Source organism: Parasteatoda tepidariorum, chromosome 7 (genome assembly GCF_982258835.1).
Source record: "Parasteatoda tepidariorum strain Cologne lab strain chromosome 7, Ptep-v5.0, whole genome shotgun sequence".
Classification (NCBI taxonomy): domain Eukaryota; kingdom Metazoa; phylum Arthropoda; class Arachnida; order Araneae; family Theridiidae; genus Parasteatoda; species Parasteatoda tepidariorum.
This window is the reverse complement of record NC_141761.1, coordinates 71,011,105-71,299,462: the sequence shown is the minus strand read 5'-3', so window position 1 is coordinate 71,299,462 and position 288,358 is coordinate 71,011,105. Positions and strand designations below refer to the sequence as shown.

At 28.4% G+C, this 288,358-nt stretch overlaps 3 protein-coding genes across 4 annotated transcripts; 2 read left to right on the top strand and 1 right to left on the bottom strand.

Moving 5' to 3' along the window:
• The first annotated feature begins 52,670 nt into the window (after positions 1–52,670).
• On the top strand, positions 52,671–218,703 carry LOC107439448 (uncharacterized). Of its 2 annotated transcripts, XM_043057304.3 has the most exons (12): positions 52,671–52,936; positions 130,068–131,793; positions 143,901–144,432; positions 147,540–148,096; positions 151,979–152,281; positions 159,261–159,501; positions 163,236–163,337; positions 171,779–171,816; positions 179,354–179,459; positions 190,605–190,723; positions 191,846–191,980; positions 210,941–218,703. In XM_043057304.3, the coding sequence occupies exons 2-12, from the start codon at positions 130,072–130,074 to the stop codon at positions 211,061–211,063; spliced, it is 3,978 nt and encodes a 1,325-aa protein (XP_042913238.2). In that variant the 5' UTR covers positions 52,671–52,936; positions 130,068–130,071; the 3' UTR covers positions 211,064–218,703. The 2 variants fall into 2 exon arrangements, with proteins under 2 accessions (XP_042913238.2, XP_042913280.2); XM_043057346.3 differs by lacking the exon at positions 163,236–163,337.
• A 40,350-nt stretch (positions 218,704–259,053) lies between these two features.
• LOC147807245 (U9-ctenitoxin-Pr1a-like) lies at positions 259,054–279,625 on the top strand. The gene is made up of 5 exons (XM_087168042.1): positions 259,054–259,212; positions 262,496–262,595; positions 266,339–266,427; positions 275,965–275,994; positions 278,804–279,625. The coding sequence occupies exons 1-5, from the start codon at positions 259,165–259,167 to the stop codon at positions 278,849–278,851; spliced, it is 315 nt and encodes a 104-aa protein (XP_087024168.1). The 5' UTR covers positions 259,054–259,164; the 3' UTR covers positions 278,852–279,625.
• A 1,865-nt stretch (positions 279,626–281,490) lies between these two features.
• LOC147807244 (U3-aranetoxin-Ce1a-like) lies at positions 281,491–287,985 on the bottom strand. The gene is made up of 4 exons (XM_087168674.1): positions 287,845–287,985; positions 285,613–285,736; positions 281,761–281,849; positions 281,491–281,646 (listed from the first exon to the last, which is right to left on the bottom strand). Exons 1-4 carry the CDS (start codon positions 287,890–287,892, stop codon positions 281,623–281,625), a joined length of 285 nt encoding a protein of 94 aa, XP_087024800.1. The 5' UTR covers positions 287,893–287,985; the 3' UTR covers positions 281,491–281,622.
• Between the last annotated feature and the right edge of the window lie 373 nt (positions 287,986–288,358).

Here is a 288,358-nt window from a genome sequence, read left to right as displayed (position 1 = left end):
CCCTAGCGTGACAGAGGCCCCGAGTTTAATCCTCAGTGCTCGAAGAAAATTTAAGTATGTGTATATGATCTTTAAGCTTCTGTTTATATCTTTTAGAAGCTTCTAGAATGCTCCATTTCATCATCTCTTGCTCATGTATTCAATTCGGTATAAGCTCATTCCTTCTACGTGACAATAATAGTGTGCTTTACAAAATGGTACTATGACTCATGACTGTAAGCTGTGTTATGAATGGGAGAACGGCGCATTTGAACGAACACTTTTATTTCTGAAATTAATTATTTTGTTTAGACATAAGTAAGAGAACTTAATTGTTCATCTAAAGTAACGAGTTAAGTCAAATTTAATTATTTTCCTGAATTCTGTAGCCCAAGTATTTTAAGTATTGTTAATCGCACTTGAATCTTAACTTACGAAAGAAAGGTTGGGTGCTCATCAGTAAAATTAATTTACCTTTACAATATTCCTTTTCTTGATAAATAAATTGAAAGCTTTGGTGAATTGAAAACTTCATGGAATAGAGTTGTTCTTTGAAGAACTAAACTGTATGCGAGGAAACAACGGTGAACCTAAGAGTTGGAGTACCTTTGGACATTTTGAGGTATACAAAAGATGCATTAGAATACATTTAAATATAATTAAATTGAATTGTTAAAATGAAAGTAATCACAAAGAAATGAAATCAATAAATATATTTAAAATACATTAAAATTAAATAAATATATTAAAATTCAAAATTAATTATTTTAATTTTTATTACATGCAGAGCAAAGACCCAGTGGTTAGAAAATTTATCTAAATTAGTAGAAAACACCTGAATACGTAAAAAAGATTTAGAACAGCAACATAAGAGCTGCACTACTGCACAAAATCTTCTACTAATCCGTGCACTCAAAACTTATGAAGTTAAATTTACATAATAAATTTATGTGGTCCCCACAATTATGTGTGGAAGTAAAATTAATTATTTTACAGTATTTTAATTTTACTGAATCGTTACACTAGTTAAGGAGATTTCTTTGAAGAAGACATTTTAAATAGTTCAGGAGTTTATGAATTATACGCTAATCAGGTATTTAGCATAAGGTTATGTGAACAAAGTTGAATGCTTTGTTTTAAAAAAATGTTAGGATACTGAAATGGAATGATGGATGTTGAATGAATGAAGAGGTTTTTAAAAAGCAATAATGGTTTGCGACCCCAAAATTAAGAGAGCTAAATATATATATATATATATATATATATATATATATATATATATATATATATATATATATATATATATATATATATATATATATATATATATATATATATATATATATATATATATATATATATATATACTAGGAGGCTCCGCCCCCTCCTCGCTAACGCTCGCCAACCCCCGAGAATTGCTACGCAATCCTATGTGGTTCACGCCGTGAACCATGGCTCGCTGCGCTCGCTCGCCAATGAACACAATGTTCTAGCACAAAGACATAGTATATTATCATCAAAGACATAGTATTTTATCATCAAAGACATAGCATTGTACTTATGTAGAAGAATTCTATCAATGTTCTTATTGGCTTTTAAAAAAGTAGATTAGTTATTTAGATTGTACATGGTGAAAAAATCAAAACGTTAGCTAAATGAGTAACATATTAGCGAAATAAATTATCAAATATTGCAGTTACTCACCTAAATTCAACTAAATGTGTATAATAAATTAGTTAATGCTAGAAATTCTGCAAGTTTTAGAAAAAAAAATTTATTATTTAAAAATATAAACTTTAAACCCTAACTTTTCCTTGTGAGATAATAACCCTCAAAAAGTCTTTCATTTTCAAGAACACAAAAATTTGTTTTATCACCAAATGAAATATTTTTTGGTGATCAGCATTATTGAAATCAATTTCTATATTAATTAACATTTGTGATAAAGTACTTAACATTTTGGAACAAAATAAGGATGTCTTACATACAATAAATTAAAATGCATGGCTGTTAGCATTACCCGAGAAATACCATGTGGAGGTCGCCATGCTGCATTTCTAATCGGGGAGTTTTGATTTTGGCACTTCCCCTTGACTACTGCCAATACTTAATATTGCACTTGATCTCTGCAATCTATGTCTTAAATAACATTCCTCAACACTTTCTTGGGCTCTTCTAACACGTTTCATTACGTTTAAAAGCCCTAGCAGCTTCACTAATATTCTGCATTTTAAAGCGTGAAAATTCAATGCATAAATAAACGCGAAATATAAAAAAATTCAATGCATTCAATACAAACACTTAGACGTTTTTTAGACGTTTAGGTAGCTCCCAGTAGAAAAATATCAATTCAACAGCGGCCTTTTAAAGCATTCTCACTTCAATCAATTAATTAATTCCTAATTGAGTTTAAATTAAATAATATCATGTTTTTAGGGCATGAATCTGAATTGAACAACCTGATAATGCTCACTCTGGTTATTTTTTCCGTTTTTAAAAGCGCTATATGTTGAGCCACCTCATGTGACATTTGCCATGTGACATTTTTAGCAGCAATCATTGGTCAATTTTCTACCGTTGCCATTCGGGAAGTTGTAATGAGGCTTTTTTTGGTGCCGTGTAAGAGAAATATATATATATATATATATATATATATATATATATATATATATATATATATATATATATATATATATATATATATATGAGACAGAGAGAAATTCCTGTACTTCGTTTAAACACTCAATCAGTCAATGATTTATTTCAGTTCAATTTTATTAAAAAATAATAATTATTTGTCCATAGCCTCTCAATTACTGTCCAATACTTATTAATTAGGATATGTCACTTGCCAATTGCCATGTACTTTCCAATGCGTAGTTTTTAATTCTTTTTTTAAAAAAGTCTCCTTAGTATTTTTATTCATTTATTTGTTCACAGCCACTTCCTTGGGCACCTTGAAACAAAGATTTCCAAAGCTTTATTAATTTTATTTTCAGTTGTAGGTTAAATAAATGCTTAAGTGTTTTCAATGCATTATTTAGTTTATATTGAATGAATTTTAAATATGAGAACTATGATTTTTTTAAAAACTGTTCAAACAGTCTCCCTTTCCTATGTTATTCGTTTCTGATCTAAGAAGGAAATGGAAATTGTATTTTATTTAGTTAATTAACTTTCTGAGAATAAATTATTACTTTAATATTCAGGTGAATCTGAAAATTGGGTATGCTATATGAATTTTAAGTACTAAATGAAGGAAAAATCACATAATATAATAAAAAAAGACCCACTTGTGCACAAGTATAAATTAAAAAGTAGAAAACATAAATAAAAGAAAGACTACATACATCCTATCATACATTCTAAGAAAAGTATATTCAATCTTGAACCATTATATCCGAACATTTAATTTGCTTCAAACATAATGTGGTGTTAAATTCAACCATGCTTACATTAAAATTGAATCACTGAATTACGTAATCAAGTTTGAGAAGTATGACAATATAACATTTCTTAGCTTAAAACTATATTGAGATTTAAAAAAAATGTGAACGTAATTATGGTTTAACATGCTCCAAACATTTTAAGATTACTTTTCAATAACAACTACTAGGGATTCTAGGATTATTCTAAATTTTTAGGATTATTCTAAATGTAGTATTACAAGTAGCCTGTTTAAGAGGAAGTCATAATTTTTTTTGAGAAATACTTTTGTATTTCTTTGAGAGTATATCTTTGAAATTCTAAAAAAAATGACTGATGAATATGGAAGTACAGAAACAAAAACAAATTTAGTTTCAGAATTTAGATCTTTGAAGTACGTTTTAGCAAATTGTATCATCCCATTAACTTCCATAGTCCTTGGATTTTTTAAACTTTAAAATTAATAATATAGTTACTCTGACAACTGAGGGATAGATTACTTACATACAAAAAATTATCAAAAAAGGTTGAAAGTTACTGCCAGACATTTTTCATTTACTTTTGTTAATTTTCGTTTATCGCATAGTTTTTAATTAATTTCTTGTGCATGAAATCCTTTATTATGTTTTGTTGTGCTGATTTGATGGTGGAAAAAACTCTTGTGTTTACAAAAGATCGCAAACTTTAATAGTGTGGCGTCAAATAAAGGAAACTTTTAACGCCATTCAACATTTTTCTTGCTTTTACTCATTAAAAGAAAGAATGTATCTAATGAAAAAATTTCTTAAAAACATTGATTAAAACTTCTAATTAAGCTCAAAAGTTAAACATTTCTTAATCAAAATGGGTTAGTAATTCGTGATCAGCGTAGGAAAAGTTTCTTCTGAAAAAAAATGATATATGATAAGAACTTTCGTTGTTAGATTTGGGTATTTGGAGTATCAATCATTTAACGTGTCATCAAAACTATGATACAATCTTAAAGTTTTGCTTTAGTTACTCATAAAATATTAGCTTTTATTTACAAATCTAATGAATAAAATTTTATACTACATTTATTTTATTTTTTATGGAATTACCGGTAAGTCCGTAATACGAAATTAAACAAAAATTTACATACTATTTTAAAAAAAAAAAGCTGAAATAATAAAGCAAAAAAGCAATTAGATTAAAAGAAATAAAGCTGAAATTTTAAAGCATAAAAATTATTGGAACATTTTATAGTACATTTATTACCCTATCTTCTAAAAAAATAATATGTTTAAGCAATGAATAAGCAAACACTGCATTAAACAATACTTGTTATGAAAAAAGGCTCTTAAAACAAAATTGTCTTCAAGAAAATTAATTTTAAGCATATTGCAGTGAAGAAGCATTATTTTCACAGTTTGCTACGTTTAATTCGATTTTTTATTTAATAAAAATTTTGGTTTTTAATTTGTTACATGCTAGAATATTATTCTGAATTTTAAATGTAACCATTCCCTAAACTTTAAACTATACCTTTTTTTAAAAATTTTTACTGTATGGAGATTATAATGTATATAAATGCATATATTTCTAAATAAGCCCTACAATTATTCAACTACACACATATTTGTTATTTGAGCAATTATTTTATAATTATATAACCTGCCCCGCCGGTTGCAGTTTTCGGATCAAAATTTAATAAAGTGATATATCTTAACCCGAATTATTGGTTTCTGAATGTAAGATTAACTTTCTTAGAATGTTTTTAAATTGTAAATTTTTCTGAAGGTTAAAAAAAGGCTTCGTTTTCCAATTTTAAAGAAAATGGAATGATGATAGAAAGGATTTCTGAATCAAATTATTGTTTTCAGTAAAGGCACACATAAATGCTGGAGATCCTCGTGCTGTAAATGTTAACTGGTACACCGTAAATCTGTAGGGTCACAAAGTCCTCCAAGTTTCTATTTGGGGGGAAAAAATTATACCTCGGGGGTACTGAATCGGAGATTAATCATTTACTGGTTCAGGTCAAAATACGATCTGTGGATGAATGAATGTATAGATGGATGGGTCCTCCCTGTAAACGGTTGTGAAGTATGAATGGGGGAGAATTCGAATTCTTGCCCATAGATGGCACCACTGGAAAACAAGAGCAATCGCACCCCTTACCTTAATGGCCTACGACAACAGCAACAAAAGAAGTCAATGCATACAATATTTACTTTTAATAGTTGTTACCTCTCCACTATTTGAATAGGACTGTTATATAATATATAATTGGACAGCGCCATTACTTGAACGAGGATAGTTCCCGGATTTAACAGCATAAAATAGTTCTTTTCATAGTAATTTAAATAAAGTTGCAGACCAATAGTGGCACTACAAATGAAACAAAAGACGAAAACTAAGAGTTAATAACTAAAATAAAAACTCGTAATAATAACTTGTATTAGCATGCTTGATTTTTTAAATCTTTTCACTACCTTGCCACTAGAACTTTTATTTTCAGCTATTTCAAATATATATATGTATATATATATATACTGTGGCGTTGCGGTCTGAAATGCGAAGTCCGAACTACGAATCTCTGACGTTGGACTACGTCGCTTGCAGCCGATAATTGACGTAAACCTCATACCTGAATGGAGATATGCGTGAAAATCAAAATCAGCAAAACGCGCACAGTATGTTTTGGATATAACTTGGCCGCCTCCCCACAGCTTGCTCTCTCTTCCCGTCGGTTCTAGCTAGCAGTCCGGCATGTTCTCGCCGGTTACCTTTTCGCAGTTTTTTTCTATGCTGCTTCAATGTTAAAGTGGTTAAGTTTTATATATGTTAGAATGTTTTAGTTAAATTTACAAGTTTCCTAAATGTTAATAAAGATAGTTATCTATTTAAACTTAGTGTTATTTATGAAGAAACCTATAATCCGTTCTCGGTAACATTTTCTGGTGGAAAGCTTTTCTAGAGTTAGATTTCTTTTTAGAGTTTAAGTGGGTACTCTAACAAAGATACCCCAAACAACCCACAATATATATATATATATTTATATATATATATATATATATATATATATATATATATATATATATATATATATATATATATATATATATATATATATATATATATATATATATATATATATATATATATATATATATATATATATATATATATATATATATATATATATATATTTATATATATATATATATATATATATATATATATATATATATATATATATATATATATATATATATATATATTTATATATATATATATATATATATATATATATATATATATATATATATATATATATATATATATATACAGTCGAACTCGTTTATAACGAGCTCGGATTTAACGAGAACTTGGATTTAACGAGGGAAACGAGAATATTTGGTTGGATCAATGTTAAGTCTATGGAACAGAAGTCGCTTTTAACGAGCAAGACCCGGTTTTAGCGAGCAATATTTTTCTGTCTGGCAATCTTTTTCCTCATCTTTCTAGTCTTTCTGTCTTATCTTTTTTTCAAAATGATATGAAATGCGCGAGTTAAAAGTAAGCTGACAAACTATTTTAAATATGTAGATTAATGAAAAAAATAAATGTTTTGGTAAGAATCTTTTCCTTTATTTTTCTTTCCGTTTATATTTCCTTTCCTTTAAGACTGTAGCACAACTAGAAATTTTTTGCTGGTTTGGGGGGAGGGGTTAGTTGTCTCTAAATTAAGATAAATATTTAATTAAATTAATTAATGTAATTAAAGTAAGTAAGTATTAATTAAATTTTAAGTTAACTCAATTATTTGACCTCCCAAGTCCCCCCCCCCTCTTTTGGTTGCACATCTGCCTTAAGGACCCGTTTATTACGAGCACTCGGATTTAACGAGTACATGTTATGGTCCCTTTGTGCTCGTTACAAACGAGTTCGACTGTATATATATATATATATATATATATATATATATATATATATATATATATATATATATATATACTTGGCAATTACGCATTTTTTTTGCGTGTAGTTATTTGGTACACTAATTTACATTGGAACTCAAGGAAGAAGAAGCACAACTTTTAAAATCTTTTATGTTTATTGCAATCAGAAATTTCAGTCAGAATTGGTAAAAACAACTTTTTTACAATAAAAAAAAATGTCAGTTTAATATTGTATCTATTTAATTACTTTTAAACAAAAATAATACTACAAAATAATAAGAAGTTTGAATGAATAAAACTAAGTTGAATAATATACTAGAATGATAATTCTAACCAATCTTTTATAGTAATTCTCTTTTGCAAAGTAATAAAACCCATTTTGGATATTTTTCAGTATGTCCTATTATTTCTAATTCCCGCTTCGCCATTGATTAAGTATTAGATTCTGTTCCATCGTTGATGAGGTGGTGATCAAATTGCTTTTCGATTCGAAGAACTGACATTTCTATAATGCCCGGGAAACCACAACCGTAATCGAATATCTTAGTGAGGTTTCAATTTCGCAAACAGCGCTCCAAAAATATTGGAAATGGGAGCATTAAAAAGCATTTTCAGATTCATTTAAGCCATTTCACCCAAGTAAAAAGAATTTGGCGTGTAATCATTAGTTGACTGATGAAGTTTTGGTAAGTTTGAAATCGATTTGTAGTGGAGAAAAGGCCAAAAGATATCGAAATAATGTCATTATGCGAAAATTAATTTTGGAAGTGTAGCAGCTGATTCTATTTTATACTTTTTGAAAAAATTTTATATCATTAAAAGAAAACTGGTTTTATCTATGAATTCTTAAAATAATTAACATAATTTTATGCACTTCTATAGGTACTAAAACTTTCTAAAAATGCTTGAAATTTCGAACACTTTTAACTGGTACTAAGAAAAGTATAGAATTTAACATTTAATATTTAAAAATTCAAGTTGCTTCAGTATTTTATTATAATCTATAAATACACATTTGAATTTATTAAATATAAGCACTACTACTGAAATATTAAAATATAATCCTGTTTGAATGATTCTTTAATGTTTCCAAAAAGCATTATAGGAATTTCAATTGTAATAAAGTATGATATTATAATTTACAAGGAATTTCTTTGTTATTAGTAATATTAATAATATTAATTTGCTTAGTATTGAAATTCATGAAAATTTTTTAGGTAACACACCTTGCGTATATTCGCTAAGGTAAGTAATGTTAGTTAAATCATATTTTTAAGTGAAATAAAGTATTAAGCTCTAAAGTTGACGAAATCTTTAAAATTAATATTTTTCTGAAAACTAGTAAGGCATTGTCTGTTTTCTTTATTTTTTAAAGCTCTTAGAAAAATTATTTAATATAAAATACTAACTGTTGACAACAGCTTTTCCCATGCGAAAGTTTTTTGATTTCAATTTTTACTACTTTAAAGGGATGTCTGCGATATTGTCAGGAGTTCTCCGTGTAATGAAATTCAGTTGTAATTTAAAACTTGATCAGAAGCCATTAAATTGTACAAAACACATAAGCATTTCATTTTAATTTTACATTTAAGCTTAGTAACAGCCGAAATATTGAAATTGTCATCTCTGTCGTAAGATAAGATCGAAAACTCATCATAATCATTCATTACGTGCTGTATTCGTCACAATCAGTCTTCCCGATGAGCAGATCTAGTGCGTTCTCCAGAAGTGGTATCCACTCTTTCAAGACCACCATAATGGGAGAGATTCCGTTGGCCATGTTAACTTAGACGTTTAGCTTCTGCCACAATGCCAACCAAATGCGCCACCCAGCCACAGTATAATATATGAAAATATAAAAATATATGTTATTTTTCAAAAAATCAAAGTTCCGTCCAGATTGATTGGTATGACAGTATATAACATCATAGCACCGTTTGTTCTTAAAGTTTCTATCGTTAAAAAGGAAAGCATCAAAAATAAATCGATATAATTTCTTTGTGACTAACTTTTCATTTTTATATAAATACTAAGTTATTTTAAATAAGGACTTTAATCATAGCTAACTATTCAACACGACCTTAATTGTTATCTAACAAAATGAATCTAAATACAGTGTAAAAAGTGGATTTCCATATTTCACGGAACCAAATTTGACGGAACCGTTTCCTGATATGTGCCCCGAGTAAATATTTCGTTAACGTAACGAAACAAGTATAGTCACTTCTTCGAAGAGATGAATTTTGTCTATAGTTAAGAAACATTTCGTCATTCTATTTATTTTCTAATAGAAAAAAAAAACCTGGTAATGCCTAACTTATTTAATTGTTCCTGTAACCACTTTAACTTGCGCACCGCATAACTGGATGTCACTTTAAGAACACAAGAAAGACAGATAGAACAAAGAGATGAATTACACCTTTGCCCGAAGCGGGATTCAAACCCTGAATCTTCCTGGCGCGAGGCCAACTTCTTGACCGCCATACTGAACGGTCGGATTATTTCGCTACATTATTTTCGATCTTATAATCTTCATGCTAGTTTTGTCATTCTAGTTAATCTCCCTAAATGCACTTCGATGAGGTTTCTAGTTGAAGAAGCATTTTCGTCATATATTTGAAACCTCCTGTTTTGTCAAACACCAAGCGACTTCATGAAAAAATGATTCTAAAAATTAACGAATTAAAGCTCAAGGATTTCTGAATGGTCAAAAGTGAGAGTTTTATTTCTGAATGTGTAAGTACTTAACGAATAACTAATTATTTAACACTACTTAAATTAATACAAAATACACCCTAACAAAATGAGTTATTATTGATAATAATTCTGCTGCCAATTTAGAGTTTGTAGTCACACAAAATAATTAAATATAAATACAGAAACTAGTCTGTTAAAATATAATACCATATATCAGTGAGATGAAGTTACAACTAGTAAAGAGTTTTTAACTTATTTGAATGAAGATGAATAATTTATAGCCTGATTTTTTCCATGTTCTATCAACGTGTGAAGAATGAAAAGTAAAAAAGAAAATATTCTTTCGTATTTTATTCCAGATGTAGTAGTTAATTTTATTATATTTAATATAGAGTAGTAACTAGTAAACAAACGAAAAACATTTTTCTGATTAATTATGAAAATTTGGAATGAATAAGGGAAAATATGATACTCAAAATATATTTTACATAACCAAATTGAGTTGTTAGTTATAATATTGATGGTTTAATAAATTTAATTCGTTTAAAAAGCATAATTAAAAGGTTTGAACATTTTTTTAAAACAAAACAATTCGTCTAAAGATTAAAATGAATTAAAAAAAGGGACATACAAGTCCTTTATTCTGAAGAATAACTCATATTATTCTTTTTAATTTAAAAGCGCAAAACTCAAGATATTTTTACCGTTTAGAACCGAAATGAGCCGACCAGTCTGTGTAGGGGGCAGGGAACTGTCCTTGCATCAGAAAGGTTCTGGGTTCGAATCCCGGGCAAGGCATGGATGTTTCTTTCCCTCTATCTGTGTTCTATGTTCTTTCTCCTTTGTGTGTGAATGTGACCCGCCCTATAAACGGGTTGTGGTAGTGTGACGTGGGCGACGCTGTTCCACCGCCGTGGCTTCGCCACAGGAGCCCACTGGGTAACGAAAAGAGAATTAGCAGTTCTGGCACTTTCTGTGGCCAATGGACAATAGCTCCAAGTGCCCGCCATTAAAAAAAAAGAAAAAAAAAAGAACCGAAATGAGAAAAAAGTGCTTCTTTTGGCCCGTACACTCCGAGAATACACGTACGGAAGATTACATATGCGTACTAATATGAGTTGCAATGAGAGTACCGATTTGAGATCAACCGTGTGACCAGAGTGGCCTTTCAAATAGATTTGTTCCATAGCATGGGCCTCGAATATAAAATCACGTGATGACGGTCCTGAAAGGATTAGATAATCTTTACTAAACGATTTTTCTTCGGAAATTCAGTAGTACATAATATACAGTAACGTTTAATAGAAAGGTAAAATCTAGATTCGGTTTAATATATGATTTTTTAATTCATGTTTTAATATGATTCATCTTTACATTTGTCTATGGATTTTTTAGTAGTTAGACGAAATGGATTTTAAATTAGGTTGCTATAAAGATAAGATAGACCTCACACTCATGAAGCAAGAGAGAAGACAGTTAGAAAGTTTAAAAATTATCCCCTAAAATTAAAAAAAAATATTGTTTTGAAACCCGTGACGAAAAATTCATAACTGTAAATGCATAAAAAAGTAATTCCATAGACGTTTGGTGTTTTTCGAAGGCATTTTAGCTTCTTTTCAAAGAGGAAGTCAAAACTATGCACATTTGGGGTAGCTGGTTAATATTTGAGCGAGGAAAATTCAATGAATCGTAATTGAGGATTAAAAGAAACAGTTTAATTTTCAGGTAAAGCTTGATTATTGTTTCATCCTCCTTAGAGTTTTTTTTCCAGCCATCCAACTTACTTTAAAACGTATTTAAATTTTTTATCTCTTTTTTTCTCTTCAATAATTCGTCAAATATTGATAATATCTTTTCTTTTCGTGCTAAAATAATGATGTCTGAAATCTTCTACCCACATTCTTAAAATATAGGCTAATAAAGGAGTACTTGTTATAATATAAATATTGTAAATGGATACTCATATTTATAGTTACTAAGACAATTTGTCAAGGTTAGAAAAATCACTATTTCTAATATTTTTATTTATAAATATACCTATCCCCTAAACATTCTATTTTATATAATAGAAGATAAAAATACACTATGAGTTCCGCAATTTTTATCGTTATTCAGATCGAATAACAAAATGTCACCCATGTCATTTTGAAATGACTCTAACTTTATTATAAATTCAGTTTAAGGTAAGGACTTCAGACATCAAGACACATATATTAACCTGATATTGCTATTTCAATAAAAAAAATTCTGTAAACATTTAATGGGAATTTATTTCAATGTAAGTTTAAAAATGAGATTAGATCAGTATGAATAAATATGTTGCATTATTTTAAAACAATTTTTTTTGCGAAAAATTTGGAATAAGAACAATAAAATTTATAGGTAAACATGCATTTAAATACGAAAAAATGAAGAAATACTCTGTCCTTCTTTTTTTTTTCATTTTAGTTTGCTTTATTTGAAAATAAATTGTTAAATTTTAACAGCTAAATTCGTTATTTTTAATTCAAAAAGAGTTTTCATATGAAGCTTCGGTTATCTCTTGATTCTTAATGTAACTGCGATTACTAATAGATAAATATATTATTGATGTGACTTCAGTAGCCATTCAAATATTTCGATAAATCTATTTCTCAATAAAAAAAATTAAAAAAATTCTTGGAAAATAAATTCTTTAAACAGATTACTTTGCTGTAACTTGAACATGCATGCATATATATATATATATTATATATATAATATATATATATATATATATATAATATAATATAAATTTTATAATACTATAAAATAATATAATATAAATATAATACAAATTTAATATAATAAATATAAATTTTTTTATAATTTTTATATATATATATAAAAATTACAAAAAATTTTTTTGAGTGCTCCTCACACTATTGTATTAATATATTTTGCTTTGGCTTTATTGATACAATATCAGAAAGCACTCTGTTTTGCGGATATAATCGTGTGGGCTGAAGAAAAGATTATATCTTTTTTTTCCCTGCTTTATTTTTCCGGTTTTTTAAATAAAATTTCATCCTTTTTTTCATTTGAACTTATATATATATATATTATATATATATATATATATATATTATATTATATATATATATATATATATATATATATATTATATTATATATATATATATATATATATATATATATATATATATATATATATATATATATATATATATATATATATATATATATATATATATATATATATATATATATATATATATATATATATATATATATATATATATATATATAAAGTAATCCTGCAATTTCATGCAATTTGAAGGAGCACATAAAACTATTTTTTAATTTAAGCAGAAATTTCAATATACACTTTATTTACTTTTTTTTAAATCAAAAAATGCAGTATTTCAAAATAAGTCAAACATATGAGACGAGATTTAGATTCTGCTTTTATTGGTTATTTTTTTCTTGCATTTTAGTTGCTCTCTATTTTCTAAATATAAGTATTTTACAGACTTTTTGAGAAAAAGAAACCAAGTTAAGAATGAGTTACACCTTTATAAAAGTCTAGATTTAAGGTTGTTTTTAAAAAAAAGTACTGCTTTTGAATTTCAAGTATCTGTCACAATCTCATTTATTTATTTCAGTGCCGAGTTAGAACGACAAGAAAATGCAAATACGCCTGAGCCAATTTAGTGACAGCTGTGTGCTATTTTACCGAGCAAGAATTGAGATTACCTGCTTAAACTTTGAACTAATCAGAAAACTTGAAACCAAGTTCATTTATCCGGTAGGCAGCAGACAATAGTTTATCTGCTGTGATGCGTTAATAATTCAAGTTTAATTAATTCAGATTTTATTAAAGAAATTTTTTTTGAAACTGACTTTGTTGTAAAAAATATGTTAGTGTTTTGTAAATGAAAAGTTTAATAAAAATGTATATATATCTCAAAATAAAATAATACATGTAAGTATATTGAACCAAGGGAATAATTCTGATTTGTTTATTATGTACTTTGCTATATTTTGAAGTACTTACATACAAACTTATTTGGTAAGATAACTTATTACGTGCTTTTTATTGATCTTAAACATCAATTAAATACCAAAATCGTAACAAAAATTATAATTTGCTTATATAAATATAATTTCTTTTGAAGGAATATTATTTCTGATTCAGGAAATATGGGGAGAAAAAGAATTACAGCTGCAAGGATTTTATTCGAGCTTAAACTTGGATTCTAGATTTCGAATGAATACACATCGTACAAATAATATACTCGAAAAATCAAGGAATTTTCTACATTGTTAACGAAACATTTTCTAAGGAAATATTTCAAATGATATTTTTACTAAATTTAGAAAATTACTCGTATATTTTCCTGTTTGAGAGCAGAAAAAAGGTATTGTCAAAACTACCAGAATATTACAAAATGTCTTATGTTTCTGGCTCTATGGGAACACCAAAAAACTCGGTAATTTTCGCCGAAACACTTTGGGAATAATTTTGGTAAAATTGACAATAAATTTTTTTTTTTTTAAAATATGTGACAAAATTAGGTAAAAGTAGTGATGCTTCGTAACTTTATGATGAGACCTTAGAGCGGGGAATAAAAACCATTTATTCCGTTGAATATATATTTTCCAGTTTGGCATTTTTACTAAATGTGTGTTTATAAGAACTCTAATTAGAAAACCAGAATTTCCGATAACCCATTACCATAGGAAAAAAAAATCACGTAATCAATGGTTTAAATACTGAATATTTTGTTTTTATAATCCAAAGTTATGTTGATGCTTTTTTTAACCAGAAATGTCATTACCATTCAATACGATAATAATACCAGATTTGTTTTTTCTGTCAGGATGTGTATTTCATTGAAAGCATTATTCGTAAAGTAGCATACAAATTACATTACTGATTTGGGAATACAATATAAATAATAGAAGTCTGATTAAATGAATATTTACAAATAAATTTGTGTTACGTCAATAAGTGGAACGAGAAGAATAGAGATTGGATACCCCTTGACATAAACCACAAGGCAAACGATTACCGCTGCCCAACGTACATACAATCAAAATATGGCTACTGGCCATAATCAAGACAGAATGGTCATTCCTCATTAAACTCGTTATCAATCAATTAATATCAATCTAATTCTTATCAATCTAAATCATTACTCCTTTATTACTGTTCTCTAATTTATTTAATCCTTTATCAATTAACTTTGTTTTCCCAGATCAGGCCTACTATTACCAATTAATCATCATCAGTCCGATAACTAAAATAACACACTATAATGCCAATCTGTATGATGAACGCTTCCACATGTTGACCCACTCTTATTTTTAATAACAGCAATATATTTTTTCCCCTTCTTGTGGTCTTCAATGATCTTGTTTACTTAAATGGGTAAGTAACTACTTCAATCATTTAAATTGTTAACCTAAATAGTCCTCTCAATAACAATAATTTAATTAACTAGTTTCATTAATAAGTTAATTAGTATTAAACAAGTTTAATACTACTGTTTACTATTGCTGGCAATTTAATCCTGATCAATTGCAATCCCTTATTATTACATCATTTTACCTTAATTGCCCCATTAGCTAGATAATCATTTTCAACTCTTAATTGACTAAGATCAGTCACTCATACCAGCTTCTCCATAATAATTAATGTCCCATCAATAATCCTCCAAAGCACTAAATAGCACACAAGTTCATCCAGTCCCAAAATCTGCATTAAGCTACTTGCAAACCCATAAAAACCAAACACTACAAATTCACTCTAGTTTTACATCATGGCAAACAACACACAAAAAATGCACAATAAGTCCATCACATGCATACAAATAAACCTAAACAACTGCAGAGCAGCAACTGCTCTCTCAGCCAGGTTCATACAGGACAACAACATAGAAATAGCTTTTCTACAGGACCCATATAAACAAAACAACCGTCTACATGGCTATCCTAATCAATGGCAAACGTACCACTCTAAAAATAAGGAGGCTTGGCTGGTAATCACAAAATGCATACCACTCAATTTTCTTCCGAACACCCAAACAGCTGTCTTTGCTAATATAACAACACAATCAGGCAATCTTGTCATTGGCTCGCAGTATGTTAGACCCCACGCAGACCTGTCCGCAGCACTGGATGAGTGGAAAGATCAAATAACCGGCTATCCCCTGGTTCTATGTGCAGATCTCAACGCCAGGTCCACACAGTGGGGCTACAAACATACAGACAGTAGAGGCGACATCCTAATCGATCATATGATCCAACACGACCTGATCAGGCTAAACACACACAGTAACCTTTCTACCTTTTATACAAGCAATGCACAAGGCAACCCGGACTTTACTATTGGTAACCGCGAGGGTGCAACTTTAGTCAATGACTGGTTCATAAGTGACGAACATACTGCGAGTGACCATAGATATATCATTTTCAATGTAAAACGAGAAACTATTCAACCAACAACCAACAGACTTAAAACAAACTTCGGTAACCATAAGAAATTCACACGACTAATTAAAAACAATGCATACAGTCTCAACAAGGAATGCGAAGCAGCTGCAACAGCAACAGAACTAGATAATTACACCAAACAACTAATAAATAATGTTACCAAAATCTCAAAGCAGATCTACAAGCTAAAAACTTCCAAGGCTCCAACCAAGCCAGCATGGTTTAATAGCAAGCTAAAAATCAATAGGAACCGACTAAGAGCTTTATGTAAGAGATACAACAACTGTCAGGACCCCACACTAAAAGTACAAATAAAACTGGAACTAAGCAAAAGCAAAGCAAATTACAAAAAACAAATCAACAAAGCAAAAGAGCACTCATGGAAGACATTCTGCAATACTCAAACAAATAACTACGGGGCTGCGTTTAAAATGGCCCATAATAAACTCTTCAAGCCAACCGACCTTAAATTACATATTCCTAATATTAGTCAACCAACCAAACAAGAGGCAATGACCTTCCTCACAAAACATCACTTCCCTGACAAAGACGCAAACATATCAGACCAGCCTCCTCGAATACAAAACAACACTAACACAGAACCCTGGGTCGAGCAAAACGAGGTAAAGGATGCTTTATTCGCATTCAAAACAACAAAAGCCCCAGGTCCGGACGGGCTGGACTTCATGATCTGGAGAAGGGTCTTTGATGCCGACCCAACAATCTTAACTAACTGGGTCAATAAATGTCTGGTGCTTAACCATTTTCCGAACAACATCAAATCAGCAACAGTAGTTTATTTCGCAAAACCAAGCAAAGATCTAACACAACCAGATGCCTACAGGCCCATATGTCTTCTACCAACAATAGGGAAACTCTTGGAAAAAATTATTTATCAGAGACTGATCCATCACCTGGAAAAAAACAACAAACTCAGCGACTGCCAATTTGGCTTCAGAGAAGGCAGATCGACTGAGTCGGCTCTAAAAACTGTAAATAGCGAGGCCAAAACAGCCAAAAAGAATAAAAATTGTAAACGGCAATACTATAAATCTCTAATATCGGTCGACATCAAGGGCGCCTTTGACTCCATACAGTGGACACACATAATACACAGATTAAATTCTATAAACTGTCCGACTCAGCTCACAAACATAATCAACAGCTACCTCTCACACAGGTCAGTTGAGTTCAACGGTGGTACCGATATAACTAAAATCGATATCTACAAGGGTTGTCCACAGGGCTCCTGCCTAGGACCCCTACTATGGCTTATCATTGCGGATATCTTTTTACAACAGTTCAAACACGACCATGTTAAAACACAAGCTTTTGTAGATGACTACAGCTTCATTGTCTCAGGCAAAACAAGGAAACACCTAGAATCAAATGCTAATGAGGCAATGACACAATTCAGCAACTTTTGCAAGGCACAAAGCCTAAAGCTGTCAATTAACAAGTGCAACTACATCACTTTTAATAATCCTTTCAAGCAGAGACAACCAATAATCAAAATAGACGGTAACGCAATAAAACCGGTAAATCACATCAAATACCTAGGTATAGTATTGGATCATCATCTAAACTACCTAGAACACATTAAATCACTAAGAACAAGAGCCACAACACTACACAACAATCTCATAAAACTAGCCCCAAGGACCTGGGGCATTAATACTAAAATGCTCAAGCATTGGTACAAGACTGTAGCAGAAAAGGCCTTTACGTACGCTGCAGCAGCTTGGGGTACGGAACTAAATAAAACCGCGATCAAAGAACTGCACAAGGTGCAGCGGCCCCTACTAGTCAGAATAACAAGATCATTCAAAACAGCACCCACACCAGGTCTGAATGTTCTGGCAGGTTTACCGCCATTGCACCTGCAAATCCAAAAAGAAGCACTACTAGCTAACACACTAAGATTCAATCAAGAAAACACACAATACAATATAAAAGCGGGTGATTATCAACAAAAGATAAAAACACATATGGTCCACCCGGCCCATAAGACTAGCCATAAATACACTAACCTACCAACAAGTACTAGTACTAGCAAAACAACGACGGTACAAATCTACACCGATGGCTCCAAAACAGACAATGGCGTGGGAGCTGCATTCTGTGTTTACCACAACAACCAACATACAGATACATACAAATTTACTTTAAAACAAGAAAACACAATGTTTCAAGCAGAGGTTTTAGCCAACAAAGAAGCCATCAATTGGTTAGAGACACACAGCTGCAAAGATGCAACAATTTTCACAGACAGTCTGGCTAGTATACACGCTATTAGAAAAACGAAACAAAAAGACCCACATGTGGCAACAACACAAAGACAACTAGAACACCTAGTCAGAAAATGCAACACACAAATACACTGGGTGGCAGCGCACACAGGTAACATAGGCAATGAAGCAGCGGATTTAGCGGCTAAAGACGCAGCAGCAGGTCACTTGATTCCCAGCGGTGTTCTGCTTCCACCATCGAGCCTGAGAAATAAACTTAAAAACATCACACAAAAACTTTGGCAAGCATACTGGGACGAAAATGAAAAAGGCTATACAACAAAATCATATTATCCTAAAGTAGACACAGACCGACTCATAGGCCATCCAGCAGCAATACAATTCCTTACAGGACATGGCTTCTTCCCCTCATTCTTACACAGGATGCATCGAATAAACACAGACACATGCCCATGCGATGACACAGGTACCCCAAGTCACTACCTACATGACTGCCCACTAACTGAATCATACCACCTCAAAAAACCCAATGAACAAGGCAGAACGATATTTGCAAAAACAAGCATATTATGCAAAAACTAATAAATATTCTAGCCATATCCAGAAACATCACAGACAATATGTCATAAACCTTATAATAACTTTGTAAAAATACTGGCAGCAAATACAATGTTGAGGTGTCAGGGCTCCAGGCAAACCATTGCTGCAGCATAAAAACACACTCTGGCCCCACCCCTGACCAGAAAGCATTTGGCAGGCAGTCAGTCAACACAAGCTGTTGTCCGTGAGGCAAATAAAATTTAAAAAAAAAAAAAAAAAAAAAAAAAAAAACTTAAGCTCGATCCACACAAACAAGAGATGGCTTAACTGTCTATAAACGCACACACAATAAAAAACAGTAATCTATATCATGATCCGCTAAAACACTGCCTCAACTACTACTCATAAGAAAAATAGGTAAAACACGCAACACAACATAAACAAAACATACATACCACACAAACCTCACCACTGACCCTGCTCCCAGTCCCTGGGGACAGACAGTGAGTCCGGAGCTTTTCATCTACCCGTGATGGCCATTTATGTTAAATGTTAAAAAAAAAAAAAAAAAAAAAAAAAAAAATTAAAAATTAAAAATTAAAAAAAAAAAAAAAAAATAAGAAAAAAAAATACCTGTGACATGGCTAGCTATTTTATATTGTACTGTTATTGTCGATGTCCATTCTTTGTGGCTGTAATGTAACGCTGCTAGTTATCTATGTAAAATTAAATTGTCTCTACTAGGCCGGGATAGCCTGGTCAGTGGGGTGCCGGGCCCATGTCCAAGAGTTCGTGGGTACGGTCCCTGCTGGTCGAAGACTCCCCGTGTAGTAAATGGTGACTGATGCACGTTAAATCTGTCGAGTCTCAAAGTCCTCCATGTTCCCATAACAAATCAATACCTCTGGGGGTACCGATACAGAAGTTTCCTTGTCTTCTGGATTGGTTCAAAATTACAAGGCTACGGCGTTGAACATTTGTAGTCGTAAACCCAAAAATTGGGTCGACTGTTCAACGGCGGTCATAAAATAAAATAAAATAGATTTGTGTGACTAGTAAATGCCTCTCACTTATGCTCTTCATTATGCTGGGGTTTAACATTTTAAGTTCTGTTTAAAAATGTTAGTAAAATTTTCATAATGCACTGAAATGGTGTAATGTTGCATAGATATTCATGAAATGTAGAGACGAAATAACTGTCAAAACTAATAAATTATCCAGTTGTAATTTACCGAATTGTAAGATAATTGTAATAAATTAGCGAATTAAAAGATTTTTCTGAAACTCCAATAATGAGATTTCATTCTAAGAGTGGAATGGAATATGAGTGGAAAGGAATATGTTTATAATTAATAAATAATTATAATAGTTTTTATTAATTACAATTTACATTATTTATAATTTATTGCAATTAGTAATTCAGAACAACGATCTAAGGTTAATCTGCCGAATTTTTTTTCATTTTTAGCTGTATCTTTAAAACGTAAAGTGCAAATAATGGAAAATATCCTTGGTTACAATTCTTAAATTTGTTAACCTAACTGTAATTTCATACAGAAAAAATTCTACAAGCGTTTATCACTTTCCCATGCTTAGTTTAATGATGATGTAAATTTAAATTTTTGACTAGTAAAACCGCTTTCGTAAAGGAAAAGTTATTTATTTTCTTTTTTGAATTTTTCAAAAATTTTCAAATGTATGTTAAAATTTGAATTAATGTATAAATTTTGAACTAAAGAAATAAAGTAGTGTTTCATCTTTTGAAATATATACTAGTTGCAGGTGAAACGTTTTACAATATAATCAATAACGCTTGTAATGGAATTCATGCAGTTTTATGGACAAATTCATAAATGAATAACTATATACGAGAAGCTACATTTTGCCATTTTGTGATTAAATATTCTATAAATGAATAACAAAAATATAATCTGCAGTTTTTTTTATATTTAAAACAATGAGATAAATATCAAGAAATAGATTCAATTGTTATTTTTAAACACGCAACAGAAAATGCAAGTCTTAAACATAGTTACGTAATGGAAAATATACTATTAAACTTAGGGCAAATAATTATAGATATAAAAATGTGCATCAATGTATTTTTACTATTTAAAATGCATACTATTTTAAAAGATACCAATAAACTGTAACCATATTTTATCAACTTTTTATGATGCATTTTTTGTACTCAAATAAAATTTGAAGTTTTAAATCTCAAAAATAATAACTATAGTTGTCAGCTTTTTAATGTATTTTTCATATAGAACAACGCAGTTTATGACGAGCTTTACGAGAAACTGAATACGGAATACGCCATAGAAAACCCTCTTAGCATTCGATATTTTGTTTAAAAATTCTTTTGAATGTTTCCTATATCTACTTGTTATGAGATTATGTTATTGCTTATAAAAATGGTTGGTTTTAAAACTTCATAGTACAAAGTTTTTACATCATTTGAAATTAAATTCCTATTGATTTTAATGATTCAACAATGAAGTAGTTGAACATTGAAGCATGTTTACAATTTTTAAAAATAACTATAAAAAGGGAGATTTTTTGTTTGAGATTGTATGGCTTCAAGCTGTCTTACATAATTCTAACTTAACCTTTCTCCCTATTTTTTTTTAAATTTAAAACGCTGTGTAATGCGAAGAGATTTACATGTTAGAGAGGATTAATAGTTTGCATATGTAGCATACTTTTTTTTATTTAATTTATGTTTATAAATTGTTTAGATGTCTTCAATTCCATTGATTTATTTTGAAACTTGAGTAAGGAGTGTAAGGTTTTAGTCATTTTTAAATAAAAGCAGATATTTATGTTTTCCAATTTTTATTATGTTTAACAAAACAAAGATTTCATAGATGCACGAATTGCTTAACTCTTCTCTTAAATAATCCTAATTTCTTCCTCAACTTTAAAAGTGTCTTAATGATGAGATTTAGTTACCGAATTATTTTTTCAGAACCATTATTTGCTTGCTTAGAAGGAAGGTATCAAAAGAGTAACGCGCTAATTAAGTTGAGTTTTTTTTTTCAAAGGAGAATTTTGTTAGAGATTATAACTTAACCAATATAGATTAAGAAGGAATTACGATGAAAGATGTTTCACAATTAAAGCTGTTCTTCGAAAGCTTCGTCGTAATATGAGATTATGCTTTTTTGCAAATAATATGCTATTTTTATAACCGCTGCGAGTTTCCAACCATTACTCGTGACTGTTAGGTTTGGTTAAGCCAGCTCTGTCTACGCTTATTTTGAAAATGGCACGAAAAGTCAAAAAAAGCCACAGTGTTATGAAATAAAAAGCGTTTGTGATCTAATTTTTTAATATTTAAATATTTAAAGACTTACTCCAGTGCTTCATTTCCTGGGCCATTTCGTAAAAATTTTCAAAATTTGGAAGACAGTGATTTTGATAATTTTCATCTAAGTGGAAAAATGTCGCGAAATTGGCTAATTTTAAAAAAAGTTTAATAACTTTTAAAATATTTAAGTTATTCATCTGTTCTAAAGCCCAGATAATTCCACATGCAAGATTATATATTTAGTTTAAATTCTTGCATTACTTCAAGTGTAAGGCATTTAAACTAGGACTTTTTTATTTTATTTTCCTTGGCGACTTGGAGCTTAAAAAAACTGCATCAAGGAATAACATGTAAATCTTTCTTCGTCTATTTCCCTTTTTTAATGGGAATATAATTTTATGGAAATTCGATTTTGGTTAAAGGATTTTATTTAACACTAAGCAGTATGTGGAAAGTCAGATATAAAATTTTACTTGATCAGTTTCAAGACATGCGATCAACACAGCAAAATTATTGATTTTAACAAATTAATATTTTTTTAAAAAATTGCTTGAATTGAAATATTACTTCAAGTAAATGATGCGTTGAGTATAGTTGCGTACAACAGAAAGTTTATTCATCGTTAATTCAAAATTAAATTAGAATTTTTAAAACGAGAGTAAAATTTGAAAATGATCCCGAAAATTATTTTTAACAATTTACAAGATGGTTTATTTTTCTAATTTTAAAATATTTGTTATTAATTTACTTTAAAATATTTCTTATAAGAAAGCTGTATAAGATTAAGAAGCATATTTCTTACTGGCGTCATATGAACGAAATATATGCTTAATTTAAATTTTTAAAACCAACACTTCTCTTCACTTGCCGACTAGAAAAAAAGTGATTCAAATTTTGTTTAAAGATTTCCATCAGTGGGGGGGAAATGGGGCTCTCACTCCCTAGCCGCGTGGGTTGAGAGCCCCATTTTCCCCCTACTTCTATCTTAAAAAAACTATTCCAAAATACATAAACAATAACATGTAATATCCCACTCTTGAAATCAATGTGTATACGGAATTCAGCTCAATGACTGAGTGTGAAAATTTAAACTTTCTCGTTTGTTAAAATTGTTCTCACTGAATTCTAAAACTTTTTCTTCTTTCTCGAATTGAACTGATAAAAAAGCCTTACATATATAAAAAAATTAAAAAATAAGTATACTTTACTTAAAATTGGATCTTAATTTCAGATCAAGATAATAAATCTATTCTTTAAATAAATGCTGATATTAGCATTTGTATATAAACATTGAATTAAAAAATAGAAAAATATGAAATATCACAAATAATTTTCAGCTATAGCATGTCTATGTCAAGAACTTGACTCGCCATTCATCTACTAGAGCATTGGTGAAGACTATTGTTACGTAGTTTAACTATTCCAAGCAGGAGGGTCGGTAACGTACTTAAAACAGGTTTTGGAATGGGTCAACAAGAGAAAGAAAATAATTTTTCACCGGTGTACTTTGTGAAGATGCTTGACAAGTGGCTTTCGACTTTGTTGAGAGAGGAGTTCTTTAAGTAGGCAGACAATATTTTCAACTGTTATGATGTAGAACTGATTTAACTGTCATGTATAAATTGGATATGCGACTACACTATGAAGGAACAAAAAAGGCTTTCGCTCATCTTATCATAACAAACAACAAAACCTGCTTTAAAAAAAAAAAAAAAAAAAAAAAAAAAAAAAAAAAAAAAACACTAGTTGACAGGTGACTGTTTGCGACTATCAAATGAAGCTATGTCAAACTGCAGTCAGACAGTAATGTTTCTTCAGTATATATCATCGCTTTCACATAACTTATCACTTCAAATTTCTTATCATCTGGCTGAAAACTAATTTTATATTAATAAACATTACAATATTTTTGCTAATGAATTTTTGTAATCTATTATAGAAAGCCTAAAAAAATCTGATGCTAAATTGAAATATTTTAAAGATAATATCACAAAAACAGTTTCGATATCATGTTTAAGTCGCAAAACGCTCTTGGGAGAAAAACATCATTTATCAAATGTAATTATGACATTTTGAAATAAATGGGAAAATAAGTGTAGCAACAGAAAAAAAACGCATTACGTAAAATAGAAGTATGCATGCATTAAAATTATTTGCGAAATACTTGATAACAATGTTTAGAAATAATATGAAACTGTATTTTAAATGAGCGTGCTTTGAAATTTTAAATTCTATTTATCTAAAATGTAATGTTTGTATTCAGTTAAAAGATGTTTATCATAGCCAATTAGGAAAGATCATCGTAGCTTATATTCAAAATATGCAGCAACACATAAATACAGCTTATGTAAATGTTTTTGAATGTTTGAATGTTGCTTAGTTGAGATTGCATCCCAACTACCATGAAACACAGAATTAAAATGAAAAAAATTTAATTTTATGTTTTGTATAATAATACTTTATTTCTATGCCAGATAAAAAAGCACATGCTTAAAACAAACAAAAAATATTCAGGATATTATTCTGGGAAATAAAGCAGATTGGGCGAAATGCCAATTAATATGCATGTATAAGACTCCCCCAATTTCGAATATTTTGCCAAATAAAAGAAATCAGTCTAATACATTTAATGTTATTTTTTTATTTTTGGCAAATGTGTCTAAATGTATTTTTTTTTCAAGAAAAGCTTTCATTTTGTGATAAGGCAAATTAAACTGTATTTATACATTTTTATGATACCTATTCGTTCTTTACTGAAATTGGTGAAGCTAGCTGAACGTATATAGATAAAAAAAGGGACAAGTGTGTTTTTTTCTCTTGTCTCATTTGTCACGTAGCCAAATTTCTCATTTCGTCATTGCTGTGTAGAATAGCCCTTTAAAAGTATATTAAATCTGATACTTAATATCAAAAAAATCACACTTTCATTCTTTGTCTTTCTTTTTCATTTTGATTTTAATTTTAAAAACTTTTTTGTATCAAATGAGAGCATTTCCAGAAATTTATTTCATTGAGACTGTTGATTAAGAGGAAATAAAACATATATCATACAAATAATTTCTTATAGTAAATTTAATTAATGTATAACGTGTTTAGTGGTGGTATAGTTAAAACTCAATAATACACAAGAATATTTAGTTCCTGAAAAAAATTCTGCTTTTATCATAAGACCGTTTATAATTCCATTAAAATTAATGAAGTATTCATGTCCTTTTTTTAGACCCACGTCATATTTTCCTTGTTTAAAATATTTTCTATTAATTTATTATTGTATTTTTTTCTTGAAATTTATATTTCAAGATATCTTAGGATTTCCATGCTCATTTCACGCATTCTAGATAGAAGGTAGGATGTATATGTGATTTTCTAAAAAATGTGTCTTCGCCGAGAATTTTAAGGGTGATTTAAAAACTATACGAAAACGCTAAAATGGAAATTTTAATAGTTTGAAACATGCTCATAAATGATCCAGATAAAAGCTAAAGGAGTTTGAGCGAAAAGACCTATTTTAATAAGTTCCATTTAAGTTGGCGAAAACTTTGATTTATCCATATGTATTTGTTTTAAATTTTGAGTTTAAATTGAAAAATTTTAGGCTAAAGTTATGAGCTGAATAAATCAGAGCCATGGGGGCTCAGAGAATAGAGCGTTCGCCCTCCATTGAGGTGAACCGAGTTCAAATCCCAGCGATGGCTGGTCGATACGAATTCCACACCCGGCTTGTACCAACCACAGTGCTGCAGTAAAATATCCTCAATGGTACGCAAATCATGAGTTAGAGTCCTTTTGACATTAGGCTAACCGTAGGAGGTTTTCATAGTTTTCTTATCCATGTAACGCAATAAGAGTTAGTTACCTCAAAATATCCTCCACGAAGGTAAATTTATTCCAATACTTGATCCAACAATTCCCTTTGTCTTCTGGATGGGGATCGAAATTACAAGGCTATGGACTTGAACATTAGTAGTCGTAAACCAGAAAACGGGACTGCTGTTCAACAACGGTTATTAAATAAAAAAAATATCAAATCAGAAAAAAGAGACTTTTCGACAGTTTCATACTGTAAATTCCTTATTATAATGCTATAGTGAAATAGTTAAAAATTTAAAAGTGTGTTTTGTGATAATTTGCGATACCGCAGGCTAACCGTAGGAGGTTTTCATAGTTTTCTTATCCATGTAACGCAAATGCGAGTTAGTTACCTCAAAATATCCTCCACGAAGGTAAATTTAATCCAATACTTGATCCAACAATTCCCTTTGTCTTCTGGATGGGGATCAAAATTACAAGGCTACGGACTTGAACATTAGTAGTCGTAAACCCGAAAACGGGACTGCTGTTCAATAACGATTATTAAATTAAAAAAATATCAAATCAGAAAAAAGAGACTTTTCGACAGTTTCATACTGTAAATTCCTTATTATAATGCTATAGTGAAATAGTTAAAAATTTAAAAGTGTGTTTTGTGATAATTTGCGATACCGTAGGCTAACCGTAGGAGGTTTTCATAGTTTTCTTATCCATGTAACGCAAATGCGAGTTAGTTACCTCAAAATATCCTCCACGAAGGTAAATTTATTCCAATACTTGATCCAACAATTCCCTTTGTCTTCTGGATGGGGATCAAAATTACAAGGCTACGGACTTGAACATTAGTAGTCGTAAACCCGAAAACGGGACTGCTGTTCAATAACGATTATTAAATTAAAAAAATATCAAATCAGAAAAAAGAGACTTTTCGACAGTTTCATACTGTAAATTCCTTATTATAATGCTATAGTGAAATAGTTAAAAATTTAAAAGTGTGTTTTGTGATAATTTGCGATACCGTAGGCTAACCGTAGGAGGTTTTCATAGTTTTCTTATCCATGTAACGCAAATGCGAGTTAGTTACCTCAAAATATCCTCCACGAAGGTAAATTTATTCCAATACTTGATCCAACAATTCCCTTTGTCTTCTGGATGGGGATCAAAATTACAAGGCTACGGACTTGAACATTAGTAGTCGTAAACCAGAAAACGGGACTGCTGTTCAACAACGATTATTAAATTATAAAAATATCAAATCAGAAAAAAGAGACTTTTCGACAGTTTCATACTGTAAATTCCTTATTATAATGCTATAGTGAAATAGTTAAAAATTTAAAAGTGTGTTTTGTGATAATTTGCGATACCGCAGGCTAACCGTAGGAGGTTTTCATAGTTTTCTTATCCATGTAACGCAAATGCGAGTTAGTTACCTCAAAATATCCTCCACGAAGGTAAATTTATTCCAATACTTGATCCAACAATTCCCTTTGTCTTCTGGATGGGGATCAAAATTACAAGGCTACGGACTTGAACATTAGTAGTCGTAAACCCGAAAACGGGACTGCTGTTCAACAACGATTATTAAATTAAAAAAATATCAAATCAGAAAAAAGAGACTTTTCAACAGTTTCATACTGTAAATTCCTTATTATAATGCTATAGTGAAATAGTTAAAAATTTAAAAGTGTGTTTTGTGATAATTTGCGATACCGTAGGCTAACCGTAGGAGGTTTTCATAGTTTTCTTATCCATGTAACGCAAATGCGAGTTAGTTACCTCAAAATATCCTCCACGAAGGTAAATTTATTCCAATACTTGATCCAACAATTCCCTTTGTCTTCTGGATGGGGATCAAAATTACAAGGCTACGGACTTGAACATTAGTAGTCGTAAACCAGAAAACGGGACTGCTGTTCAACAACGATTATTAAATTAAAAAAATATCAAATCAGAAAAAAGAGACTTTTCAACAGTTTCATACTGTAAATTCCTTATTATAATGCTATAGTGAAATAGTTAAAAATTTAAAAGTGTGTTTTGTGATAATTTGCGATACCGTAGGCTAACCGTAGGAGGTTTTCATAGTTTTCTTATCCATGTAACGCAAATGCGAGTTAGTTACCTCAAAATATCCTCCACGAAGGTAAATTTATTCCAATACTTGATCCAACAATTCCCTTTGTCTTCTGGATGGGGATCGAAATTACAAGGCTATGGACTTGAACATTAGTAGTCGTAAACCAGAAAACGGGACTGCTGTTCAACAACGGTTATTAAATAAAAAAAATATCAAATCAGAAAAAAGAGACTTTTCGACAGTTTCATACTGTAAATTCCTTATTATAATGCTATAGTGAAATAGTTAAAAATTTAAAAGTGTGTTTTGTGATAATTTGCGATACCGCAGGCTAACCGTAGGAGGTTTTCATAGTTTTCTTATCCATGTAACGCAAATGCGAGTTAGTTACCTCAAAATATCCTCCACGAAGGTAAATTTAATCCAATACTTGATCCAACAATTCCCTTTGTCTTCTGGATGGGGATCAAAATTACAAGGCTACGGACTTGAACATTAGTAGTCGTAAACCCGAAAACGGGACTGCTGTTCAATAACGATTATTAAATTAAAAAAATATCAAATCAGAAAAAAGAGACTTTTCGACAGTTTCATACTGTAAATTCCTTATTATAATGCTATAGTGAAATAGTTAAAAATTTAAAAGTGTGTTTTGTGATAATTTGCGATACCGTAGGCTAACCGTAGGAGGTTTTCATAGTTTTCTTATCCATGTAACGCAAATGCGAGTTAGTTACCTCAAAATATCCTCCACGAAGGTAAATTTATTCCAATACTTGATCCAACAATTCCCTTTGTCTTCTGGATGGGGATCAAAATTACAAGGCTACGGACTTGAACATTAGTAGTCGTAAACCCGAAAACGGGACTGCTGTTCAATAACGATTATTAAATTAAAAAAATATCAAATCAGAAAAAAGAGACTTTTCGACAGTTTCATACTGTAAATTCCTTATTATAATGCTATAGTGAAATAGTTAAAAATTTAAAAGTGTGTTTTGTGATAATTTGCGATACCGCAGGCTAACCGTAGGAGGTTTTCATAGTTTTCTTATCCATGTAACGCAAATGCGAGTTAGTTACCTCAAAATATCCTCCACGAAGGTAAATTTATTCCAATACTTGATCCAACAATTCCCTTTGTCTTCTGGATGGGGATCAAAATTACAAGGCTACGGACTTGAACATTAGTAGTCGTAAACCAGAAAACGGGACTGCTGTTCAACAACGATTATTAAATTATAAAAATATCAAATCAGAAAAAAGAGACTTTTCGACAGTTTCATACTGTAAATTCCTTATTATAATGCTATAGTGAAATAGTTAAAAATTTAAAAGTGTGTTTTGTGATAATTTGCGATACCGCAGGCTAACCGTAGGAGGTTTTCATAGTTTTCTTATCCATGTAACGCAAATGCGAGTTAGTTACCTCAAAATATCCTCCACGAAGGTAAATTTATTCCAATACTTGATCCAACAATTCCCTTTGTCTTCTGGATGGGGATCAAAATTACAAGGCTACGGACTTGAACATTAGTAGTCGTAAACCCGAAAACGGGACTGCTGTTCAACAACGATTATTAAATTAAAAAAATATCAAATCAGAAAAAAGAGACTTTTCAACAGTTTCATACTGTAAATTCCTTATTATAATGCTATAGTGAAATAGTTAAAAATTTAAAAGTGTGTTTTGTGATAATTTGCGATACCGTAGGCTAACCGTAGGAGGTTTTCATAGTTTTCTTATCCATGTAACGCAAATGCGAGTTAGTTACCTCAAAATATCCTCCACGAAGGTAAATTTATTCCAATACTTGATCCAACAATTCCCTTTGTCTTCTGGATGGGGATCAAAATTACAAGGCTACGGACTTGAACATTAGTAGTCGTAAACCCGAAAACGGGACTGCTGTTCAACAACGATTATTAAATTAAAAAAATATCAAATCAGAAAAAAGAGACTTTTCAACAGTTTCATACTGTAAATTCCTTATTATAATGCTATAGTGAAATAGTTAAAAATTTAAAAGTGTGTTTTGTGATAATTTGCGATACCGTAGGCTAACCGTAGGAGGTTTTCATAGTTTTCTTATCCATGTAACGCAAATGCGAGTTAGTTACCTCAAAATATCCTCCACGAAGGTAAATTTATTCCAATACTTGATCCAACAATTCCCTTTGTCTTCTGGATGGGGATCAAAATTACAAGGCTACGGACTTGAACATTAGTAGTCGTAAACCCGAAAACGGGACTGCTGTTCAACAACGATTATTAAATTAAAAAAATATCAAATCAGAAAAAAGAGACTTTTCAACAGTTTCATACTGTAAATTCCTTATTATAATGCTATAGTGAAATAGTTAAAAATTTAAAAGTGTGTTTTGTGATAATTTGCGATACCGTAGGCTAACCGTAGGAGGTTTTCATAGTTTTCTTATCCATGTAACGCAAATGCGAGTTAGTTACCTCAAAATATCCTCCACGAAAGTAAATTTATTCCAATACTTGATCCAACAATTCCCTTTGTCTTCTGGATGGGGATCAAAATTACAAGGCTACGGACTTGAACATTAGTAGTCGTAAACCCGAAAACGGGACTGCTGTTCAACAACGATTATTAAATTAAAAAAATATCAAATCAGAAAAAAGAGACTTTTCAACAGTTTCATACTGTAAATTCCTTATTATAATGCTATAGTGAAATAGTTAAAAATTTAAAAGTGTGTTTTGTGATAATTTGCGATACCGTAGGCTAACCGTAGGAGGTTTTCATAGTTTTCTTATCCATGTAACGCAAATGCGAGTTAGTTACCTCAAAATATCCTCCACGAAGGTAAATTTATTCCAATACTTGATCCAACAATTCCCTTTGTCTTCTGGATGGGGATCAAAATTACAAGGCTACGGACTTGAACATTAGTAGTCGTAAACCCGAAAACGGGACTGCTGTTCAACAACGATTATTAAATTAAAAAAATATCAAATCAGAAAAAAGAGACTTTTCAACAGTTTCATACTGTAAATTCCTTATTATAATGCTATAGTGAAATAGTTAAAAATTTAAAAGTGTGTTTTGTGATAATTTGCGATACCGTAGGCTAACCGTAGGAGGTTTTCATAGTTTTCTTATCCATGTAACGCAAATGCGAGTTAGTTACCTCAAAATATCCTCCACGAAGGTAAATTTATTCCAATACTTGATCCAACAATTCCCTTTGTCTTCTGGATGGGGATCGAAATTACAAGGCTATGGACTTGAACATTAGTAGTCGTAAACCAGAAAACGGGACTGCTGTTCAACAACGGTTATTAAATAAAAAAAATATCAAATCAGAAAAAAGAGACTTTTCGACAGTTTCATACTGTAAATTCCTTATTATAATGCTATAGTGAAATAGTTAAAAATTTAAAAGTGTGTTTTGTGATAATTTGCGATACCGCAGGCTAACCGTAGGAGGTTTTCATAGTTTTCTTATCCATGTAACGCAAATGCGAGTTAGTTACCTCAAAATATCCTCCACGAAGGTAAATTTAATCCAATACTTGATCCAACAATTCCCTTTGTCTTCTGGATGGGGATCAAAATTACAAGGCTACGGACTTGAACATTAGTAGTCGTAAACCCGAAAACGGGACTGCTGTTCAATAACGATTATTAAATTAAAAAAATATCAAATCAGAAAAAAGAGACTTTTCGACAGTTTCATACTGTAAATTCCTTATTATAATGCTATAGTGAAATAGTTAAAAATTTAAAAGTGTGTTTTGTGATAATTTGCGATACCGTAGGCTAACCGTAGGAGGTTTTCATAGTTTTCTTATCCATGTAACGCAAATGCGAGTTAGTTACCTCAAAATATCCTCCACGAAGGTAAATTTATTCCAATACTTGATCCAACAATTCCCTTTGTCTTCTGGATGGGGATCAAAATTACAAGGCTACGGACTTGAACATTAGTAGTCGTAAACCCGAAAACGGGACTGCTGTTCAATAACGATTATTAAATTAAAAAAATATCAAATCAGAAAAAAGAGACTTTTCGACAGTTTCATACTGTAAATTCCTTATTATAATGCTATAGTGAAATAGTTAAAAATTTAAAAGTGTGTTTTGTGATAATTTGCGATACCGTAGGCTAACCGTAGGAGGTTTTCATAGTTTTCTTATCCATGTAACGCAAATGCGAGTTAGTTACCTCAAAATATCCTCCACGAAGGTAAATTTATTCCAATACTTGATCCAACAATTCCCTTTGTCTTCTGGATGGGGATCAAAATTACAAGGCTACGGACTTGAACATTAGTAGTCGTAAACCAGAAAACGGGACTGCTGTTCAACAACGATTATTAAATTAAAAAAATATCAAATCAGAAAAAAGAGACTTTTCGACAGTTTCATACTGTAAATTCCTTATTATAATGCTATAGTGAAATAGTTAAAAATTTAAAAGTGTGTTTTGTGATAATTTGCGATACCGTAGGCTAACCGTAGGAGGTTTTCATAGTTTTCTTATCCATGTAACGCAAATGCGAGTTAGTTACCTCAAAATATCCTCCACGAAGGTAAATTTATTCCAATACTTGATCCAACAATTCCCTTTGTCTTCTGGATGGGGATCAAAATTACAAGGCTACGGACTTGAACATTAGTAGTCGTAAACCCGAAAACGGGACTGCTGTTCAATAACGATTATTAAATTAAAAAAATATCAAATCAGAAAAAAGAGACTTTTCGACAGTTTCATACTGTAAATTCCTTATTATAATGCTATAGTGAAATAGTTAAAAATTTAAAAGTGTGTTTTGTGATAATTTGCGATACCGTAGGCTAACCGTAGGAGGTTTTCATAGTTTTCTTATCCATGTAACGCAAATGCGAGTTAGTTACCTCAAAATATCCTCCACGAAGGTAAATTTATTCCAATACTTGATCCAACAATTCCCTTTGTCTTCTGGATGGGGATCAAAATTACAAGGCTACGGACTTGAACATTAGTAGTCGTAAACCAGAAAACGGGACTGCTGTTCAACAACGATTATTAAATTATAAAAATATCAAATCAGAAAAAAGAGACTTTTCGACAGTTTCATACTGTAAATTCCTTATTATAATGCTATAGTGAAATAGTTAAAAATTTAAAAGTGTGTTTTGTGATAATTTGCGATACCGCAGGCTAACCGTAGGAGGTTTTCATAGTTTTCTTATCCATGTAACGCAAATGCGAGTTAGTTACCTCAAAATATCCTCCACGAAGGTAAATTTATTCCAATACTTGATCCAACAATTCCCTTTGTCTTCTGGATGGGGATCAAAATTACAAGGCTACGGACTTGAACATTAGTAGTCGTAAACCCGAAAACGGGACTGCTGTTCAACAACGATTATTAAATTAAAAAAATATCAAATCAGAAAAAAGAGACTTTTCAACAGTTTCATACTGTAAATTCCTTATTATATTGCTATAGTGAAATAGTTAAAAATTTAAAAGTGTGTTTTGTGATAATTTGCGATACCGTAGGCTAACCGTAGGAGGTTTTCATAGTTTTCTTATCCATGTAACGCAAATGCGAGTTAGTTACCTCAAAATATCCTCCACGAAGGTAAATTTAATCCAATACTTGATCCAACAATTCCCTTTGTCTTCTGGATGGGGATCAAAATTACAAGGCTACGGACTTGAACATTAGTAGTCGTAAACCCGAAAACGGGACTGCTGTTCAATAACGATTATTAAATTAAAAAAATATCAAATCAGAAAAAAGAGACTTTTCGACAGTTTCATACTGTAAATTCCTTATTATAATGCTATAGTGAAATAGTTAAAAATTTAAAAGTGTGTTTTGTGATAATTTGCGATACCGTAGGCTAACCGTAGGAGGTTTTCATAGTTTTCTTATCCATGTAACGCAAATGCGAGTTAGTTACCTCAAAATATCCTCCACGAAGGTAAATTTATTCCAATACTTGATCCAACAATTCCCTTTGTCTTCTGGATGGGGATCAAAATTACAAGGCTACGGACTTGAACATTAGTAGTCGTAAACCCGAAAACGGGACTGCTGTTCAATAACGATTATTAAATTAAAAAAATATCAAATCAGAAAAAAGATACTTTTCGACAGTTTCATACTGTAAATTCCTTATTATAATGCTATAGTGAAATAGTTAAAAATTTAAAAGTGTGTTTTGTGATAATTTGCGATACCGTAGGCTAACCGTAGGAGGTTTTCATAGTTTTCTTATCCATGTAACGCAAATGCGAGTTAGTTACCTCAAAATATCCTCCACGAAGGTAAATTTATTCCAATACTTGATCCAACAATTCCCTTTGTCTTCTGGATGGGGATCAAAATTACAAGGCTACGTACTTGAACATTAGTAGTCGTAAACCAGAAAACGGGACTGCTGTTCAACAACGATTATTAAATTATAAAAATATCAAATCAGAAAAAAGAGACTTTTCGACAGTTTCATACTGTAAATTCCTTATTATAATGCTATAGTGAAATAGTTAAAAATTTAAAAGTGTGTTTTGTGATAATTTGCGATACCGCAGGCTAACCGTAGGAGGTTTTCATAGTTTTCTTATCCATGTAACGCAAATGCGAGTTAGTTACCTCAAAATATCCTCCACGAAGGTAAATTTATTCCAATACTTGATCCAACAATTCCCTTTGTCTTCTGGATGGGGATCAAAATTACAAGGCTACGGACTTGAACATTAGTAGTCGTAAGCCCGAAAACGGGACTGCTGTTCAACAACGATTATTAAATTAAAAAAATATCAAATCAGAAAAAAGAGACTTTTCAACAGTTTCATACTGTAAATTCCTTATTATAATGCTATAGTGAAATAGTTAAAAATTTAAAAGTGTGTTTTGTGATAATTTGCGATACCGTAGGCTAACCGTAGGAGGTTTTCATAGTTTTCTTATCCATGTAACGCAAATGCGAGTTAGTTACCTCAAAATATCCTCCACGAAGGTAAATTTATTCCAATACTTGATCCAACAATTCCCTTTGTCTTCTGGATGGGGATCAAAATTACAAGGCTACGGACTTGAACATTAGTAGTCGTAAACCCGAAAACGGGACTGCTGTTCAACAACGATTATTAAATTAAAAAAATATCAAATCAGAAAAAAGAGACTTTTCAACAGTTTCATACTGTAAATTCCTTATTATAATGCTATAGTGAAATAGTTAAAAATTTAAAAGTGTGTTTTGTGATAATTTGCGATACCGTAGGCTAACCGTAGGAGGTTTTCATAGTTTTCTTATCCATGTAACGCAAATGCGAGTTAGTTACCTCAAAATATCCTCCACGAAGGTAAATTTATTCCAATACTTGATCCAACAATTCCCTTTGTCTTCTGGATGGGGATCAAAATTACAAGGCTACGGACTTGAACATTAGTAGTCGTAAACCCGAAAACGGGACTGCTGTTCAACAACGATTATTAAATTAAAAAAATATCAAATCAGAAAAAAAGAGACTTTTCAACAGTTTCATACTGTAAATTCCTTATTATAATGCTATAGTGAAATAGTTAAAAATTTAAAAGTGTGTTTTGTGATAATTTGCGATACCGTAGGCTAACCGTAGGAGGTTTTCATAGTTTTCTTATCCATGTAACGCAAATGCGAGTTAGTTACCTCAAAATATCCTCCACGAAAGTAAATTTATTCCAATACTTGATCCAACAATTCCCTTTGTCTTCTGGATGGGGATCAAAATTACAAGGCTACGGACTTGAACATTAGTAGTCGTAAACCCGAAAACGGGACTGCTGTTCAACAACGATTATTAAATTAAAAAAATATCAAATCAGAAAAAAGAGACTTTTCAACAGTTTCATACTGTAAATTCCTTATTATAATGCTATAGTGAAATAGTTAAAAATTTAAAAGTGTGTTTTGTGATAATTTGCGATACCGTAGGCTAACCGTAGGAGGTTTTCATAGTTTTCTTATCCATGTAACGCAAATGCGAGTTAGTTACCTCAAAATATCCTCCACGAAGGTAAATTTATTCCAATACTTGATCCAACAATTCCCTTTGTCTTCTGGATGGGGATCAAAATTACAAGGCTACGGACTTGAACATTAGTAGTCGTAAACCCGAAAACGGGACTGCTGTTCAACAACGATTATTAAATTAAAAAAATATCAAATCAGAAAAAAGAGACTTTTCAACAGTTTCATACTGTAAATTCCTTATTATAATGCTATAGTGAAATAGTTAAAAATTTAAAAGTGTGTTTTGTGATAATTTGCGATACCGTAGGCTAACCGTAGGAGGTTTTCATAGTTTTCTTATCCATGTAACGCAAATGCGAGTTAGTTACCTCAAAATATCCTCCACGAAGGTAAATTTATTCCAATACTTGATCCAACAATTCCCTTTGTCTTCTGGATGGGGATCAAAATTACAAGGCTACGGACTTGAACATTAGTAGTCGTAAACCCGAAAACGGGACTGCTGTTCAACAACGATTATTAAATTAAAAAAATATCAAATCAGAAAAAAGAGACTTTTCAACAGTTTCATACTGTAAATTCCTTATTATAATGCTATAGTGAAATAGTTAAAAATTTAAAAGTGTGTTTTGTGATAATTTGCGATACCGTAGGCTAACCGTAGGAGGTTTTCATAGTTTTCTTATCCATGTAACGCAAATGCGAGTTAGTTACCTCAAAATATCCTCCACGAAGGTAAATTTATTCCAATACTTGATCCAACAATTCCCTTTGTCTTCTGGATGGGGATCAAAATTACAAGGCTACGGACTTGAACATTAGTAGTCGTAAACCCGAAAACGGGACTGCTGTTCAACAACGATTATTAAATTAAAAAAATATCAAATCAGAAAAAAGAGACTTTTCAACAGTTTCATACTGTAAATTCCTTATTATAATGCTATAGTGAAATAGTTAAAAATTTAAAAGTGTGTTTTGTGATAATTTGCGATACCGTAGGCTAACCGTAGGAGGTTTTCATAGTTTTCTTATCCATGTAACGCAAATGCGAGTTAGTTACCTCAAAATATCCTCCACGAAGGTAAATTTATTCCAATACTTGATCCAACAATTCCCTTTGTCTTCTGGATGGGGATCAAAATTACAAGGCTACGGACTTGAACATTAGTAGTCGTAAACCCGAAAACGGGACTGCTGTTCAACAACGATTATTAAATTAAAAAAATATCAAATCAGAAAAAAGAGACTTTTCAACAGTTTCATACTGTAAATTCCTTATTATAATGCTATAGTGAAATAGTTAAAAATTTAAAAGTGTGTTTTGTGATAATTTGCGATACCGTAGGCTAACCGTAGGAGGTTTTCATAGTTTTCTTATCCATGTAACGCAAATGCGAGTTAGTTACCTCAAAATATCCTCCACGAAGGTAAATTTATTCCAATACTTGATCCAACAATTCCCTTTGTCTTCTGGATGGGGATCAAAATTACAAGGCTACGGGCTTGAACATTAGTAGTCGTAAACCCGAAAACGGGACTGCTGTTCAACAACGATTATTAAATTAAAAAAATATCAAATCAGAAAAAAGAGACTTTTCAACAGTTTCATACTGTAAATTCCTTATTATAATGCTATAGTGAAATAGTTAAAAATTTAAAAGTGTGTTTTGTGATAATTTGCGATACCGTAGGCTAACCGTAGGAGGTTTTCATAGTTTTCTTATCCATGTAACGCAAATGCGAGTTAGTTACCTCAAAATATCCTCCACGAAGGTAAATTTATTCCAATACTTGATCCAACAATTCCCTTTGTCTTCTGGATGGGGATCAAAATTACAAGGCTACGGACTTGAACATTAGTAGTCGTAAACCCGAAAACGGGACTGCTGTTCAACAACGATTATTAAATTAAAAAAATATCAAATCAGAAAAAAGAGACTTTTCAACAGTTTCATACTGTAAATTCCTTATTATAATGCTATAGTGAAATAGTTAAAAATTTAAAAGTGTGTTTTGTGATAATTTGCGATACCGTAGGCTAACCGTAGGAGGTTTTCATAGTTTTCTTATCCATGTAACGCAAATGCGAGTTAGTTACCTCAAAATATCCTCCACGAAGGTAAATTTATTCCAATACTTGATCCAACAATTCCCTTTGTCTTCTGGATGGGGATCAAAATTACAAGGCTACGGACTTGAACATTAGTAGTCGTAAACCCGAAAACGGGACTGCTGTTCAACAACGATTATTAAATTAAAAAAATATCAAATCAGAAAAAAGAGACTTTTCAACAGTTTCATACTGTAAATTCCTTATTATAATGCTATAGTGAAATAGTTAAAAATTTAAAAGTGTGTTTTGTGATAATTTGCGATACCGTAGGCTAACCGTAGGAGGTTTTCATAGTTTTCTTATCCATGTAACGCAAATGCGAGTTAGTTACCTCAAAATATCCTCCACGAAGGTAAATTTATTCCAATACTTGATCCAACAATTCCCTTTGTCTTCTGGATGGGGATCAAAATTACAAGGCTACGGACTTGAACATTAGTAGTCGTAAACCCGAAAACGGGACTGCTGTTCAACAACGATTATTAAATTAAAAAAATATCAAATCAGAAAAAAGAGACTTTTCAACAGTTTCATACTGTAAATTCCTTATTATAATGCTATAGTGAAATAGTTAAAAATTTAAAAGTGTGTTTTGTGATAATTTGCGATACCGTAGGCTAACCGTAGGAGGTTTTCATAGTTTTCTTATCCATGTAACGCAAATGCGAGTTAGTTACCTCAAAATATCCTCCACGAAGGTAAATTTATTCCAATACTTGATCCAACAATTCCCTTTGTCTTCTGGATGGGGATCAAAATTACAAGGCTACGGACTTGAACATTAGTAGTCGTAAACCCGAAAACGGGACTGCTGTTCAACAACGATTATTAAATTAAAAAAATATCAAATCAGAAAAAAGAGACTTTTCAACAGTTTCATACTGTAAATTCCTTATTATAATGCTATAGTGAAATAGTTAAAAATTTAAAAGTGTGTTTTGTGATAATTTGCGATACCGTAGGCTAACCGTAGGAGGTTTTCATAGTTTTCTTATCCATGTAACGCAAATGCGAGTTAGTTACCTCAAAATATCCTCCACGAAGGTAAATTTATTCCAATACTTGATCCAACAATTCCCTTTGTCTTCTGGATGGGGATCAAAATTACAAGGCTACGGACTTGAACATTAGTAGTCGTAAACCCGAAAACGGGACTGCTGTTCAACAACGATTATTAAATTAAAAAAATATCAAATCAGAGAAAAGAGACTTTTCAACAGTTTCATACTGTAAATTCCTTATTATAATGCTATAGTGAAATAGTTAAAAATTTAAAAGTGTGTTTTGTGATAATTTGCGATACCGTAGGCTAACCGTAGGAGGTTTTCATAGTTTTCTTATCCATGTAACGCAAATGCGAGTTAGTTACCTCAAAATATCCTCCACGAAGGTAAATTTATTCCAATACTTGATCCAACAATTCCCTTTGTCTTCTGGATGGGGATCAAAATTACAAGGCTACGGACTTGAACATTAGTAGTCGTAAACCCGAAAACGGGACTGCTGTTCAACAACGATTATTAAATTAAAAAAATATCAAATCAGAAAAAAGAGACTTTTCAACAGTTTCATACTGTAAATTCCTTATTATAATGCTATAGTGAAATAGTTAAAAATTTAAAAGTGTGTTTTGTGATAATTTGCGATACCGTAGGCTAACCGTAGGAGGTTTTCATAGTTTTCTTATCCATGTAACGCAAATGCGAGTTAGTTACCTCAAAATATCCTCCACGAAGGTAAATTTATTCCAATACTTGATCCAACAATTCCCTTTGTCTTCTGGATGGGGATCAAAATTACAAGGCTACGGACTTGAACATTAGTAGTCGTAAACCCGAAAACGGGACTGCTGTTCAACAACGATTATTAAATTAAAAAAATATCAAATCAGAAAAAAGAGACTTTTCAACAGTTTCATACTGTAAATTCCTTATTATAATGCTATAGTGAAATAGTTAAAAATTTAAAAGTGTGTTTTGTGATAATTTGCGATACCGTAGGCTAACCGTAGGAGGTTTTCATAGTTTTCTTATCCATGTAACGCAAATGCGAGTTAGTTACCTCAAAATATCCTCCACGAAGGTAAATTTATTCCAATACTTGATCCAACAATTCCCTTTGTCTTCTGGATGGGGATCAAAATTACAAGGCTACGGACTTGAACATTAGTAGTCGTAAACCCGAAAACGGGACTGCTGTTCAACAACGATTATTAAATTAAAAAAATATCAAATCAGAAAAAAGAGACTTTTCAACAGTTTCATACTGTAAATTCCTTATTATAATGCTATAGTGAAATAGTTAAAAATTTAAAAGTGTGTTTTGTGATAATTTGCGATACCGTAGGCTAACCGTAGGAGGTTTTCATAGTTTTCTTATCCATGTAACGCAAATGCGAGTTAGTTACCTCAAAATATCCTCCACGAAGGTAAATTTATTCCAATACTTGATCCAACAATTCCCTTTGTCTTCTGGATGGGGATCAAAATTACAAGGCTACGGACTTGAACATTAGTAGTCGTAAACCCGAAAACGGGACTGCTGTTCAACAACGATTATTAAATTAAAAAAATATCAAATCAGAAAAAAGAGACTTTTCAACAGTTTCATACTGTAAATTCTTTATTATAATGCTATAGTGAAATAGTTAAAAATTTAAAAGTGTGTTTTGTGATAATTTGCGATACCGTAGGCTAACCGTAGGAGGTTTTCATAGTTTTCTTATCCATGTAACGCAAATGCGAGTTAGTTACCTCAAAATATCCTCCACGAAGGTAAATTTATTCCAATACTTGATCCAACAATTCCCTTTGTCTTCTGGATGGGGATCAAAATTACAAGGCTACGGACTTGAACATTAGTAGTCGTAAACCCGAAAACGGGACTGCTGTTCAACAACGATTATTAAATTAAAAAAATATCAAATCAGAAAAAAGAGACTTCTCAACAGTTTCATACTGTAAATTCCTTATTATAATGCTATAGTGAAATAGTTAAAAATTTAAAAGTGTGTTTTGTGATAATTTGCGATAACCATGCCCTATAAATCAGCAATTGTTTTAGCATCTTATTGGACGATATACAAAATTCCAGTAAACTAAAAATTTACAAACTAAAATAATAATCAGAAATAATTAGTAATAATGGAGAAAAATAAATCGTTTATTGATAATGAAAGCTGTAAGAATTGCATTCCTAAATTTCGAAACTAGTTACGAAAATTTAAGCCAAAATTAATTATTTATAGAAATTTTTCTAATCAAATCACTGAGTTCTTCAATATAAAAAGTGCTCTGAGGACGGTAAATTCCATTATTGAGAGGTCAATAAAAGTATGAATAACTGAGAATTTGTATTCTATGGATTAAAAATGTCTTAGCAGACATACTTTATAACTTGTTCTTTTCTTTTAAATTTTAGAGTAAAATACAGAAATATATTTCTATTTCTTTTGTTCAAAAGTTCAATAAATTACAATCTAAATTATTTTTTTCATTGTTAGAGAGTCTTAATAAATAAATCTTAATATATTTTTTGTTAAATGCGAATATTGATTTAATTCATCTAATTTAACAGTTTTCTAGGAGATTAACGTAAAGCTGTTTTTTAATGAAACATATATCAAATCTATTAGACGGAGTATAAAATATTTTTAATTTTAACGTTTTTACAAAAAAAAGAAAATTTACATTTTAAAACTTTCATTTTCTCTGGGTTATTTCGAATATATTTTTGAAAGTATTAAATATGTTTTAATTTTTTTTTACCCTCTTTCTTCATTTTTTACGAAGTATCTAAAAATATACATCAAGCGAAGTCATTAAAAAACACTTTGCATAAATATAATTATATGAAATAAATTATTCCCAAAATTCTTTGTTTACTCAGTTTAAAATGATTTCATTCACTACGTAAAAAATCAAACTCTTAGTTACTAAGTAACATAGGCACATCTTTATCGAGCGTACTTTCTCGCTTTACTTCTTGAATTGTAAGTATTTGTGCAAAGAAATCGGGTGATAAACCACATAAACCTTATCGGTTTTGCTGAAAAATCGATGCCAGCTTCCTGACCAAAAGGAAACCACGTTCGTACTGATAATCAAGAATGCATCATTATAAACGATGTTTTGGGGATGGGGAGGATGAAGGAAGAGGACAATTTTTCTCATCTCCGAACGTCCCCATCTGTATTCCAGAAGTCATCGGACGAAAACGCGACAGAGATGCAGAGTAGCTAGAGGTAAAATGTATTTATCAAACTAAACTATTTCAGGACGTTGTTTACTTCGAAACTGATGTAACTTTTCTAGTGTCAAATATTTTGAAGTAAATCAAAGACATTCTTAATTTTAACATAGACTACTTTTGCCATAGATTGCATGCTAAAATGAGTTTTTACACATAAAATACGCTTGATAAGGGATGGGATTTATGTTTAAATGCATAAAATATGCTTTGAATTTAAGTGTTTTGAAAATATGCTCAGAAATATATAGAGCATTGTTTGAAATTTCTCGGAAAAAATGGCTAATTAATAAAATATCAATTTATGTAATTGTTATTTTAACATATTCAAACAAAACAGTCAAATAACCATAAAGAAAATGGTATTCAAATGATTCAATGTAAGAAAATTTTTATTGACTGCACTCATCTAATATGGTTAAACAACCATAGTTTTATCACACCAATTAGGCCCCATAATGGCACCACTTTGTTTCTTGCAGCTGGATACATATTATAGCTGCGAGGGCTGATCTGTCTATCTCATGATAGACAGAATGGGAGTTCGAGTCCCAGCCTTGTCACCACAATATTTCCTCCCCTCCTTTCAACATATGAAGAGTTTACAGCGCCCTCCACTTCCCAGTGTGTGACCCTGGACTATTAGAATGCGATACTCTCATTCATGTATAGATGGCGGCACCATAAAGCTATTTTACACAATGAAGCTACTTAGTTTCTTGCAGTTGGATACATATTATAGCCGTGAGGGCTGATCTATCAATCTCATGATCGACTGAATGGGAGTTCGAGTCCCAGCCTTGACACCACAATATTTCCTCCCCTCCTTTCAACATATGAAGAGTTTACAGTGCCCTCCACTTCCCAGTGTGTGACCCTGGACTATTAGAATGCGATACTCTCATTCATGTATAGATGGCGGCACCATAAAGCTATTTAACACACTGAAGCTACTTAGTTTCTTGCAGCTGGATACATATTATAGCCGTGAGGGTTGATCTATCAATCTCATGATAGACAGAATGGGAGTTCGAGTCCCAGCCTTGTCACCACAATATTTCCTCCCCTCCTTTCAACATATGAAGAGTTTACAGTGCCCTCCACTTCCCAGTGTGTGACCCTGGACTATTAGAATGCGATACTCTCATTCATGTATAGATGGCAGCACCATAAAGCTATTTAACACAATGAAGCTACTTAGTTTCTTGCAGTTGGATACATATTATAGCCGTGAGGGCTGATCTATCAATCTCATGATCGACTGAATGAGGATTCGAATCCCAGCATTGACACCACAATATTTCCTCCACTCCCTTCAACACATGAAGAGTTTACAGTGCCCACCACTTCACAGTTTGTGACCCTGGACTATTAGAGCACGATACTTTCATTCATGTATAGATGGCAGCACCATAAAACTGTTTAACACAACAAAAATTTAGTATTTTCCATCGCTTGCTATAGAGAAAACAACCAGTTAAACTAATTAAGCCACATTCCACTGTTCATTTGAAAAACACAATTCAACCACACCCTAACTTAATGCTCGTTACCTAGCTAAAATCTTAAACCCAACTTCCAGTTAAACTACTTTTCTACTGTTTTGAAACCATGTTAGTTGTAAATGGTTATAAAGCAGTATACTTTTGCATCCATGGTCATTCTGTCCTGCAGTCATTGAAGCACACAAGCAACCAAAGTTTAAGTTAGGCACGAATCAAAAGGCAGTAAAAGTAGGCAGTAAAAGTATTAAAATTATTTCCATCTCTGTCGTGAGATATAAGATAGAAAACTCATATCTATGGTCATTTAGGTGCTGCATTTCTTCCTCACGCACTGCTCGAGCCTTAACTTGAATATCGTATAATATCTATGCTATGGCTCGAAAAAAGTAAAACTCCGTCTCCTATAATTGATGTGACAATATGCAAGACCTTAGCACATGTTTTTATAAAATTTCTACAAGAAATTTAGGAAGAACCAAAAATAATTCTCAATTCAAAATATTTCTCATCTATAAAAATACAAAATTATTTGAAATAAATACTAACGTATAACTAACTATTCAACACTTCTCAAATTATTATTAGGAGACCGGAAAATAATCTCGTTTCGGTGGATTTGATATTTGTTATCAAAATATTATTTTTAAGCAATAATGTATTTACCCAATATGTATTCACCCCTTCAATGCCAGATTGTAAATGAATCAAAATGGATCAGAAAAAAATTAGGTGGTTTTTATGACTGACAAATATTTAATGAGCTGAGACGACATTATTTTTCAGTCCCACTAATATTTAAGACAACCTAACAAAAGGAAACAAGAGAAATACCCTTTCAAAATAATATATATATATATATATATATATATATATATATATATATATATATATATATATATATATATATATATATATATATATATATATATATATATATATATATATATATATATATATATATATATATATATATATATATATATATATATATATATATATATATATATATATATATATAATATATGCACTGGTGTGCAAAATTTAAGCAACAAGTGGTTTTTCGGCCACAGCTCCCCAACAAAGTATAAGATAGCCATGAAATTGTAGTATAATATGCACGTAATTCAGTAGAAAGATTATTTGTCTGCAAATTTTAATAATAAAACGTCGTAGGTGATGTGAGTGTACGTAAACCTTGTGGGTAGGAGCGTGAAGGTCAAAGTTGTGATAAAAGGATGAAGAGCACCATAGTTAAAGACATTCGCTGCAAGTGCAAGTGATTAGTTTTGTGAAGCATGGCTTCAAGAAAACATTTAGACGACTTTACTCGAGGAAGAATGATTGGGAAGCTTGAGGAGGAGCGTAGTGTGACCAGTGTCGCCGAAGAGTTCGGGATCAACAAAAGTGCAGTTTCTCGTGCTTGGAATGCCCTTAAAATTACTGGTACAGCTGTTCGAAAGGTTGGTGGTGGCCGTCCAAGGAAAACAACACCAAGATATGACCGTTGCATTGACCTCCAGGTGAAAAGAAACCGATTTCAGTCAGCGAGCGCCATATCTCAGCAACTGTGCACATCCACAGGACGACAAGTATCAAGATTTATAGTGGCCAGACTCCTCCACAAAGGTGGCTTATTTGCTAGACGTCCTGAACGCTGCATACCTTTAAAAGTTATCCATCGGCGGCACCGTTTAGAGTGGTGTAGAGAACACGAAACCTGGACACCTCATCAATAGAGTCGCTTCCTCTTCACAGATGAGATTCGTTTTAGAGCTACAAGCGATTCTCAACGTCAGTTGATCTGGAGAGAGGTTGGAGCTCGATTTCATCCCAATAACAACGTGGAAAGAGGTCGTTACGGTGGTCCTGGAGTTGTCGTCTGGGGTGGCATTATGTTGAACGGGCGGACTGAGCTTCAGATCTTCGACCGAGGTTCTGTAACTGGAGACCGCTACTGCAATGAGGTAATCCTACCCCATGTGTGTCTGTTCCGAGAGGCCATTGGACCAGACTTCATATTTATGGATGACAATGCCCGGCTACACCGTACTGCTAATGTTCAAGAGCTATTGGAAAGTGAAGATATCACACGAATGGATTGGCCAGCTTACTCTCCAGATCTAAATCCCATAGAGCATGAGTGGGATGCATTAGGGAGACGTCTTGCGACACGACAGTATCCTCCTGGTAACACCCATCAGCTGAAAGATGCGTTAAAGGAAGAATGGAGACGTTTACCCCAAGAACTCCTGGATAATCTGGTACTTAGCATGGAGAGACGATGCCAAGCAACAATTACAGTAAGGGGAGGGCATATCCCATACTAGGGAACATCTGCCAGTTGTACTTACTCCTCCTCAGGCAATCATGTGTAACGCCACTATATGTCAAAAAAAGCCTTTTTTTGTTCCATACCCTACTTTAAGCTTCATATTCATTTCTGCGCCATTATTCTTTTACCTTCGTTTAAGTACAAAATAATGTGCATCATATTCACATTTCATGTCAATCGAATAATTTCTTGTAGAGTTATGACAAAAAACGCACTTGTTGCTTAAGTTTTGCACACAAGTGTATATATACTGTATATAATTTTTATACTACAGTAATTTAAAGTCTTCATCCAAATATAATTGTTTATTTATTACAATTTCACAACTTCATTGTGAATTATGAAAAAAGATCAAACAATAGATCAAAAGGGTCCAGGGAGATCAAAAAATTGGTGCCCAAAGTTGTCCCTATCGATTTTATTGATGAAAATTTTTAAGAAAGGAAATAAAGTATTTTTTATCTAATTCTTAGTATAATTTTTTTTTAAAAATCAAACATGATATTTTTATTATTTTTGAAAATAAAAATATATAAATTAAATATAATTACTTTCTAATTCTGCTTAGAATTTCTACATTCTCTAATAATAATAAAAACAATACTTTTAAAGCAGTGGTCTCAATAATAATAGTTGCTTTATGTAAAGATATTAGTTAATTGCCGGTCAGTGATAGCAAGCAATTACAATATAATGTGCGCTGTTATATGCAATTATGAAATATATTTATTTATTAATTTAGCAATTTTTTTTGAGATAAGTAGGCCTCGTGAATACCTGAAGATAATCTTAATTTGAAAGGGCCTAAAAATAATTCTAAGTAACTTAACGTTGAAGATTTGGTCAAACGTTATTACTCAGTAGTGATCTGTTATAAGATAATATATATATAATATATATATGTTATAGATCTGTTATAAGATAATATTTATAAAAAAAAACATTAAAAGATTACGATTTTATAGTTGAAGATCTTTGCTATCTAAAATAATTAAACTAATTGGAATATACTGTATTTTTGTACATATATAATGTAAATGGTTCTAATAATCTTACAAAATATTTCAATAAGTATGATATTTCAATAATATTATTAAAATAAAAATTTTCTTTAAACTGGTTCATAAGAAAGTGAATTTTATTTATTTATTTATTGTTTCGATTCATAAAAAATAATAAATTTTGGTTAGTATGTTCATTGAAATACTAATAGTTAGATTTAATTAAACCTACATTAAATTTATACCACTTAAACACAGCCATTTTGAAAATTAAGTTTCTAAATTTATATTCTTAATCAATGACCTCTAAAATCCATGCATTGGTTTAATAATTGAAGTGTCTGTATTAGGCAGCCTTTTGCAAATTTTGATCCACCAGCGTCGTTTTAATAGTATTGTTTTGATGAAAATTAAAATTTAAAAATTCTGAATAAAAGATGAAACTGATTTTATTTTCTTTACGTATTTTTTTTAATTTATAATAATTTTTATTACTGTTATAACACTGTTATCACACTTATAATATCACTGTTACGTTGAATAGTTTCTTATCACTGTTACATTAAAAATTGGAGAAAATACTACTTTTTTTTCATTTTTATCTATAAAATACCTAAGGCAATTTTGGTTTTTCATGGAGCATTCTTTAGTTTCCTTATAACCAGAGGGAGCAAAGGTATCTCCTTTTCAAAAATCAGAAAAAGGTTGTATATTTTAGTTTCGCATACAGAATTTTTCACTAGTGTAGCATGCAAATTATTTACAGACATAGATCTTTTTTAGACTTTTAAGAAGATGAAAAATCACCTTTTAAACACCTTTTAACACCTTTTAGAATGTATAAGAAATACAAGTTCCAGATGCAGAATACGTTTGACTACTTTGCATGGATAATACATTAATACTAACTAGAATATTATATTAATGAAATATTTTACATTATTCTTAATACTTTTAATACTTTTGATTAATTTTAGAAATTAATGTTTGATTTCTGATTTCCATGCTTTAGATGCCTGATTAGTTCTGATTAGTGATTTGATTTTTTGAGTTTTGGGCAGCTTTTTCCTAGTTCCGGCCACTGTTCAGCTGGAAAAATCTTCAGTGAACACAAGTAAATTGATAAAAAATTGTGTAACATCATTCTGGATGAATGTTATACTTTTTTTTTATTTACTGAAATGGAAAACAATTTTGACAAATCACTTGAATGTTACGAAAATAGTAACAGACATCATGAAAAATGAAAAAAAAAAAAATGGAACTAGATCATATTATTTGCTCATCTATACATCTATACATAATAATAAAAGCGGCTGTGTGTGTGTGTGTGTGTGTGTGTGTCTGTAATCACAATATATCGCCCCAGAAGCCTCGCCCAGGCACGAAACTCGGCACATAATTGTGTTTTGACATAATGAAGAAGTATTTTTTTTCTTTTTTAAAAATTTGGATTAGTTATTTAGTTATCAGTCATTTTGTAAGTCTATGCTTTTCGTCTGCTTTTTCGTCTTCAAAGAGCCATATTCAAAAAACTATTAAAAAATGCATATACTTTTCCCCACTCTTATAAATGTATGCTAATGCGAACCTTACAATTGAAATATTAATTTTCGACAACTTAAACCAATGATATACGAAGGAATTAATAATTTAATTGTAAAGTTCGCATTAGTTTACATTTATTAATGTGGAGAAAAGTTTAACTTTTGTATTAAAAATGTGGCAACATATTCGATACGTAAATAGAACGCTTCGCTTTGATATATTTGTCGCTGTTCATAATTGTTATAATAAGTTTTTCTTCTTCTTTCCACGCTCTATTTTTTTTTTCTTAAGCGAAGACGATAATTTTTGTAGCGATACTGTAGTACTTTGTACAACTAAAAATTCTTTTCACAACACTTTAAAAATATTTACTCTATTTTCTTTATATATACAGAGAACAGTCGGCAAAGAATTCGATTAGGTTGAAAAACATTTTGCTAAAAAGGAACGAATTCCAAAAGAAAAAATAAGCAACTTAAAGAATAAAAATGCTGATGCCAGCCAATTTTTTGAAAGTTAACTTAGAAATAACAAACCAAACGATGTTAAATAACAAACCAAACGATGTTAACAAAATGACGTAGAAAGCGCAACTAGATCAAAATTATACAAGCACAACTAGATCAAATTATAATACCTGAGTGCTTGACGTAACAGATATAGAAATAGAATTTGATACCATAAAAAATTATATAGAAATAGAAATTGATACCATAAAACATTTATTCGTTTTCGTGTTCTTTTCATGTATTTAGCATTTTAGTTTTTTTCTTCTTAAGCGTTGTAGCTATATAATTTCAAACATCCTCAAGAGCTATAACACATCTGCAGCAGAACTGGATATGAAGACAAAATTGCAGGACAGGAACACTTTAATTGTCCACTAATCTTCAGATTTCCTGCTACGTTTTAAAAAACTTTATTTGTGAAAACCTTCAGCGTGGCGGACAGCTGGCCGCCTTAGGTGGCTAGTATTTAATAAAAGAATATTATTTTCCCTGCACCTCAAATACACATTCTTAAGTCGAAATGGGCAGTACGAAATCATGTGATGAACACCTTTGCAGACACACGAGAAACGCTCAAGAAAAAAAAAGCTAAAAAATTATGTAATACGTAAAAAAAGCTAAAAAGTTTTTAAAAAAAATTAAGGCAAAAAGCTAAATTATTATATACAGTTTTAATAACAAACAATTTTGTAAAAGACTCAATTTTTTTATAAAAAAAAGTTTTTTTCTAATTTTCAATCATAATTTCTTGAAACAGAATTAAAGATTATTCATCTCAGCATCTTTAATTTGAGATAACTAGTTGGTATTCTCAAACAACTTTTATTAAAAAAAAGTACAAACATAGAGTATGCATACTGTAACGCATGCAACTAACCAACTTTTCTCACTCTATGCCACATATAAATATTTCTGATAAAAAAATGCGTATGCTAGGGTAAACTAACCAGTGAAGGAACACTTAAGCTTCGCTTACCTTTTAAAAAATCTTATTAATTTCAAAATTCATAATTTTAGTTAAATGACAGTTTCAACATATTTGCTACTAATTGAAAATTATGTAAAAAATTTTTTTAGAGAAATTACACAATATTGTTTTAAAGTTTTGGAGGTTCATATAACAAGTAGTCAGAAGACCAAGTGAAGGAACAGCTCTTACCAGTGAAGGAACACAAAATTTCCCAAGGAACATTTAATTTTGGTTATTTTTTAATGCTCTTTGTGAATTTATATACCATACAAATATCTAAAAACAAGCCGATTCTTGAAATTATAACATACAAATACTTGGAAAATGTTAACTTTTTTTGTAATCATGAATTGAAAAGTGAAGTGTCAACATATTAACACATACTGTTCATTCACTGGGAAATCTAAGCCCAGTAAAGGAACATGCCTGTTCCCTCACTGGTTAGAAGTTGTTTTTTGTATTTTTAACATACTTTTGATGCAAGATATCACTAAAAGTACAAGAAAATTAAAGTTTTTCTTTCATTTTCATTAACTTAGAAAAAACCCAGTAAAGGAACACTTGTTCCTTCACTGGTTTTTCATCATTTGATGATCCAGTGAATAAACACCCCCTTATCTCAGTACCTTATTATGCTATGATGCTTAAAAAAAGTAAATCGTAACTTCAATAACTATATTTTGAATTCTTACTTTCACAGAGAGAAAAATAAAACTATTACATGGAATTGATTCCACCTCAAACATATAAATACAAACACTCACCTTATAATTTTTTCAAGGAAACAAGGTGTTGCAGAGATAATAACAAATTCAAAAAATTTTCCAGAGAAGTCTATGTGACCAAGTAATCCAAAACATTGCTAGATGACTTCCTACTGTTTGGCAGTAAGCTATTGCTACCAATCAATCTAAAGAAAAACTTTCAAATTCTTATTTTTGATCAATATAGGTGAAGTGCTCCTTCACTGGGTAGTGTTCCTTCACTGGTTGGTTACCCTATTATATCCAACATATAATCATACATACACTGCTTTATCAAACTAGGATATATGCAAAAGGCTATTTGCGCACTTTAAGAAAATAATTTATCCTCAAAACAACAGTTTTTTTACTTTAATTTTGATTTTTTGAGCTAAAGGGTTCTTTAATCATTCAAATAAAATTAAAATGATTTTATTTACGTAGTTTCATAGGAAAAAAATTAAGGTCGAGGTGCTGTCCTTGAATTTACTCGTTTACCCAATATAATTTTACGGTTCATTGGTTTATGTATACACATATAAAATCGTATGTATATATATTTATATATTTTCCTATTTAGAAGTATTTAAATAACCTTAGTTCAGTTGTTTGTATTTATGACTTCAACTTTTTTTGTCAGGTAGTGAGGAAAAAATATTTAACTTGAGTCGCACTTATTCAAAAATAAATGAATTTGCATATTTTTAATTTGAAAATAAAAAGAATTGACGTAATAGTTTTTATATCTATAGTGAAGTGATAATAATAAATTGCCTTATTCTTACAGATCATTTATAAAATTGGTCATAGTGCGAAGTTTATGAAAGAACATCATAATTTGGAATCATATACTTAACAATTGAAATGAAGTTAGATTAAAATATTAGTTTATTTTAAGAAATTTCTCCGGTACATTAAATTTGATTTATTTATAATTTTGTACGATACGATATGTTTTCGATAATATCGTATAACTTGGATTACTATATGTCTCAAATATCTTCGCAGTAATATTTTAAAATTTTAATTTTACCTTTTCAATGGGTATTTTTAATACTTTCTTTTTGAATTGGTGACTCAAATCGTTACTCACATTGGTTTTCAATGTTCATTTCCTTCCTCAGCCTTATGTCCTTTAGTTTCAATGGAAATTTAACACCAACCATGTATCACCCAAGTCAAATGTTAAAGTTTAAGCAATTGCTCGATAGATGGCGTTGATTACACATCTATTCCTGCTATTGGTCATCGCTCACGAACTCTGCGGTATTCCTTTTTGGGGTTCCATCTGATCTCTTCACCGCTATTGCCGGCGAATTGAACGGAGTTATCCTTTTATTTATTTTTCCTGTATGTATCATGTTTGAAAGTAAAGTGGAAAAAAATCGACTTACCATTCATAAGTCAGATTTTTAAAAGCATTGACAATCGTCTGATTATCTAGGACAGGCTTTAAAAAGGAATAGTTTATTTGACAAACTCCTCCAGGCCGAAAAAGGTATGATTTCACTTTAAATTTTTTAAATGCAAAATTTATTTTTATATTATTTCAAATGATAAGATAAGGTATATATTAATGTGTATGTTATAGTACCATGATATTTCTATGAAAATAAAATTATGTCATAGCAATAAGTTAACATATTTTGCTCATATTGTATTTTTGTTATATGTGAGAAAAAAGAATACTTAATACATTTGTTTACCAATGAAATATTGTCAACTGCAAATTCTTAAAGATTAAGAACCAGGTTCCTCACCAAAATGATGCATAGATTTTGTTTTAATAATTATATCAAATAAAAGAAGAAAAAATTTAATGTGATTAGAATGAATTTCTCTCAAGAATTTAGTAAAATATTTTTCACGGCATTGAATGCTATTCTACAAAAATGCTTACTTCGGAATTTAGAAACAAAATTTTCGATAATTTCATTGAATTTATTTAAATAAGAGAAAAAACACTATGACTAAATAGCTTGAAAATCCATAAGAATGTGGATAAAAAAATATATTTTGCAATAAGTAAGAAACAGGTAAGAAAGTTAGAAATAAATTGTGTTTTCTGTATGTTTGCACATGTTTATGAAACTGAATAATTGAATTTTTATCACATACGCTAGATATGTTATTAAACGTTTTTTAAATATGTTTTCTTGAAATAATGTTCATTATATTATCTGTCATTATTGCATAGATGCGAGGCAAAAGCAATGATTCTTATTAATTTTGAGCTTTTGTGAGTTCTAGTGAGTGTAATTATTTAAATTAAATTCATTTGTATTGCATTTGTTTATAAATGATCAAAACGCTTATTTATTTCATATAATTATTTCATTATTACTTAAAACTATTTGTATTGATCTTTAAAACAAAAATATGTAATATTTTCACAAACATTAAAGGTAAATGGTTGTAACAGATGTGTGCAATATAATTAGACTCATTTCAAATCACTTACTTGCAATAAAAGACAGTGGTAACTTCATATTTTTATTAAAAGCTGTTATGGTTCTTTGAGTATTGTTGCTTATAATATTTAAATAATTTTAAGAACCGAAAAAACTGAGCTGTGTATATAAGAGCGACTAACATTTTTCACGCAAGTGCTGTACAAATGTGAAAGTGTTTTTTTTTTCAACTTAAGTTTTGCTAAATAACGTTACTTTTTCTTGACAGAATTTCTCATATTCTATTACTTATTTTTGAGTACCTATATCTCTCTATCTCATATTTACCTCTAAATGTCATTCATAAGAAGGATACAAAAAAAATTCATAAAATATTTTTTTCATTTTAAACATAAATTGATTCAATGATAATGTATATTGAACGTGTTTTATACTATGGTGCATGATACTATAATTAATAATTAAATGGTCTAATGTACGTAGTTAGCCATACAAAGAATGTTCATTTATTAGGTATTTTTAACTACAGGCCCAATAATATAGCAAAGGCATGTATTTTATTCTCTAAACGACTAATTTATTACTTACGTATATTATTATTACGACATATTTATTACGAACGCGCGGTGATTGAAATAGTTTTTTTAAAGAAAAATAAGCATAACTAGGGAAATTAAAAAAATGACAATGCCGATTACTAAATTCTTCCTTATATTATTAAGTGAGCCGGGGTGGCTCAGGGGTAAAGCGCTCCCCTCCCAATGAGGTCAGCCGGGTTCGAATCTCCGCTGTGACTGTTTGATTCGAATTCCTCACCTGACTCGCGTTAACCATTCTGACTTAAAATATTCTCAGCGATGGACGGATTAGGGTTTAGAGTGCCCTTGCAGCCAGGCTGACCGTGGAAGGTTATTGTGGTTTTCCCTCCGTGTAAAGCAAAGGCGAATTAGTTTCATCAAAAAGTCTTCCATCAGAGTACATTTCTCCCAATACTTGCCCCGGGATTCCCTTGTCTTCTGAATTGGGTTCAAAATTACAAGGCTACAGAGTTGACCATGTTTTGTCGTGAACTGAAAATTCGGTCGGCTTTTCAACAACTGTTATAAGAAATCAAATATAATTTAAGTCAATAATATTTTGTAGAAGTAAAACATTTCTACTGCAGTTCGCTGTGGGCCAGGGGTGTCATGATGGTAAAGTTTCAGGATTTCGTGAACAGCTAGCTACATGATTCGCTAATAATATTTAGATCTTTCAAAATATAATCGATCGTCTTCAGCAAGCTTGTTTGGCGAATCCAAGCAAATTTAAGGCATAGGGCAAAAAAATCCCACTGTTAGCTATTTTTGCGTACTAGTCTTCAAATAATTTAAAAATTCCTGTTACAGGAATTAGTTCTTCGTGTATGATAATGAAACATTTTTAAGCCGTAATCTCATAACATGGAACTACTAACGTACTGTAATGTTAAGTATTAAGTTAAATTAAGTTTAAAACTAGTTAAGATCATCAATTAAAATGTGCAAAAATGACACTCATTAGAGTTTGTTTATGTCACAAGCAGTTCTAGTTGTTTTTAATTAAATTATAATATCTTAATCATAAGCAGTTTCCGTTTCTTAACTTTTCTTTTGAAACTGTAGCTATCAGTTCAGGCATCTTATTCAACATCAGATGCAATTGAACGAATTTAAACGAGTTGAGAAACTTTTATGCTTTTTGGAGAAAAATAAGCAGATAGTAAGAAATTATGGAATTTTGCTTGGATAGAGATGGCAAAACGTTTTACATATATATATATATATATATATATATATATATATATATATATATATATATATATATATATATATATATATATATATATATATATATATATATATATATATATATATATATATATATATATATAACATAATTCCGTTAACAGTTAAAGGGTGAGAGAGGGAAATCCTTATCAATAATCATTAGAGGAAAATTAAACATTACTTTCTACATTTCTGGTAATTCGACTGCATTATAGTGATTTGCATAAATGCATCTTTGTTTAAACCTTGTTCACCTCATCGGGGACGAGCACTTTATCCCCTGAGGCGCCACCGCTCTCATAGGTTGATTTTATGATTTCATAACCATCGTTGAACAGTCTACCCAATTTTGGGGTTACGACCACTATGCTCAAATCCGTAGACTCGTGATTTTGAATCCAATACGGAAGACAAGGGATCTTCTGGATCAAGTATTGGGGAAAATTGCTTTCATGGAAGACTTTATGATGGAACGTACCTGGCTTTGCGTTACATCGAGAGGAAGACAACGAGGATCTCGCACGGTTGGTCTGATGGCAAGGGGACGCTGATCCATTGAGGAAATTTTAAGTCAGCACTGGTCGGTATGAGCCTGGTGCGGAATTCTTATCGATCAGACATCGCTGGTATTCAACCCTAATTCACTTAATTGGAAGGTGAACTCTTTATCTCCTGAGCCACCACGTTTCCCTCATACGCTGATTAAAAAGTCCTTCTTTTTCACATTCAGTACATTCCTTCTGCAATACACCGGGAAAATTGGAAAAGTCGGTAGTATTTTCCGATCAGCCTTATACTTTTTAGGTTAAAAGTCTAATAAGCCTATAGAGTTTCTGCTGCATTAAAAATCATTCGAAACCCAATTTGCCTAATCTACTTTTGCTGTTTTCTATAAGCTTAAATGCAGTCGTGTTGTAAAGGCTTATTGCAAATTATCGTATTAAAAGTTTATTGTAATGAGTGAAATAATTAATAGTATAAAACAATTCAAAAAGCTTGGGCAAGGCATTTATTCTCTCTGTACTAGCTGTCTTTACTGTACGAGCAATGTTCGCTCACCTAATATGGTGCCCCTGAAAGAGTGGCCACCAAATCTGCCCCGTAAATGTCTGATTTGACGAAATGCTAACACAGGTGAGCATTGGAATTGAAAAAAAGTCCACAAAAAAGTTGTGATCGCCTTATTATGATCACTGATTTCCCATTGGTCAAATGCTTTTTTTTCTGGGTTGACTCCGTTAAACAACGCAACAATTCAATCATGGGTTGCCAAAACTGTCTCAATTGATGTTGGTCGTCGGATTGAATTATATATCCTGCCTATGTACGCGTTTTAAGAAGTCTCAAAATACTTTTCCTTCTTCAGTATTCATATTTATATTTAAATCACCGTCAAGCCTGAAATTATACGCTAATAATAAAAAGAATATAAAATATACTTTAAATTATTATTATGTAAATACATTAAAAATGCCTGATAGTGGAAATAAGAAGAAAAACAGTAGCGGTCGCCATAGCAACACATGCAATGACGACGCATGCGCACTGTGTACTATTACTCTTGAACACAGTTGAAAAGTTTGTGGACACCATCAAATCCAAACCAAGACCCCTTTTGCCGATGGGTAAGACACAATTCACGTAAAAGTGAAAAAAAAAAGAAAAAAGCTTACTCTAAATTAGTTTTGCTAGTAAAATAAAGATTAAATAACACTTATTAGTAATAATTGCATTAATCGCATAAGCAAACTAATATTGAAAAACTTGCTTAGAAAACAATACTACACATTAAAAATGGTTTTAACAGTAGTGAACACTTGAATTGCTGTCAGATCAATGTAGTTTATTTTTTATGTATTAGTTTCAAACCCTAGCAAAAAAGAAGAAAAAAAAATATCTTAAATAAATTTGTATGCTTTATTCCAATTCATGTACTTATTTGTGAATTCATTTAATATGATACCATCACTTAGTACTCCATTTATGATATACTAATTAGTTTCAGATGAATATTAATTAATTAAATAAACTCTTTACTTAATTGAAAAGAAGTTATGAAAGGACAATCTTTAAAAAAAAGCTGTAATTAATCAAATTGTTTCCGTTTAAATTCTTTAAACCAACAAAATCAGAGAGCAAATTTCTATCTGTTTCTTCAATAATAAGGAAGTTTTATTTAGTGTCAAAAATTTTATTTGTCTTAAAATTGCTGAGTTTGAGCTAATTTTGAACACAAATAGTCATAGTAAGGGAAAATATTAAAGGGTTAAAATTAATAATAATCTTTTTCAGCTGTTTTACAGATGGTAATAAAATTGGAGAATGGCGGGAAAATGTTTTTTTTTATATTTTACAGTCTTAAATGTTTTCTCTGACAAAAATTTAAAAAAAAAACGCTTTTAATATGATAATTAAAAGATTAAAATTTAAAAAATTCTAATCTTCAGATACCTTATACATGAATAAATCAGAAAAATTATTTAATTCCTCTAGAATTCGGTAGTAATTGGTTAGAGGAATTAATTGGAATAATTAAATTAAAGAGAAGTAATAACACCAAAATAATTTAGTACTGAACAATGCTGAGAGTTTCTTGTACAGCCGCGGATTTTTAGGTTTTAAAAATAGAGCGTTAAAATAATGACAATATTAAAGGATTCGCATTGTCTTTAAGCGTCTTAAAGAAGGTTTTCTTAAACTTTTTAGCCGACTCTTTTAGTTCTTTCTGCCAACAATAAATCATTTGGAGTAAGTGTTTTTAAAGGGGGAGGGTAAAAAACGAGAGGCACGGAAATTGACTTTTTAGAAAATAAAGGAGTTCTTTAATTAATTATCAGTTTCTTTTCGAAACTTAAAATAACATGTGTAATAACATGCGCTACATGTCTCTACATGTATTTTGATCTTTCGTAATTCCTTTTTTTCATGTATTGATAATCATATTTCAAAATCTATCAATCTATATAAAGAAAGCCTAATGTTTATATGCATGCAACTTATACAAATCCTCAATTCGAACCAATTCGTGCCAAATTTCGTGAAGTACATACACTCAAAGGCATGGCGGACCAAACTGTTTTCTTCCAATATTCCCTCGCTACATGCCAAAGAAAAAGTTTTCCATAAGATTTAATAAATATTTTGTAATATGAGTGATTTGGTAGCTTACAGCTCTATTTAACCATTATGGTTTTTGTGAACTGCTTTTTAAAAAAAAACCCACACAAGTTCTTTATTTTGTGTATGTATATATTTCGTTTCTCGGTTGCTCCTCGTTATTAAATTAATCATAACTGTGATTGTATAGCTCGCAGCCAACTCCTTATATTCAAAATTTACCACATTCAGGTAATTTATTCTATACTGATCCATTTCGGGGGCCATAAAAACATTTTACCACAGTATCGATGATTGTTTATTAAGTATCTAGATAGGTAGGGAGGTACTTTATTTATGTCGCACTAGAGCTGCACAATGGGCTAATGGTGACGGTCTGGGAAACATCCCTCAGGATGATCCGAAAACATGCTATCGCAATTTTGATCTTGTTAGTTATCTGGTATGATTTTCTGAGAAGAATAAATGCATTTTATTTATAAATTATGCTTTTTAGTTTAAAGCTTTTGTTTTTGTTTCCATTACCGTTAGTTTTAATATATTTAGTTTTATATAGAGGCACCTTTCAAAACCATAACTCTTAACAAATAAAGCGTGGTTTTATATTTCCTTAGAAGTACTAATTCAGTGATTTCACTAACTAATCTCGCTTACCATTGACCTTACCTGAATTAACGAATGAAAACTATTAAAACTTAAAGAACGTGCAATAAATTCACTATTTTATTAAATAGAGCTGTAAGCAAACGAACATCGAAAAGTATTATCTTTTGAACATTTACAAAAATATGTAGTTTCATTTACAATTTCATTTATATCAGTTATCAATGCTGAGCCAATGAAAACGTTCCATTTTTAAAGCTATCCCGTATAATCGCATCATAATGTCAGAACGATTCTTAAATTTGGAGAGTAAAATTGCCTCTTCCACCACAGTTCAAATTTTAGTCAGCTTACACAAACGATTCTGGTGTTATAAATGAAAAACATCCACAGACAGGCGCACAAACAAACTCTTCTTTTCTTATAGATATAAATCTTTAAAGGAATTTACATGTATTATATTTGAATTAATAAATATTACTTGAGACTAAAAAGAAATATTTTTTTTTCTTTGAGTCTAAGAAGTACACATGCGTTAGCTACGTGAAGAAAAGAAAGTGATTTTAGAAAAAATCCCATAAGTTAACGCTAACATAATGAGTGGAAAGAAATCGCAGAATGAACGGAACAGAATTTACTACGATTCTATTATAAAAATGGGGAAAAAATAGGTTTTTCAATAAATTTCCTACGAATTAGGAGATTTTAACTGATCCGTACACTGTTAAAAATTGGCATTAAGTTATGAAAAATGAAAAAAAAAATTTATAAATTACTACAAAAAAGGATGAATATTTCAATATCCGTATATATATATATATATATATATATATATATATATATATATATATATATATATATATATATATATATATATATATATATATATAAAAAGAGAATGGAATGATAACACAAAGCCAATCACGGAAGACTTCTGGTTAGTAACGCACAAAACAGCCAATCAAAATTGAGAACGCATGTGTGTGTAAAGGTAATAGTTTTTGATAATGCTGTCTGCAGAAATGTTACAACTAAACTTACCAGCTAAATCTTGATGCGATTGAATGTGTGAAATGTATTGAACAGAGTTTACTTTAAAATGCTTATCTTTTATAAAAAATTGATCGCCTTAAACATCTTAGGGGATATCAACAGCTACATAGGACTCAACATAATTTAGCAGTACAAAATTACCGGGAAAATAATCGCAGTACTATCAATACGCGACAGCGAAATGCGCGGCGAAGAAACGTTGAAGAGTCAAGACGTTTAAATGAAAAAGAATAATATGGAAAAGAAATTGATAAAAAAATGTTGTATATAAGGAGGTTTGGTAAATAATATTTAGTTTTATCATTGTTTTTTCTTACTTTTAATTAACAGTACATACTTGTTTGAGATATTTCTTAAATAGTGCATAAAAGTGCAAATCATTGGTACACGAAAAGATGTGAAAAGGAAAATCAATGAAAAATGTACATAGCTAGGTTTTGTGAATATTCAGAGATCTATCGTAAATAGTTTTTAATTTTATTGTTTTCACCTTATTTTTTTATAACAATTCAGAAATTTTTTTTTACTGATCATTGATAACATAATTATTTCATTTTGCATTTGTTTTTTTATTAGTATTCAATATGAAAAAAATTTAAATTGCTTAATTCAATTTGTCGAATTTCAGTCAGATATGTTTTTATTATATAATTTGCTTTTTGTCTGATTGAAACTAAAATATTTTATCAGTTGACAGTATAGTAATTAATTGGGCAATTACTTGCAATGTGTTTTGCTTTTGAAATATTACTCATCATCAACTTATTAATATTACATGTTTTAATTTGTTTGCCATATTTTAAAGTTTTTTTTTCAATAGGTTTTAATTATTATCAGTTTAAAATTTAAATTACTGGGGTGGGGGGGGGAAGATGAAGCACCATGTAGGGAGCGTCCGGCATCCTATGAGATCAACAATGATTTGAGTTAGTAGGGGTAAAAATTTACTCGAGGTGTTCTTGGCAAAATTGGCGACTTACGCTTGGCGCCATTCCTGTTAGCATGGAACATCGTGGTAACAGGAATGGCTGCCAAAATATAATGATATTTCCATAAAGCATTGGAAACTTTCAACAAAACATCGGCCAAAGCTTTATAAAATTGCACTGAACCCGATATGAACAAAATTAATAAACCCAAGAAAATGCATTTTGAATCGAAACAAAAATTGATGGAGTAAGCATAGAAAGAAAAGGGAAAAAAAAAAACAACTAACTTCTTCTTTAAGCTTGAATATCCTCAGATTTAGGTGCACTGAATTCGGTAATAGCAGTTAGATACTGTCTAAATTTATCATGAATAGAATCTATGTACCTCCACCGCCACATAAATTCTGCGAAATACGAATCGAAAATTGCGTCTATGGTACCGTACTGGCGATGACATTTTTTTCCAAAGTCTCCTTTTATGACTGCCCACATACCTTCGATCTTATTGACAAGATGAAAAAGTAACCTTACCAGCCGGTATCCAACTTAGAACTAACGGACCTCTAAAATCACATATTTCGTTGAGCATTTAAAAATGACGCTAAAATCTAAACCAATCAGAATCACGATTGGGTTTCAACATCGCCCAGCTTGGTGATCAACCGCGATTACAACTTGGCGAGAATCAACGGGCACCCTCAAATACAGTCAACCCGAGTTAGGCTCTGCTACGTGTGCTTCGAATACGGAGATTAATCTCCGGCTAATGCCCTAAAGAAATTTGTTAAATAATATTGCTTCCTCGTTTTATATGAATTTATATTATTGTTTGTATTAAAATTGCTTTACATAAGTCTATAATGCTGATAACAAGGACCTCTGACATATTACAATCCTATCATATTTTCTCTATGTGATGTTGGTGCAGAAAAATTGCCAGCTAATCTCCAGGAAAACGATTTTAATTTTGTTCACAAAGCGAACAAAAATGTAATTGCGCAGCAGTTATCGGGGGTTGGCGAGCGGCAGCGAGAAGGGGGTGGAGCCCTCTAGTATATATATATATTTATAACTAGATTTACAAATTTATTTTATTTATAATCCTTTATTAACGAAATAAAATAATAAAATCACTTTCTGGCAAACTTATATAATAGTTTGAATTTGGAGGTTTGATTAGTCTCAGTCAGATTTCTAGAAAAAAGTATTGAAATATTATGCTAATGAATTAAATGTATTAGTGTGCAAAAATGTTGTTGAGTCGATACTTTTAGTGCATGTAAAGATTTCATACTCTTAAACTTCTTTATTTTCCATACTATAAGGTGTAACATTATATACACTAATCACCAATCATTCATGAATGTATCATGCCTTAAAACTAAATAAATGTCAATAAATTCTTAAAATGGCAGGAAGTTCAATAAACTCCTCGCATCTCATGCCATTTAAAGAAAAGAATTCGCCCATTTTGCAGATCTAAGTTATATTCAAACAGACAAATGGCTTTCATTTATTTTTTCAACTTAAGAAGCCTCCTTAAGAGCCCTGTTCTGTTCATAATAGCTTTGTCATATTGATTTGAAAGGTAAAGTAAACAGATTTCTTTTATCTTATACGGCATTAAGCTTCTGTTTTGAGTAGTTAAAAAAGAAAATGGTTTCACATTATATGTGTTATTTAAAATAATAGTTTATTTTTTAGAATTCTTTTAATGTACATTGTAAAAACAATGGGGCAATATCTTTCCGAATTTAATGTTGATTAGCTCTTTAAGTAAAGGAACAATATTTTTCTACAAATCGATCATTCATATAAAATTTAAAAGGTGTATAACGCCAAAAATGCAAAAAGTTTACTCCAAGATTAAGCCTCTTCACACCTTAAGTAAAATATTTTTACTTTCAAAAGCTCTATTGTTTTCTCGTTTTGGATATGGTCTGTAATTGCTTACAATCAATAACAAGTTGGCGAGTTTTTATGCCTGCCTTCAATGCTGCTTTTCATCTGCAGAAACTAAAGTTCGCAGTAAAATATGTTTGAAAGTTTTTAGCTGTGTAATAAGATTGCTTATACTTTAATGTTTAAGTCTCTGTAAACTGTATTAAATGAATTTATATTGTATACTTTCTATCCCCGCTTGCAGTGTTAAGTCTAATTTGAATTCGTCTTAATGTTCTCTTTGTACTATGCTTATGTTTGATTTAAAAACTACTTTCATTTTAAGAATTAGTGTATGTATGCCACCTAAATTAATGATTTTAATTTTATATTGTCTCTGAAAATTAACTTTACTGATTCTTATGTGCGTTATATCATACAGTAATTATACGTTTTAGTGTTACAGAATTACAAATAGGGTGGTGGTTACTTGCACTAATTAGCGTAGAAGAACATCCAAGGTGTCTTGTTGCTTCAGGATTTATCCTTGGTTCTTAGAGTAGTTTAACACAACTTTGGTGCATAATAATAAAAATATTTTTTTGTGTTCAAATACTCAAATTTTTTATACAGTGTATCGATTTAGTGTAATTATTATTTTAAAGACTTATAAATTAAATAAAAGTTCTGTACATAATTTACCATTTTCCATTTTTTGTAATTTTTAACAAAAAAAATCTAATACAGTTATACAATAATATAATTTCATTAAAAAAGAAAAAATCCATATTTGAACTATTGTGGCGTAACTACCACTGTAAATATTAAATACGAAATCACTATTATATAAGACATGGTAACTCGATTCTATCTTGAGGTACCTTTTGATAGATGATGGTTGACATAATCGATAATTAAATCCCCTCAATGGTATATTGCATGCAATATTTTACAATTACATGCAATATTCACGTAGCGATATTTAGAAAAAACTGCTAATATTCGTCTCTGCATAGAATAAATTTTAGTCACAAAAATGGATAAAAAAGTTTTTTAAGAACTTACTCTAAAAGCAGAAATTTTAAGCAAACTTTTGATCACCGCATCATGTTATACAAAATAAAGAGTGTTCAGTGAATCATTTGGATAAGTTCATCAAAAATATAAATACTTCAAGCCGAAATAGTTTGCGAAGAGCGAATCAATGGACTGGGAATAGCATTGTGGCCGGAAGTTTGGACTAACTAATCAATATAATGCTCCTAGTTTGCGGAATTGCAATTATTGTCGAAGGAGGTACTTAAATTAATATAAGATTTGAAGCGGAATTAGGTTGCACATTAAATTGTATAAGAATAAGTATCTTTGCTTAAATAAAAGTTATAAAGTGTATCAGATATCTCTAATAACAAAATGAAGAGTTTGTGTGTTTGCGTGTGCGCCTATTTCCAATTTCTCTTATAGCACAAAACTGCTTCCTGAAATTTAGAAAGCGAGTCCACGGGGCCATTTGAGCTCCTATTCCTAAGACTCATTTAAAAATTTCAGTTTTCCATTAGGGAAAAATGTTTTAAAATGTAAGTTTCTCATTGGTTTAGCAAAAACCATTGGTAATAATTAAAATATAGACAGTTTGCTACATGCAACTAATCACATGGTTATATCTAATTACGTGCTTGTGCATTGCATTATTATGTACAGCCTTAAGACTTGGATAAATCATCGTGCTGAATTTAATTCCGAATGAGATTTCCTTAAATATCTACAAGCAATGTCAAGCGTATGTGTTTAACCTGCTTGGCTGTTCAATGCATGACGTCGCTTGTACGTATCCAATTCTGTTCTCAAAATATTTGAACGATAATATTAGTGATGTTTGCTAGCTTTTAGCTCTATTTAACCAAAAAAGAAAGAGTTTATAGCGCTTCCAATAATATTTACGTATCTTTCCTTCTTTATGTCTCAGATACTAACTGTACTTAATAATTGTCAACGTGGTTGCATACGCGTACTACTTCCCCAAATTAATTTTTTTTAAGTTATCTAAAATTAAGTGCTAATTTTGTTTGCAGTTATGTCAGTAAAATGTGTTTCTAAAAAAGGAATAATTTAAAATCAACGGTAATTGAAAGAAAAAGAGTGGAATATCTGCTAAAAGGTAAAATTAATGTAGAATTGGAACTAATTTATTTAGGAGAAACATCAAATAAAATCATACTATTATTAACGCAAATAATGCTTAATTAAAATTTGTTATAGGTATTTATTGAATTATAAATGTAAGCTACATGCTAAAAAATGTAATAAATCGAGAAAACTTATTTATTATGGAGAGCCAATAGAAAACGTCTGACATTGATTCCAAAGACGTTTAATAAATTTTGGTAACAATTACTTATTGAAATATTAAAATACAAATGACTGAGAATACTTATTGAAATATAAAAGTTTGGGGCAATTAGATCAGATTGGACATTTTTTTGGCATTTTCCCAGAAAAAGTTTTACGATTTCAGTTCTAAACAATTTTTTTCGTAGTGAAATTGAATTATTATCCGTAACCTTAACAAAGCGTTGCGTTGCCTGAACACAGTAACCTAAAAAAAAATCTTAACATCTGTACCCTAAACAAAGCGATAAACATTGCGTTGTTTCCTTTAAGGCATTTTCGTCGCATTTAAGTTGGCCAGACCTTAAATATGACACTAAAATTACCAAAATGCGACATTGCATTTTTACAATTTTTAAAATTATTTGTTCTTATATATGTAGCAATTAAATCTGGCTATCAAAATTTTGGAACCTTTTAGACTAGATAAAATGTAGATCTGTTAGATCGTTTCCTGATGAATGCAACCAGAGTTTATCGTCATTTTATTGCAAAGTTGTATTTATCGTTAACTATCTTAAGATTACAATCTAAAAAATTTTATACAGTAAAATATTTAAGATTCACACTGTCAAAAATAGCCATTTCCTGTAATTTTGTCTTAACTCCAATTTTAACTTGACACTGGGAACTGTCCTTGACAACTATGGACAGTTCTTTATGTAAGGAAATACTGAAGATATTATTTTACACTACTTGGTGTAAAATAGTTGTCACAATTTTTGATATTCAGTAACACTAAAATTTACAATACGACTTAGATAGGACACACATTAGAGTCAGAAAAGTTATTATTGCGATACAGTATAAAATAAAAATCACTGATTTTGGATGCATATAAACAATAATTCTTAAAATAACAATAATTAGTAAAACAAACACACGCGTAGCACAGATATAATATTAAGACGAATTCGAACTAGGCTTAACAATACTCAATGCGGGACGAAATTATATTTTATAAACTTTTTTTATACAGTTCACAGAAATTTAAAAATTAAATTTTAATATCTAATTACGCTGCTAAAAATAAATATACATATTTGATGAGCAAATAATTGTTTCAGTAAATATATTGCAGCATGTAAGAAGAAGAAACAAATCTTGCGCTAACATGTCAAAACAACTATAAAGATTGGCACTTACGTTGTGAAAATTCACTAATTTTGAAAAAATTATTTAAAATAATAATTTTTTTTTTTGTGAACTGCATCTGATTTTTAATGCACCAGTCTACGAACGTAAAAAACATAAATATAATGTACATACAATCACACTTTTGTGTCTATGCATGCATTTAGTTTTGAACTTAAATAGTTATGTACGTGCACATGCAGGTATATACCTATGTTGTATGTACAGTGCACGGAAATAAATCAGAACATCCACAATAGCTTTTGATCTAATGATCGGATTGTCATGTACCAGGACTCAAACTTACGGATTCAGGGAAATGACCCTGAATTATACTTAAATTAATTAGTGCATAATAATAAATTTACTTTCTCTGAATCAACAAGCCTTTTTTTTCAGCAAGGTTGGATACCAAACCCATGACTATGAGAAGGTTGAGCAGAAAATTATCTGAAAACATTCTTAAAATTATCGATTCACTAATTTGGTCAGAAGAGTGGTCGAAAATGTACACTTCTTAATGTTAAGTACTTCTTACATATTTAATCGTATCTCAAGAGCTTTTTAAGCGAATTATTTAATTAAAAATACGACTTATTTAAAATTCGATTTCTCAAGGACTCTTCGACCAATTTCACCCAAATTTTGTATTTTATTTTGTAAATTTACATACCTTAAAATCATGGAAAAAATTAAATACCTCACAGTTAAATTCTTTTGACAATTATTAAATAAAATAATAAATATTCAGTGGAATTTATATTTTGCACGGAATTATCTCTGGATAAACAAATTTTATAATTGTGTGCAAAACTTTTTCAATTAGCTTAAAAAGTTCTTGAAGTATGGCAAAATACGCAAAAGTGAAATTGATATTAAGGGGTCCAAACTTTGGATCGCTCCTCTGACCAAACTACGGGGACCATATTTTCCAGATTGCGTATACCCCCTATATTTTTGGGGTCAGAAATCTGAATCCGACGAAAAAACGGTATGCTTATTCAGAGAATGTTCGTTTTTGTGTCTGATTTTGTAATTTGAAATATCGTCTGCATTAATGAACATATTTTATCATCCTCTCGAACCATTAAAATTGAGTCCTGGAACGTAAAGATCCGAAAAATTATTCAGGGTAGTTCATTGCTTGTTGGTGCATTGTACATACGTGCATCTTTACTACACGTACTTATATTTGTACTTGTCTGTATGCAATTACATAATCAATAATTTAGACACACATGTGTATACGTAAAATTCGAACACTTGATATGCTTACGTACTGTCATACATTGTATTTATTTACATGTATTATAAATGCATGGACACAATCAAACATTGCAAATAAATTTTACATATATTTTATGTACATATATAAATTCATTAATAGCGCGTACATACATCTGCGTACACTATATTGTACATACAATATCCGTCCTATCAATTTAGGATCTGATTACCAGTATATTTACTGTAATCGGATATTACAATTTTCTATATATCATGTTTACCTTGTAAACATGATTAGTGAAGCCTTGATAAACATAATTATGATTACCTGTAATCATATCGCTTGATTCGTTGTAATCATTAAAACTTGTAATGATAAACTTTGATTGCATGTAATCATGATTACCTATAAGCGTTTTTCGTTTTGGTAACAATGATTTATGTCCATATGAAATTAGCAATCACGATACTTGTAATTGTAATTGCTTTTGTAACTTTAATTATTACATTTAAGTGTTATTTAATAATAAAAGTGTTATATATTTAAGTGTCATTTAATAATAATATATTTATAAGTATATTTAAGTGCATAGTTTTAATTATTTAATTTGATATTTTAAATTATAAGTAAAAAATCACAGACGTTATGGATTGCTGTAATCGACGCCCAATTTTGGTACAGTTGCAAAAAACCACATGGCAATTATGGACTCACCTTTGTTACAATTATGTTCCCTCGAAATATCAAGCAGTGCGACTCAAAATGCGACGATTTTTTTTAAGAATAAAAAGATGCTCAGCGAAGTTGCATCATCTTTAGAAATAAAATGTTAAGTAGCGATCTCTATTTCTGGGATAAACGTCGCATTTAAGTTGTTTTGGGGGATCTCGCACGTAAGCTATGGAATTAAAAAGAGATGTTTTGCGTTAAAAGGATTTTAAACGAAGTGAAATGAATCGAAATTTGATCTTGTCATACGATTGCTTTATAACATCACGCGCACGGATGATTTTTGAGTTCTCTGTTTTTCTCAACTAAGAAATTTGATTACAAAAATTGTTAGTTAAGGTAATACACAAAAAAAAAATTAAATTATAAATAATCATTTCGAAGTAAAAATGTTATGCCCTGAGGGGGATTTTTCTTTGCAATATAATCAAATTTAAAATTAATAGGATGATATATTGTGAAACAAAGCGTTTTTAAAACCACTTGTTAAAAAAACTCATTACATAATCTTTAGTGTAAAAACTTATATAAAAATACTCTCGAAATAATAATTAGGTGAAAATAATTTTCCAATCGCGTTAAATTAATTGTTCCTTTGTGAAGGGAAACGTTTTCTATTTTCATGTACTCATTCTTGCAAGCTATAAAAATACTTTTACTCATTGGTGACTTATTGTCATTCATAAATATATAATTTTTATGTAATGACGATTAGTTTTAAAAACATTTTTCACAGAAACATAATTCGTTTCTTCGGCCATTAAACTTCCATCACGTGATTTACTAATGATACAAGACGCCCTCTTAAAAATATTCAATACTAATTGTTTGTAAATAGAAATGCATGAGCAAAGAATTGATCGCAAATGTTTATTTTTGACTACACAATTTTTCTTCTATACAACGTCAAGGCAAAATAATAGAAATTGGATGAATCGATGAAAAAGATGCTCACTTAATGGAAAAAATTTATGAGTTTTCCTGTCATCAATAGAAATTAGATAGGTAACCTTATAACAGCATGCAATTTAAAAATAATTTTATTTCTCGTGAAAGAAAAAACATTTTTGTTGTTGTTACTCTTTTATTTTAAGAACTAATGAAGTGCATAAAATAATGTGACAAAAATATACACATTTCGAAATTTCTCGAAAAAAAAATTTAATAAATTTTTTTCTTATACGGTTTATACATCCAGAACTCTGTCAGCTTCAACTAGGCTCACTTTATAGAGTCATTTTGTTCCATGCAGCTATAAACATAGTGTAGCTGAGGGGGGTACTCGGCAATTCTCGTGACCAATTAAACAGGGGTTCGAATTCCAGCTTTGATACTTAAATATTTCTTTCATTTCTTCAATAAATGAAGAGTTTCTAGCTTCCTGCTCTCTTCAATCATTGAATGGACTATTGGAATACGAAACTATCATTCACGCATAAATCGTGCAGTATCCACAGAACTCCAATGCCCGATTAAATCTGCTTTTTTAAGACTATGCTTTGCTGTAAATGGTTATAAGACCGTATAGTTTTGCATTCATGGTTTTTCAACCGTATCAGTTGTCAGCAGTTTCAAAAACAAAAAGTTAAAAAATGCTCCTGACCATGAACTTTTGGTTAATCAGATGGACAGACTGCTACCGGTTACTTTAGTTTAATTTAAGAATTGTGCAGTAATATAAATGATTTTTACTGCTATCTTAATTAGTTTATAAAAAGTAAAGTCTGGTTAATATTTTTTTTTTCGTATAAAAAATAATTTGATTCACAAAATTCTCTTAGATTGCAAAAAAAATTTATTGATTTGCCCATTTCGATTTCACTAAAAACGGAAAGTCAGATTCATGTTTTAGCCCCATTATGTTGTCATAATTTCCATAAAGGGGACCATAATATCGCTACTATGAACCATAATATTTTCGGTATAAGTATTGGCTTTCCGGCAAAATTAAATTCCTAGTGCACTTAAGCATCCAAATAGAGTCTCGGTGCTGCCATCTAGTGCGGCAGAAACTAGACGTCCAAATTAACATGACCAACTGTATCTCACCCATTGTGGTGGCCCTGAAAGAGTGGATACCACTTCCGGAGAACGCATTAGGTCTGAGCATCGGGAAGACTGATTGTGCAGCTCATAGGAAATAAAAAAATAATTCGGTATAATTCTGTGGAGTTATTAATTAACAAAAAACAAATGTATCTGTTCAATGCTCTGTTAATTCACTGTTGATGATAAACGTTCAAGTAAAAATGCCCTAGGCTAAGCTAGTTATTTCACCACACTCGTGGTTAAGCCTAACGTAACTGCAACTGTGTTGATGGTAGTTGGTTATTGAGATGAAAGTTTACCTTTTCTTTGTATTGATCTCTCTGCCCATTATTACAATCATAATTAGCATTATTCGTGCTTTTGTGCATTTAAAATAAAGGAGAGAGTAATTCTGAAGTTTTTTTCAGATTTTCAAAAGCTCAAATTATCAACAATTATGCATGTACGAAATACTTAAATTCTTTTTAATCCTTGTATAAAACATGAAAGTAATTAATATTTTTTCACTTTGCTTAGTAATTATATAGAAAAGGTATTTTTAAAGAAGGAAAAATATGAGATATGAGAATTGTTATGAATTATGAGAATTTTTATATGCATTACCCACCATATTATTGAATACCTGTAACTGATAGGCATTTGAGAACGTGCCTATATATGAAAAGTGTGAAACATAAATCTTTCATAAATAATCGGTTGAATGCTGCTTTTTATACTTTGACGATTTCATACGTTTGTACTAAATTTATGCTTAGCAGAGCAACAGGTTTAGACAATGTATCTTTTGAATTAATCAAATTCAATTTTGAAAAAAAAATTCTCAAAAGGAACAGGTGACAACATTAATAGATGATACATATAGTTTTTGAAATATCATAAAATATTCGAATATATATAGAACAAAAACAAAATTTTAATGTAAGATATAAACTTAATTATGATGCAATGGAAATTGAGATGCCTGATCTTGTTGTCTTTGTAACAAGGTGTAACAATTGAAAAACATAAGTTGTCTTTGTAACAAGGCAAATGATCCGTTTGCTATTGTTTTCATTTCATTGACTACTTTAACACATTATGGTAAATTTTATCATGTTCTTGTAGCTTTCACAGTACTTTTTTTCTCAGTGTAATTCCATCGAATAATAGTTTATCTGATTTTAATTAAAATATTGAAGTTAAGCATTTGTTTCGATAAAATGCCATAAGGTTATTTTTTTACATTCATAACTGGTTATTTAATATCCGGCAAAAGAATTATAGTTGATTATTTGGCTCCAAAGAATTTAATTAAATTGTGTAAAATATTTTCGTTATTCCAAATAATTAATCCCCTTCCATTTATATGATAATTTTTTTCATGCTCTTAAAATAATAAAAAGATCATTAACTTACTGTTTTGGTCACTAGAAAATAATATTTAATTAAAAAAATCTTTCCCCGACATTTCAACCGAACTAGTTACGATATTAAAGCTTTGTCGAAATGTTTCTGAAAATGGACATGGAAAATTTATTATTTTAAATTTCAAGTTTGTATCATTATTAGAATCTTTCTTTTTCTTTCTGTAATTACCTAAATTTAATTTACTTGTTTGAAATTAATCTTGTTAAAACGTATATTAAATTTTAAACTTGCATGTTTGCAAGTTAAAAATATTAAAATTAGTTTGTATTGAAATGTATTTCAGTGATTCTTTACAGCCACTGTGGCTTTTCTTGTTTTGTCTCTCTCAGCTATTTTTTTTTAAAGTTTCGTTTCTCACTTTTATTTTTCCTTTTTTCCTTTACTTCATGGTTTATATTACCTTTAAGTTACCTTTGTTTTTTCTCATTCACGCATGATAAATCTTGAAAATGGGTGCATATTTGTTGAACGCTTGAAACATGCCGACTGTTATTTACAATTTGTATATTTTTGAATTGAGTAAAGTCTTTAATCAAGTTATATTATTATCATATTTTTTTTACAATATATATTTTTTACAATATATTTTTATTTAAATCTTTCCTAACTTATTTTATGATTAACTCAATTTTATATTTATAATTGTAATTTAAAAAGAAAAAAATACTCTATCTGGTCAAAATTATTCGGGCACCTGGGTTTTTCATGGTTTGGTCTGGTTCCCTTAGTTTCATGGTTGGAAACATAAACTATGAAATGTGCGTAGAGATTCTGGACAATGCTGTTCTTCACTGTAAAAAATTCCAGAAACTAGTTTTCACCCAACAAAAATGTTTCAGAAAATCTCAGAGAACTTCATTTAATATTATGCTTCCGATCAATTGAGAAACATTTCTTTCATTTTGAAAAGTAGGAAACTGAATCCTATTGATGTCGATTCAGACGTGTTAACTCGATTCTATTAGGAGGTACTTTTCGATAGAAGACGGTTGACATTCTCGGTAGCCCCTAGCTTCACATGGGTGACTCGCAGTCGTGTCCGAACACGCCCACCTTGACCAATACTTCTACCTCGTTTGAAACGGCCACTTCGATTTGAACATATATAGTTCGATAAATGGTTTACAGTGAAGAGTTGACTTGTTATTTGTGACCTCGACATTGTCCTAATCACGCTGTTGCTACTCAGTCCTGATCACATGCAACAGGGATCTTTACATCCTCGGATGCTAATAGCAACACAGAAACTACCACTCCTACGACCATGATCCTGAAACAGCTCTCTCGATCAGCACTGAAAGCCCGGTGATCTTAATACAGCTCTCACAGCCTTGCGAAAAGCAGCAATAAATTAACTAGTGGTATCCATTCATCGAATTTTCCCCACAATTAAAATTCTGGTCGGGGAGTTTTGTAGCGAAGCTACCACTACAAATATTAAAATTTGAATTCACTAGTAAATAAGACAAACTCGATTCTCTTTGAGGTACTTTTTGAGTTTTTGAAACTGCATGCACCGTAGCTGCCCAATATATTCAGAAACGTTTCGGGATTTCTTTTTACAGTGAAAAATTTCGAGACGATGTGTTTTTTTTTCAACTTTTGTCTGTAAGCAAAATGTCTAATTGATGAAAATTTGTAATTTGTTGTTACAGTTGTCCTTTATCGAAAGCAGCAAATAATTTGCATGTTTCTTAAATAATTAAACAGTAAAAATAAATGTGTCGAATAGTGTACTGTAGAAGGCAAAAAGCGCAGCGGCTGTGTACTCCTAACTATATCATGTATAGGTAGTTTTTAGTAAAATATGCGAAAACACTTAGGAACCAAAATATCAAAAATTCATTCGAATTTTTTTAGATCAATTAAAATTTTATCTAAAAAAACTAAATATAGGGGAGCAATATTTTAGTTTGGAACCTATTTTTTTTTCTCTCTGAATCACGTTTACGCGCATTTTAACCATTTGTTAAATGCAACCAAGACATGATATTAAGAATTCAAAGCAATATTTTTTGCTTGCTATGTATTCTATTTAACACTTTTATATGCATTTCATGTTTTTATATCCATTTAATTGTTTTAGATACCTACGGTTCAACTTCGCGAATGATATTATAGGTTATTTGTTAGAACGATAATGTTATATTTAATTACTATAAAATTTAAACGATTTTCTAACTCAATTGCTATATTTTTTATTCATATTTCAATTGGTTTCGAGTTTCCTCTCTTTTGTTTTTATTTCTAGTTTGAATTATTTATTTTAATTAGCCTATTTTAGTTTTGTGCTATTTTACAATTTTCATAGCTCTTTTTTTTTACTTTATAGTAATTATCCAATGTGCAATAGTAATCATCCAATTTACTTTAGAGTAATTATTCATTTACCAATATTCTGTATCAGTCCACGAAGTTCATAATCTAAAAGTCAAGAAGAAAGGAGTTTTTAATGAAGAACAACTGGGTACCAAATACATGGTGCAACTATATGTACTTTTTAAACAATTCTATTATTAGTTTAATTGTACCGATTAGTCAATTATTCATAATAATATGAACATGTTTATCAAAAATAGTGACAAAGGGAACAAAAATTTTGCACCTGCAAAGTATTCTACAATATTAGAGATTAGGTCATGACCATTTTTGGGTTTTCTAAACTTATAAGTTATTAAAATATATATCAGATTATATGCATTATTTTTCTAAATTTCCAATTTCCTGATTTCATATTGCTTCTAATTTAATTTTACAAATAAGAATATAAAATGGCCATCCATTTTTTTGGTTTTCAAAACTTATAAGTTATTAAAATATATATCAGATTATATGCATTATTATTCTAAATTTCCAATTTCCTGATTTCATATTGCCTCTAATTTAATTTTACAACTATGAATATAAAATGGTCATCCATTTTTTTTTTACTACGGAATAGTTACTTTGTATGAATTCTTCTTCTCAATTTCCAATTTTCTGATTTCATTCTTCCTCCGATTTAATTTTACAGCTAAGGTTATAAAATGGCTATCCACATTCTTTACTACGGAATAACTACTTTATGCGTATTATTCTTCTAAATTTCAAATTTTTTTGATTTTGTATTGTTTCCAATGTATTTTTACAGCTGAGAATATGAAATAGCCATCGTTTTGCCTATCACGTAAAAGCTTCTTTATACTAGACAAAAATGGTTACTTTAAATATATGATTATTCTTGTGCATTTTCCATTATTCTTTTTATTTATATAATTTTCCCTTTCTAGAGTGCTTATTAAAACTAACATCAATATCTTATTTATAATGTACTAGATATAAGAATGAATATTAAGCTGTTTCTTAATTCCCATCTTTTTAGACAAATATGATTTTCCTAAGTTAGTAAGAAATTTTGTAATTAAAACGTTAATTTTTAGAATAAGTCTGTAATATTTTTAAAAAATTTTCATTGAATAGAACAGTAACAGGTTGACTAATCTCCTACGGCATCCAATTAACAGTTAAAATTTTCCTTACAATGATTTTTTTTCTAAGAGCGTAATTGAATTTTATTTTCTCTGAGGTTTAAACTAATTTAAATGATTCAAAAGCGTAATTTAATTTAGGATTGTTCAAGGTATCATTAAAATGATTCATTCAAACGCGAATGTTAATTATATTCTTTATTTCTTCTAGCTTTACTAATTTAATTTTATTCTTCTAATTAATTAAAGTATCGACAGTGCAGAATTACTCTTTGCAATTTTTACTGCGCATTTATCATAAGGAAATGTACTTGTAGTTTAATCCATGTATCCCTCACACACGCACACACATATATATATATTAATATATATATGTATATATATATATATTAATATATATATATATATATATATATATATATATATATATATATATATATATATATATATATATATATATATATATATATATATATATATATATATATATATATATATATATATATATATATATATATATATATATATATATATATATATATATATATATATATATATATATATATATATGGATGTGTGTAAGCTTCGAGAGTTCAAATGCTTTAAAGTTTTTTAATGAATGTTGTCATATTTGCAACAATAAAAAATAAAGTTCGTAGACAGCCGTATTTCCAAACTGACTAAGACAAACAATGAACTTAAACAATGACCTCCTCCAATAACTGTCATCACTAATGGAACCTAATGAATAACCGATGTAGTTTATCTACAGAACTCTATCGTGATACAGCTCTATTATTTCTCACGATGTCTGGGAAGTTACCTGACGGGATGGTTGATACAGTGCTATATGATCTATGTCCAGCAACTTACAAATAACAAAAGATAAAGCTTACAAATTGCTGTGATTTGTCATATAGTTTAGTCTCCTTTTAAAGACGAGTCCCGGAAATAGCTTTATACAAGAATGATGACTCTATTTGTATGAATAATTTTTTTTTTTGCCTATCTGAAAAAGTGGAAAATATTTGCCGTGTATAAAACATTATTCATGTTGAATATGAATTCACTTAAACTTACATTCTGTTATGTTCTCTGATTCTACACTGCTAAAAAATTCGGATTAAATTGCGGTATAAAGGCATCCTTAAAATAAATTTTTTCGTAAAATATTATTAAGCAAATCTCTAGAGTAATATTTCTTTAACTACAATGATTCAGTGATTTTGCAGTAATTATTTGCGCAAAAATAACAGTATATTACTTTCCCGTAAAAATGGATTTTCTGTTAAAAAGTACCGGTTTCTTGAATACCGATACTCTTTAGCGTATTTTGTTCAAGAATATTTTACATTGTGGGCTGTTCAGAAAAGAAATAATTCACTCGCTTAAATTTCTTTCTATTTTTAATTATTTTTAAATTTTTGAACTGATGTAATTGATATTTAAACTGTCAGTTATCAATTTTTAAAAAAAATAATAATTTGTGTAACAGTTTATTTCGTTGTGTGTGGAACGCTAAGATAATATGAAAAAGATAATCTAGTAAATCTCTTCTTTTGTTGTCAAATATCGCGTGAATTCTCTAAAGTTTTCTACCAGGTAGATAAATCTGGAAAACTTTGATTGTACTCAGCTTTCCTTTTGCATTAAAAAAGGGTCGCTTTAACTGCCAAAATTGTCAGAGATAATCAGTCACTTAACTAAAAAGTTTGTTAAGTAAAAAATCAAGAGGCACTCTTATAACTTTTGAACAAAAATAATTATGAGTTGACCATTGGAAGTTTTAGAGTTGTAAAAACAAAACGAAAAAAGTGTTCAAAACACCGAAAAAGATTAAAGGCAGATTTTGCCCATTATAATTAAAAAAATAACTAATAACCAAGTACATAATGTGACACTTTAAATTGCATAGTATCAGCTGAAATATATTTTTCCTTCAAAAGAAAATGAAAGCACGATAAAAAAAAAGCATGTACTGTGTTTTTGTTAATGATAGCATGTGTTGTTTTTCTGCTCCTGAACTACATTCTAGGCAATACCGAACCATCTCTTAACCACATTAAGAACTATAATGCAGAATTTTACATTTCCCAAATTTGATAAGCAGTTAAAGCTTAATTTCCAATTTAAGATTAAAGTGAAAAATTAAAAATAATTTATTTTGTTAAAAACTTTGATTACTTATATTAGTACACAGTTTGTGTTTACAACACAAGATAGGAGTCGAATGAGACTCCCTGATAAATGTTAAACTAAGAAAAAAATTTATATACCAATAAACGTTAAATTAAAAATTAAAGTGAAGTTTAAACCAAAATTAAAGAAGGATAAAAGACAGTTTATTTTGTTTTGAACACGAAATATGAATATCGAATGATAATATCATTCTTAATAAATATCACTCTCAAAAATATTCTTCATAAAAATAATTATAACCAATTCGAGCTGGTCCTGTCTTGGCCCTAATGGACCAATATTTCTCTTAAAACTTCAATATATAAGTTATTTTATAGTAAATATCATTAAATATTACTACTATTCAATATAATTTTTTTCAAGTTCAAAAAATAATAAATAAATAAATAAAAAAACAGTTTTTTTTCTGATCCATTTAACTTCTCATAGATTACTATGATAAAAAAATAAAATGCAAACATAATAATAACGAAGGCATAATAATAACGAAAGCACAATAATAACGAAAATATAATAAACGTCAACATAATAAATGCATTTTTCACAGTAATCTTGAGATAATTTATTAATTAAGAGTTTAAACAATTTCTAATTATTTTTCTAATATTTTGCTTTATGAGATTATATTAAGACAAGGTAAAAAGTTTAATTGAAATGATAGAAAAGTATGAAAAATTTTCAAATTAATCAAAGCGATTTCGAGAGTTGAGAGATAACAGCTACTCAAATGAAAAATCAATGCCGTCATTTTGAATGCTTTTCTCATATAATATATGTTTTCAGCGCCTTGGCGCATTTCGCAATCTACGCCACTGAGCCCCATTATCTTCTCCGTTGATAAATGTGCGTTGACTCAGTTCTAACAAAGAGAAATTCTACGCTCGATCGTAAATGTGTGTAGTTTCATGAAGCTATTGCTCCGCGAAAGCTATCTATTAGTACTACAATGGATTTTGTTCAGTTCTGTATGAAATTTCTGAGGCGAAATAATTTTAACCAGTATAATTTCTCTTCGATTTGAATAATGGTTTCTATCTATTAGTAATAATATCTAAAATTGAATTCATATGAAGGCAATGATGTCCATATATTGCAATTGAAACAGATTATTACAATTATATTTAGCATGATGATATTTGTGTATTTATTTATACAATCACACTTTAATTACAATGTATGACTATTACACACTATTAAAAAATAATAAGTATAGACAGTAATTGGAGTGCTGGAATAAATAGCACAATAAGAAATACAGAGTGCACGATTAAAAATAGCTAAAAGCTGTAATAGCTAATACACACACTGAGAAAAAAATATGATCAAAACTACTAGAATATGGAAAAATTTACCGTGTTTCTGAATTGATGGGAGCATCGAAATATCGTAATGATTTTGATAAAACTTACAATAAAATGAGTGTTTTTCTTCAACGCATAAAGATTTTTTTGATCTTATGGTTGAAAGTAAATGAGGTAAGATTTAGTAGTCTTATCATGATATCTTAGAGCATGGAATAAAATCATTTATTCGCTTAAATTCACTTTTTTTAAGCTTTGTAATTATAACTAAATGTGTGGTAATGTATCGTGATTGTGCCACTTACTGCATTGTTAGAATATTCATTCTAAAATTACGGTAAAATGACCGACAGCAGTCTGTCTATACAATTAACCGCAAAATTTAGGCAAAAGAATTTTTTTTTTATCTTTAAGGTTTTGAAACCGTTCACAACTAGCATGGTTTCAAAACAGTAAAAAGGATATTTTACAGGATATTAAAGCTAAGCTTATCGTTAGGTTTTGGGCATTGGAATTAGGTTGTGGTGGAGTTGTGTTTTATCAATTGAAAGGTGAAATGAGGTTTAAATAGTTTATATGTTCTTTTTTTCTTTATCTAGCGTAAAAAATGGGAAGTACACTATACTTCTTCGTGCTAAGCATTTTCATGCTGGTGCCATGTATGCGTGAATGAAAGTACCGTAATCTAATAGTCCAGGGTCATAAATAACAGAGTACAGGAAATTGGAAACTCTATATGTGTCGAAGGGAATGGAGGGAATATTGTGTTGTCCTCGCTAGGAATACTCATGTCATGAGAATAACAGGCCCTCTGATTTATAATACGTATTCACCTGCAAGGACTTTATTATATGGGCTTATTTGGTGAGATAAAAGTTTTGTTTTTTAACCATATTAGGTAAAGGCAGTTAGTAAACTGTTTTTCTCACAGTTAACAGTTTGAATACCGTCTTATTTATCTGTGTTTGACTGTTTTGTTTGATGTTAAGATAACAAATAAATTTATCGTTATTGAACCATTTCTGGACAAATTTCTAATAATGTGAAACTGTAATAAAAGTCACTGCTTTGGAATTACATTAAATGATACTAATTTATTTTTCTCTCCTTTTCCTATCATTTCTCTTTCTTTTAAATTAAATGAAACACAGGGTTTAAAGTAGATAAATTAAAATATGATGGTTATTACTTTCCCGTTTTAATGTATTTTTATCGTGGTAAATAGTAGCCTATGAGTAGGATAGAGAGCTAAAATTTTGAAAACCAGAATTTCCGGTAAGCTGTTGCAAAGAGAAGGGAAAAATTACGAAATGAGTAGTTAAATAAGTGCATTAATTGAGCAAAATTGTTCTTTTTCTTTAACCTGAAATGTCATAACCAAGAAGTATGTAAATTTTTCCAGAATTTGTTTTATCCGTGCATGGTAGCAATAATTAAATAACGTTACAACTCATTTATTCATACAAAATACAGTGATTACAATTAATAGTAAATAGCTTTTAAAATAAATGTAATTTATATTTAAAACAAAAAATTTTAAATAAAATTGCCTAATAAAAATTGCAAAATTGAAAGGGGTTGAAGACTATCAAACCATGTTCTCTTATAAATTATTTTAAATACACACAATTCTTTTAATATTTTTCGAGTATACACAAAAATCTTTAACTATTTATCAGCTTCGAGTCATATAGTGGTTTTCTATGTCTGGTGTATTTAATATTGATGATATTATTAAAATAGGACTCTAGTTATATTGTGCATGTCTGAGTGTTTGAATTCAAATACTAATTACAGTACATCGAAAATTATTTAACAACTCTGCATTAAATAATTAGTGCAAAGGAGATTACAGTTTGCGTTTGAAGCATTCAATTATTAGTTCCTTAAATAATAAATATAAATTCAGCTAATATTATTATCGGTAACTGGATGTTAGTACTTTGTTCATCATTGCATTTCATTACAAAGAAATACAAAATACCACGATACACAATCAAAACAGGAAGAAAACAAGTCCCCTTTAAAAAAATTTTATGAAAATTCAACTCTAGCTTCTTTTCTAGCATAACAAAGCATCCGAGTTTGGTTGCATTATCATAACAAATGATCCTGAAAAGTACTTTATCAACATTTGAAAATTAATTTTTGAGCAATTAAAAATGTCTTCTTCAATCAAACTATCTTGTTAAATGGAAAAGATCCGGCAAAAGTTATGCTTTGAAAAATAATTAATTTAACAATTGTTATTTTGCAATTATTTTAGCCTGCTTTTTCTTCATACAATAATGTAAATTTAACTACACATGCCTGGTCTTACATGCATGCACATATGATATACATGTCTTTTATTCTTAAAGCAGAAAGTCTGTAGATCTTAATTACATTTTCTGCTCTAGTACAGCTGTTCTACTGTTCTCTTCTTTTCTTCTTTTATTACTTCGGGCATTTTTCTGCTTTTTATATGTAAATTAAAACCATTGTGTCTTTTTTTCCCTGTAAGAAGAAATTTTTTTTTTATAAATGAATGCAAATATATGTTAAAAATGAAATTCATCTGAAATGGATGCAAATATATGTTAATAACAATTTATCTAATTTTAATTTTAAAATATTCAAACAAAACAGTCAAGTAACCATAAATTAGATATTATTCCAACTATTAACTTCATATAGATCCGTTTATTTGCTGCTTTTACCTAATATGGTTAAACAACAAGAAATTTAACTACATTAGCTAAGCCCACATGATGGAGCTACTCAGTTCCATGCAGCTTTGTGAATATCATTGCCCAGAAGGCTAATCCACCGATCTTATGGCTGACAAAGCTGGAATTCGAGTCTTGTGACATTGACGCCGCAATTTCCATTCCTTTTAACACATAATAAATTTCCAGTGTCCTGCAGTCCCAACTCCAATGTCCATTACCTAAGGAAAAACATTTCGTTTTAAACGGTTTTGAGAAAACTACTTGTTCTAAATTGTTTAAAAAACCGTCCAGTTTCGTATTTATGATTTCTTTACCATGGTAATTGTAAACTGCTTCTTAATCATAAATTTAAAAATGTTCCTTACCGTAAACCTAACGGTTAATTGGGTGGACAGACTGCATCCGGCTATTTTGCCATAATTTTAGAATGAAAATTCTAACGGTGTATTAAATCAGTCCATTTTGAAGTCTCTTGATATAAAACTTCATTTAAAAAAAATGCAATTCAATACTTAGTTAAAGTAAGAAAATTTTTAAATTCTGCAATTTAAACGTAGATTCATTTATAAGATCAAAATATTTATGTTCTAGCGTATTTACTTGTATTTTGTATGTTCAAATTATTTAGTATTTTTGTATGTTTTGTTTTTCACTCATGTGGAGTAAGAAAACCAGTGGATTAAGTTGAATATAAGCTTAAAGCCCTAATTTTTATCACCTAATTGGGAAATAAATAGTTTATTTCCTAATTATCTAGAGTATGAAATATTATCAATGTGTAACAAAACTATTGTATTTACTAGTATTTTTGTATATTCAAAATATTAATTACTTTTTTTTATGTTTTGTAAGTCATTCATGTTTAACTCTAAACCAGATTGTTCCTAATCAAAAATTTTACTATTAACCTAATTCACCGACTGTTACTGGTTATTTTACCATAATTTTATAATGGACATTCTAAAACTAAAATCTTTGCCGTAAATTTATTGCAAAATAAATAATTATTTTTCTACAGTGTATTTTGTCTAGTTTATTCTAAGGCTAAATTTAATTATTTATACGTCTGAGTTTAAGGTTTTTATATTACAAGAAATAAAATACGAAAAAAAATTTTTTTTAATGCATTTAAATTAGATTTTGTTATGTTTCGTGTAAAAGCGTGGCCTAATGAATTATTCAAAAGTTGCATGACTGGCAGGCAGACATAACAATTCAATTTCACACCCGCGCATGTTTGAACTTAACGAATATAAGATGAGTGGTATTTTTAGGATTACATCCAACCTTTCTCCCTACAACTCTTTGACAATTGCACTCGTAAATTACGTACTACCTCACGCGAACAGCAATGAACTAAATATTAATAGTTAAAATCGGTATTGAATTTTGATGTCTGCGAAATTAACATTTAAAGTAAAGCTCAATTTTAAAGGAAATTTGTCTTTTAGTTCTTGTTTTCTCGAATATTTTTCCATGTAAGGAAAATAATTACTTTTTCTGAAAAAAAAAGCCAGATTACAAACGAGATAATTTGTGTGCTCGCCAATTTCTAATCTATTTTATTGTTAGCATATGCAGTATAAACTAGGAATACTGTTTTGCGTAAAAGAACAAATGCTCTTTAGGCAAACTATTTTAGTTTGATTAGAAAACGTAAGTCATAAGGAATGAAGTAGTGTATAACTTTTTCTTCGCTTTCTTTCTTTTAAAAACTGTTACTGAGTTATAATCAATGGAAAATAAAAAGAAATATTTATTTCTGAAATCAATTCTATATGGTTAATATGTTTAATTGTTAATTACATTGACTTATTTGGTCATTATCAACAATATCCGATTTTTATTTGGTCATTATCAACAATCTTTTCTTTCTTTTAAAATTTTTATGTATTTCATATATAGCTAAAAATAGCTTTTTTTACATATTTCAGTTTTAAGTGCATTATATTATTTGCATATTTCTACTATTTTTATTTTGGATAATAATCATTGATATGAAACAAATTAGGATTTTTTTTCTCTAAATATTTTTTAACAAATTGATATATATATTGTTGAAAGCTTATCACAATTATTATTATTCATTTCATTTCGCTAAATGCGCAACAAAAATTATTATAAAACATTATTAAAATTTTAATTTGATAATTATTAATATATGAAAAAAATTCGCCGTATTAAACTTAAATTTTAAAAAAGGTTGTTTTTTGAAGGATTTTTTTAAATAAATTTTCTATTCGTTTAACATGTACTAACAGCAAACTTTTGTGCCTTCACCACAAATTTAGTCTAATATATTTCCTGTAATACGTGGACAAAAGATTCGAGTACCATATTTGGGCTATGAGGTTCTAAGAGGTTCTTTTGCTCATGTTGTCTATGTAATTAAATGGGAGGCTTGTTAGTTTTACTTACGAAAAACTCCTCATGAGTTTGTCCCTTTGACAACGCTTGTCTTTATAGTTGAATTCAAAGCTAGAAAAAAAAGAGAAATGTTATCTTGTCTTAAGTAACAATAAAGTAAAAGTAATAATAAAGTAATTGAAAAGGGAATAAATTATTATCTGTAAGAAAATATATATTTCAGATCAAGTAACGATGACTGCGGCACAATCATGGGAATCTGGTATTAAAACAAGCTGTTGAGTACAGTGCTTCAAATCATTCATAAAAATATGTTTATACATATAAGAATGCATATCTCAGTTATAGTCGAGTTTTTTTTTAATATTTTCAATTAAAAAAATTCTTTGTCCTTTTTATTATGCGTATTTCTCTAAGAAGAGAAAGAACATTTATGCATAGTTAGTATTTTAAATATTATTAATGCTATCATCAAGCTAAAGTTAACTGATCTTCTTTTCATAAAATAATAATAAAGCTCTTTTCATAAAACAATCGTCTGCTATAAAAACCAATGCAATTAAAAATGGTATAAAACATTTTTATCGATGCTTATATTACTATATAATTTACCAAACTAAAATAAGATATATTTCTATACAAAAGTATATACTAATATGAAAATTTATAAGTTTTAAACTATTAAGAGCAGTCATCTTAAAAGCATTAAAAATAAGTAACGTCACAATTTCATCAAATCACGAAGTGGTTCTCAGAAAAATATTCGCCAATGGAAATCCCGGGAAAATTGGCGTGCAAAAAAGAGTTTTTTCAACACGGTATAGAAAGAGAAGAAATTCTTTTTTTTTCTTTTTTTTTAATTTAGTGCTTATATTTAAGAATATCACGCACATTTACTGGCAATTTCACTCAGTTTCGAAAAACCAAACGATCAACTATGGCAGTAAAATATAAGGTAATTTCTCATGCTTACATTGGAGAAAGTATGCTTCTGTTTCACTATTTTAGTTATAATAGAATGATATAAAAGTACTCAGTTCTTAATTAGCATCAGAGTAGTTGGAAATAATAGTTTATTTTTCATTTTTCTCTAATTTGTTTCCAAAATGATATTCTCATTATTTGTAATTTAAATTTTTTAAAATATTTTAAATGAATTCAACATAATTACAGCGTAAAAATCATAATTTGGTAATTGATGTTATGATTTGTTTATATCTTCAATTGGATTCATTTATAGTTTAAATAAAAACGACTAATTATTTAACTAAATGTTTTGCTGGTTTTTTAATGAAATACAAATCATTTATCTTGCTAAAGCAAGTTATTAAGTTAAAAAATTTAGCAACATGTCTGATATATTTTAAATGCCATGATCTTATTTTAATAATAAATACGAAACATGTTATTTAATGTAATAGAAATATTATTGTTATCATAGTGGATTTATTGTAAATATTTCATTCTGTTAACAATGTAATATAAAGTCGAAAAGAGAAGTTGAATTTGATTAGTCAAAAGAAATGGAACAACTTGAAACAATATTGCAAAATATCCTGAACTTCTATTGATATCCTATTGATACGCTATTGATATATTTCATGAACTATTCCTGGAGAATATATAGAATGCATTTTTTATTATATTATCATTTTAAACTTAATCAAAAGTGTAAGCTATCTACACATTTCCAAAAGTGTTTGGAATTTTAAGTTCATATAATTTATTAAAGCTGAAGATATTTATTGAAACTCAGCTGAAGCAATCATGACCACCATCAGTAAAGCTCTTCTATCAGACGCTAATGTTCCCAAATGAAACATACTTAAAAACGCCCTTAATTTTTTTTACTCATTTTTTATTTATTTTGTTGTCCTTAGATACTTTTCAGAAGTGAACTTATCGAATTTTAAGCTATAAGGATAATCCTTTCTTAATTCAACGATTAAACGGTAAATGTGTTTTAAATATTTCCATTTTATAGTTTCCCGTTTTATAATTATTTTTTAAAAAAATATAGAATAAATTTTAAAATAGTTAATGGATCTTTCGAAAACAAATTTCATGCTTTATGCTGTCTTCTAATTTCGATAAAAATATTATTTTCTCACTATTTGAGACGTTATAAAAGGCTTTATAATTTTAAGTAATAAATAATACCAAGAGTTTCAATAGTTTTGTCTTTCGGACCTTCTTAAAAAAGAGAAAAAAAAATGAAATAAAATTGAATTAGGAGGAAAATACGTTCTGAAGAAAAATTATGTAATTTAATTTATGTTTACTGCAATTTAAAACTGCGATGATTGATACATTGTTTATTTTTATGTTTGCGTGCGAATGTAACATTGTTTACTTTTTATCAATGTTATTGTTGTTGTAAAATAAAAATATGTTTGGTGCTTTTAGGGCTAATGAGTAGTAAATATAATAGATGTACTGCTTATGAACTATTCCAAATTAGTAAGTAAGTTTGTAATTACGGAAACTTTTTTGCTGAGAGCTTAAGCACTTATTAAACTAGGGTTATTTTATTTATGTGAATTAAAATGCAATTTTATTTTTCATACGAAAATTGCGCAAAGAAAACAAAACATAAATTACTCACAAAATCAATAAATGTCTGTTAACATAAAATGTATTTTATTTAGTTTGGAAATAGTTCTCATATTTAAGAAACTCTAATTTATCTTTTATGCGATATTGTAAAAAAGGAGAATTTCCGAATTACGAGAACTAATAACTCTGAATTACGAGAACTTGTTTAATAAAAGTTCCTTTGGTTGCTTAATTAAATAAGTGGCAAGGATACTTTGAAATTAACTTCACATTATGAATTTAAATAAAATATATTTAAACTTGGTATTGCAAACAGTTTTGTTTATGTTTTTAGATGATATCTATATTTGTTACTATTTTAAAAATTTAGGAATAATTATTGAAATATATTTTAAAGCTTTATGAAATACTAGAAGGGAAATTCAATCAAAAATAAATCACATTTACTTTTAATTGCTATAAAGCAGCAATATTTTCTTTAAATACAATTTTTTAATATAGAAAATAATCTCATACATGATTATGAGATAAATTTATTTGTTCAAAAACATTTACAGTTTATTATTAGAGCATGCAATTGTAGTTAAAAATAACTAATGAATGTTTTTCCTGATTTCCAGTACGTAATTTATGCATAGATTTCTTTCACTTAAAAAAATGGAAATATGTACTTATCTTTAAAAAATTAAGTATATTTTCTTAAAAAATTTAATGAAAGTATTATTTTTCTAAAAATTAAAAATAACTGAAGTATGATTAGGATTTCATTTCAAATTAATGTGAACAAAAATGTAAATTTTATATGGAAAAAAAATTATTACTTTTATGTGCAAATATATCTTTTCGAAATCATTTGCGTCCCTTTAAAGAAATTTAGAGACATGTATACCTCGTTAGTTAAAAAAATTCATATTAATAAATTCGAGCAATGCAAAAATTTTCTTAAACACAGCACAAGGATCAAATAATATATTTTTGAAAAAAAATGCATTTCTGTATTTTTTAAATATTTTTGACTCTATGCTTTATTATATCGATGCAACTTTAAACTAGAAAAACGCAAAAAAATAATAACAATCTAAATAAAAAAATAATTTTTTACATAATAAATTTTTTATTCAATGTCCTGCATTTTAAAAAGGATATAAAAAATATGATTCCTGTTTTAAATGCTTTCTAAAAGTAAGTATGTTTATACCTAGTTGTTCATTGTTATATTAAAATAAACAACTCATTAATAATTTTAGGAACCTATATAACTTGCATAACTTTAACACGTATGAAATTTATGGTGTTTTTTGGAGTTTATATTTTAAATACGAATTAATTTTTCAAATTTTATTCAAATTTTAAAGAACTTAAAACCTTTAATAAAAAATAACATCAATAAATTTTTCTTCATTAAACTCATTTCCTTCCATAAAACTAATTTTAATCATTCAGCACAGCTACTTAATTACACTACCCGTTACTTCCATTGATAAATTGTTTTCATTATTTAGAATATTGACTTTTAAGTTGTTTGATTTGTTTTTGTGAAAATAATTTGGTAAACTACACCAATGTTACCTTTATATTTAATATAGTTCAATAACAAGTGCTATGACTGTCCGCGATTTACATTCTGAAACTGTGAATATTCTGAGATTTATATTCTAAGACCATTAATTTACAAAGTACCACTTTTCCTTTAACTGTTGGTTCCATAAATTTTGCTATGATATCATCAAATTATATAAAAAAGGAATTTGAAGAGACACTTTAAGTTTTTCAAAACTATGTCAAAATACTGCTAAATTTATTTTTCGTGTAGATTTTCAAATTTAGTAACCATATTAATTTTCAAGCTAAATTTCTATTCTTTAATCTATTGACAATTGATTGTCATATTGATTAATAAAAAGAATTAATAAAATAATAATGCAAAATAATAATATAAATTTTAAGCATAAATTAGTGATAAAATAAAAATTTTTTTTGTGCAAAATATATATGGAAATCTGATGTCTGAAACGCTTTTATTTTAAATATGATATTAAACTGAAGTCATAAGCTGAGCTAGAAAATATTTCTGCAGACGGTATTTTGATAATTATAAATAATTTATGTTTGTTTATACTTTAATAATAGAAATTTAGCTTATTATAGCAATTAATACTGAAAACTTTATAAAGAAACTAAGTACATTAAAAACTGTGAGAAATGAACAATTCTAATGAAATACATGAAAATTTAATGACCTTTTTCTTAAGATGAATTAACAAAACTGAAAAATCCAATTTTAATCTAATTAAGGAATTTTCGACGCACGTTGCGAATAATACAATAAATGGAGGAGAAACATGCTTATAAAATAAAATAAGTGAGGAAAACCAAACATTTTATCAATTATTTTCCAACATTCTATCCTTTTTTTGTAGTAACATAATTATAGCATAAGATACAATTTACATAGAATTTTTTGTTCGCATTTCATTTCATATTTGTTCAATTTTACTTTAAGTTAAATTTATTTTTTTAGTGAATACAGTAAGTGAGGCACATTCATATTAATTTTCTCATGTAGCTCAAATATTTTAAATATATTTCAATATTTTAATGGTATATTAACAATACTATATTTTTCTCTTTTATTCCAAAGTTTAAAAATTCTGAAAATTAGATTGTAATTTATTACCTATTTCTGTATTTTAAAAAGTAAATTTTGAATAACCTACTTGAACCTAGATATCAAATCGTCCTGCAGATATTTATTTAAGTAAATTCAGCTTTCAAAGCACAAATGATGTTTATTTGATTTACTTCACTTTATATAATTTTGTAATACAATACGGTACTAGTACCACATCTTTCTGTAAAACGTAAAATTAACATTACAGGAATCAGAAAATCGACCTCTCTCCTGAGGACAATTTCTTTTTTCAAATAGTGGATTCCCACATATATTAAGGGTGAAAAATGTGTTAAAAGAAAATCGTGTTTTTCTGAAGTTATACTTCTTATGCGACTTCCAACAAGGTTGCGTTGAACGTTTAACGCTACATTTTTATTGGCCGGGAAATCACGTGGTAGGATCCAGTTTCCCCTCATTCATTTTCATATTGTTTTGGTTCTCACTATCATAAAAATAATAAAAGTCATAAAAGTATTGATTTTCTATAAATATTTTTTTAGTTTGATTTGATACACATATAATTTAATAGGATAGTATTTTTTATTTTCAAATTTAGTGGATAACAATTGTAAAAAATGAGTGAAAACAAGCCCACGGACAATGCGACGGATTTAAGGTTATGTCAAGGTTGTAAGAAAAGAAGTTGTCTCATGTGAATATCAATTGATTGTTAGGTTTTCTCTTTTGAAATTACATTATGACGCATTCACATACATTATTAATACAAATACATTTTCCATGGCGAGACGATGAGACAACCACAAGCACTTCCACTGGTTCAAGAGGTCCACAAGGGAAAAATGCACTATATTACCGTTATTACAGAGCACGGAAGCGAGCGGAGCAGAAAAAAGAGTCGTTGAATAGAACTAGTGATCCTTCTACGACTGCTGATTCTTCTACAATTAACGTCGCAGGTTACGAAGTTTAACTTCTTCCGCGCGGAAGGACTCCACGCACTATTTTTTTTCCAGAGAAAGCAGCAAGGTTTTGCTTATGATTTCGTAATTTAAAATCATTGCATGGAAAAATTCATTAACACATTTAAATTTTGATCGTTGGACGAATTAAGAAGTCTAAATAGCACGGAAAAATTCAACCATTACTTTAAAAGGTACTAAAAGGAGTTAGGTTTTCTTTCATTTTTTGTTCTTCCCCTATGTGGAGTATACACGGGAAAAAAAATCCGGTAAAATATACCGTATGTTATTGACCTTTCTGATAGAAAAAGAAATCTGTTTAAAAAAATATACGGTATTTAAACAATTTATTTGATAATTATTCCATTTACAGCTAACCGGAAATTCTGATTTTCAAAATTTTAGCTCTTATTTATTCTTTTATTCTTTTATATATATGTATATTTATTCTTTTTAAAACATATTTTTTTAAAAAAATACGAAAATAAAATTTAAATTTAACCGAATAAATAGTTTTTATACTATATTCGGAGATATCATGCTTTAATTACCAAATTTTTTTCTTAACAATACTTTTTTTTACCATGGTAAATTTAACCTTTCGATGATAATTTTTTTGGAGATTTTAACCTAGAATATTACGATTTATGCACTGAGAAACAAGTTCCGGAAAAATTACCGTACTGTATGATAATGATCTTTCTGATAAAAAAAACATAGTTATGGTAATAAAACAAAAATGTACCGTAACTAAACCATTCATTTGGTAATTTTAACCTTTCAACGGTATTGTATTCCAATATTTCTATTTCCTCGTTAAATTTCCATTTTCCATAAAAATGCAACCTTTAGAGAAAAATATGTCTTTTTGTACTTTTTAAACGTGCTACACATTATTTCATTACATTCTTAATACTTGTCTTAATATAACTATTATCAATTTCCTCAAAAATATATGTATTAAACCTTTTTTTTAAATGCTATAAATTTTAGAGTTTATTACTTTTAAGAAAACTAAGAATAATTTTAGTCTTATTTTTAAAACTATTTTTTCAAACTCATTTTAAATTTCAGAAAGATATTTTAAAATTTTTTGTTGCGAATTCTGAAAGCTAAAATTGTTTCCACGTCGCACAGACAGGTAAAATATATAACTTAATTTTCAAGTTAAAATCTAAATGACTCTTGGAAATAGTTTTCGGAAAAAAAAGCATTAAATCCAAACAAATTGCTTTCATTTTTTTCGATTTAGATTTTGTAACCATTTTCTTTTCTCCTCTTCTTTCCATTTTTCGGAGATTATTCAAACAGAAACAAATTTCTTGAAAGTCATTTACCGGTTTAATAAATAAAGTTAAAGCATATACTCCAGGAGTTATACGCTTCCACTTTATATAACATTCCCAAAATTGAACTATTACTTTGGAAGCCATACTTACACACTGTTTCCGAAAACGAAGTTTTAAAATAGTTTTTTTTTCTTAGATAGAGGTAAATTTGGCGAGAATTTCAGCTATTTTTGTATTTTAATATTTTTTTATAAAGCTTCCTCGAAGATTATTTTTTGTTTTTGAATGCATAAAAGCAATTTTTTGCAGTCACTATATTTGCATTTTTGTTTTGAAAGTTAAGACGCTGTATTTTGCGTAATTTATTTTTACAAATAGAACCTTAAATATGAGAAATATGACTAAGATTATGTTATTTTTTTGTAATAGAATGTGTACATTATTTATAATAGAATTTGTTTTTACTACAAACACTTTTTTTATTAACTAGGTAGCATCAAATTGTTGTGGAAAAAGAATGGTAGTTAACAATTTTATTTTATGATTTTTAAGTACTTTAAGTATAATAGATACTGGAGAAAAGAAATAAACAATTAGAATAATTTTATAGAATACTTTCAATAAGAATATTTTAAATGAAAGCATTATAAAAATGAAAGCTTTATACTACGTTATAATATTTTTTGCTACTCATTCTCTTAAATTGTTTAGTATATAAATTGTTTCTTTTTTAAATTATGATTTAATAACAAGCATTTAATCTGAAACTATCTCTTATTTTTTTAAAATGGAGACTCCTAATATCAATTTCATTTATTGCAGCAATTTTTCTCTATTATTTGCAAATGCTGCGTCAATTACTTATGTAAATCCAGTCCCATGACAAATGAATTCGGAAGCAAGGATTTAAGTAAAATAGTAATCAGTACTTTTCAAATAATCAGTACTTTTGCTAATCCAACTTGTCGTTTTAATTTTAAGTAACAATAAAATATAAACCTCAAATCATTGCTTGGTTGTTTCGTATCAATTTCTAGTTGGTCGTTTCATATTTTTAATTTTAAAATGAAAACTATTAAAAAGAAATTCTCAGCTATTTTATTATATTACTTAAACCCCTTTCTTACATTCTACGAACCGTATGTACCCTGTGAATATACGTTCTACAGACCTAACATGTTTTCCGATTGAAGCTTTCAGCCTACTTGACAAAACCTACATATTATCCAATTCCATAGTTTCATTAACAAATACCAGTATCAGTATGTTGTACTGCTTACGTTTTCATATTTAGGTGTATTAAATGTTCTATTTTCTATATTTTAACTTCACTTTTTCTTAACTGTTTTGGAGGGCCAGCTTACTTCGACACTAAGGGGAGATAGCCCCTTGTAGTATTCAAATATATATTTTTTCATATTTTGTTTTCAATATTTCATTATTTTTTGCTTATATTTAATTGAATAAATGTATGAAAATTTAATCATGCATATACACTTTTTTATCTCTAACTTTAGAACTTTTATTTCATTAAAAAAAAACTATGGTCTTGTGGTCAAAACTATGGATTAAATTTACCCTATTTTTTAACTCCTCAGTATTCTTGTAAAATATTTCATTCCATGAGACAATATGTAATTTCAGAACAAATCATCGCCTTTTATCACATTAACTTAATTTTGAACTCAACTAATCAATATTCCAAAAGTGATAGACGTTTTTAAAAATTAAAATAAAATGAAGATACTTAATTCAGAAAACAGAGAATTTCTTATTAAGAATTAACATAATTTTTACAAAATTTGTAAAAAGATCTTGCTTTTAACTGAAAAAACTAAGTTGCTAACAATTATCATTTGTTGCAAAAAACGTGGCACAATATGAGAAAAGAAAAAGTAATTTTTTTAAATGATTCTTTTGAAATTATATTTCATTTGAAATGATCTCACATGCATTAAACATGCAGCTTTCTTACTTTTCTCAGTTAACTATGGCATCTGTTAAGGAATTTTATTGCTAGCTTTGAAACTTGTTGCGAATAAATAACTTATTTCGTGAGCAGAATGCAGTAAAGAGTAGGGGAGAGTGGGGTCAATTGTAACAGGATACGATTGTAACAGAGCAAAAATTTTGAGTATCGGGCTCAAGATTTGGTTCCTAGGTGGCGCACAAGGAGCATTTAATAAATCTACATGTACACCCCTGCTGGCAACCATTTTTATGTCCTTTTGAAAGAGTTACATTACAAAAGATATTTTCACGCTAGGTAAGTACTTTTTTTGGTATTGGAATATTATATTGTAACAAAGTAATTTTGTTTAAACAAATAAAAATTATTAACCGAATATGTAAGTGGACACCTTAATTAACATTTCAACAAAAAAAAGATTAGTTTTGTTAATTAACTAGCATTGTTTTTAACAAATGAAGCTGAAATGGCATCTTGGGGACGATTGTAACAATAAGTAAAGGGACGATTGTAACATCTGAAAATAAATAATCTTATGTTTACAAACCATTACTTAACTCTTTAAGAACCACCAATAGTTTCCTATATCATTTATATAATATTACATGCTCATTATTATTTTTACTCCTAAAATATCACTACTATTTTGATCAATAAAAAAATATATCACAACTATGATAATATGTATAATTAACTATGTTTTAGTTGAATTTATGATCTGTTACAATTGACCCCGTAAGTGGGGACAATTGTAACAAGTGCACGACTGTCAAAAATTGTTAATAACTAATATAATAACATTTAAAATAAGGTTTTTTTTTTCTAGTAGAGGATAGTCTACTTTACTCGTCTGTCAATTAATACTAATAATATATCGGATTTTTTGTTAGTTAAAAATAGTTAAGTAAAAAATGTTACAATTGACCCCACTCTCCCCTACTTTTCTTTTTCTTCCTTTTCTTCTTTCATTAATTTTTTAAAAAAAATTAGGCTACTTTTGGTGCATACAATGTGCAGCTTGATTAAAAAATGCCTATGTATTCAAAAGTCTAAAAAAAGTAACCACACCAATGAATTGCAAAGATAACTTCACTATGCAAATCGTACTTATTAACTTAGTCACATATGAAAATCTAAGGAGTTTAAAAAAAAAGTCATTAATCATTTTTTACTCATGAAAGATCTCTTCGCGAGATTACATAAAATTTACTTTTGTAACAATTCAAATACTTCCAACTATAAGAAGAAGAAAAAAAATAACTTTCTTAGAGAAATTCAGATAAGGCTTTCATATGGGTTTTTCGTGTTAAGTTTGCTTTTGGTAACATTTTCTTTTATCTTATTCCTCCATGCAAATGTTCAAGCAAAAATAGAGATTTTTTTTCTCCTCGAGGGATTTAAAAACTGCTAGATATGCGTAGATATTCTTAAAGTCAACGTTATGCAATCTAGAAAAGGAAAAAGAAAAGGCGCTTTGCGATCCATAGCTATTTCACCAAGTAGAACCCATGGGTAGGATTTAAGGATTTAATACATCTGCATACACGCAATTGATGTAAACTATGGTTATGGATGAAAAATCCTTGCTCGGGGGTTATGCGTTAGATAAACATTGCTATTGAGCTCAGATGCTTAATGTTTATATTTAATATGCTGAAATTATTTATCTACATTCCAGAACTTCAAAGGAAATAGGAGCCATTTAGGCGAGAAAATTTTTTTTTTCGTATCTGGGCAATATTTTAAAATAAATTGTTCAAGTTAAAAAAAAATGGCAAGGGCTTTATTAGGGATATTTTTAATCTCTGTAATAATTCATTCTCTTTCGTATAAACAATGCTTTTGAATTTTACGGTTGACTTTGAATTTTACGGTTTCAGTAGGCACCGATGACTCAATTAATAATGCGTAAAACAATTATTTATCTGCTTTTGTTATTTATTCAAATTATGTATCCCTCAAAAATAATATAAAAAATATTTAAAAGAATAACTTTATTCTTAGGTTTTTATTTTTTACATACAATGCAATGTCCTATAAGTGCTGTCATTCAGTTTATTTAAGTGATTGGATTACTTTAAGTCATTTTACAGAGAAAACTTCAGACGCTAATTTTAGTATTTTTGTCTTTAGTTTTGTTGCTAACATCCCCTTAGTTGCGTGCTTTATTAAAATTTATATTTACATGTTTTAATGTCTGATATTTGAAGATGTGTTCATAAGCTTTTACTTATACATATTATCATCATAAATCTGTATGTTTTGCAACTTTCTTCCGTAAACTGGTATTATAAAGTTAAACTCCTTATAAACATTCTTAAACATTAACTCAAACAGTGCTTTGATGTTTGGATTAATTCATGGTTTATATTTCTACTTTGATATTTTCAACAGTTTTAAATTTATTGTTGTTTACTGTAATTCAAAGAAAATGTAGAGTACTTTGAATGCACTGACGATATTGTATTACTGTCTTCCAAACTTAAGTCATATTTATCCTTATAATTAGTTATCTAAAAATATTTTAAATGCTTTATGATGAAATAATTATCAATTGATGAATTAATTATTTGTTATTATTCTGAATCACTTTTTCATTGTTAGAAATGTGTTTATAAGTTCATCATTTTATTATTATCTCTATTTTCTTAGTCTAAATTTTTATAATGCTTTTAAATTTCAATCAAACAATATGTATTAATGAATTCTCTTATTTTTCAGTAACTTCATGCTTTTTAACCTATAAAGTTATTAAATTGGAACTTAATGGCATGACTTTACACAATACTAACTTTAAATAAAACGATGCAAGCTTCTCTCAACTTAAAAACTATTCAATTTTATAAACAAAAGATTTTCCACATTTTCATCTGTCTTTAAAATAATATTTTTCAAAGGAAAAAAAAAAGAAACAGTTTTCTTCAGAATTTTAAACCATACTTTATACCTTTGAATCAAAGTTTTTTTTTACACTTTTGAAAGTTAGAAAAATATTCTTAACTAATACCTGTCACACCCAGTTGAACGGCAATGAAAGTTTGTCTCTTTTGAAAAGAAAGCTCGACTATATTGACAGACAGTCCCGAATGGAACGTCATGTACTAAAGAAGAAGAATTACTTCGGCGAACCTCATATGGGATATTGACACTTTTCTCTTTATATCTGATCAATATTTCAGGAAATATCAAACTTGAATTTAATGGCTTTAAAAAGTATCTGAAAAAATGAAAGATCAAGGATTTATTATATAATGATCTATTATATAATAATTTATTATATATTAATTTATTATATAATAATTTAATATATAATAATTTATTTTTGTAATCGTAGTCATATTTATAATTGCTTATAAATCAATGCTGGTTTAGATTATTTGAGTCATTTTCTTTTTAATGTTTCATTAATACAGACTTTAATGTTTCATAAGTGTTGGTACAGACTTTACACATTAATTCTGTAACAATAAAATGATGATATTTGCTGAACATTTTCTTAAAAGTAGAAAAAACTACTTAGTAGATACCAAGCTATGTAATTTAGAAACAATTTATTCAAAACTGCACAGTAAAAAATCCTGTAAGATAACAGTTAAAAGAAGTACTGTAAAACTGTTAAAATATATATTCAGTTATTTAACTGCAATAGTTCGCTCGCTGAGCTTGTCCATATCCCGTTTTAAAGAAATATTAACTGCAGAAGTTTTCGGAAATTTTAACAATGTTGGAGGGTAAAAATTTTTTTCTGAGGAATTTACTGGCATGAAAATACTGCACAGCAGCTAATACTGGCATGAAATACATACACAGCAGCTCATACTGGCATGAAAATACTGCACTGCTACTAGGAATACCAGAGGAGTTAAAAGTAGATCTTGTGATTTGATTTCAGTAAGGTAATACTTTTAAGCATATTATTGTGCAAAGTGACCGTCGCTATGCATGATTATGCAGTCACAAATTATCCTGAACTTAACAGTTTGACCAGCAACTTATTGTGCAATTCGATCCTTGCTACACATGATTATTGAGACTGTTTACTACGGCACATTGTTCTTTTAATAAATTTTTTCGCGTTTTGGCAACCATTTTTTAATTATTTCATTTACTTTTCTGAAAAACAAATAAAGATATTTTTAAAACACTGAAGATAAGATTCAATCTGCTTTTAAAGTACAATTATGCCATCTATTTTCTAGAGATGAATCAGTAAAATATGCGAAATGAATGTAGATAAAAAATAAATTGTGATTTTCTGTTAAATCTTATAAGTTTGAGCCGCGGTGCTCAAGGAATAGAGCACTCTCCTCTTAATGAGGTGGCCCGGGTTAAAATCAAAACGGTAGTAGGTTGATACGAATTCCGCATCCATTTCGCACCAACCAGAGTGCTGAAAGGCTGTCCTTTTGTGGCAATTGGATCACAGGTGAGAGTCCCCTTTGCCATCAGGCTAACTGTGGGAGTTTTTCGTGATTTTTCTAGCCATGTAAAGCAAATACGAATTTTTTTTTCTGTCGGAAATTTGTTTTCTGTATTGGGTTCAGAATTGCAAGACTACGGAGTTGAGATGGTGGTCGTAAACTCAAAATTGAGTCAACTGTTCAACGACGGCTATAAAATGAAATTTATTACTTGACTTAACTTAAACTTACAGAGAAAAGGTGGGACTTGAACTTGAACTTACAGAGGGACTTGAACTTATCTTCATTTTCATTCATTTCATTTAACTTAAACTTATCTTCATTTTAAAAACATATGTAGACTCTCTTTTCTCGAATTGCTTCTATTTTTTTTTCTCTAAACTAGGATGCCTGATCATAAAGCAGCAACACAGTGACTGATCAAATTCGATGTGGGGCTCACCAATTTTTCGATATATTTCATAAAAATGTGAAAATTGACCTACTGATAAGTGCAGCCTTAACATGATAAACCCTTCCTTTTATTAAAAAAAAGAAGGATATTTGTAAAAAAAAACAATATGGTTGCTTAAAAAATGCAAGTAGAGATACATAATTAGGTACTCGTAACGCGAAAAGAAGTGAAGTGATGAAGTCTAACAATATGATTTAAATCAAATTTGATTGAATATCTGTAAGTGACGTCACGCGCGTGTGCCAAACCTGATTGGCTTCTGAATCGCCAAATGTCATGATTTACCTACTATGTAGTCAATTGCAGGTATCCAATTGTAATGCATAAAAAAGTCTGTGAATATTTTTTTTAATATTTTCTTTAATTTAGTAAAAAATTTCTTTTTAAGTTCCCAGAAATTGTTCCCTAATTTATATCAGAATTTGAAGTAAACTAATCTGCATTTAAATGTCGAATAGGTTAATGTTCAATAAGTTTAACACAAAAAAATTGTGCCAATGTGTAAATCTGTTTAAAATACTTAAAATAATGCTTAACTGTGAGCATAGTTAAAAATTTCAAACATTTATTTTAAAAATATGGTTACAAAAATAATATACCCTCTTATTTATAAAATAATCTAAATTATTCCATATATTGGGTTACTAAATAAACATAGATTTAATCATTACAGAAAAAAATATAAGCTATTATATGTTAAAGACTTCAGGCCTTCCAATTCTGAAAAACTTGCTACTTTTTCGTTAATATAAAACTCTTTTGTATCGATTTAATCGCGTTGAAAGTTAATAAAAAAACGACTGATGCGATTTAATTTTAAATAAGCGATTCATGTGATAATGGAGTTTTAATTTATTGCATCTCATTTCAGTCCTCTTTTTTGTTAACTTTGAATTCCGAAACAACAAAAAAAATTGTAAACACTTTACAGAAAATAAAGAAGAACTCTCCGCATTAAGTTATTTAATTAAGTTCTGGGCAATGATGTGGAAAACATAAACTATTAAAACTTTTGATCGTGAATACTTTAAGAACTTCTTTACGTCAAAGTTCTCAAACGAAATTTTCTGTTTATTCCAGACATGAATAATTAAAATTAATTTAGCTTTAGGCTATGTTTAAAGTGTCAAAAATCTCAGTTTGCTGTTTAAAAATAAATTAAAATAGTTTATTTAATATAACCTATACATATTTCATCGTCGCAAAAATTTTCCAGATTTATATAACAAAAATTTATGAAGGGCTTTTTTGTACTCCATCCTTATTTACGTACACGAATTTATGAGAAAAATGTAAAAGTTAAGTACACTTGAAATGTTATGCTCGGCTATTTTTCATTTAATAACTTAGCATTGCCTAATTCTGTACGTTATGGAAATATTTTGCATAAGAAATTATTACAATAAAATGCAAAAATTAAAGGCTGTTTATGTAACACGCTCCCCCAAAATGCTCTGTAACGTGTTAACTTTAAGTAAACAAAACTAACTTTCCTATACTTTTCAATTATTATATTCTACAAATAGAGCATGCTTGGAAATCAGGTACAACTATATTATTAAATAGTTTTAGCCTGTTTCTTCTTTTGAACATTGATATTTGTTCTCTATCTTTAATTATTTCATGTTATTTAATTAGTCTATCTTTAATTATTCATCAAAAATTTAAATTTTTTTTTTTCATTTTACCCGAAAAAAAATTTTGTATGCTGTCACATTTACAAATTTTGTTACTTTACGAATTAGATAACTTATGAATGACTTGTTCAAAAAGAGAAATAATGACATTTCTAGTAAAAAAAACAGCATAATTTTGGTCAATAGAAACCAGAATATATGGTCTTGAAACTATTCGTATGGTAACGGTTAACTGAAAATTCTGGTTTTCAAAGTAATAGTTCTTATTACCAAACATCTGGCAAAACCTACAAAACTGAAAAATAAATTTAACTGTATAAATAGTTTTTATGCCATGCTAGAGCATCGTGATAAAAATACCAAAATTTACTATCTTTACCAAAATTTATCACATAATATAATAAAACTATGTTTTATTGTTAATTTTACAAAAATCTGCGCTTTACTGAACTTTTTAGGGTTACCAAAGAGACAGAAATACGGTAAATTTAATCATATTCTAGTAGTTTTGACCATGATTTTGTTCGTAGATTAGACATGCTAACAAGTAAATACCTTTATTTGACATTTGGTGAAACTTTCTTAATTTAAAAATTTCCAACTTTATATTTTTTAAATAAAACTAATTCATTTTTTACGAGATGCTCAAAATAAAAAATCAGTTAAAAATGTTATTACGCAGAATAAACAGAGCTTTTAATTTTAAATTCAGTGATATAGTTAAATAATTTAAAAATCTAGTTAAATTTTGCATGAAAAAACTAACGTCGTAGTAAAAATTGATTAGTGGTCGTAATATCATTTTGAATTATGGTTTTCATCAAATGTGATCTTAATATAATTGAGTTGCAAAAAAGTTAATTATTGTTTTCAAAAATGATTTCCGTTTTATATTTTTGCTGTTGAAAAATTAAGTCACGATTTTTTTTCTAAATTAACTGAGCTTGATAAAATTTATGAACATCCAGTCATTTTTTGCCCAATATTCAGACAAAAGTCTCAATAAAGAAAATGCTCAGAAATGGATATTTTTCAAAAATTCCATGTATGTAGATGTTTTAAAGTAAAATTTTCTAATTTTGCAGTCGATAGTATTTTTCACCAGCAATTCTTTTTGAAAAATTTCTCACCATTTTGTCAATTTATAATTTTGATAAAGATGATATTAATTGTAATCATACTAACACAGAACTACTCACAGAAATTTTTATAACGAAATACCAATAATTTGCCTTTAATTGTCTGTTGTCGGTATATTTCATTATCGTTTTCATGGCCATTTTTCGTACTCCATCACTACAAGTGAATTAAAAAAAGCATTTGTTTTTACTCCTAATATCCAAAAAAAAAATTTTTTGCTACGAAATTTAGATTTTACGTAATAAGATTTTGAAGATAATACGTAATATCATTGTCTTTATAACTTATCAATATGTTCCTTTTTCAAATTTTAGAAACAAATGTTAATTACCATGTTATTGCAATATTTAAATACAAAATCAATAAACAAAACAATAGGCACTTTTTTAACGAAATAAAATTACATCACTCAAAAAGGAACGAAAGAGAGAAATAAAACGAAAAGAAAATGTGCAACATGAGAACACTTGTGGCTAATATATTTGTAACTGTCTTTTAGTATTTGTAATCCTTTATTGTTCTGATTAATTCTAAAAAAGTAATAAAACGAGTCATTCGAAATAAAGACACTTAACTGCATAAAAAGAAGATGCATAAGAAAGAAAAAGATGAGAGAAGGTGCAAACGACATTTTCCGCAAAATAATAAAAATCGTCTGAAAATGGGGTTGTTCCGGAAGTGCCAAAGGGTTTAACGGAACTTCTCATCAGTGTTGACGACAATTCTGAAAAGGATGACATCTACCGGCCGTCGGTGTCAACTTATTGACTCTTTAAAAGGTTAAGAGTCTCTAAGACTCACGCACATCTACACACCTGTGATAGAATATTCCAGGCTAAGAAAATATTTCTTTTTTGTTTCTTCTTCTTGAACGACGATATCGAGCGAAGAAACATGGAGAGAGAGTTTTAATTCGATCTCATTAGCGGGGTATATCACCTGTCAAAGTCTAGGGGTTATATTTTTTTTTTCGTCTCCCAGAAATCAGCCCATTTTTCTTTTCCGAAACTTTTGAGCAGAAATTGAAGAAGTATATTTGAAGTTAAGTAAGATTTGAAAGGTGAAATTTAGTTGGTTTAAACGTTTGAAAATATAACTTAGCGCAAAGAATTTCCTAAATACTAAAAAGTTTAATTTTTAAGCAACATTTGCTGAACACAGACAATTCGTACAAGCTTGACATTTTTCTCTGGCTTTAAGCAAACAGCTTTAATTATTTTAACGAGAGTTTGTAGTTTGATCAAAATTTCCTTTGGAATTATTGTTTATATATCGTACCTAAAAACACATTAGCATTGATTCCGCGCAATTGTATTGAATGTAAAAAATAATAATAAAAGAGATAATGAAAAAAATTAAGCGCAGAAAAATTTTAGTTTATTAGAGGATTAGATTTAGAAAACATGTACTTCCTGCACTATAAAAAACTCCTGGATGCATCAATCGCTAAATCCGTTTTACCATAAAGTGCCTTTTTACCATAATATATTATGCATTAAATTTTACAGTAATACTTATATAATTAGAGTGATTTGGCGATTTTACAGTAATTATTACTATGAAAATTTTGGTATATCAGAAGCTATGATATAAGTAGACATTGCAAAATATAAGGTATGTTCGAAAAATTTTAAAAGAAATGCCATCTTTTTTTTCTTTTAATTAGATTTTTGTTACTCTTATAAGGAAACAATAATATATTTATAGAAATAATTTAAAAAAGCTTACTATGCTACTGAATTTATTATAAAGTTCCTAAATGCTGAAACAATTAAGCATCTTTTTTTCCTCCAAAACAAAATGATTGTTTTGGAGTTAATTCATGCAGTTACATACCTTTATGCAATGTATAAATAAAATAATTATTAAAAAAATTTTGGACTTCACTCAATATTCAAATATACAAGACATAATCTGGTCTGTACATAAGACTCTACAAAAAAAATACAAATATTATTTTTATTTTAAACATGTTTTTTCTTACATTATTTATTAGCAAGATAAAAAAATTACTCATTTATTTATTTTTAAATATTTGCTAAGATTTTAATTAAATAGTTGTATTTATTTACAAATAAAAATGAAGAAAACTAAACTGAACTACAAATAACAAAGGAAAAGGATTAGAATTTAATTTTGGTTTTAATTGTAAATTAATAACAATATAAATAAAAAATTTTTAAAGTAAACTTAATATCTCCTGTGAAATTTCGTTTTTAAGCTACAAAAACAGGTGCGTGACAATTATAATGTCAATACTTCAAAAACATTTACAGAAATAAATAACATCTACCATTAATGCTTCATTTCTAAATTGGCCTATTTATTAGATATAACTGTTATATCTCTCATTTTTATCACTATATATTAGCACCTGTTTCATCATTAAATTTGTGGTTATTCACAGGTACACTGTGCAATGTCTAAAAATAACTTGCGGTTAGTAATTATAACAAATGTATTTGTTTTTCCTAATTTATCTTAAACGTTACAAGTTATCTTAAGTGGACATCTGATATCAGTTGACAACTTAGAATCACGCAGAATTTAATGCTTTTCCATGTGCTATGCCATGATTTTCTATCGAAATAGCATTATTTACTTCATTGTAAAAACATACCGTTTACAAAAGTGGACATGATTTCAGGAAATTCTCGCTTTAATTTGTTTCAATTTTTTTTTCATTGACTCTCAAGAAATATATCCTGCCAAATTTTATCTTTATATCAGTGTTATACATTATCACCACTACATGATTCATCAAACGAGAAAAAAGATGTGGTTAAAAATAATATGCTAAAATTTACCATGTTTCTTGCTCAATTGGATCAAGAAAAAGTTCGATAATTTGGGCCAAATTAGTATTGATTTTGGTAAACTTAGTAATAAAATATGGTTTTATAGTGTATCTTAATATTTATTACATGTGATAAAATTTGGTAAATTGCATATAATACCTTAGAGCATGGCATTTAAATCATTTATTCCCTAAAATTTAATTTCCTGTTTTGTAGTTTTTGCTAAATGTTTGTTAATAAACTAATATTTTGAAAACCAGAATTTCCTGTAAATTGTTATGAAATGAAAGGAAAAATCTCCTAATGCATAGTTTAGCACTAGAGCGACAGTTATTTTTATCTACCTGAAGCGGCCATTGCTGTTATTTAGCTCGAGATAAGAAAATGAGCATAAATATTTGATTTTCAGGTGAAGTATCATTATAAAAAGTTTGAAAGGGATATTTGTATTATTCTTCACATTATGCAGTATACTTAGTGTTATTATTTGTAATATACCAAAAATTATCGTTTTTTAGAAGAAAAAAAATATAATAAAACTGTTACATACCATGGTAGGTATTAACACATGGTTTGAAATAAAAGTTACTAAAGAAATTTTTCTAAAATTCTCCAGAAATAAGTTTTAGGCAAGATGACCATTATTGTATTGCGTCGTCAGAAGGAACATAAGTGGCGTTAATTACTTGTCGTTTCAAAAAAGTCTGGCAGGGGGCAAGCGAATAGTTTTTCTTTAGCAATCTTACTTTCCTTATAAAGCTCAAACTAAGGGACTTTTAAGAAAATTGTGTTGCTACACGCTGAAAAAAAAATAGAGAGAAATTGGCAAAATTAAAGTTGAAAAAACTAAAATTAGCTATATTCTAGAAATCGGCTGCGTTGTTCAAAATCAGCTGATGCAGCGCATAAACGCTAAAAAATTTAAGCATTGAAAACAATAGACGATACTTTTTAAGGGAAATTTTCAGGATTCTAAACATTGTTAAAACTTCCATAACAACTTATAGTACTCAAGATGCAGAATTCTTTTTTTTACATTGATACATAATATTATTTTTTTTTGATCATTTAAGAAAATATTTTTAAAAAAAGTGCCAGGTCGTTAAATGTTTGCTAGATGGTGTAAATTATCAATAATTTAACAGTATTATAACAACTCTTGAGGGTCTCTTAGTTTATTGGATGTAAAAATTCATCCATGTGGACATTCTTTTCAACAAAGGAACGTTACGGCATGTTCACCAAACTACTTTTGTCGTTTTCTTCCTAGATATATCACTGTGCTCAAAAAGTGTTTGGTCTTAAGTTCCACAGCCAGTCAGAAATTAAATCTAAATTTCATAGTCTTTTCTATACTAAGTGTTGAATAAATTTTTAACGAACGTAATTTTTAATGACGAGAGCTGTTAATTGAATATTATTAGTTTTCCCTCCCATAAAATACAAAATAGAATTTTCCCCCAAAATGGATCCCTTCTCAGATGGTTGGGGAAGTTAGTCATTTCTAAGCCATATGTGAGCTTATATCTTGAAACAACCTTAATAGAAAAAAATTATAATTTCGTAAACGATTACGAGGGAGCCGGGATAGCCTGGTCAGTAAGGCGGTGGGCCCATGTCCGAGAGTTCTTGGGTTCGAACCCCTCCGGCCGAAGACGTAAAGTAAAATGACTGATGCACGTTAAATCTATCGAGTCGCAAAAGTCCTCTATGTTCCCATAACAAATCAATACCTCTGGGGGTACTGGATTGGAGATCGATCGTTCTCTGATTTATGTCAAAATTAGGATCTGTGGATGAATGAATGGATGCATGAATGGGTCCGCCCTATAAACGGGTGAGACGTATGGTGTCTCAGAAGTTGAATTCTTGGCCATAGATGGTGCCACTGGAAAACAAGAACAATCGCACCCCCTCTGCCTAAACAGGCATACGTCAGCAACAACAACGATTACGAGGGGTTGGAGAACAGCAGCAAGTAGAAAGGGGAGTTACTTTGCAAAAAAAAATGTTCAGCATCGATCTAGCTAGGCTCGTGTCCGATTAAAATAAAGCTAAGCAACTGAAGCAAAACATTTCATTTTAAAACCGTTGTTGAACAGCCGGTCCAATTTTAGGTTTACGAATACTAATGAACATAGCCTTGTAATTTTGAACCCAACACAGAACACAAGGGAACGCCTGGATCAAGTATTGGGAGAAATCTGCCGTCATAGAGGACTTTTTCATAGAACTAAAACACATTTGCGTTACATGGAGAGGAAAACTAGGAAAACCTCCCATGGTTAGTCTAGTGGTAAGGGGTTCCTATCCCATGATGGATCTACCACAGTGGGTATTTTAAGTCAGCACTCTGGTAGATGCAAGCCGAGTGCGAATTTGAATCGAGTAGCCATTGCTGGGATTCGAACCCGGTTCACCTCATTGGAAGGCAAACGCTCTATCCCCTGAGCCTTCACGGCTCGAAGTAAAGGCTGGGGCTAAATCTAAGTGACACACTCAAATTTTAATAGTGGTCATTTTGACCGTAAATGGTCGTTCTAGATAAATCGTTCTTTTGTGAGCTCATTTTAAGTTCGAATGAAAATTTACTTTAATGCTTTTGTAGATCTCAATAAATTAGAAAAAAAGTCACGAAAATCAAGTAAGATGGAATAATTATTTTAACTATGCTGATTATCTGTCAAAATGACAGGACTTGTTATTTTGACCCTATTATAGTTAATAGAAACACAGCAATAATATTGTCTGACATTAAATAAAGAATATTTAGAACAAAACATATTTGAAAAAATAGATTTAAAATATCTTATAACAATTTTCGTTAAGTACTTAATGGTTTCACTGCATGCATGGTATAGATGACAGTTAAGAATCTGCTATAAAATTTTAAATTTCATAACTTATTTTATAAAGTTACAGATATTTTGTATATGTTTCTATGTTATGTTTCTATCCAAGAAAATATAAAACAACTATCGGTAGTGTGAAATATGTATTTACAGAGGTATTTAAGCAGATATGAAAATTAGAAAAAAAAAACTTAAATCAAATCAATGTCCACAACTTGAGTTCAGCTGTAAAAGTAACACGTTCACCAATTCTGTTCTATATACATACTCTTACATGTATGTCAAATCAAACTAATAAAAATATTAAATAAATAATCCCTAGAAACTAAAGTGATAGATATTACTTATTTAAAAGCTTAATTCGCTTCAAAAACATACAAATTGGAAATAAATGCTTCAAGTACTCAAAAAATGGGCGCCCAATTTCAAGACTTACCAGATATGAGTGAGAAGAAACATAAGTTATTTGAAGTATGAAACGCAAAGATGCCAATGAAAAATCGAAGAATAAAGGTGAGAAACAGAAATCAAAAAACCGCTGTAGCCAAGAGAGAAAAAAAGACAAAAAATGTGAAGCCACAGTGGCCGAGAGGGGGGAATCCGAGTAAAATAATTACTAAATTTTAATTGTTTGTAATAATGATTTTGGATTTTTTTGAAGTCTATTAGAAGAAACATTTTCCTATTCTAACGAGAATCATGGCTCTGAAAATTAAATGGATTACTGAAATATCCCAAAATATTGCAACCCAAACAAATAGTTTGTATAATAATATTTTGTATTGAAAGAACAAATCAATATTTTTCTTGCTACGTTATTTTATCCAGCCAAAGCAAATTTCTTCTGAAATTCCCTTTTCAAAAATCAGTTCAAGTTATTTGTTTTGTATCACATAAAGAATATTTTCCAGCAATGTACTTCAAACGTGTTGGAAATGAATGCTTTGCAAGAATGCTGCAGAAAGATAAAAGCAAAATGACTCAAATACAAGTCTGGACAGGAAATAAATAATAAACATATTGTCACTTTCGTTCTTTTATATCCGAATCGATAGAAACTATCCAGAAATTCCTGAGATGTTAACTTTTGTTTTTTTGCAGTCACTCAGTGGAAGAACTATCTGAGATTTTCCATCACTTTTTCTCTCAGTGGGAAAGTTACCACTTATGGTTGATAGGGCCAAAAACTGAGATTCTTCGGAAAATCGAAAATGGTAGATGTGCAGTTATCGTTTTGGAACTATTTTTTTGAGGAATATATTTTTTTATACTCTTTAAGCAAAGAACTAACTGTAGTATTGTTTTTTTTTATTTGGTAATTGTTTAGAAGTGCTTTTGATAACTTTTTGAAAAAGTATACTTAGAAGTTGTTATTGATATTGTTACCCTTTTGACATTTCTGTTGCTTTTAAAAGTTATTAAAGTGTATGATTTATTATTTCTTCTTTCTATAAATATTTTATTGAAAGTATTTAACTAGTGTTATTTTTTTATGTGATTTTGAACATAAAAAGTTTCAGATAGTAAATCTTCGTATTATGAAACAAAGAATACAAGCAAGAATTAATTCATTTAGTTCTTCTTTACCTCTTTACCCACAAGTAAATGTTTAGCAAATCTCGTCTGGTTTAATATCATTATAAGTGGCTGACCTTTTTTTACTGTTGAGTTATTCTTGAATAGTAAAATCTACCAGAAACAGAAATTGAAATAGATATTTAGAACAGAAATATATATTTATTAACTGCACTTCTTGTTAGTTTTAAAGGGAGAAATGGTTTTAGTGGGCATTGAAAATAATATTAAGATTATGTGACTTTCAATGTACATTAGTAATTTTTATTTATTGTTAAAATTATTAGTACTTAGCAGATTTAAGGTTTAGACTTTAAATGGTTAAGACTATTTGTTAGTACATAAGAAATAAAAGGTACTAAGGGTGATAATATATATATTTTTTTAATTTTGCTCTCTCTCTCTTTCTATTGATTTGCTTTCAAGTAAACTATCTTTCTCTTGTTTTGTGTTTAATTGCTGAAAAAAATACACGGATCAGGAAAAGTAAATAAATGAAACGAAATTATTAATAGTCGCCATGAAGAATTTCTAGTAGAAAGTGATATATATTGAAAGTGATATCTATTGGGAAAATGAAAATTTGATATCTATTGTATTGTATTCGTACAGTTTCACTGAGAAAAAAGCATTGTCATAATTACCAGAATCTGGTGAAACTTATTGCGTTTTTGTCGATATGAGAACAACAAAAAGATCGATTATTTTTATAGAATCACTTTGGTAATAATTTTATTAAATTAATAATAATATATGGTTTTATAATATGTGATAAAATTTATTAAATGATTTAAAATTTGGTAATTTTATCATGATACCTAAGAGCATATAAAACTATTTCTTGGCAAAATATACTTTTTAGTATTGTCTTTTTTTTTCAAATTTGAAAACCAGTAATCCTGAAAAATTCCAAATGAATGGTTTAAATACCGTATGAATGGTTTATTAACCAGAATTATGTTTCTTTTACTAGAATAATCATTAGAGTATGATAATTTTACCAAAATTATTTTTCACTATTGTAATTGTAATTTCAATTATTGTAATTGAATAGATTGATAGGTTTAGTTTATAGAGAAATATTTGAAATTTTGCTTGCATATGATCGAAATCCTTTAGGTAGTTTATTGTGTGATCAACTCAGTTAATGAAAGCGGACGAAAAAGTTTAAGTTCTGTGTGCAAATGAATATTGTTCGTTTTGAACTCTACCAAATAATGAGAAAAGATTTCAATAATAAAAAAGCTTAGGGAAGAGTCGGGTAGTCCCGCCCAGCGGGTACCCCCGCCCACTGTCAATTTCACATGTACAGAATTTTTTTTCAAGTCAATGGGCCATCAGACATTAATTGTTATATTAAAAAGAGATTATTTCGAAATTTCAAGCATTTATGCAGCTGTTAACATGGTAAACAATAGTTTTGAAAATATGTTGAATACAGTAGTCATGAAATTAAGGGAAATTGGTTGAATGTTTCGATTAAACTTCATTTTAATACTAAAAAAATAATTTTTTCTATACATTAAAGTATGTAGTCTTAAGTTTAATTTGCACAAAGAAAGAAGTCTATATGTGAAAAATTGTTCGAGTAATTACAAATTTACAAAAAAAAATTGGATTTCGGGTAGCCCCGCTCACATGAATGTCGGGTATCAATGACCAATTTTATTTCGTCGATAAATGTACGGTTGCAAAGATTATTATTTTATTGCTTCAAATTTGAATGTTATAAGCATTTTTAACAACAAACATTGTTGTTATTAAATGATTGTTATCAAATGATAGAATTCACTATAAGTATATAAATATGTAATAAATAAAATAATTTTGTGATAAAAATGATAAACGAGGTTTACCTATTGTCAATACATTGGTCATTTTCATTTACACCTGAAAAAACTGTCAAAAAACATAATTTTTGTAACTGGGTGGGGCTACCCGACACATTTTGAAAAGAGCTGAAAAGCATGTTTTTTTAAATTTCTATTTTCTTAAGTTAAACTATCCTTTTTTTGGTTTATTCTTTTTGCATTAGTTAATTAGATGATAAAACAGTAGAAACATACAAAAATATTGATTATTACTCAATATTATACAGAAATATAAGCAATACTCCTTAAGTGAGCAGGGCTACCCGACTCTCCCCTATATGTATTCATATATTCACTTAAAAATAAATAATTGTAAATAATTAATGTTCCGTTATAGGAATGATACTAGGACACTTAAAAATCCAAATAGTACTAGTGGGACAGTTATATTAGAATTCCTAAAAGAATTACAGAGCCTTTCACGTGATAGTTTAAAATTTCATGCAAATTGTGCTCCGCGTAATACTTAAGATGGGATTATTGTTGTTTTTTTAATCTTATTTTAAAATTATGAAGAGCATTTTCTTTAATCTCAGATTCAAGTGTATCCTGTAATTTTCATTAAATTGAAAATAAAGTCTGAATAGATTTTTAAACATAATAAACTTAATGAAATATAAAAAGCTAATAATTGTGTAAATTTTTAAACGTAAAATGTCCTACTTTTATCTTTTTTATTCCCAAGTGATGTTTCCTAGCATCATAATAAATCAATCCGAAGAGGAATCCGATCCTTTAACCTTTCCTCGTCAACAAAAAAAATAAAGTTACTTTTTAACTGCTACACAAAAGTTTACTTTTATTATGAGTATTATTATATTGTGAATTTTAACTCGTAAACATATAAATTAATACTTAATTTTATGTGGGCGAGATGTCGTGAAAAAAAATTGTGCTGCATTTGTACAATACTTGATCTTGCCTAATTTGAGAGTGGGGCTCCTAAAGCAACAGAGTTTTTTAAATGACATTTATAGAGTGTATTTTGATGAAATGTATAAGATTAAAACCGTTATATATAACAGGTTGTCACGTAAATGTTGTAATAAACTTCAACGGAAGTTAAGACACATGAATAGGATAAAAATTGCGGAATAAATATCGTCATATACCTATAGGTGCGATTCTCCTATTTTGACCTGCTCAGAACCATAAGAAGAAACTCCCAATGAAGTTAGTCAAACCATTTACGTGATGCCCTGTTATGTTCAATGTTTTTCAAGACAAAATGGACTGAAAATGTCATTTAATATAAAAACTGTATGAGAAATAAATGAATTTCAGATTTGAAGTCAGTGAAACTAAGGTATCTAAAACTTGTTAAAAAAATTTCATGCAACAGAAACAAGAAAATGAGAAAATTTTTGTGATTCAAATAAAAATGTTTTACAGCATTAATACTTTTGATTTCGAAAATTTGTATACCAGTATACCACATGGAAAGATTATTGAGATTTGTGAAGGAATTTATGATAGGTATTTATTTAATGAGAAAATTGATAAGTTTAATTGGTTGGATTTATGTAGGTTTTATCTTTTTGTGAATGTTCTTTTTAATGGTTTAGATTTTTACAAACAAATTATTGGAATTCCACAAGGTAATTCCTTTTCGGGGGCTTTTGCCAATATTTTTTTGCATTTTTTTGAGGCTAAATTTCTTGAGCATAATGAATTTAATGCTTTTAGATATACTGATGATTTGATTTTTCTTAATTATGATAATTATAATCTTATTTATAGTATTTATCCTGGAGATTTAGTCTTGAAGAAAGCTAATGAGGATTGTTTTAATGTTGAATATTTAGATTTTAAAATTGATATTGTTAACAGCTTTATTAAAATTGGTGTCTTTGATAAAAGAAAAGCTTTTAAATTTAAAGTTATTTTTTTCTGCAACTTTAATACTAATTTGTGTAATAAAATATTTAAAAATTTAGTTTTTTCACAATTGGTTAGAATCAAAAGTATTTGCAATAATGTTGAAAGTCTTCAGGAAGCTGTGAATTGTTCTTTAAATAATTTGATTAATAATGATCTTCCTTTTAATTTTTGTAATGTTAATTTTTTAATTAAAAGAATGATTGAAGAATTCTAGGTTTTTATATTTTTTTCTTTTAACAGGACGCAATTCAAGTCTTAACTGAGCAGCCCCAGTTAAGCATTCTATTAATTTATTACATATTTCTTTCTCTTGACATTTTTCACTTTTTTTTCTTCATTTGCGCATTGTAATAGAGGGCGTTGTTCTCTTTAGGTTTTAGCTTTTTCTTTTCATTCGGCTTGCTTGAGAAATTGATGTCTGACCAGTGAATATGTGAGTTTTTATTTTTCTGATGATTTTGTTTGAGTTTCTTTTCTTAATTTGTTATTTATATTGCATGTTTTTTTTCCTGGACTTCTGTGCAAAACCATCGGGGTACTAAGGGAGTTAATTTAAGCATTCGCTTCTCCCTCAATTAGAAATGGTTTTGGTTTTATGGCTACCGGGGCCGGTACCCCCTGAAGACGTCGGCTTCGGTGGTCATATTTTAATTTTTATTTCCTTCATTTTCTTTTTCTTTATTGCTACTTTTTTCTGAAATTTCTGCTGCTTTTTAGCGCATTTTTTCAAAGAAGTTTTTTCCATTTAGAATTAAAAATATGTGTGTTTTCTTTTAGTATATATATATATATATATATATATATATATATATATATATATATATATATATATATATATATATATATATATATATATATATATATATATATATATATATATATATATATATATATATATATATATATATATATATATATATATATATATATATATATTGACCATGCAGACAATATAAATTATTATTTTTGCACCCATTGTTTATATTTTAAATATTTGCACTGTAAAATATCTTGTTCTACTTTAAAAACTTTATGCTTACTGTTTAAAGTAAAAATACCACATCTTGGATCAATATTTCTATCAACCATTGTAACTCTTATAGATAGATGATCTTATGATATCCTGAAACACACTAACTCTAGCATAAAGATTTAGGAGCAAACATATATTCTCATTCTTCATCCAAATTGCTTTAAAGCAGATCCAAATCCAAAATATCGGAGGTAAATGTTTTTTTTTCTTTTGTATATGGGTTGTGAAATCTTGCCATAAACAATCTTTATATTCCATAAGTAAACGACTTTGTAAGCACATTTTCACAGAGGCATTTCTTCAAAAATAAATGGAATAAAAAAATACATTGCAATTTTTTTGTATTTGTAGGCAGGCGTGTTTCTTTCTCCAAACGCTCAGAGGTGAAAACAAATCCGACATTGGTTTAGATGTAATGTTAAACTTTTATTTCTGTCATGTATTTATTTTTCAAGAAACGAATTATTTCTGAAATTGACACCCAAAATAGTATATTCTTTTTTAAAAAAATAATTTGAAATGCAGCTTTCGATAACAATTACTTTCTTATGCAATTTAAGTCTTTTTTTTCTAATTTCAATTTAAGCTTTCATGCCAGTAAATATTTTAATTTTTTCATCTCCAAAGGAAAAGTCCTGAGCAAAATTAATTAGTTAAATATTAATTAAATAGTATTTTAAAAATATAGAAATTATCCTTAGGTTTCAAGTTAATGTAAAATATTTTAATTTCACTCTATATGGCTTGAAAATTTTAGGAAAAATGAGAATTAAAAAAATAGAATCGGAGAAAAATATTTGAAGTATTTTTGACTGAATAGTAGGTGAGAATTGAATCAGTGGAATTACTTACGGCATCCCTAGAAACCTTTGCATTTGCTATATATAAGTAGTTGATTGCTATAATACAATTCGCTATTTGCTTTGTTGGTAACATTTTCAGGTTTTCCTGATCTGTGTTAGAGATCCTTTCTGTTTCAGTGAAAATCACTGTTTTGATCTATCAGTGCGAATGGAAAATAAAACCTTAAGGTGCTTACACTTTAAAACAGTTTGCTATGTGCTTTGTTGATAACATTTTCAGGTTTTCCGGACCTCTGTTACATATCCTATCTGTTAAAAGTAATATTTTGATCTATTAATGCAAATGTAAAATAAAACCCTAAAGTGCTAGCATTTTAAAACAGTTTGCTACGTGCTTTGTTGGTAATATTTTCAGAATTTGTAGACCTGTGGTAGAGATCCTATCTGTTACAAACAAATGCTTTGATCAATCAATGCGAATAGAAAATAAAACTCTAAAGTGCTTATATTTTAAAACAGAACTCATGTAGATAAGTATCAAAATAATGGATTACACGCTTAAAAAATAAGTTATATTTGTTAGACCTAAATACGGCAAGGCATTGCATACCTGCTTTCTTTGAATTAGTCTTTTTTTTCACTTTAAATTGCCCCAAGGTATGTGTGACTAGCCTAACTTGTACAAATATATTGCGGTATTGACTATGCCCCTCTTAATATATAAAAAAAATTTACCCTCTAACTGAAGCTGTACATTTTTGAAGTATTCCAACAATATATTCTTTAATAGTTACATTCATGATTAACTTCATTTATTTTAGTTTATGCAGGTTGCATGAACAATAAGTTTTTACTTCTTAACTATTAAAACTCAATCGATTAGCAAGTACTCAAGAGAAAAAATATTAAAAATGAGTCTTATCCAAAGAATAGTATTCAACAATTCAATTTGCAATACCATCGCGTACCTTGGACCAATTTTCTTTACTTTAAAAATTATTTTTTAAAATGTGGAGCAAACTACATTCATAAAAAATGGCATGTCTAGAAAAAAGCATAATATATTTCTAAGTAATTTCCATATAATTTCTAAGTAATTTAAATTATTACTTTATTTAAAAAAAGAATAAACAATAAAATTTGCTTAATTTTGTTATTAAACTTCATGTATGAAAATCTTGAACTCGTCGAAGAAACTATATGTATGTGACTCTTTCCATTATTTATTAATAATTATAGAATCAGATTACATATTTTATTAACTTTTATAGAATCAGGACAATATACATCAATTATTATTTTAGAATCAGAACAATGTGATTTATTAATAATTCTCGAAAAGAAAATGATTATCTTATTAATTATTCCAGAATAATAAATGAATATTTTATTAATTAGTATAAAATAAGGACTACTTATTTTATTAATTATTATAGATACAGGACTGAATATTTTAGTTATTATTATAGAATCAGGGATACAGAATTCATGACTTATTATTAAAGTACCAAGAACCATGTCATAAAACATCGCATTTATTTTTCAATAAATATTAAACTGTTCTTTCAAATCATAAATTTTAAACTTTCAGTTTGGAAGTTCATTTATCGGACCGAATTTTATTCGGTTCGTCTATCAATTCTAGTTTCAGACGTTCTGCATAGTTATATATATTCAGAACTTGTAAATAGAAATTATTGTCAATAATTTAATTAAAAAATAAATAATTTTATGAACAAAATCATTATTTTATAAATTTAAGGATCAGCACATAAAATAGTGTTACCGGATAAAATGTCAATACCGTCTGATTGATAATAATTTATCAGTAAATTTTATGATGGTAACGTCAGCAAACATACATGAGGCATAAAAGAAACGAAAAGAATTTTTCGAAACATTATTTGCTATTGAAACATCACAAATGTTACACAGAACACTTTTTTTAAGGATAAAAAAAAAACAAATCAATTGAATTCCTGTTACAATGAAATCGGTTCTTCTTGCGAACTAAAAATACACAAAATCGAAACTCTCAAACATTTGCTGACGTGAATAGATTTTTCGATCATTCTTGCCAAAACATTCTAAACAATAAAATTTCTTTTTTAGTCAGATAGAATGAATTAGAATTCTCTTTTTTTTATTTTCTGCTTTTCAATCCAGTTTCACGAAAAGCGAATGTAACCAAAACGAAGCTTTTCAAAGCCACGGCTATTTATAAAAAGAATCGCAGACACTACATCGTTTATTTTTCATGAAACTAAAACTCCTTCTCAAAAAATGTCGATATTTTAGCCGTGAAACTAACACTTTTGAAAAGGTCATTGTCCTTCCAATAATTGCATTCCATCGAAGGGCTCACGTTCATTTACAAGTAAACATCAACCCTCCCCGTTTTGGTACACAAGGGACTTATGACTGTCCGTTGCCATTTACTAATGTCTAAAAAACAAACGGATTGATATTTTCCTTCTCAACAACTTCTCCTGGGGTCAAATTTGGTCATGCGCGTGCTTCTTTCAAAGCTTACATTTTCCGAGAATGTGTTTTGAAATTAATTCTAATATTTGTTTTAGTTATGTTTGATGCTTAATGGGCGTTTTTTGAACTTATTGATTGCAGCAAACATATCGACGCTTTAGATGCTAAGTTTGTTGGCGGTAAGTGGAAGCAAGTGTTTTTTTTTTTACCTTTGTTCATGTAAGTATTTTATCGGATCAATTTATTATTTAATAAAATTTTTCAATGCATCTCAAAACATCATTCTAAAAGCCTCAATATTACGAAGTCGAAGGGGAATGCTCGAAGGTGATATTTTGTGATATCCAGAAATTTAATATTTTCAGCAATTTGGTAAAAATAATAATAGGGTCGGCATTTAATAGTTTTTTTTAAATTTTATTTTATAACTGTCTTTGAACAGCCGACCCGATTTTGAGTTTACGATTACCGATAATCTACTCCGTAGCCTTGTAAATTTGAATCCAATCCAGACGACAAGAATACTCGTGGATCCAAGTATTGTGAGAAATTTGACTTCCTGGAGAACTTTTTGATGGTAATCACCCAGAATGGCTTTACACGGATAGGAAAACCATGAAAACATCCCATGGTAGCCTCACAGTACCTGGGACTCTAATCCATGATCCGTTTACCCCTGAGGATATTCTACGTCATCAGCACTGTGGTAGGTACGAGTCGGTTGCGGAATTCTTTGTTCGAAACATATTCCAGTAAAAATAGATTTTCAGGTAAAAGTACAGAGACGCTATGTGCCGGTACTTATTGTCATAATTTGATCCAGAATTTTTTACAATGTACAGGATATAATTTTTAAATTTTTTGTTCACAAAAATTATTATATTTTTGTTGGTTTTTTTTTTTTTTTTTGATATTCAAAATAACTATTGCATAATTTTTTTAATTATTTCATTTAGCGGTTTTTTAGAGCAGAAAACAAATGCCAGGTTGTATTTTTTTTTAAAAAAATATATGATATTTTTATTTTGTCATTAGTTTGTTGTAAATTTCATACTAATATTTCTTCCACCAACAAAGTAATAATTAATTATTCGAGTTGTTAAGGTATTTGAAGAAACGAAATCCACCTGATCAACGCAACCGATGACGCCGTATTCATAAAATGCACCTCTTAAGTTCACTATAAGTTAAAAAATTTGAAAACTTAAACTCACGTATTTATTAAATGTTTTTAAAAAATCATTTAAGCTGAAATTTTAATGTCAATTCGTGATATTGCTCCTTTGTTAAATTATTTCATTTAGTTTTTTTTTTCCTTTTTGAATTTCGCAAAGGATCATCATTTTATTTTAGAGGTGACCTTTAAAAAGCTATCAATAATTCATGTTCCTGAATATATTGAAAAGCCATTTAACTAATAATTTTTATCGCGCCTGACACAACAGCAAACCTAACTATTTATATTCTTGGTCTGTCATAAGGAAGACGCGACCGCATCTAAGCAGTCTGCGTTACGCCCTGTTTTCCTCAAGCAGATAGCATCTTAGACACAACAAACTCCACCCATCAATTTGAAAGAATATTTTAATGCATATTTTTTGTTACCATACAAAAATTGTATTTTTGTGAATTTTATTAATTATATGTAAAATCCTATTTTTGTAGAATGTAGCCAGTCTAATTTATATTTTTTTTAAGTTACGAAATTTAAAGTTTATATATTCAAAAATTGCGCATAAGCATATATTCTAAGCCAATTGTTTCTCATTTACCCATAAGACTTATAATAGTGTTAATGTTTGCTTTTGTGCAACCTGAGATTTGAATGTTTCTTAAAAAACAGCAATAAAATTATTAAGAAATTGAATCTTATTTAAATCCATTTTATACAATCTTATTGTTGTAATAATGATAAAGTTGCTAAAGAAGACGTTCGTAATCTACTATAATTTAGTCAAACTGCTCTAAGTTTCGTAATTAATTAATACTCAACAAGAAATTTTTAAATAAAAATATTTGGGATAGTTTTTATTATGCAATATTTTCCTAGATATTTATCATTTTGTTTTAAAACTCTATATGACATTTAAGGATTTCAAATCTGTGTGAGAAATACAGCGAAGAGAGTTTCTGTTAACTAATTAAAAATACTTATTTATTGTGTGAAGTTAGTGTTTATATTTTTTGGGACAGTATATTTTTTTGTTTAAATAAATACTTTTTTACTTATAATGTTTAGCACTTTTTCACAATAGTGATACGAAATAACAATATTTTTGAAAAGATATATATTGTTTATAATTTTAATGCAACTGTAAATATTTATAACTAAAGTGTTTGTTCACGAAATAAAATCAGTCATACGCCGATATTTTTTGGAAAATGTGCATTCCAAGTTTTATCATGCTACTGGTAGTTATACTTAGCTTCTTCAAGTGGATGTTTAAAATCGATACTTTTTGCGCATTTTCTGAACATGCTCTCTTCTCTTATCACGTCATTTTCTCATTTACTTTTGAAAAGGAAATAATTATTTTTGTTACTTTACCGCACTTCATCGCTTTTTCAAAACTTAGTCCCCGTATAATGTAAAAATACATGTTGTATTAACCCGGGAGGACGCGCGGGGCTTCATTTTATGATGCCATGTATACTATAAGACCTTATTCCTAAAACACTTGATACCAGTTCATCTTTTTTTCTTAGTAGCTGATTTTTCCATCCTTATCTGTTTTTTTTTTGTTGTAAAAAACTGGAAAATTTGCGGCATTTTCTCACTCCCGCTAAATGCTTCAGTTACTAGAGTCATAGCATTACCCTGCGCGTTAATCAAATCGTTCTACAAATCATATCAACTTTCTTGATTGCCGCGTTCTGTGCGTTATTTTCGTCCCTAATTAAAATTATTTCTGCTTGTTTAAAATGCACATGAAAGTTTTAAAAAAATAATTTCGCTATCTAACAAAAATCCACGAACTAAACTGACTACGTTACATAAAAGTGTATGAAAATCCAAGACTAGTGAAATTTGAGAACAAGTGGAACTAAGTATTTGTGCCGATTTCTTTTTTTCTGGGAACATATGACTTCTGTGTTTAATTAATGCTTCGGAAAAAACAAAATATAAACAAATATTATTATACGCATTCGTGAGTGCGTTAAAACAATCATATCAAGTATAATATAATAAATTATATACTAATAAGAGAAATAAAAATATTATCATGTTTCATTAAATTGTATCTCAAAAAGAATGGGAGAGATCTTCAAATAATTGGGCAACAATTATCACAACGTCTAAGACTTAAAAGTGTTATATTTCTTAGATTTTAGCAGCGAAATGATCTCTTAAGTTCTCCTGATCTCTGACACCGTGCGTCTTAAAGTTCTATCAAGTGGAGCGCGTCCACGCTGGTTACATTAGAATGCGATTCATTTAACTTAATTAATTTAATTAACTTAATTAATTTCATGTATAAAATAATCATGTTTTATTTATTTATTTTTAAATTACGTGTCATAAAATCCTTAAAAAAATTAAGTAAGTATGTCAAGATATAAGATTTAACTCCATAGTCAATCAAAGCTCTCAAAGCCATATTTTATTTCCACTAGTTCTAAGAGTTCGCTCTTAATAAAAAAATAATAATAAAAAAATATTTTCAGCTTAACTGTAACGGCGATGTAGTTCCTTTTTCAGCCATTCATTCAATTTTTTGTTCCAGAAAATAGCGAAACTTTTCCTTGCATGACTATAAATGTGGAGAAAATTTCTACTTTAAACTAAATGCAGGTTAGCCTTAAAGAAACTAAACTTAATTAACTCGTTCTTTTTATGAGCACGAACGTAAAAAAACTAGTTCATGGCTCGTATTGTAATTTAGTTACAGTTTTTATTCTCGGGGGTATCATTGAGACATTAGTTTCTTTGAAGTTTTTTTTAAAATATTTCTTACTGAAAGACAGAATATTTTGAATTTAATTTGAGGCAATTGCTTCTGACATGTTTAAAATGCTCCTCAGAGAGCTGCAATCACGGTAAAGTTTTTTGTGAAAAAACTTATTTTAAATTTTTGTACAAGTTCTAATAGACTTTGTCTTTACATTTTTATGAATTCTATCACGAAAGTGATTTCCTTTGAAAATAGCTTAGAAAAGGTTTTGTTTTATTAAGATAAGGTTTTGTTATATCAAAATAAAATTTTATTTTATAGCAATTCTAAATATTGTTTAATTTTTTTTGCATTTTATTTATTTTTTAATACTAAATTACTATCCCTTGGGTATTTATAGTAAATTAAAATTTTTCTATTTTCTTGTTTGAAATATATTCTGATTATTGATCTTCTAAAGTTGAAATGCAATTCTTTAGAAAGGAATTATGACTTTAAAAACTCAATTTTTAATTCTTTTTTAAGACCAAAATAAAGATCATCTTTGCTTTAATACTTATTTCAAAGATTACTTATTTTTTATGTATAAATGCAAAGTACAATTGTTGATTTTAAAAGCTGATATACTTAAAATGAGAAACATAAAAAAAACGATAGAAATATACAAAATTTCGGATACAAATTTCGGTAAAAAATATTGTCACCTTAGTGCAACATTCTTGAAATCCAGTTTACTTTTAAACTCATTGGATGTGAGCACGGAAAATGGATGTGCGCACATCCATTTTCGGGCCCATCCTTGGTAACTAACAATTCAAACGCACTTCGGTAATATATGAATGAGCCGTTGAGGTAAAGACTTGTTCGAAGCGTTGCTTGCCGATCCGATATCAATAGGTAGACAAGATGTAACGAAGCGAATATCCTTGATGTCCTCCAGCTATAATCCATCAAGTATCGAAGAATCCTGTGAGTAGAGAGTCAAAGACCATTGTTCAAGATTTGTAGGACTGAAACGTTCGATTACACCCTCAAAGAATCTCTCTCATAAACTATGTTGTCTAGCTAGATCTAAGTACAGTAACAAGTCTCGATCTGCAGCGAAAAAAAAAACAATAATAATAAATCTAAAATTTTTTTTCAACGAAATTATTTTTATTTGATGTTAAGCTATAACAATTATTACTTGATGAGAAACTTTATTCACTTCAAAAATACACAAACATAACAATATACAAATTATATTTTTGAAGCGAATGAAGTTTTTAATCTTACTGCTTCAGCTTCTTGGAATTATTTATTTAATTATATGCATTTTAATATAGTTCTCTACTTTTTAACCGCCACGAGATATAAATAAACGCTTCTCAAAAATTCGAAAAACAGAAAAAAAATGTCATCATTTTAAGAATTTTAAAAATTACTTGACTGTTTGCCTGTAACTTCGAAAAGTGGCCAGAGAATTCAAATTTATCTTCATCTCAGATTCGATAGTCGATGTAAGAGGACGATAATTATTTAAAAATAAACGAAAGTTAGATTAAAGTCGATTATGATTAAAATGATGATACAATTATATTATAATATTTATAACAAAGCATAGCCGAAGACATATTAAATCTATGCATGGTACCGAATACATCTTTTTTTTTTGGGGGGGGGGGAGCAATGTTAAGGGAGTAGTCAATGCAAATGATAAATGCGTCAAATGTACCACATTATCTTCTACGCACCTTTCCATTTATTTAAAAGTTGGGGTTATCTTAAGATATAATCTAATCCACATCAGTTTAATCCTTTCACGATAAATATTAAATTTACATTTTTGTTTGTTTCTTTTTAAATTGATAACTCACCGGTTTCATGCGTAAAATAATGAAGAAAAACAATATTAAAAAAAGTAAGAAGTTTTCATATTTACATATAAATAGATAAAAACAATAATTTCTTAAAAATACTACCTTTTATTAAAATTAAGTAATTACTCAAGTTTAAAAATGTAAGGTTTATATGAAATATAAAGGTTAAATTCGTAACAAAATAAAATAAATTGCTTTTTTCTCATACTTGTGCAGCTAATCCCTAGGGAAGTGAGTAAAATTTAGTTAGTTCTTGAAAAATATATTGGTAATTTCCCTTAAGGCGGAAGAAATACAATTTCAGAGCTCGTAGTAGGATATAAAGCAGCATTTCATTTTTCTTGAAAATAAATATTATATTTTAGGTTTTATAAGAAAAGAATTTCATAGATGTGTTTTGCATGTATTTTATTGTTGAAAATATCTGAAGAATATAGTGGCTGCTTTATTTTAATAAAAAATTACTTTGCTTTAATAAAGGGAAGCAAATATAATGAGCACCACATCTTAAGAATATGCAAAAAATAGAACCTTTTGTAAGAACTTTTCTTTCTTAAGTATGTTATTGTAAACGAAACTGCTGGTAAAGAATTTTATGCTTTTTTATTTTTAAAATATTATTTATGTAATAAATTGTTACTTAAGTATTCATTTAATTGAAAAAATATTAAAATATTTTTTTTAAATAAAAATAGAAATAACGAGCAAATACTTTTATATATTAAATTATATTGCTTGTTTAAATACCTTTAACTACAAACTAAAATAGTTAAATTTGATTTACTAATAAGCTACAGTTCGGAGAAATATGAAAAAATTTAGGACACATATGTTTCGTAATGATTTATAAAAACACTTTTAATTTTTTAACATGACTTAAAAGTCTACTTTCATATTGAGTTTCTTAAGCTGATTGTTCCATACTTTTTTAGGTTATTCAAATTATATTCATTGAAAATTTCACTTTTGTTAAAATGTTTGATTATTGACGACATTCTTAAATGTACTAAATCTATGTGGTATAAAGTTTCCTAAGTATCATTACGGAAGATAAAAAATCGTCTATACTTTTATTCTATGAAAAAAAATTTTTTTTAACGGCTATTTAATCTAAAGTAAAGAGATTTATTTTATTTTATTTTATTTTATTTCAAAATCCATGCTTAAATTCGCTTTTTTTTTCAATTTTTATTGGGAAAACTTTCTTTCTTTAAGTTTTTGTTTAATTTATGTTTTTAATTAAAATTCTGTATGTTCTATATTTAATTTCTATGGATCATTTTTAAATTAAAATATCATTAATAATACATCAATTTATATCAACATTGCAAAGCCTGACTAACTCATGAAAAATAATTTTACATTAAGAAAATAAGAAATATTCGTTGAATTTTTTGTACATTATGTAAGTATGGGTAATTTTCGAAATGGAGAATTATTTAAGATTTCTTTTAAACTTTACTTTAATATTCGATTTTCTTACTATAAAAATTTCTGGTACAGTTGTAATGTTTTGGTCCGTAAAACTTAAAACAATGAAAGTGATATATATATATATATATATATATATATATATATATATATATATATATATATATATATATATATATATATATATATATATATATATATATGGGTCATTCTTACGAAAACTGTCATTTTTCAGTTCATGAAATCCCAAAAAAGTAAAGTGAATAAAAAGCTCTGAAACTTTTTATATTAATAGAAATATGTAATGGCATTATAAAGAAAGTATATATCCTATAAATTATACTTAATATTTAAATTAATTATTTTTTTAAATAATTAATTTATAATTAATAATTAATTAATTAATTTAATAAATAAATAAATTTAATAAATTAACTTATTAATTTTTTAATTTATTTTTCAAATTAATTAATAAGTAAATTAAGTATTTTCACTATTTAAAAAGTGAGGGAATGATATTTTATTTTAATACATGTTTTTATCTAAGTTACATCTACCTAAAGTTTGAAAATGATAACATACTAAGTATATCTAATATTTATTATAATTTAGTCTTATATATTTAATAGTTTTTACAGGTTTGGGAAATAAAATTGGCTGGCACGATTGAACAAAAAAAAATAAAAAATTAATAATATACTCATCTTGAATCATTCCCTCACTTCAGCGTCATTCCCTCACTTTATACACTAGTGAGGGAATGACGAATTCAATGAAATTTAAAAATAACAGTTAGGCCGAATTAATTTCTGAAGTCAATCACATACAATTATATTCATACAGGAAAGCAGCATATAATTATCCACTTTCTCGATGAAGTTGTATTTTATTTTACTCTAAAAAATGACATGAGGGAATGACAAATGTAAAAAATTTTCCTGGTTTGATTCATTCAAATTTATTCCACAGCAAAGCTTCTTTAAGTTGAAGATGGAAACATACTGCAATTTTGTTCTTTGATGCCAGTTGTTAACTTCTAAAGTTTTCATTAAAATATTTTTATTCTAAGAAGATTGCAGGTGATAAGAACATTGTTGTGAGGGATTGACGCGAAACACTGGGGACGAAGTTTAAAATAGTGCTGTGTTAATATTTTTATCAGAAATTAAATATGAAATTGATTTTCTGAATTCTATATTTCAGTATTCTGAAATAAAAAACACGAATTTGCAAAAAAAAATTTTTTATTTCAGAAACAATTTTTTTCTTTTTTTAAATCAGCAGTGGGGATAAGTGAGGGAATGACATATTGGTATATTTTAATTACCTAAAATAAGTAAAAAATAAAAATTGCTAATTTTATTTTTATTCTTTTGTTAGCTTGCATTCCGAAGGACTCTTTCCCTGAATTTTTTTTTTCGTAAGCTGTAAAACAAACATAAAATATACTGGGGACATGAGAATGACTGTTTTTGTGAGAATGACCCATATATATATATATATATATATATATATATATATATATATATATATATATTATATATATCTATACTTTTTATAATTTTTCCACGCTTTAACCGCGTGAACATCTTTGTCGGTGATTGTATTGTCTCTGACAATCTTAAAATAAGATGGAAGTGTTTAAATTGTATATGACACAAAATTTTAAAAAATGTTGTAAGAGCTAATCATTGAAGTAAGCTATGCAATTAATAAACAAATTAACAAAGGATAACTAAAAAAACAAATTAACAAAGGATAACTAACAAGTATTAAGCTAGCAATTAATAATTAGCAAAAAAACTAGTTAACAAGAAATCACAAAAAATAGCAGTTAATAATTATAGAAAACAAGCTAACAATTCATAACTAGCAAAAAAATAAAGAGCTGTTACTAACTAATAAAAAATTGGTTGAGAGAAATAATTAATCCCTTAATAAACGTGCTTTTGTAGTACATATTATTTTATTTCACATTCAAAATTATTATCACGAACTATTAAACACAGTATAAAATAGGTAATTAAGCAACTTTTAATCTAATTTTTTTCATTGTGTTCCGTCAAATTTCGAAATCGTTAAAAGTGTGCCGCAACAAAAAAAAGGTTGAGAATCACTGATATATATATATATATATATATATATATATATATATATATATATATATATATATATATATATATATATATATATATATATATATATATATATATATATATATATATATATATATATATATATATATATATATATATATATATATATATATATATATATATATATATATATATATATATGTATGCCGAAGAGCCATTACATTATGACCACCCAGCTAATTACATGTAGGACCACCTTTAGCCCTCAAAACTGCCAGCACCCGCTGTGGCATTGATACCACAAGGCGCTGATAGGTAGTCTGAGGTATCTGGTACCAAAAGCTCACCTACTGGTCCTGCAATTCCCTCACATTGCGAGGGGGTAGGGTGGCAGCACGAATTTGTTTTTCCAAGTAGGACCACAAATGCTCTATTGGATTAAGGTCAGGTGAATTTGGGGGTCAAGACATGGCTTAAAAGTCACTGGAATATTCATCGAACCAATCCATGACGATTTGACCCAAATGACATGGTGCATTATCCTGTTGGTAAACACCACCCCCCGCAGGAAAAACTGTTGCCATGAATTGGTGAACCTTGTCTGCAACTATGTTCAAGTAGCTTACAGACATCAGGGATTGTTGGATTGTTCTATGAGGATTATGGGTCCCAATGTGCCCCATGAAAACATTGTTCCTGGGCGAGAAACCATGAAAACCTGGGCGAGCCCATTGTTATAGATGAAGGGTGGTCATAATGTAATGGCTCTTCGGTGTATATATATATATATATATATATATATATATATATATATATATATATATATATATATATATATATATATATATATATATATATATATATATATATATATATATATATATATATATACATATATATAAAAATATATGGGTACATATACATATGGGTTGGCAGGTGCAGATATATTGGTATTTTTCGATGGAAAGAAGAATTTTATCATTAACTAATGGCATTTAAAAATAATAAAAGGAATGATACTCTTATTTTTATGTATGCCGTGTTAGGAAAATCATGATTAAAAAGCATACAATACAAAATCTTTTTCATTTTAATTTCGTTGTTGAGATATGAAATATTTACACATTCAATACTTTGTTTATAACATTCTTTATTCAATTTATATTTGCAAGTTTTTAACGCATACCTAATGTGAAAACATGAGAAGGAAAAACGTATTGTACATTTGTACACGACCCCTATATTTCTAAGTTGACCTTCTAGGAAAATCCCATAAATTGTGCTTTCCAACGGTGTCTAGTAAGCGTCTGCTGAAGCTTTGGCGAAGCCCGAGAGCTAAGATCGATCCCATGATGCACTGTGAATCACTTTGAGGGATATATTACAGCGAAAATTTCGTTAAAAGGATGAAACAAAATTGATAGTTCTTCAACACGTTTTAAAGGCATTTAAGTTCCCGTTTCTTAGGTTTTCAATTACTTATTTAAAAAAAAATATTTTATGAAAAATATTTTATAAAATCCATTATTGAAAGAGTTATTTAAAAAAATTTTTTTTTTACAAAAAGATACTTTCTTGAAATCTTTTTTTAACAAAATCAAAGTGGTGAAGTGACGCTAGGACGACTTTCTTAAATACACAGCAAAAAAGGTTGAGTGCTAAGGAAAAAAAATTTTTTTTCCATGCTGTCAAATTTTTTTATTAATTTTTTCACTGTTATATTTTTATTTATTTATTTAGTCATTTTTTGCCTCTTTATTTATTCACAACACATATGTTCATGCTCATTAGGATCAATTTATAGCTCCATTGCATACACAATTCGTTTAAAAAATGCATTTTAGTGATATATATTTGCACATATATATTCAAACAACTGTTATTTTGTCAATTTTATATTATCTTTTGCACGATAACTACAGTTCTGTAATTAAAAATGTATTTAGTTTACCTCATCGCCAAAATTGATGGCAACTATAAGCCAAATTTTTTTTTTTCAGAGTAGATAAATTTAAACAAATTTACTTAGTTTCCTCCCCCCCCCCCGCTTTTTTCTAGTAACTTATCAGTTCTTAGGAAATTACATATTTATGACAATGTAAGTTACGAATGTAATTTGTGGAAAAAAACGATAAAAACTTGGACTATAAAAGTTCACATTGACTTTCGTAAATGATTTTGCATTTCGAACTAGTTTGTTCGTTTTAAAATAGTTATATTTTGTTTAGGCATATTTTCTATCACAATTTTATTATTTATCATTAACATTTTTATTCACACTTTTATTATCTATCAAAAAAACAAGTTAATCAGGAACATCATGATACTTCCATACCTTTAGCTAGACCTTATAGTTGACCCTCTATTCGGCAGAAAAAAATGATATAAAAACCACTAAAACTACTGAACAACAACTGAAACTTTACGGTTCAAGCAGTAAGTGTTTCATTTTATGCCCTGCTCATTTAAACGCTGATAATATATATATATATATATATATATATATATATATATATATATATATATATATATATATATATATATATATATATATATATATATATATATATATATATATATATATATATATATATATATATATATATATATATATATATATATATATATATATATATATATATATATATATATATATATATATATATATATATATATATATATATATATATATATATATATACATATATCTATATATATACATATATTATCAATATTCGCATACATAAATGATTATAAAAATATAAGTGGAATAAATAAACAGTTTCGAGAATTTATATTTATGCTTGTACTAAATCTCGACTCTTACAATTTTCTGTAAAACTAAAAAAGTTTTAAACTATGCACTAAGTGCCAATTCGATAAGGCAATTTTCAAAAAAGCGTCAAATATGTTGTTTGTTTTATTAGATTACCAAGATGATTATAATAATATTATTGTCAATATCTCAATTACGTTCTTAACATTTATAAATAAATATTAAATATTTCTTCTCATGAATTAGTGCTGTGAAAGCAATAATGATAAAAGAGAAAATAGACTAATAAAACTTGTTGCTGTTGTTCCTAATGCCACATAGTGAAAACAAGCAGATTTAAGGCAGATGATACGTTTATTGTTTTTCAGAGGTTGCTAAGGATACGACTGCAGCCACATACGCACACACGTCACAGCCCGTTTTAAAGGGTGGACTCATTCATACCTTTATTCATGCATCCATTCACTCATCCACAAATCGTAATTTTGACCTGATCCGGAAAACGATCAATCTCCAATTTAGTACACCCAGAGGTATTGATTTGTTTTTTTCTTGCACTTGGAGGACTTTGGAATTTTGCAGATTTAACGTGCACCACCCACCAAGTGTGATTACAAGCTATCGGGAATTTTATACTGTTTATCATCATCATATCATCATGACTAACATATCATATTTGTTACGGCAGTCCAGAATAGGCCAAAACCATCTCCTCCACGAAAACCTATTATTTGACATTGACTGACAGACTTTTATACTTATCACTCAAAACTCTGATTACACAGAATCGTTGTTTTGATCTTCCTCTCTTCTGACTAGAGAAGGGCTTTGAGTCAAAAAAAAAATTACTAAATTTTTTCATCCATTATGGCAATATGAGCGAACCGCTTCATTCTTTTAAGTTTAATACTTTTATCATCGAGCTCTTTAAAATACATTTCTGAGCTATAACGTCTTCGTAAAAGGTCGATTTCCTTGACGCTGTCAATAATTCTTCTGAGACCTTTCTTTCGATTTCTAGTTAGAGACTAGATTTCTGAAACATACAATAGGATACTGGTCTAATGAGAGTTTCATGCATAGCAAATGTTTTTATTTCTGAAAAGAAATTGATATCAGAATAAATAGCGAAGTCCTATCAGGTAGGATTTTAAATTTCAGGGGAAATACCTTTTTTGTGTTATCCAAATTAATTATCTGTCAGGATTGAAACACGTTAAATTGAACATTTTAAGTCCGGAAATTCTTCTTAACATTGTTTATTTTTGTGGAATGCAATGCTCAAATAAGAGCTGAGTGGAAATTCAACGGGTGATATATATTATTCATTTTATTTGGTTTCAGAGTTGCAGTTAAAAAGGTTTGGTTCTAAACTAATCCAATTATAAGATTTTTAATGTTTCCAAAAATCTAAATTTTTTAAAATCTTTTTCAGAGGCATGGAGAATAAACCTCAGGTGACTTCTCCTAAGAAATCACCTGTGCACAGTGAAAAGAAAGAAACTTCGAATGGAGATACCCCATCCCATGGGACTTCCAAAACTAATGGATCTTCATCAAACCAAACCTCCGAAAATAAAACAGAACTTTCTAGCACTACATATCAGGAAACGTCAAAAACAGAACCCTCTAGAACCGAACAGGGATCAACTTCAGTAGCACCAAACACGATAGATTCCGTAGCTTCAACAGAAGATACTCTACCCCATCCAATCATATCAGTAGACATCCAAAAAAGTATGCCTTACGAAAACAAACAGGTAGTTACTCCATCTGAAGAAGACAAAAAAACCGATCTGTCTCCAGAAATAGTAGCATCTGTAGTGACAACAGCCGTAGTAACCGAAGCGGCCTTGACGGTTGGTGGAACAGATGGACTCGTTGTTAATGGTAACAAATTTAGTAGTAGCTCGAGCAATGTAGATGCTGTTGTAGAGCAAGCGCTTAACAAAATTAGCGAAAATATTAGCACTAAAACTGAAGCGAAAACTGTGAGTGACACTAAACCTATTCCAAATGGCGACATTGACCACTCACCAGTTTTAGACGAAGGTTCAGGAACCAAAAGCGAGCTTCTAAAAGAAGGATCAATAACTGAAACATTAAAACAGGAAACAACTAGTGAACCAAAAACTTCCAAAAGTGACAAATCGAATCACGATTGCGAAACAGACTCTAGTGTTGATGCAGTTTCCAAAGATGCAAATGTTTGCAATGGTGTTCCTGGAATTATTACTGTAGAAAGTATTTCAAAGGCCGATACAAATTCCTCAAATGAAAAGCTAAAAGACACTGATTTAAACACAAAGGTTGAAATTCCTTGTAGTAAAGACTCCTTGCCAGAAGAAAAATTGTCAAAAACGGAGAAACAAGAAGAAAGAGACATTAATACGAAAGAAAGTTCTTCCGCTAGTGAAATTCCTATTGTGAATGCTGTTAAAGAAGCTAAAGATGTTAGTTTAGAGCCTTTAATGTCAGTTGATACTTCAAATAAAGATGTTAGTGCACGGGAAAACCTAACAGATAGTGCAAAGTTGCATAAAATGCTTGATCAGAAAGAAGTTAGCGATAAGGAACCATCCAAATCGGCAGAGAGTATGAAAGCTAGTGAAACAAAAGAAAGTATTACCGAACTAACTGAAAAAGATGTAGATGAATCTTCTGTAAGCAAACATGAGATTCAAAAGGACTCAGAATCAGGTAAAATCTTGCATGAAGAAGAATGCTTGAAGTCTGAGAAAGATGAATCTAAAGTTCTGCAAAAGGAGAATGTAGATACTAAAGAAAGCGCTGATGCGTCTCCAGCGAATAAAGAATCTTCTTCTGAAGCTGATGTTGTAAAAGAAGATCAGATAGAAAAAGATGACGTGTCTAAAATCAAAGCGTCTGGATCGGAAACAGTGACGAAGGTTACTGAATCTGAAACATGTGACATGACATTGATGATGACTTCACAAATACTTACGCCTGAGCAATTGAATTCTGATGAGCCTGTAGAAGAACAGAAAGCCAACTCTGGAAGAACTTCGCCATCTACGAAGGAAAATGAAAGTTGTCGCATATCTGCTTCAAGAATATCACCTGTTACCTGTGATGTTGGCGTTGGTATGGATGAACAGAGAATGATACGTGTTGCATCTGGAGATGGAGGAGAAGAAGAGGTAAGTTAGATTGAATGATTAAAAGTAAATACGTAATAATTACAAGTAAATTTTGATTCAAGAAATGTTTTATAAGTAATTTATCTCACGATTTTATTTTAATTTATTTCTTGAAAAGTTTAATAAATAGGTTTAACGGCTCTCTTAGCTAAATATTATTGTTTTGATATGTATAAGAGACAACACCTCACTTGATAAATAAGTATAATAAGTATTTTGTAAAATTAATAAATAAAAAAAGCTCGAAGAATATCGAAAGTTATGATGTCACAAAATTTCATCTTTCTTAAAAGTTATCATTTGTTGCTTTGCAATTTGAATTGGTCAGGGTTGGTTATAATTTAATGCACAATAATTAGACTAACATAGAGACCGTTCAGGTTTATTGATGACGGTTTAACTTGATATATTTATTATATAGATAATGAGAAAAAATACATCAATAATAAAGAAAGAACTAGTTCGAATTTTAATTACCTGTTGATTAAATGGTGCGCATGAAAAACCGAACATGAAGACACAAAACTTTACTTAATTATTTGTTTAATTAATGCGTCACTTTCTTCAATTCTCGATTTATTGAGGCAACGTGATGTTTTATGCTTGTTTTTAATTCATCTCTTCTTGTAAGCTTTTACTTCATTTTCATCGAACCATATTTTGACAAATTTTTAAGAAAGTTATTCTTATAAATGCAAAGTTATCTTATATTGATAAACTTGCGTTAATAGAGAAAAGGAAAATTTTCAAAATAATTAAATATTATAATAATGCTTTTTTGCTTTGTTCAATTTAACAGTAAGCACCATTATGAACGTTGTCTTACAAATGAAATTCAAAATTTGTAATTTACCGTTACTATTATATTATATTACCTTACTATTGATACATATTAAGCGAGCTTTAATAAAACTTTTACAGTTCGTATGTTTCTAACGCACTAGATGCTCCAAAATGACCACCAATATTAAAAAATCAATCAGTGATTCATGGAAGAGAGTAAAAATGTTTGATGTGCTGTACTGAAAAAAAAAATAATAGATATTTAAATCTCCACGTTTCAAAACTAGCCACAGACGTTTCTTTCAAAATAAATACTCTGCTCACTTGTAAAAAAATTTGAAGAAATTTTTTTTTATTTGAACTACCATTTGTGATAATATGGTGCAGCACTTCTAAGGTCAAAATTAAAAAATATTTTTGCAAATATTTCGATTGAAATGTTAAAACGTGCAGTAGGAAATATTTTTTTATACTCTTACAAGTTTGCAGCTCCATCTACTGACGAGTGTGGTCCCAATTTTTGGAGATAGTAAAATTTTTCAGACGCAGTATCTAATTTTTAGACATAGTGTCCAATTTTTAGAAATAGTTTTTCAAATATTTGCTTATTTTTGAAAACCTGATAGATTTGTTTGCACTTAGGTTTTTTTTTCATGTTTCTAAAGTATCTACACTGATGTTTTTTACAAGTTAAATACCATTAGCTGGTATATATTTATCTGTAAACCCAACCTTGAATTTTGGAGGGTTAAGTGCTATCACCTAGAGTGAGTTAAAGTTTCTTTGTGGTCTCGAATTTGCTCATCGCGATTTTTTGCTGCCTCCTTTAACGGAATCTTATCTTCAACGTACTGCATCAGTTATTAAAGTGCGATTAAATTAGTAGATAAATCAGATAAATGTTGAAGAAGACCTTTCGCGTATTCGAATGATTTCGAAAATCACTGTTTAAAGTTGTTGGGAGTTTTTTTACGCATGTGTGTTACAGTGAAAAAGAAAAACATTTCTTTTCACAAATAATTATTAATTTTGACTCAAAGATATTCTCAATTTGATACATTTCCAAATTTGAATAATTTATTCAATATCTGAACAGCAAAATATATTATAGAAACTACAAAATATATTATAGAAACAACAAAATATATTGTATTAAATTTATTATAATAATAAATAACTTGTTCTATAATTCGAACAAAACTAGTATTGCAAATTATACAGGGTATTGTATTACATTTTAAGATCCTTGACACATAAATCCATACACTTTGTGTTAATTCGTGGGAAGTTAATTTAATTAAATTCTCGTTTTCCCCCATTTTTAATTAAGTAAAATAGCCGCTGTTGCAGTTAGTTTAACTCCAGGGCTCCAGTTTCAATACAAATGATTATGTACTTCATTCCTTCGCTTTTTGAAAGAATAGATGGGCTTGTTTAATTGTTAATTTTGTAAACAACATGTAGTTTACAAAGCAGACTATGTTACTAAATTTCCATGCATGTCTTCAGTTTTTTTAAGAAGTAAATTCTTTTCTTTTTAAATTTATTTTATCACATATTTTACCAATAATATTTATTTCTATTTTTAAAAGCAAAGAAGACAGTACGTTCTCAAATGTGAAAGAATAAATTTTTTGACATTAGGACCCACGATACAAAATTTACTTCCCTATAACTCCCGTAAACAAATGAAATCTACAACAGGCAAAAAGCAATTTTTTAAATGAAAAAAATCAAAATTTTATTTCATGAAAAAAGATTTCCAAACACTTTTTTTAATTTTTATTTTCTTGATTACATTATGTTAAATTTAAGTTAATCACAAAAATTTTTTGTCTGTAAGATTATAACTTTTTTTATTAAAAATGTTTTTTAAGTTCATTAATACTGTATATTTAAGTACCCAGAGTCTTAAAGGTTTTCTTAAAATCCGATAATAAATAATGGTAGGTACTAAGAGAAACACTTTGCTCAACCTTATATAACTGTGTTAACTTTTATCACATGAATTGGAACTAATTCTGCCCCAGCTTGTCGAAGTATATCAAATTTTTAGAAGAAATATTTTATCTCTAACTTTTTTTTTGAAAAAAGAAAACTATATGTGGCAGTAAAAGGTATTTCAATTGAAAAAGGTATTTCAATTTCAGAAATTTTTTTTAATACGTGTTATAAATGATAAGTTGTAATAGTCAAGAAAATTTCATTTCCTTAAAAATGAAATACCGTCATTCGGTGCTAATAAGTGCAAGATCTCGCAGTTTTTGAACTTTGACATGTAAAAAAACTATGTTAATTCAAACTTTAGTAAAATTTATCGATATTATATTCATAACTGGACTCAGACGAGTGAATTTGATCAATATTGGCATTATTTGCATGTAATATTTACGAATAATAAGTCAAAACTTACCTTGCACAAAGTAGCCCCCAAATGGGGCTACTTTGTGCAGCGATAGGAATTCAGTTTAATAATCATGTTTTTAGTAAAATATTGATATAAAATTGTTAAAAAAGTTAATTGTTGACATTTTAAAGACAAAAACATCAAGATATGTAAAGATATTAGTTTAAAAATAATTTTCAGCGCTAAAAAACCATTTATTTTGAAGAATTGTTTCTTAAAAAGAATGTTTATTTCAAAACATTTGAGTTTAAACAAAAGGAAACCATATACTTTCTTTAACATTGAATTGGATGATATTTCAAAAATAATAATTATTACATACTCATTAACATTTATAATATTGATAAATTTGAACATAACATGCTTGAATGAACATGACAGAACTCGCTCTTCAGTTTCTGTCAAAATCACATGAGGTCCTATAAAATATATTTTTATGAGTTAAATCGTTTGATTAATTCATTAGAAAAATCTTTGTAGAAGAAAAATAATAGTTTACGAGGAAGTTTCACGTGTTTCTTGTGAATTTTATTAGAGATAGTATTTCTGTGGATTTTGTACTTCCGAGAAGCTTCTGCAATCGACATACCACCAGCAACTGCTTGCAAACATTGTTGCAGCTTTTCTAAAGTGTAATCACGGTAGTTTCTCGTTCCAGGTATTTTTTTATAACGTCTGACCATTTTTCTGTCAAAAAAAAAAAAAAAAAAAAAAACGAATGAAACTTTGCACAAAGTAGCCCCAAAGTGCATTTTTTTTTCATTTTCCGTTTATTTGTTATTAATTTTCAAATTTTTTTAACGCTAACATGATATTATTGTTTATTAATATATAAATAAAAAATTTTGCACTTACGACAATTGTTTTATCAACGTCTTTGCATTTCACAGCTAAAGATTCCACGCACACTTTTCGACATCCGACGTCCTCGGAAAGTTGTTGACATTGGATGAACGAAACACACTCTGAGATTGTTTTAAAATTCGAAAAAAAATGTTTGTAGTAATAGAAGAGACTTCGATCTTCAAATTCCACACATTTTTAACGTGAAATAAACATAATACTGAATAGCAGCACTTGAAAATGCCAAATTCGAATTTGCACAAAGTAGCCCCCGCTGCACGAAGTAGCCCCGAATGACGGTATATATATCTATATATATTGTAAGGAAATGTTTAATAATTTTCTTTAATCTTTTGGATCAAATCATTTCATATCGGAGTCAAATCATTTTCGAAAAAATTATTTCATATCACTCTTGGAGTGTTAAGAATTAATAGCTCGAACTAAAATGTCTAAATGTGTAATAATTGGTATATTTGAGATGAGATATTATCGTTAATTGCTCAAATTACTAAATGATATTTGAATAACTAAGTGGAAGCAGATTTCAAGAGTCATTTGTAAGAAAAAAACTCATGGAAATATCTCAATTTTGTTTTTTTCAATTGTGCAACATTGATTTATATGGAAAGTTATTATATTTCACAAACAGCTCTAAATGAAGAAAAAACTTGAAAATCTTTGAATGCTCTAGGAATAGAAGAATGCTCCTAGTGCATTTTCTCCAAGTGCAACCTGTCGTTTAGTAGGAAATAAAAATTCTTAGAGTACAAACCTTTCGCCAAGAGCAGTTTAAATAAGGGTTAAGGTTGTAAATGGATACCCAATTGAGCGCTTGCGAACTTAAAATAAGGGCATAACATAATTTTTACTTTCAAAGCCAACTCACGAACTATTAATCTAACTTACTCAAATTCACCAAAGTGTCACTTAGAACCTTCAACTGTTGAGGCAAATGAAACCATTTTCTTGTGCAGTAATCTCATTTTCAAGTATTACGATAGTTGTTATTGATATGCTTACAAAGTCCTAAAGAAATAAAAAATTGTCTTAAACTGAAAATATACAACGATAAAATTATACGCAATAAAATTCTAGTTGTTTAGCCGTATTGGGGAAAGCAGTTAATTTGCAATTTTTCTCACAGTTAACAGTTTGAAAACCATCTTATTTATGGTTATTTGACTGTTTTGCTTAAATGTCGTGAAATAACAATTAAATTAATTGTTATTTAACTATTTATTCAGAAAAATTTCTAACAGTGCTGAAGATTACAGTGATTTTCATAACATCAACTAAAAATAAAACATAAGGCAAGCGATAAGCTCACAAACCATCGAGTAGTTGGGTTTACTACCGTAAAAAAGCATTTCTTATGTTTGAGCAAGAATCATTGCCATTTTCTTGTTCGTTTTCAAAAAGCGGCGACTGAAAAATAATTTTTTCACCTGATGTAGTATTAGACTATGAACTGCTTAATGTATCTCAGAAATTTTAACTAATTAATTAGGGACTTACGCTACGATTGTATATTCTAGTGATTAAGCGTAGGTTTATTTCGAGGCACTGAAGGTGTTACTATTGATTTTATATATATTGATATATATTGATATATTTTATATATATTGATTTTATATACTATTGATATATATATATATATATATATATATATATATATATATATACAGGTGATTATCAAAATAATGGAAACACTTGTGAATAAAAGGGACATTTAAGAATTCGCTTCATAAGCATTAAAATATAATCTTAGCTACCAGTTTTTTTTTAATATAAAAAGAACAAATATTAGGTGGCATGTGAGAGCTTTAGCAGAGTTGTCTACGTTTTGATTTTTTGTCAGAAGCGTAAAATGTCAGACCTCACAGATTTTCAGAGAGACCAATTTGTAGGAGCCCGACTATTTGGAGCAACAGTGACCAAAACATCCCAGCTTTTAGGCGTTTCTAGAGCTACGGTGCCTGAAGTCAAGACAGCATACACACAGCACGCAAAGACAAGCTCAGCAAAGCAAAATAGTGGACGTAAGGAGAAGCTGAGTGAAAGAGACCGACGGGTACTGAAGCGGATTGTAATGTCTAAAAAGAAAACAACTGCAGCCAAAGTGACCGCAGAGCTCAATCAGCATCTGAATTCTCCAGTGTCAACAATTACAGTTAGGAAATACCGTCATAAAGAGAACATTTACGGCCATATTAATAATGGATTCCTTCAAAATCTAGGATGTTTCCATTATTTTGATAACCACCTGTATATATATATATATATATATATATATGTATATATATGTATATATATATATATATATATATATATATATATATATATATATGTATATATATATATATGTATATATATATATATATATATATATATATATATATATATATATATATATATATATATATATATATATATATATATATATATATATATATATATATATATATATATATATATATATATATATATATATATATATATATATATATATATATATTACAGTTATTATGCATGAAAATTAATATCAAATGTTAGACACATTTACTTATACAGTGACAATCAATTCCATTTTGTATGTTTGCACGGAAATTTCTGGAAGAAATTCCATAATAAATACTTCAACGAATGAATATGTCAACGTAGGGATAGTCAATAGAACAAATAAGAAAAATGCTCGTATATATAACATATCTGTGTTACTAAATATGTGTTAGCATATCTTATAAATTATAAATTGCCTAGAATAAGTCTTTGTAACTACCTATGGTGTTTTATTATGTTAAATGGTTGACTGATTCTTCACGCAAGACTGCCAAAGAGTGAAAATGATTCGGTTGTTACATTTAAATTGTGTTGGGAATCATGTCTTTTTTGGCGGATCAATTTTTTGCGCAAATATATTAATAATTTATTCGTTATAAAATTCACGAACAGTGGTCAGATTTAATATTTTGGGATGATAGAATCAACATCTATAATTGGAAATGATTATTTCAATTCCAGATACTAGGCTGAAGAATAAAGTAGTTTTCATTTTTTTCAGTGTGAAATAAAACTCTATTCCTTCCTGTTCACAACATTAACGTTAATCTGACAAATATTCGATTCGAAGTTCAATTACATTTTATCACCTTTCTGGTATCTTCATTATCCCAAGTTCACAGAACTTTTGGACATTGTCAGCAAAAAGTTCAACCGAATGTGATTTGAGTCATAGTTATTATTGAAGTAGATATGTGAGGACAGCAAACAGCAAAGAAATTGCGGTTCAACACAACAGCGTGAGGACACACACACATATTTTGCAACATGAACGAAATTATTAGAACTCTGTTGAAAAGTAATATCGCATATTCTATATTTCCCCGATTTTTCATCATCGGAATATCATTAATTTTTCTATATCATTTACTTCAAAACTTTTTAAATTCTAAAAAATTAAATATCAACGAACTAATTCGTGGAACAGGAATACCAACGAATTTTACGTAAAATTCGGGAAGTTAGATAATACTGTGAGCTCCTTTCTATAGTGAAAAAGCCCAATTGCTGTATTTGTAATTAAATTAAGCAAAATTAGTATCATGAATATCTAATTTATACGGTTTTTATATAAAACTGCTCAACTCAATTCGAAGTTATGCTCATGTTTTGTTTCTTGGTGGCTTCAGAATCTGGCTAAATGACGCAAAGTCCCCCTTATTTTATTAACTAAGTTAATAATTATTGATAACGAAACTTTTATTTTTTTCCTGCTAATACACTATCTACCAATAAGTATTCGGACACGCGTGATTGACAAGAAAAACAAACTTTATTCATAATCAATAGTTGGTAGAGCTTCCACGAGAGGCAATTACAGCGTGAACCCTCCGAGGCATACTTTCCACAAGTCCTTGTTTGACGGTTAGTGGTATTTTCTTCCACTCGGCTTGGAGAAGACATGTAAGTTCCTTCACCGATTTTGGACGGGTAGTACACCCCTTAATTTGACAATCCTACTCATCCCAGAGTTTCTCGATAGGTATCAGGCCTTGGCTCTGGGTAGGCCAATCCATTCGACTAACCCCATTGTCACTATACAAAGCCTTGGTGATCCTCGCAACATGACAACTGGCATTGTCGTCCTGGAAGTAACAGGAGTCTACCCCGTTAAACTACAGCAACGCATGAAGCACATTGTCATCCAAAATAGTGCAGTATGCATCTTGCATGGGACTAATGCCGATGTTGTTCACTACACGATATATACCGGCGGAGGGCGTGACGGATCTCAGGACCGCAGATATAGTCATTTGCATAGGTGTCCAAATACTTATTGGTAGATAGTGTATATACCTTAAAGTAATATGCACAGTAATACGTATATGCGGAAATAGATTAGAAATTATATACTGGTTAGTAGTAGTAGTTTTGGATAAATAACAGGGAAATATAAGGATTATTGCAGTGTGAAATAGAGACATTTTATCTCTAAAATAAACCACACAAGGGGACTAACATTTCACAGAAAAAGATGGTTAAAAGTTTTAAAAGATAAAAAAGTATTATTGATAAGGATTGTATCTTTTGAAAAGAAATTTACTCAAATTGTGAAATCACTCCTTTAAATTAAGAAATGCATATGGGACTTCGCGCCATCTCCGGTATAATGATGCAATATACACTTTTGATTATTAATGTGAAATAATCTGGATTTTAGAAAAATTTAGAAAATATACAGCGATCACCTGAAAAAAGAATCTAGGGGTCGTGTCACATGCTTTCATCCAAAGAGAAATTGTGGTGATACCAAAAGAAAAATTGGTTTAAATAATATTTTTCGAAATGTTTTCAAAATAAAATGACTTATGAATAATACAAACTTGCGTAACTTCATATAAAGTAACTCCGACATAAAGGAAAGTCAAAATTGATTGTCTCCATATATTCAAATTTTGTAGAGTGTTTATTATAAATATCATACTGATAAATCCAGTTATGCCAAAAAAGTATTTTAGTATTATTTTTTTGTTTTCAACAAAGTTACACGAAAATGTTTTCGACTGCATAAAATGTTAAGAAACCAAATTAGTGGGCAGACAAGAAGCCCCGAACTAAATTCGGTATCAATAACGGATAGTTTAATATTCAAAACCACATGATTTCTTAAAAATAAAATTCCAAACACGAAGTTCTTTAAAAAGAGAACTAAGAAAAGTACTTTTACGTGATGATTTTTCAAAGCAAAGGATCTCTCTTTATTCCTATTTTTTTCATGTAAATATTGAACTCCAAGTCCTGCTTTTGGGCCATTTGTTGAGCTATAAATTTTCGAAAAATATATGTGACGCTATATTTCTCTTTGGATATTTCATTTCCTGAATGTTGTGAACAGCGACGAACATAGAACTGAGAAACATTTTTCTAGATTTTCCTTTTTATTAAGAAGTCAAGAATTGTTTTTACGTCTAATTTTTCAAGCTTCAAAAAACTTAAAAATCGTTTACTTTTCCTATTTAACTTGCGAACTAGCAGTTAAACAGACAAAAATTAGTACAAAAAACTAATCTATTCCTCGTTTTATATTCATTTTTCAAGCTGTAAAAATTACTTTAATTTCAAGAATTAAAATAAATCTGTAGCTAATCGCATGCACAAATTTATTTAAAACGTGGTAAAAAAGAAATTTAATTTTTTTCACATTACTTTTCTAAAGAGTGCGTAAAACTTATTTCACTTCTATGAAACAATGAGATAAGCTGCATGTAGAGATGGTAGGCGTATATTTTCACATTTGGCAGCTTTTTTGTTTGATTAACTAATAGTTTCGGTTTCTAGATTATCAGCTTCATTACTGAAGTAAAATAGATGAATAGAAGGAAATTTAAAGGGACGTCTTGCATAGATTCTCGACAAAAACTTAATGTGTAACATGATTTCTCTGTAGAAATTTTAACTACGCTTAAGAATTAATTAAACACTAATGCTAAGTTGCTAAGTATTAACCAATTTACTTTTTTTTGTTCCATTCCTTGCTAAAGTAAACGTTATAGTCACGAGTTAAATTTTTTCAGTATTAAAATACAGAGCCAAAGTTAAAAGATCTTTAAACTAAATTCAATTTCTTAAAAAAAGAAGAATGGTTTTCTGAAAGAAAGTTTAGTGATTTTTAATATACGCATAGGCTGATCCATAAGGGCGATCATAAGATCCACTCCATACGCATATTTTGACTGTTGAAAATAGAGTCAAAATATATTACAAAATATATAAGGAATCTCAAGTTCCTATTTAAGCAAAAGAAAAGAAATATAATTTTGTACAAAAGAAATATTTTATAAGAAACAGATCATAAATAAGCGTTGGAAGAAACTGATTTTCATTATGATATCATTAATATGTATTTTTTGTATACATGATTTTACAATGTTTTTTGTCGTATTTGTAGCAATAATTGCGATAATTAAAATTCTCAGTAATAAAAACGTCTTGCATAGAAGTAATGCAACAAAAATTATTTTTAATATTTTGATATGTCTTTTCATTATTCAATTTAAATATTATCAAAAACTTTTTGAATTATAAAGTGAAATAAACTTAACATTTTCAGTCTAACTATGTAAATTTAAAAGCCCAAAAGAAAATTGATTTTCAAAGAACAGAGAACATGTTATTTCATTTTTTGCCTAAGTATAAATATTTATCTCAATCTTGTTCAACATCAAACGAAACAGCATGACAGGATATGAAATCAGATTTTCTTTCTCACTCATGAAAAAGCAGAGCTCTATTAGAACCAATTGAACATCGTTCTTAATTAACACGTTGTAGATCAATAACCAAGTAATAGCATTTATAGATCACTGTAAACAAACAAATTAAAGACTACCTTCCTACATACGTTGGGAAAAGTTAGTATATAATTTTAAAAGTTTTAGCTCATACATTTTATACAGCAAAAACTGAATAGTAATTAAATAAGAAACCAGTTAGTATAATAATAAAAGTAATAATCTACGCAGTTCAGCAATATTTTAACCAATGTTTAGTTAAGTAATACTTAAATAATGAATAATTTTGCAGTTTGTTTTTTTTAAATTCATATCTTATTTTACAAATATTTTCAGACATTTGAGGAAAAAAATTTTAAAACAACAATATATATTTTATACTGAATGATCAATAACCCCATTAAGATGTATTTTCAAGACTGCAACAACATTAGTTTTAATGTAGGGTCTCAAAAACAACATAAATAAAAAATTTTGCTTATTCTAGTGCAAATTGTTTCCATGTCTGATGATTTCATAACATAATGTATCGCAGTGCAAACAAATTATTTTATTTACTGAGAGCCCAATAGATTATTAATAGCACACCTTTATACGTAACCATTCTGCATTTTGATCTAAAGTTTTTGATCGCTTTTTCTGTCTTTAACTTTCTTCAGTTTAAAAACGTATTTGAATATTTTGAACATTTTTCTACTTTTGTAAAGATAAGAATCTTTTCTAAATATTGAAATAAAATTAATTCAAGAAAAAATCTTATTAGTATTGGTGGCATGTAATAAAACATTTACCGAAGAAACAATTACTTACCGGCGAGATTTAGTACATTGAATCGATTTAAGGAATTTGTTTCAAGTTCTAAATTCTTTTAAATCGATATTTTTTATGTCGATGCATACTGAATTTTCTACATACCAATTTTTTTTAATTTTCAATAACACAAATAAGCTATTAGTCTTTTTTATCTGAAATTAGTTTTCGTATTATAATAAATAGTAATAATGAATAAACAAATTGGTTACTTATTTTCTTATATTTCATATTATTTTAAATCAGTTTTGCTACAGAAATATAACCATTTTTCTCCTGCACTTTCACATCAGCTTTTCTATAAGATGTGACAATTTTTTTTAGCACACAACTCGTTAGATGGCGTTTCAAAAACAAAACAAAGAAAAAAAATCAAAATAATAATGTATTTTTTCGAACTTAAAAACAATAGACAAAATTATTCATTAGAACTAAATGTATAGATATAAAATAGTGTTTACTTTTGCTAGATTGATGGCCAAGAAACTACAACAGAAGTAGAAATGACCGAAGACTCTACTGCCGACGGTTCCAATATAGTTGATGACAGCGCACCCAGCCCAACAGCTGGTTCTCCAAGCGGTGAACGCTCGCCATCTTCCACCAAAACTTCAGCACCATCAAGCAAAACATCATCCGCGACGAGTCGAAATGAAATCGAAACTCCCAAAGATGATGAAAACAAGCCAACTTCTGCAGTATCTAGATCTTCCATTCCCGAAGCAATAACATATGAGCCACCTGAAAGACGGAAATCAGCAACGTCTGCTTCCAGTGAGGACAAGAAAGATGAAAATATGGAATCGGTTGAAAAGAAAGATGATGGAACTGACGAATCTCAGTTAGATAATAAGAAAGACGATGAAAATGAAAGCACACAATTAGAGGAAAAGAAGGACGGAAAGAGTGAAAAGACGAAGGATGAGAAAGAAGAAACTTCACAAAAGGAGGATACAGAGCAAGAAAAAAGTAGCACAGTAACTATTACTGATACAAAAGAAGGTAAATTGATCTGCAGTATTTATTTCTTAAATAATTCTTCTTTTTTAATTGCGATGTTTCTATCCAATATTAAAAAATATATATTTTTATCGTTTCCATTATTTAAATAAGTATGCAATTTTTCATAATAAAATTTTAAATAAGTAAAAGCTATTCAGGTTCTATATTTTTTTATTTCAATAGACCTTCCCTTATTGTATAAAAGTAATTGAAAAATGTAAATTACCTACACTGCTAGCTTTATGATTAAAAAAATATAATATTTAATTCACGTGTCAGCACTTCTAATGGAAAGGATTAAATTTAATTTAAGGGGAATTGGTTGGGCATATACCAATTGTGCTAAAACTGACTTTTGTCGATGCATCTTTTCTCATCATCTAAACAAGACATTGCTTCGAGTTTTCACAGAATATTTATGGATACATGTTCACACTGTGATAACTATTAATAAATATCTTTCGTAGGAATTTTTGTCAAAAATTTCATGAACTAAAAGCGTTTATTTTTAAAAAGTTTCGAGCAAAAATGCTTCATAACTTCAATAGTATTCCTATTAACGCTAAAACTTTATTGCAGTATGCGACTCATATAACCTCAAATATCTCCAAAAACTTTCAAAGCGATATCATGAGTAGTTTCTTAGAAAAGGTACATCGAAAAGGTCAGTTTTAGCATTATTAATATATGCCCTACTGACTATCCCCTTGTATGTTTAATTCGTAATAAAATTTATTCTTTGGAATGATTCTTACAGTCTAAGTACAAAATATTCTGTTAATAGTTAAAATTAAAAAATTAAGAAATATTTGTAAAGTTAAGTAATATTTCCAAAAAATAAAAATAAAAAATTAGGCATACGAAAGCCTATTTGATTATTTCATAATAGAAGGGCATTAAGGTATCCGACTAGTTTCGACAGCTTATTTTTAAAAAATAAATATAAAATTTTAAAAACGAGTTTATTTGCTTTATTATGTGTAAAAACAAAACATTCTATTTACATTATAATTATTTTTTAAATGATGATTTTTAGGTAAAAATAAGACATTTTTTTCATATACGGTAAGCTCAGTGAAAAAGTTTCCATCGTCTGAAGCGAAAAATTCCTTAAGGATTTTTTTTTTCGTTGTGATTTGAGATCTTAAAAGCAAGTACATACTACTGAGTTAGGGATCAATGTAGTTAAAAAAGCAAAATTTAAAAAAATAAATCAGACTTGTTTTTGCAAGAAATATGCATAAAAAGTAAAATTCTACTTTCTTATGCTCGTAGTTCAAAAAATGTGAGCTATAATTATGAATTTTAGTCAATTATTTTAAATACAACGGGAGATATCGTGTTTAAGGTGGTGTAAAATGGTAAAAAAATCTAATTTTGTGATAAACGCATTTAAAGACTTAGACAAAAACTGCTCTGGTTTTGTAAATAATTGGTGTAAAAACAAAAGAAAGATAAGAGTACAAGAATATTAAATTTATACTAAACTCAATTTCGAAACTTTTGCCCAAAATCATATTTTGGCACTAGTCACTTACCTTAAAAAATGCGTTAAAAGTTTGAAAGCATAGAACCCTATTAGTGACTAGAGTTGGTAGTTAGTTTGAATATGTTTGTGGTCATTACTCTGTGTACAAATAAACAAAGATTTGAATTTGTGCTCTATCTTCTTTTAGAACTTAGTACTTTTTTCCAGCAAAAAATTTTCACTATTAAAGAAAATAATTTTTAATCCATTAATTGTTTTACATGCTTAGGAAACTTTAAATAATGGAGCATGAATTATAAGTAACTGTCACACGGAAAATTAAGAAAACAATTAAAATTTTTAAGCTTTTAGATAATAATATTTTGTTATTTTTTGTAAGTTCTATTAATGATAAATGCATTTAAAAAATAAATTAAGATACTTAAATTTATTTAATAATATAAATTTTAGCACATAAACTTTTTTATTTAAATTTAAATGAAAAAAAAAGGTTAACATTTTATTTCCAAAACACTAAATAGTCTCAACTAATGCTACTTGATTTTAAGAATATCTTTAATGGCTTAAATTTAATAACTAATTAACTTGTAATATTAAGGAAATATTTAGTCTTTTCTTTCTTTCGGCAAATCTTTTATATTACAATGAATTTTAACTTTAAAAAAGGTTAAATAAATAGCAAACTAGTATTTATTCTAAAATTCCATATATACTATAATTACACCGAAAATCCATTACATTATGATCACCTTGCTAATAGAATGTAGGACCACCTTTAGCCCTCAAAACTGCTAGCACCCGCCATGGCATTGATTCCACAAGGTGCTGATAGGTAGTCTGAGGTATCTGGTACCAAGCGCTCACCAACTGGTCCTGCAATTCCCTCACATTGCGAGGGAGTAGTGTGGAAGCACGAATTTGGCTTTCCAAGTAGGTTCACAAATGCTCTATTGGATTAAGGTCAGGTGAATTAGGGGGCCAAGACAGAACTTGAAAGTCACTGGAATGTTCCTCGACGATTCGACCCTTATGACATGGGAAATTATCCTGTTTTTAAACACCCTCCCCCGCAGGAAAAACTGTTGCCATGAATGGGGGAACTATGTTCAAGTAGGTTACAGACGTCAGGGATTGTTCTATGAGCATTATGGGTCCTAATGTGATCCATGAAAACATTGTTCCTACGTGAGAAACCATGAAAACCTGGGCGAGCCCATTGTTATAGATGGCGTGTGGTCATAATGTAATGGCTCTTCGGTGTATATTTGTTAAAATATCAATAAAACCAAAATGGGGCCAATTATAATATCCAAAAATTAAATATAAAATTGTGTAAATACTCCATTGAAAGAAGGGAAACGTTTAACCTGTAATTTATGTAGTTTCTACTGAGATTTTTAAACATTTTCTTTTTCCTATTGAACACTTAATTATTAAACATTTATCAGCTTATATTTTTAGATTATATCCTGTCTGATAATTGATTTTTTAAGTTATTTAAATTTAACTTTAAGTCATGTAGCTTATAGCAATTTAGAAATATATAATGGAATTGTAATTTTAAAATATATTTTTAAAACTTAAGTTACATTCTATTTTTTTTATTTCTTTTTATTAGAAGAATCAAAACCCGAAGAAACGAAAACGGAAACCGGCCCCACACCTGAGAAGGAGGAGGCTGCAGTAGGAGAAGACAAAGACGCAGAGAGTAATACTACTGAGGACTTATCCACGGGCCAAACTGATGCCATAAAAACGGATGCAGAAGCCGTAGATGGGCAATCTCACGAGGATTTAGAGAAAGGAGGCGAAGATGCGAAAGAAAAAGAATCTATTGAAGAAAAAGAAGAAGGAACTGTAACAGTGGAGATACACAAATGTCCGGACTCAATTGCGTCTGATGAAAAAACGGGAAGAGATTCTGCTGTAATAGAGGATGCTAAGGATGCTTCAGAGCTGGAAGAGACAAAGGATGATGTGCCTGCTCCAGAAGTAACAGCAGAGAAGGAGACCATAGAAGCACCTGCTGAGGGAAGTGAAGATAAGGCGGATGAGATTAAAAGCAATGCTGAGGATGAGGATGAGGGGACGGAAGATGGAGAGATGCATGCTGAAGATTCAGAAATTGAAAAGAACGAAGTAGATAAAGCTGAGTCTATTGATGCAGTCTCTACGGTAAGGAAGTTTCCGTATTCCCACATTTTCACTTTTATTTACTAAAAAAAGCGTAATAGTATGGTCAAAGGTTTGGTTATTTCGATATTCATTGAAGAGCTGTTAAAAAAAATAATAGGTTTGGTAAAAGATATTTCAGAATTTGATAAAATTTAAAGTTTTATTTTATAAATATAGAATAAAAAGTCACAATTGTTAAATTTTGTAATATAATTAATAATTTGATAAAATTTGTTAACTACTAATTAACTAATTTGTTTAAATTGTTTTTTAATTTGTTCCTCAAGCAGCAAAAGTCCAGCATAAAATAGTTTTGTATGTATAACATTTAATTAGGATTGCATTGTTAATTATGAAACACGGATATCAATGCTAGATGATTATTAGTTTCGAATGTTTTCTCATTTGAATCGGAAATAGGATAAACCGTTTTGAATTTAAGGCTTTGATTGAAGCTAAATTAATTGTTTGAAATGACGATAGTCACTTAGAAACGGAAACAATATAAATGATTATTTGTGATGGAAATTTATGTAACGTATATCATCATTTAATTTACAGGTTTTAAATTATTTAGATCAATGTTCTTGCATAAATTGTTCGAAATAATTGAAATTATGTAATCTTGTCATCCGCGTTAAAATGATCTAATCTTGGTATCCTGTTTTTTAAGTATGCATTATTTAGAAAATGGCAAGGAAGTTTTTTGATTTCAATGATAAGGAAATTTTTTTTGTGTAATACTGGATTGTTTAGCTTACCCCACTTACATATTTCTTATATTTCTCTTACTGATGAACAGCATCTATCTATAAACATTTGGTTATCAATAAATATGTAAAATCATACTTAGTTTCCTATTTGTTTTAATCCCAAATTACACATTCAACATCCAGTAAGTACATTTCCGTCAAGAATACTTTAATTTTTATCAAGAATAATTTTTATCATTTAGTGCTCTGCGTTACTTTATTTTATGACTTTCTACTAATAGTATGCGTATTTTGTCTCTACTTTTGTTTTGAATAAATGCATCCTTATTTTATACCAATATTGTTTTGTATTTTACACATCTCACTTGATAATATTTTTTAAATCCCGACATACATTAGCAGCCTTTAAAGATCAATGATTAGTAGCTGCAATGATTAGCAGCAGATCAATGATAATGTATCATTAAGTATGTTAAATATTTAATATCATAAATCTTAAAATACTATTCTAAATTATCATAAAATGTATTTCCTGTTACCCTTGTGATATGAAAATGGATAGTTATACATTTTATCAAGCTTTAACCTGTCTGTTACTCTATATTTAACATTAGTTCTAGAATAATAGGATGCATTTACGGACGGACTATTTTAAGTAATTCCCATTGGTGTGTTCCAACTTACAAGGCAAATCATATAAGCCCATAGCCATCTGGGGAGAGTGTTACGCTATCCAGTTTTGTGAATCGGGAGATTCCGAGCATGACTTTGATGACGTATCTGCTTGAATCATTCAGCTATTTTGAATGATGGATGATATGCTTCATATAAGAACTCAATCATTCACTAACAATATCTTAATAATTATCTAAGAATATTTTCCTCTACGCTTCTGGTAGAGCGTAATGATCATTATTCCCAGATTCAGAAAAAATAAAATGTAAAATTTTGAAGTTCATATTGTTTAAACTTATATATTTGTTTTCATTGTATATATTTTTAATATATACAATAAATCCAAATATGCACAAATATATCCAATATATACAAATAATCAAATCAACAAAAATAATATTTAAGTATTATCGGAAAAAAAATTTGAAAAAAAAACGCTTACCTATGAAACCGTGTTTTTATCAGCAAATTCTATTATTTTTAGCAAAAGTTATAAAAATAAGAATCAGAATCTTTGTATAAGTAAATGCACTTTTTACAATTCAAAAGATTCCGAGTTTTATAGGAACATTTTATTCGAGCAAGTTTTATATTGCGTGTTAAAGTGACTTCCCTTACAGAAATGTAAGGTATTTTTAAGGTTTATTTGAGATTGTTTTGAGGTGACAAGGTTGATTTGACCAGCTTAGGGTGGTTGTTTTTGAAGTGTACGGATTGTTTTTCTTTCTTCCTACACTTAAAGCAAATACGCATTTTTGAGGTGTAAATAATTTCACCCAATCTGAAATTATTTCTAAGTTATATATGAGGTTGATTTGTGAAGAGCAAGTGAGGTTGAAATTGAGGTTTATTGATGAGGTTATTTCTGGTGCAGAACATAACCTCATTTTCTACCTTTAGGTGTATTTTTTGACATCTGTAAACTTCAAAACAGCCTCAAAAACACCTTATTTTTTTCGTAAGGGTCAGATAAAAAATAAAACTGGTGTATTTTTTTACATCTGTAAGCCTCATTACTACCTCAAAAACACCTTATTTTTTCGTAAGGGTCAGATAAAAAATACAACTCATAAATTTAAAATAAATGAAAAATCTGTTGACACTTTATAAGAAAAGTTTATTTTATTTGTCAGGTACTTTATTTACGTAGCATTAGAGCTACACAACGGGCTATTGGCAATGGTCAGGGAAACATTCATGATGATTATTCGAGGACATGCCAACACAATTTTGATCCTCTGCAGAAGATATGGTTCCACCACTTTGATATATCGACGGCTTGTGCATGATGTCGAGCACTTTACGATAGAACAGTCTTACGATGAGCAATACCAAACACCCTTGATTCATACGCGGGCTGATCAAATTGGTCAATCACGAGCTAAGTTAATATTGCTCGAATTTTCTTCGAAAAAAACATTACATTTTAAGGATTAAAAATTAAATTAAATTAAATTAATAAAAATTAAACGCTGAATACTGAAGCTAAACACACAGCCTAGATTTGTTTCCGGAGCAGTTTTAAAATATTTCTGACTAATCTATGTCCTAAAATTTCCCAGTTTCATCAGATTTTTTTAATTGAATAAATTACAATTTAACCCAATAAAAATAGTTGTTACCTGATTTTCTTCAGTGGAAAATGAGCTTTCTCAAAAAATGGAAAATTTCTTAATATACTATCTGATTTGTAAGCTGACAGCAATGGCATTAAAAATGATGCTCGCTTTTAGGCAACAGAATAATATGTTAAGTAAATTGTAAAAAATCATACATATTACTTAAACAGAGGCAGAACTAAACCAAACTAAAAATACAATATATCTGATGGCTGAGCTAGACGAAAAGTTGAGTAAATATATCCAAACATAATATTATTTAACATGCATTTTCTTTTAATACAATACCATTAAACGAGTAAATAAATAAATCTCAGAACAAATACACTGAGGCATTTTAAAGATGAGCATAGATGCCAATAGCCAAAACAGAATTGACTGCTGAGACCACATTTTTTGTTGTAACATTCTGAATCAAATTACATAGCTATGCAACCATAGAAAATTAAACTCTTAATCAAAAATTAGAAGACATTAAACAGAACGCAATAATCCTTAATCAAAAGTACTATAACTTTTATTTAGAATTAAAATAAAATTAACATTTCTTATAATCAAAAAATCTTTAATAGTATATTCTTAATGGTCTTACTTGCTTAAGTGTTTACTAAAACAAGTTGTATTTAACTTGGTGATGTTTCAGTAATACATGGCATAATTTTTAAAAGCTTATTAAAGTCAAAATAAAATAGTATGAAATAATAATTCTAGTATTCACCATTTATTTCGATTTAGTTATATAAACTTTAATCATAAGACAATGTTTGAATAAAATGTGATCGATGCCTTTCTTTGTGAGAAGTATTTTTCTTTCTTTTTTTCTTCATATTTCCTTTCGGCCACTATTCACGACTTCCTTTTGTTGTCATACGTAGGTTTTAGATGAACCGAAAACACTGGTTGAAGAAGAATCAAAACTTGAAGAATCTTCAGAAAAAGAGAAAGAGGCCAACGAGGAAAAGGAAAAAGAAGAAGATGACACTGAAAAAGGGGCTAAAGAATCAGCTTCGGATGAAGTTGCGGTTGTCGAAGAAGGGGTGAAGGATGCGCAGGATGAAGAAAAAGATGACAAAGCGGACCAAAAAATGGAGGAAATTGGAGAAATTGAGGAGAAAAAAGAAGAGGAAACGACCACTGCGGAAGTAGCAGAAACTGAAGATCCCGGAAAAAATGATCAAGTAAGTTTTATATGCTTTTATTGCTATTGTGCAGCTCCTGTACTTTTATTGATTTGTGAAGTCCACTTGGATTTCACAACTTTTCTTCAGGCCAATTACTAGACAATTATAGTCCAACATTGATGCTGAAAATTTACTTCGTTATATCAGAAGATGCCTTAAATTTTGTTCCATCCCCTTAAAATAATTTCACATCCACGTCAATGAAGAAAAAAACTGGTTTTTGGCAGGAGAAATTAGACAAAAAATTTTTTTGAAATAAAATCAGTTTTAACTCAAAGAAGAAAATACAGCAGATATTGAATGAAAATAGAATATGAAATTTTTTTTCTTCAATATTTTGAAAGCTTTTCATTTCCTTGAATGAAATAAAAACTACTTGATAACTTGAATGAAATAAAAAAAATTTTACTAATTTTTTAAACAAATTGAACTACAATTATTGATTGAATAAAATTGATTTTATATAAAAATAGCAGATCACAATGTGAGCATGCTCTTAGCTTCACTGGTGAATGAATAGATATCGTTTTTCATTATCCATCATCATCAATGAATCGACAGCCCGGGGTGGGTCTTGGCCTTCTCAGGAAGTTTTTTCCAGACTAACATTTTTCCTGTTAATGCTTTCCTGTTTTTAGTTTTTAAGATCAAAAGGTTTCTTTCTAGGCCATATATCCATCTCAAATTCTGTCTATCTCTTTTTCGAGTGCCGAATCGTCTGACATTGTAAACTCTTTCTGTGGTACGGTCTTCATCTATTCTGATAATGTGTGCCTGCCCATTTTATTCTTTCCTGTTTAATGAAGTTAATAATGCCAGGTTCACTATATGAGTGATAAAGTTCTAAATTTGTTCTTCTATTTTTCTTAATTATTATTATATAATTCATTTTCTAATTACATTCTTAGCCTATAAGTTAAATAAGTTTTTAAAAATGAATTTTTGTTGAATGCTAGTTGTATTTTACCATTCTGTTTTTCTCGTCAATTATTGAGCAACTTTCGGTTTAAAATCCCTGTTTGATGTCGCTTGTCGAGCTCAGGAGCAGATTTTGCACCCGTTCCCGCTTCGCTTATTTACCAGATACGGAAATACAGTGGTTTAGCATTTATGCTGAAAAATATAATCCGACTTAGTTCAAAGTTGGCAGGTAATTCAATATGCACACGGATTTCAAACTTATGAACCCTAAGTTAGTGAGAAATGCACGATAATTACATACACATCCAATAGTTAAAATCAAAATTTTTCTTATATAAAAAATATAATGAACTAATTAAGTAAAAGAGAACGAAATTCTATTTGTGAAATTTTTATTTGTTGTAAGTAATAAGTTATCGTTGTAAATAACATTTTTAATATTTTAAATTACTCAAAATGATTTTCTTTAAAAAAATGCTTTATTTTTTGAATAGTTAATTTTTTTTTTAAATATTTATAACTAAATTGTTTTCAAGTATTACAAAAAAAATTTTTAAAACTAAGGAAAATATTTTTCTGCGTTCCAACAAAAACCGTCAATTGATTCTCTAAAGTAAAATCTATGTCGTAAATGTATTTATTTAAAATTACAACTCCGTACTATTTCACATTATAAATATTTCAATATAATATATTATAAAGTGATCTCGATCTACGTGATTTTGTTTTTAAATTTAAGTATCACTCTGTAATTTAAATCGAATAATTTAATCAGTATTTTTGGAACGAAACAGCATTTGTGCAATATTTAAGACAATTGTTGTACAATGATTTAAAACAAGTATTTTCTATCACAATTATACTGCCCCAACAAAGAGTAGTTATTTTGTTTTTAAAATCATTGCATTCACACATAAAATAAATTCTATATTTATTAGATTCATTATATTATCATCAAAACTGATGATTTGGTTTTTACTTATTCAAAATTGAATAATTTCATTGGTATCTTTAGATAGTAACAGTATTTGTGCAATAATTAAGACAATTGTATTATGATTTAAAACAAGTATTTTTTTATCACAATTTTACTGTGCTTATTAAAAGTAGTTATCCTTTAAAATCATTGCGCAGTCCCATAAAAGAAATTCGATATATATAATTTTTTTTTATATTATCATTAAAACTGCTGAATTGGTTTTTACATTATTATGTTCTTATGGGAAGGTACTAATTAATAATTGATTAAAATCTGTCATAAATTGTAAATTTTTGTTCACTATTATTCATAGCTTTCCTCTTTCAGATAAATTTTGCATTTATGAAAAATAAAATACTATTTTTCTTTATTTTTATGCATGCTGTATTTTACTATTTCATCCACTAAAAGTAAAAGAGTATAATGCATACATCTTTAAAAAATTTGTAGCTCATTTATTTATAACTATTATTAATATGCAAACTTGTAACTGAATAAATAATAATAAAAATGCAAAAATCTATCACCGAACTAGAGGTTTATAAAACAATACCCTTATAACTCATATACAACAATCCTTACTAATTAATTGCTTATACACTTTTATGTCATCAGAAATAAAACTAATTTTTATTATTAGATCCTGCTTTTACTAATTATGTTTCAACCTTAAACTTGGTTAAGTTTGAACTACTTACATATAATAACGTGAATAAAAGAATAATATGTCATCGAAACAGAAAAAAAGGTAATAATTAGATGCTTGAACACAACGTGAGTTACTGAATATTTAAACAAAGAGGTAGGATGATTTAGTTCAGAAAACTGATTTCATAAAAGGGGATAAACTCTCAAGTATTGTATTCACTTGATTAGTCATATAAGTACTCTAAATATACAATTTGATTAACTAGTACTAATTAGAGTGCCACAGCAGTCTTAAAATTTTGAATTAAATTTACTTAAAGAATTTTTTTTTAAATTTAAATTTCCTTTTAAATATAGTTCATAATGTTATCATTCCTTTCAAAGTGTTCATATTTTGCTGAAAGAGAAAGGCTTATTCGCGTTTATTTTTATGTTCTTTCCGTTTCATAATGATTTCATAAAAAAGGATATAGTTTCAATCATTGTATTAAGTTGATTAATCATATAAATTCTTTAAGTATACAATTTGATTAACTACTACTACTTAAAGTGCCACAGCAGTCTTAAAATTTTGAATTAAATTTATTTAAATAAATATTTTTTTAAATTTAAATTTCCTTTTAAATATAGCTCTTAATGTTATCATTTCTTTCAAAGTGTTCATATTTAGCTGAAAGAGAAAGGCTTATTCGCGTTTATTTTTACGTTCTTTCTATTTCACATTAAGAATAATACTGTCTATAAGCAGAATAAGAAAAGAAAATCATTCTATGAAACATTCATTACCTATTATCGTTTTTCTTAATCTCATTATATTAACTACACTTCCATCGATATTTTGACCTCCAATCGATTATTCTTAAATGTCCCTGAAATGGCACTAACCCAATTTCCTGAGCAATGCCCCTCAAGATTGATTGATTGATGAGCATTTTCTTTGAAAGCAAATTGATGATTCTTAATGTTAAGTAAAGAAGAATCGGAAATTCAGACAGAAAGGAAAAATTGCATTAATAACAAACAATAGAAACGACATTGGATATTGCTGAATGACATATACTGGAGCAGATGTGTTTCGTATCAGCGTAGATGATAATAAATTTCGTCAAAAACATCGCTCTTCGTCTCCATTGTATTTTCATGGGAGTCTATAAATAGGAAATATTAATATTTCCTGTTTTTTAATCATTGATGAATATTTTAAAAACGTCATTTAAGCGTGTATCATGAAATTAGACAAAAATGAATTTAATCAAATAAAAATTTTATTTTAAATATCTTGAGTAAATTAATTCAGATCGATGAGTTCGAATCCAGGCTATGCAACCGAGTTTAGCACCATCAATTCAAAATATCACCAGATTCTCTTACATGTTTGTAATATAATAAAATATTCTTAGTTAAATAACCTGAAAGATTTCTCATTCTGGCATTGTTGCTTTATTTAGTTTGACTATGTTAAATATCCCTACACAAGGTTGTTAAAGATCGTACTGTTGTCTTCCGTATAGCATGATAATCCTGTGCTCACATATTATCTGGTACACTTGCTTTAACTCAATGATCAATTATATTGAGATCTATTTCTTTTCTAGATATGTTAAACAAACATACAACTCGATTAATGGCTGTCTACTTAGACAAAATAATTTGTATTATCTTATCTATTTTCATCAATAAGACCTGTGGGGAGATGGTAGCTATCGACCATGTCAACCGTCATCTATGAAAAGGTACCCCATCATAGAATCGAGTTAACACGTCTTATATACTAGTGAATTGTAATTGTAATTACGTAGTGGTAGATTCCCTACAGTACTCCCCCACCAGAATTATATCTGTGATAGAATTCGATGAACGGATATCACTAGTTGATTCATTGCTGTTTTGTGAGAAGCCGGGAGAGCTGTATTAAGATTACCGTACTTTATGAGTGCTGAATATGAGAGGTGTATTAACTTCACTGTCGTCGTAGCTCCTGTGTTGCCGTTAGCAGTCGAGTGTATGCAAGCCGACGTTGTGCGTGAGCGAGACGAGATTGAGTAGCAACAGCGCGAGGAGGTGGATAATGTCGCAGTCACAAATAGGAAGTCAACTGTTTTTAATGTGGATCATCCATCGAAAAAGGCGTGTTCACATCGAAGTGGGCGTTTCTGCGGTCGTAGGCGTGTTCACATCACGTCCGAAGGTCACCAATGTGGGGAGATGGTAACTATCGACCATGCCAACCGTCATCTATGAAAAGATACCCCACCATAGAATCGAGTTAACACGTCTTATATACTAGTGAATTGTAATCGTAATTTCGTAGAGGTAGATTCCCTACAAACCCATATTTTAAGTAAAACACTTCTGCAACAGCAAGCTGTTGGGAAAGAGGGTTAAGAAAGTTAAGACTCTACAATTTTAAAACCAAAGGCCTAAATGTGTCAGTATGACATCAATGCACACCTGTCACCTTTTATTTTCTTACCAGATGCTATGCATCTGTCTGAAGATTGATGGTCATTAGGTTGCCACTTGGGGTCGAATCCCGATTCCACACATTAGCAACTCAGAGACTCAACCATTTTGCCATCATGTCTCAATCCATCTTTATGCAGACTTATAAATTCTGAATTATTTTTTTTAAATGCAATCAATGGTGTTTTTATTCATTGTCATAATTACAAAAATGCATTGTCTGCGTCAAATACCCGAGACAATTCTCACTAAGCTTAACGACTATGTTTACTTATTAAATGCGTTTAGTGTAATAAATGTGTGAGTTGACAAAATAAAAACCCCACTTTCAGACCCAAAAATCAGGCAGTTGTCTTAAATTTCCGCATAAGGTTATAAATTAACTGGGCTTAACCCATTCAATTTTTTAAGTAAATATTTTCATTTTTATTTTGTAAAAATATGGTTAGAATTTCATTAACAATGAAAGAACTATAGCAACCAACTATAATGTTACTGATTGCGTTACTGAATACTATAAACTTAAGGATTACAAAAAAAAGCCCTTCTTAATCACTAAATTAAAAATAAACGAGAAGAAAACACATTCTGTTTGTGTCATTAACCAAGCTCTAAATCCAAATAAGTTAAATAATTTGAATTAACGAGAAGAACACACATTCTGTTTGTGTCATTAACCAAGCTCTAAATCCAAATAAGTTAAATAATTTGAAAGCAAAAATGAGAACGATACTTAACAGAACATCGGAGTAGGCCATTTTAACAAATTTAAAAAAACTTCAGTACTTCAGTTTCCCCATTCTTGACTGGCGAGAAATAAAAATGAGTGCCTATTTTTTAAATGCATGTAGAATTTTATTACCATCGTCAGTAGCAAATGAAGTCATCATTTGCTTCAAAATCATATGTTGGAGGCGTGATGACTCAAGGGATAGAGCATTCACCTTCCAATGAGGTGAAACGGGTTCGAATCCCGGCGATGGCTGGTCGATACGAGTCTGCATCCGGCTTGCACCGACCACGGTGCTGACGTGAAATATCCTCAGTGGTAGACGGATGATGGGTTAGAGTCCCCTTGCCGACAGGCTAGCCGCGGGAGGTTCTCGTGGTCTTCCTCTCCATGCAACGCAAATGCGGATTAGTCCCATCAAAAGTCCTCGACGAAGGCAAATTTCTCCCTATACTTGATCCAGGAGTTCCCTTGTCTTCTGGATTGGGTTCAAAATTACAAGGCTATCGAGTTGAACATTAGTAGTCGTAAACCCAAAAAAATTGGGTCGGCTATTCAACGACGGTTATAATTAAAAAAAATCATATGTTCCATTTATCAAGTATTTTTTTCGGCTGTAATTTCTTTAAATTTTCCATATAAAGAGAAAAAAAACATTTTACTTCAGATATTCATCGAATTTGATTTGTATCACAGCAATAATAAGTGTGGAAAGATTTATATTATACATAAAAGTTTCAAACTAATAACTCCTACATTATAAGTTTTGTTATTCTCGTAGCATTGCAATTCAATAAATTACTGACTTGAGTTTCATTCGACCAAAATGTGCTGTTCTTCTTTCTAAATTATACAACGGGAAAATAAATGGACCAATGTTGTACTAATGAAGGAATTTATAGCTGATTTTCAAAATGACGATTATGTTTAAAAATGTATTTTGAAAGCGAACATATATAAATTTGTTCTTCTGTATTTAAGAATCGTCAAAGAAATGGTAAAAATAAAGGAGCAGAATAAGATGCCTCAAAAACTAATTGAAATAACTGTTTGGAAATTTCTCAAACATGAAATTTATCCTAATAAATATTTCCTTAAGTATCTATTAGTTTGGTTGAGGTTTTTTCGCTTATTTATAAAACATTTCACTATTGTCATATGATGTTTATTGATTAAAATAATTTAAACATAAAGTATTTTAAGTTTATTAAACTAACAAATATTCTGATTATCAGGCAGCCACTGATGAAGCAGAAGAGCCAGAAAAAGCTGAGAAAGAACCTGCTGACGAATCTGCAGAGGCCAACGTAGAGGATGAAGAGCAAAAGACGGAGCCCGAAAAAGTTGAAGAAAAAATTGATGATGCCGAAGAGAAAAAAGACGACGTCAAAGAAGAGGAGGCGGATGAGACGCCAGAACCTTCTCCAAAATCGCCAACCAAGCGAATGAGGTCGCCTGATAAGGCGGGAAGGAGAGGTGAGTTTAGTGCATTTATACCCCTTTCATTCAATCACGGATACCTTCATGCGCTGAAAACAAATTCTGGATCAAACTAGAATAAAAGTGCCGGGACTCAAGGACCATAAAACCAATTTGCCACTTACCGGCATCCACTTAGGCATTTTAGGTTAAACCCAAAAATCACATATATTTGTGACATGTTCTGACGTGTTTTTTGTTCCACAATATCGTCATTTCCGGATTAAAAAAATCTTGTATACCGTTTTTTTATAGTAGTAAGTAACTCAAGATCATGGAATCGCTCTAATCTATTAATTATTACTGTAAAAATTACAGTACAATATTTTGTGGTGAAAATATGTTTTACAGATGATATACCCAAAGTATAGGTGCTTGATATCGTACTTTGATTGGAATTTTTTTTTCATCTAACACTTAAAAATGAAAAATACATTTTGTTTCTCTAAACTGACATTAAACGTACAAAATAAGTATAATAAGTAATGAAACAGAAGAGAATTCTTGAAGGTACTTCCTTGCCCTTAAAATTAGATAATATAATTATTTCCAACATAAATACACAGCTATAAAATTAAGTATGAAATAAAATATTAGATACTTTTTGAAAGGTGTCTCAACGCATTTACGAAATGACCATTTTATTTTTCAGGACATTAATTCTATTATATAAAATAATGTTTTTATTGAAGTTACTTTCTTACATTTCAAACTAGATAATATTTTTAGATGATACTTTATAGAAGTGTATTAATGTTCAAGATAATTATCACGATCATTACACTTCTATAAAAAAAAATTCTAAAAATAAAATGCTGTACAGTTTTAAACGGTACCAATATTTATCATATCATGTATCAAATTGGATCAAAATAAAACACTAGTTTTCGAAGTTGTTTCGATTTTGTTACGAAAAAAATGTCTTCGTTCATTTTTATTCATAATATTTGCGTGCCATACCCATATTTGCTTAACATAAATTTTAACATTAATATTTCGAAATTCATTTTATGCGTAGCAACAATTTTCTACACTACATATATGTTTGTTAACTGCTATAACTTCAAAAATAAAAATTTTAGCTTAAAAATACGATTCTTGGATAAGGAAAAAAAATAGTGAATTTCGAGTAATCAATAACATGGTCAATAACTACATCTACCACTGGAGCAAATTTTGAAAATTCTGTTCTAAGCCCTGCCCTATAATGTGTTCAATGTAATATCTAACTTAATTCTCCAATTCGAAGCATAATAGATTTCTCTAAACAGGTTCTTAGTTAAATACCTCTAATTTTGTAATTAAATTCAAATAATATGTACTCAATATGGTTGATGGACTCTATCAAACGCTTATTTTTATAAAGAAACAAAATATCATTTCGATAATTCAATGCGTTTTTCGTATTGCTTCAAAATAATAAATTTTTAATTAAAACACATTTGTAAACTATTTTGCGTGTGTTGAGAATTTGGAGAGAGAAAATTTTTCCAAATGTAAGTATGAACTATTTGGCTGTATAATGCATTATTCTTGGCCAATCAAGTAAACTAAATTTCAGGAAGCTGAATAAAGTAATAAATGGTAACTATTTTTTTATAACCGTGGCTGAACATCCGACGCAATTTTTCTGTTTAAGACCACTAATGTTCAACTACGCAATCTTGTAATTTTGAACCAAATCCAGAAGACAAAGGAATTCCTGTATCAAGTATTGGGAGAAATTTTAATTCGTTCTGGACTTTTTGATGAAACTTACCAGCATTTGCGTTACATAGAGAGGAAGATCACGAGAACCTCTCACAGTTAGCCTGACGGCATGGGGACTTTAACCCATGATCCGTTTCCCACTGAGGATATTTCCTGTTAATACTGTGGTCGGTCCAAGTCGGATGCGGAATTCGTATCGAACAGCTATCGCTGGGATTCGAACCCGGTTCACCTCATTGGAATGCAAACGCTCTATTCCTAGAGCCATCTCGGCTCATAATAGGTAATTATTATTTTTTTATATTCGTCGTTGAACAGCCGACCCTATTTGGGCTTACAACTAACAATGTTCAAATCCGTAGCCCAGTAATTTTGAACCAATCCAGAAGACAAGGAAACTCCTGGATCAGTACCCCCATAGGTATTGATTTGCTTTGGGAACATGGAGGACTTTGCAACTCGACAGATTTAACGTGTATCAGTCACCATTTACTACACGGGAAGTCTTTGGCCTACGGGGATTGAACCCGCAAACTCTTGAACATGAGCCCAGTGCCCTACCAACCAGGCCATCCCGGCCTTACAATAGGTAATAAGTAATTAATAAGGCTGCTAAGTTTTATAGGGTGAATATGAGCGAATGGGCAATAGAAATTTGTTAATTTTCAATTAGTAAGCATGGCTGAACAACCTATCCAAAATATGGCCTGAAGGAAAACCCCAAAAACGGAAGTCATTCATCGCTGTGTTTCATTAAGATTATTTTTACTATGCTGTGTTTTCTTTTTTTTCTTTTTTTTTCTCTTTTTTTTTATCTGTAGCGTTAGAGTCATATAGCTTTTATGTGACCTTCCTCCATTTTTTTTTCAGAATATTTTTCATATTTTCCCTAATTATACTCTAAAATTTATCGACGCAAGAGTTATCCTTATCGGCTTCTCACTGTGGTCGCGATTCTTGTTTCAGTAAAAATACGCTCATAGTTAAAATGAAGAGTCGTTGAAATGAAATATTTCCTTGTACTGCAACTTCCATTCATCTAGGAAATATATTGTTTATTATATCTTAAGATTATTTTTATGAGAGTATCGATGTTTCTGGAAAACAGTTTGTTCCGTAACATATAATTCTGCTCCATGTTTGAACATTTTAGTTATTGCGTGTTAACAGCAAATTTAGTTGATATTTCTGAAAGAATATTTTTATCGTCTTTAGAGTTAACCACTATTGCATTCAATCTAATAATTTATTAAAATGTATTTTTAAGTACATATTTTTCTCGTTTTTAATACTTCTATAGCTATTTTTTTATAGCTGTAACCATAGACAAAACTATTAAATAGATTTATTTATTTATTTATTCTTGAATTGAACAGAGTTCCTCTCTGCATTACATAATATACATATTAAAAAACTACAGTGAATTAATATCATTAACATTTATCATTAATGTTAACTACATTAAAATTATCATAAACAAATCATCATCATTTCCTTAAATATTTGTTCTTGTTTAGTTGCAATGTTTTAAAGGAAATGAACAATTTTCACTTAAGTTATTTATTGACTTAAGGTCATTAAAATATTTTTAAAGCATATATTTTCTGATGAATATTTTATGTTAATGTCTGTGAAAGACATGCAGGCTGCAGAATAATCCAAATACTTGATAAACCACCATTTTCCCTAAAAGGACTATTTTCATCTTTTCAAAACAAAACAAAACAAAATAAAATTTTATTTTGTTTTGTTATTCTTTTAAAACGTGAAATCAACCCTAAAATCTCCTAGGTAATTCGAAAATATAATTTATAATTGAATATCTACTGCACTGGCTCAGATATTTTGTGCTTTGCAAACTTCACTTTGCTTCACTCTCATGTTATGTATGACTCACTTTTGCAATTGCTGCACAATGGAGGATGCACCTGCTTCTTGCACCGCTGCTTTGAAGATTGCACACCAGTGTCGTGATAATACAGTGTCGTAAGTTCAGTTTTTTGACGGCTCTCTCCTCTTAGGATCCTTGCCTCAGCTACGTCTTCCACCTAAAGCTGGCAGTGGATGGGGAGGTTCAGGATTGCATCCTTTAGGAAGAATATCTCCCAAATCTCCTTTAGAAGGTATGTCAATACTATTGAACATTCCATTGAATTGACACGATGTGAAGCAAGAAAACGCTAGGAATTTTGCAGAGCATTTGCGCAGTTTCTTATAGCTTAGCATTTTAAAATTCTGCTAGATTTTTTTTTCATTGAAAATTATGCGGATGCAACAATTTTACATGAGCATAGGGTGGAGCACCCTATGTTCATTTGAGTGCACAATTTACAAAATGCTTCGCTTTTAGATTTTGCGTTGCTCACTTTTTTCGTAGCTTTTAATTTCTTAAAACATAATATTTAAGGGAACCAAGTTATGAATAATGTTTGTTTTTGCCTTTATAGTAAAGTAAAAAATTGCAAATAAAAAGTTTTTTTTCGTCACAAATACGCATTGATTGATGTTTTGAATAAGGTCCTCGCAATATTAAAAACATTTTAATAATTTAAGTAACTGGATATTTAAATTGTTGAATTAAAATATGTCTATAATTAAATTATGGTCACGTAATAAAAAAATAATCAACGTCTTTAACCATTTAAGAGTTTTTTGTTGTAATGTTTCCGTCAGTCAGACAAGGTAAAACTAACAGACGAAATAAATATTAACGCATTTCAAAATAATCGTAAGTAGTTTCTTGTTTAAAAAATAAAAAGAGAAAAACTTGTAAGAAACAAAAAGTACATGAAAACGCAAAAATGAAAAAAAAAAGACCAAGACAAGAATAAAAGTTATCACAAATGCAAAAAGTATGTGATTTGATTCTTTTTTTTTTTTTGCTGTTTTTTGATGTTGTGTTTTTATTTTATTATTTTTACACTAGGAGGCTCCGCCCCCTGCTCGCTGACGCTCGCCAACCCCCGAGAATTGCTACGCAATCCTATGTGGTTCACGCCGTGAACCATGGCTCGCTGCGCTCGCTCGCCAATGAACACAATGTTCTAGCACAAAGACATAATATATTATCATCAAAGACATAGTATTTTATCATCAAAGACATAGTATTGTACTTATGTAGAAGAATTCTACCAATGTTCTTATTGGCTTTTAAAAAAGTAGATTAGCTAATTAGATTGTAAATGGTGAAAAAATCAAAACATTAGCTAAATAAGAAACATATTAGCAAAATAAATTATCAAATATTGCTTCACTAATATTCTGCATTTTAAAGCGTGAAAATTCAATGCATAAATAATCGCGAAATATAAAAAAATTCAATGCATTCAATACAAACACTTAAATGTTTTTTAGACGTTTAGGTAGCTCCCAGTAGAAAAATATCAATTCAACAGCGGCCTTTTAAAGCATTCTCACTTCAATTAATTAATTAATTCCTAATTGAGTTTAAATTAAATATTGTCATGTTTTTAGTGCATGAATCTGAATTGAACAACCTGATAATGCTCACTCTGGTTATTGTTATCTGGTTGCTCACTACGTGCTCTTTCGCGCCGAATCCAATCAATTAAAAATGAAAACTGTTGCCAGCGCGAGAAAAGAAATATCATCGGTTTTATTGATACATACATACATACGTACGTATTTGCGTTTTATATAATATAGATAGGAAAGCAATAACTTCATGACTGATATCAATTCTATGCTGATGACAACCGAACCAATATGAAAATGAATGTGGGAAAACTGGATCCTACCACGTGATTTTCCAGCCAATAAAAATGTGAAAAACTGCGACACCATCATTAGATTTTTATATATAGTAAGAAATATGAAACTATGACATTTATGACTTTTTAATCAGTGTCTTATCGCTTTAAATCAAAACAACAATTATTTCACTTTTATTTATTTAAACAACCAATTTGTCCAATGTTTGACAACTGTTACCTACAAGTTAACGCGCTACTTTTCCCTTTTTCCAACTTTCAAAATAAAACTTTTTGTTTACGTGACATGAAATATATCTACTATTTTACTATTACAATTGGGTATAATATGAAAAAAACACAACTACTTCGATTTAGTAGGAACAAGATATGACGCAATGCTAAACGAATGGAATTTAGTTGTTGTTTATTTAGTTATTGTTATTAGTAGTTGTTGTTATTTGTTTATTTGTCGTTGTTTATTTAGTTGTATTTAGTTTCAATAACTTTTCTTTATAATGCAATAAAATCTGGCTAGCAGCTATTTAAACGATCGAGCACTTCGTTTGTTTATTTGTGGCTTGAAGTTAGGCTCGCAGAAAATGCCGTTCATGGGTTAAATTTAGTAGGAACAACACAACCTGTGACGTAGGCTATATTATACCCAATTGAATTAAGTTCTGAAAATGACGCTTTCTCTAAAAAGACCGACGTTTTAAAATATCAGTTGTGGAGGAACGAAAAGTTTTTGAAATGTAAAGCTTTGGTACGTTTTGCTTTACCAGCACTAAGGGAAAATAACGGAAGCTTTTGTAAATACAGTCGACGATCGATATAATGACCCCTGTGGAGTAAACAAAAAAAGTGAAGTCATTTTATTGTGACTAAATAAAATGAGTTCAAATATTTACTTGTATTTCATAAATACTGTACTTATTTTTCAAAAACATGCTACACTTTAAATACAATTATATGTAACTCATTAATACGCTGATTTTTTCTCTAATAAAGTAATAGTGTAATTTAAAATAGTACATTAAAGATTATAAACACATTTTAATTTTTTCAAAAGATGTCTCTTAATATTGCGTCAATCATTCAGTGTCTTTTCTAAATTTTCAAATTTTGCTTCACGAGATTTATGTCATGAAATCACGATTTTTTATTATTGTAAACAAAGTGCTTTTAGAGATCTTTAATAATTTATAGCAATGTGTGTATTTCTATCCTCCACTTCCTTTGTTTTGTTTTTTTATTTGCGCTCTAGATATATAGCATTACACTGATTAGGAGTACTCATTTTTGCTTAATAGCATACGTCCAGAGAAGCAGCGAAACTAAAATAAAAAGATGTTAATAATACCACTTGTTTTAACTTTAAAATAAGCCACTTCTTTTTCCAAAAAGAGTGAGCATAATTTACAAAAAGAGTAAATATAATTTCCAAAAAATGTGAATACAATTTTTAAAAAGAATTAAGACAATTTTCAAACAAGAAAAACATGATTGATGAATGCATGGAACTCTTTGAAAGGAAATTTTCAAAAATTTATATTATACAGAAAACTCTAATTTATAAAGGATGGTGCAATATATATTTAAAACTCTTAATAATAGTAAGTAACCCATATATCACAATTCTTTTGACCATAGATCACGCCTAAGACCACATAGGTTTAGAGTAGGTGGCCCAGTCACTCTTTCTTCATTCATAAAGAATTCAAGATATCTCATATTTATTACGCGTTAACATCAAAAGAAACAGTAGTTTTTTTATTTTATAACCATCCCCGAACAGCCAACCCATTCATTAATTTACGACTACCAAAGTTCGACTCCGTAGCCTTATAATTTTGAACTCAGTCTAGAAGACAAGTATCAGAAATAAAGTATCAAGTATCAAGAACACCTGTATCAAGTACTGGAGGACTTTTCAATGGAACTAAACCACATTTGCGTTAAACGTAGAGGAAATTCACGAAAACATGGTTTGCATGATGGCCAGAGTATCATCGGTTTACCACTTAGGACTCTAACCCATGATCGAATTATCACTTTTTTGAACATCCAGTATATTTTTTCACAAAATAATTAAATAAATAAAATAGTTTAAAATAAATAAATAAACAAAACAATGACGGTGGAAAAAGTTCCATTTGAGAAAAAAAAATTTGGGAAGATAATCATTAAAATAGAAATCATGCCTACTGAAGAATTTCATAAAATTGCTGGCACTAAAAATCGTGAGAATAGACGCCAGCTAATCAAGAAATAACATTCGTGATAACTCACCCCAGTGAGATCTATAATTGGTTTCGTTAACTGCCTTTATAAGCATATTGAAGAAATTTCTACAATTTGACGTAGATTAAAATTAGTTTATTAAAAAGATGTATAAAGGCTTGGGAAATGTTAAAAACGCAGACGACCATTTAACAAAAGTGATTTCCAACAATAAAGACAAATGTGACTTCGAAGTAATCTCAAAGTTATTAATATTTAAAGTTTCTAGAAATGCGTTTCTTCAAATGTATATTGAAACTCATAAATATTTGGGTGTGTGCAAAGGAAGCTATTGGTTTTAAGCTGTAAAACTTTATTCCCAAAAGTAAAATCGAGGCTCACTCGCAAGTACTGCAGCTTTTCCAAATAACTAAAGATTCAAATGTTTCTTAAAATCAAATGGTTAGCATTATTGCGATACTTACGTGAAAAGACACGTTACAGTAATACATATCGCAATAATGTTATATTTAGGAGTTTTCCTTAGGGAGTTTTCTTTAGATCGTAATGCACGGAATTTTCCAAAAGAGTTTTCCTGACTTGAAGATATTTCCTAAAAATATTAACATCAGTTGTGCTGTTATAAGAATAATCCGTTTTTTACTATGTCACTTAATTATTTTCTTAACTATGCGATAATAATAAGGGAAGGCTTGAGTTTGAATTTTTGATTTTATAGTGCTCATATGTTGAATTTAGAAAAAAATGAAGTACTTCCCATTATTGATTAAAAATTATCTTTAATAAAACACCAACTGTTACATTTATTAATACTCTTATATGTTTGACGCTACAAAATTTTAAATACGAATAATAAATAAACTTGAATTATAATTAGTATAATATTTAAACTTTCTTTTGGTTCAATTTTAATTTTTTATTTGGTTTATATATATATAATATTTTGCTACACCTCTAGATGAAATGAATTATAAACGAAAACTAATTATTATCAGAGAAATTTTGTTTGATTATTTTTTCGTAAAACAAAAGTTAGTACCTTAATAATTTTTATGACAATTTTAAAAAAAATTAAAATAAATTTAAATTATGGATTAAATAAAACTCAGTGGATTTACCAAAATGGCATTTTAATCAGAAGATTAAAGCAAAATAGTTAGAACAAGTGCATGTAGTTTTCTTATAAATTTGTGCAATGAAAATTAAAGTGAAAGTTTAATTTTTTTGTCATTTTTTTTCGTTTCAAATGATTAATTAAAAATGTATTTATATTCTTTGTGTAAAATGAGATTAAATATCTCTCAGATGATCAGTTAAAATGTAATGTTTAAAAAGGAACAATAAAAATAGGGAAAATTTATGTAAACTGAGCAGAATTAGTTGCTTTTGATATTCAGTGGTTTTATGTGTTTTTTAGCAATTTTTTTTAAAGTTATTTTAAACATTTTACACTTATTAAAGCAATTTCATATATACCAAGCTTATCCCAAACTATCTAAAGCCAAAATAAGACGTTTAAAATTAAAAAAAAAACATAATTAGAGTACTGTGATATTATTAAGTATTTATAATATTTCCTTATGAATTTCTTTTACTTATTTCATTCTCAGAAAAGAAATAATTTTAATTCACTGAAATTATAAATAATTTGTAGACTTTATAATAGGATAGAATTAGTACAACTATGAATTAAATAAAGTAAGAGATAACAAGAGGAAAATAATAGACTTGCAAATATAAAATTCCGAACAGCTTAATTTTTTTCATATTCAATGAAATTAATGACAAAATAAAAATGCTTTCGAATGTGAAAACTTACATAATAAAGCAATGTAATTGTGAAATTATTGTACTGTATGGTATTATCATTTCTTGTCAACAAAGAAAAGAAACATAAGTTTGGTTAATAAATCCAAAGTATATGTCATTTAAGCCTGTCATCGGGTTCATATCTTACATAACGGTTTACGAAAAATTCTGGCTTTAAGAATTATAGCTCTTATTTCCTCTCATTTAGTAAAAAATATTGAACTGAAAAGTAAATTTTGCCGAATAAGTAGTTTTTATGCCATACTACGGCTTCCTGATAAAATTACCAAAATTTATTTACCTTTACCAAACTTAAATTCAACTACCTTTACCAAAATTTATCACATAATATAATAAAACCATCTCTTAATGTAAATTTTACAAAAATTATTAACACAGCGCTTTAATAACTTTTATGCTATGCTCTAAGACAACATGATAAAATTACTAAATTTTCCCACTTTAACCAAAATCTAACTCTCATTTTGAAGCAATATTTTATTGTTAACTTAATCATAAGCATTACCATGGTAAAAATTATAAAGGTTTTTGTTGTTTCTATAGAGCCAAAAGTACAGTAAAGTTTATCATAGTTTTTAAATTTCACCATAACTCTTTTAGGTAGGAAAACTTTTCTCAACGAAATATGTTGTTTCGATGGAATCTGTAATCTGTATTTGTTTAAAGAGCTAAGATCTAGAGGGGTTATTCTTGCATGAAATGAAAAAAGATGTTTTTGAGGTTGTTTTGAGGTTGGGAAATGTAAACCTCCTTTACATCTCACAAAATCAGCTTTTTATATAATACAAAAGGAAATATATATATAATAATAATAATAATAATTTTTGATTTCTAATGTTAATTAGAAGATATTAAAGATAAAACTTTTAGATTGTTCAGTTCATTAAGGAATTAAAGATATAAAAGATCGTTCATTAAGGAATATTCTCTATGTTCTTAGAATATGTTATTTTCCCCTAAAATTATCTAATCAATATTTCTTCCTTGTATTCTCTTTTTGTACAAATTTGGAAAAAAAACATATTATTAAATTGTTATGTTATTATTTTTCGATCTGCCCTATTATTATATATACTAAAGTTAAAGATTCTTTAAAAAAAATTTAAGTTAGATTTTTTGCAGTCTTAAAGATAAATACATTTTGAGTTTGCTCCAGATTAAATATGGTATTCTCATGTTATTTAGATTTTCATGTTTATCTTATAAGTCTGGAAGAGTTTATATAAACAAGTTTTGAAACAATAGTTTATACATATGCATACATATTCATTCAAATGTATCTTTTATAAAATATATCAATTAGTGAGATGTATCTTATTGAATGACAGGAAGAGTAATTTTAATAAATGCTTTTATATTTTTTAAATTTTATTATTTTTTTTCTAAAAACTTACGATTTAACAAACACTTAGAATGTAATTCGTGAAAAAGTATTAAATATTTTCTTCTCTTTTACCCTGCTTAATTTTTTTAATTATTGAGCAATTTCTGCTATAAACTATATATACATTATTATAAAATGTATATACATTATTATAAAATGTATATACATTATTATACATTATTATATATACATTACATTATTATACAATATTATATATACATTATATATACATTATTATACGATATTATACATACATTATATATACATTATTATACATTATTATACATTATTATAAATGTTTATAATGTATATAATAACTATATATACATCATTAGTATATATGCAACATATTATACTAATAATTTTCTTGAGGAATCTCTATTTTGCGATATTTTATATCCGTCGGACAAACGTATTGTTCAAGGAGTGGCAAATCTTTGAAATTGGCAGCTTGCCGCTTGTCAGCTATACACCACTGTTGTTCACGTCACTAAAATACCCAAGTGTTCTCGACAGTCTTATTTCACGGTGGCTATGTTTTAATGCACACAATTCTCATGTGTGGGCAACTGAAAATCCACATGTAGCGCAATCACATGCGTATCAACAGCGATTCTGCATGAATGTGTTGGCTGGTATTGTAAACGACTTTTTGATTGGCCCATACGTACTAACTAATCAACTTAATAGCGAATGTAATCTTATTTTTATGGAACAGGTGTTACAAGAACTGCTGCAGGATTTTCCGATCGCCATTTGTAACCGCATGTGGTTTCAGCATGATGGGGCACCATCCCACTTCAGCACTGGTGACACTTACCTGAATGCCACGTTTGGGACGCGATGGATTGGGCGTGGTGGACCAGTCTCTGGGCGACCCCGATCTTTCGATTTATCGAGTCTACATTTCTTTTTATGGGGACATCTGAAAAATCTTCTTCATGCGACTCCTCTTTACTCAGATGAGGATCTCGTTGCTCGAATATCCGAAGTTTCTGCACGAGTGTGTGAAATATATGGCATCTTTGAACGTGTACGCCAATCGCTTCACCGTCGCTGTCAAACAGGCATCGCTTATTGGTTGACTCATTTTTGAACAGTTATTGTAAATGTTACACTTGCCAACGACGCTTTCAATAAACACTTTGTCTTTCCTTTCGTCTCTTATTTTTGGTGTTTCCGCCTCATCGCTTCACTTGCGTCTATATATTCCTATACATTAAATGATTGTTACTGTATCTACCCATAAAGTTTGTACCATGAATTCCCAACCACCCTGTATTAATATATATTTCTAAACTAATACAGTTTCCTATTAAAAGAAAATATGAAATATTCATTACATAAACAAAATTTGCTTTATTTGTTAATTAACAACAACATATTTTATTCTTAGGTGTATCTCCAGCTTCATCGCCGCCTAAATCAATAAAGGTAAGTATAAATAACTTTTTTTCTTATAAAAGGAAAGTATAATATTTTATGAAGTTATAAGACTGATATAAGATGTTTATATAAACTCATCATTATAGAAATTATTATTCTGAATAAATGTATAAATATATAACTGATTAAGTAACGTGTTTTATATTTGGTATTTTAGGTTTTCAGTTTGCAAACTTTTCTTTCATTTCATAAAAATGAACTTTTGTATTCTAATATTAAATTAATTCTTATGAACTTAGATGAAAGAAAATTTTAATTAAAAAAATCAACCAAATTCATAAAGTGTTAGTTTTTTTTTCTTCCTAAACACGTTTTACGATAGAATAATAAGAAATATTGGCTACTTTGCAGTGGGAAAAAATATTTTATTGTTAAAAGGTCCAATAATAATAACTATTTTTGGCTAGTTAAGTAATATATCAAAATTCAAATATAGTTTATTATCATTAAAACATTAACAGCTTTAAATCTTTGACCTCATTAAAAACATTTATTAGTATAGCATAAAACCCCTCAAAACTCTTATCATTTACTATATTTTGAATTAATGATTCTTCTGTAGTATCATTTTATATTGAGATATTATTTATATTGATTTATTATTTATTGTTAATAATACTATCATATATTTTGACTTTGATATAAATGTTATGATTATCTAAGCATGTAGTTCAACAAAAAAAAACGAAAATTTATTTTTTGCATGTGATTAATTAATGAAATACGCACATCCAAATTTTTTTAAGAACTATATTTCTGTTAAACACTGATTGAAATTTATTAGGTACACAAAATTGAAGAAAAATGAAAGGAGTTAGAGCGTTTTTGTTGGATGACTAAATTACTATTAATTATAAAGCTCTTTCCAAATTAACTAAATTAGTTATATTTACTAATTTAATTGCTTTTGCTTTCAAATTACTAATTTGTCTGCAAAGTTTCTTGAATGATAACTAACAAACGACGTTAACTGGGAAAAAAGTATAAACAATATTTTGAATGCCTTTGCAAAGATATTTGTCAAGTTTTATTCTCAGATATCACCACTTTTTGGTTGCAAATTATAGTTATTTTGAAATCATTGCTCTAGGTAATTTTTAATTGGTAGCGTCATCTGTTGTTTATCTCTAAACTTAAATTTTCAAATCGGTAAGAATAGACTCGTGTTTATTAAGCAGATTTTAGAAAGTCATACAATCTTCTACTGCTTTTCTCTAAATGATTTTTCATATCGTTGAACATTTTAAGGGCCTGTAGTATTCTAATTACTGATAGTAATAATTAACAAATAGCGACTATTTATTTTTTGATAAACTTGATTATCCTTTAAATTGTGTTTAAAAATGAAATAAGGCTGCAAAATTATTCTGGTAATAGTCGAGATAACTTTAATAATAACTTTATTTTATTAAAGAAATAATAATTTGAATCTTATATGAAAGAGTACAAAACTGTCTTTCATCGCAAAAGATTTAATGAAACATGAAAACCCGGAGCGTCCGAAATGAGAAATGAAAGTAGAAATAATTGTAATACATGTTTGCAATTGCGTTTCAACTATTTAATCGTATGTTAGATACATAATTTCTATTTTTGCGAATTCAAATTTGAAATACATAGCTTAACATTCTCTACTGAGGAAAATTGGTTTCTATCATAAATTAATCATAAATGTAAATTCAAAATATTAAACGATAATAAAAAATCGTAAATAAAAGAAATCCTTTATTTTCTTAAACATTTTTTTTTATAAAAATTGTTAGTACGATGGGCCTAGACTGCAGAATTATGAGAATGAGAACGGCAGAATAGTTCAGAGCAGAAAATTACAAAATAATAATAATAATAATAATAAATAAATGAATAAATAAAAAAATCAATAAAATTTACTGAGGTAAAAATTTAGTATTCAAATTTAGTAATAAGTAGTAAATAGTTTTGATTTAGTAATTAGTTGTAAATAGTTTTGATTTAATAATTAAAGGTCAATAGTTTTTTATTAGAAGTAAATAGTTTTAATTTAGCAATGAATAGTAAAATGTAATAAAAATAACTACATAATGAATTCAGTGTAGCAAAAATAGTCATTTTTTTGAGTTGAACCAGGGATTCGTATAAAACTAGTGTAGAAAAGACAGAGTAAAGTCAATTGCTAAATTTATAAACGAGATTAATATTTGTACAACTTTAGTACTTTCTAAAAAGTATTCTTTTTCAATGAATTTAGCATCTTAAAATTTATTTTCGAAATAAAACAAATTATGAGCATCCTTCATTGATTTCCATCAGTTTGTTTTTGTAACATGTTTGACTCAAACATTTTACTGTTTATGTGATTCAAAGCACTTATATACTCAAATATATTCCCTTCCCAATGAGAATTGATTCTATAAGTAATCTTCTTAAATCCCAACTATTCCAATGTTTAGCTTTTAACAACCGTAAGAATACAAGATAAACTTGCCTAAATAAATACTTCTCTTTCCTAAAGAGCACCATTTCTCAGGATTTTCTCCGTAAGTCGGTAACAAATGTCGAAAATAAGGGAAAAGGAAAAGAGAATGTCCCTCGACACAGGCTGAAGTTAATGAAAGGAAGGGAATTGGAAGTTCGCAAGGTGCTTCAAAAGGGAAAAGATTTGATTGACGAGGGAAACGCATCTCTTCCAAGACTTTACGAACGGGTTCAAGACGCAAGCGTTTTCTTTGCTACTCAAGACTGATTGCTTCTGCAAAGAGCGTGCCAGCTTTGGTTGTAAACGGCTGTAAGATTAAAGCGTTCTGTTTATTTGATTTCTCTCGTGTCTGAATTAAATTCGGGGTGCAGCGGTATTGATGGTTTCCTCGAGTATATGTTTCTGGCATTAGGGAATGAGGAATCTGTTGATTAACAACCATTTTCAACTGATGACATGAAACCAAGCTCCCGATACTGAGATATAATTTGGAATATAGCTGAAAGGAACGAGATTAAATTCTATAGAATCTAATCTTGGTTTGTTTTAAATAGCTTTGGTACTGTACCTAATTTAATGATTTCTTGCAATTTAATTGCAATCATTAGATAGAATATATTAGAATCACAAAGCTCATGTTCAATTATTCTCGTTTTAATGTTTACACAATAGATTCCTTTTTTTAAAAAAAATATAGTGCCTAAGTTTCAACACACACGAATCTCCGGTAAAAGAAAGTTCAGTCATTGGCACAAATTTAAAAAACACCAAATTACTCTTTATTACTTTAAAAATTGCATATTTAGACATCCGCATGTTTAACATAGGAATCGTACTTATGTAAGTTATTATTATATTACTGCAATTATCACACTTATATTTTATATTTTGATTAACAGCAATTTTCTATTTCTGACATAAACCCAAACTCCCAATACCAAGGTAGAATTTTTTAATCTTGCTGAAAGGAACACGATTAATTTCTGCAAAATCTAATATTGGTTTGTTTTAAATAGCTTTGGATTTGAGCCTTATTGATTGATTTCTAATTATACAATTGGAATCATTAATAGAATGTATAATATTAGAATCGCAAATTTCATGTCCATTAATCGCTTTTTAATATTTATACAATAAATTTATTATTAAAATATAGTGACTAAGTTTCAACACATACATATCAATGGTAAAATCGAAGCCAAAGCATTGTCACAAACTTAAAAAAAATATGAAAATTGCATACTATTACTTTCAAAAATTGTACATTTAGACACGCACATATGTTAAATATGAATCGCACATATGCAAATTATTGTTATATTACTACAATTTTCACACTAATATTTTGTAAAAGAAAGTAATTTATTGTTTTCCATGCACGTGGACTTTTTTAAAGAAATGTTTCAGGACACCATTTTTGTCAAGTTCTTCTATATATATAATAGTAAGTATTGAGTAATTGAGTATACAATTTTAAAGAATGTTATGTTAACAACTTAAACACAATGCTAATTCAACTAACTACTTTAATTTTGATTAATAACTTTTTTTGTTACAAAAAGAAAACCTATTTGTAATTTTAAGTAAAATTATAACTGGATGAGCAGTTCACATACATCTTCACTACTACGTTTTAATATAAACTTTATTCATTATGTACAAAATTCTTACGATTCCAAATTTCAATTTTTTTTTAAATCTGCACTGTTTTTATATTCATATTAAGTTATTAACAAATGCATTTTGATCTACTGAGTCACTTATTTATTTTAACTAACGTGTTCTTATTTAATTCATAAATGTTATGCAATTACTCGTTAAAAATGATTAATCGTTAATGATTATTATTCTCAAGACTATTCTTTAGCACGGATACAATGCAATTCTAGAAAATTTCACTATCAACACTGACAAGACAGCCCCTTGTGATCTTGCTCCTTCCTTACAAAATTCCTGAATCTGCACTTCTCCCACAAATTGATCTTCAGATCTACATTTTCAGGAGAGTAAAATCTTCATTCACACAATCTTTCAATCGCTTTTTGAGTCTTCCTCTTGGTCTTTTGGTCTGTGTGGTTGGTGTTAAAAACCATCATTTCTGTTCACTTAGGGACTCATTCTTATTGAATGATCTGGCCATCGCATTCTACCTAGATTTATAAATTATGAAATTATATCTTTTTTCCAGATATTATTATTATCGAGAACAGCACTAACGATCGTTCTCCCAACCTTTCCATCAAAGATTGTTGCAGTCTTCATTTTTTGCCAAGACCCATGTCTCTGATGATGTCCATGATAATTCGAAATAGATTTCATCAATACCTTGTATAGCAATGCTTGTACTTCTTTTTTTATTAAATAGGATTTTAAAAATTATCTGAACCTGAAGAAACAACAATTATCATCAATAACTTTTTTTCTGATTTCAGGACTTATGCTATTTTGATGCTTATGCTATTCGCTTATCTCTTATCCTAAATATGCAACATTTGTTACACATTAAAAATTTAAAATATTCACTTCAAATATTTAAGGACTAGTTTCCTTTGTAACACAAAACATATCCTTTGTTCTTTTCACTCTGCACTGTTAGAAATTTTTCTGAAAAAATGGTTAAATAACAATTTATTGAATGGTTATTTAACCATATTTAATCAAGGCAGTAAAATGACCATAAATAAAATACTAATCAAACTGTTTATTAACTGCTTTCACCTAATACTGTTAAGCAACCAGAATTTTATCGCACCAGCTGGAACCACCTTATGAAAGTATTTAGTTCTTTGCAACTGCTTATATATCATAGCCGAGCGGGTTTATCTGTCAATGTCATGACTGGCAGAATTGGAGTTCGAGTCCTAGTGTTGACACCACAATATTTCCTCGGTTCCCTTCAACACATGAAGAATTTCCAGTTTCCGGCACTCTCCAATATCCAATACCTTACGAAAAACCGAGCTCCTGTGTCTAGTTAAATAATATATTTTTTTTTTTTACGTTTTTGAAGAATGCTAGTTGAAAATGGTTAAAAAACCGTATAGTTTTGTTTTCATGGTTTTATAGCCATACCTTTTGTAAATGGTTTCAAAACCATAAAGGAAAAAAATGTTCTTTACCGTAAACTTTACGGTTAATCGGATGGACAGACAGATGCCAGTTATTTTACCATAATTTTAGAATGAAAGTTTTAACAGTGTGACTCACCCTTAAACTCATTTATCTAGCTACATCATCAGCGTATCTCAACATAATTACAGAATTATTAAATATGGTGTCTCCAGCATAAATACCAGTATCTTAGATTTCTTTTCGTGGAGTTAAACTAAATCAGAAGATATGCAAATGCATCTCTCTGTCTATGTCTCCCCATTATAAATCTCTGAAGAGGTGATTAATTTTCCTTGAATTCATACAATCAAATTGGTTTCAGTACCGGTAAATATCGCTAGTTTGATTAATTTTAATAGAAGTTTTAAACATTATAAGGTCATTATAATAATCGGATCAATGCATAGCATACTATCATAGGCTGCTCTAAAGTCTACAAACAGATGTTGGATTTCTATTCAGAATTCTTTGCATTTCTCTAAAATTTGTGTCAAGGTGAAGATTAAGTCAATTGTTGACCTTCTTTTGCTTTCTTTAAGTCAATCTTGACTATTTGCTATCTTGACGCATAACAAACTTCTTTCTCTATAATTTTCGAAATTCAGTGCATCAACCTTTTTGTGTATAGGATACAAAATACCATTCAGGTGGTATTGAACTTATGATGTTATTGAGTATTGATTTGTATACCTTCAGTACTATCAAACAGATAGAACAGTTTGCCATTTGTTGTTCGTACTTCTTTGGATCTCGTGACAATTTTCTTACAGGATAGGCTTGTTAGTTCTATGCCCTACCTCAACCTCTTTTTCTGGTGCCACTTCAAAAATATTCTATGAAATCTATTCTTCAAAATAATATGAAGTCCAACAGCATGAAATAGCATATCGTGGTTAAATTTTATCATCAAAATGAGAACACTATATACGACAAACAAATAACACAACGTTGTTCAAAAGGAAAACGTGCTGTGAAATGAAATGCGGAATTATTTTAATTATTCTAAACTATCAAATATCATCTTATTTCTTCGGAACGTTTTAATTGCAGAAATTGCGCTAAGCTCAAATGCTTAATGGATTTATGATATTTTGTTATGAGAAACCACTGCACCACTAAGTAGCAGAAACAACAATACAAAATGAACAGTAAAATGTGAGCAATAAGCAAATAAATTTGTAAAGGGACAATAAGCCGTTAAAAAGGAGAGAAAGAACAATTTCAATTATAGAAGTCTGATTACAAAGAATTCATTAGTATTCTTGCTTCCCAATATAATTTTTTAATGTCTCCGTTACCCTAAAAGTTTTTTCTAGTCCTTGAAAGGTCAAAAAATGGCTTGATTTCATATTGTCTGCTTGGAAAATTGAACTTGCGTTGTCGGAGAGTACTTCGAGTTTAAATAAGAAAAGAAGAAGCATATTATAATGTATTTCACATTACTTTTTATATACATTTAAAAAATAGCTTTTTTACCATTAGAATATCATTTATCTCTTATAGACTCATCCGTATTTACAAAATTCGGAGAAGTAGACTTATCCGAAATAAAATAATGGCATGCTCTCTCTGATTAAGATTCAGAAGGCACCTGGATCAGACATTCGGTGTGAGTCTCCATAAGTATGATGATCTGGGAGAAATATTTTTATTGCACGACAAGGAAGTAAAGCAAAATTTTTCAAAAATGAAAACGTCATGTGTTCTTGGTCATAATCAGTTCCTGATAACCCTTAACTATCAGCTCCAAATCTGCTTTTGTAGGTAGCATTTTACTGCAAAAAAAAAATGCAAAGTGCACAAATTGCGAAAAAAATGCAAGGAATGAGTGAGATATTTAACCCTGTTTATTTTGATATTATGAAAAGAAAAATTATAATTGAAATTCGTTTATATTTTTTTTATAAATTTAAATAATAACGGCTCTTTTATCATTGGAATCCTATGTATCTCTTTTAGACTCCTCCATCTCCACAAAAGCCGCAGAAGTCAACTTCGCCAAAGAAAAAGAATGGCATGCTCTCTCCCATTAAGACTCCGAAGACACCTGGATCAGACATTCGGAGTAAGACTCTTCTTCGCTACTTTTTTTCCATTTTTTATCTCTTCTTTCCTTTTCTTTTTTAGACATCCTTACTTTTCTAAATCCTTTCGGGCAGCTCTAAAATTAATTCTTCTTACGGGTCAGGAAGAGAACTAAGAGGAATTAATTGTTTCCACTTCGAAATTAAACCCCAAGCTAATACAAACGGTGGAGTTTCGTATGTTATTCGAGTAATTGGATTGCGAATTTAAATTGACTTCTAGGTTAATTATTAAACTTGTGTATTGTAGGATACTTTAGAGTTAGTATTATTTTCTTAGAAGCTGTGTATAAATACTTAATGTTTAAGCTGGTGTGTTTGTTAATAACTCTGTTGTTTGTTCTTATTTTAATCTTCATAAAAAAAAAAATTATAAATTTCGCACTGACAGATTTTAAAGCCTTATTTTTTTTTTTTTGTTAAAGAAATTAATTTAAATATTTTAGATAATTGTGCGTTTTAACATTGTGAAACTCATAACATTGTGAACTTTAACATTTTAACAATGTGAAGCTCATTTTATAAAAACAATGTCATTAATAATTTTAAGAGTTTCCAATTCCTCTTATTTATGAACTACGATACAATATAAGCGTTTGATCGCAAGGTTTTCTTATATTAATGAAACATTATTTTTCCTTTAGTACATTTTTTATTAAAAAAATTACTTGGTTGAAGTTTTTATGCATTTTGGCAAAATGAACGAAAAAATTAATAAATAACTATGTAGTAAAAGACAGTGCTAATACTAAAAAAATTAGAGTGATTTAAAACAAATTAGAAAAACCATTAAACTACTAACGATAAACAGAAGTAGACTTTTACTGACACAATGGATGAAATAGAGTTTATTGTTCATTATAGACCGTGCACAAAGAAAATTTAAGGCAGCATTAAGAGGTACTTCTGAACAATATAGATTAATAAATAGCAATTTATAAAGCTAATTTTGACTATTTATTACGTTAATAAAAGCAAATGCTTGGTGCTTATCTGTAACAATGTATAGAAGACGATGCTTAAAGTGCATCGATATAGAAATAGACAGCGTTTAAAGCTTATACGAGATAGCGTAGAGATATTAAATAGAAAATTAATGATAAATAATAAAATGGATTTATAATTTAATCCTGCAATGATTTGTCTTGGTCTTATTTTATAATGATGTTCATTCAAATTTCTCATTCACTGAGAGATTGATCCCGAATTTGATAACAAAACAGAAGTTTAGGAGCAAAAATATACAGCCTAAGGGATTAAAATAAAACTAAAGGAAAATATCCTCGAATATTTACATGATTGTGATAACAGTGAAAAGGTTGGTGAAATGAAAAGAAAATTGTAACCATATTCAATATCAATTATTTATTGAGAACAGTCAATTATATAAAGGGCAACATGAAGTAAAAGAAATTAATCCGCGAACAAGGTCCTTAAAAATTAAGTCGTCTATCAGGCAAAAGGCAAATATCAAATCTATAGAACTTGTGTTGAGAAGAAATAGCGCACCTACGCCTTTTATCTTATTCTCCTCATCTTTTAAAAATTTTATCTACCAATACATGAGCTATACTTTTAAAAGCCGTTTTTTTCGATTTGATGCCAAATTGTCGGAAACTTTTCAAATTCTCAACAAAAGTTGCAATGATTTTTTTTTTAAATATTTATCAAAGGTTTTTTCTTCTTTTCCTTACATTATCATTTAATTGTTATTTACTCTCAGATACATACAACAAGCGCCAGATAAAATATATTAACAACTATTATTTTAACTACTAATATCACTTAAATAAAATAAAATCCTAAAAACCTGTTTTCTGTGAAATATTTTCACAAGCACTCAAAAACAAATTCCTTTTGGGATTTTATTTCTTTTTTTACTGGTCGAATATATTTTTAGCTTACTAAGTACATCATAGGATGTTGCTGCCTTGAATAAAAAACCACATAGGAATTGAAATTTGCTTTTTGGTTCTTGGTCAGACATACTTTTGAACAGACATATGTTTGTTTTTCATTTTATTTTATCTTTTTTTTCATCTGTGTGTAGGACTATAAGATAAGGAAGATACAGTTTTCGGCTCTGAGCAAAAGGCGCATTTGAAGTCAAAAACAGGCGCCAACTACTATTTTTGATAAATAATTCAAGCGTGTCTGATTCACCGAACGGAGTATGAGATGATTTCTCATGAATATCTCATGAGCATATCGCAAAGAAAAAAAAGATCTGGTTCAGAAAATGAAACTTTTTCCTTTCATTTCAGTTGCAGATAAATACGGATTTTAGGAAGCTTAATAAAAGAAGAAAATATGTCTAAATAGTGCAAGATTTTTTTATTATTATTATGATGAACATTTTTTAAAACAAACTATTAAATGTATGCATTTTAGCTCTATTTGTGTAACTTGAAACTCGTTATTTATTTTATTTAATCGAACAAGAAAGTTATAATTACGCAAATACCATACACTGAGAAAAAAAGTATGATAAAAACTACCAGAATGTGGTAAAATTAACCCTATTCTTGATTCTGTAGGAAAATCACAATTCTCAAGGTAATTTTTACCGAAGCACTTTGGTAAAGGTTTTGGTAGAATTAGCAATAAAATATGGCTTTATAGCATGTGATAAAATTTGGTAAATATAATAAAATTTGGTAATTTTATCATGATACTCGAAGGCATGGAATAAGTACTATTTATTCGGTTAATTTTACTTTTTATTTTTTTATTTTTTACCAAATGTGTGGCAATAGGAACTATGATTTTAAAAACTCGAATTTCTTTTAAAACCGTTACCATAAGAGTATAAAATTATCAAATGAAAAGCTTCAAATTCTGTATATTTTTTTCATTTCATAAACCAGAATTGCAATTTCTTTTACCAGAAGTAGCATTATCATGCACTCTAAAAAAATCTCAAAGCGTTTCTAAATATACGAAGCAGCTACGATGCACATAATTTTCAAAACAGTTTCTGAATATTTTGGAAACCTCTAAAAGTGAATCGGTGTCAATGCGATTCAGTTTCATACTTTTGAAAATAAAAAAGATATTTCTCAATTGATCGGAAACATGATATTAAATTACGCTCTCTGAGAATTTCAGAAATATTTTTGCCTAGACAAATTTAGTTTCTGAAATTCTTACAGCGCACAGTATATTAATTATGGCGAAGTGTTTTAAGCTGCGCAGAAATTAAAAACCTTGAATGGTAAAATAGAGTAAATCTAATGCAACATAATAATAATAAAGCAATAAAATATTTAGCTAAAACTAAAACTAAACTCAGCGGCGCGACAACCCATGGAGAGCCAAGGCCTACTGTGCTTATCTCAGTTTTCTTGACCTTTGGGCTCTGGGGTGCAGGAACAGATGCTTCGGTTAGGTGGTCAGCCGAACGCGAAACCCCCAGTGTTTAGTTCCCAAGCATGCTTGGTACTCATTTATCGACCCACTGAAGGGATAAAAATGTTTAGCTAGTAACATGATAATCTTTTGTATGGCATTTAACTTCGTATTTTGTGCATGTTATGAGAACAAATATATACTTTTTAGTAACACAATCTCGTTTATATCACTTGTCATAGTATTCGTTTCCCTCACCATACCAATCATTTTCTGTTTACTCATAGTGAAATTATTTGGTGAAATTGCCTTAACTAACTGTATAGGTTATCTTAGTTCCATCCGTAATCATCCAACTTGAAAATTCTGTTCAGAAATTAAAGAAATTTTGAGGAAGATTTAGTACAATTCCTAAACAGTCTAAATGTCATTATCTATGCTGTAATCCTACTCGAAAGTGTTGAATTATTTACATTTTAAAGTTAGAAATCAAATATCTATCATACAAATTGTTTCGTTTAAGTTGTTAAACATATTTTTCTGTAATTTTCTTTCATTTTATAAACATGATGTTTTCTAACCAATTAAAAGACTTATTAAATTATTTTAAGCAACAATCCAAAGTAAAGTGACCAGATTTCTAAACTCTAATTGGAGGCCAAATCAGTGAAGCGTCCACGAAAAATATTTCGAGTCAAGGACACTCATATATTTATAGAAAATTTCAATTTAAATGTGCAAGAAAGTTATTGCTTTTCTTGTGCGCAGTTGTGCTTCTTGAATTAATGCTTAATATCTGATGTTGAACCATCCTTATCAATCTTGATTTCATTGCTAGACAGCTTTGATAAATCATATGATATTCTTCATTCGTTTAAAGCTTGTAAAATGAAGGAGTTCATGATTATTGGTTTATTTTTTTGCTTAATTTAGTTTCAAACGAGTATGTAGTTTTAGCATGGCACGGAAACACATGTTTTAAATCCTCAACTAGCAAATAAATTTATCATCCCTTGTTGCACACTGAAGCATTCAACATGGCAAAAGTAATGGTACTTCTAATATTTAAAAGCTAATGAACTGACTATGACATGTGTGTGACTGAAATCGTATCTTGGCTATAGATGGCGCCACTGAAAAACAAGAAACGAATGGCAACTGGTATTAGAAACAACAACAACTACACAGCTAATGAAATCGCGATCGAGTCATAAATACTGAAGCCAATAAGAGGAAAGATTTCAACGATTCACTTCAGTAGCTTTATAATTAAGCTACACTGGAAAGCGTTTTATGATTTAAAAAAAACATTTGTGATTTATTCTCAAACTTTGAAATGAAAACCTTGAAATAAACATGGGAATATTGATGAAAATTACATCGAAATTAATTCATTATTATACTGATTGTCATAATATAAGTATGACAAGCGTTACTGTGATGCACATTCTGTGAAACGTGTAAACGAATACATATATTACTTGCGAAAATGATTTTTAATATAGTGATAGAAATACTGATTGAATTAATAAACTAAATTTCGGAACGAATTGTCGAATTATTTTGTAAACAAGGAAAAGAATAAAAACATTTACATTGTAGTTAACCAGACAGTGAATACGATTATTTTTTTTTAAATGGCCAAAAGCTAGTAAATATAATTAAAAACTTAGCATTTAATTTTGATTAGATTTTTTTCAAAACAAATCGGTACATATTCTTATTTTCTTTAAGTTTATCAAAATACATCAACAGATATATCATCGACACTAGAATAGTAGAAAATAATTTTTCTTCTCATTTTTGGATTACTTTATCTGAAATATATTCAGAGATTTATGATGCATGTTTTTCCTGCACATTGCCTAGTATCAGATACTTTATTATTATATTTAACGATTGCGGTAAGAAAAATGAAGCACCGAAAATATTTTCACTCTTATTTCTGAAAAAATTTGATTTTTCTTTCGAGTATTTTTCTTTGTTTTCCTTATCTTGGCAACAGTTTATATCTTTTCAACAAAAATATTTATTTTTCTATCTCTAACAATGCTTAGAAGGATTCAAAAATTAAAAGGTAGCAATATGATGTATAAATGAACTTTAAAAATATATTTAGAGCTAGAAATATAGCAGGAAGGATTACAATCTTTTATTTAATAATAATTTTTTCGCATTAAAAGAGCGAGTTATTTTGCCTTCTGCTGATTTAGCTTTAATTAAACTCGGTTTGTAGCTATTTAATCAATACTGGAGTTATTTTCGATCATTTATGTTTTTTGTAATGACTGGATTAATTGGTACAAACTGGATTGAGTACTAATTGGTATTAGGATTGAGTTAACTGGTACATGGAGAGAAAAATTCTGGTAAAATTACAGTACTATATCTTAATAACATTTCTGTTAGAAACGAAAACAAAAAAAAACATAATTCTGGTAATAAAACTAAAATAAATAGTATTTATAAATCATTCCTTCATTTCATAACCAAAATTATAACTGGTTTGTAAAAATTTCGTCACGACAAACTGTCGATTAAGATGCACAATGATGCACCACGCCAGTTTAAGCTAATGACCACAGAATAAAGAAAATAATTGATACAAACTGGTAAATAACAACTCATGAGATTGTTGAGACATTAGATTTATCGAATTCGGTCATTCATAATCATTTTAAAAGCTTAAGGTTTAAACTTAAAGCTCGCCACATGGATTCTTCATGTTCTTACGGCAAGAAATGTGCGCAGTCGCGTTAACGTCTGAGATTTGCTTCTAATGTTCTTCGCGTTAACGCCAAGAAAGTTATTAATTATATTCATTGAATTCAAGTTATTCATTGAAGCGCGTCACCGCCGGAGGCGAGACTTACACCGAAGAGCCATTACATTATGACCACCCTCCATCTATAACAATGGGTTCGCCCAAGCTTTCATAGTTTCTCGCCCAGGAACAATGTTTTCATGGGGCACATTAAGACCCATAATCCTCATAGAACAATCCCTGACGTCTGTAAGCTACTTGAACATAGTCATGGCAACATTTTCTTCAGCCGGGGATGGTGTTTACCAACAGGATATTGCACCATGTCATAAGGGTCGAATCTTCATGGATTGGTTTGAGGAACATTCTAGTGACTTTCAAGTCATGTCTTGGTCCCCAAATTCACCTGACCTTAATCCAATAGAACATTTGTGGTCCTACTTGGAAAACCAAACAAGAACCAGTTGGTGAGCTCTTGTTACCAGATACCTCAGACTACCTATCAGCACCTTGTGGAATCAATGCCACGGTGAGTGATAGCGATTTCGAGGGCTAAAGGTGGTCCTACATGTTATTAGCAGTGTGGTCCTAATGTAATGGCTCTTCGGTGTATATTGTCTACCACAAGAAGTATATTGTCTCTAAAAAAATTAAGACAGTAAAACCTTTACTTCAAATATGGAAGTCTAAAGTCACCAAGGTTCAGTTTTTTTGCCGTAAGGGAACAAACATTTTATGTGCATGAAATCATGCTACTGCCAGAAAGATAGCACAAGGTAACTGACCAGAATGGTCGAAATATAATTCATGAAAATACTTATTCACAATAACAAAATTGAGTTTCATTTTCATAAAAAAAACGTAATTACCTTTTGAAAAATCAATATAAGACGTTTTTATAATAAATTGACTGCTTATAAAGATTTTAAGTTTAGTTATTTAATTATTTAAAAAGTATTAAAAAGCTTTCTGCTTTCGAAAAATAATTAATAGCAGTCTATTAAATCAAGTAAAAAGCTTCCATAAACTCAGTAATTGAGTAAACAGCCCAGCTTACCTGCAGAATAAGCTTAGCATCCATCTCTTTTTAAACGGAACTTATAATGTTATAGTTAAAATGATTTTCGCGCTTTAAAGAATTTTACGGAACTTTATCTAAGCTCTGTGAAGAAAGTCACAGAGTGCACCAAGTGCTTAGAGAATTAAAAGCACTCTGTTCCACATGATAGCGCAGTATTTTATCATTTAGATTATCCTTTTCAATTTCTTTTGCAAAATCCATTTATTCTGAAATAAAATATTGATGAGAGTAGAAAAATGCAAATGTAAATGTTTTTACCTAGATAGTGAGAACTAAATTAGTTTATTTAAGGATTTTCTTAAAAATATTACTTTGAAAAATGTACTGTTTCTCAACTGTAAAAAATTTCGGATCGAATTACGATTAAAATTACTGGTACTCAGAGTATCGATACTTTTTACAGTGAAGTCGATTTTTACTGGAACATGTTACGGAAAAAAAATTCGATATACCGTATTTTTTTCAGTAATGATTACCTTAAAATAACAGAATGACTCATATCAGATAAATATTACTGTAAAATTTACGGTATAATATTTTACGATAAAAATGGATATTACAAATGATGTACCTTAAGTGCTGGTATTTTGCACCGGAACTTGATCCGGAATTTTTTGCAGTGTACCACTCGGTTTCGAAGAATGCTTTTCTGCTTGTTCTAAAACTTTTCCCGTGCAAGTATTTTTGACGCATAAGTGCTTTTGAATATATACAAAAAATTTCCGAGATAAACAGGTTTAAAAATAAAACTACGCTTTCTTTAAATGTTATTTATTGAAAACAAGTTGACTTTTTTTTAAATTCTAAAATTGAAAAAGTTTTATTCTCTTGTAAAAAAAAGTAGTGTTATGCAGTAAATATACTAATGAAGTAATACTATCTTTCAAACTTAAATGACTCATAAATTTTATGTATTTATTTCCTCTAACACCATTGAATGATTTGTTAAAAAACTCATCCAATTTTTTTAGATATTCTTAAAGAATATTATAAATAAATTTTAATTCAATTATAATCATTATGTACAATATTTTTAATTAGAAAAATGCCATTGTCTTACTTAAATATTTAATTAGTTAATTTTAAGTTTTTATAAAAGAAAAGATGATTTTTTGTGTGAATCATTTGCGAATGCATTGTATCACTTCTGTATCATATCACTCTGAAATGAAATTGATTGAGTTGATTCCTTTTCCAAAAAAGAATTGTTTGAAAACAAATATATTTAATTATCGCTAATAAAATGTTTCTAATAGTTTTCGTGATATTTCTTTTCATTTTAATAAATATGGACATCATTTATCTTCTTTGTTTCAATAAATCTCTCTGATAAAAAGCAATTTTTTTTCTATTAAACCAATTTTTAACTTAGCGGAATTAGAAGATTTTCTAGTTTTGAATGTGTTTTACATAAATTATCAATATCTTGAAATAGTACAAAGTGTTTTATTATAAAAGAAATGTCAGATTATAAATAATTTTTATGGTTACTAAAATGAACCATATGATCCCGGGTAAAGGAATTATTTTCCGCATGTTTGTTCTTTTTCCTGTAAATAATAATAATTAGAATAATTTACATACTTTAAACACCATCAATCGTGTTTAAGCATTTTTAACATATTTTAGGATGCGTATGATGTGTTACACGCACTTTGCAACTATTTTACATTTAAGACATTATAAATTATTAAATTTTTATAATTTCTTAATTATTTAATTAATTATAATTATTAGTTATTTAATTATTTATAATTATTAATTATTTAATTTTTATATATTTTCACAAACTTATATGAATTTTATGATCTGTTTTTTTTTTGATTTTGCTCATTAATGTCAGATTTTTTGCAACAGTTTTTAAAGTGAGAATAGTTGTATTAAAAAACGAAATAACTGAATTGAATGAATATAATATATTCGACTTACGTTTTATAGATGCATTATAGAGAGTTGTAGTTGGATTCAATAAATAACGATAATTTTATAACAATTTTACTAACAATAATTGGTAACATTTTATTTAATGAAACTTTAATGTAAATATAAATACAATATGTGCTGAAAAAAAATTCAATTTTAATCTCAACTTATGGTATTTTTCATTTTTTTATTTTATTTCTTTAAGACATATAGTTATTTAATTCAAGAAGAAAAGAAATATTTAATAAATATATATCAAATCAACGGATCTAGCCCATATATTTTTGTAGTAGTTACAATAAAAAGTACTTGGCGCATCTAAAACGAATGAATTATAACAAAGAATTTTTCATCTCACATGATTGTGACATTTCAGAATTTCCAGATTTTCCCCTAATTTTTCTTTAAACGAATGTAACTCGATAAAATGAATTCATTTAAAAAATGTCAATCAAATGTATCTAAATTTTTTATTCAAAACTTTTAATACTAACAAATAGTTCAAATTAATAGTAATTAAAAAATTACTCCAAAATATACGGTATAATATTTTACGGTAAAAATGGACTTCACGGTCAAACGGATGATGCACCCAAAGTGCTAATATTTTGAACCATAATTTGATCTGGAACTTTTTACAGTGTAAGAGATGCGTCATTTACTGAAAGTACTAATTAATCTGTAACTATTTGCATTCCTTTTCCTCAATCCTAATTGACCGCAGCCATAATCATTGCCATCAAAATTGTTTTCACTTATTTTACCACATTTTGATAATTTACTTCTCAATTTCATTCTTGAATTTTAGTCATTTGTAATAAAAATTAAACTGTGAGTTGTTGAAGTTGAATTAAATGTATCAGATAGGCATGTTTTTGTAAATATACCGCATGAAATACTGTTAATAATTATTTTTGTAATTTATTGGACATAAATAATTTTTTCAGTCTCACACTGTAAAAAAAATCATTAGGCAATCAGGTAGCCAGTACTTAGCAAAACTGTAAAATTTCAATAAAAAAATAAAAATAAATGTAAAAAAATGCAACAAAAATAAAAAATTCATCATGACGTCATGAACAAATGACAACTTGGCCACTGTTAAGACTCCTACAAAACACCCTCTCATTCTATAAAATATAATTAGAAAGCAGGTCATGGCGTCATAATGAATGAGGAAGAAGCTTATATAACCCTCTGTAAACATTCACATAGACTACTTTTTCCAAATGATTAAGCATTTTAAAGACTACATTTTACAATAAATATTCATCTCAAAAATTTAAGGAACTTTCCTATGGTGTACTCTTTAGTTACAATGTTCTTATTTGACATCATAATATTATTATTGTCTCATATTTATAGATTTATTTTATGTCATTACCAGCGTTGAACAGTGTTAAAATTTTTTAAATTTGTGACTAACATTTTGACTGGTAATTTGACCTTTTGACACGTAATTTTGATCTCAGCCTAGAAGACAAAAGGACTTTTGGACAAAGCCTTGGGAGAAACTAGCCTTATTGGAGGGCTTTATACTAACCCCTAACTCGTAGAAAGATAGAAGGCGTTCTTACGGGTTACCATGAGCGAGAAATCTGATTTTTTAGTAATCCAAACGTTATTGCAATTTCTTATTTCCCCCACTGAGCAATTTATGTTCATTACATCGGACTACTAAATTGATCCCTGAGAAGGCTTTCTTTCTTCTATGAGAGGTTGAACTACCGCGTATTTGGGGTAAAAGAAATCGATGAAAACCTCTCATGGTTAGCCCGACAGCAAGGGAAATCCAACGTTTCGTTTATTATTGGGAATGTTTTACGTCAGAGCACAGTGGCCAGTACAAGTCGGGGACATAAATTCACCAGTTGTCACTTGGATTTGAAACTGGTTTACCTCTGACGCTAAAGAGCGTTCTGTTGTTTTTATTGTCCCGGCTCCTCTTTACATAATTTTAAAAAAATTTGTTGAATTAAAATAACATTATTTTTTTCTTCTTTATTTCAGAATTGCCTCCCATTAAAGCACCAGTTGGACTAGCACCAAATCCTAATCTGAAAAATATTCGATCCAAGATAGGCTCATTTGATAATATTAGATATAAACCAGGAGGAGGTGATAAAAAGGTAGATTAGATTTTATTGCTGAAAGAAGGATTATCAACTTGAAACACTAAAATATTTTTAAAGCATTCCATCAAAGGCATGAAAATAAAAAAAATACAATGAGGCTAAATGTAGTTCAGTTATTTTCATAATGCATACAAATAACTAATATCTAAAATACATATTTGAAAAAAACTAAAAATATCTCCACAATATTTTTGAAATTATTTAAAGATCACTAAATTAATTAAGATTATTCTTTCCTTTTGAAGGTTTAATAATAACAATAATTTTGAAATTTTTAATTTTTCAATGCTCCCAACTTTCTTATATTGTATGACTTTGAACTTTATATTGTATGACTTTTCTTAAACATTACATGTAAAGTATAATAATAATAATAATAATAGTTAATATTTTTATGAATATTAACTTCAATAATTAATGTTAAATATCATATCATAATTAGTAATTATCGATATTAAATATTAATTATTATTGTAATTATTATAATATTATAATTATAATTATAACCGCCGTTGAACAGTCTACCCAATTCTTAGGTTTACGACTACCAATGTTCAACTACGTAGCTTTGTAATTTTGAACCCAATCCAGAAGACGAGGGATCTCCTGATCAAGTATTGGGAGAAATTTGCCTTCGTGGAGGATTTTTTGATTTAACTAACCCACATTTGCGCTACATGGAGAGGAAGATCACGAGAATCTTGCTGAGTCAAATAGCAATTATAATAAATTTTTTGAAGTCGATTTGAATAATCAAAAATTAAAGTTTTTTTCAATGCAACGTTCCATTATTTATTCATTGAAAATATTCTAGCTGATCTTTATGAAAGTTCTTTTAGTGACGACCAATTTTCTATTTCTCCTACTGGAATAATTAACTGAACCGAATTCAAACTAAGCACACCTTCTTACGAAACTTTAAAAGATATTAACCTTTTCGAATTAAAACTCTTTAAGTTGCTACGATTAATTCGATTGTTTATTTAAAATATTTTCTTACATTGCTTCGAGTTTGTAAGTAATTAAATTAAGGATCAGTTAGAAAAAAAAAGGTATCAAAACTTCGTTAAAAATTCATTCTTAATTAAAGTAATTTTTTTTTATATTCACACGCAGGTGATTAGCAAGAAACTAGATTGGAAAGCTGCACCGAAAATTGGATCTTTGGACCATTCTTTTAAAAGTGGTGAAAAGAAACATAGCAAAAGTCATTCGAAAGGCGAATCTAAAGAAGGGAAAGTCGATGGACAAGTAAGAAAACATTTTTAAAAAAAAAACCGTTTCATTCGGATTTCCTCGAATTGCTTCATTTAGAGTTACTTTAATAAAAAAATTAAATTTTAAATTGAAATAAGAGCTCTCGAGTTTTCATGTCATAAAATCAGAGACTTTTCCATTTCCAATTCTCCTTATGGATAATTTTCTCAGCAGCTGGCACGTTTTCTGTGTTTTTCTTTAAATGAATTCGGATCGTTGTGATTTGTTTATTTAATTAGCAAAACTGCGGTACTAATAGGCTTTTTCTTCGTTTCAAAATATTAGCTACTAATCAAAAGTGTAAAAGAGCTCAGTTTTAAGACTTGTTACTTCGTGGTTTTGACTTTTTGTATTTAAAAAGCATTATTCTTCTGAATAATTATTCCATGGCTTTTAATATTTGTGACTTTACTTTTAATTAAAATGATTTGATATAACAATACGAAAATGATGCATGGGAATTTATTAATGATATTTTATTAATTCCAAGTAGAAAAAATGTGCAAGATGTAAAAGTTGTGATGAAATTTATTATTATTTGAATTCAGTATTATATTATTAGATTAGAAATATTCATTAGTAAAAAAGAATAAGGAAATTTTTTTAATATTTTTTTTAGCTTTATTCTAATTTTCCTGTTAAATAAGTATAATATCAGGATATTTTTGAAAAACGTATTAAACTTTTATACTTTTTTTTCTTCTCATATTTATTTACTCCAGAATAGTCTCAGTAAATGCAGAAACAGCATGTTCCTGCTGGTGCATTGGGAAAATTTAATGTATAATAAATTTGGTAGACATAAAATTTGGAAGTGCTGTTTTATCAAGTAGCTTCTGAAAGTTGTAGTTCATGTGTGTAATAAAATCCATATTTAAATAGTATCTTGATGTAAATTACAATTACAAATCAAAGAACAATCTTATAAGACAATTCTATGAACTGTTATTAGCATCATTAAACATTTTCAACAAATAGAGAAAATAATCTTTAATACCTAAAGATAATATTTCAGATAAGGTTCATATGTTAGATATGTTATGTTAGATATGTAAAGATAAAGATAATGTTTAAAATAAAACAGAATTCATAGATATTTTAAGTAAAGTACGATTAAATCAATAGACAACTTTCGACATAATTTTTAACATCAATAAATAGACAGTTGTAGCCAGCATTCATTATCCTTTAATGAGCAAACTCTAAATGAAAAACTAGGATAAGACTAAGGAATTAAAATCTCAGTTCTCACCCTTTCACTATCAAATGACAATTTTATAATTATTTATTATGGCATTTTAATATGCCCTGAAAAATTAAAATTAATTAGAAGCATTTTACTTTAAAATGATGCAAAATCTTTTCCTAAGAAAACGTTAGTATTTTTGATAAATTCCGATTAAATATAATTTCTAAAATAAAGGATGCGTCGTAATGGTCGACCTTAAAATGCATTCTTGTTAATTCAAAATAACAAAAATATATACATTAGGGGTCATAAATTATCATTTAAGAAAAAAAGAAACTGTATCATTAACATCTACAAATCCGAGGCAAATTATTTAAAATCTGAAACTTTTAGAAATGCCTCTGAGTTGCATGAGGTAATCTAATTGACTATGATGCTGTTTATTCCTCTTACTTTCCTCGTTCGCGATACGACCGATCTTGTTTGTTTATTTTTTATTTATTTATTCCTTTTTAAAACCAATTGTGATTACATTTTTGACAACGACACAGAAAAATCTATGATAAGGATAATCATTATAAGACACCCTGCATATTATGTGCATTTTATGCTTAAATTTATATAAAGTATTTAATTCACTTCAGACATTGTAACACTTCAAACTTACCAAAAGAAACTCAACTTATATATTTGAGCGGCTCATTCTCAAAAATTGTTCTCATGGAGATTAAGTCAACTCATATATTTGCACGATTCATTTTCGAAAATTGTTCTCGTAGAGATCAATGGACGTCCATAAATGTTAATCCTATTTTGATCTTGGAAAATAATGCTTCCAATGAAATAATCTTAATTAAGTAGTTTGAAAATGGGTAATAAGGAGAATATATAATTAAAATAAATATTTTCTTCGAAGGAATTGTACATCCAATAATTTAAATGGAAGATTTAATTTTTTTAACCTTTTAAAATAACCGCATATATTCTTTTTTCTTTATAAATGAAGTTCCTACTTTTTGTCGCTTGATACCGCCTATTTTTAAGGAAATGTGACATTTGGCTTCGGAAATTTATTGCGCGACTATTTCATGTTTGCTTCAAGAGCAAATAGACCATCCATCACAAAAGTCCATTGCCTTCTGCGCACGGAAAACATTTTTCAAAACCAAATGAAATAGTCTCAAAATGAGGAAAAAGAGCTAAATATTTATGACTTCTTTCCCTTTCATGAATATATTCAAAATGTAGTTTCCATAAAAAAAAAATTACCTAAATTATTTTAAATATTTCTTAGTTACGGTAAAAAGTCATTTTAAAATGTTATATATTGTATGCGTTTCTACATTACATTTTTTGGTTTTAATGCCAAGTACGTCAATTTTAATTCTGAGCATGTTTAATTTTTGCTATAACAATAAATAATTGTGCTTAAATATCTAATTCTTTCCCATTTGCAATTTTTTTCCCTACAATACATCATTTGTTTGCAAATGATGTGTATGCAGTACATGGTTATAATATTATAAAGTATACCTATTTATTCAGATTAAATTTTGATATTCTCGGATTATTGGATCAAATTTTATTCTAAATTATGCATTTTTTTTCTAAATTATGCATTCTAAATTATACAGTTTTTTTGCGAAATTAGTTAGTTTTAATTTAAAACATATTTCATTTTTGTTATGACTATAAATATTTGTGCTCAAATATTTAATTCTCTTTAATTTTTATTTTTCTTTCTTTACATTACAATACTGCTTTACAAATAATGTAATTGTAGTATGCAACTCTATTGATTGTTTATGCTTCATGGTTATAATGTTATAAAGTATAGATATCCAGTTAAAATGTGCTATTCTTGAATTATTGAATCAAAGATTATGCTTTAAATTTTTTTAACTATTTTATGAAAAAAATTATTCCTTTGTTTAGAAAAAGGACTATTATCTGTATTTAAAGACATAGAAATATAATGATTGAAGCAAATAAAGTGTGAATTAAATAAATATGACTAATGAAAATCAGAAATAGCTTGAAAAGATTGCGATGTTATGAAATATTTGATACGTACAATTCGTAAAACCTATAAAATAGTTCTGAGAAACTTAGAAAGTAGCTTTCTATGAAAGGAAAAGCTCAGAATCGAAACTTACAAAACGCATCTTACTTTTCTATTTTATTCTTGTTTTTTTCAATGAACTAACACAGAAGGTGCAGTTATCACAGAAATAAATTTTTAAAATTGAAATTGAGATATCTTAAAAAATATGTGTTAGAATAAGAATTGACACTTTAATGTGTAGAATAGTTAAAATAATGATAAACTTGATCCGAGTCCACCTTCTAAGGTCCGGGTTTTTATCAAAAGGTAGGGGTCGAAATTGGAGTCGATTATCGTGTATGTGGACGTTTATCATGTTATAGTATGATAGGATAATTTTTACCAAATTATTAAATGATATTTTTCATTTTTTTGATCTGATATGCCACAAAATTTTAATGATTTAGCCCAATTTTTTTAATAATCTTTTCTTAATATGTAATTAAATAGCAAAACTGCTACGGATTACGGTATAATATTTTATAATTTTTCAAATCATCACTGTGTTTTAAGTAAAAATAAATGACCTGATATTGTAAAATCAACTTAAAAGTTTATTATTCTTAAATAAATGGTTATATTTAAAATGATTGTCTTATGAATGATCAACTTTAATGAAACCAATATATTATTTTTTCAAGTAAGTCAATCATCGAAAAACCCTGGTTAATAAAGCTCATTGAATATTTTTATCCTATTGAAAAACAATTTTTTATAGTTAAGCAAATATTACATTACATGTCAGTAAGGAAATAATATAAATGACAGAGAAAAAAAGGAAATGAAATCGCTTTTTACTAAAACTGTTGGTTCAAGTAATTGTGTTGTATACGAGACAAAACTATGGACGCTATACCCCAAAATACTTGAAATATGTCTTATTTTCCTGAGTACTCAAAATTATGGCTCTCAGATCTTGTGAAAAAACTTCATGGTATAGCTAATCCATGTAACAATGACAGCTGGAATTTAAGCTATTTCCGATATTTTTTATTAATCTCTGACACGGAAATCTTTTTACCCTACCACACCCTTTCAAAATTCTTTTGTCTTCACTTATGACCCACTTTAGCTACAATCATACAGATACACGGAAATAAAGATTGGAATTAATAAGCTCATGACCATGAGTAAAAAATAAAGCTAAAATGACATATTTAAAATGAATTAACTGGCTATCATTTGCAAGCTTTACAAAAATGAAGTAGTTACCATTGCATGACTATGTTGCATAGAAGAATTTCGTTGTTTTTAACTTTTACAAGTGTGGAAGAAATACTAATGCTACTTCATAGATTTTTATTAATAAAATTTTCCTTATTTCTTACAATTATTCAATATCTATCATTTAGAATTTTACTAACTAAATGATCGTAGCGTCACCCTACGCTTTAAGAGTTATTGTATTATATTAAGAAAGTGTTACGAGTTAAGCTATTTGTAAGAGTTAAAAAATTTTACTTTTAAGTGTTACAATGTGTAGAAGAAATGCTATGACTTCTTTATAGATATTTTATGAATATTATTTTTCATAAGTGTTACAATTATTAATTATTAAAGGAAATTTAGTTTTTTAATTATTAGATAAGTTTTGCAAATATCGTTTCGCCACATAACGTTTTGAGAATTTAATTTGATTGAAAGAGATGATTGAAGATAATGAAAAAGATGATATATATATATATATATATATATATATATATATATATATATATATATATATATATATATATATATATATATATATATATATATATATATATATATATATATATATATATATATATATATATATATATATATATATATATATATATATATATATATATATATATATATATATATATATATGTATATACATATATATATATATATATATATATATACATATATATAATAATTAAATACAAGAAAACACTAAGAAAGTTAAGAAAAACAATAAGTTTCATATATTGCGCTTAAGCTGCAAGTAAACAGCACTCATTAGATAAGTTCAAGATGAAGAATAAAACAAAGAAAAATTATAGACATATGAAAAAAATGGGGGTGGGAAATAATAAGTAAAAAAATAACAATCAACAATTTATTAAAAAAAAATTAAATGTTAATTAAAAAACCGGAGAAAAAAAAAGATATAATCTTTTCTTCAGCCTGTTTTGCGGATATAATCGTATGGTCTGAAGAAAAGATTATATCTTTTTTTTTCCGGTTTTTTAATTAACATTTAATTTTTGTTTTTTAATAAACTGTTCTTTGTTATTTCTTTACTTATTATTTCCCACCCCCTTTTTTTCACATGTCTATAATTTTTCTTTGTTTTATTTTTCATTTTTCGTGTATATATATATATATATATATATATATATATATATATATATATATATATATATATATATATATATATATATATATATATATATATATATATATATATATATATATATATATATATATATATATATATATATATATATATATATATATATATATATATATATATACATATGTTATACATATACATATGTTATACATATGAAACACAGAAATCTGGAGAATGTCAACATTCACGTAGTCGCTTCGTGTATGTCCGAAATATTTGCTAAATACCCTTATTTCTGACTCTCACCGGTGAATGTCAACAATCACATAGTCGCTTTGGTGAATGTCCGAAATATTTGTTATATCCAATTTTATATTAATTTATTCGTTAATATTATTATATTTATTTGATATATTTATATTTATTCTATATTTCAATACTTACTGACGATAGATTAGAAGAAACATCAGTGTTTAGAGTATGGAGCAAATATATATACCGGGCAATGGCACTTGATCTTAAAAAAATATCAGTGTAGGGTATATCGGGTTATTGTATACCGGGCAGTGGCACTTAACCTTAAGAAAATATCAGTGTAGGGTATATCGGGCAAATGTATACCGGGCAGTGGCACTTAACCTTAAAAAAACATCAGCGTAGGGTTAAAATATCGAATAAATGCAATTATATCCACGAATAAATTCATATCAAATCGAATGTAATAAATATTTCGGACATTCACCAAAGCATATCTGTGATTGTCGAAAGACACCGGTGAGGGTCCGAATGTACAAGAGTGAAATGAAGAAAGTCAACAACCACCGATTTCGGTCTTTCGCCGAGACACACACACACTCACACACACACATACACACACACGCACACACACATATAAATATATATATATATATATATATATATATATATATATATATATATATATATATATATATATATATATATATATATATATATATATATATATATATATATATATATATATATATATATATATATATATATATATATATATATATATATATATATATATATATATATATATATATATATATACAGGTGGTTATCAAAATAATGGAAACACTTGTGAATAAAAGCGACATTTGAGAATTCGCTTCATAAGCATTAAAATATAATCTTACCTATCAGTTTTTTTTAATATAAAAAGTAAATATATTAGGTTGTACGAGAGAGCTTTAGCAGAGTTGTCTACGTTTTGATTTTCTGTCAGAAGCGTGAAATGTCAAACCTCACAGATTTTCAGAGAGGCCAAATTGTAGGAGCCCGATTAGTTGGAGCAACAGAGACCGAAACATCCCAGCTATTAGCCGTTTCTAGAGGTACGGTGTCTAAAGTCATGACAGCATACACACAGCGCGGAAAGACAAGCTCAACAGAGCAAAATAGTGGACGGAAGGAGAAAGAGACCGACGGGTAGTGAAGCGGATTGTAATGTCTAAAAAGGAAACAACTGCAGCCAAAGTGACCGCAGAGCTCAATCAGCATCTGGATTCTCCAGTGTCAACAATTACAGTTAGGAGATACCTTCATAAAGAGAACATTTACAGCAGAACACCTTCATAACCCAGGGTGTTTCCATTATTTTGATAACCACCTGTATATATATATATATATATATATATATATATATATATATATATATATATATATATATATATATATATATATATATATATAAATTACAAAAATGTAATTAAAGATTATATTCAAATACACAAAACATGTACATTAATGCTTATGCACGTATGCATGTAAAACAAATGAGTCAAAATAAATTATTCGAGAACTCTCTGTTAATGAAATAGAAAGAAATACCATTTGAACTAATTCTATTTTATTGAGGCAATTCCCATCATCTTATTCTGACTTATTTCGTACCAAGTGACGTCACATAAGACTGATTACGTCATACCTATCTCTCTGCATCATCCACTCGAGTACATTCCATTTGTCCCTTTCCGGATTCAGCATGCTCTTGAGCTTCCGTTCTCGGATGTTCAGCATTACTGAGTTCTGAGTTAAGATTTCGGAAACAGCTCAATTGCGTTTTCATCTTTTATTTTGAGGTTTTTTTTTATTCATGTCATTCATGCATTATGGAAACCGTTCAGCCATTCTACTCGACAATACGAATGATTAAATTGTTTCAGATGGTTGGATTATATGGCTTCAACGTTTCGAATGAGTGTATTTTGTTTTTATAGTTCAATCGTATTATTTGAATTGTATGACGACGTAAGCAAATGCTAAAAATGTTTTATGTATAATTTCCTTCTGAGGAAAAGTGTGCAAAAAATTACTTTTAATTACTAATACGAATTTTTCTCCGGAATTAAAATACATTGTTTGTCCCTTTTATTTTGCATAAATAATCATTTTTAGTTTACCTAAATAAGTATTGCAATTATAAGAAAACTATTTATTAAAAACTAATTTAACTACCTATAAAAATACCGTGATAAATATTGATTTTAAAAATAAAACGTCTTTTTTATACATAAATAAGACAAGTTAATTAAGCGAGAGAGAGTACTATTTTAATCGCACTCTAAAGGTGATGTTAAAAATTTAATATTAAATGTTATAACGAAAATAGTATATTTTTTCCGTAAACGAGATTTTTCTTTATAAAATGATGATAAATAGCTGACTAACAATGGAATTAAGATAGAGGACATTTTGAACAAAATTTCAATTTAAGGTTATGAAATTATTTTTAGTCCTAGTTAGAAGGATAAATGTTTCAACACCTTCTTTAAAAAGTAGTAAATATTATGTAATAAAAGTTATATCGATAAATTTTGCTGACTTATAAAATTATTTTCTCCAATATTCACATGCATACCTTTAAACAAGGTTATCGATCATTTGGGACTTAAGGAAGGATTTAACTGTTCATGTTATTTTATTTATGGTTTTCTGTTATAAGTAAACAGAAGCCACCCTGAATAACTTTTGATTTAATGATCGGATCTTTACTTTCGAGGATTTAATCTTAATGGTTCGAAGAGGTGACCTCAAATATGTAATTAATTAAAGCAGATTATATTTTAAGTTGCGAAATCAGATACAAAAACGTGCTTAAACTGAAAGATCATGAGTTTCTTACATGGATTCACATTGTTCGAAGACAGAAAATTTTAATGAAATTGGTGGATTAGCTCCTGGGAAATCAAGTTCTAAAATCATAGTCTTAAAAAAATGCCATTGTTTTATAAATGTCGTATTCCAAGACTGCTGTTATCCTTCACATTTTTGAGGTAAGAAATTTGAATCCATAGAAAAAAAGTTATGTTTATTCTGTGAAAGTACATATTTTGTGCCTGATTTTTAAACTTTGAAAATCATCTGCACTTAAATGTTATTCCGATTATTAAATCAAAAGTTAATCAGGATGGTCCGTTTATTTTTTGCGCAATGTATATTTGAAAAGGTATTATCCTTCTATCGCAGCATAAAATTATTGAACAACTTAAAATATAGCAGGTATTTTAATCCAGTGGGTTATTCTTAGGCTAGGTTAAGTGGTCTTAATTTACTTTGAAAGGTTAACTTAAAATTTTTTGAATTTGATTATCAGGCTATTCTGAAATTTGAGAATTCCTTTTAAAGACGAAACATCAAACCAAAACAACATATTTTGGCCTAATATGTGTTTCCTTTACAAAATTCACGATTCGCTAAGTTTCCAATGCTTCAATGTCATTCTTTCTGCTTGAAACCATTTCTCGTGAACTGGCAGGTGGCAGATTTTCCGTCTCCTCCAAGTTTTATGGAAGGGTCTTGCATCATAAATCTTTCAAGTTCTTGATTTAACCTCCCTGTACAATAAAACTGCGTTAATATAAAGAAATAGCTCCTGAATTGTAATAGTCTATTTTGGAAAGTGGCTTGAAGAATGAATTTATTACCTCGTAAACAAAATTGAAAGCAAAAACAAAATAGTAACAGCTAAGGAAAAGGTTTCAAAATAGCGATCATATTTTTCACGTTAAATTGGGTACTAAAATAGACAATATTAAAAATTAATCTCCATAAATATGATTTAAAGAGAACGTAATTTTAACTTAAAGAAGCTATGTAAAACTCAAATTCGGTAAACCACACTTAGCAAAAGTACAGTGTACGAAAGAAATGGGCTACCCTGAAAAACATTTGATCTAATAAACGGATCGTCACGCTGTAGGATTCAATCTTAACGGCTCAAGGGTATGACCTCAAATATGTTAATTAACTAGTATATTTTAAGTTACGAAATTAGTCACAAAGACATACTTTTTCTGAATAAATATATAATTTTTTTCAATGAATTTGGATATCTGAACCCCAAAGTATTGGGGGCAGCTGCAATCTGGGAAATATGGTCCCTATAATTTGGCCAGCAGAGCGATCCAAAATTTGGACCTCATAACGTTAATTTTATATTTTGTGCATTTTGTCGTATTACAGGAACTTTTTAAGGGAATTGAAAGGATTTTACGCTCAACTCTGAAAATCGTTTATCCACGCGAAATAACTTTTAGTATTAATTAATTATTTTCATTATTTTAATATAGTTGAAAAAAATTTATTTGTAAGGTAGACAATTTTGTACATAATATAATTTTGCGTGACAACTTACAAATCTGTCGAATAGTTCCTGTAAAATCTAATTTTAGCAAAGTTGTTTACTTGAAAATCGAGTTCACAGAAACTATTCTACCAATTTTACACAAAATTTGTATTTTGCCTTGCAAAATTACATACTTCAAACTTATGTAGAAAATTGTACACCTTGCAACTTAAAATTTTTCTAGCATTATTAAATAAAATAATAAGAACAATAATATTTGCTAAAAAATATTTTTTAAGGAATTTTTTTTTGGCTAGAAGAATTTTTTTACTGTGTGCAAAAAATTTTCAGCTTGCTTAAAAAGTTCCCGAGATAAAGCGAAATGCGCAAAATATAAAATTAACTTTATAAGAGAAAAAATGTAAAATTAACCTTTAATTGCTCTGCTGATGTCTGCTATAAAGACCATATTTTTTGATTATGTACGATTACTCATAGAAAGTATGTTTTGGTGCCTGATTTCATGACTTAAAATTACATCTGCACTAATTCATTTGCATATTTTAGGTCATCTCCTCGAACCATTAAATTTGAGTCTTATATCATGAATCATTGATCATTAGATTTTTGGCCATTGATCATTAGAACATTTGGATCATCAGATCAAATCAGGATGGTCAGTTGTTTCGTTCATATGGTAATGGTTTATCGGAGATTCTGGCTTTCATGTATACCAAACATTTTGTAAAAATAAATTGTTCTTATGCTATGATCTAAGGTATCCTGATAAAATTACCAAATTTTACTACAATTACCAAATATTATCTCGGATAATAAAACCATACTTTGTTGTTTACTTTACCAAAATCATTATCAAAACGCTTCGGTATAAATTACGGAGCATTTTATTTTTCACAAAGAACTAGAAACAGGGCATTTTATATCTTTTGGTAGTTTCGGCAATACTTTTTTCGTAGTGAAACTATGTCAAACTTTTTAAATCTTGAAATTTAAAAATGTTTTGATTGAAAGTTGAGCAATGACCTTTTTTTTAAAAGTTTAAAATTTAGGGTAAATTAGAAAATGATTGAAAATTACGATGCAATAGCACATTTTAAAACATAATAAAATAACATTTTTAAATTAATATTTATACTTATAAAAAAGTTAAAAATTGAGATTGAGCTTATTTTGTTAAAAATGTAGATGATCTTAGTTTATGTATAAATAAACAAAACATGTTTCATTATGTGGTTTAAATATGTCTGATATGAACAAAAATAAAAATGATTTGAAAAATTCTACAATCGATTAAAAAAAAATCTATAAGCAATTAGATTTTATTCATGATTGAGAATTACTTTTTTTGTAATGAAGCATTACAGAAAGTAAACATTGTAGTTTTAAAAAAATTTATCTCTAAAACAGTTAAAAAGTTTAAAACTGAATTTTATATAAAAATTCGGTTTTTATTTAAAAAGTTTTAACTTAAGTATAAAAATTCTGTTTTTCTTCTAAGTTTGTAAGCAAAATATACAACTAAATTTAACTTTGAAAAAATATTAAAATAAGTTTGTAATAAAATTAAATATCACATACAATTTTAAAGCTTATTTAGTACTTTAATATAATATGGTTATAATATAAATTTTAAACTTTAAGTTTAAATAGACCAGTGACCAAAATTAAGAATTGCCATGATTTAAATTAGCACATATTCTATGCAACAGAATTAATTAAAGCTTGGTTAATATATTGAAGCAAAACAAAAAATTAACTGAAAATAATGTTCCAAATATTCTAAATAAGATTTAGTTCCAGCATTCATTATCTTATACCGGTTAGTTCTGTTTCAGTGCAAAAATACATACGAGTATAAGTTTGCATATCTTCTCTTTAGTATGATAAATATGTCTTCTTCCTCCATGAATGATGAGCTCGAAATTAATATCACACCTCATTATGATTAATCAATATAATCATCCGAGAGGCAATATTGGGCGATAAGAGAGAAATTATAATCGGTGCGTTTCGCAAAATTAACTCTTAATTGAATTCTAAGATAATTGTAATCTCATTTCCGTGTAAGTTTGGTTCGTAAATGATAACTCAGCTGAAACGTTAATGTAAACGTTTTTTTATCACGCATAATGATGTAACTATAATTTAAATGATAAAGTGAAATTAATGTTATTTATATTTCTTTATCAATTTAATCATTTTGATAGGTTGCGGTAATCACTTTAAAACCTTCTATACATAATTCTGATATAATAGGGAGTATACATAACATTACAGTGCATCACTGTAGAAAGCATATCAATTGAATCAAACACATTCTGGTTTATAGGGATGTTTAACCGACATTTTCCTAATTAATATTTTAATTTGTTGGGGGAAAGTACACAGTATTGCATTTATGTACCATAAATAGCGTATTATTTGAATCTAACGTATAGTTAAGTTTATTGAGAGCAATAATACATTTCGTTCTGAATTAATATTAAGTATAAAAAAAATTTCCACCAAATTCCATTTTTTTTAAGTATGTAGAGGAAGACATTGACAAAAAAACAAGGAAGGGCATTGTTTACACAAATATGGTTAATAGTAAAGAATAACGTGGGGTGAAGATGGAGGGACGACAACACTAGGAAACCTATGTTTTCTTTATTTGACCATTTGCAATCGACTTTATTTATAGTTCTAAAAACGTAACTTTTAAATTCCGTTATTTGTAAGCTTGCCTTATATTATTTATGACATAGTTTATAGCTAAATTTTTAGAGTAGGTAAAATTTGTAAAATTTCATCATTTATCTACCAAAAATAGTCTTAAAATTTAAATTAATTTTAGGTACTAAGCAAAGTGAATTTCTTTTATTAATGAATCTCATTCTGAAAAATATTTTAACACTGCATACTAGGCAAAAATATCCCTATAAAGAGTTAATATTTTCTACATTCAAAATTAGAAGTCTCGTTTTGGTTGTAATTCTTCCCCGTTTGAACGATAATGTCTTCCTCCCAATGACTTAATTGAATGTTTTTTTATCATTTACATACATATATTGCAGTTCAAAAAAAAGAACTGACACTAGTTAAAAATGCTCTAAGGTATAATGGTAATACAAAATTTTCACATGCAAATACAAAATACGAAATTTACACATACAAATACAAAATACAAAATTTACACATACAAATACAAAATACAAAACTTACGCATACAAATACAAAATACAAAATTTACAAAATACAAATTACAATACAAAATTTTACCACATTAACCAAATTTCATCGCATATTATGAAACAATATTTTAATGTTAATTTTACCGAAATCATTACCGAGTTTTCTGACACACACAGATATATATATATATATATATATATATATATATATATATATATATATATATATATATATATATATATATATATATATATATAAGTCCCGCAGTGGACTGATCGTTAAGACACGGTTCCCAGCAGATCACCGAAGTCAAGCATCACTGGCTACGGTCAGTGTGCGGGTGGGTGACCACTTGGATCAGTCTGCGTAGGGACCGAGGGTGTGCGGTATTGGTCCTCGTTAAACTGTGCTACCGTAAAGTGCTCGATTTCGCGCGCAGGTCGTCGGGCTACCGAAGCGGGGGTGCCATCCCCTCCGCAGAGGATCAAAATTGTGATGGCATGTCTTCGGATCATCCTCCGGGATGTTTCCCAGACCGTCGCCAATAGCCCATTGTGCAGCTCTAGTGTGACGTAAATTATATATATATATATATATAACAATATATATATATATATATATATATATGAGTGGCTGGGTGGCGCAGTTGGCTTGTCGTCGGCCTTCTGAGCCCAAGTCTGCGGGTTCGATCCCCGGCCCAGACACCGGATTTTCGAGATGCAAAAAATCCTCAGCGGCCATGTCGTATGATTATGCGGCATGTAAAAGATCCCTGGGTTGCCTCATTGGCTCTTGGCATTTCCGGCAAAATTAAATTCCTAGTGCACTTTAGCATCCAAATAGAATCTCGGTGCTGCCATCTAGTGTGGCAGAAACTAGACGTCCAAATTAACATGACCAACGGTATCTCACCCATTGTGGTGGTCCTGAAAAGTGGAAAGAACGCACTAGGTATGCTCATCGGCAAGACCGATTGAACAGCTTATTGGAAATAAATATACATATATATATATATATATATATATATATATATATATATATATATATATATATATATATATATATATATATATATATATATATATATATATATATATATATATATATATATATATATATATATATAAAATTTGTGTTCTAAAAGTTGATATTTAATCATCATACTTTAGTGCATTTATTCTGTTAAATTTACTTTTCATTTCTGTGTTTTTTTATCAAGTGTGTGGTGTTAAGAACTGTGACTTTGAAAACTACTTCTGATAAACCTTTACCATGTGAACGGAAAATCGTCATACGAATGGCCAGATATCGTATATTTTGGTTTGATAAGCCAGAATTGTTTTTAATTTATCAGAAATGTCATCACCATAAGCTGCGTTAATTTTACTAGAATTTTTTCCCCGTGTTCCAAGATAGAATCTCTAAAATATAATTTTAATTAACAAAAATTCATAATAAGTTTCATACATAATATGTTATGCCTATAAGCGTAATCACAATAATTAAACACAAAAGACTGTGTGCTGACTAAATTTTTTTTAAATTTTTATATTTAATATTATATATTATATTTTATATATTTTACACTTTATTTAATATTTTTTATATATATTGTTAATATTTTTTATTATATTATATATTATAGCTAATATATTTTATATTTTATTTAATATTTTGCTTATATGCTTTGTAAATGAAACTGTACTTAAAAACAGTGGGGCTTAATCTGAGTGAACCTTGTTTTTAGGCTCTATACATATAGTTAATAGTATTTTTTTTTTCAAAACAATTTAAGAACACTCTGTTCCAAAACATTAAATGAATTTGAATTTCCATGAAATTTAAAGCTTTTTATTCTCAAAATTAATTTGGAAATCTAGCATGATTATAAGTGCATAGAAAAAGTTAGTGCATCGATTATTATTTTTAGCTAAAAATAATTTTCGTTATTTTTTAGTAGAAAATATTTCAGATAAAATTCCAAAAAACAGTACCGGTGCCGGTATTACTTAGCGCAAAATCCATTTTTACCGGAACATGTTACGGAACAAAAAAATCATATACCAAATTTTTTACAGTTGAAATTACTATAAAATCACTGAATCACTATAATTATATAAATCTTCTTGCAAAAATTACGGAAAAATATTTTTCAGATTTTATAATAAAATGGATTCTACATATGATGAACTCAAAGTACCCGTACTTTGATCTGTAACTTGTTTCAGTGTAAGCATGCTGGTCTCTTCCCCTCTTACAAATTTTTTATCTATAATTTCAAGTCAGTGCATTGTGAGATGAAAATATTTTAAAATGCTCTTTAATATTGGAAAGGTAAATAAGCCATAATGCATAATTCTAAATTCTGTGATACATTATAGTTTCAAGGCGAAATAGTTGGATTTTTTTAAAGAAAATAAAAAATAGTGCCATAGAATTCTAAATGACAGAAACGAATTGAAAAATTGTTTTTGTGCATTCTTCCATAAAAAAAACATGAGGCAATGAAAACATTTCTTAAACCTCTTGTAGCAGAGGATCGTTACTAATCTTTTTTTTAAAATAACTTGTATACTTTTTATTGTGTGACTTGCAACAAAAGAAAGCAGTAGCGAACGTGACAAACAACAAAGCATATATATTTCCATGCCAGAAATCTATATTCAAAGACTATTGTTCATGACAATGTAAGTTTACAAAAGCAGTTTCAAATCGTCGTTAAAGAAAAGTATTTTCTGAAACTGAAAGAAAATTTACTTTTTTTAGTGTATATTTTTGAAGATTACTCTTTTTTTTAAAAAAAACAAACAAATAATTAAACTTAAGTCTATGCAAGGAAGTTATATCAAACAAGGAAGATGCACCAAAACAAGAAAAGAATATCAAAGAATATTGTTTTATTTTGTGTCAAAAGTTAGAAACGAAAAAAAAATTTTCGCGTATATTCTGTGCGTATTTTTATTTCATGTGCTTATTTTGACCATTAAAACTTTCTCTAATCTAATATCATATCATTTTTTTAATTTAAAAAAAAACATATGGAAAGAAGTTATAAGTATTTTTTGCCTTCAAAAAATTTATTTGAAAATTTACCTCTGAAAATTTTATCTAATAGTGAAGATCTTTATCCATGAGTAGGTTTTTAAAATTCATTCAACAATTTTCAAGAATTCATCTTCTCATCTGTTACGGGTATGCAATTTTTTTAAATTAATAATAAACAACTGTCTTATATTTCAATAAAATGTAAATATAATATTCCCTACGAAACGTTTATGAAAATTGTAGTAATGAAACCCTATAAAAATGTCTAGAATATCAATCATTACGTATTTAAAGCAAGTTTTTAAGCTATTAATATGTATTTTACTGAAAGTAATATTCCCTATTAAACGTTTATGAAAATTGCAGTAATGAAACCCTATAAATATGTCTAGAATATCAATCATTACGTATTAAAGCAAGTTTTTAAGCTATTAATATTTATTTTACTGAAAGTAATATTCCCTATTAAAAGTTTATGAAAATTGCAGTAATGAAACCCTATAAAAATCTCTAGAATATCAATCATTACGTATTCAAAGCAAGTTTTTAAGCTATTAATATTTATTTTTACTGAAAGTACATTTTAACATTATTCCCAACTTAAATTGCTAAACTTAAACACACTTACATACTTAGGTTGTAACTGAGAAATAAGTTTCAAACTTAAGTTATAATTTAACTGCTTCATTATAATTGTAGAAAGCTAGTTTATATCACTGTCCTAAAAAGTTGTTATTGAACTGATTCATTATGAGAGCCTTATTACCGAAAACTGGTTTATATCACTATCATAAAAAGTTGATATTGACCTTCTAGAACTAATTAATCATAACAACCTTATTACATTGGCTTATAACACTTTCACAGTAAGTAAAATTTAAGTGCTCAAAACAAAATTTAGACCAAAAAATATTAAAAACTAAATGATGCCTTTGGTTGATGGTTTCTTAAAATCTGAAACTGTTTAATAAAGAAGTAGAAAATAAATGGCACTAAATTCTACAAATAAATTTTAGATGTTTTTTTCTTTTCTGTAGGAATAATTTATTACAAGTTTATATTGCAAGTCAAAATTTTTATATTGTCTAGTCTGTATTTAAAAGACGCATGTCAGTAGTTTGAAATTTAAGCTGAAAAGAAAGAGAAGCTAAACTGCAATAAAAATGTTTTAAATATAACTTTTATCTACTTTTTTACGAGTTTTCATTTGCTCGGTAACTTATTTAGCTCAGTTTTACCACAATAGTTTTACCACTCAGTTTTAGTTCATTCCCAACTTGAAAGCTAAATTACATCACATTATACGAATTAAAGTTAAAATATTCTAATTAAGATATTTTATTTTATTTTTATTTTATATCCGTCATTGAACAGCCGACCCAATTTTTGGGTTTACGACTACTAATGTTCAACTCCATAGCCTAGTAATTTTTAACCAATCCAGAAGATAAGGAAACTCCTGGATCAGTACCCCCAGAGGTATTGATTTGTTATGGGAATATGGAGGACTTTGAGGCTCGGCAGATTTAACGTGTATCAGTCACCATTTACTACACGGGAAGTCGTCGGCTGTCGGGGATCGAACCCACGAACTCTTGGTCATGGGCCCAGCGCCCTACCGACCAGGCTATCCCGGCCAAAATTAAGATATTAGATTAAAATTTTAAACATAATAAACGATATGGTCTCATGGTTAATTTTTTTTTTATCTCTTCTCTGTTCTGATAATTTCGTATCGCCATACATGGAGAAAAAAATTCTAGTAAAATTAACCAATGGCTTTCCTGGTAAAAAAAAAAAAACAAAGTCTACTGTATTTAAATGATTTATTTGATAATTTTTCCATTTAAATGGTAATGATTAGGGAAAAAAAATTAAAATTACCGGATTGCACGGTAATGACATTTCTGGTTAAAAAACACCATACCTCTGATTTTTAAAAAAAATATGCAGTATTCATATGATTCATTTGGTAGTTTTTTTTCCATATGATAATGGTTTACCAAAAATTCTGGTTTTCAAAAGCGTAGTTCTTATTACCATACGTTTAAATAAAAAACTTTTAAATGCATACATAAAAAAAAACTGAAATGTAAATTTAACCGAATAAATGGTTTTCTACCATGGTCTAAGGTATCATGATAAAATTACCAAATTTTATAACATTGTATGAAATCATATTTTATTGTTAATTTTACTAAATATAGCTTTCGGAATAAATTACCGAGCTTCTTTGTGTTCCATTAGAGCCCGAAAGATGGTAAATTTTACCATATTCTAGTAGTTTTGACCATACTTTTTTTTTCAGTGTTTCAAAAGAAATTGGAAAATCAATAAATAGAAAGAAAGGACAGTATCTTCTAAAAATATATTGTGAATGCTCTTATGCGGTAACGGTTATTTCTTACAAACCAAAATATTTACTAATGTGAAATTAAAAAAGTATTTTGAAATTAAAATAAAGCTTAACAGGAATAAAAAATATAATTTTTTCTACTTTGCTTTTTCAGAGCCCATTGCCATCTGGAGACGAAGGCGAACCTGAAGGGGTTGCAACAGAAATTGCAGAGAAGCTGATCAACGCCAATGGAGGAGCAACAGATATGCCGGCCGCGATCACAATGGAATCTTAAAGATACATTTCGCTTAAATCAGTTGTAATTGTGTTTAAGAAAATGCTAATAAGTAATAAGAAAATAATTAATATACTAATCATTTTGTCTTGATAACGCAAATCTCCTAGATCTTAAAAACCAGAGTGAAAAATAAGCATAACAATACCCTTTCTGGATAATTGTACTGTCCTATATCTTGTTTCTCCCATAACTTATAAACGTGCCAGTTGAAGTACGCCAGCAACAGGTGTCCCTGACTTATTATTGAAGATTTTTTCATGTTTTTTTTCTTCTTTTTTTTTACATTTAAGAGAAAAATTTAAATGCGCATGGAGAAAAAAATTCTGGTAAAATTACCATGCTGAAAGGTAATGACATTTCTGGTAAAACTTATCCTAATTCTGGTTAATGAAACCAAATTGTACAGTATTTAAAACATTCATTTCGTACTTTTTCTGTTCATGTAGCAACGGTTTACTGGAAATGTTTGTTCGGAAAATTACAGTTTTTATTACCATACATTTAGTAAAATACAAAATTGAAAAGTAATTTTAAATGAATAAATATTTTTTCCCATGTTCTAAAGTATCATGATAAAATTACCAAATTTTACCTTATTAACCAAGTTATATCACATATTGTAAAGCTATGTTTTATTGTTAATTTCACCAAAGCACTCGGTAATGATTACTGATCCTTTTGAGGTCCCCATAGAGCCAGAATTACAATAAATTTTACCATATTCTGGTAGTTTTTAAATCCAAAATTTTTTGCTCGGTGCGTGTTTAAGATTAAAATCCCACACATTTTATATCAATAATTAATATTATTATTAATTGAGTGATTAAAATATTATTTTCATCAGAAATTTCAACGTTTAATCTCTGCAAATGAATATTCAATTTCGTAATGAATAAAACTACACCGCTTAAATATTTAAGCAAAATTATGAGGATGGGCTTCGAGTTCTTTTTGCGGCAAAAGTTCTTTGCTAACATTTAAGTTGAATGTTAAAAAATCTTTAAATACTTTCAAAAACTTCTATTATGATGTCATATTTTTAGGGGAAAGCATATTTTTATAAGTAAATATTCGATTTTCGTAAATAAAAGTGATAGAGTTGTTGCTTTACGGATGATCTCAACAAAAATCTTTAGTTATTTAAATCTTCAAATATTTTGAGTTTAAATCTAGTAATATTTTGTAAAATTCAAATGTTAAAAGTTTCTGCGAATTTGTTTTTTCTTCAAAACAAATTTCTTACCGTAAAAAAAAGTTTGGTCAAACATACGAAGCAATAAAAATATGAATCTTTAAACTTTGCTTCCCCTGTATTTAAAAGCTATTCACTCTCAAATTGAACTCATTTAATTTAAGAATAAGAAACTGTTCTTTAAATTTGTTGTGCGTGGTGCAGTGATTAGGATATTAGTTCAGCAGATACCAAGTTCTATTCTTGATGGAAACTCAACTTACTTTTAATTTTTATTGAATTGAAAAATTTATTGTTTTTTTTTTATTTGAACTTATGAATTAAAAATCTAATTATAAAATTTAGTAAGGAATTTTCAATTTTTTAATCTGAGAGAAAAATATTTATTTTATTTTTATATATCATTTTATTTTTTGATATAATATATTATTTTATTTTTTGAATTAAAATAAGAAGTATTAAGAAAATTTACTTAATAATTTTAAATTTTTTTTCTTAATATTTTGAACTAAAAAAGCTTCTTTATACCTTTCTTTAAATTTTCATTACTCTATACAGCTACTCTAGAAATGTTACAGTTTTTTTTTTTTTTTTGAAAAATAATAGTTTTTTTTTGTAATGGATCTAAGTAAATAAATAAAGAAAAATATAGATAAATATTTTTAAATACTTTTTTTCAAATGAAAAACTTTATTTCAATTTTAAAAAAAATTTTTAAACAAATAGAAAAGTAAAGCTTAAATTTTTAAAATTAAATTATTTATTTTTTATTATAAGTACATTTTTATTCACGTAACTGCACAAATAATATTTAGATTAATGATTAACATACATGTAAATATATCAAGCGCAACAAGTCATCTTCAATTTAAAGTGACTTTCAATCGATAAATTCAGTGACACCTGAATGCATATAATGCGTACCTAGATGTTCGAGATTTCTGTACATTTCAATTGTTTTAAATACTCCCACACCATTTTAATCTCTAAACTTTCCTACCCAGCTTTCTTATTTTTTATATGTAAGCACTTAATAGGAATATTCACTGGTAATGGATTGAGGTAAGAAGAAAGCGAAAATATTGTTATATGTTACCAGTCTATCTCATTTTTTTTTCTGTAAGGGAGAAGGACTGTTACTTGCAATTAACAAAATCCAATTAAATTTAAACAAAGCATAAATTAACCTTATTATCAAAGTATAAGCGACGATTATTCTATTCAATTGAATACTTTTTCACACGTATTACAACTATTTCTTCCAAAAGTAGACTTATTAAATAAATATGGTATTTTTTAAATATTTCTCATGTGTAAATATTTTACCTTTTTTGGAAAAACAATTTCCGTCGTACATAATACTTACTATATAGGAAAAATACTGCACAATCAAAAACCCAAATTCTCATGTTGCAAAACAAATTTCTAAGATATGCTAAATTATTTTATTTATGTTTCAGGATATTCATAATAGGTAATTTATCTGAATTATCTAATGGATATCTAAATCCGTGGTCTCCAAACTAAATTAAGTGGGCCAAATCTCATATTTCTGCTTCCCTAATGTTGTAGAAGCCTTTAGAGAGAAGGCCTTTGCTCGCATAATTTTAATAATCGGAAGGAACAAGCATAGACTGCGCAGCGGGTGAAAAATAAGAATTCGCAACGTTTGGTCTTCTAAGAATTCGATTTCTCGTTTATGTTAACTCGTGCGAAGGCCTTCTGTATTCAAGGAAATGTTGATCTAACCAATAATCTCCTAGAGGAGAGAAAGCCTCAGCACGGGTTACCATAAACAATAAATTTGATCATTTAGTAGTCTAAACGTAATGACATCTTTCATAATAACCTCCACTACACTGCTTAGTAGCCCGAATGCGGTGACGTCTTTTTTTCCTCCACTGCGTAGTTTGTGTTTGTTACATTGGACTACTAAATTGATCCGTGCTGAGGTCTTCTCTCTTCTAAAAGGTGTTGATCTAACCCATTTTTTATCTTATTTTGCTAATATTTTAAAATTAACAATATGAGTGAACTTTTCAAAACAATGATTCGTAGAAACGCATACGCATAGTAAACGAACGAATAATAATTTAGCGAGATAAAATCTTCTCTAAAACATAAAATAATTGACATACCAATGCTCCATCAATATTTTTTACTTGCTGTCAAAACCGCAAAATATGGAGATATACAAACTAGCTGATGCGCAAATATACTCAAAATGTCTTGAAAGAGGAGAGAGAAGGGGATCGAATAGTCACAAATATATGAGTAATTATCAGTTATTTTTTTATCTTCGGATAAGCGATTCTTTTACTCTTATGATCTAATTTTTAGCCCTTGAAAATGTTGATATCTGGCTAAAAAGTTTGGAGACTCCTGATTTTAATTTTTGAAATATTTCTTTTTACTAGAACTAAAATACTTTTACTACGTATTAAGTATTAGTAAACGAAATGGTTTTATCACGTAAATGTATATCTTTTTACTAATGTCTAAAAAAAATTACATTTTCACAAAAAGAATAATTATTTTATAAGCAAAAATATTTTAAATTAAAATAGTTTATTTTGTTTAGACATATTATAGACCATCTTAAAATAATTCGTTTCGTAAAAGTTCAAATCACTTTTTATTTATTCATTAGTAATGTTTTTTTGTTTTTTTTCATCAGTACTATATGTCAAGTAATTGCTGAGTAAGTAATTGCAAAAATTGTATACATTGTACTCATGCCAATAAAATGTTAAATATAAAATGGAGAATTTGGGATTCATAACATCTTGTATACTTTTAAATTTATCTAGTAGCTGTGCCTTTGTAAATTGCAAATTGGATATAATTAAGGTGCTTAGTGTTGTAAGACTGTATGATAAAATAATCTTAAAATTTTACTTGCAAAATTGTTGCATAATTTTGCAATATTATTCGTATTACTTATTTTGCTGATTTTTACAATTTTATTTTTTACTTATAGTTTTGTTGTTATAAGTACTTTCTAGATATTTCTTATTTGAATCATATTGAATACAAATGATAAAATAATCAGTGTTCCTTTTTTTAAAAAAAGTTACAAAGCTTAGATTGCTAACTAATGCTAAAAAAACTTATTTAAAACTAAACAATGTTAAGTTTTCCGCGTGATAGAAAATATTATATAATTTATCTATTGTGATAAAATTATTTGAACAGAGCTTATTTACCAGTAACTCGCCACCGATAATAAAACATACTAATTTACAAATATTATTTTTCGCCAAAAAATTAAATTTTATTATTTTTTTTTAAGTTTTTAAAATGTACAAATCATAATATTAATTCTGATATTGTCCTAATGAAATTTTAAAAAAAAACTTTATTTAACGATTTAGAGCAATTTGTACACTTAAATGTACTGCGAATTTTTTTCGAAAAAAATCGATCAATTTGTCAATAAATATTTGGCATCGCGAAAACATTAGAAATCAAAATAGGTATACGTCATATTAACTAATACCACCTTATTATCTATGACTTAGATAAATTGGACTTTAAAACTAAGTCAATTCCTAAAATATTTATGTACATATAAATTTTATAAATGTTATATTGTTTTGGGAATTTATAATTCATAATGACAAGAGTTAATTTTTGTTCAAATGTTTTTTGTCAAAATATATTCGTGTGTACATACTTCCAGCATATGCTAAAGACACCGTTTCGTTTTTAAAAATTTCCTACCAAAGTTCCTTTTTTTCACCAAAAAATATGTAAAATACAGTGCTTAAATGCAACATTCACATAACTATTGCATCCATTTATTTCTTTATCAATCACCAGTTGTGAAAAATAGTAAAAAGTTAACTTTTTTCGCGTGTGGTTAACAACACTAAGTTTTAGGGCTATGCATGTACAAAATGCAAGTGTGTAAGGGGCAATTGCTTGTGAGGAAGGAATCTTAAACTAAAGTTAGATTTAAGACAAAATTATATTTTACATATTAATTTACACTTAATAAAAGAAGCAATATACATACAAAAAATAATTACTTTGTGTATATCCCGGAAAAGCTAAGAAGGAAAAAAAATTAATGAGTGGTAGTGTATATATATACACTACTGCGCATTAATTTTAATTGTTTTTTCTTTCTTTTTAGCTTTTCCGGGATATACACAAAGTAATTATTTTTTTAATGTGTATTGCTCCTTTTAATAAGTAATGTAAAATATAATTAATATGTAAAATATAATTTTGTCTTAATTTCATGCAAAGCATGCATCTTTTTCAAGTAGTTATTATTTAAAAGTAAAAAATCGAAATAAAGATTATTCATTATTATTTTAGTAAAAATTGGTATCAGTTAATATGACATAAATTTACTGATTATAAGCTTTAGACTCTTAGCATTGATACAATAATTGGTAATAAAACATGGGAATACGGGAATTAAAGTGTATTTATCTAGTCGCTTTATCAAATTTTAAAGTTTTCTAGTCATAGGTGTGACGAAGAAATGAACGACGCAAAGATGGCACTTCGTCTAGTAGTTATTGATGGGCTGTGATATATACATAATATATACAAACATATATTACTTCTGCAAAACCATTCTTCAAATACTGTACACCGCATAGCCATTTTCAAGCTTCTTTTGCAAAAACATGTTTGATTGTTATGAATTTCACATTATTATTATTATCTTGTTCATACTAGAGCGAAATGAATTGCGTTAATTGTGATACGTAAAATGGTTTAAAAATTATTATAAGGGAGCAGTTATTATTCATTTTAGTGCTTTTGATGTGATAAATGTGTATAAAATAGAATATGGCTGGATGAACTAATGAGAATTGGATTGGTTGAATTTAAGTCTATAGAAATATTTAATTTATTAATGAAAAAAACTCTTTAAAATGAACAGTACTTCTAAACTATTTAAATAAAAATATAAATAAGTATAAATAGATTTAATAATAAATAATTCTATATTTAAGACGCATTATTTAAACTTTTTGTTTGCAAAAATATTTTGCAATAAGTAAATGTTCGAATTATTATCAGATAACTATAATCATATACAACTTAATTACACAAAAACGGACTGTATTAAAAAAAAGCTTTATTTAATAATATTATTTTTTTGATAATTTTTATTTCATATCGCAATTATTGGTATTACTATAAAGTGTATATCTTGACAATGGAGCAAAATTATTCATCTTTTTGTCATCATCCATTAAAAGACATTATAAAGAAAAAAATAATTAATTTATGAATACTAATACAATTTTTTACTTCTTCATGTAGACATTAAAAATGTATTTTTTTAATACTTAGTTGTGATAATTTAGTTCTTTCCATTTATTGAAATAAATGGAAGGAAGATTATTTTTATGTATTGTTTAATTTGGCATTGTAATTCATTCATACTTGAAATATGACTTATGTTTCTTTAATTATTATAATTGAAATATTAGTTTGATTTAAGTTGTTTTAATTGAAATAAATTATTGTGTTAAACCTATAAATTTGGTGCTTGTTTAAAATATAATTTAAATGTATTTTTATAAGTGGTTTCTATACAGGAAAATGAACAAAAATATTTTTAATTTAAATCTGGCCAAGTATGACAATACCTGATAATAGGTGCTTATTGTTTATTTACGCTTTAAAAATCATATCTGAATTACTTGCAGTACAAAACTATTTCTTTAAATTTAACTTTTAGCAAATATTTATCTCTTAAAATACATCAAGCATCACTATTTATTGAGAAACAACGTGCATAAAATATGCCATAAATTATTAAATTGAATAAAAGATCCGAATTTTTAAATGACACTTAGGCGAAGCCGAATAAGAAATTTAAGTTAAATTTTTTATCCAAGTTAGAATTAGGCAGATAGCGTATGTATCTAATCTTTCTTTGAATATTAATTCAGGAATGTTTTTATGGATCAAAACTATTTTTTATTTTTTATTTTCAACAATTATTGCATTCTAAGTTTAATAAATCTTAATGTAAATGTAAAACATATCAGCATAACATATCGAAAAGTTAATTTTTATTTCCTGGTAATGAAAATCTTGAAAAATATAATAAAATGAAATGATGTAAGTCATTACTTTGCTTCGCATGTTATATAATAATTAAATTACGCTTTATATTATTTTCAATTTAATAAATCATGAGTTATAAAATGTCAAAGCATCAAAATTAATCCATTGTGTTTTTTTCGTTTGGAAAATACTTTAATATCGTAACTACGCATTCGTATCATGTTTATTTTTAAAAAATTGAAATTTTTATTGTACATGATTTTATTTCTGAAAGTTCACCATCTGAATTAACTGTTTATTTATTCTGTTTCGCATTTCGCAATCATTAAGGATGCGCTGGCTGCTGGTTAGCTGGGAATATGCGAATGTTTTGTAGAAATATCAATAAAATTTAGAAAATATATTTGTGTTTCTATTTTATTTTAATTAAGATTATTCATACACTTTCATTCAGAAATAAATATTTATATCTGAAAATTTTAAGTTTTAAATAATAGGGATATTACATTATAATATCAACACTAAAACACTTAATATGATTTTTTCCTAATAATACATCATTCTGCATTGAAAAAAGGTAAAATTGATAATTTGTGTGTTATATAAAACATGTATATACTATGTATATATCAATACATGTATGTATATGCATGCATATGTATTAACATATACACCGAAGAGCCATTACATTATGACCACCCTCCATCTGTAACAATGACCTCGCCCAGGTTTTCATGGTTTCTCGTCCAGGAACAATGTTTTCATGGGGCACATTAGGACCCATAATCCTCAAAGAACAATCCCTGACGTCTGTAAGCTACTTGAACTTAGTTGCAGACCAGGTTCACCCATTCATGGCAACAGTTTTTCCTGAGGGGATGGTGTTTACCAACAGGATAATGCACCACGTCATAAGGGTCGAATAGTCATGGATTGGTTCGAGGAACATTCTAGTGACTTTCAAATCATGTCTTGGCCCCCAAATTTACCTGACCTTAATCCAATAGAGCATTTGTGGTCCTACTTGGAAAACCAAATTCGTGCTGCCACGCTACCCCCTCGCAATGTGAGGGAATTGCAGGGCCAGTTGGTGAGCGCTTGGTACCAGATACCTCAGACTACCTATCAGCACCTTGTGGAATCAATGCCACTGCTGGTGCTAGCAGTTTTGAGGGCTAAAGGTGGTCCTACATGTTATTAGCAGGGTGGTCATAATGTAATGACTCTTCGGTGTATATAAAAGTGATTTGAATATATTCCATTAATATAAATTTTTGGTTTTAATGAAAAAGAAGGTAATTCGAAATTAAGTTTCTGTCAATATCACCAATTCTAAAACTCGAATTTTCGTCAGACAAGCGTGTACAGTCCGCAAAAAAAAACGAATCACCCTGAATAACTTTCGTTCTAATGATCGGATTTTCACGAACTAAGTGTCAATCTTAATGGTTCCTGGGGGTGACCTCAAATATGCTAATTAATTAGTGCTAACTAGTAATTAAGTTACGAAATCGGACACAAAAACGTACTTTTTCTGAATGAACATACATTTTTTTTTACATATTTGGATTTTTAACCTTCAAAATATAGGGGGTAGCCGCAATCTGGGAAATATGGTCCTCATAGTTTGGTCAGGAGAGCGATCCAAAGTTCGTACCCCTTAATGTTAATTTCCCTTTTTACGTTTTTAGTTATATTTTCAAAACTAATAAAGCAATTTAAAGAAAATTGCACCCACTCATAAAACTCATTTACCCAAACATAATATCATAAAAAAATAATTTTTAATAATTATTAATTATTTTTTATTATTTAATTAAATTGAAGATAAAAAAATTTTGAATTATAAGGTATGAATTTTTTTATACCATATTATTCTACATATTTTTCAATTGCAAAATCTAAAGTTTCAACTGTTTTTATTCATTAGAAGCTGAGAAAAACTAAAATTAATTATTTTAAAAAAAATAATTTGGCGACAATAAGGAAATGATTAAATGGGGCGATTAATATTAAAATGTGATAAACTTGCGAGGAACTTCACTTCGCGCGCGTAGTGTAAAATTTCATTCATATTTTTTTCGCTAATAATCGTTTGCTAATCTTTTTATTTTTATTTCTTTCTAACTATAAAATACAATGTTTCCTTTTTAGTCGCTTAATAATTTATTTTCTATTTACTAAAGAAATTTGAATAAAACATTTTGAAAAAAAAAAAAACACTTTATTCAAGGAATGTCTAGTTTTATAAAATAGGATATAATATGATCTTCTGATATAATATGATTATACACCAGATTGTGCTTATTTAATGTGACTATTTTTTATTTTTTGATTTTGTTTTTCAATAACTGATACAATTTCAATAATCTGCATACGTATGCATAGATTTGGAATAATATATTTATCAATTTCTTGAATATATATTTTATAAATAATAATAAAAATACGTAGTCAACATTTTTTAGCATCTCTCACAACATCGCAAATTTCTCAACTTATAGGATAAATTAACGAATGAAGGAACACTTAAGCTTAGCTTGCCTTTAAGAAAAAATCATAAAAATTTCGAAATTTGTAATTTTAGCTAAATGATGGTGTCGACATATTTGTTATTAAATACAAATTATGTAAAAAAAAATTAAATAACTTACATAATATTGTTTCAAGCTTTTGGTGGTTCAAATAATAAGTAGCAAGATAACCAAGTGAAGGAACAGTTCTTACCAATGAATAAACACTTAATTTAGAGAATGTTTGATGCTCGTTAGGAATCCATAGGCCACACAAATGTGTAAAAACAAGATTTTTTTTGGAATTACAACATATTTTCACAGTTCACGAGGAAAATGTTATTTTTTTTTTCAGTCATGGAATGGAAAGTAAAATATGTTTGAATACATAATTTAAAAAAAAAATGTTTTTAATTTTTTTTTCTCACAGTTTAATAGTCAGTTCTAAATTATGAATATTTATCATTGCGTAATCCAATGATGTTTTTATTATTACAGTCAAACCCCGCTATAGTGAACCTTTAAGGCAACGAAATTTTGGCTCACTATAACCGAGAGTTCACTATATTCGTTATGAGGGCAATTTAACTAATAGTTCCCAAATTCCTCCCTTTTATTACACGTTATTCAAATAAATGACTGAAAAATATAATGTGGTAGCAAAAAATTTTTTACTTTTTATTACTCTTCGTCCTGCGTACAAAAAAAAATTTAATCTTTAGCTGTTGAACAGTCTTCAACATCAGATATGGAAACATTTCCCGATTCTCTGATAATTTTTCCTGAATTTCTGTTAGTCCACTTTTTAAACTTGTCTAACCTGCCATTCGAGCACATAAAAGTAATCTCGTAAAATCGCTTAGCAAATTCATCGACATTTGTCTAGATACTGGAAGATACGGCTTCTTTGAATGCGGAACCACTTCAGCAATGCTTCTTCAATATCCTTGTGGTCTGCTTTTCTCAACTTTTTTCTGCCATTTAAATTTTTTTCATGAGCAGAAATTGTTAATTGCCTATTTTTCCATATGTTACAAACTGTAGATTTGGATAGTTCATATTCCCTGCAAATATCAGCTTGATTACATCCATTTTAAATTTTTCTGATTATGCCCATTTTATCATCAATGGAGAACATTTTACTGCTCGCCATAGTTAAATTTGAGACACTTGTTTGCAGGCTTTTTTTAACTGCACTGAGAGCAAAAAGTAGTTGAAATAAGGGCCTTATCAACGCATATTAGTGTCCAACTCTTCGACCAATAATGAATTCTGGTCAAATTCAGTCATTCCCTCTGACAGAAAATGCATATTGATTCCTCTGACACCTTACAGGTGCATCATCTGTCTAGGTAGGAAACATCTACTTGATTTGTTTAGGGATGGGAAAGTAAGATAAAGGAAGCAAACAAGAAAAAAATGCTTATCGCTACCTATAGATGGTTTTAAAAATCGGTATATGTATTTATTTTGAAGTAAAAATTTCAAAATTATTACAAAAAAATGAAGAAAAAAATTAGTTGAAGACAGAAAAAAGTTCATTATATCCAACTTCGTCACTTTTTTGGTTCACTATATCCACAAAAAATAACATTATACGGGTATAGCAAGGCACGGGACCGGACATTTCGGTCACTATATCCGGGAGTTCACTATAAAGCATGTTCACTATAGCGGGGTTTGACTGTATTATAATTAGATCACTTTTTTGCTTACTCTTTTCCCCATATTTTTTTAAGCTATTTTTTAATCTTTTTAAGTATTTTTTTTCTCTTCGTCATATTTTCGGCTTTAACTTTTTTTTCAGCTCTTTCAATCTCTTTAAATTTTCGTTCTTTTTCTGAAGTTAATGCAAAAAAGTAATTTTTTTCTTTTGATTTAACCTTCCTCTTTTTTCCAAATTTTTGGCCAATGTAAATGTATCTTCGAATTATCTTTTGATTTTCCAGTACCATTTCTAGAATTCCTCACTGGATAATAAATGAGAAGAAGGAGTTTCGAAGTTTGAGTAAAATCCATCTTTCATTGACTTATATCTAGTGGGTCTTCAGCAGTACTTACCATTTACTTATGGAATCAATTGTTTTTGCAACTAACAATGCCTCAAGAGGACTTATATCAAAATCAGTTTTCAAGATACTTTCATTGTCAATGTTAGTTGTATCAGCTTCAGTGCCAAAATTTGATTAACCAAATGTTCTTTTTGAAATAAATTCTTCAATATTGAGAAAAGCACAGGCTATTGGATATTTGGGAGATTAAACTTTTCTGTCGTCAATGTTCCGTTAAAAATTTGCAACATAACTTGTGAGATTTCCTTCTCAAGTTTCTGAAGAAATAGTGCATCGTTACTCTCGAAGCATGTATTTTGTTGATAAGTTGTCTTGCTCATTAACTCTTGGTGTCTGTTTTGTATGCATTTGTTAAAGTCAACGTTTTTACATCGAATGGAAAAATATCGCATTTCATAAAAGCATTTTAACTTCATTAGTTGATGCCTCAAAATCTTATTTAAAAATGGATGTAAAATTTTCTCGATATATTGCTTTACAATTCCTTTAAGATCTAACGGGAGATTTCCCCGAATTAGGTAGAAAACTAAACCAGAAAATTTGTTTCGATCAACATAACTTGCTCAGTTTCAAATTGATATGAGATTTATACCTATCCAAAACAAGGAAAATAGGGAATTTGATAGGATTTTTAATTCGCCATGTGTAGAAGCATTTGCAATATATTTGTAAAATGTTGCTGCGGTCATTGTTTCATATCATGAATCGCTTTTTTCAATGAAATATACAGCAGGGACTGATTCTGTAATATCTCAAAGAATTCTTCAGTAAGGAAAAACTACCAATGGAGGTACTTTTTCTTTCTTAGGTACTTAATATAAATCCTTATAATTTTTAGGGCCAAGGATTTTTCCCGTTTAAGGGCAGTATTCAACTCTTGTTTCGTTCGCATTGTAAATGCAATCACTTTCTAAAAGGATGCCAGGGCTACTTCTCTCCTAAAGATTCATTTAAAGTTATTAAAACCAGTATTTCGAATATTATTCTCTAAGGGAAGTTTTGCCTTTCGAAATTATCTTCGCATTGCACTGAGTTATCGGTGGATGTCGCCTTAAAAAAACTTCACCCATTTTCACCTGCATGATGGTTTTTAAATGGATTTTTCCTACCAGTTTCCGTCTGGACGTTAAAGACCGCAATAAGATAATAAATTAGCTAATTATTAGCACAAAGGCTTTTATTATTATTATTCAAGCTTTTATTATTATATTTGGTCAGTAAACATAGCTTATTAAGGTGTCTAAGGTATGATGTAATAACTTATCACTACATTTATAACGATAAATAATTAATAAATTATTATTATAATTCTTTAAACAAATTTAACAATTAAATTTACATTTTGAAATGAAATTTTTTTTTATTCATACAACATTTAACTGAATTTACAGGGGTCCTCTATATCACAGAACTACTAATTATCCATGTAAAATCATATTTCACACATACTGTTTATTCACTGGGAAATCTATTCCCAGTGAAGAAACATGCCTGTTCCTTCACTGGTTAGAAGTTGTTTTTTGTACTTTCAACATAATTTTGATGTATAATATGACTAAAAGTACAGAAAAATTAAAATTTTTCTTTTATTTTCATTAACTTGAAGAAATCCTAATAAATGAACACTTGTTTATTCATTGGTTTTTCATCGTTTGGTAATCCAGTTAATAAGCACCCCCTAATCTCAGTACTTGCTAATGTTATGATGCTTGAAATAAATAAAACGTAACTTCAATTACCATATTTTGAATTATCTTTTTCACAATGAGTAAGAAAGCATTATATGCAATTATTTGTACTTTAAACTGATAACTATCACCACTGATCTTATAATTGTGTCAACGAAACAAGGCGTTGAACAGATACTAACAAATTCAAAACTTTTTCCAGAGAAGACTCTAAGACCAGGTAACTCTATGCATTGTTAGATGATTTCCTATTGCTAGGTAGTAAGCTACTGTTACCAATCAGTCTAAATTAAAACGTTTAAAATCTTATTTTTAAAAAATATCTATGAAATGTTCCTTTACTGGGGTGTGTTTCATCACTGGTTGGTTTACCCTATATCGTCTTAATCTTAAAAGAAATTTCCGGAAGTGTTTCACAAGTGTTTCACAGAACTATTTTACCAATTATTTAAGTAAATTTTGACATTTTTAAGAATCTATTCTTTATCCTTTTACGTTTATTATTTCTTCATTAATATACTAATCAATTTTATTAGTTCTTTAATTTAGGTTTTCTTTAAAGTAAAATTCCCTTCTAAATTATAGTCAAGTTTGCTTAAAATGAATTATTGTCTGCTAGCTGAGAATAAAACCTTGTTAAGAAACTAAAAACATTCCACTGTTTAAAATTATTTAATGCAAAACAGCTGATTATTTACTAAGCATACTATTTTTTTTTTGAAAAAAGAGTATAAATTATTGGTTGTCTTTTTTTTTTGTTTCTCGTTACTTCAACATAGATTATTTAATATAGTTTTGATGTTTTATAAGTCACTACAAAGAGTATAAAGATACAGAACATAAAAAGCTGTCGAATACGTAGCCAAATTTTTAAGCGTCTTAAAATATCTCAGTATCTTAAATGTCGTCCTAACATCTTAATTGTGAAATTAAATTTTTAATTATCTGATCACGTGTGATTCACTAATTATTTCATTTTATCTTTTACTCTTTCTTTATGATACCAAGTAGATTTTTTTCCTGATAATATACTAAACTATTTTGTTTAATTTTTTACTTTAGCACGATTCCCAAGATATTATTGTAGTATAATTTGTTATCAGGAAAATGCCTTACTTCGTTAAGTAGGAAATACTAAAAATTGAAATTTGTAAGAAGATTCCGAAGCCATGCCAATTTTAGAGTCATCTGATTTTAAAAAAATGTTATAAAAAATACGCAATTTCCGAACTTATTTTAGTTAAAAAAACGTGGCAAGAAGGCTAACATACTTTTTACAGAAACTGTGAAAACTAATTTTTCCTATATTTCGTCAAAAGAGGATAAGAATGATATTGCTCTATGGGACCTACTCAATAATTTCGCTATTTCCAGAATGAAGTTTGTTTGATCGAAACATATGATTCCTTGAAAATTAAAACTGGGAAAAAATTAGCTTTTATTATTTATCTAAGCTTATTCCATTTATTTAATGATGGCAGTATTAAGGTGAAGAATATGCGATGGAAGTCCCGTTTACTATTATACTATAAATGCATTAAATCATGTAGCTTGAATGATTTATTTTAAGCAAATTATTTAATAATTTTAAGCAAATAAGGGTAAAAATAAACTCGATCAAAATACTCCGAAAGCATACCCTAAAATATATGTAGAATAAACTTTGGCATCGATACATAAAGTATACCTTTTCAAAACTTATTTTAATATCGAGTGAAATAATTTATTATGTTGTGTAACTAAATGGATAATCCCAAGAAACTGAATCGAAAATATAAAAACTTCATTGATTTAAAAAAATAATAGATAATAATAAAAGTAGACAGGTTTTGAGCGTCCAATAATGAAAGTCACAAGTTATTCAAGCCTGACTAGTCTTGAGAATGGGCGATTATATTTGAACCCTTTTACCTCCCCTCTTCATATGTTTTGAAGCCAGTTGAGTTTTTATCGTCAATTATACTGTTTTACATTTAGTTCTTGATCATTATTTTGATAAGGATTTTACACTCGTTAAAGTAAACACATGCATTTTAATATTTTAACAGGATTCATGTGGTCTTTAAAAACGTAATAGCATCAATATTGTTAAAGTTATATTTAACTTAAAATTTAAAATTTTGAGACCGGATATTTTGAGTTAATGAAATTAAATATTTTATCTTCTAAGTTTTTCTGTATTTTAAGGATCTGTTTAAAAGGAGTGTATCAGATATATATAAGAAAACATAAATAATCATAGTAGCAGTATTTGGTGGTAAATGTAGCTTATCGTAATTGAAGAATATGCTTTGCGACATTGTATGGTGAATTTGCGAACGTTAGTTTCAGAATGCATCGAAACACGAGGATGCAATTTGCTAATCATCTTTATCCAAAGAAAACCATGTAGCCTAAATATCTAGCAGAATGACGTGATTTTATAAACAACAAATCATACAATATGCAACATATTATTTCAATATCTTATTCTTAAACATAACATATTTCAATGTCTTTAAAATGCCCCTACACATTCAGCAATTCCTTGAGTTATAGAAAAAAAATATCGTAAATTACAGAAAACCTTGTGAATGTGCATTAGAACTACTATACAATCTACATTTATTTTTTCAAGCACTTTTTTTTCCTTAAAAATTTTTTGCCTCGAAGACTCGATTAACCCTTTCGCTCCGACTGTCACAAATACGTGACAGCATAAAACAGTAACAACCAGGGTAAAAAGATAAAACTGGTAATCAAAGTAATTCTTTAGCAGTTTATTTGTGGGCGGGGTTATAATTGTTTGATTTATTTAATTCACCATTACTTAGTTCAAAATAAAATTATTTAGTTATACTTTGAACTAACATTGATTATATATATGATTAAACTAACAATAATTAAATTCAAGGCAAAGTAAGTCTGTGAAATTAGCGACGCCTGCATTTAAGCTACCGTTATTTATTTATTTACATCCTGATTCTGATTTTGTACGAATGCTTTCATGAATCACCCGTCCCCTAGGGGTTAAAGCTGTAAAAATGATTATCCCTAAAATTTTGTATATAGCTGTAATAAGTTATGTTAATTTGATTTTAGTAAGAAATCCTCGAATAAATTTAGCAAAAACAGCAAAATCTAAACAATATCAGATAAAAAGTTCATGTATTTAAATTCTAAAAACTTAGAAAATCATAAATAATTTATAAATCGATTCAAATTTTCTTTTCAAAGGTCATTAAAAAAATTTTTTTTTTACTTTTTAGAGAGAAATCAGCTTAAAAATTGTCCATTGCCCAGAAACTTCGAGATATTTTCTATTAAGAATGAATTAAACCTCTCTGAGCAATCCAGGGCTAAAGAGAATAGAAGGGCTGGTTCACTCCTTTGAAATATCTCTTGCCGCGCCGATCCTCCGACGTCACTCTAGTGACGTCACTTTGGCGCAAAGCTCGCACTTTTACTTCAAGAACGGAGCGTTTGGCCTTACTAGCTCTAACTAATATTGGATCATTTCTTTTTGCGAGATATTCTAAGACATTTGTTATTTTCTATAATGACTTTCCTCAGTTTTTGCAGTGAATTTACAAGAATTTAAAACTATTATCGAAATGCCAGTTTGCGCGATTGCAACTTGCAAAAATTCTGATATAAAAACAAAAGGAAAAAGTATAATTGTTCGCGTGTTCCCTAAAGTAAATGAACAACTATGTAAAGAATGGATTCCGAAATGACACAGCTAATATAAAACAGCAATACGTTTATTCTGTCGTAAAGAACTTTTATAAAAATTCATTATCTAAATAGAAACCGCCTCGTTACTTCATAAAGAAAGGCAGGTGAAAAGAATTAAAAAATAGATAAAGTCAAAGAAAACTAAAATGTAAGTAAAAAGTATAAATAAATAAAATATATAGTATATAGTTGAAATTCTCCTAATTTCATAACATATTTTTTAATGTAGTTATTCTAAATATTTATGATTTCTTTTAAAAATTATATTCTCTTCAATTTAAATATCTATAAATTATATCATCATAAATTTAAATGTCTATAAACAATTGTAAAATTTCTAATGTCATTATGAACCTAAATTATTATTTTGTTTCAGTAATTAGCGTTTAAGGTTGATGTTTCCTAATGATGAAGTATGAACAAATTGCTATTAACGACGTATTTTAAAATCAGGGATTCTAAATTTAACTTAACTTATCTTTATAGAAGAATATGTAGATAAAAAAAGTGTCGATATATGCCTTCATTTTTCTTAATAGTTAAAGTTAAAACTGAACTTTTTAAAATAAATTTATTTATCGTGTCATTTTCACCAACTGGCAAAACATTTTTATAAGTTTAAAATGGTATTTTTTTAATATAATAACCAGGAAAGTTTTTTTTGAACTATGTTTATGAACGGAAATAATGTGTTAATTACGTAAAGTTTGAAGGCTAATAACCAGAAAAAGTCTAACTTATTTTTACAAAGAGAAAGATGCAAAGTTATCATATCTTTGCTTGCGATCTCCGAGATCTGTGGACACAGTGACGTCATGAGGAGGGAAATCGTAGCTTCAGCTCTAAGAGCGGAGTGAACTAGTGAGCAATCACACAACATTATTTCAATTTTTTTACAATCATAGCATGGTTGCCTAGCAACCTAGTAAAATTAAGCGTTCCTCTTCCGAATTAGTCAATGGGTTATCTTAAAATTTTCATTTGCGCAGGCGACATTTTTTGGCGGTTTTCTGAACTATCGCCAAATATATAAACCTTTATTGCGACCCAATTTACGATCCAATTTTTTCAAAATTTTGTCTACCCCCCCTAATTCAAGTGTCTAGATTCCAAATATGTAAAAAAAATTATATGTTTATTCAGAGAAAGTACGTTTTTGTGTCTGATTTAGTATATTAATTAATAGTTAGCACTAATTAATTAGCATATTTGAGGTCACCTCTAGGAACCATTAAGATTGACACTTAGTTCGTGAAAATCCGATCATTAGAACAAAAGTTATTCAGGGTGATTCGTTTTTTTTTTTGCGGACTGTACATACCAAGAAAAAAGGATGTTCAAAACTATCAGACTAGACTATAATAAAATTTGTCTTGATTTTCAGCTCTTTCGTAATGATCTTTGTAAAATAAACGATAAATTCTTTAACCATATAAATGCGCTTTTTTACCATATGCTTGGTAGAAAATGAAGCAAAATTGGATAATTTTATCATGCTACCTTACTTCATGGATTAAAATTTACTTATTCGGTTCAATATGCTATTCAGTTTTGCAATTATTACGAAATGTGTGGTAATAAGAAATATTTGTAAATCAGAATTCCCATTCCAGGAAATCATTATCATAGAAACGGAAAAATTGCCAAGTGATTGGTTTAAAAACGAAGTAATTTGGATTTATTAACCATAATTATGTTGTTCTTTTACCTGAAATGTCATTACCATACAGCAATCTAATTTTTCCAGCTTTTTGCTCGAATCTTTTTTACTAACAGATACTCGTTTTCCAACTTTCAACAGTTATATTGCAAATTCTATCTCGAATTTTTACTCCAACTGTACCGTATTTTTAACAAATACAAAAGAAATAAAAAAAAAGCAAACAAAATAAAAGACACAAGCACAATCTTGCAATTTCTTATTTGCAGACCACAGGGCATTTTAGCACGTGTGCTCAAACTTATTAAGAAAAATTTTGCGAGCATAAAATATCGACTGGATAAGAACTAGTATTTACAGTAATAATTTATACCCAATTGTTCATGTCAGATTTTTCCTACTTGAAACAATTTTAACAAAAGTTTCCGCCCTTACGCGAGATTTTTCTTAAACGAAAAACTATGCCCACTCGAGATTTTGTACTTTCGAAACTATTTCTCCATAAGATGAAATACCGACATTTCTTAAATAATCTTATAAATGTTGTTTGGTTGCGTAATATTTGGAAAGATATTTTCAAACAAAATTATGCTTACACGAAGCTTGGTTCACGTTAGGTTAACATAAAATCCCTGCATCCATATTTATTAAAGTTACAGCATAATATTCTCTGATTGTTTAAGACTCACAATGAACCACAAAGAACAGAAACAAACATATTTCATAAACTTAAAGAATAGACCAAGTATTTTCACAATGAAGAATCTCGAAACTATAACTTTGTATTAATTTTTCTTCCAAGGAGAAATAAATTCTGGTAAATTTATCGCACAGTATGGTAATGACATTTCTGATAAAAATGCATAATTCTGATTAATGAAAGCAAAATATAATGCATTTAAACAATTTCATTTTCCCCTTCATATGGTAACGGAATACCGGAAATTATGGCTTTTAAAACAATTGTTTTAATTACCACTCATTTAGTAAAAATACGAAACTAAAAAGAAATTTAACGGAACAAATGGTTTTTATGACTTACTTTAAGGTCTCATGATGAAATTACATAGTTCTACTTCATTTACCAAATTATATCACATATTGTTAAATATACCCATATATTACTGCTAATTTAACCAAAATCCTTACCAAAGTGCTTCTGTAAAAATTTCCATGCTTTCTGGTGGTCCCTTATAGCCAGACACACTATAAATTTGAATATATTTTTCACCATGCTTTCAGTGTAGTAAAATTAATCTTGACATTTCAATGTTTCTATTACCCACAAAAATTTGTCAAATAGCATTACATTTTATGTAACAACAAGATTTTAAAAAATGAAAACTCTACCTTGCTTTCTTATCCCAGTTACTTATGCTACTATATGCAAAATGAAGAATAGATTTTTATAAAACAAAAGTTTCTTGATAAGAAACTGTTGCAAACGAAACTTGAAAAGGATAATGCTATAAACAGAAGGGGAAGAAATTCTTGTTTTAATAATTAAAAAACAGAACCATCAGATAAAAATTTATGCCATTTAGGCCTAAATTTGTATCTCGTAGTAGGGGGGGGGGATACCTAATATAACAAAATACTCGTATTATAGCAAGAAAAAAAATTCTCTGCCGGGTAATTTCTATTCACTTGCTAATTTTAATTAATATCGCCAATGGCAATTGTTTAAATAATAATAAATTAATAAAAGGTGTTGCAACAAAATTATCATAGAAATACTAAATGAAACTGTAAGCGAAAAGATACTAACAAGACGTCTGGTAAACATCTCCGTATTTGTTTTTCCTTCTCGTCCTCTATTTTGAAACATTTTGAAGCTGTTGAGCTCACTGTTATTAAGTTACGTATAAGGACACAAGTGTAGTTCTTTTCAAATAATTTTCCCCTAAATTTATGTATCATCTTTTTTTTTCTAGTGTAAAATTATATCTGCGTGAAACTTATTTCTGTGCAAAACTTTGTTTACGAAAACTTTGGTTCCAAGAGATTGTGACAATAATAAATTGTATTGCACAATTGTTTTTCGTTAAGAATTTCTCTTGAATCTTTCGAAGCTTTCTTTAGACAATTCTTTCATTGAAGAAAAAAAAGCACCATATAATATTAAACTTTAAGTTAGCCTTATCATTTTCCAGCTTGGAAAACAAATCTTAAATTCTTGGAAAATCGCTGTTTTCCTATTAAAGTGTATTCACGGCTTTTAACATATTTTAATCTAATAATTTAGTAATATATCACACAATAATAATAATAATATAATGATTATCAAACAATAATCCAGTAACCTACTACACTCAGGAAAAGTATGGTCTAAACTAACATAACATGGTTTAATTTACCATGCTTTTGGCTCTATAGAAACACCAAAAACTCAGTAATATTTACCGAAGCGATTAAGTAATGATTTTGTTTTAATTAACCATAAAATATAAAGTTATATATGAGATAAAATTTAATAAATATGGCAAAGTTTCTTGATTTTATCTTTATATTTTAGAGCTTGGTATATAAACCATTTATTCAGCTAAAATTACTTTACAACTTTGTGTTTTTACTAAATGTTGGGTTATAATTAATATAATTTGAAACCAATTTCCCTTAATATAATTTTGAATTCTAGTAAACATTTATCATATGAACGGAATAATTTCCAAATGGATGGATTTTAAATGTGATATATTTTTGTTTCATTAGCACATTATGTTGTTTTAAGCGGAAATGCAATTACCAGATAGTAAAAGAGTTCAATCAGAATTTTTTTCTCCTTATTCAAACTCATTTTACACAAGTCTTCAATGAATAAATCAATATAAATCAATGTATACACAAGTCTTCAATGCATTAAAGATTGCAAGTAATATGTTCAAATACAAATACGGATCCGGTAAAAATATTTTAACATTTTTAATTTAAGAGTGCTTTTAAGCTTATAAACATACACAATTATCTAAAAGCCGTAATACAAACTATACGAAAGCTTTAATAAATTTAATGATATTCATATCATAAAAGTTTGAGCAATGCATATTTTTTTAAAATCTCAGAAAACCATGTAATCATCATTTACATAACATAATCATCGATCATGTAAAAAATAGTATGGAGAAAAATTCGCTATCCATTTGCCGTTTTCTCAATTTTAAGCTCAATCGTTCTCAGCTTATCGCTTATATGACGACAAAAAGATGATTTCTTTGCTGAATCGCTTTTCTATTCCTTGATGGGGATTGGACGCTCAAATAAAATGAAGAAAACTGCTGAGGTAGACTTTATTCTTAAAGAAATAGAGGGGGACTATCTTTCTAACTTCAATTTGATTTCTAATTTCAAAAACGTTTGAGTTGGTATTTGGGTTATCGTATTAGCAAAGAAGATCTTACTTTTTGGATTCACAACTTTTGATTTAGTTGAATGATCCATTTTCTGAAATTTATTTATAAATACTTTCTTTGTTGTTTTCCTTTGTACCGACATATTATGATAGCTTAGAAAATATGTACGTATTTAATTATATTTAAAGTATTGAATTAGTTTAGCTTTTCAATACTTATTTAAGTTTTACTTATTTAATTACTTATTTAAATTTTACTATAAATAGTATTGAAAGCTTCTTGCAAATCGTTTTCTTACATAGTTGCAAGCACAAAAAATGCTTGTAAAACTAATTGTTATTTTTTTTTACATTGCCTTAAAGGACTTTCTGTGAAAGAAATATAGAAAATTATTTCCTGTTTTTCTTTTTTTTGCTAAATAAATGAAAGTTCAAAAAGTGAAAGAATTTTTTCAATTGTTTTTAAAGACCGTATATTTCAAATTCAATTTCTCAAGAACTATTTGATCGATTTTGCTCAAATTTCGTATTCTTCCATGCTAAATTACATTAATAAAAATGATATAAATATTTGCACGCATTGCAGTTCAAAATTCTTTTTTATTACAATGAAATAAAGTAATAAAACATATTAAATATCTGCAGAAATTATTTTTTGCAAGGAATTATCTGAATAAATGAAGTTTATAATTGCGTGCCAAAGTTTTTCAATTCATCAAAATTTGCAAACATATTTTAATCATATTTAAAAAAATATATAAAATTGCATATTCAGTGGATTATTCTTTAATGTAAGTAGACATTTTGCAGTAGACATTTTACAGACCACCCCTTAATTTTCTAAAAAGGAATCCACTTAGATTATCAAGCTTTAAATAGAAATCGATATATCACTCAGTTAATTTTCAATTACCGTTTTTATTTGAATATTTTTTGCATCATTTCTTTCTAACAAGGCTATCTGTTTATTTCTTCCAATGATAATCAATCTATTTCGTTCTTACCTGAATTGCTGTAATTGCATTAAATCAATATTTTATGGGGAATTATTTATTATGCTGTATACGGTTTTCTATAATTTTGATCGAAGATTGGGTAAAAATCATATCTATTGCAAACAAATATTTCTAAAAAAGTATGCAAAAAATATATTGCATACTTTGCATATTTAAAAAAGTATGCAAAGAGAAGTTTTCTGTATTTTTTAACGAAAAAGTTACTACTTTCTCGTAGATTGCCTTTCCTGAAAAATATATAATGCAAATGTAATCACCGTAAATAATTAAATAACATTTTATAATACAATCCCCATTGAAACAAGTTGAATATCAAAATGACTACAAAAAAAAGTAATTGCCATAAAATGAATTAATATTATGACTAATTATTGTGAATGTTGCAAAATAATATATATTATTAATGTTTGTTAATCTATTTCATCTTCATACTTATTTCGAATTCATTGCATATTTTCTGCACGAGAAAAATATTAATTTTAAATCATTCAGCAACAAAAATACAATTTTTACTGCGATACAGTATGATAATTTCTCTATTTTAGTAATTATTTAAAAACTGCGTAATGATAATGGTCATGTTAACTTGTTTCTCAATAAAATAGGTTAAAATAACAAAAGCATATGTAAATCATTCCATTTCTTGCGAACAGATAGTTGTACGCCTAATGGTCAAAATTTTAATTATTAGAGATTTAAGATAATGTCACACTTATTACTATCTCTAAAAGGGTACTGGACAATTCCAGTTTTCAAAATTATCCTTCTTATTATACATTTAGTGAAAAGTGCAAGGCTGTGAAGTAAATTTAACCCAATAAATGCTTTTTATGCCATACTCCAAGGGATCACAAAAAAAATTACCAAATTTTACGACATTTACCAAATTTTTCAGATGTTATAAAAACCCTATTTTATTGTTAATTTTTACCAAAATCATGACTATTTATTGATTCATAACACAGAAATATTAGTACGTAACGCAGTTTAAAAGCATACTAGGAAAGGACGAAAGTAAAAGAATACCATAGTAAAGAAGCCACGTGTATATTGGGCTGAAACTCAACATCCAATCAAACAATCAAAGCTCACTTATTACATGCAAATGTAAAAGAAAGCTACTTTAGATAAACGTTATTAAAGTTCTGCAACAAAATAACCATATATTCCACAAAATGTAAAATGATAATGACTATTATTTTAGAATACAAATTTCAGCTCTACTATGTTAAAAAAAAAGATTTTAATCTACGGACTAAATAATTCTGATAAGATTATCGTACTTGAGTACACTGAGAAAAAATATGCTGAAAACAACCAGAATACAGTAAAATATACCATTTTACTGAGAGAACAAAAAGTTCGCTAATTTTTAGCTAAGTGCGATTGTAATTAGTTTAGTCAAATATACAACAAAATATGCTTTAACATAAGTGATAAAATTTGGTAATTGTGGTAAAATTTAATGACTTTATCATGATACTTAAGAGCAGGACTTAAAAACCATTTATTTTTCAATTTTGTATTTTCCATTAAATGCCTGGTAGTAAAGAGCTATAATTTTGAAAAAACAGAAATTCTGGTAAGCCATTATTATAAAAACCGAAAAATTATTAAATGAATAGTTTAAATACCACACACTTTGATTTTTTTAACAGAATTATGGATATTTCAACCGGGAATCTCATTACCACACAATATGGTAATTTTGCCAGAAAATTTTTCTCCGTGTGTTAATGACATTTATGGTTTAAAAAAGAAACATAATTCTGGTAATAAATTCAAAACTGTATTTAATATATACACTAAACAATTTTTCCATTTATATTTTACCGGAAATTCTGGTTTATGAAATTATAATGCTTATTACCACATATTTAGTAAAAAAATTAATGATTTTTGTGCTATTCTCTAATATATCATGATAAATTTACCATACTTTAACCAGCAAACAGTTAGGTAATTATACCATAACTAACCAAAAGTCACTACCGTACTTGTAATTGCTTAACTTTTACGCTTTTGTAAGAATAAGCGTGATATTTGGTGGTTCTATAGAGCCAGAAACACTATAAATTTCACCATATTTTGGTAGTTTTGTGCCAAACTTTCATTGTCAGTGTAACCATCAAATAATGAACATATTAATAATAAATAAATGTTTTAAGTCGAAAAAAGAGTGAGTAGATTTCTGGAGGAAAGCAACAGCTGCACAAGCTTAAAGTGGAAGTTTAATTCCTTGCTGTCAATTTCATAATCGGATTTTCCGTTAGCTGGAAAGATTTATTATTAGTTTTCTAAAAATATAAATTATTTTTATCGATAAAAACTAGTTAACAGCAGGGTAATATTTTATTTCATAACATGTATAAGGATTTATTCTGAAAAAGACCAAATTAAGTTGCGAAATAAATAAATTAAATCTTGTGGTCCTCATTATCGACGAGTTTCAATTCACTTCTTTCTCCTCAATATAGTTTTAAAATCAATTAATATAAAAAGTTTTTTCATTAAATGGTTGCTTTAGTGAAAAGAAAAGCATTAAAAGAATTTCATATGTGAAACAATAACGTTTAAACTCACCAAAACAAAATAACATTCTCTATTGAAAGCAAACATGTTGAATTACATTTCAACTAAATGAATAAAACAAATTATTACAAATTTCAATTAAAGATTACACAATTTAAATTTTGATTGAAAAAATAAAACAAAATGGTTTTATAAGAATTATATTTAGAATCACCAAAATTTGATAACAAAAAAACTAATTGAATTTGGAAAACCTACTCACAAAACCTAGTCACAAAAATTTGTAAAATTTGAGTTGGTTTGAATGCATAAATATTTCCTACGATGGATGTTATCATAAATTCCATTTTGAGAAGCATTTATGCACATTAATTTGTATTACTCGGCTCACATGATAAATATTTTAAATACATTTGGTTAAAAATTATTCAATTTGTTATAAATCAGACTAAATTTTATGATTTAAAGATTGAAAATTAAAAACAAAAATGTGGTATGGTAAATGGAAGTTTTGACTACACCTTATAGTTGTTCCCCTTTAAAGCAGCTATGACAGATTAATCTAATAAACTGCTATCGAATAAATCAGTAATTCTAAAAGTTATGTCTGTTAAAAAAAGCTTAAAAAATGCAAAATCAAAAATAAACAGTATCAACAGTATAACCAGTACAAAAATATATAACCATATGGCACATAGCAAAACACGACCATAAAGAATATTCAATGCTCTTAACCTGAATATTATTGACATCAATTAGTTTTAAAAATCTTTTAAGATACACGTAATCCTTCGCGTCATCAGATATGAAAAGGTTTTGTTTGAATATTTTCTCAATAAATACCGTAATATAACTTTTTTTTGTAAATATAGAAAAATAGAAAAGATAAACATTTTTTTTAAATTAAAAAAAGTAATATTACTCGAATAACTAGTACTTGTTTTTTTTTATTTCTTCATTGAAACCATTCTCTTCGGCTTCCAATAGGATTCTATTCAACCTCTGTCCATTACAATGAGGGATATTGATTTCCGGCCTTCACTATAACCGTGATCATAGTCAAGTTTCACATTCATCTTTCACATTCTCAATAGCTATGATTGGCAGCTGAATAGCGGTGTTATTGTCGAGAGTATCGAAAAAAGAAATTATAATTCGCTGTTAAATCCTTTCAACTGATTAAAAATCGATCGATTAATAAATAAAGTTGTTGAGTTCCATTTCTCTTAAGAAAAGATAAGAATATTTCGCATTTTTACCAAATAGTTATTAAGAACTATCTATCAATCTATATAAATATATATATATATATATATATATATATATATATATATATATATATATATATATATATATATATATATATATATATATATATATATATATATATATATATATATATATATATATATATATATATATATATATATATATATATATATATATATATATATATATATATATATATATATATATATATATATATATATATATATATATATATATATATATATATATATATATATATATATATATATATATATATATATATATATATATATATATATATATATATATATATATATATATATATATATATATATATATATATATATATATATATATATATAATAAAAGAAAAATAAAGAAATAAAGAAAATAATAAATTGAATAACTTTTCATCTTAAATAGAGAAACAAAATCCCTTATTAATAAACTTGTTGAGGGATTGAAGATTCACTAGTGAATGTTGTCTTTCATTATTAAACTTTCAATTAAAATATAATTCTTTTAAACTCTGATTATTGCTTTTTCTAATGTCTGATTCAGGTAAATTACACAAAATTCTGATTCTAGCTGAATAATAATCAGTGTTAAATTAGTTTCTCTATTGATGCTTATTATTAATTTTAATAAACTGTAAAAGTTAAAATAAGGAAATGTGGCACTTTAGATTAAAATACTATCCTTGAAATTAATATTATTGTTTAGATATGGATTCAAGGACATTATTATGCAATTAAATCAATATGTTGGCAAAGTTCAGGCTTTTTTTTCATGCTATAGTCTAAGCAAGGTAAGCATTGGTTCAGTTTTAATTGATTAGGGATTTTTGAACTTGTACCAAGATGTTCCAATGATACAATTCTGAAACAGATGATAATTTATTTAATATCAATCGATTTTAATTTCAAAAGAGAGGGAAGATAATAGATGCAAGAATCGCACACGGCTTCAGAAAAACTTAATCTATGGAATTGGAAAATTTTGGAGATGCCCAATATGACATTTGAGCAAGAATTACGTTATAACCGCACAAGAAGAAACTACAAAACATAACGTAATAAGCTGAACTTGTTTAATATTTTTAAAAGAAATATTTTTTTTTACTCTTGATCTTTTTTAATAAGTAAAAAATTAATTGATATCAATAATACTATATATTTCAATTTTACCATTAAACATTTTTTCTTTCAATTTTCAAACTAATATCATACCAATTATTTTAAGTACTTTCTTTTAGCAGCGCAGTTATTTACTTATACATTTCAGCATTTGAAAATTTTGCTTTTGCAAACATACAGACCAAAAAAATTCAAAATTTGAAAGCAAAAAAATTTTAAGGCTTTTCGGATAACTTCCGAAATTTTTCCATGGTGTTGTATAATACGGAAGCTTTTTTCTACTCGGTTGTTGAGTTGCGTTAATAGCATCTCATATTGAAGAAATAGTACATAATATAAAGCAAGGAATAATATGAATTCTTCAAGAAAATGAACAAATAATAAAATCTCTAATATTCAATCTTCACTAAACCCCAAAGTAAATTGCAGTCTTAATGAAGACGAGGTGTTTGCAAAAAATTTTAAATTCCTGGAATTATATCCTCGGCAAATTAGCTATCCAATCTTACCGTCAGATGGGGTGACATTGTGCAATGAGGGGTGACTTTGTGCAAACTGTTAATTATTTAATAACTAGCATTATAATAATTAAAAACAAAATTAATGCATGATTTGTTATCTCCATTTATAAGACTTTTGAAATGTAACCTACTTTCCTGGCCAGGATAACTTGAACTTTCCAGCCTCCGATTTTGCAACGTTAAAAAATTTGAAATTGTTTGTAACTTGGGCTCACAATTTTTCAAGAACGATGATCTTTACATTGCCAGTTCATGGTAAACCACTAGTTCGTTATGTTGACAGCTCAAATCAGTTGACACCGAACTTTAAAAAATATCTCTAGATGGCACGATGCAAAAATTGAAAAAATGACAGTTTGCACAAAGTCACCCCTCGTTGCATAAAGTCACCCAACATGACGGTGCATACAAAATAATTGAAAAATGCACCTAAATGCACCTTTCCATTTTAAATTGGAAACAATAATTTATGTAATAATAACTAAGACAACAAATACTATTACTACTTTACGGTCAGAACTTCTTTCTGTTTGTTGTAGATTTTATTATAACTGTTATATATGCATGTATATCGGTTTCTTTATATCTGCTTTACTTATATCGAAAACTCTAACTAGAACAAACCCAACCGTGGAAAAGGAAACTTTTGAATAAAATATATGAACGCATAAAACTTTATTTTGGAAAACCTTTTTTTGAGTTAATCGTATAAGCATTCAAGAACAAATACACAAACTTTTCCAGAGGGGCACAGCTCAAATAAGTATTTATTAAAATATTTAAAAAATGCGTGTAAATAATTATTTTATAGATTTAAAATATGTGCTTATTTTCAGAGGATAAAGAGTTCCAATCTTTTCCAGGAACATTATAATAGCAATATGAAATAGAATTTTCTGTCAGAGATATTTTGTATTGTATGTCACGATCCAGTGGTAATTATAAAATGCTTTTTAGAAGAACGAAAAATCGATTTTTCAAACAATACACTGAGTCGCTCTTTCGTGAATGAAGTTAGTTGGCCTTTAGCTAAGTTTCATATTTGAACAAATCCCATGTGTGAACTTATATTCGATAAAATGCTGCTATTCTAGGAAAGAATTAAATCAATAGGCGTGTGTGTAAGAATGTACGAAAGCCATTGACTCTTTAAAAACAGGAAGTACAAAAAACAAACTGTTTCTCTGTAAAAAATATTATTTATTATTATAATATTTACCAATTAACTTAGAATAATTTTATAAGACAACAAATAACGGAACTAATTTTCGGGCAGAACTTCTATCTGTATGTTGCAGGTATTATTATATCTATATCTTTATAATTTATACCAATATCTATGTGTTTTAATTTATATTATTGAAAAAATTAATTTTCTAAGACCTAACCTTAAAGGAAATTAAAATTTTCAATAAATATATGAAGGTATTATATTTGATTTACAAAAGGCTTTTTTCAGCGAAACATACACGAATTTAACACTAGCTACAACGTTCTCAGGGCATACAGCTCGGCTAAATATTTAATGAAAGATTTCTTTTCTAAGTGTGTGTAAATAAGTTTATTTTTGCAAAGTCTGCAAAATAATTTGAGTGAAAGCATTAAAACATTTCCCACACAGTTTTAAATATTAGTTTAATGCTGCCAAACCAAAAGTTTTTGCATACAATTTTAATGCATATTTTTTTTTTTTTAAATGAATGAAAAGTGTGTTTCTTTTTATTTAAAAAAATAGACATGCGTTATAAGCACAAAAGAAAATACAGAATGTTCCGTGAATTTATTATTCTTTTTTTAAATTTTTTTATTAACATAATTTTTTTAATTCAGATCACAAGGTAAACTCACTATTTAAGGCTGTTTTTCAAAGGCTCTGAAGTCGCCTGAAACTACGTGTTTTGCTTGTTTTTTTTTGTGTGAATAATATGCTATTTTTATAACTGAAGTTAGTTTGAAACAGCTACTCATGACGGTTAAATTTCAGCTCATCTTTAGTCAGCCTCCTCCGTTTTTATTCTGTAAATGACGCACAAAGTCAACATGGCCACAACGCCACAATTTTGAGGAAATGAAAAGAGCGTATGGTCTAAATTTTTTATATTTAGAAACTTACTCCATCGCTACATTACCTGTGGTCTTAAAAATTTTGAAAAAATTTAAATAAGGCATTGATTTGATAATTTTCATCTAAGTAGAAAAATCTCGACAAAATTAGCGATTTTGAAAAAAGTTCAATACTTTAAAAATATTTTAGTTATTTGTTCGCTCTAAAGCCCAGCTAATTCTTTACAGCAAGAAGAGATAAACAGTTTAAAGTTATATTTTTGCTCCGAGAGTAGGGCAATTTAAATATGTTTAATTTTATTTTTTATTTTCCTTGGCAAAAGAACTCCGAAAAACCTTCTTAATAATAGCATAAAACTTAAAATAATAGCTTCATTAGTTTCTGACTAGGATTTAATTCAATATGGAGCAACGTTGTAACGAAAGAAAAAGTTCTAATTATGAGCACAGAAGAAAGCAGAAAATGTTCCAGTAATTTATTATTAATTTTTTAATCCTGTATTATCATAATTTTTTAAGCCAGGCAAACGCACCAAACATATTATTTAATTAAAGTATAAAACTTAGAAAAGAACCACCAGCTTCTGACTAGCAGTGAATTCAATATGGAACTACATTATGACGAAAGAAATAGTTCTAATTAGAGAAAATAAAAAGTTACAGAAAATGTTAAATTTTCATGGGGTTTAAGGGCACCTTCTTGTTCTCTTGCACTTATTTAAGTTCAATTAAGAGAAAAACTGTGGAGCTCTTTCAATGATATTGTAGAAGCATTAGCATTCTTACTCTTCACTGGGGATTATTTGTTCTTGTGAAGATAGTTAGTAAGAGTTGGAAGGAGCTTTCAGCCCTCTGTCTTCGGGATTGAACTCCAATATAGATTTTGATCTATTTATAGTAAAATTAATGCAGCTTAACAGCAAGTCTTATAAGGATCAAAAATATCTATATAAATCGGTTACTCTTAATCTAAGCTAATTTCTTACGTGATTAGTTTTATTCGTTAGAAAATCATTTTTTGTTGATTTCACATTGATAAGAAGAAATAAATTATGGAAAGTAAAATAAGCATAAAAAAATAAGAATAAAAATTACACCCAATATCTGATATTGATTTGGAATCTATTTTAAAATGCTTAATTTTCCAATCATTTATCAGTCAAATTTTAATTTCAAAAATAAATTGCTTAAACGGAGTTCATTAGTAGCATTGATTGCTTACAACTATCGTTCTTTTGTTGCATTAAAGTAATTTTTTTTTAGTTTTAGCCTTTTAAAGTACAATTTATTGGAAAAAAAACAGATCAAAAAGAAAAGATTCTTGAAAGCAATTTTTGGAGACAATGATACAGTCTACAGAGTGAATGAAATTGAATTCTAAATTCGTGGTAAAAACTGTATGATTAGATCAAAATTGCATAATTGTGAATATATAATTATATCTAAATTAGTTATTACTTCTAAATTGACAAAACAAGTATTTTATATATTATTTTTTTATAAATTATTTTCTGTGTATTACTTTTTCATATTATTTTTTTAACTAATAATATAACTGGAAAAAAAAACACTCAACACCCTCTGCGAGTAATACCTCTGGTATCATCCTTCTAATGAAAAACACCCTTAAAAGTTAAAATTATTCCTGAAGGTCATTGCTCAATTTTACTTCAATTTTCACAATTTTTTATTTGTTTTTGTTGCTAATTCCAGATGACAAAAAGAGAAGAAAAAACTGTTGCTGTTTCATATTACTTTATTTTGGAATACCAACCGAAATCAAGCTACCCAATTCTTCCGAAACAAACAAAACAAACAACAACAAAAAAAGGGGGTAAAATTTCGAGCATAGACAATTCATTCCAACTTTCCAACCGTTTTAGTATAGTTTACCGCAGGGCTCGAAAAACCACCCGTCCGCCGTCCTCGGCGGTCAAAAATTCCCTGCGGACAACAAATTTCTCGAATCCGACGTCCGCGCGGACGGCCATTTTTCCGTTAATATTCGTGATACATTTTCAATTTTTGTTGTCTTACAAGAGTCTAGAGCCTCACTTCTAAAATGACCCTCTAATCTGGAAATACAGCAACATACTGCGCTCTTTGGAATTGATGTTTTCTCTGTCTGGGAGTACTGCAGCGGTTGAAAGGGGCTTTTCAGCAATGAGCTTACAAAAAAAAACACATTACTTACTGGTCTTAAACAAGAAGCGTTAAACGCAATTATGAACATCCACCTAAATGGAAAACCCCTTTCATATTTCTGTGCAGAAACCTCTGTAAATCATTGACTTGATTGTGGAACTGCTAACGTCATATTTGTTTCATTTTAAAAACGAAGTACCCTCGGATAAATTGACATTCCAGATAACTTGACCTTTGTCATTTAAATTATTTCATAAAAGAAATAAATTATTTCATAAAAGAAATACAAGGTTTTACTATTAGTAACCTAGTATTTGTAATCCTAGTAACTACCAATTCATTGTTTAATCTATATAAATGTTTGTAATAAATAAGAGAAAATTATATTTTTATTTATTTAGAAGCTACGGGTTAGTTTCAAAAGAGGACGGGTACATTGTTGGACAAGCCGTCCTCGGGGACGGGTAAAATTTCTGACTTTCTTCGAGCCCTGGTTTACCGGTTTCACTCTCTCATTTACTCGATATAAACATTCTCAGCATTCATATAACACACTTCTTTACAGAACTCGCATGAGTTTGTCGGGGTGATGCATATCTTATGAACATATTCTGCCATGACGTCGTGGTCTGTCTTTGACCAAAAATGTCTAAAACTCCCTAACGAGGTTTGTGGGAAAAACATTTTCAACTGTCCTGAATATTGATTCAGAATTTTCTTATTCACTTTACTGGTGTGTCAACTATGAACGTATCAATAATTGTCGTATAAAATGCGTTTTTGTAAATTATTCTGAATGTGCATATTTGTATCTTACGAATCAGTCTTTCGTTTCTTGGCCAACAAGTAAGCCTTTCCGTTACGATCAGATCTTGCATGCTAAGGGATCCATTGAAAAATAATAAATTTATTCCGATTTCTAAAGAAAATATATCGTGGAATTCTAATACAATGATTTTTAGTAACAAACTGAATGGCTATGTTTTAAATCAACCAAAATGGTTTCTCTAGAGAAGCGAATCAGAAATTTTTTAATGCCAACGTAATAGCTTAGATTTCATGATTGAAATTTGACAGGAAACATCCCACAGGTGAACATTAGTAAAAGAGTTCATGGGGACGCAATACTTGGGTAGTCCAAAATTAAGCAAAATTTGAAATGAATGGAGAGACAAATTCAGTTTATCGTCATTGTCAGAAGATACCGGTAACAACAATTACCAAAATTATTTAACGCATGGAACTGACAACTCAGAAAAACTACAAAACAATATTTTCAAAATGGTACGAGGAATAACATTTGGACAACATTAATAAAAGTTACTGCAAATATTTCAATCGGAATGGGCTGATATGCAGCAGAAAACATTGTTTTATTATAATATAATAAAGGTTTTTTGTAATATAAATTATAAACAATTTGTTATAGGGTAAAATCATCGTAAACAAAATGCGGTTAAATGAAATTTTCTCTCGTTTTGCATTTTTATTTTTTTTCCTTAATTAGCATTTTTATATCCCATTCGTTTCTTCTTTAATTAATATTTTAAATCCCATCTTTTATTTTTTTTTCTCTTTAATTAATATTTTTAAATCCCATTCGATCATTTTGGGGACACCTGTTAATTCGGCTTTGGTAGAATAAGCAAATTGTTCATGGTAGAATAAGCAGAATTAATTATAGTACCAAAACGCTGAGTGAAACTCTGTTCTGCGTTCTTCCCTGGAATATAGTGATGAATAAATTGAACTTAAATTATACTTACAATATTATTATAAGTTGGTATTATTTCTAAGTTTTAATCGGCAGTTCTTTTTGGGCTAGTTAAAAATTGTTAATAACCGTTTTGAATAGGAAAAAAATTATTATTTTATACTATACTTATGAACATGATTCCCACATTTGCATGTTTGATATTCTGTATTCACGATATATTTATTTTTAATATGCTAAAAAACAGAAATAATAAATACGAAATTATTACAAATAAGATAATTAAAACGAAATTATTACAAATAAGATAATTAAAACGAAATTATTAAAAACAAGATAAATCCTTTTGTAAACGATCTTTTTTTTGCGCGAAAAAAAAGTATTTTTTTATTTATTAAAAAAAAAGCATTTTGTAATGAGCATGGTTTTAATCTTGAAACGAAAAGTATTTAATCTTTAGGTACTCATGACATTTACATTTCAATTAAAGGTACATTTTAAAAGACATTTAATTACCCAACAGCAGGTACATTTTAAAAGACTTTTAGGCACACATTGGCAGACATATTTAAAAAAAACTACATTTGTTGTTCTGTCTTAAGACATTTTAAACAACTTAATGATACTTTGTGATCAAAAACATAATATTTTACAAGTATGACCACCAGATGACAGCATCATTCAAAAATATTTCTCTGGGTTTTTAATTCACACAAGATGGCAGCAGTAACTTGTAAAATAAACACGCACTCTCATTACTGTAATTCAATTTAACATATTTTAATTTTTTGTACCAAAAAATTCAAATAATTGATCATGATAATTTAAAAGCTCTTCGTAATAGTTTCATGACAAATTTTACTTTAAAGCTCCGAAAATATAACTTTAGAACATAACAGAATAGAGAAGAATATAACTTTAAATGTATCAAAAATTGAAGAATGAGACTATCTCGAATTTTTTTAACATTGTCCAATTAATATGTAATAAATTGGAAATAGTTGGATAATGTTTCTTTCCTTCTTTTATTCCACATTTTCATTAGATTTTTTTTTTTTTTTTTTTTGCATATTGCATCATTTTAAAATTGACATTTACAGTTTCATTGTTGAAAAGTATTTCTTACTTATAGATATATCTTAAAAGGCTATATATACAAGGTTTTATGCAAATATGTTTCTCTGCGTGTCTTTAATATGTAACTTTAAAAAAGAACATTGTTTCTAGATTAATTTTATTTGTTAGCTAAGTAAGTAGAAATTAATAGTTTCTGTCTTAACATTTACATTAGCTTATATAAGTCAATTATCTTTAAAGATTTTCGATATATTGAAGTGATTTGAAAGATGCATGATAAACAAATAACTAGATGAGCAGACTATTAAAAAAATAATCTAAAGTTTAATAAAATGTTACGTGACATTATATATAATTTATTTTTGAGTAAGAGGTGTAAGGAAATTTTAAAATAGAGACAGTTTAGTAAAAAGATCTCTTAAAAAGTAGAGAAGCTTTATTTTTTAATTTTTTAAAATCAAAATAACTGACATATCGAAATTCAGGAAAGAATTGGGTTTTTTAATTAGTTCGGTTAGTTTTGTTATTTTATCGATAGCTTATAGAATAATTGTTAGAGAATAATATCGCTGCTTATAGCAGTCACAGCTATAAATATTTAATCAAGCAGCTAGCAAGTTTCTCGAATAAAAATAAAGGCTGAAAGATTACCCAAAATCTAGCCATGTAGCCTTAACATAAATTTGAAAGATTTATCAGTCACCTTGTTTTTCCTAAAAGAATTATTTTGAAAAATAAAAAGAGAGCGAGAAAAATTTTCCTACATTGGCGCAATTATTATCTATATTATTGAGACTATAAAATAAAGCCATATAATATAAATATAAATTGAAAACTAAAATAATTAAAAAAATTTCAAAGCAATATTAATTTTGACTAGGTTTTAAGGTGAAATGCAACTAAATTTTTATTACATAGTTTTAAAATAAAAATTGCTATCAACTGCTTTACAAAATGTTTAAATTGATATCTTCATTTATTTACGAAAATAATATTTATAATGATATTTTTAGGAAAAAATCTCTGGATTATGATGAAAATCGGCTTTGGTTTTTTAACAGTTGAGGTGGCATGGTACGTAAAACTAAACTTAATATAGCTGGAATAAATGTTATTATATTTTTTATATAATAACATTTATTCCAGCTATATTAAGTTTAGTTTTTTTCGTCATCTGAAAATTAGATAAAAGTTAAATCAGTTTGTTAAATACAGTTTTAACTCATAGTTAGATTATATTTTCCGTTATAGTTTAAATCACCATAGAAACAAATAAAATGTTAAACAAGTAAAATCATTATTCTAGTAACCGTAACTTTTTCTTTAAAAAAAACATTTGGATGATGCTACTAGAAACATTTTGACAGAGCTCCTTGAATTGAGATTCTATGTCTCAATTCAAGCACTTAAACATTAAATAAGCTATATTTGCTTTCTTAATAAGATTTGTATGAAATACTGAAATTGCAACGATAATTATGTTCTTGGGGTTCGGGGTTCTGGCTTGGACATTGAGGGTGGGCACTTAAATAAGTAAGAGGAGGGGGGAAAACAAATAAAACAGCAAAAAAAGCTGAAATCAAACAAAATATAATGGAGGAAGGCACATTTAATAATCATCAAAATAGGCTTGATTTGAATCGTTAGTTTGTGCTCATCACAAACTAACGATGTGAAATATAAGTATAAAAAGAATAAAAAATCCACCCATTTTTCTAGGTAAAATCCTCTACTGCCAAGACTATACGGATTTTGTCTAATAATGAAAAACATAGTTCTAAGATATTATTTTAAATTTAACAAAGCACGAGTAAACCAGACTGTACTTCCTTGTAAATTTTAATCTCTACCAATAAATTTACTATGCGTATTTTTTCATTTTTGCTACATGGTTATATTTAATAAATGTATGCAAAAATATTCGAATTATTATTTTAAGTACTTGCAGCCATAAACAGTCAGTAGATGCCAAAAGTGAAACTCATAATTGACCCTTACCTAGCAGCAGCTGCAATAAAGAATGTTATTGAATGATATCCAGACCACGATTTTAGATGATGGAAAAACGAAATTATAAGGCTTTGCTTTTTATCTGAATGCTGAATCTGAACCATATATTCAATTTATTTGTTGTATAATTCTCGTCATTATTTAAGTAGCTTAAGTATTATAGAAATTTATATAAAAGAAAAAGAAAGAATTTGTGTAAATGTCACATTTATTTTTACTGTTTAACTGTTGTATATAAAAGGGAAACAATTGCAGAAAGTATATAATCTACCATTAACATGTTTCAACTTTCTTATATTAATATACGCATGATATATATATATATATATATATATATATATATATATATATATATATATATATATATATATATATATATATATATATATATATATATCTGTGTGTGTGTGTGTGTGTGTGTGATGCCACAATTTGGCATTACATATGTATTTCCTATCTTATTAAAAATTCCCTTCATTACTTAAGCTTATTTTTATTAATAGAATTACATTTAAAATATTTATTTCTTCTCTTCCAGATCAATGTAACGGATACTTTCTTTTTATTTCATTATTATGCAGACATATTAATTCACTGTCGCCTCTAATCGAAAACAAAAATCTATTTATAACTTTTTATTCTAATTTTCCAACGGCTAAATGTTTCGGTTGCATGGTTATAATAATTCACATAAATTTGTTGGCGACTCGTGATCGCCAAGGTGTTCTTTTAAACCCATGTGGATATGCTAGTTGGCTTTGTTTTTGGCTATGATATATTATGATAAGTCGCCAAATTTTGGATCTCCTACCCATACTTTCTCTGTCCGTTGAGAATAAATATATTGACTTTTAATTTCAAATTTGTGGAGGCTGGGAGCCCTTTGGGGCCTCCCAGTCTCAATTTTCTAACCGTCAGAAAGGATGTTCTGGCTTTATAATCTCTCAATAGAGAGTATTGTTATTTCATCCCTTTAAGGGATTTCTTATTTTTTTTATGAAGAAATGGCCATTTTCTAATTCACAAATTATGCTTAATAAAATCTAAATTTACATTCAACGATTTGTACATTATTTCCTGGAAACTCAATTGTTCAACTCATTCATTAATGGCCTAAATGAACATTCATATATTACACTATACAACTATACACAATATATATATATATATATATATATATATATATATATATATATATATATAATGCACCTATAGATAATGCACCTAAAGTGCCGGTACTTTATATCATAATTTTATCCGAAATTTTTGACAGTATAAGGGAGAGAAAAAAAGTAATATTTTTGAGATTCTTTTAAATGAAAGCTACAATTTTTCAATTATTACAAATCAAAAGTATTTAATTCATTCCTTAATTCATCCATTTTGTCTAAACACACCATATCACTTTTTTTTAAAAATATTATCTCTTTTATACAAAATATAAGGATCCTCTATAAGCACAACATAAAAATGATTTAAACTAAATATCTTAAAATTAATTAAGCATCATCATGTTATCAGAAGCGGAGTTTCAGCAAAATTGTACAATTGTACCATTTGTCGGTAAACTAAGGGGGCCCCGATTCTAAACAAAGACTTTTCCTTTACAAATTAGTACCTTCCTTTACAAATTAATTCTGTTTCTCCTTTAGTTTTCCCTTTAAATACTTAACTTATTATTTTTTCTTTCAATTATGCTGATTTTAAATTATTCAGTTTTATAGATTTGTATTTTTAAAACATCACATAAGTAAATAAATACGTGGTTTCATATAACTTTAGGCATACTAATTCGGAGACGTGATCCGCCAAGGCTATCAGGTTCATGCAGATCATGAAGTTCATCTGACATAGTGAATAAAAAATAATTAACTTTTAATGTACGTGCAAAAAAATCCTTTTTTTTTAATGAGAGCAAAATATTACTCATGTAATGTTTAAAATAATTGGAAATGAAGAAAATCGTCTGCAGCAGTGTAATTTTTATCAATGGCGAGTTCTAAACCAATGAAAATTTTTATTTTTCATTCATGGCCAAACCGATCAAATTAATTAAAATTTCAGGATCGGACGCAAAATTTGCCCATGCAGCAACTGTCCAAATTTTAGGATGGTAGAACAAGCCATTCTTGAATTATAAAAAAAAACGCACACACAGACAAACTCTTTATTTAATTATTGCAGATAAGAAATATTTGAGTAGTTCAGTTTCTTTATAAAAAAAACAAAAACGATACAAAGTGTTTCTTCTAACATCAAAATGATTCTGAAATAAAGGAATTAAATAATCTTATATATTTAAATAAGTATTTCTGGTTAAAGTAATACGTTTATTCTTTGCACTTTCATTGAAAAATTCTTTAATGACATTCCACTTTGACAATTTTAGCGAACTTTAATCTTAGTTATTGAACAAAAATATTATTAGTTATTGAAATTAGTTATTTAAGAAAAAACGCAAATCGCATTATTAAGTACGGTGCTTTCAGGGTAGGTTTCCAAACGAAAAATAAAAATAAAAATTAAAAAAAAGACATTTCTCCTTCCTACAATCATTGCGTTTAAATCGGTACCTACACAAATACAAAATAGGCATGTACTTAAAAGAAAGAGAGAAAAGAGTTTAATTTTCTAAGGTAGAAATCAAAATGTCCTCACAAAAAAATTTAAACTTGTGAATGTATTTTCGTTAACAGCTTTTCCTCTATAATAATTTTTATAAAATATTTAAGAAAAACTTGATATTCGTCTGCAAATGAATAAATGTTAAGCGAAAATTATGAAAAATGATGTCTCATTTTATATAATGGTGTATCATTTTATACAATGAAGTTTTAGTTTATATAATAATTTTAGATAATTGTAAAAGTTCGTACTCGTTTGGGGTGCATAAAAAAGTATAGCTTTGAATCTGGTGAAAGTGCAGAAAAATGGGACCAATAATTGTGAGGAAGTATTGTGGGTAATTGACGTTGAAATCTAACTAGAATCATAATGTTGGTTTAAGCAAAATGTATATCCCTTCCCCAAGAGCCATTTGACAAAAATATTTTTTATAAACATATTAATAGAAGGATTATATTCAACCTGATATTTTAAATTTTGATATGCATTTAGTTTTAACGAAATTAAATTCAAATGGTGTAAGAATAATTGTATGGTATAAATGAAAACAATACTTATGGGTTTTTTTAATAATAAAAATAAGAAACGCAATTTCCATATAAATAAGAAATTCCAAAACACGTGAAGCATTGAGAGATAGTTAAATTAGTTAACAAATGACAAAATACTTTAGTGTAATATATTAAATGCTTTGTATTAAATTAGGCTTCAAATTGAGCCATTAGTTTTGTGATCATTTGGTATTTGTAGCCAAATTAGGAAAATCAATATGTTTAGTAATCAAATGGTGTAAACTGGTGTAAGTGGTTTAACTATTAAGGAAATAATTAGTTCAATATTTCATTCAAAAGAGCTAATTAATCTATTTCCGAATATTTAATACTTTTATATGTATATATGTTTATATATTTTATAACTAAGTATTGCATATCATTATTTTTTATTCGTTTGCTGAGTTTTATTCGTTAAACTTTTATTTATCCATCTTAGATAGTTATAAAATGTTTCTTTTTAAATGTCTTTCTTTATAGTTCTCTGGAAAAAAAATTTTAAATTCTACATTATTTAGATTTTTTATAGGGTACAGTTACCTTTTTTTGAAATTACAAAAAAAAACATTTTATTACCAGACAACTTTTTGATCTCATATACAGCGCGTGCTTAAGGTTTTTATTATTTTCCCTAATACAAAAATACAAAATGTCAAAACATTTAGGTTTGATGAATATGTTGATCTAAAATATATATAGGTTATATAAATATAAATAAATATAATCTAAAATATATGCTAAATATTTTAGATCATTTTTTACATAAACTGAAAGGTAAGCAATATATATATATATATATATATATATATATATATATATATATATATATATATATATATATATATATATATATATATATATATATATATATATATATATATATATATATATATATATATATATATATATATATATATATATATATATATATATATATATATATATATATATATATATATATATATATATATATATATATATATATATATATATATATATATATATATATATATATATATATATATATATATATATATATATATATATATATATATATATATATATATATATAATACTTATTTTTTTATTTTCAAGGAATTGTTTTTAAAATTTAAATCTCATTAAAGGCATTCTCATCTTGTTTTTGATGCTCTTTGGGCAGCTGGAATGATCAGTTGTAGACAATTGACTGCACACGACTCTTTTATTATCAGTTTAACATTGTTGGCTCATCTGTGTACAAATTCTTTTTTGTTCAATTGGACAAGATATGAATTCGTCAAATCTTCCCTTTATTCTAACTATAAGAGAATTTGACTGTATTTCTATATATATTTATGCTCAAAATATATATTGATAACAACTATAAATTTCTACCTAATTTCCGTCCTTGTATTTTCCGCATTTCATATTTAATGTGACTGAATTGAAATTTTATTTTGTGAATTGAAAGTGATATTGAGACATTACAATGAGGAAAATTTATGGTATGATTTGTAATAAACTAATAGCATACTTGACAAACTCTGACGAAGCGATAATTAATGACATAGCATTTAATAAAAAACATTTTGCGTAAATCCCTGCAGAAAATGTATTAAAATATCATATAACAACTAGCTTCTCGAGCTTCAGATATAAAATAAACTAACATAGACATCTGTGTTCCTACATTATCATATTTGATGCCAATTAAAACAGCACAAATTACCATAATACTGGTAGTGTATATTACCAGAATTAATTATAATCATTAAACATCACGATCAATTAAATACCACTGGATAGTGCACTTTCTTAAGAACCTTTTATCCATCAATTTTGCTCTTTAATTTACTACTTATTTCGTATAACAATTTTAATACGAAGGTTTCAGCTTCGGCGTAATGCAAATTGTAACGCTTGTATACAATTAATTAACAAAGTAATTTATTAATAATACAGAATCATGTTATACTTATTCATTCCATTGCAGTGATTTAAGCGTTGAATATTGTTTTATAGTACTTAAATACTTACCATTTTGCTTTAATTTTATATCTAAAAGAAAAAGTACAAAAAAGAACTCTAGAAATTAATTTAACTTTAAGTTCATTGCATATTTATTTTAAGACAATTTTATAGAAGAACAATTTGCCTCTTGATTTCTTTAGCAATATATTTGGTCATAAATATTTTTCAGAATCCTATTTTTCACATTGCTTACTCCAGTAAAGTAAATCTACCAAAAAGGAAAACAAATAATATTAAACAGAAAATATAAAATTTTTATATTAATTGAAAAGCTTAGTGGAACAACTAGGTAAGTGACATTTTCAGAACAAACAAAAAAGTTTCCACTGAACTATTTCATTAAAAATTGGCAATAAAAAGAATCGGAGGAAACTTTAAGAAGGTGAGATTAATAATTCTTTGCTTTAACCATCGCCAAATTTGAAAACAAAGTCATACAAACATTTTGAAAATGGATGTGATTAGTTATGTTAGATTTACGTAAAAGCAAAAACAGTTCTGTTGCATTAAACATACCCATATTGTCACAGCCCTAATAGTTATTTTCTCTGATTCATTCATTCCTTCTAAATTACCCCGCCCCCCTCACACCTCAGAATGACTTTGCGTCAATTTTATAATTTACATCCCAAGAAATTTTGCTTCCAGGAAAAACTTTGAACAGAAAAACATCTCTTCTCAAATTTTTTTACCCTACAGCATGAGGATTTTTTCCCAAATTGAAAGTAAAATTCCTCCTATAGAGAACAAATATGTAAATGAATTGGGATATATGGTTTTAAAAATTGATGTGAATGAATAATAATAGATAGTGGATCAAATAATTTATTGTAATTGATAATGGATAAAAAAGGAGTTGCAGAAGAAACTCTTTTATTATTTAAAAAGATTATTCATACTTACATACAAGTAATTAACCAATTGTTTTGGAGAAAACATTAATGCGTAAGTTCAACTTGCCAACATACTAGTAATTAACCAATTGTTTTGGAGAAAACATTAATGCGTAAGTTCAACTTGCCAACATACTAGTAATTAACCAATTGTTTTGGAGAAAACATTAATGCGTAAGTTCAACTTCCCATCTCTTAAAATGACTCATATATTGAGACACGAATCCTATTTTCCATCTGGCGCAATCAAATAAGTTTAAACGCTATTGCGTCTCCAAAAATTATCCATCTTCTTGAAGGTCAACTTGCAGTTTATCAACAAAGAAAGTTGAAAATAATGAATTTCTTACGCAACTTATCAATCAGTCTTGATAGAGAATATGAATCTTACTCAAGTTTATAATACAGAAAGTTAGAAACTGCTGCGTTTTCAAGATCGAATCAAGGAAATTGATATTTTCAATTCGATGCTAATTCGATTGGTCGTAGATTTTCTGCAAGATAATATTTTCCAGCAATATCAAATGCATCGAATGATATTGAATGTGTTTTAAACTTGAAAATTATAAAAGATTTTCTAGAAATAATTATCGAAACTCTAATTATAATTATAATTATATAAATATGCATTATCTTGGTTTCCTTATGATTTTTACTTCATTATAACTCGTAATTTATTATAATTTTGAAAAAAAACTACGAAACCTTTTCTTAATGTTAAGATAGGATTTTTGGTAAACATTTTTTCATGTTAATGACTTTTACATGAAATTTATAAAAAAAAAATTATTTTAATTTCAACTAAAAAAATTTCATGTGAGATGAAGAGTTATTAGTTTAAAAAGAATTTTTAACTGAAAAATGTTTAATTTTAAATTATCAGACAGAGAATAAACTTAAAATGTTTCATTTAGCAATACATTTAGTTCATTTTCCAGTTATTAATAGAATATAAAGTTGCGACTAGTATATCCTTTGATTCAATATATTTTAACTGCATTAAAAGTAACGCCAATGGATACATTTTAAATTTGCTGATATTTTAGAAACCTTTTTTGTAATCTTTTGTTTGCAGCCAAATCTATTTTTAAGCCTACAACTTAATCGAGTGAAAGTTAAACTTAAAAATTCAATAGACCTTTATCTCTGATCGACGCAATTGAAATTTATAACACAGTTAAACAATTAGGATTTTATTAGCAGATGTAACTTTGGAATTTTGCATCAGTTAATTTTGAGAAAATAGTTTTTTTGTGATTTAGTATTGAAATATATGGCAAAATATGCAATTGAAAAGCATTCATTTCGTATCAAAAATAAACTGAAAATATATAAATATACAATACACCTAATTCTTTTAATGCTATAGTTTAAACTTAAAAAATATAATTTATTAGAATTTACCGATGATTTCTTTTAAATTTTAAAAATTTCTTAGTTGTAGTTAAATAGCATGGATCAATGATTGACTCTGAAACAATGATAAGCCACAAAAATTTTAAAAATGTAGTTTTACTTGTTTTAACTACTATTTAAATTTTAAAAGTTTATAATAAAATAAACTTTTAAGTTATACATATTTCTCACAACAAATATGCATAGTTATTATTCATTCTTCAACCCATTTTTGAAAATACATGAAATGCAATAGGGAAAGGATTGGGGAAAAGGAGAGAAAAATATTGTTATTAATTGTAACAATGATGTTTTGAATTTTATTAATAATAATGTAGTTTCTAATAATAATACTTTCGACTTTGAAAATTTGAACACCAGTATACCACATGCACATATAATTGAAATTTGTAGTGGCATTTTCGATAAATATTTATTTAACGAAAATATTGATAAATCTTATTGGATGGATATTTGTGAGTTTATCTTCTTTGAAAATGTACTTTTTAATGGTCTTAATTTTTATAAACAAAATATAGAGATTCCACTAGGTAATTCTTTTTTATTTGCTTTTGCTAATATTTTTTTACTTTTTTTAAGCTAAATTTCTTGAGGAGCATAATGATTTTAATGCTTTTAGATACATATTTATATATTTAGATATACATTTATATATTTAGATATATATTTATATATTTAGATATATATTTATATATTTAGATATATATTTATATATTTAGATATATATTTATATATTTAGTTATATATTAGATATATATTTATTTTTAATATAAATCCTAAAGATTTGATTTTGAAGAAGACTAATGAAAATTGTTTAAATGCTGAATATTTAAATTTTAAGATTGATATTATTGACAAGCAAATTTAAACTGCTGTTTACGATAAATGAGAGGATTTTAAATTTATAGTCATTTTTTCAGTAATTTTTAAACTGATTTGTGCTGTAAAATTTTCCAGAAATTTAGTTTTTTCTCAATTGTTTAGAATTAATAAAATCTGCAATAATGGTTCAAAATTTTCACGAGGCAACAAGTAAGTTTTAAAAAATTTAGAAAATAATGGCCTTTCTTTTTTTTGTATTATTGATTTTAAAATTGAGAAAATGATTGAGAATTATTAGTTTTGTCTTCTTTTAATAGGGCAAAATGAAGTCTTAACCGAGTTGCCCCAGTCAAGCAATTCTATTAATGATGTTACCATTTTCCCGATCTTTTTCTCTGTCCTTTTTTTCTTTCTTCTGTGCAAATTAAGGGGCGTTGTTTTTATGTTTAATTCAATTTAGTTGTTATGTGGTGGTCAGTTGTGTAATTTGGTTATTGGATTTTTGTTTCAAGTAAGCTTCTGTGTGTATTATTCTTATGTATTTACTTGATCTTTTACTTCTCTATTTGCTTTATGTATTTTATATATTTTGTATTGTATTTTCTTCCAGGACTTTGACAAAACCATTGGGATACCGAGAGAGCAATTTAGACATTTGTCATGCTCTCTCATTAGAAAAAAGTTTGCTTTTAAGGCTTTCGGAACTGGTACCCCCTGAAGACGCCAGCTTCGGTTGTCATATTTATTCATTTTTTTCATTTTTCATTGTTTCTTTTATATCAAACTAAACTTATTTTTGTAAAAAAGAATTTGGGGGAAAATTAGACTGGACAAAATTGTTCTAATAGAATAATGTACAGTTTGCAAAAACGAGTAAACACTTATAATAAATTTTAATCTTATCCGCACAGTTTCTGCATAGCTCTTCTGCATAGCTCTATATTCTTATCCGCATAGCTTCCGGAGCTGGTACCCCATGAAACCGTCAGCTTCTGTTGTCATATTTATTCATTTTTTCATTTTTAATTGTTTCTTTTATATCGAACTACCTCATTTTCGTTAAAAATCAAGTTTTTTTTTTTGGGGGGGGGGGAGATTAAACTGCACAAAATTGTTTTAATTGAATGATGTACTGTTTGCAAAAAAGAGTAAACACTTATAATAAATTTTAATCTTATCCGCACAGTTTCTGATTTTTATGAATCAAAATTTAATCATCAAGTTTCAAGAGTCTAACCTGAACTACGCAAAATAATTTGGCCAGACGGTATTTTAAGTTGCGATATTAGACGACGCATAAACGTACTTTCAGCGAATAAACATGATTTTTATGACGAATTTGTATATTTATCTTCAAAATATGGAGGATATTTTCAATCTGGAATTTATGTAGTTTAAGCAGGAGAGAAGTTGAATTTATGAACCAATGTTGGTTTAAATTTTTGCGTATTTCGCTGCATGTCGATTCTTTTAAAGAATTCAAAGATTTTTTTTTTTCAAAATTATAGAAATCACTTATGTAAGGATCATTCAAAACAAAAATTTTCATATTTTTCTTATGATTATTTACTATTTGATTATTATTTTACTTAAAAACAGGTGAATAATTTTAATTTTGTTCAAATTTATTATTTAATATAACATTTTTTCCTAAATGATGCAAAAATTTGTGTATTTATCATCTAAATAAACATTTGTTAATATTAATTTTCCTCTGTTTTTAAAAGATCTTATTTACCTGAGATTTAATTTTGTCATAGTGTTCACTACCATTTAATTTAATACGTGTCTTTTTTCATCATGCCTATAAAATAAATAGTTATTTGGATGCACAAATGGAACTCATTATTGACCCAAACAGCTGCTGAAATACAAAATTTCATTCTTTGACTCTAAACCACGATTTTAATTTATGGAAAAATAGAATAATCAAGTTTAGCTTTATATCTGGATGAATAATCTTAATCATGTTCAACTAAGCTGTATAAAAGGAAAGCAATGGCTTGAAATTTATAACTTATCTATCCAGACATATAACCTATCAATAACTATTAAAATAAAATGAATTTCTTTTGTCTCATTCTCATATTGAGCTTGGCATTCATGTGGGTAAGTACTATAAAAATGCATCATTCCTTATGAGAAAATTTTTAAAAAGAAAACATTGTTTTCATATCTAAAATTTTCGTTTAAGGTATTACATCAAAACAATGTCCCTATCTACAGTAAGAAATAAACATTAGCTGTAATAAAGAATAAATAAAGAAAGTTGATAATTTGAAATTGTATATATTTTCAACTTTTCAGTAAATTTGATGATAGGATTAAAGGACAGAAATCAAAAATTCTTTTACCCTGTTTCTCATCATTGTTACAAGTTTTTTAAGCTCATTTTTAACAGTTGAAGGACGATGCCTAACCTCCCCGGACTGTAGCTTAAAGTCCATTGTACGATCCGATTAAGACGAGTTGACGAGTTATGACAAATTTACGAGCCGTCATTGCAATTCGATAGGAAAGAATGCTTAGAACAGTTAATATATGATACGGGACCTGTTTTTAAAGTTTAAAATACTAGTCAAAATATATGTAATCAAAGTTGAATTTATTCAGAAAAAAACTTGGGGCAACCTTCAGAAAATAGCATTTGTGAAATAAAATTCGAAATATATTTAATCAAATTCTCCAAAACAGTGTAGTTGACAAGCAAGTACTCTATTCTGTCATGTCATTCATTCAGAACTAAATCGTCGCTATCTTTAATTTGATTCCCTTGATTCTTCATAAAGTCGGCAATAGTTTAGTAAAACTTAGAGTTTCAATTTTATTAACACCTCGGATTTTTCTTATCTCCTCATTGTGTATACAAATTACTCACGTAATAGTAATTCACGTTCTGATAACGAGTGTTAAAGAACTTGTTACTCAGGCAAATATCTCGAAGATAATGAGAACTAAAAGAATAAAAAAAATTATGTACAGAGGAGTTTCGAAAATAAAGCTTAATGACATGTTTGATTGTTGTTCTAAATTGTTACTATTAGTCACTAGCTAAATACCCGTTCTTCGCACAGCATGAAAAAGTGAAATAAGGAATTAGTCAGAATTGGCCAATATTACAAAATAAAGCATAAAACTGAAAGACAGTTACTAACACAATAAATGAAATTAACTAAATTCTATTTTTCATCGATTATTATTTTTTTCTCGGTGACTTTCCGTTATAAGATTGAGAAAACTTCATTTTTAGAATCCATCCCAGCAAAACAAAGTATATCTATTTTAAGAATTATTCGACATGATGTTGTTGCTCGAAACCAACACATGATTGTTAAAATTTATTATTATCAGGCTATTTTCTCTTATAATTATTTTTTGGAGGCATGTTATAACATGTAACTCTCATTATAACCTATAACATTAATGTCATATAACATTAGTTTAACTCTCCAGTTCAAAACATAATTCTTATTCAAATCATCATTTATTTGAAACTATAGAGTTTTGTTTTATAGAAATGCATTTCAAAAGGGTAACTGCAATTTAAAAATAATTAACTTCATACTGGTATTATCTTTTAAATATTTATTGGACGGAATCAGAGTCGTTAACAGTTAAATTTATAACAATTGATAATGCTTTGTCCAATTAGAAAATTCTATTCATCAAAAATCTCTCAAACAACCAAATTGAAATTTTTAAACGTGTAACGAACAACCACGTGTAAATTCTTCATTTTATTAGAGACAAGCTGAATACCCGTTCTTTGAATGAGATTAAAAGTATATAAAACAGTTACTGAAACACTATCGAATAATGCTACGAAATCATGCTCAAAATTCATAGGCATGTACCGACGCAATTAACAAAGCTAAAATAATTAGATCATTAAAAGCTTATTTTCATTGGTTCATACTATTAAAATAAAGAATAAACTTTATTCAGAATCATAAGACATAATACTGTTTCTAACTGTCAAATCATATTAGTTAAAACTTTCGAAAATTAAGCAATTTTATTCAGTACTTATCTCTTTCTCAGAGCCATAAATAATGCATTTCCACTATTATATTATAAAATTGCACAGTGTTGGGCCAGGTATCATCACCGATGTTATGTTTGAAATAAACAGAAAATCAGAAAACATAAATATATAAATCAAATCAATTCCAACTCTCTTATATTAGATTTTTTTTATAATTATAAGTAAATGTTTTTTCCGTCATATTTTTATTTATTTTTGCTCATTTCATTAAATAATATAATCATTTTTACTATAAATAAAGAACAGAATATTTATTTCATCATTAAAATATATTTAAGAACAAGAAATAGGGCGAGAATTAAATTTAAAATAAATTGTAATACAAAATGTATTCTCTTTTACATTCTTGCTTACATATTGCATATTCTTAATGTAATAGTATTGTAAACGTTTATATATATATATATATATATATATATATATATATATATATATATATATATATATATATATATATATATATATATATATATATATATATATATATATATATATACATTATATTAAATGTTTTGAATTTTGAATTGAATGTAGTATGCAATTATTTCGTCAATATAAAATATATAATTTCACATGGCAAAATTCAAAATTTGATTGAAATTGGTTAAATAGCTCTTGAGAAATCGAAATTTATATATAAGAATTCTCGATTTCTCAGGACTATTCAACAATCCCCACTGGATACCAGTATTTTTTCGGGTTTTTTACAGCGAATTTTATTAAAAAAATGGAAAATCTAAAATTTGTATAAAAAAAAAATATGAATATATATTTTTAAGGAGAGCTTCATGCGTGAAATTAACTTCTACCCTAAGACGATTGACAACAACAATAATTACTTATTCGAATTCTTTCGATTCTCTTAAAAAAATCAGAGCTATGCTTTTTATTATAAAAAAATTTTCAAGTTGTTTTTTTATAAAAACATTTTAAAAAATCAGTTTTAAAAAACGAAATGATTTTAGCAATTAATTTTTTTCTTTGGAAATAAAGCTGATTTCAACTATAAATATTTAAAATCAAAGTTTAAAAAAACGCAAAATAATTTTGATTTAAAAAAATAACATTAAGCTTGATTTTTGCTTATCACGCTACTAAATTAATACGGTAATTTTCTGAGTTAATGAAATGAATAGTTATTTACATATACCATACAGATTGAGTCAACTAATATTGTGGAATACATTATTGTCAGTACAGTTCCCTCCACACATATTCATTTATACGCATACGTTTTGTTAAATTTTTTTAAATATTATCCACGACCTATAAGTGTATTTTTCTCAAAACGATTTCCGAAGTATTATTTTAAATTTTATTTCTTTACTTCTGATGTATTTTAACTAGACTGCTGTAACTGGGTGTATTAGAAACGGTAATTGCAAAGAGGATGAATGTTGTAAAGGAGGTGGAGTACAAGGAGTGTGTACTAAGCTAGGATCAGAAGGTGAGGACCTCTGTACTAATATTTTATCACAAAAATAGACTTTTTAATTATTAACATAATTGAAGTTATATCTATATCATTCAATTAGCAAAAAAATCTAAATTTTTTCTACGTTTTTTTCTTCAACAGATTTTCTACATAGCGTCAAAAGGGAAAAAATACTGTAGTATTTCATGTTTTCTTTCAAAGTTTTTAAAAAAAAGAGAGCGAAATTAAGTTGATAGGGCTCACTACAAGAGGATTAAATTTTTTAAAATTATAATTTCAGATATTTGTAAACTCTTAAATCTTCCAAAACATTACTTTTATTAATTTCGCAACTATTTTTATTTTTGTGGATATCAATATTAAACTTATCTAATTTGCAAATTCAATAAAATACATCACCAAAAGAAAAAGTAAGAAATGTTTGTAACTCTAATAATTTCTGAAATCGGCTTCTACAACTTGGTTGTGCTCCAGTTAGATTAAGCCTAAGTTAAGTGTGAATATAAAAATAGGTAATTCTGGATGATTTCGTGATCATTTATTTACGCTAATAATTTACTTTATTTATTCTAAAACAGTTTGTAGTCCAAAGCAATAATGAGAACAGATTTAGCTTATCTTAAGTTTTAGGTGGCGATATTAAAACGTTTTTGTGGAATAGCTGCACGATGACGCACTTAAACATAGGGCATTAAATATCCTCTCAATAACTGAATTTTAAAGATATGTGAAATGTTTGCAACCAAACGATCACCGAACATGTTTTATTTGCCTCTTTACTGTACAAAGCATTATTTCTTACGTCTAATAATTTATTTTGATTCTAAAATATATTTTGAATTAAAGGTATATCAGAATTCTCTTTAAGATATTTAATTTTTCATTTCATATTTTAAAATCGTTGTTGAGCACACTACCCAATTCTCAGCTTATGACTTTTAAGCCTTGTAACTTTGAGCCCAACCTAGAAGACAAATGAATTCATGGATCAAGCATTGGGAAAAATTAGCTTTCGTGGAAGACTTTTCGATGGAAAAGGAAACGATGAAAATCTACCACGGTTAACCTGAAACCAATGGGAAGTATACCCTAGAGCCGTCAACCAATGAGGGTATTTTACGTCAGCACTGTAAACAGTGCAAAATGTTAGCAGAAGTTAAACAGTTAGCCACTGCTGTGATTCGAACCTAGTCGCCATTCTGGGAGACAAATGCTCTATATACTGACCAATTACAAAGTAAGCAAAGAATGTCTAAAGCATTAAAATAATTTGAAAAAAAAATTCAAATTTGTAAATAGACTAAGAGACTCCTTCTGCTGACTGCACTCCCCAACCGATGGTATTGGTTTTTATTCATGATTGTTTTTATTTGCAGCACACCGGCTCTCATGGCATTTTTACTGCAAATTCAACAGTTAATAATTCTTAAAATAATTAGTAAATGTTGTTTTTTACTCATTCGGTACTTGTTATTTTTTTCTACACCTGACATAACTTAATTTTTAGGTCATTTGAAGAAAACCAGTAAAAAAAATTGCGAAAAAGCTCTCAAAATTGAAACAATTTTAAAACATATCAGAATTTCGTAAAACACTCCTGTAAATTTCATAACGAAACATAGATATTTAAATAAGCCAAATACCTTTAAGCAAGACAAAGTATTTAAACATACTTCCTGTACGCTTGTTCAAACACGATTCTATTGCAAGGTTTCTAAGTCTACAAATTTTTGTGCACCAAAACAAAATAAACATAAAGTTCAATACCAATAGCGGTACTTACGAGTTTTTCATATAGAAATATATTCTTGTTGTTTGAAACAGATAACATCTAATCTATACACTGAAAAAATTCATATTTAACAATGAAAATTAAAAATGCCATTGGTGATGTGTAAATGATCATCCAAAATGAAATGGACTAGTAAATACACCTTTGTATACCAGGAATAAGAGTATGAATTATAATATATATTATATTTCATTCTCTCTATATATATGAATTATAATATATACAATGAGAGACCCCTATATATATAAATAGAATAAAAATTTTAAAGCATATTGAAATTTTGAAAATTACTCCTGCAAAGTTCATAAGTAAATGTAGTGCTTTAGGTAAAATACATTTAAGTTTTTTAGCTTCCTGTCTATGTTCTGTCGTGTAGCTCATATGATATATTTTACTCCAAGTTAAACAATTATTAATTACCTAATTATTTATTGAATGCTAATCGTTTTACTTCATTGTAATCGATGTACCTTTTAAAAGACATTCCTATTTTTAAAGATTCTCTCTCCTCCACTGGGATACTCAACTCCTAAATTACAAATAATTCAAGAAATAAAATATTTCTGAAGTAATAAACTTCGTATAAATTAAGACTAGCATCACATTGGAATAAGCGGTAACGAGGAGGAAGATTGGATGCAAAAGCAGCTACTCAATTCTGACGACAGGATATAAAGGTCCCAAGCAATAAATCTCAGATCAAGTCTGTTGTTAAGCAGATCACTACGAGACTTTTTAAACATAATTCTAGGGTAAGCGACAAAAGCAGATCGACGCACACTCCTTAAAGATCCTAAGATTTGAAGACTGCTTACAAACTTTTATTTCAATTAATTTCTTGCAAGTCACGGAGTGTTCGGGTTCTATCAACAGAGATTCTTTAACAAAACATCAGCAGCATGCAGCTATTTTGATGCAGTCCAAGACAATACTCATTTAATAAAGTACCTTCCCGTATTCTGGGAACTCTAAGGTTCATACTTTAAGGATTTGGAAACTGAACACAAGTGGTTTGCTATGCTGGCCAGTAGAAAAGTCATTATTAACATCATAAAGCAAATAATAGAAGACCCGCTGTTCCCTGATACACTGTTCCCTATTCACTTGATCTAAGGGTTGCACCATTTCAACTCAACAGTTCATCGTAAATCAGCTTGTGATTTTACACCTATGGACTTTAGTTCATCCCAAGGGTCTTAAATAAGCTTGACTTTTAGTTTCTTTCTTTCAAGTTTATATGAAACATTTTTAACTGAGCAATTTTATAACAATATAAACCAGCTTTTTTACTACCTATAGAAACTATTTTTGGTTTCAAGAACTCAAGCTAATGATTGGATTTAGTTTTTTAATTTAGTTTTTTAATTTCTCTTTGATTCCAGGTAATGTTTTCTTTCTTTTAACTACATGTTTTAACAATCTAATCTTAATTTTTTATATCAATTGGTTGAGCAACAGATGCATTTTAAATCTTTTAACTTAATACTTTTAACACATTTTATTTTTAGATATCCGCATGAATATATATATTTGTGTGAATTATGTGAAATTTTTAGTCAGATGAAAAATTTTTCTGTGTTTAGTTTTTCAAAGGGGGAATTCGCTAAGTCCCTCAAAAAGGGAATGTTCCGGTTGAAACCTGCACCTCATTTCCTGAGGTGCAGGCTAAACTTTTACCTGAATACTATACTTTAGGGGAAAGTGGTGAAATTATATTTTAAATCGAAATATATTCTTGCTGTTTAAAGCAATAAAAAATCTAATCTATGCACTGAAAAAAATTAATATTTAACAATGAAAATTAAAAGTGCCAATAGTGATGTAAAATATATTATCCACCTTGAATCGGCATATATGGAGCCCTACATAAACAGTAACAAGGCAACATGTTTATGGATTATATAAATATGCATTAGGAAACTATATATAAATATATTTTAGACAGCATATTCATACTTTTCAGGTTCATCTTGCACCCGTCGTAAGCACCATGTTTACTTGACTGGTGATTGTCCCTGTCTACCAGATTTGATTTGCGATCCTGTTGATGAGGTAAATGCTGATATATTTTCAATTGATTTTTTGATATTTTGGTTTTCGTTTTGAATGCATCTTTTATCTTAAAAATTTGTTAATGTTTCAATTTTCTTATAAAAAAATATATTAATTTATGTTTATTTTTTTTCGTAAAAATTCAAAGGTTACAATTGAGTTAATTTTTTCATATAAATCATTGAGTCAAAATAAATTTTGATGGAAATGGCCTTATTTTTACATACTCTTAGGTATCGACACAATAAAAATAGGTCAATGATCGAACTGTTAAATTTCGCATGAATCTTCAACTCGAATGATGAATTAATTACGGAATTCGAAAATATAACTAATTACATGCTATCAATTTCTTGATATAATTTTGGCAAGCATTGATTAAAAGAATCATGTTTGCATCTTAATTATATGAATTAATTATTACAAATAATTATGATTACTGGTAATTATGATAGCAAGTAAACACTAGTTTACGTAATCATGTAATATTTTAATTGAAATTCAACTGATTGTTTCTCATTAAAAAGTAAAAATGTTATCATAAATATAATTTCTCTCTTCATAGAATGAAGCTTTAATTAGAATTTATTTATAATTATTTTTATAGAAATTTTTAGTTCTTGTTATAAATGCTTTTATTTGCATTTCATTATATATACAGGGTGTCTCAGTTAAGCATTTCAGAACTTCTAAGAGGGGTAGGGGGCATCCTGACGACTCGCAATCATATAGCAATGTGGGGTCGGAAATGCTTTCTTGAAGCGGTGGCGTACACAGAAGCACCATAAAGAAAAGAGACCGTAAGTGAAAAATCGCAATAATAATATATATATATATATATATATATATATATATATATATATATATATATATATATATATATATATATATATATATATATATATATATATATATATATATTTAAGTAAGAAAAGCTGAGATAGGTCAACCTTCATCTTTTGCAGTAAATGTAATGTTTTTCACTTGTTAGCATTTCTTTTCTAGATTTATCATACAGGTTTCTCTCGACCTGGAAAAAAAATAAAGGACTGGTATCTAAGGTTTTTGAAGATGATAGAATATGACTCGCATTTGAGAAATAAACATCTATTCCCGAGAAGTTTTTGCACTCTTTTGTTAGATTTCTTTTAAATTAAATATTTTGTAAACATTAAATGTCAAATCTTATATCACTTTTAAAGACCATGGAAACATGTCATACACTTCAATTCCTCTTGTATATCAACATTCCCACCCTGAAAGTATAAAACTGGCACATTTTCTGATAAATACTATAAGTGCTGTATAAATTCCTTCATTTCGTTTCCTTAAATTGTCCTGCCTGATCTTTCACACTTGAAGAGAAAAATTTTAAGACAGACCACTCTTTTTAAAAAGAGATGATTTAATTTTATTTATTTTAATTATCGCTAAATGCGATTTCAGAAGTTTTATTTCTAATTACACGGAGCTACATGAGAGCCGTCTGTCATTGTGGACGTTTCAAAATCTTCTGCCGGTTGGGGCGCTGACGCGCATGCGCGCCAGCATCCCGCCCGGCCTTGCAATGTTCATGCAAGAACTTAACATATAAAATTTTAAAAATAAAATAAAATATTACATACTTGACAATATATAAATCATAAACACTATAAAATGTAGGACACAGAATATATAACATAATGAAAAATAGTATTTTTTCATTGGACTTGGCAAGACAGCTATTTTAGAAGCAGCTTTTTTAAATATTCCTGCTTTTGTGCGAATTTTAACTACACGCACTTTATTATCCGAACCACGATAAACATAAATTATTCGGCCTAAAATCCAGGTATTTAAAGGCAAGAAATCTTCTTTTACAAGTACCATCTGTCCTATCTTTAAATCGTTTTTTGTTACCATCCATATTGATCTAGCTTGTAATGTATTTAAGTAATTTGACTTCCATTTTTACCATATAAGTTGTACAACTTTAGTAGTTTTCTGCCACCGACTTAGACGATTATCATTGAGATTAATTAAATTTGGTTCGACAATAGATGTTACAGGCCTCCCTATTAGGAAATGACCTGGTGTTAAAACATCAAAACTGTCATTATCACCGCTTAAGGTGCAAAAGGGGCGACTATTTAGAATTCCTTCGATTTGAATAACTATTGTTTCCATCTCTTCGTAAGTGAAATGAAATTTCCCAACTGCTCTTTTAAGAGGATGTTTTACTGATTTTACACCCGCCTCTCAAAGACCACCAAAATGGGGTGATTTTAGTGAAATAAAATTCCATTCTATGACTTCAGAAGTAAAATAATTAGCCAAACCCTGATCTGAAAAATTAATTAATCCAGTGTGGCAATCATCGAATCGAAAGTCAAATCAGACAGCTGTTCATGATGGATGGCTTTTGTCGAAAAACAAATGAAAATACAAATATATACTTTGTTGAGAGTACCCTTACGTTGATGTTTATATTTAACAGCAAAAGGGCCGCACAGGTCTATACCTGTGACGAAAAATGGGGGTGACATGTTGATTCTTTCACTTGGTAAATTACCCATAATTTGAGTGGAAAGGAAGGGCTAAGATTTGAAACATGTTACACATTGATGTACAGTTTGAAGTGCAAGATTACGACCTCCTAAAGTCCAAAATTTTAACCTAACTGCACTTAACAAACCTTGAGGGCCAATATGAAGTAATTTCCTGTGTAAACTATCGAAGTAAATTTTACTTAATTTGGACTTTTTCGGTAAGATTATCTGATGCTTTTTATCAAAAGATACTCAAGCATTATCTAGCCTTCCACCTACTCGTATTAAACCTTCTCTATCTACAAAAGGATTTAAGCTAGAAATATTGAGAGAAAAACTTTTCATATTTACCAGTGTCTTCTGAGAATGCTTAATCAGGATACTTTCTGAATACTTTACCTCGTCAACTGTCAAGGGACCCATTTTCTTATCCTTATGTTTACAATTATGAAGAAATCTGCAAATATAACACAAAATATGATTAATTTTATAATAATTATTTAAGAGTTCCAAAAGTTTATCAATCAGGATCTTTGAATCATCAGTTAGCAAAACAGTCTCTTCCATATTCTCGGCTGAGGAAACAGTTTTTGCTTCTCAGAGTATTGTTTCTTTTTCGCCTTCTGCAAGAGATTCTATATCAGGAAATGATTGTTCTAAAGTTTCTCGAAAATCAGATTCCATCAAAACTTCAGCACCTGTCCACCAGCTGGATCTATCAACCAAACACTCAGCACTAATTCTACGAGAGAGAATATCTGAAGGATTATCTGTACCTGCACAATGGTGCCAGGAGTTTGGATATGTCAAAGTGACTATTTCTTTAACTCGATTAGCGACGAATTGTTTCCAACGAGTTGTCTTTCCCTTTATCCAGTAGAGTGCAATTTTAGAGTCAATCCAATGATATGCAATTGAAGACCTTTTCAGATTCACAATTTTTTTCACTTTGGATGTCAAGCGAGCTGCAACTAGAGCTCCCAGCAATTCCAGGCTAGGCAGAGTCACACTATTCAAAGGAGCTACTCGGCTTTTAGAAGTCAAAAGTCTAACGATTGGTCCATTTGGTGTGTAAACTTTCAAATATACTGTAGCACCATATGCGTTCTTACTGGCATCACAAAAACTATGAATCTCGACGATATCCTCCTTGGATATTGAATTAATAACCAGTCTAGGTATCTTAAGATTTTCCAAGAAAGGTATCTCTTTACACCATTTTAACCACTCTTTCTCTATTTTCGGAGGCAAGGATTCATCCCAAGGAATTTTTTCACTCCATAGTTCTTGGAACAGACATTTCTTTCGTATGGTGAAGCATGAAATTAACCCTAAAGGATCAAATATCTTCCCTATAGCCTGGAGTATTGAACTTTTCGTACTTTTGCTTGAGGAGACGAATTTTACGAGACTTCTGGAGTCCACAGAAAAATAATCTTCACTGGTGTTCCATAAAAGTCCCAACACTTTAAACTGATTGGAGCCCAGACTAACACTAGCGTTTGCAGGATGAGTATCGAATCCCTCATTCCTCCTCTGCTCCATCAAATCAGTGTCATTAGTAATCCACTTCCTTAGAGTCATTTCAGCTGCTTCTATTATTTTATTTGCATCTTTAGATATTTCTAATGCTTCATCAAAATCATTGCTACCGGAAATAAAATCATCCACATAAAGATTTCTATCTAGAAGTTGAACGATAACAGGAAGAACATTTTCATATTTTTTGATATGGTGCCTGATAGTAGCAGCGAGTAGAAATGGACTTGAGTTGACTCAAAAGTTCACTCTATTAAAATTAAAGATAATTATTTTGGGATCTTTGGAGACACTTGGTTCATCATTGCTACAAACTGTGTTTTTGTGTACCTCAGAAAGACCTATTTGAAGGAAAGTCTGCTTCACATCAGAACAGAAAGCTGTTCGGTTGAGTCTAAATTCAATAAGTATGACCAAAAGAATGGGGTTTAAATTGGGTCCTGGCCACAAACAGTTATTGAGAGAGAGTCCATTGACCTCATGTGCGCAGCGTCGAATACAATTCTTAACGATGCAGTTAAACTTTCTTTTTTAACGGTCATAGGTCTTTCACATTCATCCTGTATACTATCAGGTTCAACTATTTCTATAATGCCTTGACTTAAATAATCCTGTATAATCTCACGGTATCTATCATTGTGCGTGAATGATAGTTTTGTGTTCTAATAGACCAGGGTGCATGTAAACTCTCTTTACACACATAGTATCCCCAAGAGATTTTGAGAGCGCTGATTGGCTTTCTCGACCTTGCCTTCTGTTAAGTCTTTTTGTAGCTCCTCCTCAATAACATTTCTCCGTAGTTTGTTCCCAAAATGTAAATCAATCATAAATCAGTTCCAGTATGTTTCTCATACTAATTTTATGACAAATGTTAAAGTTTTGTTCAAAAAATTAAACAGCGTTATTGATTGTATTTTAATAATAACACATTTATTTAAATCTAATTTGCTTTAAATTTTATGCTAATATTTTTTAAAATTAATGTTATAAATTTTAGTTAAATGCAAGGTAAAAAATCATGTTTTGGTAAAACATCAAATTAGTATAATAAAAATTAATAATAATATTAGTATAACTATAATAATAATAATTATCATAAATTAAAGTTTTATTAGCTATCTTTTATGTAATATATAAATAATATATGATTAATTTTCAAATTGAGTAGCATTGTGAATGTCCTTATGCACTTAGAAATTAAAAACTCTTACTTAAATTTATTAAGTATGATTGCAGAGCCACTCAGTTAAGTTTGAATTTATTATATGAAATTTTAAAATGTATATAAAAACTTTTAAAATTATGTTTGATTACTTAAAAAAGATTTTATCATATCTTAGGGGAAAATATTCTAAAATGTTTAAAAAATTTAATTATATTTCAGCAAAAAAATTGTAAAAGTTTTTGAAAAATTTCTTTTACATTTCTCCTGTGGCACTTTCATAAACGCACTGTGGTGACAAACAAATAATTTCCTGCAATTAAATAATAAAGAAATATTTACAATTCAATGGAAATGTACTAGAATTAAAAGAGAGAATTATTGTAAATTTATTCTCTAATTACTTATGATATTAATTTAATGGACAATTCATAATCATAGACTTTTATTTTGATGGGAATTATGCAATCAAAAAATAATAAAAGAGGCATCTTAAAAGACAACTGCTTGATTTCTTAGATGCCAATTAATAGTTTTTCGGTATTATAAAACATTCAACAACAAAAAAAAAACATTAAAAATAAGTTATAAATAAGTAGGCATAATGCACATCTCTTAGTTTAAATTTATAATAATAGATGGCGCCACAAAAAAATCTTAAATTAAAAATTTTATAATTTAATTTTAGTAATCCACAAAAAATAAATAAAATATTGATTTAATTCGATGAACATTAATTTAATTAAATAAATATCAAGTGAAAACTATTCAATTCTCATTTTATAGTGAGTATAAGAATTAAGCAAGGCAATTAAATTCGATTTCAATGTTATTCAATAAATTAGAAGGATATTAGCTTCATAAGAATTCATGCATGTAATAATCATAAATTTAACGAAAAAAGCATTTCCCATAAAAATTAAATACAATTTTTTTTAAAAAATAACTAAACTAGTTATTTACCTACAAACAAACCTTTTTCCACCTTTTTCCATGTTCTAGAATTCCATTTCGTATTGGTAAGTTGAAAGTTTCCCAAATGCCCTTACCCACCTATTGCAATCGTCTAAATTTAGAACATTACTTCTAAGGGTAATGGTATTTGAGGAACTATTTTTTACTTCATTTTTCTATGGGGAAGGCAGTTTCTCTGTTGAAAAAACTGACATTTGAAGTTAGTACACAAAAGCTGGAGTATAGAAATCACTCTATGCTGAGAATAACAAGCATGGCAGAATGAAATAGCCATACGTCACAGATGGTGTTGCCGAGAAAGCCAATCAGCGAGCTCAAAATATCTTGGGGATACTATGTGTGTAAAGAGAGTTTACATGCGACCAGGGTCACCCATTGAAGAGTGCGGGACAGGGAAAACTAAGCATGTACTAAAGGAATGAAAGCTTCATTACTGGGAAACGAAACCCTGTTCAACTATTAATGAGATTGACTGATTAGCCCTTTCAGCTACAGAATGCACTCTGTTGCACGCATCAAAAAGGTACAGAATACACCCTGTTGCATGCATAAAGAACTTAAATCTGATTTTTTTTCATATGTCATGATGCAGAAAAGCTCCTATTAAAGAGGTGATATTTTTTTATTAACAGCTTCTTGGAAATTAAAATCATTTTCTTGCTGTCAAAACAGTCCCTTTTTTATAATCAGAGTGATTCTCACAGAATTCTTACAATGTCCGTTCTGGTAGGTAAAAATGGGTTAACCGTATTAGACAAAAACAACGTCAATAAGCGTTTTTCCTCGCCTTTAACAGCTTGAGTATCATCTGGAATCTTGAGTATCGTATGGTTATTCGATTGCTTTGGTTGAATATGGTAAAATTAAATAAATTGTTATTTTAACCGTTTTTACTGAGACCTTTCCAACAGTGCAATTTCATTATTATTTTATTTACTTTGCTGTAAAACTTTTGTATTTGAGTACTAACGCATCAATACAAAAATAGAGGCATTTTTCGTAAGAGTATAATTTCAATTTGTGCCTTCATTGAAACTGCTTAAAAGTGCATTTTCATTTGCTAGCAAAATATCCATATTCAGTTCTTTTGGCAAACCAAAAAACGGATTTAGGTATATTATAGCCACCTTTGCAAATGACAGTAAAGGAAAAATAATTTTAAAAAAATCACTTTCAAGCACTAATGCAGCATGTAGTGTACTTTAAAGCACTTGAGATATCTTAATTCACTATTTAACATACCCCTACTTGGACAATGATAAAACATAATCATTCGTCACCTGATTGCTGAAAGTCGAGTGAAGGCTTCAGAATGAGAATAAAGAATAAAATGAGATGATTAATATAAAGAGACAGGCACCGGCTTAATGATGCCGATTATAGTGTGTGTGAGTCAGATTATTTACACGAATTAGTGGAGTATCTGTTCTATACTGTTATAAATTGCTCGGAAAAATGGTTAAATAACAATTTATTTAAATGTTATCATATTCAAACAAGCAGTCAAATGATTATAAATGAAATGTTAAGAGAACTGTGGGAAAAACCGTATAATAACTGCTTTCGCGAATATGGTTAAACAATCAGAATTTTATCGCACTGACTACGCCCACATAATGAAACCACTTAGCTCTTTTCAGCTGCATACCTATTACAGACAAGAAGATTAATCTGTCTGTCTTATGACCGATAGAACTGAGATTCAAGTCGCAGCGTCAAGTCGCGGCAGCATATTATCTCCATCCTCTTCAACACGTGACCAATTTTCAGTTCCCTGCAAACTCTAATGCCCATTATCTAACGAAAAACTTAGCTCTAATATCCAGTATGAATTTCCTCTTTGCGGTTGTAAATTGTTTAAAAAAAACAGTATAGTTTCGTATTTACGGTTTTATAACCATTCTAGTTGTAAACGGTTACAAAACAGTAAAGGTAGAAAGAATGTTTTTACCCTAAACTTAACTATTAGTCAGATGGACAGACAGTTGCTGAATATTTTATCATAATTTTAGAATGAAACTTACGGCAGTGTATTATGTGGACTTCTAACTTCAAAAGAAAGTTAACTGTAAAAGATGAAATTTATAAATATTTAACAAACAGTTTGTTTCCTTAGGTTTTTTAGCAAGCTGAATTTGAAATACAGAAAGACAAATCTCGCTAATTTAACGAAATTTTGCTGCTAAACATGGCTTAAGAACTATAAAAATGCAATAATATTTTTAAAGAAAGTATAATGATTATAATAACTAATATAATAATTATTATAATAATTATTATAATTAATGTAATGAAAATAAAAGAGTTTTAAATGGAAGTATCTGAATGGTATAAGAAGAAAAGTATTATTTCAGCTTAATAATGATTTTTTTACATATTTCGTAACTTTTAGCCCCACCTCAAGATACCATTATTTTGTTTACTGTACAATGTATCTTAATTTAAGAATAACAAATTACCTTTATTTTTGTATTATAAGTCTCTAATTAAAGATGTCAATCTTCAGCCCTCCCTAACATCTATGCAGAGTTAGGACAAAATTATGAAAACACTTCTATCTAAAATCATTTTTTTTCATATTTCTGTAGAAATACTGAGAGATTTGTTTTAAAACTTTACAGTTGTTAAAGTCGTTCTTTTCATTAGGTCATCTAAACCTAAGATTTCTCTTACGTATCAATAACATTTAAAACTTTTTGAGTTTCAGTGACCAGCAATAAATTAAGAACAAAAAATAGTGTATTTAAACATAAATATGCCAAGAATACAGCTATAAACTTGTAACTTGAATCAATTACTCTGGTTATAATATGCAACATCTGCTCAAATCAAGCTTATAAATATCCATGGAGATATGGACCTTTTTATTAAAAATAACTTCTTATTTGCCTTAAATTTTCTTACCATAACTTCAGAAATATTTAATGAAATGAAACAAAACTTTTGGTGTAATTTTTAATCTAGCAAAAATATCATTTTAGAATTTGTAGAAAAGTGATTAAAATAGTTTAAGATTTGAGTATTTATCAGAAGTTGTAGAATTTGGCTCATGATTTTAATGTCATCAACGTTTCTGCTGTAGTTAGATTAATTTTCCCCCTTAATCGTTTTCACAATTTAATGACGCGCCCAAAGAAATGTGTTAAACTTGCAAGTCAAACACAATGACAACCAAAAACATTATACAAACCATAAAGTATAAGAACCGAAGAAATATAAATACTTTGTATTTTTAATAGTTTTTAATGCCATTCTGTTGATATTTAAATGATTTTTTTTTTACTCAAATTTGATTTATTTTTATTAATAATTATTAATTTTTTTCCTTTCTAGAAGTTGTCTAGAGCTTTTCCCAAAATATTGGTAAGGAATATTTTTCTGGATTATCAAAGAACAAGACTAATGTTAAGTAAACTGTACATTGATTCGATGTAAAGTAAATGGTAATTAGAATCAAACATATCGCAACAAAACTATTTAAACTGTTTACATTTAAAGAAACCTCAGATTAAAATTTCAAAACAGTATTCTTCGGAAACAAATTTTCATGCTCTTTATGTAACATGATGTTAAAAATTAATGGTAAAGACAAATTTTAATTTGAAAAAATCCAAAATAAATAAAATTTTAATCGTGATTAATTAATTTCACTCGATAATAAATTAAATAAATGCTTTAAAAAATATTTTATTCGACGATTGCTCTCATATCAACATTTTTAAGTTATAATCAGAGGTCTAGAGAACAGGGTTGGGAAAAAGTGTAGTCATCTCTTCCCCAAATTCGTAAAAGGATTCCTCCAGTTAACATTTTTTTCTGTTTCGTTTCGGCAGTTTTGACAAACAGGCGGAATAGAAAATATTTTGCCTAGGGACAAATTTCTTTATCATCTTTTGGCTCACAACGCTGCGTTCAAAACAAATGTCGGTCTATTAATAACTAAACTAAAAAGTATTTTCTAATCAGTTTTTTAAAGCGATTGGGTATGAAAGATTTGAAGGAAAAAAAGTAACAATTTTAACGTATTAAGAGAGGCCCTGTTTTGCGTTGGGCAAATTCTTTATTTTGCTTAGTATGCTCAATGTTCTAAAATACTGATATCAGTCAACATTTTCACTCTTTAAAAAACGTTTTCCTTGTGGAAGAAGTAAGGAAATGGCAATTAAGATTAAATGCTGACGTTTCGTTAAAATTTTGCCACCCATGTAGCATTTCACATAAGCTTTGGGAAATTGATAATGCACTTTATACTTTACTTTTACGTAATATTGACAGAATAATATTGCCATTGAGATATTTAATAAAAAAAAAATTCTTATATTTTGCGTAATATTAGATGAATGGATTTTTCTAATTACCCTTAGGTAAGATTGCTTTCGTATATTTTACGAAAGATTGACGAAAGAATATTCACTATTTATACCTAGTAAAACTGATTTGGTGTATTTCACATATTATTTACAAAGCAAATTATTATTAAAATTTCGTTTCGAATTTATTTACTCAAATTTTCTGTTTTTTAGATAACCTCTTTTTGTATAATTTAGCGTTTTACCATACTCACATGATGACGTAAATATTATATAAAATAATGTACTTATTCCTACCTATTCCTCCTAAAATAATGTACTTATTCTTATTTTAAACTTCTATTAAGCTTTAATGGCATATTGTATGACAAGAAAATTGTTAATTTTGACAAAATGAATGAAGCATTTTTTGTCAAAAAAGTAATTTGGAAGAAAATCTTGTATCAACGAAGAATGTCCTACACCAAACACTTCAAGTGGGTAACATATCATGTAAGGTTCTACCAGATAGCATTAATTTGTGCCTTATCCGGAAGGCGGGTGTTTGACTCATATAGTATAGCCATTGAATTATGGGTCTCTGTAAGGAGATCATTTCCAAATGCTTTAAAAGCATGTATTGAGTCGATTACATGTCATTTTCAAGGTCTGATAGTAATACTTACAATACTGCAAAATAAAATTATACTAAACAGGTAAACGTCAAAGTTTGAAGTTTATATAAGTAATTTATCTAAAAACAATCTTCATCAAACTCACCATCTTCTAGATAGAATTTATATCATTTTTAATTGTACAATCAATGTAATCAAAATGTTAACATAACCTTGGAAAAACGTTTTCGTTTCTCTCTTCATTTTGAGGCAGTAAAAATATTTTTGCTCTAAAAAACCGTGATTTAAATTGCTTGAAAAATGAACGTAGACTATTAGACAATGAAGGCTGAAGAAATGATTTTTAAAGTTTGTATCACAAAAGTGAAGCAATTATAATTCTTTTCTTTCAATTTCAGAAGCAAATATTAAAGAACTGGTGCTTACTATGTGTTTATCTCCTTGCAATATACATTTCAAAATTTATACATTAAAAACAAACATAAAAACTTCAACCTTTTCCGATACAAAATATGATTTTTTCAATTCAATACTTATAGCATAGTTGAAATAAATAAATAAATAAAAAAGAATAATTTTTCTTAATCTTATTAGTTTTTTAAACGAAAGCAAATCAATTTTTTGCTCAGGTGTTGCTTCACTTTTTTCAACGGAAACAAAATGATTTTGGTTCTTTTTACTATATAATTCCGGTCTCTGATCTTTCCAATTTATATTACTATATTAGTTTTAGCATAATTGAAAGCTGAAACTATTTATGCATCATACAGTTTTAACGATATAATAAATTAATAAAAAAAGATCGACATTTTTTCCCTAGTATTTGCTAATGTGTCTTAAAGGTTTGATAAACAAAGACAATTAGAATTTTTACTGAAAAAGACAACTACTTTTTACGATAAATAATTTATAATTTCACAGTGAAACTATTTTTATCTTTGAAAAAACTAAATGAAAGTTAATATTTTTCGCATGTTTCAAAATCGCACAGTTATTTTTCCCTTTAAGACTTTTCACGATAAATAATTTCGCAAATAAACTGTTTTTTTTTTCTTTGAAAAAAGTAAATAAATGTTAGCATTTTATTTGTAAGTTTCAAAATAGTACAATTATTTTTCTCCTTTAAACTTTTACGATAAATAATTTATAATTTCACAATTAAACTATTTTTTTTCTTTGAAAAAACTAAATGAATGTTAGCATTTTATTTGTATGTTTCAAAATAGTTCAATTATTTTTCCCTTTCAGACCGATGGAATTTGTAAAACGCCAAAGGATGTATCATCAACTGCTTGAGTAAATTGAAAGAAAAGGAGCAAGCTAAAGCACTTCACAAAACACGGACTCAATAAAGAAATATCATTAGAAAATCCAAAATTTTGATAACAAACTAGGTGTACAAATTTTTCTCTACTATTCTGAAGTATTCGAAATTAAGAAATTTCGATCATTCGAAAATTTAAAAACATTGATTTCATATAAATCATGATACATAACTTGTCATGTTTAATGACACAAAGTAATTATTGCTTTGTCATAAACTATTCTTGAGCATAGAATTTTTAATTTATTAATTTCAAATTAATATCTTAACATAATTTGTTTTATTAAATATTGTTACCGAAATTATTTATGAATCCAATTTACGCCAAAACTTATTTGATTCTATAATAATATTCAGTTGCTTATCCTGCTTAAATTAAAATTGATCCTTAAAATTTGTAAAAAATATATAGATGGTCATTTATGCAGATTTTTTTATGAATTTTATTATTAATATATTTTATAATTAATATAAATTTTATAAATAATATAATTAATACAATCTATAATAAAAAGTAAAACAAAAAGGATATAATTAAATAGTGATTCAAGAAAATTTCATACAAAAATTAACATTCTAACGAATTATATCTAATTATAAAATTAGTCGAGAATTTTAATTTTTCATGTCTGATTATTGAGAAAAATGGTTTTTCTAATGATATATCTGTTAGAACTGTAAAATGATGCACTTAAAGTTATAAAAACATTGCACGGGGTATTTAATCAATGCATAAAAATATTAATAAATTATATATTTAAAAAACTGCCTTCTTGATTTCAATTTTGTCTCTCTTATAATTGACGAGGTATTAAATAAAAATAATGAGTTAAGTCAGATTAGGAAGCTATCTATGTTTGCTTGCTGTAATTTGTAACTAGAAAATCGAATCTTAAGACAAAAAAAAGGGAGGATTCGGAAACTATATATGTCTTAGCATGCTTTGTATTAAATTAGGCTTCAAATTGAGCCATTAGTTTTGTGATCATTTGGTATTTGTAGGCCGTTATTTTGGTATTCGGTGGTTTAGGAAAATCAATATGTTTAGTAATCAAGTGGTGTAAACTGGTGTAAGTGGTTTAGCTGTTAAAAAAATAATTGGTTCAATATTTCATTCAGAAGAGCTAATTAATTTATTTTTGACAATTTAATACATTTATGTATATAATGTGTTTATATATTTTATAACATATCATTGTATATCATTATTTTTAGTAATGCATATCATTATTTTTTAATCGTTTTCTGAGTTTTATTCTTTAAGCTTTTATTTATCTATTTTAGATAGTTATAAAATGTTTCTTTTTAAATTTCTTTCTTTATAGTTTTCTAGAAAAAGATAATTTTATAAATTTTTCATTATTTAGATTTTTAAAGGTTGCAGTTACCTTTTTTTGAAATTACAAAAAAAAAATTTTATTACCAAACAACTTTTTGATCTCACATACAGCGCATGCTTACGGTTTTTATTATTTTCTTCAATACAAAATGTCAAAACATTTTGATTTGATGAATGAATATGTTGTTTTACAAGATCAAGTTAAATATTTTAGATTATTTTTATATATATATATATATATATATATATATATATATATATATATATATATATATATATATATATATATATATATATATATATATATATATATATATATATATATATATATATATATATATATATTTATAAATTTTCTTTTTTTTAGTGACATCAGACTATATTATTTTTCCTTCTTCCTCTTGATATTTTTATTTATTTTCAAGGTTTTTTTTTTTAATTTAAATTTTATTAAATCTCATAATTCTTTTTTTGTTCAATTGGACAAGATATGAATTCCACAAATATTTCCTTTGTTCTAACTATAATAGAACTTAACTGTATTTCTATATATATTTATGCTCAAAATATAAATTGATATTAACTATAAATTTTCACCTAATTTCCGTTCTTCAATTTTCCGCATTTCATATTTAAAGTCATTGAATTAAAATTTTATTTTGTGAATTGAAAGTGATATTAAGACCTCACAATGAAGAAATTTTATGATATGATCTGTCATAAATTAACAGCATACTTGCCAAAACCTTACAAAACAATAATTAATGACATTGCATTTAATGAAAAGCATTTTGTGCACTACAGAAAATGTATTAAAAATCATATGACAACTTAGCTTCTCGAGTTTTAGGTACAAAATAAACTAACATAGACATCTGTGTTCCTACATTATCATATTTGATGACAATTAAAACTGCACAAATTACCATAATACTGGTAGTGTATATTACCAGAATTAATTAATCATCATTAAACATCACGATCAATTAAATACCACTTGATAGTGCTTTTTCTTAAGAACTTTTTATCCATTAATTTAGCTCCTTAATTTACTACTCTTTTCGTATAACAATGTTAATACGAAGGTTTCAGCTTCGGCGTAATGCAAATTGTAACACTTGTATACAATTAATTAACAAAGTAATTTATTAATAATACAGAATCATGTTATACTTATTCATTCCATTGCAGTGATTTAAGCTTTGAATATTGCTTTATAGTACTTAAATACTTACCATTCAGCTTCTAATTTTATATCCAAAAGGAGAACTATAAAAAAGAATTCTAGAAATTAATTTAACTTTAATTTCATTGCATATTTATTTTCAAGACAATTTTATAGAAGAACAATTTGCCTCTTGATTTCTTTAGCAATATATTTGATCATAAATATTTTTCAGAATCCTATTTTTCACATTTTTTAGTATTCTGAAAATAAAAATATTTATGCGTTAGGAATATTTTAAAATTTCTACTTAAACTATTGCAGACTTGCTTCAATTTATTCTTAGATTTAACGTTTACAAGTATAATAATACTTACTTCTAAATCGCACTTCAATCCATCTGCGCACGGGCAATTGCCTATATATGAATATGCGCGGTCATTATTGGGAAAAAAGCATTCTTGTCCTAAAATGTAAAATTATATTATTTAAATTTCTTTATCTGAATAAAATGTAGACACTCTTAAGACCATAGACAATGAACATTTTCTGATTTTGCTTTTCTTACGCCTCTGAAAAATAAAAGCCTAACAAAATACATATATGGACAATTATCCTTAAATGCTACAAATTTTTGTCTTTGCCATAGAAATATACAGAGTAAAAAATTTTGAAAAAGGGTGCTGGCATCCTGAGTGTAGCATCCGTAAAACCCATTTTTACCGTGCAAATTACAGCGTAATTTTTACAATAATAATATATTTATTTTATAACATTGACTTAGTAAATAATACTGTAATACAATATAGAGTTTCTTTTCGCAAAGATTTACGATAAAAATACAGGCATGCTGATTGCCGGTACTTTTTCCCGTAAATTAATCGAGAATTTTTCCAGTATTAAACAATATTATTACATTATGTTTGCTTTTAATTTTAATTTATACTAGTATTAATTTTTTTTAAATGATTTTGTCTCCTCCCAATTTCAACAATTATATGTATTTAATAAAGATTGTTTAAGTGTTTAAATATAAAAATGTCATTTTCCTGGCATGTAGCAACAATACTAGCAATGAATAAATAATTTAATTGATTTACAACTTTTATATCAGGCCAAAGTTTTACAACTAAACTCATAAAAACGTTTCTAGAATATTTTCGCACTAGTAGAAATTCCCAATATATTTTTAAACAAATAAGTTTCCCAGATAGTAACTTTAGGTTTAACGAAAGTATGTCATTTTCTATAGCCACTTATTTTATTTCTCTATATGGGAAGCAAACATCCCCTGATAGAGAAATAAAAAACAACCTTACATAGGGGGAGCTAGCTTTAATTATTTTTGCATAAAATTTTTGCGAGTGGTAAACTATCTCGTAAAAAAATGTTTTAAAGTAGGAACAGAGAAGAAAGCTTTATTTAAAGTGATTTTAAAATTAAACAAGTTTTTATGTTGTAACTTATATGATTTCTTTAAACCATTAATTCCATTAAACTATGTATTCAGTCAAAGATCTTACAAAAAAAAACATGTTATTAACAGTACAAAATAAAAGTGTTTGACCAAAAAGAGAAGAAAAGGGAAATATTAAGCTATAAAATTAAAAATATCATTATCTTGTAAAGTCATTATCCTTAGGATGTCAGTAGGGCCATTATTTTTTAAAGTTGTAAGTTTGATGGTGGCGCTTACTTGAATACTTTACTACTGAAGCGTTCCATCTATTCAACATTGTAAAAACTATTATTTAGACAAGTTTGTTATTTTCAAAAATATATGTAAGTGATACCTAACCTTCTATTTTCATAGCTAAAAGTAATTTCGAAATAAAAGAATGGGTGATATTATAAATATAATCTTGGGTGTAAGTCTGTGTTAAGCATTTACGAATAATTACAATTACGAAATAAATATTTCCCTAAAACAAGTTGAATTGTTATAATGAATTTAGTTTATATTCCTTTTCTACAATCCTTTTATGTTGCGTATGCTCAGAAAAGATCAAAATAATTTTTAGTAGGTATAAGAAGGTACGATGGGAAATTGGGACATAAAGGAAACAGTAAATATGTATGTATAAGGTAAATATTTGAAAAGGTTTGTAAAGTGAGTGAATGTCGTAAAACTATTTTTTACAAATATTCCCAAGAAACTGGTGTGGTAAAATATTACCTGATTAAAAAAATAACTTCATTCGCTTTGAAAATATAGAAAATATGAAATAATGGTCGACATGTTTCAAGCGTTTCAAAAATAGGCATCCATTTTCAAGACGTGAGCGTAAGGAAACAAAAACGATTTCAAAAAAGTTGCCAACGAAAAATAGAAAAATAAAAGTGAGAAACAAAACTGGAAAAACTACTGAAGCCGAGGTAGAAAAAGATGGAAAACAGAAAAGAAAAAAAAGAAAAGAAAAATGAAAAAAAAAAACAGCTCGATTACTGATCACTGTGGATTTAACTTTTCTATAGCTGATTCAGCTCTTACTAAATTCACTACACCCCATTCATCCCTTTTCTTCCAATCTTTACGAAGAGCTTGTTATGTTACCGTTGTTTTCTACCGTTTGTTATAAAATTGCTAATATCTTCCCATGCATAGGTTTTAAAATCATTTTCAGACCTGTTATAAAAAATCAAATTTAGCACTCTCAAAGATCCTATTAGCTTTGATAACAGCTGAGACATTTGATACATTCTTTGTCAGTGTAGCCTTATCTACATCGGGCAAACTAAACGCGCTTTAAAATTTGATTCTAAGGAACCAGATAAAAATATGTCCGTTATCAAGATTCGAAAAATCTTCGGTTGCTTCACGTAGTTTGAATCTTAGTCGCAAATTCAATTTCGTTGATGCTAAAATTATATCTCTCCTATTTACATCAGCTGCCCTTGATTCCCTGGAATCTTGTTCTATCCATTTGAATGCTTACTCGCTTTTTAACGACATCAGTTTCTCCGACTCTCCATATCACATGGAAGTGCATTTTACCCTAATTTGTTTCTCGGCACTGTTACTTTTCTTGCTTTGTTTTTATTCTTTTTTTCACTATATGCTTCTGTGACTTTTCTAGCTATGTTTCTCTTCTACATTTTTAAATCTTTCGTCAGCAACTTTACGTTTTTCATTTCAAATAATTTTTTTTTCCTTATATTCACGTCTGTCAAGTCGTGAAAATGGGTGCCTATTTCGAAGTGCCTGAAACATGTCGATTTCCATTTCATATTTGTATATTTTTGAAGTGAATTAAATTCTCAATTAGGTAATACTTTTCAATATGTTGAAATTTCGCACAACTATTTTTTAATTAGTTATTACTATACATCTATGCAAATGTGACAAATAAACATAGTGCATTCCTTTATTGCGCTGAATTTACATTTCGCTCAAAATTTGCCCAATTTGGGCATTCCCAGAGGAGTCTTGCAGCTCACCCAATTTCAGATCGATGGTTATCAGTTGGTAAATGTATGCAATGCTAACCACATCACCATAATCAAACCGTTGTTCACAAAATTATGAAGTTACAACATTTATGATCTCTTGTCCCAAAACGAGCTGCTGCGGGAAGGCTTTCCTTCTTTTGCAGTCGGAAAAAACTACAAAACAACATTTAATTATTTTCTATCATTTATTATTTCTTCAGTCTGGTACAAATATAAACAATACCAATATTAAAGGATACACTGGAAGTGGTCCCTTTTATATATTTTTATTCAGTTGAAAATAAACGAATTTTACTTCACAAATAATTTAATTTTTTCCATAGTCACATTCCCTAATGGAATTTTCACGTTTATTTTATTTTTTAAAAAATTAACTTTTTTTTTTCATGTTTTCTGTTATTAAAAAAAGTTATTGTTATAAAAACCAAATATTTAAATTTGAAAAGAGAAAGAATGCTTTATTTTGCAGGAAAATTTGTTTAGATAATAAAGAGTAGATTCAATATCTCCCACAGTTTCAAGTTAATTATCATATTATGTATAATTAATAGCTATATGATTTAACAGTATAGTTTTAGCTTAGTAACAAGATATTTGCTTATTTTTAATTTAATACTAATTATCTAATTATACATAATTTAATAATCATGTAATATTTTAGTTTTAACTTTAGGGATTTGTTCGATAAGATTAAACAAAATTTTTTAAAGAATATCCATCAGATATAGTTTAATTCATTTTTTCTATGATTTAAAAATGATTCTTGGAAAATTATTTACCCTCCGTGTGGAGTTTTTTGCAATACGCTTTTCGAACAATTGTACTGGTATCTACAATTTGACAACATTCATCTTCTGCACGTTCATCCGACCTTCCGCACCTCTTCATCTGTCCTTCAGCAATCTGAGAAACAAATATTATGTATAATATAGGAACATAAAGAATAACAGGCAACAAAAAAATAACAGGTTTCCAAAAAATTACACCACATTTAAAAGAAGAAAAAAAACATTAAAAAATACACCACATGGAAAATAGAAGGCCAGGGTGGAGGGGAAATGTCCAGTTTGTTACATTCTTATCAGGAAACCACATGTGTGCATATTCTCCCCAAATTTGAAAATAATTTATGAAATACTTTAACAGAAAGAGCTGGTGTCTGAAAAATAAAGACAAAGTTCTCAACCTAACCACCTTTTGTGGTTGTAACCTAGCATGGTCAGAGGACAAAGATAACGTTTCAATTGGATTAGTCCGGTAATTTTTTTTTTTTGAGTAGCAAAAATAAAATTGCATTTTTAATCATTATCTAGAAAACAGAAGTGATTGTTGCGAAAACATGACAAGATTCCTAATAAGCAGTGACATCTGTTGAGTTTCATTGCAACCAATACTTAAGCAACATTCAGTGTGACCATATTCTAAAACTAGGCTTTTTTACCTCCTTTTGTTTATCTTCAAATTATTTTTTTTTATTATGATTGACATTTTTGAGATTTCAGATAACATTTAAAACAATATGAATATTTCATATATATATATATGAAGTTTTCGAGAATTCAGATAACATATTTCTGCAATATGCATATTTTCACATATATATGAATCTTATGTTGAATGTTATATGAATATCTGCAATATAAATTTTATATGCATATTTGCTTTCACACCAGGTATTTCTACCTAGGTAAAAATTGGTATAATTTAAGAAATAATTGCTTTTTAAATTATTAATTTTTACCAAAAAATAAATAAATAATATTTATCATAATTTTTGTGATTAAACGTCCTTTCGTATTCAAAGATTTGATGGAATCTCATTAACGTTTCACTTAGCAAAGTATCCAGTATTGGTTTAAAAATTTGTATCAAGAAAAGTGGTGAAAGTTAGTTCTTAAAAAAAATTCAAAAATGAAAGTAAATTTTTGTCATGAAAATTGAATCTCGAAACACTGTATAATCCCCGAGAGAAAAAACTTTATTCTTAACATGATAAAAGGTAATTCAATTATTTGAAAATTTTTGAAAATTACATTTGATGTTGAATCAAAATTTTTACAGCTGATAGGTCCGAAAGTTATATTTTATTTAATAAGCTTGTGTTTTTCTATTTTAAAACTTAGAACATATCATAAAAAAAAATCTCGTATCTTTTTAAATATCAGGTATTCAAATGAAGCTTTACATTATAAATATGATATTAAAATTATTAACTTCATGACGAAACTTATTTATTGCCTTTTTATTTTATTAAAATATAGTTTTGATAAAAAAATTTAAATCATGAATTAAAATATAGTTTTGTATTGCATCAAATGAAGTCATTTACTTTAACAATAAATTCATTCGTTTCAATCAATCATTCAAGGAATCATTTAAAGTTTCCATTTTTTAATAATTCTATTAAAGTTTGGAAAACTTTCTTACAAGCACTCAGCAATGAAATTAGGTTAGTTTCGCTATCAACATTTTTGTATTGCATTATTATTCGATGCAAAGATAAAAGCAATATTTAAGTAATGGATTATAAATTTATTTTTATTTATTTATTTAAAAAAAATTATCACGAACTTGTAATTATTTAAATTATTAATTAGTTTTACAATAGAATAAATTTTCAGTTATTCAGTTATTTATTTAAAAAAACTCAACATTATTGGGCAAAAATAATTTAGCATTATGCAAAAACATTGTTATAAAAGGAATTGAGTAGCCTCATAATATTAAATTATTTCTAGCCCAAACTTCATTCTTACTGTTGGCATTTCAAAAATCATTAACAATCATTTAACTTACAAGTTCTGTCAAAGCAGGCTAATAAATTGCTGTAATGCGATTCGTTTATCTGATATATTTATTTGTGAATCACGTAAGTATGTCAATTTCATCAAGCACTTATACTAGCTATAATATAACGTTTATATAACGTTTTTACGTACGTTACTTTCAGAGTCAATTACCAGGAAAAAAAAGTTCAATTTTATAAATATTGTATTTAAATCACTACTTACCCAGATGCAAAATAAACATGTTACAAGAACGAAAAAGAGCAGTTTCATATTTTATGGTTACTGGCAAACTGTCTCTACAAAAGGGTGTAAACTTGTTAATATATTTTCCTTAAAACTTTTCCTCTATTATATCTTATATAAAATCTAAGTATAAACTTGATATTTGTATGCAAATGATTTAGCGGAAATCATGAAAAAATGATGTATCATTTTTTATTATTAGGCATGTTTATCATTAATATAACATTATATTTTTATTATCCAGAATTTTACAGATCGAGAATAATTAGCAAAGAAAAACTATGCATTTTATCCGTTTTACTGATGATGGAAAGATATAAAATAAGGATAAGGAACACTCTTGTCAAATTATCGACAAAAATATACTTCGTAATAGTATTTAACAACACATCACATAGCTTACAAGAAAAATGTTTTGTTTCTTCATCTAGAGTGATGATCAGTATAAGCGGCAAAACAGTTTATAAGGTAAAAACGAGTCCCAAGAGTTCTA

Excerpts from the sequence above, each read along its gene's own strand:
- LOC147807245 (XM_087168042.1), top strand. The coding sequence starts at position 259,165 with ATGAATTTCTTTTGTCTCATTCTCATATTGAGCTTGGCATTCATGTGG. Across the intron at positions 262,596-266,338 it reads TACTAAGCTAGGATCAGAAG|GTTCATCTTGCACCCGTCGT; the intron begins GTGAGGACCTCT and ends CATACTTTTCAG. Across the intron at positions 266,428-275,964 it reads TTTGCGATCCTGTTGATGAG|AAGTTGTCTAGAGCTTTTCC; the intron begins GTAAATGCTGAT and ends TTTCCTTTCTAG.
- LOC147807244 (XM_087168674.1), bottom strand. The coding sequence starts at position 287,892 with ATGAAACTGCTCTTTTTCGTTCTTGTAACATGTTTATTTTGCATCTGG. Across the intron at positions 285,737-287,844 it reads CATGTTTATTTTGCATCTGG|ATTGCTGAAGGACAGATGAA; the intron begins GTAAGTAGTGAT and ends TTTGTTTCTCAG. Across the intron at positions 281,647-281,760 it reads GATTGAAGTGCGATTTAGAA|AATACTAAAAAATGTGAAAA; the intron begins GTAAGTATTATT and ends TTTTATTTTCAG.
- LOC107439448 (XM_043057304.3), top strand. The coding sequence starts at position 130,072 with ATGGAGAATAAACCTCAGGTGACTTCTCCTAAGAAATCACCTGTGCAC. Across the intron at positions 144,433-147,539 it reads TATTACTGATACAAAAGAAG|AAGAATCAAAACCCGAAGAA; the intron begins GTAAATTGATCT and ends TCTTTTTATTAG. Across the intron at positions 148,097-151,978 it reads CTATTGATGCAGTCTCTACG|GTTTTAGATGAACCGAAAAC; the intron begins GTAAGGAAGTTT and ends TGTCATACGTAG.